The sequence below is a fragment of the Phascolarctos cinereus genome, unplaced genomic scaffold (assembly GCF_003287225.1).
Source record: "Phascolarctos cinereus isolate Bilbo 61053 unplaced genomic scaffold, phaCin_HiC Scaffold_726;HRSCAF=1367, whole genome shotgun sequence".
NCBI classification, from domain to species: domain Eukaryota; kingdom Metazoa; phylum Chordata; class Mammalia; order Diprotodontia; family Phascolarctidae; genus Phascolarctos; species Phascolarctos cinereus.
This window is the reverse complement of record NW_027556098.1, coordinates 121069296-121308541: the sequence shown is the minus strand read 5'-3', so window position 1 is coordinate 121308541 and position 239246 is coordinate 121069296. Positions and strand designations below refer to the sequence as shown.

General features: G+C 40.6%; 2 protein-coding genes across 2 annotated transcripts in view; both read left to right on the top strand.

Moving 5' to 3' along the window:
• Nucleotides 1-10882, top strand: part of SLCO2A1 (solute carrier organic anion transporter family member 2A1) — a 153336-nt gene extending 142454 nt beyond the window's left edge. Inside the window, exons 13-14 of the mRNA XM_020986077.2 lie at nucleotides 5734-5857; nucleotides 9227-10882. Of these exons, the coding sequence (XP_020841736.1) occupies nucleotides 5734-5857; nucleotides 9227-9347 (245 nt within the window). The 3' untranslated portion in view covers nucleotides 9348-10882. The remainder of the gene's footprint in view (nucleotides 1-5733; nucleotides 5858-9226) is intronic.
• A 39938-nt stretch (nucleotides 10883-50820) lies between these two features.
• On the top strand, nucleotides 50821-221270 carry RAB6B (RAB6B, member RAS oncogene family). The gene is made up of 8 exons (XM_020986074.2): nucleotides 50821-51344; nucleotides 156832-156890; nucleotides 186943-186996; nucleotides 187690-187795; nucleotides 190432-190543; nucleotides 192216-192309; nucleotides 198369-198435; nucleotides 215791-221270. Exons 1-8 carry the CDS (start codon nucleotides 51275-51277, stop codon nucleotides 215853-215855), a joined length of 627 nt encoding a protein of 208 aa, XP_020841733.1. The 5' UTR covers nucleotides 50821-51274; the 3' UTR covers nucleotides 215856-221270.
• The last annotated feature ends 17976 nt before the right edge of the window (nucleotides 221271-239246 follow it).

Here is a 239246-nt window from a genome sequence, read left to right as displayed (position 1 = left end):
TGGAAGTTATATAGCTACAGATATAGTCATCATTTTCAGAATGTTAAGAATGCCTGTATGCAGTTAGACTATTGGCTTAACAAGAGCAAGATTCAAAATCAACCCCAAAATAGGAGAAAAGATAAATATGAAAAGAAATGACTGCATGAAATTGTTCCAACTATCTTTTAAAATGAATCCTCATCTATGAAAAACTGGAAATGGATACAAGCAAAGACATTGACTCTGTCATCATTCCCTTGATAAATTTAACAGTGACCATGATGAAGAGGAGAAAAATATTCAAAGACTTCCTTAGTAAACACAACAATAAAAACAGAACAAAAAAAAGCTTCTTCCTGCATACAGACATGATAGCTAAAGTATAAACTCCTTTTCAAAACATCAAGAAAGAAGAATACAGAAAATCACAGATTTCTTGAACTGACCAAAGTTGGGAATGGAGCAAATCAAACAAGACTCCCATGCCAATCAGTAGTGGAACCTAATCAGTAAAGAGCCCCAGCCTAGACAAGATGGGGAGATGAAGCTACTGCATGAATGAATGAATGAACGAATGAATGAATGAATAAAAGGTTGTTGGTGGGTTGTTTTTTTTTAAGATTACAACCATTTGCTTACAATACAGTGAAAAGGAGTTGAGGAGAAAAGAGACTTTAAGAGAACTTGGCATGTGGGCTAGCTAGATTAGATTATCTTTTGGTATATTACACTGGAAAAGAAGAGTACAAACAGTCATGAAATCAAATAATTCTGCCAGCACTTCTACGTTGATATAATCTCATTGGCAACAAGAGTGGAACCATCACATTTGGACTTGCAGAGATTGATCTGTACCTGATGTACCATGTAAAGAAGTGACAGGGACACTTAGGGAGTATAAAGTGGGGCAGAATGACTGGATTTGAAGTGTGCTGGAAGTCACACAATTGAAAAAACTGCACAGGTCAATTTTCAAGATTATCTCAAAGAGAGGAAGATTCCAAAAGGATGTAAAAGATTGAATGGGGGAGGAGAGCAGGGGGGTAAGTTCTCCTTCTAATCTCTAGAAAAAGCTTTATGCAAATGACATGTGCATTGAGGGTACTTTGATGAAAACTGTAGAAGGGATGGGCAGGGCTTTTGCCAAGTTCTGTGGAAAACCACTTTTTAGTGACACTGTTGACCAAAAGATACAGAGAATATAAGACTGATGTTATTTATCAATTTTAAGAAATTATTTGATTTGGTAGAGCAAAATGTTGCTTTGAAGGCTCCCTTCAGGCCTTCATGTATCTGATATATATATGAGCATATATATATATATCTTATGTATATATAAGAAATGTACAAGATTGCATGGAAGATGCAGCTAAGAACAAACTTTGTCCAGTGATGAACTGAGCATTGATTGAATCATGATAGATTTGTGTTGGTGGAAGGCGCATATACCCATGTATACCCATCTCAATAAATTAACAGATCTTTCTTTGAAAGACGATGAGGTTTCTAGCCTGGTGTGTCAGTCAGTACATTTTTATTAAGCACCTACTGTCACCAGGCACTGTACTAGACAGTGAGTATACAAAAAAATAAAAGTCAAAAGAAAGTTCGTGCCCTTGAGGACCCTACAATCTCATGGGAGAGTCAACATGCAAACAACCATGTGCAAATAAGCTATACACAGGGTAAATAAGAAATAATAAAAGGAAGGCACTAGGATTTAGGGGAATTGGGAGTTGGGGCTTGAAGAAAGCTGGAGAAGCCAGGAGGCAGAGGTGAGTTGGGACATTTATATGGAGATGTTCTGTAGGCAAACTAGATGTGAAGGATTGGAACAGAGGTGAGTGTTTAGAGCTGGAGATGGAGATTTAGGTATCTTTAGCATGTCATCAACATAAAGATGGTATTGAGATCTTAGAAATATATTCAGAGAAGGAATATGGAGAAAAATGGCTGAAGACTGAGGATACCCATAGCTACCCTAGGAAGATACTTGCAGGTAATGGAAGAAAGTAGAGGCACAAGTAAAGTTGACAGAAAGGAATGATCAGAGAGAAGAGGAAAACCAGGAAGTATTGAATTGTGGGAAACAAAGAAAGATCAATAGATAAATGGTCATGGATATGAGCAGACAGTTTTCAAAAGAAGATGGAAGACAGGTAAACTCTCAATGATTATTACGTGGAATAATTATATGGAAATAATTATTATAGAACAACTTTCTGGAAAATACTTTAAATCACTCATAATTAGAGAAATGCAAATTAAAACAACTCCAAGATTCCACCTTATAGCTATCAGTCTGGCAAAGATGACAAAAGAAGAAAATGATGAATGTTGGAGGGGTTGTGGGAAAACAGGTATGCCAGCATTCTGTTAGCAAAGGTATGAATTAGTCAAGACATTCTGGAAAACAATTTGAACTATGCCCAGAAGTATGTATACTCTATATCACTGCTAGGGTCATACATCAAAAGAAGAAAAAAAATCAAAGAAAGAAAACAAAGGGGGGAGAGTATTTTGACTGGGTGGAGGAGGGTGGCCACATTATCAAGTGATAATTCATAGGATCATAGACTTAAGGCTAGAAGAGGTCTTAGAGGACACTTAATCCAAAAGTGTCAAACTCACAGCCCACAAAACTCCTAAGTACAGTCCAAACCAGATTAAAATGTAATTGGGAAATGTTTAACAACAACATAGATAATGCTAAGCCAATATGCCACCCACAAATCTGTTTCTGTTTGAGTCTGACACCATTGATCTAGTCCTACGTCCTCTTTTTACATATATGAAAACTAAGGCTTATTAATAAATAATTTGCCCCAAGTCACAGAGGTAGTAAGTGGCAGAGCAGATATTCAATCCCAGGTGCTTTCTACTCTTCCTACTGTACCACGAGGAGAATAAAGTGTGAGAAAGACCCTATAGATTTAATAAGAAGGTCACTTTTAAGCTTTAAAAAAGTAGTTAGGATAGAAGTAAGGGTGGGAAAGATTGAGGTTGCATCTAGTTAAGAAAAGAATGAATGGATTGAAAGTGGATGCAATGGGTGTAGACCACATAGGTTCAAGAAGTTTAGGAGTGAAAAGCTATAAGGTATCAAATCAATTCAATTCAAGAAACATTTATTAAGTGCCTACTATATGTAAGACTCTGACCTGAGTGCTGGAAATTTTCAAAGCTAGAGACCTGGATATGCTTGAAGACATAGAGGTGCCCCTGCAGAGAAAGAAGCTGAAGATTCTAGGGGAGGGGCTACTTAGGGGAATGAGGTCCTGGGGCAAGTAGAAGGTATGGGGTCTAGAGTGAAGAGGTTAGTTATAGAGTAGAAAGAAACCTTCTGCTCTAACTCTGGAAGGAAAGAGGAGAGGATTAATACAGGGCTAATGAGAGGAGGGAGGTATTTGAGGGAGTTTGGACCAGATGGTCTCAATGTTTTCTGAAAAGTAGAAGGTGAAATATTTTATGAGATTAACAGGAGGACCATATAAGGCAATATCTTCAAAGATCAGAAGAAAGGCAAAGATAGGACTACTTAAGGAGAATAGGAAGGAAAGAACATCCTTTTTAGGACTTGTTGGGAAAATAGGACGTATTAGGGATGGTTATGGCTAGAGGCAGTGTTAGGGAATCCAGGATTCTTTCTGCATCATCACACTGCTGTGGTCTTCTCCTCTTTGGTCTGGTGGGTCAGTTAGGTCCCTTTTACCTTATCAGACCGAGGTAAAATGCACATTGTACATGGTTTGGAGTCAAAAGAACCATCAGAACAGTAGAAGACCTGCTTTCATTCAATTAAACTTTATCCAAAAACTCCCTGTGGAGATTGAAGCTTTCCATTCTTGACATAGCTTAAAAGGCAGCTTAAATATGAGCTAAATAAGTCAGGTCCTTGCTACCTCCAGTGAACTTGAAAAAAATGACCTTTTCTGTGGCTACAAGCATTTGGAAAGTTTGTTTTTTTATGGTTTTTTTCCCCTAAATTGAGCTCAGATAACTCAAAGTGGCCAAAGTTATAAAGTTCAGGCTTGGCAGGATTGTACTCATCACCAAAGAATGCAACTTGGGTCTAATATATAAAAAATGCTTCGTATTTTTAAACTTGGGCAGGTTTAAAATTACTTCCCAGTGCATGCTGACAGAAATTTTTCCCATCTGGACTTAGTTTCACATGGAGCAAGGTAGAGATAATGACTCTTTATTCTTGCTAATTTCGCTCTCCCAGAAATATGGTGGGGAGTATGATAATGTTGGGAAGGGCCAGAGAGAAGAATGAGCTTCTTGTTAATTCACTTAAATATCAGTCACAAAGCAGCTTTCTCCAATTACATCTGATTTATTTAGTTATGTTTAGTACAGGGGTGGGGAACCTTCAGGCCTTGAGGTCACATGTGGCCCTCTAGGTCTTCAAGTACAGCCCTTAGACTGAATCCAAGGTTTGTCCTGGTCAGGACAACTCAACAGAACCCTAGGTCCTCGGACTGGACATAACCGTATAACTGTCTCAGTACTATATCTTTTAAAGGATACCAATTTGCATGTCATTTCATCATTACTAAAAGGAAAGATAAAGTATTTTCTGTATTCTTAAAAATTTGGCCACAGTTTCCCATTATCGCAAGTTTCTAGCTTTATTCTGAGTTGGACACAGTTTGTGTAATTCTGATCACTGAATTAACTAACCAAAGTTACCTCAATTGTCATCTGGCTGCAAAATCAATTAAAATTTCTTAAGTACCTGCTATATGCCAGCCACCGTGCTAGGTCCTGAGTATACAAAGAGAAGTACAATAGTCTCTTGCCTTCAAGGAGCCTACATTCTATTGGGGAAAACAATATGTACACATGCACGTATATAAAAAATGTAGGGTGTCCCAAAAGTCCTAGTGCAGTTTTAAGTTTATTACTTTACTGTTGATATGGGGTATCCCAAAAGCCTTAGTGTAAAAACTGCCCACCCACCCCCCCAGCAAAAAATAACTGCACTAAGACTTTTGGGACACCCTGTATCTACAGCCTAAATACAAAGTCATTCTCCAGTGTAGAATTATGGGGAAAGCATTGGATCAAGAGAACAAGAGACATGGGTTCTGGCTGGGTAAGTCATTTTTCATTTTCTGAGCCTCAGTTTACTCATCTGTAAAATGAGAGAGTTAGCCTAAATGATTTCTGAGGTCAAAGTCTGAGATTCGAAGTTGATGAATTCTGTGGTCTTTTTTACACCCCTGGCACCCCTTAGACACCCCAGTGGCCATCAGTAAAAGAGGGAAACAAGGTCTTGTCCCCTTCCCAGTCTTTCAGGGAAGTTCCCACAACAGGTATAGGAAGGCTTCCGAAAGGGTTTGATCTTCTAGCCAGAAAGGATCTGTGCAAATCCCATTTGTTAAAAGTGTGGCTTTTAACAATGTTTCCAAATCTCTCAAATGGTACTTAACCCAACTTCCATGATTCATTGTGTGTTGAATGGATATGTCCCTGGTCTGTTTCTCTCTTCTGTTGCAAGAGGAATCCACGCTTCATGAAAAGATATTTGTCTTTAAAGAAATTCCCTTGGGGAACAGAGCCATTTTGTGATGGGATTTCTGCCCTCTTTCCCTTTAAAAAAAAAATGTACCACAAGGTAAGCACAACATTTGGAAGTCCCCTGGGAGAGCCTGGGGCTGCCAAGATTCCTTACGTCTTGCAACAAACATTGAACCTGGCATTTTCTGATATTCTGAATCTTTTGTCCTTCCTTGTCGCCTGTAGCCTGGTTGCCCTCTCCAGCCCTGTACGGCCTTACTATTGATTACTCCTGTATCCGGTGGAACACGTTGTGCTCAGGGAAGAAAGGGTCCTGCGCTTATTATGACAACGACTCTCTTCGCAACAGGTGACAAAAGTGGAGGGATGCCTATACTAATGGTGTGGGAAGGATTTTTCCACATGTGCCCATTACAAATCTGCAGGTAGAGGGTGGGAAGGGAATAAGCATTTATATAGCACCTACTATATGCTGGGCAGTGTGCTAAGCTCTTTACAAATATTATCTCAGGCGATCCTCACAACAACCTTATGTTATGATCCCTATTTTATAGTTGAGGAAACTGAGGCAGACAGAGGGTAAGTGATTTGCCCAGGGTCACACAGCTAGTAACTATCTGAGGTCAAATTTGAACGCAGGTCTTCCTGACTCCAGGCCCAATGCTCTATCCACTGCACCATCAGCAGCAGTAGGCCTAAAGAAAATGAATCTGCCTTTGCTTGTTTTTTTGTTTTGGGTTTTGGGTTAGGGTTCAGAGAAGGGAGGGAAGGATTATAGGCTCATAAATTTATAGCTGGAAGGGCCTCTAAAGGCCATCCAGACAATACCCCTCATTTTACAGGTGAGGAAACAGACTGAGAGAGATTAGGTGACTTACCCAAGGTCACACTGCTAGTACGTTTGAGATGAGATTTGAACTCAAGTCTTCTTTACTCTATGCCATAGGTAAAAGGAGATGGGAGAAAGGAGGAGGTGAGGGAGTATGTACCTTGAAAGTAGCATTGTAGAAGCAGGCTCATTTGGAAAGAAAAAATCTATGCATGTAGGGGTGCGTAAGAACATCCTAGTGACATGGAGAAGCTAATGCTAATCTCTTCACACCTCAAAACTATGTTTGCCCTGTGCGCAAAACTAGCTAAGGCGTCCCCAACGTACCACCCACTTTAAAAAAATTTCCCCTTTTTCGTTTGAACAAATACTATTTTTGTTGTCGTCCAGTCATGTCTGAGTTTTTGTGATCCAATTTGAGGTTTTCTTGGCAAAGATTCTAGAGTGGTTTGCTATTTCCTTCTTCAGCTCATTTTACAGATGAAGAAACTGAGTCAAAAAAGGTTAAGTGACTTGCTCAGGGTCACACAGGTAATACGTGTTTGAGGCCAGATTTGAACTCAGGAACTTGAACATTTCTGACTCCAAGTTCTGTGCGCTATTCACTGAACCACCTAGCTGCCCTAAATAAAACATTTATTAAGTGTTTATAATGTGCAAAGTTAAGACAGCCCCTTCTCTCAAAAATCTCACATTCTAGTGCAGAGACTAGGGGAAGTTTCAGCTGTAAGTCAGATGAAAAAGTCCCATTGTCTTTGGGGTTCAGAGAAGGGAGGAAAGGATTATAGCATCATAGATTTAGACCTGGAAAGGACCTCCGAGTCCATCTGCCCCAACACCCTTCACTTTACAGTTGAGGAGCAGTGGATAGGGTATAGTGGCAAAGAAGAAGGCCATGCCTTTTTTAAAATGTAATTTTAACTGATAAAATCATATCTGTTTCTGATATCAACCATGTGATAGTGTCAGAGACTTTGGTGGCAAGAGACTTCTTTTCTGGGTCTTCAGTAGCTGTGGCCAGAGTCTCTGTAAGAGCAGGTGCCAGGCTACATTTCCACAGAGACTGCTTCCCAGGATGATGGCAGGAAGCATTGATGTTCCCAAGGCTCCATCAGGGTCTGAGGAAATATGATAGTCACGATGGTGGTGGTGGTGGTGGTGGCTTGACTTGCCTGGCACATTCTGTCTCCTGCGTCTCCCTCAAGATGCCTTGCTGCTTCAGCTAGGCTGGCTAGCTGCCCTGGAAGAGGGAAATTGTTGGCAGCTGGTGGGGATGGCTGGTCCCTTCTTCCCAGAAGTTGCTTCCCTTGATGATGGTAGTAAGGGTTTAGCTGGAAGCAGGACCAGTGGTCGGGGAGGAGATGGGGAAGAGTTGCTGCCATTCCTGGGGGTCTGGTGCCAATCTGCCTATTGGTGCCAGTTGGTCAACAACTGTTGGTGGTGGTGATAAGAAAGGTGTGGCCCTTCTCCACAACGATCTCTCCCCTTAATCAGTATATTGCTGCCCTCCAACTTCATTTCCCTCACTGAGGGCCACAAGGGACTCTAAAGGGAAGTGGGGAGGAGAGTTAGGGGGCTAAAATGAGGTAGCCCCATGATCCTATGATCCTAAGTTTCAGGGTCAAGAGCAAAAGATGCAGGGCAAAATACCTCTTCCTCTTTGGAATCTGAGATAATCATAAAAAATTCACTGATCTCAGGATCATTTGTGATACTGGATTACTTCTCTCCACATAAGCCTGGCCTGTGGACCAGAGTCTTCTGCTGTCCTCTAGAGCTTTTTTTCTTTCTAGGCGATTGGAGTTAAGTGACTTGCCCAGGGTTGTACAGCTAGTAAGGGTCAAGTGTTTGGTATGAGGCAGGATTTGAACTCAGGTTCTCCTGACTTCAGGGCCGGTGCTCTATCCACTGCGCCACCTAGCTGCTCCTCTCTACAGCTTTCTTGCATTGTCTACTTAGCTCTAGCCTTCTATGGGGACTGTGAGGTACATTAGAAAAGAGTTTCGTATTTGGAGTCAGAGGACTGAGATTTAAATCTAGACAGCTTGGTGGTACAGTGGAAAGAATAAGGACTCGGAATCACAAAGTCCTGAGTTCCTATCTGGCCTCAGATACTTGCTATGTGACACTGTGTAAACCCAGTGGGGGAAAACTTGCAGCTACATGTGGCCTCAACGCGGCAAGTTCCCCACCCCGATTTAACCTTTTCCATACCCAAGCTTCAATTTCTTCATCTGTAAAATGGGAATATGACGCATACCTTCCAGGTTTGCTGTCAGGATAAGATGAGATATTTGTAAAGTGTTTTGTAAACCTTAGAGTGCTATAGAAATACTATGATGATGATGATGATGATGATGATGTCACTTAACCTCTGGAAGCCTCAGTTTCTCCATCTGTAAACCGGAAATAATAATGGCACCTACTTCCCAGTTTGCTGTCAGGATACGATGAGATATTTGTAAAATATTTCGTAAATCTTAAAGTGCTACAGAAATACTATGATGATAATGATGAGGTTGATGGTGATGACATCACTTAACCTCTGAGAGCCTCACTTTCTTCACCTGCAAAATGATCTACCTTACAGAGCTGTTGTGAGCATCAAGTAAGATAACATACTTTGCAAACTCTAAAAGTCAATATGGGTGCTAGTGTAATGCCAGTGTTGCCACTTTCTACCTAAGTGACTGATTGAACCCTTCTGACCCTCAGTTTCTTTAACTGTGAAATGAGAAGTTTGGATTAAATGTCCTCTATGGTGCTTTCCAGTTCGAAATCTATGATGAGCGTCTCCTACACCTCAGACCTCCTGGAACTAAAGAAAGGGACTTTCCATAAAAGCTGAGAGCCTTTCCCTATAATGCCCATTCTCTTTTCTCTTGGCAGTTATCTGGGACTGCAGATGGGCTACAAAGCCCTAGGTTTACTGCTGCTCATCTTCATCAGCTGGAGGGTGAAGAAAAATAAAGAATATAACGTACAGGAAAAAGCATCTGGGCTGATTTAGCATTCCTCGTTTAGCCCAGCTATGACCTCCAGAAGAACTGGACTCCGACATGCCTCTGTCTCCCAACCCCAGCCCCCCAAAACTGGTATTTACTAAAGTTAACAAATAGTTTTCCTTTTTTGTAACTGGGAAGGAGAGGAGAAAAACTGACCTTTTTTACTTTTTCAAAAACTTGCTCTACTTAACTGAACTCCGTAAATGTGTATCTGATCTGTACTACCATATAACCCTTGGCCAAGGATTTTCCAGCTTCCATGGAATGTGGAGCCAAGGGCTAGCCCCTTATTCAGAACTCTGACCTCAATAGAGTGTCTTGTCAACTTCTCAGGATCTGACAAGGACTCTCTACTTAGGGCATTCCAATGTCCAGAGAAATAGAGCTTGGGCCCCCAAAGAAGGGAATTGCAACATAAGGCACAGTTGGAGACTCTAACCACCCAGGATACAGAACACTGACCTTCCTTCTGGGACATGGGCCAGGGACCATGTGGAGAAATACAGAGTGGTTATTTCCTTTTCTAAAAGAGATAAAGAAAGGAATATGTTGATTTTTTTTTTGCAAGTAGTTTCTTGGGACTTTATACTTTGGCTGTTGTAGGTGCTTGGGACACACTATGTCCAAAGACTGGAAAGAGAAAAGATGCTGTATTGAGATAGGGACAATGGACAGAGCTAGGAGCAAGTGGGCACAGAGTGGCTGATGCCAGACCCTCTCATCTTCAGAAAATTCTGGAGTCTCTACTGCCTAATGGAGCCATTCTTGGTGACTTTCCACTCTTAGCCAACCCGACCAGGAGCCCAAGAAGGAAATGTGACCTCCCTCAGAAATTTTGGCCCCGAAGTGCCTCTAATAATCTCTAATAGAGGTCATTTTTGAAACTGGCATGAGATGGACCTCATGCTAGTCATTTGTCCATCATCGTTCTCACTGATGGAAGGCAGCAAAAGCACGGATAATCCTCCATGATGGATTGTCTAATTATGAAGAGTCAATGTCAAGGCTAATTTTATATTTGTATGGTTTTGCTTGTATTTGATTTTCTGGGAATTCACCTCAAGCCAAAGAACGAGGCCCTGTTGTGGTGAAGAGATGAAGTGGAGCAGGAAAGCTGTCTGATTTCCCTGTCCTGCCCTCCTTCACCTGACACTTCAGTTCATTCCAATCCTACTTTCCTTTGGAAGAAGCGGCTCCTCCTCTAGCGTGAGAGGAGAAAGGAGAATGCTTTCATAAAGCAACCCGCTTCATCAGAGCTACGCCTTTTCAAGTCTTCTTTGGACCAGGGCAGCAAGCTGAATCCACAAAGGGTTCTCTTCCCATCAGGCTGCATTGAAAAATGAAGAAAGAAATGGAGCAAATGTGAGATGTTAATGAATCGAGTGATCAGTTTGAGGGCTAGTAACCTCAAAAGACAGTAGCCTTAAAGGAAAAGTTTGCCCCCCCAAACTGTAATATACATATGTCACCCTCACTGGCATTGGGAGTTGACTGTACTTATCTTCAAGTATATTTGTAATTATAAACATGTTTAAAACCACGTCTATCCTGTTCCTATTGTGCAGAATTGGAAGGCTTCTTACTAGATATGAGCATGAGAGAAGTAAATACTCCAAGTTAGATATAGAGACTTAGAATTAGGATAGAAGGGGTTCTTTCAATATCACCAACAAAAATACTTATTAGGTGCCTAAAAGTTGCAGGATACTGTGTTAGGCATCCATGAGTGTCTTTCTGCCCTTAAGTTAATAAAATGTCGGCTTCTGTTCCCAAAATGTTACCTCTTCTCCTCCACTCCTGTACTCCCATCAGCCGCTTTCTGCAATGCTTCTTCATACTCAGATTGGAGAACTAAGGTCATAGCTGCAAGAGTGGGACGAGGAGGTGACACACTGCCCCACTTGGGAATACTTGGGTCTCACCTTGGTATTTCTCTACACATGCACTGTGGTCTCATCCAGCTGCTTACATTTCTATGTGCCCCTTAAGTATTGCTGGGATCTCATTAGTACAAAATGTCTGAATATGGTCCAGCTAGGAAAGCATTATCTCTTCCTTTTCTTTTCCCTGAGATCTCAACTACTTATTACAGCCTCAAATGGGCCCTTTCAATGACCACGTCCAGTGCTTGTTTCCCTGGGCAGGAGACAAATAATCAGCATATGAGCATATAGAATGTTCATGGCATTGGGCCTCACATTTTTTTTCCCATCTATTAGACGAGAGGGTTGGAAGAAAAGCTCTCTGAGGTCCCTTCCAACTTTGTCTTCTGATCCATCATATCTTGCTTCTGGATTGGGCTTCTTATCAATGTTGTGGACAGGAAGATATTCCAACTCCCTATTGAGCAGTAAATATTCTTCTTGATTCAGGATGTCCCTACCCATCTACTGTCTGTAAATGCATATTCTTCCCCCACCCCTTCCACCTCTTAAGGCTCTTTATTGAGTTTATATTTGATATTCAATAGATGAATGGGCATGGGAGAGGAAAGGATGAGAAGCACAGACACCATTAACAAAGAGCACTGCCTCTGGGGTCAGAGAACCTGGGTACAAATTCCACCCCTGACATTAATACTTATGAGGCCTTTGAACCTCCCTGGGCCTGCATCTCCTTATTTATAAAATGAGAGGTTTGGACTGAAGCCCCTTCCAGCTCTATGACCGTAGGGTCCTAGACAACCTCCCTGCCATGTGGAGAGGGCTAGAGAGAGAAGCAACTATGACTATGGAAAAATCATACTGTCAAAATGTCACTGGCAAAATCTCACCACATAGTACTATCACCACCTGGGACCCAGATGCTCCCTTGGGTGGTATTATTTCCATTTAGTGGTCTGAATACAAACTGTAACATTTGGCATCCTTGTACATGTTATAGGGAAATGAAGGTATCTCCAAAAGTAGAAAGGCAGGAACTAAACATTTATTAAATGCTGGTGCCAGGCATTGTGCTAAGTGCTTCACAAATATTATCTAATTATGATAAGAACTAACATTTATATAGTGCTTACTATGTATCAGGCACTGTGCTAAGTGCCTTACAATTATTAATCCCATTCACAAAAACCATGGGAAGGGGGTGCTATTATTACCCTCACTTTACAGAGGAAGAAACTGAGGCAAAAAGAGGTTAAGTGACTTGCCCAGGGTCACACAATTAGTGTTTGTGGCTGGATTTGAATTCAAGCCTTCCTGACTCCAAGCCCCTCTGTACCTCAATGCCTCCAAGTCAGGGAATCTATTCCTATCTTCTAAACAGATTTTCCAAACAGGTTCTAAATAATCCTGATGAGGCACCCACCAGCACATTGAACTGAGTGCCATACTAATGGAAATCAAGCAGGAACCCTTCCAGACCAACAAATGAATGTCAGTTTCATTGTCAAAGATTTCTAGTTCTTGTCCCCATGAGAAACAGAAAAACCTTTTAACTCTTACTTTGCACACATCGTTAATTTAAAAAAAAGCCTTTTAACTCTTTGCTCTCACCCCACCATTCTAACACGTTGGGGTACAGAGTAGAAGCCATAGATTTAGGGGATGGTAATTGGCTCTGCAGATAACCTCAGTTTTTCTGCTGCAATTTAACTTAACTCCCTCATGTGCTGCTGTTAGCTGATAAAGAAAACAGCTAACTACTGAAAAAACTGGTAGCAAGGTCCCCTTCACCTTACCGTTATGGTGCCAGGATGACCACTTGTCGCTGTTTTATTGTTAGTTACTTAATGTGTTACCCTGTTCATAGCATTCTAGGCATCTTCTGAAGGTAACGAAAGATGGGCATAAATTCCATTTGGGTTTTATTGGACCTAATTTCCATCATATGAATGAGTTTACATCATAGGGTAATGTCAGTGTCCTTGACAGAGAGTAAAAGCAATAATAGGACAATAGTTGCTTATAAGTTGCCACGGGAGCTTGTAGAATGCATCCCTACCTAATCTCTCTGTAAAATGGGTATAATAAACATACCTCACAAGAATGTTGTGAAAATAAAGGGAGATAATAAAGGTGATGTCATTTGTTGGAGGTAAGAGGAGAGAAAACACTTCCCCAGCTTTGGAATAAAATGCTTATTAAGGCAAGGACTGTAATATCTCACTTATCTAGAATTCAGCCAACTGGCAACTTCACTATCTTATCCATAAAGCATTCATGGAATAGGATGTAAGTTTAAAAAGAAAAAGCTCAAGTGCTACCAAAATTAATGACTGTGCAATGAAGTCCACTCCCTTTACTCGGATAACGTTTCCTCAGAACCCCGCTTTCAGACAATTTACTCAAACTTTACACTTAGTTCTAATAAGCTTGGTCATCTAATTTCCAAGGTGATAGCAGGTGGGAAAAAAAAGCAGCAAATTACAAGGGAGGAGAGTGGACTGTTACAGGTAGGTCAGCTGGTAGGAATGTGAATAATAATAGCTAGCATTTTTATAGCACTTTAAAGTTTGTAAGTTGCTTTACAAATATTTCATTTGGTCCTCACAACAACTCTGGAAGTCAGGTACTGTTATTATTCTCATTTTACAGTTGAGGAAACTGAGGCAGGCTGAAGTTAAGTGACTTACCCAAGGTCATATAGCTAGTAAGTGTCTGAGGCCAGATTTGAACTCAGATCTCCCTGACTCCAGGTCTTGGGCAGGGAATAAACAGAAAACTAAAAAGCAGCAGCCTAGGTATATTTTAGAAGCAAACAGCTTCCTCTCTATCCACTCTCTCCCCCATGGTCCTTAAGGGCATTTTGTATTAGAACCCAATTCACCAATTAATATTCATAATAATGACCCTGAGCCATTAAGCAAAAGTTGAAATAGATTTAGCACTCTCTGTTTAAGAAGACAAGCATGTCTGTAATATAGTGTAGAAAAATTCCCATCCAGAATTAAAATGAAAACCCTCTGGTCCTCCTAAGCATTGAGACATCCAGAAAACTTGGCTATCCAAAGCAACTCAATGCCCAGGGAGTTCTAGATAACTTGAGATTTTCACAATCTAATTATTCTCAGTGAGCGGTTGCCCAGGTGATCAGAAATAATTGAAATCCATAACTCATCCAAATACCTCAGCATAGCCCTGAGCACATAGTAGGCTCTCGGTGTTTGTTGACTGATCAGTTGATCCTTTGTCAAAAATTTGAAACTCCTTCCCAAAGCTTTGACCACTACTACATATGACGAAGCAATAACATTGATTTGAGTTTCATTCCCTACAGTCATCTGGAAATGTCTCCAAGAGTTTCAAATAGGATGGGGAAAAGGCAGTGGGGATGTAAGAAAAATGACTTCCAGCTAGGGAAATTAGTTTCCTGGATGCCTTTTCTCAGGAACGGGTATGGCTAGAAAATCCTGGTAAGAAAGACATCCTATTGAGATTGAGATGGGAAACCTTTCTCTCTTGGGGAAAAAAAATAATTAAGCACTACACAAGTGTAAAGGAATTTATTCTACACTCAGTTATTTTGGTTTGTTAAAACTTTTTCAAGAGAAATATAAGATGTTCCATTCACTAGCTTTTTAATTAATAAATGAGGACATGAAACACTTTTTGGGAGTTAGGTTTCAGGAACTTAGATAAATTGTCATACTAGGTTGAACTAAAGCATTTGTAGAATAACATATAATCCACATGGATAGTAATCACTCATATCAGAAAGACACAGAGACGTGTATAATTACTTCTCTGCCACTTAGAGGGTGACCATCTTAACTTGGCCAGTGGAAACAAAGCTGTAAGTTTAATAGGTCCCAGAAAGGTGACTCTGTGCAGACAATAGCCCAATAAATAGTCATATGGCCCACAGCTATTAAAGGTCATGTAATTGTACTTTGGGTGGACAAAGGGAATTGGATTTTGTAATCTAGGGGGTGGGCAATCCCCAAAACCTTTGAATGCACCAACCATGAATAAGTCACAAAAGGTTAAACACAGGGGTTAATAGAATTCTTTTGGAGTCAGGGGATACACTCTTAAAAAATATGGCTAAACACAGGAGTTGACAGAATCCTTTATGAATCGAGGATATACTCTATTAAAGTCCATTAGTTACTCTTGCTATCTTTTATCTACATGTCTCCTTCCTCTGGGTAAAAGGGGCCTAATCTAATTGGTTTATGTCACTGTCTAATCAATAAAATAATGGATAATATTAAGATTTCAACACTTCAAGAATTTGTACTTTGATTGATATGGCTACACCTTCCACTGATGTGGAGCCCAAGCTTTTTCTGTCTTAGTAGATGACTTAAAAAGATACTAATTACAAAAACCCCCATTACCCAGAGGCCAACATGGTAATAAGCTTGGCTAGGCTGTTCCTTGGACAACAGGTGTGCAATGCATGACTGGTGTCAAATAGTCATGTCACTTAACCCTGTTTGCTTCAGTTTTCTTATCTGTAAAAGAAGAAAATGATAAACCACTCCAGTATCTTGGCCAAGAAAACTCCAAATGGGGTCACAAAGAGTCAGACATGACTGAAGAACAAAATCATTGATTATAATCAGTGACAGGAAACAGAAGAAGGAAAAGGGAAGGATAATGAGAGGAAAAAAAGACATTAAAAGAGAAGAAATAGACATAGGACAGAGGGAGAAAGGAAAAGGTAAAGGATGCAGAAGGAATCTTAGATGTGTCCAAGAGCAATCCTCTCATTTTCCCTCTTTCCCAGATAGGGAAAGGATTTAGTCATAAAGAGATTAAGTGGCAAGTCAAGATTCAAACACAGATCTCACAATTCCAAGGTCAGCATATATCCTTCCCACCATGCCTCCTAGTCTCCCCAGTAAGTCCTTGGGCTCCTTCTAGGAAAGTGATGAGCTTTGGTGCTGAGTTCTCTGAGTGAGGGGGAGTGAAGGCAGAGGCCATAGGAAGCCCCTTCTCAGCCTGGAGGTGGGAAGGGAGCCCCAGGCTCAGAGAAGCAGGCTCTCGTCCTGCCCTGTTAGGAAAGTCTGCTGAGTTGGGGTGGATGAACTTGGAAAGCAAGGACATCCCAGAAGGATGCTTCTTTTCCCACTCACCTGCTTGTCCTGAGTCATGAGATCGGGAGCTGTGTTCAGGAATGTCCTTGTCTAAGAAGACCATGTTTCAAAAACTTTACTGAAAGAGCCTGGGAGGGAGACCTAGGGTGTTGTCCCGGCTCTGTTACTAATTCTGGTCCTCTGTTTTCTCCTCCATAAAATAAAGGGATCAGACAAGGGGGGGAGGGAGGATCTCATCTATCTCTGTGGTCAACAAATCCATGGTATTTGGAGGCAGCTAGGTGGTGAAGTGGTTAGAGCACCAGCCCTGGAGTCAGAAGGACCTGAGTTCAAATCCAAACTTGGATGCTTACTAGATAGCTGGCAAGTCAATTAACCCCATTGGTTAACAACAACACAACTCAAAAAGTCCATAGCATATGAATCCCACTGGACTCCACCTAAGTTCATGCTCAAATTCAGTAAGAGTTAAATGAACCTTCCTTTGTGAACTAGATCCCTAAAGTTCTTTCAGGCTCTAATATCATCTCATGATATTTTCAGTTATCAAGGGGTTGATTTCAACCTCCGCCCCCCTTTGATATAGGGATTACCATTCCACCCCCAACCCCCTAAACAAGTTTCTTAGGGGCTAAGTGTGAAAAAACAATTAACCTTATTTAGCACCTAGTTACCAAGAATAATTAATTAAAGTAGTAAGACACCATATGGTCTGCTTCCTCTCTCCCGGAGCCCCTTCTGCTAGCCTTGTGGTATCCCCAGGTTTCTGCCCATGGGACTGTTATCCTGGGATCTCAAGCAAAGGAAGACGCGTTTGCCCTGCCTGCCCCCTACCCCTGTCCTGTGGGGTGGGGGTGGGGTCCACCCTCCACCCTCCACTGTAAGGGAGGAGGCCGCCCAGGTTGCTTGCCTGCCCCGTGGTTTACTGTGTTTGCTTCAGAGGCAAAAAGTCCTAGTTACGGTTCTGCCTCTCCCTCCTCAGATTATCTTGTGTTACACTTATCTGTGCATAGGTCTCATGACCCAGGTGGAATTTAAGCTGGTCGGGGTAAGGGGCTTTTGTTTTTGTCCAGGCATTGACCCACCCACTCTGTTCTAGTGGATTGGGAAAAGCCTTGGGTTTGGAGTTAGGGAGGGATGGGTTTAAATGAATCTAAGTAGGTTAGAACAGGGAAGTAACAGAGGCAAAGGGTGCGACAGTGGAGTGGGTACCTCTGGCCCTTGAGTGCTGAATTTGGAGTCACTGGATCTGATTTCAAATCCTGCCTCTGCTGTTTACATCCTGTGTGACCTTGACAAGTCTATTCAACAGCTTTAGGTCTCAGTTTCCTTATCAGTGTGGCAGGTAGGTGGCGCCATAGTGCACAGAACCATCACCCAGAGTGAGGAAAACTCATCTTCCTGAGTACAAATCTGGCCTTAGACACGTACTAGCTGTGTGACCTTGGGCAAGTCATTTAACCCTGTTTGCCTCAGTTTCCTTATCTGTAAAATGAGCTGGAGAAGGAAATGGCAAACCACTGCAGTATCTCTGCCAAAAAAAACCCAAATGGGGTCATGAAGAGTCAGACATGACTGAAATGATACAGCAAAATTCCTCCTCAGTAAAATTGAAGATTTGGATTAAATATCCTCTAAGCTCCCTTTTAGCTTTAAATTGGTGCTCCTCTATGGCTTTCTTCCTGTCACTCCCACCATTCTCTCTTAAATAGCTTCAGATGGCCATTGGCCATTGTGGAGATGAAGAAGGAAGAAAAATAAGAAAACCCATTAAATCCGTTCATTCTTGGATCCCCCTCTCAGATCTTGCTTCCTTCCACACCAGAGCCTCAGCCAAACTCTTTACCATCCCCAGCCTCCATCCTCCTTCCTTCCTTCCTTCCTTCCTTCCTTCCTTCCTTCCTTCCTTCCTTCCTTCCTTCCTTCCTTCCTTCCTTCCTTCCTTCCTTCCTTCCTTCCCAAACTCTCAGCTCTAGCTCCTTACCACCCTCTCCCCAACTGGTATCCTTCCCCCTCCTCCGCCATCCCCAGTTCTGTGGCGTATGATGATTCAGTTCCACTACTGCAATGTAGTGGTAGCACTGGATGTGGGGTGAAGGGGAATCTGGGTTCAAATCCTATCACTGCCACTTTCTATGTGATGGTGGGCCAGTCACTTAAATTTTCTGTGCCTCAGTTTCCTAATCCAATAAGAACTAAGATAATCTTTAAGGTCCTTTCTAAGCGAAAATTCTATGATCCTAGTGACAACAGCTTTATATAACATTATAATGATTTTGTCATAATAACCCCATGAGTTGGATAGGACAGGCATCTCTCTCCCCTCCCCCCAACCATTTTGATGGTAGATGAAGAAAAAGAAGAGGCAGCCAGGGACTTGAGGTCTAGTCTCAAAGTCACACAGGCAAACATGTATTCCAGTTGCCATGTGCATGCAGTCACCATCAGTGCCAGGGGTGGTGACAACTCCTCTTCATAGCATCCTGGAGGTCTAAGGGAGATCTGTGGTTGGCTCTGACCCCAACAGAGACACTTCATGGAAGGAAGGAGGAAAGAAGAAGGAGCTTTTCTCCTCTTTCCCTCAGTTGACCAAGGGAATAGCTCCTCCTGGCTCATGAAAGTCCTCTTTAACACCTTCTCCTCCACTCAAAGGGACCAGGTACCAACTAGCCTCTGGTCACTCATGTCCAAGGCAAAGGGCCAAAGCCTATTCACCTACTGGAAGGGCTCAGAATGCAAACCCATCTCCGCATATTCTATGGAATGGCCCTTGTTACTTAATGGACTTGTTCCAGGTCACACAGTAAGTATTAGAATTACTTGAGAGGCAGCATATTATTGTGAAGGGGCATTGATCTTGGAGCCAAGAAGACTTGGGTTCATGTTCTACCACAGACATTTACTAGCTGCATGACCCTGGGCAAGTCACTTAAATACTCTCTGCCTCAGTTTCCTCATATGCAAAATGAAAAGGGTTGGACTTAATGTTCCTCCAGCTCTAAATCTAGGATTTTATTCTGAACAAGGATTTGAATTCAGTCTTCTGGACTCCAAAACCACTATTCTTTCCTATTAGCCAGACTTTAAGCTGTAATTCAGCACCAGATGAGTTAAACTGGATTGTAGGGGTCAGTTAGGAACCTGATCACTTCATATAACAGTATTGTTATAAGAACGTGCTGACTGAGTTCCAAAGAACTGACTTACACATGAACTTTTGGATGAAAGCCCATTTATAAGTCAGGGCCTGCCTTATACCTCCACCCCCAAACCATTACACAATTGAAGAGAAACTGGAAATGGTTAACAGACCATTCCTGCTCTCTCCCAAGTTAATTAAAATGAAGCATGACCTCTACTCCATGTAAGCTATCCCAGATGGTGGCCTGGTAGACTTTCAATGTTACCCAGGGCAAGACTTCATGTTGTCTCTTGGAAACCTATCCCAGGCCTTAACCTAAATCCTTCTCACCATAGCTTTAGCTCATGTTCTTTTTTTCATCTGCTTACTAGCCTTCAAATGAAGACTTTTCCTTTGCTTAATGAATACTTTCAAGCCTGCCCTTCTATTCCCTCTTTGCACCTTGTAAAACAAAGCCAGTGTGGTACTACAAAGAGCAAATCTGGTACCTGAAGGAGGCATTAGTATAGCAGAAAGAGAAGGGACAGTGGGCTTCAAACCCTGTCTTAGATGTGTATTGCCTATATGATCTCAGACAAATCACTCAATCTCCAAAGCCCCAGTTTTTTTCTCTGTAAAATAAAAAGGGTTAGACTAGACCAGGGGTGGGAAGCATGTGGCCTCATGTGGCCCTCTAGGTCCTCAGGTGTGGTCCTTTGATTGAATCCAAACTTCACAGAACAAAAGTTTGACTTCAGTCAAAATGCCAAATATGAGGACCTAGGGCCATATGTAGCCTGGAGGCTGCAGGTCCCCCACCTGATAATTTTCAGAGTCCCTGTGACTCAGAGATTTCTAATCTGGAGGTTTCTGATCTTGTTTTTAAAAAATGATAACTGTATTTCTCTCTCTCTCTCTCTCTCTCTCTCTCTCTCTCTCTCTCTCTCTCTCTCTCTCTCTCTCTCTCTCTCTCTGAGGCAATCAGGGTTAAGTACTTTCCTAGGGTCACACAGCTATTACACATCTGAGGTCATATTTGAACTCAAATCCTCCTGACCTTAGGGCTGGTGCTCTCTCCACTGTGCCACCTAACTGCCTGATAATTATATTGTTTGTAACCCTTTGTGTTTTATGCATTTAAAAACTATTCTGACAAATATACCAGACTGCCAACGGGGTTTATAATATTAAAAAAAAATGTTAAGACTCCCTAGTTTAAATGGAAGTAGTGTAGAAGTCAATGTGGGTTGGTAAATGATTGTGGAGTCAAAGGATTTGGATGCCTACTCTGCCTTTGATACTTTACTACCTTGTGATGCTGGGCAAAGCCTAGGCTTCACTTGGTTTCAGTTTTTTTTTGTTGTTGTTTAGTCATTTTCAGTCACATCCAGCTCTTCATGACCCCATTTGAGGTTTTCTTGGCGAAGATTTTGGAGTGGTTTTCCATTTCCTTCTCCAGCTCATTTTACAAATGAGGAAACTGAGGCTGTTTGGGTGAAGTGACTTGGCCAGGGTCAGACAGCTTGTAAATGAATGAGGTCAGTTTGCTCATCTGTAAAATAAAGGGGTTGGATTAGATGGTCTCTGAGATCCTTTTCTGCGGTCAGTTCAATAGCATGTTTCCAGTTTCCTCTAAAATCTGCCACTAGATGGCAGGATTTACTTTGCTAAGGATCCTCTCATCCTCTTGTCTCTGAATATCACTAAGCAGGAATTTGAAGGTCATTTCTAAAGCAGTTTCTTGTGCTAATTCTAGTTCATCAGACCCCCAAAGCAGTAAGAAGCATCCCTGGGAAGATCTGAAAGGGGGATTGCTTCCATCCCAGGCCTACTAATGAGGACTCTTATTGCACTGTAGGAATATCTGCACAGAGTAAGACCAACTCAGAGTTGTTAGATAGCAACAGCCTTCATATTAGTAACAGCTGCCATTTCTAGCTAGCACTTCAAGGTTGGCAAAACACTTTGCATGTATTTGATCTTTATAACAGCCCTGTGAGGTAGGTACAGTAGCTATTGTTGTCCCCTAATTAAATTGAGGTCCCCATTATTGAAATGAGATCCAGAGGTGAAATCACTTGCCCATAATCATGCAATTATAAACCAATCAATAAGCATTAATTAAGTGCTTGCTATATGCCAGCCACTGTGCTAAGGGCTGAGGGTACAAAAATAGGGAAAAGACTGTACCTGCCTCCAGGGAGCTTACAGTCAGAGATTTGAACCCGGATGTCTCTTTTCTGGTCTAGCAGTCCTTTCATTACTGCGGACTTTCACAAGACCACCAGTCTTCACAGTTAATATCACTATAAAGTTGTAGTGACAGAAAAGCAAATGGTTTCTCTCTAGTAAGAGAATCATGATGCCATCCAGTTTCCCTCCAATCTGATATGCCCCCAGAGGCTGAGCCACTCCTCTGTCTCCTCTCCCCCCAGCATGCTGCATGGTTTGTCTTCTTTCCAGGCTACGGGAGGAAAGAGCAAAACCCACCATCAAAACCTTCTCCCAAAAGGCAGCCACTTCTTTTCACTTTTCTTCCTTCTTCTAGATCAGGGATTCTTAAACTGAGGGACTATGGACTTTTCTGAAAAAAAGAATTTTTTTGATGACTGTATTTCAATATAATTGATTTCCATTGCAATCCTGTATATTTTATTTTATGCATTTAAAAACATTCTTCTGAGAAGTGTGTATAGACTGATTCACCAGGCTGCCCAAGGGATTCTGTGATCCTATAAAGGTGAAGAACCTCTGGGCTAGATTTCCTTTGAGGTCAGCAGCAGCAAGACCCCCAGAACCCCACCTTTTACTTACTGCCCAAATCTAGTCTATCCCTCTCACCCTGGACAGATCCACTGACTCCCTGAGCTCCACAGCCTTGACTCTCTATTATAGATAGGAGAATTAACTGGCTCTAAAGGCAGGAGACCTGAGTTCAAATCATACCCTTAGTGCCTATTTTCTTGTGTGTTCTCTAAGGGTAGTCTATTCACTTCTCTGCATTTCAGTCTTCTCCTCTCTAAAATGAAGGAGTTGGACTAGCTGGGTGGGCATGTTGGTAAATCTTTAATAACTGGATCTCCATAGACAAAATGCACCTTTTTTTGCTTCTTTTTTTTTTTTGGTGAGGCAATTGGGGTTAAATCATTTGCCCAGGGTCACACAGCTAGTAAGTGTCAAGTGTCTGCAGCTGGATTTGAATTCAGGTTCTCCTGACTCCAAGGCCAGAGCTCTATCCATTGTGCCACCTAGCTGCCCCAACACAATGCACTTTTAAGTTTGACCTGCCTTATTAACTTTTTCTCCATCACTTTAAGTCTAGACAATCAACCAAGCTCTGATTTGTAGTTTACTGATTTCTGAGGTGTAAATGTTCACACTAAATTTTTAAAAATTCATCTATTTTTACCTTTAAAATTTTGATTTTCAAATCCTCTCTCTCTATCCAGTCCCTCCCCCATCCATTGAGAAGGCAAGCAATATGACAACCCTATATACATGTGAAGTCATGCAAAACATATTTCCATATTACCCATATTGGAAAGAAAGAAAGAAAGAAAGAAAGAAAGAAAGAAAGAAAGAAAGAAAGAAAGAAAGAAAGAAAGAAAGAAGAAAGAAAGAAAGAAAGAAAGAAAGAAAGAAGAGAAAGAAGGAAGGAAGAAGGAAGGAAGGAAGGAAGGAAGGAAGGAAGGAAGGAAGAAAGAAAGGAAAAAGAGAGAAGAAAGAAAGAAAGAAAGAAAGAAAGAAAGAAAGAAAGAAAGAAAGAAAGAAAAGAAAAGAAAGTGTATCAATCTGCATTCAGAATTCAGCAGCTCTCTCTATGGAGGCAAATAGCATTTTTCATCAAGGGTCCTTTGGAATTATCTTAGATCATTGCATTGATCAGAGCAGCTAAGTCTTTCACAATTGATCATCATTACAACATTGCTGTTGCCATCACACTGAACATTAACCATTGGCCCTCCCAAATCAATTTGAGATGACTCCAGCACATGCCTGGGTGCCCAGGTCACCATAAAGAGCTACTCAAAACTTTTATAGGCCAAAATTTCATTTTCTAGGAATTTATGACATTGTTCTTATGAAACTACCTGACTTTTTTTGAAACCAACTATTGTGTGAGGATTCAGTAATTGGAACTTCATTCATGAATCTTGGAGTAGCAAAGTATCTTAGAAGACATTCACCCAACCTTTACCCACACTATCTACAATATCTGGTCAGATAGTATTCAGTTTCTCCTTAAAGACTTCTGTTGATGAGGAACCTCACAAGAAAGTCCTAGTTATTGAATTCCTCCTTAATGTGGAATGTCCACCTTCCTGTATCTTGTGATCTAGAGTGGTTCATCCATTGGGCCTAGTTCTGGCCTGTGGGGCCAAGCAGAACCCATCTAGACTTTCTCTCATATGATAACCTTTCAAAGATTTGAAGACTGAATTCATGCTCTCTTGCATCAACTTTACCCCACGTATTTTCTTCAAGTTAAATATCATCAGTTCCTATAAGTGGTTGCTCTCCCCAGGACATGATCCAGCTCATCAATTTACTTATTAAAATGTAGCCCCTAGAACTGAACACAATAATCCAGAAGCTGTCTGATCAGGATACCACAAGACGCTCACCTCCTTCATTCTAGACACTATACTTCTATTAATCATATTATTACAATAGCCTTTTGGGCTGCTGTGTCACAGTATTGATATTGAGACTTCAGGATATTAAAATTCTCAGGGTTTTTTTGTTTTGTTTTATGAACTGCTATCTAGCCATATCTCCCTCCATCCTGTACTTGTTTAGTTGGGTTGGGTTTTTTTTAACCTAAGCATGGGACATTTATGTTTATCAAAGTTCATCTTATTAAAATTTCTTCCCATCACTCGAGTCTGTTGTGATCTATTTAGCATCTGACTGAGGCAACCCGCCATTCTACGTGTTAGCTCATGCTCCCACTCATCCAGCAACCATCTGTATCATCTCCATATTTGATAAGCATGCATTCTTTTTCTCCATTTAAGTCATTGGTAAGAAAGCATAACAGAACAAAACTTCCATAATGGTAATTCCTAGATACATCTTCCCCATATTCCAGTAAAAATATAGAAGGTTCATGTAGCTGTCTTTCCTCTTAAGCCATTTTGGACTGAGGGAAATGTTGAAGACGTTAGGCTTGCAAAGGTTATAGAACAGTAATGAAGGTCAGAGGATAGCCACTCAGCTTCCCCACCTTAGAAACATTCCTGATTCTTCTTTGTCTTTTCCCTTACTAACCATATTGAATAAGTTGCCAAGTCTTGTTGATTTTACCTCTGCAACACTGTTGCACCTATACCTTTCTCTCCACTTACAAAGTTACCAACCTAGATCAGGCCCTCCTCATCTGGATTGTTATAATATCCTCCAATCATTCTCCCTGCTTCCTGTCTCTCCCCTCTCCAAAGTATCCCCACAGCTGCCAAAATGATCCTCCTCTAATTTTTGTCTGACCAGGTTTCTCTCCTACTCAACAATAATCAAAGGCTCCCTATTGCTTCTAGGAAAAAATACAAGCTGCTCTGTTGGGCATTTAAAGCCCTCCACATTCTGGCTCCCTGCCTACCATTCCAAGCCTAGTTTACAATGCTCCATTTCACATACTCTATATTCCAGCTAAACTGGTTTAATTCCTATTTCCAATCATTATATTACATGACTTACCTCTGGACCTTTGGATAAGCTGTCAACCACTCCTAAGATGACTTCTATCTTCATGTTTTTTTTAAAAAAATCTTCATCTTCCTTCAAGGTTCTACTTTAAGGTTATTTCCTCTTACAGAAAGACTTTGGGATCATGGGAACACATACTTAGAAGTGGAAAGGACTCTAATTACCATATAGGACACTATGGCCCAAAGAGCTTAAGTCACTCTCCCAAAGTCATATACAGATAGATAGTAAATGGTAGAGCAGGAATTTGAACCTAGGACCTCTGACTTCCCGATACTTCAGAGTATCTCTTAACATCTTCCCTCCCCCACCAATTCCTGGTGCTCTCATACACCTCCTAATCCCCTTCACTTGATCCTTCTATTCCCATCAACTATCATCCTATATCCCTTCTGCCCTTTATAGCTAAACTTTTCAAAAAAGGCCATCCACTTTCTCTCCTCTCTCTGTTCTTAACCTCTTACAATACAGCTTTCAATCTCATCACTGTTCCACCCAAACTGCTCTCTCCAAAATTACCAATGATCTTTTAGTTGCCAAATCCAATGACCTTTTCTCACTCCTCATTCTCCTTGACCTCTCTGCAGCTTTTGATGCTGTTGACCACTTCCACTCTTGATTTTTTTCTCTCTACATTTTCAAGTCACCACTCTCTCCTGATTCTTTACTTATCTGACCACTTCTTTTCATTCTCCTTTGCTGGATCCTCATCAAGATCAATAACAACCTTTGTGGAGAGTGGAAGGATGGCTGTTATTGAGTGATCCCTCCTTCACTCTCCTATCTTCAAAAGAGGTATTGGGGGAAGAATTATGCCTATCTATTACATATAATGCATTTCCAATATGTTGTTGTTCAGTTATGTCCAACTCTTCGTGACCCTCTTTGTGGTGTTTTTGGCAAAGATCCTAGAGTAGTCTGCCATTTCCTTCAGCTCATTTTACAGGTGAGGAAACTCAAGCAAACAGAGTGAAATGACTTGTCCAGGGTCACACAGCCATGAAGTGTCTGAGGCCAGATTTGAACTCAGGAAAATGAGTCTTCCTGACTCCAGGGGTGGTACTCTATCCACTGTGCCGCCTATCTGCCCTATTTTCAATATACCTAAAGATGAAAGATACTTTTCCTGGTTGCTTTGGAGAGGAATAATTCCTCCCCTCCCCCGCTGGTAGGGTAACAGTTCAATACCAATCAGTTCAGCTTCCCTCCCGCCCAACACTTATTAAAGAAAAGACAATCAGGAGACTTAGTGACTTGAGAGTAGGATAAAATCTTATCTAGGAGAGAATGATCTCACCTAAGGGCAAACCTATGCCTTCTCACTCTGAGGACTAGCCTACCAAAAAGTCACCCTCCTTAGATGAACAGACTGCCTCGTTCCTCATGTGGCTCTGCATCTGACTCTCCAGATTGTGCTATCATGGAAGTTCCACTGGAATACCCCTTTGCTTCACAGACCCCTTGTTCCATTTGGGAACTCCTTTCAGATCCTCCATTTTGAGGAAGGAGCCAGGAATCCTTCATTCCCTGAGGGCAAAAACTGCCTCTGTTTTGCTTATTGCTTCATCTCTTCATCACTTAGCACAGTGTCTAGCTCATAATTAGCACTTACTAAATGTTTGTTGACTGACTCATTGCCTGCCAGCTTCCTACTGAAGTGGACCATCCTGATCATGACCTCAGGCCCTGCTTCAGGCAAAGATGGAGCTTGTCTCTACCTTCCTTCACCACCTGCTGGGGATATTTCCAGGGCTCTGTCTGATCAAGCTTCCTTTTCTGACTGATGCTCATTCCAGGGACAGGATACTCTGAACACCTATCCAGGTCTAAGCAGTTTCTCAATGTGTGAGAAATGCTCTTTTAACCACATTATTTTATAGACATCTCTTGGCATTCTCACTTTTGCCTCATAGAATCCTTGACTTCTTCTGAAGCTCAGCTCAAGTGTCACTTTCTCAGCACAACTTTCCCTAATTTCCCTCCACCCCACAGTGATGCTTGTCTCTGGAAATTATTTTGTATCATTGTGTGTTCATTGTGTTTACTTCTCTGCACAAATATTGTATTTCTTCTTCCTTTCTTTCCCAAATGTAAACCCCCTTTTGGACAAGGACTTTTTCAGTTTTTTTTTCTTTTTATATACTCAGGACCTAGCAAAGTGCCTGGTACATAGGTGCTTAATAAATGCTTGTTAATTTGAATTCTCAACTAAGAGAAAGGAACAGTGTTTTGGACAATCCAAAAGTCTCTTATATTATCTGCATAAGGGATAGCTGACTATTTGTGGGATTTGCTTCAAATGAAATAATGAAAACTGGCCAATTTCTCCATCCTTCTGCCTCTGCTCAGAACACATCCATCCCTGTTCCTCATTCCAAATTGGTAACGGATGGAATCAGTCACTCACAGATTCAGATTAAGCCAAAAATGGACCCAAGATAGTCCTTCCAAGTTCTTTACTTTGGCCTTGGCTGGGGGTCAGAGATGGGATGGAAAAAGAATGAAACAGTTAAGCACTTCCCTAAAAGCTCTTCATTTCACTTCCTCTTGGAATACAGAAACCTAAGACACAGCTTCTGTTAACAAAAGATTTGATTACATAGAGTACGACTTTTCAGTAAGTACTGGACAAATCATTTAACCCCCCTGATATACGGTTTCCTCATCTGCAAAATGGAGATAATAATACTTACACTACCTACCTCACAGAGTTGTCATAAGGATCTAATGATATAACAAATTCAAAGAATGCTTTAGATGTGAGTTTTCTTTTCATTACTATTACCATTACCTTTCAATAGACAAACACCTATTAGCTTCTTACTGTGTTCAAGGCACTGTGCTAGGTGCCAGGAATACAAAGATAGGCATGATAGAGACCCTATTCTTACACAGCTTACAATCTCATGGACCTCATTCAATTAGAAAATTAACTATGATTGAAGAGAGAGTGTGATAAATGCCAAAAAGAGATCCAGGCAAAATGCCTGGAGAAATCTGAGGAGTGAGAGGTCTCATTCACATGAGGGATCAAAGGAATCGTCATGGAGGAGGTGAGTCCTGAATTTTGCCCTAAGAAAAGAAGAAATTTCAACATATGGAGATAGAGTGGGGAGTTGCATTCCAGGCATGAGGGAATGATGTGTACAATAGCAGTGAACTGGGAGAGGGCAGGATGAGAAAAAAGAACAGAGAGTGGTATAATTTGGATGGGACAGAGAGTACATGAAAAGTGGTAATGTGAGATGAGGCTGGAAACCTAAGCTGGAGGAATGAGATGCTATGGAAGGAGTTTCTGCTTGGGTATGTGTTGTACCAGATGACCCCTAAGGTCCTTTCTAACTCAGAGATCCTGTGTTTATGTGGAAGATCATTCAGGCAGTGTTATGAAGGTTGGATTGTAAAGAGAATGGCCTGGAATTAGGAAAACCAGTCAGGAAGCTATTACAATAATCTAGGCAAGAAAAGATAAGTACCTGAACTAGGGAATTAGCAGAAAGAATAGAATGTAAGGGAGGAATTCAAGAAATACTGTGGCCATAGAATCAATAGGATTTGGCAACTAATTAGATATGCAAGGTGACAAAGAGGGAAAAAATAAAACTCCAAGGCTGCAAAGAAATATGAGAAAAGTTATATGAATTGATAGAAAGAACAGAAGTAGGAAAGCAACATATAATGACTACAAAAATGTAAATGTAAAAAAATACCATGAAACTGAATGTTGTATAATTATAATGACCAAGCTCAGCAACAAGGAAGAGTTATAAAAATGCTCTTCCCTCCTTTCATTGAAGAGGTTGGAGTCTATGGGTATAGAATGTTGCACACATTCTCAAACACAGTCAATATGTTGGCTAGTTTTGCTGACCAGTTTGGGGATATTAAAAAAAAAATCCTGTGATACAAAGGAAATCTCAATGAGTTGGGGTGGAGGAGAAAGGTATATTCAGAAGTGAATGTGACATAAAAGCAAAAGGAATCATTAAAACTTTAAATGTGTATTGCTTCAAGCTTATGAGATCAAGAGAACAGGGAAATGGTGGTGCTATCAACTTCAAAATCAAGAAATGGTATTATCAATCAAGAAATAGAGAAGTAGAGGAAAACAAAGTTTTTCTTTTTGAGGGGAGAGGTAATGAGTTCACTTTGACATCTTGAGATTGAGATGAGATATCAGCAAGAAACCCAAGTAAACCTATCCAGCAGACAGCCGAAACTAAAGAACTGAGTTCTGAGAAAAGATTAGGAATGGAAATACAGAGTTGACAGTCATCTTCAGAGGTGCTTGATTGAAGTTATAGAAGTGAATGAGATGGTTAAGGTAGATGATAAAAGGAAAGAAGAGATAACAACCAAGGGGAGAACCTTGGGGAATACCCACATTTAAAAGGAGAAAGAAAGATGAGAAGTCAACAAAAGAGACAAAGGACAAGAAGAAGGAAAAAGAGAACCATGAGAGTGTACTATCATAGAATTCAAGGGAGAAAAAAAGTACCAGGATGCAGCCCCAGAGCACCAAATATTGAAGAAAAGTCAAGGAGGGCCAAAGACAATTTTTCTTTTCTTTTTTTTTAATTTATTTTGATTTATCAACAATCACTTCCATACGCCTTTGAGTTTTAAAATTTTTCTCCCCCTCCTTTTCCTCCTCCCTCCCCAAGACAGCACATAAACTGACAAAGGCTATACATTCCTATTAAACATGTTTTCACATTAGTGATGCCATAAGGAAGAATTAGAACCAATAGAAGGAACCACCAGAAAGAGGAAACAAAACAACAGAAGAAAAAAATAGCAAATAGAATGCTTTGATCTGCATTCAAACTCCATAGTTCTTTCTTTAGTTGTGGATGGCATTTTCCATCATGACACCCCGAAGACAAATTTTTAAAAAATGTATATTAAGGTCATTAGTAACTTTGGATAGAGTTGCTTCAGCTAAGTAGTAAGAAGGGAAGCTAGATTGAAAGGAGGTTGAAGAGGGAATAAGTTGGTAAAGAATGGAGGTAATGAGTTTAATTACAATTTTGAGAATTTTGATAGTGAAGGAAAGGAAAGAGGTATAATGAGGATGTCAGGGTTAAGGAAAGGGGTGTGTGTGTGTGTGTGTGTGTGTGTGTGTGTGTGTGAGTGCATTTTTTAATATGGAGAGATAAGCATATTTATAAGATGAGTTGTCAGTAGCAGTAGAGAGGAAAAAACTGAAGGTGTATAGGAGAAATGACGATTAATAGAACAAGGTCATAAAGAAGACAGGAAAAGATGACAGAGAGAGTATAGGTGGAAGGGTTGATTATAGCAAGGAAAAGGCCCACCTCTTCCTCAGAGACCATAGGGGAAAATAGAAGAGGACACTGGGAGGCTTACAGGAGTGAAAGAAGAGAGCTGAGGGAGTTCAGCTCACATGTCCTCAATTTTCTCCATAAAGTAAGAGATGAAGTCATCTGTTCAGAGTGAGGAGAGAATGGGTCATAGGATCAAAGATATAGAACTGGAACCAACAGAGAAGAACCCTTTTTAATGTGATTAAAAAGTATATGACTAAAACCAAAAGTTACCTTTATATACAATGAGAAACATTAGAAGCTTTCCAAATAAATACAAGATTTACAGAGAAGGATCATTTTTATTTACATCAATTTCAGTTCATAATTCAGGTCTAAATTAGCTAGATAATTATTCCAATTTCCTACTTCACTTTGTGTATGTGAACATAACCTTAGATCTCCCAAATTTAGGCCAAATTATTATTAGTCCCATCAGTAAATCAACTCAGTTTCCTTGCTCCTTTTTTCTTATCTAACCTCTGTAGTCTCAGTTTGTCTGATCCTGCTTCCAGGACCTCCTTTCTCTCTCCATTTGCTGAGTCTCTTCCAGATGTTCAAAGGTTAGGTAGGCTCAGCTGCTTTGGCATCTCCAGTTCCCTAGCTGCTTATGGTGCTAAATAAGCCAAACGCCCTTGTCTTGTCCAATCAGTAGATCTGTTACTAAAGCCAGAGTAATAAAGAGAAGGAGAGTGTGACCAGATGGCATTGATTCACCAAGCATCTGCAGAGACATGGAATTCATAACTTGGAACAACCTGGGTGATTCTGTGTACCACATACATTCATATATGTGCTGTATCATTTGGAATAAGAATCAAGATATGTAAATTGTGGTGCCCTATCTACAGATGGTTAAGGTAGCCTCAGGTAACTTCCTTTCTCAAAGACTTCGTTTTCTCATCAGTAAAATGAAGGGTTTGGACTAAAATGTCGTTAAGGTCCCTTCCTATAATCCTTTGAATATGTGGTCTTAGAGGCCCCTTTTAGATCTAATATTAAATAATAGTGTCATTCTTTAGCAATAATAACTCTAGTTAGATGGAGAGGTATCCAAAGGAGAAATTAAACAAAATTTCATTTAGTTGATCTGAGAATTGTTTGCATTACTAGCTTTGTGTCCATGCTCTAAGCTTCAGGCTGATTTCACTTTGAGAACATGAACTTTACTAAAGAATATGAAATCAGACTAGAAGTCTTGATCCTCCCACCTGCTAAAGATGCTGAAAACTCTTGATTGGAATGAAAATTAAGCCTCAGTCACTGATCTAGTCCTTTTTTGGGTTCTGATGGCTCAGGGTGAGCAGTAAATAGCAATGTTTCTGTTCTGGCCAGAAAGCCTGAAAGTCTTCCTATCCCAGACTGATTTTTTTTTTGACTAGATGAAAGAGGCCATTCTGTCCCTCATTTCCTACCTGGCCTTAATCACTGAATGGGTGTTGCCTCAGACAAATTTGCTTGCTTGCTTGCTGCTGCTTGCTGTTTGTGCTTCATTCTTGAAGAGGACTATGACATCAGGGAGGTGATCCATGACATGCAAGTGAAGTGGATCCAAGTGAGGGAGAGCTGTACAAAGTCACCAGCCTCACTTTCACCTCAGAAGCCATCTGGGTCCAGTGGCTAGATATGGATCAGGACAACTGGAGATGGCCTAGGATGTAGTGGGGGCCTTTGGCCTTTTCAAGCTAAGGTCTTTAACAGGTCTCAGTTTGACCAAGGCAGTGCCCATTCAGTGATTAAGGCTCAACAAAATGAGGCAAAGAATGGCCTTTTAAAAAAATTCTATCTGGGAAAGGAAGATGCTCAGGGTTTCTGGCCAAAACAGAAACAATTGCTATTTACACTCACTCTGAGCCAATCAGGGCCCAAACAGTGACCAAGTAGGTCTTGATCTGGGGCCAGAGTGATTTGAGGTTGAGACTGGTCTTTGAGAGAGAAAAACAACAACAACAACAACAACAACAACAAGTTTTAGTGATTAAAATTTACATCCTGGAAAAGATCTTAGCTTAAAAAGGTCAAGGTCTTAGGGCCAAAGATCTCCTGATCTAGGTCTTGCCACTGGATCCAGATGGCTCCAGAGGAGAGAGGGAGGGAAGCTGGTGACTTTGAGCAGCCCTGATTCACTTAAATCCAATTCACTTGAAAGTCTTGACATCACTTCCCTGATGTCATGGTCCTCTTTGAGAATGAAGGACAACTACAACAACAGCAATGTTCCTGGATAAAATCCCTTTAACAAACTGAGTTCCTTTTAAGGGACAGTCACTGCTAAGTAGCCTTGGTGCTACTGGCTCCATTTGAACAATTCTGTTCCCACGGAGCTATCCAAAGTACTGAATAGCTTCAGTTTACAAACTCGCATCCTCCCTGAACCAGACTTAGAACTCTTTGCCTTCTTCCTGCCAGGAACTCAACCTTTCCTGACTTTCACTACAACTTAAACTTGCTGCCTAATCAGCTATTCTAAAATCTGTCCCTTTGCTATGACCCTGCCTGGTTTCAGTTATTAGGATGTAGATCCCTAACCATGCTTCTGATGTTAATAGCCCAGGCCCTTGGTCTGGTTCTCAACACTATATGTTTCTTTATTTTTATTTTTCCTATAGGATTGACCTGAAGGAATGTAATTAGTCATCTCTGAGTGTTCAGGGGGTAAAGTTTCTCGTAAGTCAATTTCTTCATAGAATCATAGTTTTAGAGCTAGAGCAGACCTTAGAGGTCATCTATTCTAATTATCAAAATCATTGGTATTGGGTCATCTAAGAAGAATGCAAGAAAGCAGTCAGGAAATATTAAGCATGGACTTTTTTCTCAAATAATGAAGAAGTTGTATTCCAATGACATTCTTTTCATAATTATGTGTAGAAATAACATGGGTGACATAGGGCTAGACTGTATGACTTCCAAGGGTTTGTATAGCTCCAAATACTAGAATAATAGGTGTGTTGAGGTTGTCTTATACAGAGGGTTATTTCAATACTATGAAAAATCTATTATCTCATTAATATGAATATTTCTTCAACTGGTACAGATCACAGTTCATCCATACCTTCTCATCCCGAATGAATCTTATTCATGCCCTTCTGTAATTTTTTTCCTCTGTATCTTCTAAATTATTTTACTCTTTCCACAAAATGCATTTATTTTCTCTCTCTCAAATGCTCTCTCCCAAACTAAAAAGATTCAGAGACAAATAATGCCCTTGTATTAAAATTTCATAGCCAAATAAAATAAACTCCCTCATTGATTATGTCCAAAAATGTATGTCTTATTTTCCATCTTGAGCCCATCATCTCTCTGTCAGGAGGTGGGTAGAATGCTTTGTCATTCTTCTGGAATCATGATTGGTCACTGATTTGCTCAGAATTCTTAAGTCTTTCAAAGTCCTTTGTTTTTAAAATGTTCCTGTTAATGCACACATTGTTCATCTGGTTCTATTCACTTCATTCTATATCAGTTGATACAAATCTTGTCAGGATTCTCTGAAACTGTCCCTTGTATTATTTCTTACATCACAATAGTATTCTATTCCATTCCATTCTGTCCATAAACTTTTCATAGAGTATCTACCCAACAAACTGGAAAACTTTCTCTGGGTCTTTTAATATTTGGTGCATATGGGTGCAGCATTTAGGTATAGTGTTTGCTACAGGACGGACTTATTTTAGTTATACATGTCTTTGATTTCTTTTATACCATGTTTATATATAAATCATTATTGGTAATGTATTTCAGCCTACTTATATCCACTGTGTTCCTTTCCATAGTCTTTTGGGTCTCCTGCAATGGTGACATAACTAAGATGAGAGCATTCCATGATTCACAACCATATAGTATCATATGAGAATATTATAGGAGTGTTTAAAAATAGAATTTGACAATAAACAATAGCTTGGAATTACTGTTAGTTCTACACAATTTCCCATATACAATCCAAGTCACTATCCTCTTCTTATTCAAATCTGGGCCCAGGTCATGGTCCATCTGTAGTGTCAAGATATATGCACTAATGTACTAACCCAGTGGGGTACCATCCAATTGCATGTAATAATGTGTCATAAAAGGTGGCACAGTGGATAGAGCACCAGCTTTGAAGGAGGACCTGAGTTCAAATCCAGCCTCAGACCAAACACTTGGCACTTACTGTGTGACCCTGGGCAAGACACCTAACCCCAATTGCCTAAAAAAATAAAAAAACAATGTGTCATAAAGAGGGATGTGGTACAAAAAAATTAAAAACAAACCAAAATAATACCAGATTTTCTGGGAACATAAAGTAGGCATCTTGTGGCCTCTTTTAAGATGTGATGAAATGGAAGGAAGTTTGAGAGATGAGGGAGAGAATCTGACCCATAATCAGGGAGAATATGGATGAGTAGAGGTAGGGGAAAGACTTTGTAAGACTGAGTAAGTTTGATGGAGCTATGAATTTGTTCGGGTACTCTGGAAAGCAATTTGGAACTATGCCCTAAAAGTCCCTAAACTGGATGTGTCCTTTGACCCAGCAATACCACTATGAGGCCAATAACCCCAAAGAGATCAAAGAAAGAGTAAAGGGACACATATGAACAAAATATTCATAGTGTCTCTTTTTGTAATAGAAAAGAACTAGAAACTAAAGGGGTGCCCACCAATAGGTAATTGGCTAAACAAATTATGATTTATGAATGTGATTTTGTGCATAAGAAATGATAAAATAAACAGTCCTAGAGACACCTGGGTAGACTTATATGAATTTATGTAGAGTGATGTGACCAGAACTAAAAAAAGCCACTTATACAGTAACAACATTATAAAGAAAAATAACCCTGATTACTTCAGTGAGCAAGTGTGTTTTCTAAGGAGTGATGATAAAGCACAGCTACAAAACTCTTGACAGAGAAGTAGTGGTCTAAAAATGTACAATGAAGCCTATGGTTTCAGACACAACCAATGTAATAAATTTTTTAACAATAAGTATAAAGGATTAATAGTAGATTTTTATCTGATTGGGTTGTGCACCTAAAGTGGAACAGACAGATCACCACCAAGGGTGGAAAGAGAAAGAAAAGGGAGACTGAGGATATAGGCACATAGTTATCAGGATTTATAACTTTTTTTAAGGAAAGGACCTACTTACCTTCAATTGGATGGGTACAAACAGAAACGGTAGCATTTTTGTCAGAAGCAATTACTATCACACACACCTCCAGGTAAACCAAAATATTTATTTTTTTTGTGTGCTAGCAAAATGTAGATGTCCTTTATGTCACAGAATGGTTGAACAAATTGTGGTATGTGAATGTAACAGTATTCTAAAAACATAGAAAAAGGATTGTGGTACAAAAATATGATTAAATACTGACTAAAATAAGTGTTCTATCTTGGATATGAAAGATTTAAAGAAGTATAGGAAGAGTTCTATGAACTAACACAGAGTGTAGTAAGCAGAACCAGGAGAATAATATGGAAAGTGACTACAACAATGTAAATGAAAATAATACTGAAATTTCTGATTAATTTACAATGATCCATCTTGTTTCCATAAAGGAGAGTGATGTGGTAGCAGTCTCAAAAGATAGGTAAGAGCCAGATTGTGAGAGGTTTTTTAAAGGCTAGGTTGAGGAGTTTTTATTGTATCCTAGAGGCAATTAGGGAGCTACTAAAGATTTTTGAACATTGGAACCAGAGTACATGGAGGTAGCTATTATTTCTTCCACAAGGCTCCTTTGCCTAAGCTAAACATGACCAGTTTCTTAAATGGACTCTCATGTAGAATGCAGTCAAGGCACTTTGGATACCCTCCTCAGTACTCTCCAGTTTTGTGGTCTTTCTTAGAACATGGTGTCCAAAGATAAATATAATACTCTAGAAGCATTCTTACCAGGGCAGAGTACAACAGATTGATTACATCCCTAAACTTGGACACTATACTTGCTTTAATGTAAAGTTAGATTACACTAACTTTTATGGCTTCTATATTATAATGTCAACTCATATTGAGCTTATAATCCAATAAACCCTGTGAATTTCTATTATCTCATACTTATGAAGTTGCTTATTTGAATCCAAGTATGAGACTTTACAATTTATCCCTATTAAATTTCATCTTATTCCTTTTGGCCCCAAATTCTATACTGTAAAGATCTTCTTGTTTCTTGATTCTATCATCTGGTGTGTTAGCTGTCCCTCCTAAGTTTCTATCATCTGCAGATATGACATCTGCCATATATACCTTCATCCAAGTTATTATTAAAAATGTTAAATACCACAGGGCCGAACAGAGATCCCTGGGATACTTCACGAGAGATGTCCTACCAAGTGGACATTAAACCATATATTATTATAGTTTATATGTGCCAAGTTAAGTGGATTTATGGATTATTTTGCCTAGTTTTGGTTAAACTAATGGTCACAAAATGGGCAAGTGGTTTAAAATGAAACCTTATATTGAAGATAATATTAACAATGTGAGTACAAAAGAATAACAAGAAAATAATAAAGATGTCTCTTTTCTTAGTTCAGCCTTTTTGTCACTCATAGCATGAAGTTAAAACAATGACAGGCTAATGAGATCTGACAAGGTCAGACAAAAAAATTCAAAGTATCAACAAGAGTATTTGAAATATGGATTTACATCCACTACTGTTAACAATGGACCTATCTCTAAGTGTACTTGAGATATTAGCTGATAAGAGTGTAAAGCTATCATGATTGGCAAGACATTTTAAAAATTAAGCTTTTGTTGGTAAAAAAAAAAAGCTATTTGTATGCATTTCAACTATTTAAAGCAAATCTCATCTCTGTACACTTAAAAAACTTGTAAACAAATTTTCTAGCCTGTTTAAAGATCTTCAGACTCATTGGTTAAAAATATGAAAATAAAACAGCTTCTGATTAGTTTACAAAAAACAAGTTATAGACACCAGGAAAGATATAAATTTACTAGAAAAATTTCATAAAAATAATCTTTTCATAATTGGTAAATGGAATTGAAAAATGAGAATCATGATTTAGGAAGTATAGCCAACTATCTCCTTTTTTCCATTTGAATCTACTTATCTTTGTGAGATTTTTTTTCAGTTAAGTCAGCCATTAAAAACAAGAATCAAAACAAACTAAACTTATAACCAGACCTTCAAATTGCTCTATCATGAAGTGTTAAGCTAATATTTTAAAAAATAATGAAGTGCATTCAATCACATTGCTCTTACTAAAATATTATTTGTAATAATTTAAAGCAAAAAATTGCATGCCATTAATAAGATATTTAATATTTATTTCATTTTATCTCATTCTTTGAGATTTCTATTTTATGTACATTTTATCATGTACATATGTTAGCGTAATAATGAATGCATATAATTTATGCACAAATAAACATACATATACATATATTTAGATGTCTTTTAAATAACCTGATCAAGACTCCAAAAAAGTTTGGAAACCACTGAGATATAGGATAATAGCTTGAGGGAGTAACAGGGACAACCAAAAGCTTTTTAAGGAGTGATGAGGCCTTCACATACTTACAGGCAACAGGCAATATGGAAAAGGTAACATTGAAGATGAACAAGAGATGGACTCTTGAAGGGCCAAACTCCTGGGGGTAATGGGAAGGGATAGGAGCAAATGGCCAAGTAAGGCAGTTGGCTTCAAAAAGGGGAAAGACCATCTATTAGGAATATGTAGGACAGAAAGGGTGATGATGTAGAGAGGTTTTAAGGTTTCAAGTAAAAGAGGGGAGTTCGCACTAGATGGCTTTTATTTTCTATCAAGGACAGATCCCTGGCACACAATAAAATTGTCTTGGTTGATATTGAGTTAGTAATCATTATGCTTTGAGTACAGCCATTCAACCTGTCCCAAATCTGTCAAACTGTACTGCTGTCCAACTTGTATCTTTCCATCTCCTCCAGAAGAGTAATATGGGGGCAGCTAGGCGGCGTAGTGGATAGAGCACCGGCCCTGGAGTCAGGAGGACCTGAGCTCAAATCCAGCCTCAGACACATAACACTTACTAGCTGTGTGACCCTGGGCACAGAAAGATTATACCTAGTAAGCTGCAAACTCTTATCATTTCTACCTTTATTACATCTCGTATTTGTTTCCATCTCTCAGCTGCCACCCTAGACTCTTATCATCCCTCCCTTGTACTATTCCAATAGCCTTCTAATTAGTTATCCTATTCACCCCCAATGCCTAGCCAAAAGAACCCAAAACAAAACAGAAGAGTAATATGAAAGGCTTTGTCAAATGCTTAGCTAAAATTTAGGTAACTACAATTCCCTTAACCTTATCTAGTAACTTTGTTAAAAAGGAAATGAGTTTAGTCTGGCATGCCTATTTTTAGTGAAGCTACGATGGATCTTTGTGATCACTGTTTTCTTTTCTAGATATAACTATCCCTTTAATAATACATTCCAGAATTTTCCCAAGAATTTCACTCAAGATTATTGGCTTATTTATCATCCATTACTTCCTTCTGGTCAGGGAATGTCTAATGTACTCATACTACAATATTGCTTCTCTTTTTCCCTTCACTGATCTTTAGCCAAGTGCTCTTTGCCATGATTGTTCCATCCAGTTCATGGATTTCCTCATATCAAAATATCTTCTGTACCTTTTGTACCCACTGGGTTCTTTTTGAAGTGTACCTTCCTATAGACATATTTCACTGATTCACAGTGACCTGACACAAGTTAGAATTCTCTTCTGTCACTTCAAATTTGTTTCTTTCTGTTTTCTATTTCTCCTAAGTGATTATTCTATTCCTTCAAATAATACTTCATTTTCTCTTCAAATCTCAAGAGAAAAGAGGTATTCCTATAGATCTTTCACTGTCACAGGAGATCTGGTGCAATGTGCAGCTATCAATAACCCCCTCTACAACATACCCAATAAAGGATCATCTAACCTTGCTTGAAGACCTCTAGGGAGAGACAGTCCATGACCTGGAAGGACATGACATTTTTTGGAGTTTCCCTACTAGTAGGAAAGCTGATCTGCATTTTGGGCACAGATCACTGTTCCTAGTAAGTATCAGAAACTCAAACACAGAACATTCTTTCTGGTAGCTGGAAAATTTCCCTTTGTCTTTGCATTTGTTGGGAAATGAGATCCCTGTGTCGCTACTTTATTTGTTGCTAGCCCTTTTGGCTAACTGTTATAGCTAAACAGTCTTTTACTACACTGTGGGGTTCTGCCACCAGGGGCCTTTGAGGAAGGATTTATTATTAAAGCCAATTGTCAAAATCACTATAAAAATGTATGAATAATAATAGAAGTGCTGAAACTCAGAATGAGCAAAAGCTAGTAATGAATGCTAAGGACAACAAAGAGAGCTTTTTAAAAAGCCATGTTGAGAACAAGAAAAAAGATCGAAGAAGGGATAGATGCACTGTTCAGAGAGGAAAGCACAATGATAATGAATAATATAGAGAAGACAAGACTATTCTAATCCTACTTTGCCTTTGCTTTCTTTATCTAGAAAAGCAATCTTTGGACTGAAAGAACAGGAAAAAAATGGTTTCTATTTCTGACCTTTATGAGGGAAAGTTGAGGAAGAAGAACAGTGAAGGAGACATGGACTCAAGGTGAATAAAGGGAGGAAGAAATTGTAAATATGTTTCTTGAGGAGGAGGCTGGATTTGTGAAGAAGGTCAGAGATTGAATTTGGAGGAAGAGAAATTTTGGAGAACCTGAGGATGAGTTGGAAGGGAAGAATTTTAGCTGAAGGAGGAGAAGGGGGAAGAAAAGGAAAAGGAAGTAAAGATTCAGAGGACTTAAAGGGAATCAAAATGAGAATATAGTTGGCAAGGTAAAATAAATAAGAAAGAGTAAATAAAATATTGGTAAAGTAAGCCAGTGATAATAGCAAAGTCATTAATAAATGAAAGATTATACCTAGTAAATTGCCAACTCTTATCATCTCTATCTTTATTACATCTCATATTTGTTTCCATCTCTCTGCTGCCACACACCACCCTAGACTCTTATCATCCCTCACTTGTACTATTCCAATAGCCTTCTAATTAGTTATCCTATTTCAAGTCCTCCCCATTTCAATTCATCATCCACACCACTGCCACAAGCTCACTTCTGACCACATTCATAAACCCATTCAATAAATTCCAATAGCTATTCGTTATCTCCAAGATCAAATGTACATTCTTTGTTTGGAATTTAAAACTTCACAATCTGATCCCTTCCTACCTTTTCAATCTTCTTGCATATTGTTTCCTCCATGTGCTTTATTATCCAGCTATACTGGCCTACCTACTTTTCCTAAAACACATCTCTATATTTTCATTGGCTGTCCCTAATGCCTAAGTTGCTCTGTCTCCTCACCATTGCCTTTTAGAATTCGTGGTTTCCTTCGAGACTCACCTCAAATGTTACTTTCTGCAAGGGGCTTTTCCTGGTCCCTCCCATATGCTAGAACTTTTCTCTCCATTGTTATCTTCCATATGTTCTCTGTATCATGTATATTACACACTATCTTCCCCACTAGAATGTATATTCTTTAAGGACAGGGAGTGTTTTTGCCTTTCTTTGTATACTCTGAATTTTACCTAGTGCCTGGCACATAGTAAGCATTTAATCAATGTTTATTGATTAATTGTTGATGAGAAAAGGGAAAGGAAGTATAGTTTTGACACAAATCAAAGAAATTTGTCTGTGTCTATCATATTGTTAAGGGTCTATAAAGGTCTTAACAAAGTACTTTTAAGGTGATATGTAAACACGTATGTTATTTAAAAATAACGTGTTGTTCTTTAGTCTTGTCCCACTCTTTATTACCCATTTGGGGTTTTCTTGGTAAAAATACTGGAGTACTTTGGCATTTCCTTCTCCAACTCATTTTATAGATGAAGAAACTGAGGCAAACAGGGTTAATGACTTGCTAAAGGTCACACTAGTAAGTGTCTGAGATTGCATTTGAACTCACTAAGATGAAATTCCTAAATTCCTAAAATATAGGAATGACAGACTCCTGGCTAGGTAATTAGTGCAAGCATCAAAAACTATGAAGGAGATATTTGCATTACATATTGGAAAAAGGATGGGAAAGGGAGAAAATTGTCCATATGCACCAAGCTAGATACCACAGAGATTAAGCTACAATAAAAGAGGAAGAATAGTATTGAAGACATTCACAAATTCACAAAAGAGAAAATCTGAAAGCCACAGCCTCAAATGTCTATATACAAATAAATGCCCAAAGTTTAGGCAACAAGTAAGAGAAAGTAGACATCCTAATGCAAGGAGGCAATTTTGACCTTGTAAATATTAAGATCTAGTGGAATGAAATAGATAGTTACAATGAGACTATGGGTGGATATAATTTTACTTTTCCCTCCACTTAATAGTATTTTATTTTTTCCAATTATATGTAGAGAGAGTTTTCAACATTCACTTTTTTTCTACATTCACTTTTATAAGATTTTGAGTTCCAAAAATTTTTTTTCTCTCCCTCCTCTCACCACTCTCCAAGATGGCAACCAATGTGACATAGGCTATACATGTACAATCATATTAAGCATATTTCCACATCAGTCATGTTGTGAAAGTAGAATCAGAACAAAAAGGAAAAAACCATGAGAAAGAAAAAACAAAAAAAGAGAGAAAAAATAGCATGCTCCAATTTGCATTCAGACTCCATAGTTCTCACTGGATGTTGATAGCGTTTTCCATCATGAGTCTTGGAATCATCTTAGATCATTAGAGCTAAGTCTATCAAAGTTGGTCATTGCACAATGTTGCTGTTACTGTGTACAATGTTCTCCTGGTGCTGCTCATTTCACCCAGCATCAGTTCATGTAAGTCTTTCCAGGTTTTTCTGAAATCTTCCTGCTCATCATTTCTTATAGCACAATAGAATTCCATTACATTCATATTCACAACTTGTTCAGCCATTCTCCAATTGATAGGCATCCTCTCAATTTCTAATTCTTTGCCACCACAAAAAGGGCTGCTATAAATATTTTTGTACATGTGGATCCTTTTCCCTTTTTTATAATCTCTTTGGGATACAGATCTAGGAGTGGTATTGCTGAATCAAAGAGTATACACAATCTGATTGCCCTTTGGGGCATAGTTACAAATTGCTCTCCAGAATGGTTGGATCAATTCACAACTCCACCAACAATGCATTAGTGTTCCAACTTTCCCACATCTTCTCCAGCATTTATCATTTTCCTTTTTTGTCATATTAGCCAGTCTGATACATATGAAGTGGTACTTTAGAGATTCTTTTTAATTTGCATTTCTCTAATCAATAGTGATTTAGAGCACTTTTTCATATGACTATAGATAGCTTTAATTTCTTCTTCTGAAAACTTCTAGTTCATATCCTTTGACCATTTATCAATTGGGGAATGACCTGTATTCTTATAAATTTGACTCAGTTCTCTATATATTTTAGAAATGAGGCCCTTATCAGAGACAAAGGCTGTAAAAATTGTTTCCCAGCTTTTTGCTTCCCTTTTAATCTTGGTTGCATTGGCTTTATTTTTGTAAAACCTTTTTAATTGAATGTACCCAAAATTTTCCTTTTTGCTTTTCATAATGTTCTCTATCTCTTGTTTCTTCATAAATTCTTCCCTTCTCCATTGATCTGACAGGTAAACTATTCATTGCTCTCCTAATTTGCTTATGGTATCACCCTTTATGTCTAAATCATGCACCCATTTTGATCTTATCTTGGTATAGAGTGATGTACCTTTTCTGAAGAAATAAGATCGGAAAAATTGAGGAGGAACGGGGTAGCACTGTATGGTAAGAGAGTATACTCAGGTGAGGAAACCCAGGAAATAGAGCAGAAAGCATGGTGGAAAGCAAACGGCAAATAATAATGGAGGAAGAAACAGATGTGATTTTGTCATGAATGAACTACAGACCATCTGGACAAAAACAGTAAATAGTGAAGAGTTCAAGAAATAGATCACAAGGCTGACATAGATGCATGATATAGAGCAACTGGGGACTTCAGTTATTCAGACATCTGGAACTCTACCAAAGTAGAGCAGTGAATAACTTCTTGACTTGACTTTTTGAGAATTTCACCCTTCAAAAGGTGGAGGAAATAGTGAGAGGGAATTCCACCCTTCATCTGATTCTCACCGGTTGCTGAGGTGGAAATGATGAGAACCAAAAACTCATCTATGGCCCAGGAGGCATAAGAAACTCTCAGGAATAAAATTTTGAGTATATAAAGTGAAACTGTTCAGAGGCTGATGAAAATGGGAGCCATCTGAAGAAACCAATGCAGATCCACAAGGAACTCACTAGTCTTAAGATTTCTAAAATAGATATGCAGAAATTAGACCCAGAGTTGAATAGGAGGAGAGTAGACTAGATTGCCGTCAGCAAATTGCAAAGCTTTTTTTTTTAAAGACATCAAGTTTCTTATGGGAAAAAAGAACCATCTCTTTTAATACCAACATTCTGTTAGTGTTGTTGTCTGGCAGCAAGATGGAGAATACAACAACATCCAAAGAATTTAAAATGAATCACACAGAGGACAATGGAGAAGTGCATGGGGGCTGAGAGCAGGATGCAATACATAAATAAAGAGAAACTGCAAGAACAGGAATACATGGTATCATTAAGGAAGAGAAGAAGGTGAAAGATAACATGTAGGTATCCAGAGTACCAGTACTTTAGTGTTATCTGGAGGGAGGCCTTCAGTTTGGTGGGTGGACCTCTTGTGATGAACTTAAAGAAGGACATGGTTCAGAGTCACATGGGATGGTCAGGCATGGAGGAGATTGTCAGTTGAATTATTGGAAGAAACTTTCAAATGAATGAAATCACAGATCCATTTGAGTATGTACAGAAGGTGGAAGAAAAGTTGTATAACAGATGATGCATACAAAAGCATATCACAATACAGCAAGAATGGCATGAGTACTAAGGCTCATGTGGGCTAAGGCTTATGAGAAAAACTAAGGATGACCAAAAATGGTGGTGGTGGTGGTGAGTTATAAGCTATATTTGGTAGGAAGGATGCTCAAAAAAGGGATTGTTGTTGTTGTTGTTCATTTGTTTCAGTCACGTCTGACTCTTTGTGACCCTGTATGGGATTTTCTTGGCAAAGATACTGGAGTGGTTTCTTTTTCCAGCTCATTTTACAGATGAGGTAACTGAGGCAAACAGGGTTAAGAGACTTGCCCAGAGTCACACAGGTAGTATGTGTCTGAGGACAGATTTGAACTCGAGGAGGTGAGTCTTCCTGACTCCAAGCCTGGCACTCTATCCACTGCATCACCTACCTGCCCCACCAAAAAATAGGAACAGTATTTGTGTGTATATAGCAGATGTCACCTATAGTCTTATATTGAGTCAAAATCTGCCTCTATCATTCCCATTTATTGCTCCTATTTCCATCTTCTAGGGTTAAGCAAAACAAGTCTAAGCCTTCCTTCACATGAGAGTCCCCCAAAGAGTACCCCAAGTTTTAAAGACAGCTTGGGGGTACAGTGGATAGAGCACCATGCCTGGAATCAGGAGGACTCATCTTCCTGAGTCACATCCAGCTTCAGACACTTACTAGCTATAGGACCCTGGGCAAGTCACTTAACCCTGTTTGCCTCAGTTCTGTTAATTGTAAAATGGGCTGGAGAAGGAAATGGCAAATCACCGCAGTATCTTTGCCAAGAAAACCCCAAAAAGAGGTCACAAAGAGTAGGATATGACTGAAAACAACTAAATGATAACCACAAAATCATGTCCCACCTCTAGTTTTCTCTTTCCTGGCCTAAACATCTCTAGTCCCTTCAATCAGCCTTTCAATCTAGTCTTTTCAATCAACTCATAGTGTATATATATATGAGAGAGAGATGGAGAGAGAGAGAGAGAGAGAGAGAGAGAGAGAGAGAGAGAGAGAGAGAGAAGAGAGAGAGAGTCAGTCATTTCAAGTCCCCTAATCATTCAGATTGCTCTAAAAAGTGAGTTTTTACCTTATTTTGTTGGGGCCCAAGTCTCTACAATACTTCACAGACATCTATCATCAAGCCCCCATGCAGGCTCCATTTACTCTAGCTCCTTCCCACTTCCAGGATCCCTTAATGTATTGTCCTCTCTCATTAGAATGTAAGCTTTTTCAATAGATAAATAACATACGGATATGAACAGACAGCTTTAAAAGGAAGAATCCAAGCTGTCAATAACTATATTAAACACGCTTCAAAGCACTAATAATTAACGAAATGCAAATTAAAGCAACTCTGAGGTTCAACCTCCTGCCCATCCATGGGCAAAGATGACAAGTGAATAAAATGATGATGTTGGATGGACTGCAGGAAGACAGGCACACTGATGCACTGTTACTGAAGCTGTGAATTGGCGCAGCCATTCTGGAAAGCAATTTGGAGTTATGCCCATAAAGATATTAAACTGGCCATATCCTTTGACCTAGCTATGTGAGTACTGGGCTATACCCTAAGGAAATTAAAGAAAGAAGAAAAGATCTTATATGTATAGAAATATTTATAGCAACCCTTTTCATGTTGGCAAAGAACTGGAAAAAATGAGAGTACCCGTCAACTGGGGAATGGCTAAACAAAATATGAATATATTAGAATACTATTGTACTATAAGAAATGATGAATGAGACAGTTTCAGAGGAACCTATGAAGACTTGTATAAAATGATGAAGAGAGGAATAAACAGAAATAGAACATGATCACACATTACAGAGAAAAACAATTTTGAAAGACTTTAGAACCATGATCAATGCAAAAAGAAACCACAAGTTCAAAGGGCTAAAAATGAAACATGCCACTCATCTCTTGCCAGAGAAGTAATGGACTTAAAATGTAGATAAAGAAATATTTGTGAACATGAATAATGTGGGAGTTTCCTTTGTTGAAATGTATATGTGTGTGTGAACATGCACATGTATGTGTGTGTATTTGTTCTAAGAGTTTTGCATTTAATTTTTCAATTGCTCAATGGGCAAAGGGAAATCTCTGTCCAAGTCTACCTAGCTACCTACCCATCCATCTATCTATCTGTATCTATCTATCTATCCATCTGTCTGTCTATCCATCCATCCATCCATCCATCCACCCACCCATCCATTTATCCATCCATCCATTTATCTATCTATCTATCTATCTATCTATCTATCTATCTATCTATCTATCTATCTATCTATCTATCTATCTATTATCCTCTAAGTTCTCTCCCCTCCTTTACCCCTAAACAGCTCTCCCATCTGGTTTCTGAAACTCTACCATTATATATTTGTTCCTTTGGGTCAATCTGTCTTCCTCTTTTAAAAAACTAATTCCCCTAAGAGGAGGGTAACCTGTGAAATCATTGACACTTTCTTCAAAGTTCAGTATCAATACCTCATTAATGGAGGTATTGGAATTGGATCTATGGTACAGACAACAAAACATCGATGACTTCTGGTCCTGTGGAATTCTTATCCATATTCTTCCATGATCCTTCCTCAGAGGCCCCAGTCAGTATGCTGGACATGTCCTCTCGGTCTTTCTACATTCAGGTGGTACAACATAGAACTCAGACTATCCTTCTATTATCCTGAACTAACACAACATGACCAGCATGGCTTCTTTTCCTCTGGGACATTCCCTATGCTTCTTTTTAAAAAGAAATACTTTATTCATGCTCCTTTTTCTTTCATTACTGTGACTTCACAGTTATTACTCCCTCATACAATATGCCCCTCCTTAAGAATCATCCCTTGTGACAAAAATATAGTTAAGCAAAAGTAACCAACACAATGACAATATCAGAAAAATATATACCTTATTCTATATCCATAATCCATCACCTTTCTGATGAAAGATGGGAATGCACCAACTCTGAAGTTTGGTAATGGTGTGGATCTGAATTCTGAATTCTGAAATCTTTTAATGATGTTTTCGTTTGAGCATTATGCTGTATCTTCACTGTGTGACACTGGAGCACAAAATCACTGGAAATATGCTGCAGTTTCCTTGACTCCACCATGTACCTCTCCACTGCTTTTTGGGATAGATGAAAATGTCTATTGTCCAGACTGTATGTGCTACTGTAGTTGGATGATCAGTCCATTGGGTTAGTGCATCAGTATGTATATTTGGGGCATTACTACAGATAGGCAGTTATTTGAACCTGAAACAGAATAATAATAAGAAAGTTAGACGGATTGGATATAGTGTCCCTGGAAGTCTTAATAAATGCTTGTTGAATGAATGAATGAATAAAAATGGGAAATGAAAAAAGGCAAAGGTACTAACTTTGATTATCACAACTTCCTGAAAAAGTTTAAAGCAACATAAAGCAGTCACCACAACAAGGAGTCCCAGAGAACTCTGAAATTGCCTTGTCCAACAAAAAAGCTCTTTTGGAAAACATTCTGGAGAATAGCAGAAGATTATGAGTTGCATACGCTCATAAAGCAATGAAAAGCCATGAAAGTGAAACTTAGTCCCATCAATGATGGAGAAATCACCATATTTGTACCCTACTATCTTGGTGCCTGGTTAAATATATAAAAAAGTTGAAATTGCACTTCAGAAAATAAAGTTGAAAAGATTAACTGGGCCAGATCAAGTGCACACAGAACAAATTCATGCTGGAAGTGATAGAACCTTGGCAGAATTGAGAAATTATTTTCTAAGATATCTCAGGGAGGAGAAGATACCAAAAGAATGGGAACAAAAAATTGTGGACATTATTATTTCTCAAAAAAAAAAAGGTGAATGAGAAAACATCAATAACTCCTGACCTGTATTCCTACTTTCTCATCTTTATAAAATGTTTATGAGAATGAGGACCATATATCAAAGTTATCCTTGGTGAAAGTATGAAAGAGGAATAGCCAGGCTTTCACAAATGATACTCTGCAGCAGACCACATGTTACAGTCACATAACTGACAGAAAGTGGCAAAAATATATAAGGTTCTGCTATGTCAATTGTTTGTTGGTTGCAATAAAAATTATTCTATACTAGAGCAAAATGTAGCCTTCCACAAACAATCTCTCATGTGTATATTATGGTCATAAAAGATTCCTTAATAAATGCCATTACAGAGATAACTTTGTTCCCTAACTCTCTCAAATGCCAAGAGAGGCATAACACAGGGAGATGTATACTCATCAAAGTTTCTCACCACTGTCATGGCCAATACTTGGCTCTAGAAGAGGGATTCCATGTGGACAGTGAATTCCTCCAGATGCTTCTGTTTGCAGATGATATCAAGCTTCAGAATATCATAGGGGCTTTCTCTATGAAATTCATGATTACTCAAAGGATATTAGCCTTAAACTAAATGGGTCTAGTGCTTAGCACACTCTCTGGCACATAGTAGGTACTTAATAAATACTTGCCGACAAAGCTTACTGAGTGAAAAATGAACAGAACAGAGCTATTAACAAGCTGTTTCTGACACAAAGACCAATCTTTAAAGAGCAAACAAACAGACTACATGTTCTATTGCCAATAGTATGTGATTGTGAATATTGGACCAGCATGATCGCCAAAGAATCAGAATTTCAGGTAACTCAAAGAGCTATATAGAGCTGTTTGGGGCATGCAAGTAGGTTGAAACCTATTTCCAAAGACAATCTTTCCTCAAGTGCCACGAGGGATATTATTGGAGAAATGTGTGATAAGACAAGGAGGTAGGATGGTCATGTGTGGTGTAAGCAAGATACAACAGATGAATAGTTGTTCTCCATTGTTACCCAAGAAATGTGAAAGAAAAATGTCAAGAGCAGGAGTTCCTAATATGAATGTCCATAAACTTGATTTTTGAAAATATTTTGATAACTATTTTTCCATAGAATTGGTTTCCTTGGTATTCCTATGCATTTTATTTTATGCATTTAAAATCTCATTCTGAGAAGGGATATGTTTTACTAGACAGCCCAAGAGTTCTATAATACAAAACAGGTTCAATTGTACAAGGTAAAAAAAAATTGTACAAGGTAAGAAGGCATAGAAGGTGAGAGACCTGCCCTGATAGAAGGAATACCTGGATTAATGATATCACAGATCCACTGAAATATGAAAGTGGTCTAGGAACACTGTAGAAATCATTGTGTACCTTTGATGAGGCACTAAGCACCGGATAACCAAGGAGGAAGCATATGGGTGGCAGTGTTATTTCATCAAAGCCAACACCTTTCAGGACCCGCTTCTGCAGTCTGTATTGGATGTTGCTTGGCACCTCACCTTGAGCAAATGAAAGATTCCTCTCAGTGCTCTTCCTCTAGCTCATTGATCTGTGTATTATATTCTGAAAGAAACTCTAAGAAAGAACAGGCAAAGCACTCTAGGATGGGGAGAAAATTCTGCCAGAGGAGTCTCATTTTCTTTTTGTTAATTTCTCCTGCCCAAACCTGCATTGTTTTGCTGGGGGCTTTCAATGCTCCTGAGAAAGCAGGACATTGAAGAAACAGGGTGGTGAGAAGAGATTCAGGACACAAGGGGAGGTATCTTCTGAGGAATGGTGGCCCATCAGTCCCTGGAACTGACAATCAAAGAAGACGTTTTAATCTCCACCAGGGACCTTGAAAGACAAACACCGTCTCTTCTCCCTCTAGGAAGGGTTAGGAACATCCTTGTCTGGCAGCAAGAGAAAGAGGACTATATCATCTTTTGAATTCTCAGACCCCGGACTCTGGGATTCAGGAGCCCCAACGCAAATTATTTTCTGAAAGATGATAGAATTTTGTGTGAGCCACATTGTAAGGTGGTGGAGTTGAGTACTACTGAATGTATACTTTTTAGCACTCACCCCCTCCCCATCCCCTACTTTTCATACTTCCAAGTCACTATATTTGCGATTTAAATAAAAATTAGTTCTGGTTTAAGGGCTTTTGTGCAGCATACTTCTAACTAGTGACCTTATCTTTCCTCAGCATTGTGTGGAGAAAAGGGTGGAGGCTGGAGATGTCTAGAGGGGAAGGAATAATCCCTTCTCAGTCTCTATCTCACTCCATTTTCTTTCCTAGATGGACTCAGCTGCGGTGTATATTGGTGTCTAATTCATGTGCTTCTTCCCCTTTGATCTGAAGTAATGCAGATACATGTAGCCTGACATTGTCGGAAATAAATATCTGTATGCCACTCTCTTATCCTTTCCCGGGTTCAAAAGGGGGAGTGTGGGAGCAAGGCAGTAAGGGGGTTAAGGATCAGGGCAGTCTGCTCGCTCCGTGGTCCAAGGCGTGTTGCCTCCTCTAGCAGGGGCGGCAGCAGGGGCGGCTGGTGAGACCGTGACCCCAGCCATCCACTGCTCCTTTCAGATGCATTAGGCAAAGCCTCCCTGCAGCACTGCATTGGCTTGTCGGTCCTGCATGACATCAGAGAGGATGGGAGAGAGCCGACAGGGCGCAGGCGCTGGAGGTGGGGAGGGGAGAAGCTCCAGCCCCCGGCTCGTCGAGATCACACTGCCTCAGCATCCCCATCCCTCCGCTCTGACCGTCGGCGCTCCGAAACCTCGCGCCCTCCCTTTCAGCTCTGCAGCCCGCGCGGGCGGCATCCTGAATCGTTCTCCGCATTCTCCTTCTCCTCCACCCCATCCTCCGCAGCTACCACCTCCTCCTCCTTCTCCTCCTCCTTCCAAAACGCAGCCCGAGTCAGGGGACCAGGGGGAAGCTGCAGAGCCAGGAACGCTTGCAGCCAGCCCTTCCCCCTTCCAGATCGTAGCCTCCCTCTCCTCCTCATCCTCCTCCTTTTCCTCCTCCTTCTCCTCCTCTTCCCTTTCCTCTTCTTTGCAGTCCTCCTCCTCTCCTTCCTCCTCTCGCTCCTGCTCCTTCTCCTCCTCTCCCCACACCCCAGAGCCAACACCATGTCCGCAGGAGGAGATTTTGGGAACCCATTGAGAAAATTCAAATTGGTCTTCCTGGGGGAGCAAAGCGGTGAGTACCTGGTTTATTCGCCAGGGTTGGAAGCTAAGTCTGGTGCACTTTGGATTCTCTCCCACTCCCTTCCATCCCTCAACCTCCCTGCAGTTGTAGTGCACACCTTGGGCTCCCCTCCACACACCTTACCCTGGCCCCCCTCTTCCCACACACAAAGGAAATAAAACGCTCAGAGTGGCCCCTGGGCAAGAGGATGGTCATGGAGGTGGGGGCAGACGGAGAGAGGGCAGGGAGGTAATGGGAGATGGCTTCAGCCGGGCGACTGATTGAGGCTAGAGGCTGGAAATGGACTCCGTATCTGCTGATCTCTTTGCATAGTGCGGCAGCTTGTGCAGCACTCTGGAATCGGCTCTTCTTGGACTGGGGAGGGAGTGGGCTGGGGCGGCCGAATCGCCTTTTATTTCTACACTAGGGCTTGGACTCCCCTGACTGCTTTTGGGATGCGGGGAAGGGGAGGGTGGGGGAGGGTGGAGTGTCAGAGACTAAAATGGTTGGTGATGTGCCCCGACGTGGAAAGGTGGGGAGTGTGCAATTAGCCACCGCTACCTCCTGTGCCCAGGCACCACCGGGATCTCAAGCGTGGCTGCTTCAAGGCATGGGAGAAAACTGCAGAAGGCAGAAGGAAAAGAATATTACCAACCACCCCCTCCCCAGTCCGAATTTGTTTCAGGGACAGAGAAGGGGCGAACCCACGAAACTTGCTAATCTTTCTGTTCTTCCAGGAAGATTGGAGAGACTGAGGTTTGAGGAAGTAGCTTCAATATTAATCTCTTGCCTTTCTCACCTCAAACTGGGCATAGAAGGTTCTGGTATTGGCCATCTCTTCTAGCCTTGTGTTTGTTTGCGGGGGGGGGGGTTTGAAGAGCAGGGGGTCCTTAAGTGATGACGCTGAGATTGATTGTTTCTTACCTCTCTGGCTTCTCACTTGAGGTGCCCTGAGGAAGGCTGGAGGAGGAGAGGGATTTTTTTTCGGGGGGGAGGCATCAGGTGGGGAGAGTCAGACTGCTCCCAGGAGATTTGTGCTGCTTTGGTTCTGCAAAGAAAGGAGAGAGGAGACACACCCTGGTCCTTCCACCAAGTGTGTGAGCATGTCATTCCTCCCTGCCACCTCTCATCATAAATAACAGGGAAAAAAACATCTCCGAGGGAGGGGTCAGGGAGGGAGAAGGAGAAGGAGAAGGAAGCAGCCAGCCCACCAGACCTGACTAGGGATGACTAGCTGAACCTGCTGCTTCTCTTGCCTGCTGGGTCACAGGAGGGGCTGCCCCGTCTTTGGCTCTTGGCCTATGAGAGCCAATTTTCTGTTGTAGGATGACAGGGGCAGTTTCAGGAGTCACAGGCCGGAGAAAGGGAGCAAGAGGTAGTGGGGGCAGGGGTGGGGAAGGGTTGTGTAGAAGGAGCACTGACCCAAGATTTAGGGGCCCTTGGGTGCTAGTCCTGGGTCCTACTAGCTGTGTGACCTTGGGTAACAACCCCTGGGCCTCTTTCCTCATCTGTAAATTTCAGGGTTAAGCTCTAGGTTTTCTTTCATCTCTGATCTTTGATGACCCTTATTGAGGGGCAGCTATGGGTAGTATGAGTGTTTAGTTTGGTTTTCGATTTGGTTCCTGACACCTGAGAAAGGAATGTGAAGGATCCAAAGTATTTGGGAACTGGATGCTAGGGTGTACCTGCATTTACACGGAACAGGCCACAGTCCTGGCCAAGATAGGGCCAATGGTCCCCTTTCAGGAAGAGCATCTGTGAACTATGTGAAAGGTGTGTCTCTCACCCCCGACCTCTCCCAGAACTCTATATCTTATCACCAGTATCACTCTTATCCTTATAGAGGGATTCAATTTTCTTCTTCATAGGTATATTGTTTGATATCTTGTGCCTGTGTGAGGGACCAAGCACACTGACAGCTCAGAGAGTGGGTGTGGCGGTCTGCGGCCTTAGGGCTGAGAGACTGCTATCCTCCCAGGCTTCTGGATGCATTTAAAAGTCTGAGCACAGGCAAGGTGCTGAAACTCAGGAGATGGCTTCAAATGGAATCGGTAGACTTGGGTGTTTTTTCCTTGGGCCTAACTTGACATTTCTAAGGGAGAGCTCATCTCCCCAAGGGACAGGAGCTCCGTGAGTGGAATTTTTCATCTTCCCCCAGATAACACTGAGTTGGGCTTTCTTATTCTCTCACTGGAAGTAAATGTACAGGTTCTCTCCAGCTTGAGAACTGCTTTATTCATCTGGGATCCCTGGTCTAAGCTGTCAGAGGAAGGGGAGTTTCCATCTGTATTAGACATGTATAAGGTAGGCAATGTGCTGCTTGAGGAAGAGTGCTATATTTGAAGTCAAAGAATGTGGGTTCAAATCCTTACTCGGCTACCTTTATGACCTTGGGCAAGTCACCCTTCCTGCACCTCAGTTTCTTTATCTATAAAATGTAGGAGTTAAACTAAGGAGCCTCTAAGGTTCCTTCCAGCTCTAACTATGGTCCTATGCCATATATTGCAGTATGGCACCAGAAATATCCTGAGAGGTAAGGTGTTTTAATCTGAATTTGAAAGAAAATCTTCATCTTATTTTGGCAATCCATAGCATGGGATGAAGCTTTGTAAACTGCTTAGATCACTGAATATTAAAGAGTTAAAAATGTTAGGTGGGTAAGGGCATTTAAAGAGTATTCAATCTAATTCCCTTATTTTGCAGATTGAGAAACTGAGGCCCAGAAAGGTGACTTGCCCCACGTCACAAGGTCAAGTGAACAGAGCCAGCACTAAAGTCCAGATCTCCCAATTGCCATTCAGATGACTCACTGGCTGGTACCAGATCCTGGGGCCTTTACATGACCTTGACTTGGGAAAAGGACAGAGCCCAAGAGATGCAGGAAAGATAAGGAAATCCATAAGTGAGAGATGGAAGACTAAGATAAAGAGAAATTAAGAGAAAACAGAGGCAGGAAAAAAAAAGATGAATGAACAGATAACTTTTTCAATTAAGAAAACTGTTTTAAAGGTAATACAATTTTTAAAGAATTCTCTGTGTATGGCATAACCCATTCACCAGGACAAGGTATAACCACTAGGTTTTAAGAAAATTGACTGAGTTAGCAAATAAAAAAATTTAGAAGATGATTATTTGCATTTCAAAAGCCTTCCTTCAGTATTGGGGTGCCTTGAAATAGTTTCCTTAGTCCTTTTACATGTTAATTACTTGGCTGAGAAATGGGGAATGAAGAGAACAGAAAACTAAAGACCTCTCAGAAATGTAAACAAAGAAATAGGGTGTTGGAGAAAGCACTGAACTGGAGCCCAGACCTGGAGGCTAGAAGGCTAGTTCTGGCTGTGCCACTAAATAGCTGTGTAACCTTGGGTAAGTTGCCCAGTCTCTCTGAGCCTTATAAATGAAGAGTTTCATTCCAATAATTCAGTTGAATTCAGAGTAAGCCTACTATGTACAAGATATTGTGCTAGGCATGGAGGTAAAAAGACATAACTTTCAAATAGTCCTTTCAAAGGAATGTGGGGTGTGTGTGTGTGTGTGTGTGTGTGTGTGTATTATGTATGTATGTGTAGTTATATGCACACATGTACATATACATACACATACATGTATATATGTATATGTATATATACATATATAAATGCAAAGAATATATAAAGTAATAGAAAAATAATTTCAAGAGGAAACAAGCACAAACTGGGAGTATCAGCAAAGGCCTCATCTAGGAAGGGTCACCTGAGTGGTGCTTGGAAGGAAACAAGAATTGCTTGAGTTAGAGATGAGGAAGGAGGGCATTCCAGATGTGGGATGCCATGTATGCAAGATCTCTAAGAACACTTCCAGCTCTTAAATTCTCTATTCTATCCCTATTCTAATTTTCCATAATAAAAATAATGGAATGTAGATTATATTGCATAGTGACCATCTTATACACATCAGAAGTGGCATGATAGGAAAAAGACTGTATTTATAGTCCTAGGACTCGGGTTTAAATCCCAGCTCTGTCACTTATTACCTATAATACCTTGAGTAAATCAGCCAGGTGGCAAAGGATAGAGAGCTAGCCCTGGAGTTCAGGACACCTGAGTTCAAGTGTGGCCTCAAATCTGGGCAAATTCCTTATTTTCTGTCTGCCTCAGTTTCCTCATATCTCAAGTGGGGAATAATTCCCATTATTTACTTTCCTACCTCCCAAGGTTGTTGTGAGAATCCAATGGGATATGTGCATTTAACACAGTGCCTGGCACATAGGTACTTAATAAGTGCTAATTTCTTCCCCTTTAACCTCTCAGGACCTCAGCTTCCTTATCTATAAGATGAGGTGGAATGGACTTGATGATCTCTAAGGTCCCTCTTGCTCTAAATCTATGATACCATAAACTCAGAAATAACCGTATCTGTCACTAGGAAATAGGATTCCATGGACAGAAAAATTATGTATCCATCATTTAGTGGAAAAGATACTTATTGTGCAAATTGATATCTGTGTGATCTTGACTTTTTTCTGGTTTTTTTTTTGTGTGGTGTGTGCAATCTGGTACTTTCCTATTTGTGAAGAGAATGGAGAAAAGGAATCATTCCATTTATCATAAGTTGATCTCATTTATGCATCTTGCCTTGTTCACAATGGGAGATCAATAAATGTTTGTTGAATCAAAGTGATGTTCATGATTGGTACTAAGGAAAGGGACAAGAAATCCACAGGTCATAAAATTTTCTATTTTGGCCAATTATTTTAAACTCCTTCTTATAGAAGGTGTAAGTTTTGAACCCTGGGTACCTGGGAGGAAGAGAAGCAATCAAGGAATTGGATAATCCAATTGGATTATCAAGCCAGAAATGATCAAGCTAATCAGATGTATTGAGTTAAGTCTTAAGAGTGGCTGGAAGGCTCAATCAGACAACAGCCATTTATGAATCACTGACCATGTACCAGGTTCTGTCCTAAGCACTGAGGATTCAAAGAAAAGTAGAAAAAAATTACTATTCTCAAGGTGCTTACAATCTAATGAGAGAGAGAGCAAGTAAACCTGATCTACAAATAAGATGTATGCATAATACCCTATTTCCTGTTTGTAGTGGGTTAGAGGACAAGGAGACTGAAGAAAGAGGAGACAGGATTCACCTCAGAGGTAGACCCCCAAAGAACCCTTCCTTCAGTGAGGGGCATGGTGATTATGTGATATTCAGAAGGAAAAAGGAAACAGCTAATGGTCCATTTGCCCCCCACACATTCAAGAATATCTTTGGCAGGGGCCAAGAGGTCCTGAGGACCTGAGTTCAAATCTAGCCTCAGACCAAACACTTGACACTTACTATCTGTGTGACCCTGGGCAAGTCACTTAAGCTCAATTGCCTTAAAAAAAATATCCTTGGCAAAAAGTGGTGTTTGGAAAGTAGTGAGACCAAAATGGCAGCATGAAGGCTTTGTTTTATTTGTCCTATAACCCAGTATGGTAATAAATAACTTGATTGCTCCATTATGGGAGAGGGATGAGACAGATACAGAGTCATGCAGATTATCTGCCAAAGGCCATGTTGTATTCCCAAAAGAAATCAGGCCACGAGAACTAAGGAAACGATCAGTCAATGAATGTGATGAATGACTTTGAAGAGAGGTATCAGATTAGCCACTCACATGGTGTTGTTGTTGAGTGGTTTTAGTCTTGTCAGATCCTTCATGCTGCCATTTTGGTCTCATCGCTTCCAAAAGACTTCTCACCAAGGATATTCTTGAATGTGTGGGGAGCAAAATTTGGGGTTTTCTTGGCAAAGATACTAGAGTGGTTTGACATTTCCTTCTCTGGCTCATTTTAAAGATGAGGAAACTGAGGCCAGTTAAGTGACTTGCCCAGCTAGGGATTTACACAGTTATTAAGGCCCAAAGTGAACTCAGGTCCTCCGGACTCCAGGGCTGGAGCTTTATCCACGGAGCCACCTAACTGCCATTTGCATGGTATCCACCTCCAAATAGGGAATGGTATTAGCTATTGTTGAACCATTCATTCAATCAATGTTTATTAAATGCCTGCTTCCTATATGCAATGAACTGCGCTGGGCAAATATCAATAAGATAGGATCCTGCCTTCGAGGGGCACACAATCTAGCAGTCACTGTCATTTGATAAGGAATGATATTTGCTTTGTAGTATCTACTGACTCAAAGGTTACTTTGTTTGTCTTTTCTCTCTTTGAGGTCAGAGTCATAAACCCTTTTGTAGCTCTTGAACATAGTGAATGTATTGGTTTGATTTTTGACAGTATTTGGAATTTGGTGTCTAACCATGTCTGGATAGGGGTTACATTCATGCAGGAAGGGAAGTCCTCCCAGAATTCCTAGTGTGATTCAAATCTCAGTTCACATGTTTCCTCCTACATGAGTAAGTCCTTTCCTGATCTCTCTCCCGTCAAATTACCACGTATTTATTTTGTATCTCTTTTTGTAGATAATTGTATGTATGTATATTGTCTCCTCCGATAAAGTATAAAGTCCCTGAGGTTCAGGAGAGTCTTATTTCTGTATCCCCAGCACCTCGCACAGTACTTGGCACACAACAAATGTCTAATCAAATTGACTGATTGATGAGGTGGTAATGAATTAATGGAAAGAGGCCAATTTTGGGACAAGAATGACCTCTTCTCCTGTTTGCTAATTTTTTAATTGAAATACACTTTATCTATAATATTTCAAAACATTTTTAAAAGGCAAACCATTTTCGTTTTCTTCCTGTTTAGTACCCATTTGATCTGAAAAGTCCCAAAACTTTTTTCTCTATTCCTCAGCTGCTCTATTAAGTGGAGAAAGATTTTATTTCTTTGTCCATTTGCTCCATAGAAGCAATGACAAACTTGAAGATCCCTAGGAGAAAGGAACTATGTATGATGAAGGTATTATTGTAAAGATGGTGTTGAAGGATGGAAGTCAGGCTTATCTTTGGCCTTGAGAGGTCACTCAGTCGGTCTCTGAGCCTTAAGGAATGGCTATGCCTAAACCATACTGATTAGCTCACAGAATTCCAGAGCTGGAAGGAATCTATGAGATAATCTTTTGTAGCCTAAAGATGATGACGGCTCTGCAAACTTTTAAGAACTTCCCAAGAAGGGGAGTCTTCCCTTTGAGAACCCATTCCACTGTACTTCAACCTCTTCCGTGATTGGGAAGTCCTATCATTAACCTAGCCCAAATTTGTCCTCTGCTTTTATTTATATCTCTTGTGTTTAGTCTTGGTGGAGGAGAAGAATTGGTTACCTCCAAAGATGGAGTCCTCACGCACGTGAAGACTCCTTCCATGTCTACTGTTACACTCTTTTAGGGAGCTGGGGATGAAGAGGAAGGCCTTAATTGACTGATACTTCTATGAATCTGTAATCCTACCTATGTGGGTGCTCCATCCATTAGTGTAGATCAGAAGTGTCAAACTTGCTGCTGGAACCAGATTAAAATGTATTTGGGAAATGTCTGACACAATTAAAAATACATCACAACACAGATAATGTTTAATTATGGTTTTCTAAGCCAATATGTCTACAGGGATCTGTTTTGATTTGAGTTTGACACCACTGGTATAGATCACAATTCATTCAAACCTTTTCATTGTATGTGATTCTTGTCCGTGTTCCCCCATAAATTCTCCTTAAAGAATCTAACAAGTGTGCTGGAGGCCTTTCTTGGGGTCTTTTAACATTCTCTGGGTACCAGGGCAACACTCTGGCCATCTGTTATCCCTTGATCTCAATACATGCCAGGCCCACTTCCTGTTGTCATTATACTTTTCCTGGATAATATATAGTATGTCAATTACTGTGCACAATTTGACATCAGCGATATTTTACAACCTAGTTACACCCAATGTAAGTATTTCCATTGGCCTTTGGGGCACCTGAAATTTTGATTCTTGATTCATCAGAGATAGTAGTGTTCCCAGATTCATAGTCATATAACATCAGCAGGAGAATATTGATGTTGGAAAAGTTGTTTTTATTTTGTTTTAAGGAAACAGTTTGGGATTGTTGAAAGTCCTGTACAATTTCCCAGATTAAACCCAGTCAGCTCTTTTCTTCCCAATCAGTTCTGGATTCAGATTGCAGTCTGTATGTAACATTTGTACGAGATATACATGCTGATGGACCAACTAAATTGTCTGTTCATCAAGCTGCATATCAGTCTTGATAAGAGGCATCTCTCACCCACTCAGTTTTTCTGATGTGGCTTGTTAGGTTGAACCCTTTTGGGTAGTTGTTGATCTCACTGACACATTGCAGAACAAAACAGGATGCTTTAAGTATTCTACTAAATGACAGTAAGTGGGTACTCAGTACAGTTTGGCTTCTCAGACTTTTCTCCCTATATCTGCCTAGTTAGGTTAAGACTCTGCCTGGAAAATGAGTATCACCAAGGAGGGCTAGATTCAACATGGCCTCTAAGCTACACAGGTTTGCTATGTGTTCCATATAGTGCTTCTTTGGTGCTTCTCTCTGACCTCAAAGAGAATAATCTTAACAGACCCTGGCCAAAAAAAAAAAAGTGTGAGCCAGGAAAAATTTGGGCCCTCTAACCAAATGCTTCTGCTCTGTTGCTCTTTTTGAGACCTTGATTGGTGTCTTCACTTCCCCACTTAGGGCACTCAGTACTTCTGCTATCCAACTCCCTGTCAAGATAGAAAAGGATTTTGTCTTACTTTTTGTATTGCAGTACTAATAAGTTTCAGTTGATTATGTAGTTTGGGGGGGGAGGGTAAGGGCAGGAAATCCTCCCTTTACCCTTGATATCTGATGGCATTGGGACTCAAGATAAGCCTGTTTTAGTGGAAAGATCATTGATAAAGAGCTTAGAGGGACTCCAGAAGCCCTCTCATCCAACTCCCTAATTTTCAAGATGAGAGAACTGAGACCTAGGGAAGTTGAGGAATAATAATTATCGGAGGGAAGATTTGAACCAAAGTCCTTTGGCCCTGGAGTCAGTCAACGATCTTTCCACTATACAACACCACTTTCTTAATTTAGAGTGTCTATGGAGGGCTCTGCCGTTTCAATCCACTTCCCTGAGGGGGTGGGGAGGAGGAGGAGGGGTACAGCTGGAAGAATGGGGCTGACTTAGCTTTGGTTGTTCTTGAGTTGTTTCAGTCGCATCCGACTCTCTGTGACCACATTTGGGTTTTTCTTGGCAAAGATACTGAGTGGTTTGCCATTTCCTTCTCCAGCTCATTTTACAGATGAGGAAACTGAGGTAAACAGGGTAAGTGACATGTCTGGGGTCATCCATCTAGTAAGTGTCTGAAGCCACATTTGAATTCAGAAACTTAGCTTTGTTCACTGGGGCCTTAATGTCCAGAGCTTCTTAATCTCAGGCTGTTTCCAAGCTATAGCTGGGTGGTCCAGAGCCCTCATCCCTGGAGCTTTGGGTAGAGAGAGCATGGAAGGATGTGTACAGAGAACACTGACTTTTGGGAAGTCAAAAAGAACTTTACATTCTAATGTGTATGTAATGAAAATGAAACTGTACTTGCTATTAGGGGAAACTGACATTATTGATACTGGAAAACAGACAAAGCAAGAAGAGGAAAACTTTAAAAATGTGGTTTGTCTGTGTAAGAGTAAAACTAATTATAGTCATATGGTGCCTATTTACATGAATTGCTTACCATTTAAGCCAAATTACTGCATAGCAAAATAACAATTATGTGTATAGTTAAATATGTCTAATAACTTTGCTGTAAGTTTTCTTTGGTTACATGAAAGTCACTTCATGCCTTATAGTTTTTTGCCAATAGAACTGGGGTTTTTACCCTAGGATCTATGAACTTTTTCTTTTCTTTTTCTTTTTTTTCTTTTAACATTTTGATAACCATATTTCAATATGTTTGAATATAATTGGTTCAATGTAATATATGCAGTAAAATTGCTTTCCTTTGCAGTCTTATGCATTTGATTTTAATGTTTTTAAAAATAATATTCCAGAAAGGGGTCTGTAGATTTCACAAAATGGTTCATCACAAAAAAAAATGTTAACAACTCCTACACTACTGTGTATTTATACTCCTTGAGGTCAAGGGCTTGTTCTGAACATCACTGTACCCTCTTAGCAGAACAGTGGGCACATAGTGGCAGTTAATAGATATTGAATGCATGGATAGGTGGATGGATGGATGGATGGATGGATGGATGGATGGATGGGTGGATGGAAGAACAAACATTTTTGTCTTCTCAGAAGTGAGTAAACACTAGACATTATGTTAAAGAAGGTGAAACAGTTAAATGTATAATAGCATGATTCACAAAAGGTAGGTGCTGACAAATATCAAAAATGAAAAGATCCGCATTATCCTTTCAGGTAGACTTCCACACAAACAGTTTCATTAAGTAATTCAACTTTTTAGGGTTTCAGGGAGAGGGGTGTGGCATGAAAGAGAAAACATTGTCCCATACTCAGCCTTTGGGGGCTCTGTTTAAATGAGTTTTTAAAAGTTAATTCCTCATTTGGGCTTGGTTTTTCTAACTCTATACCCTTTTATAGGAAGTAGTACTTTATAGAGTGCTAACATAGCCTATCCTGACACAGCTGCTGGCCGGTGGTCATTTGATTCAGATGAGGAATGACAATATTTGGGGACCTCAAAGGCAAAACCCCAAGTTTAAGAGAAGTGTTGGAAGTGGAGGAAAATCTGATTGGAAAAGGCCAATCTTAGGAGTGTCACATTGGTAACTATAAGGCATAGCAAGTCATGATTTTTTTTTTCCTTTCTGTTCAGGGCCTTGGAAGGGAGAAGAGGCAGGAGGGCCGAATCAGTGTTTAGGGAATGCTTTTTCTGGGATTAGCTGAAAGTAATCAAAGGCAAGGCCCTCTTATTAGGGCTGAAAGAAAGGCTATAGGGAAATTTTAACTCTGTTTCTAGAGGCTTTTGAGACCTCAAATGCCACAGAAGAGAGGCTTCTGTTTAAAGCAGTATAGGGAAAGAGAATTTAGATTCATAACTGTTAAGGAGCATCTACATACCTAATTGCACCTCTTTGTGTTTGTATTTCTGCTCTTAATATTTCCAGATTGCTTTTAGAATTTCCTCTGAATTGTGTATCACCTTTTAAAATGTAAGAATTTGTGATTAGTCAATATTGATGTCATAGTGTCTTAATTAAAAGTTCCTTTTATGTTAAAAAAAATGTAATCGAGTTGGAGAGAATGTTAATCTATATTTTTTCAATTAACCATGTTGATGGATGCTTAGCTCTTTGGACCATGAGACTGGGTAATGAACGCACTGCTATCCATCTGGAGGTAGCTTATCCAAATTATCAGCACAGTACCTAGGAGGAAATAAACAGAAAGCTAAACCTGTAAAGTCAAGCCAAATGCCATATGTGGAGAGGCAGTGGGTTTGTGGAACCTAAGGATCCTGAGATATAATCATGATTTTCCCTGGAAAATGATGTTTCTTTAGGAGGGGAAAAATTATCATTTTTTTATTTATAAAATTTGGATTAGAGAGATATGCCTTTAGTATAGTAAGTTTGGAGTGGGGCTACAGTTCGGTTTTGGGAACTACACGAGATAGTAATGGCTAGGATTCGTTTTTTAATGTGTAATTTAAAAAAAGTTTTAAACTTAAATAACAGGCTTGAACATTCCTTATACGTAAAAAAAGATTGTATGTGAAGTCCTAAGTCTCTACAATGTTCAGCCTATTTTTAAAAATACATATTAAATTTAACTCGGTAGTAACAATACTGCCCTGCTTGTCTGTGTCCCCTTTTGAACTTATTTCTCTTCTTTTCTGTGTGTTTTTTCAGTGTTTCATTGTGATCCTTTTCTTTCTATGACTACTTCAACTACTCCACTCCCTGCCTAAAAGGGATACAGTGAGGTTAGCACAATGGCAGTGTTTATTTCCAAGAACAGAAGTACTGATTGAAAAAAATGTAAGAGAAGGGAACCATCTCACAAAGGAAAGGAAGTAGAAGGCCTATGGGTAATAGTTTCACTCTGTACTACATAGCCACTATCAGAATACTGGAACATCCTGGGAAACAGAAGGTACTGTCTCCAGAAGGATTTGACCCTTGGAAAGGCTATTGGTTGTTGCTGAGTCTTCAATTGTGTCCAACTCTTCATGAGCCTATGGACCATGACTGTCTGTAGGGTTTTCTTGGCCAAGATACTAGAGTGGTTTGCCATTTCTTTCTCCAGTGGATTAAGGCAAACAGGTTAAGTGACTTACCCAGATCACACAGCAAGTGTCTGAGGCTGGATTTGAACTCAGATCTTCCTGACTCCAGGCTGAACACTCTATCCACTGAGCCACCTAGCTGCCTCCAACCCCATTTAAGGTTTTCTTAGCAAAGATACTGGAGTGTTTTGCCATTTCTTTCTCCAGTTCTTTGTACAGATGACGGGACCTAAGAAAAACAGGGTTAAGTGACTTGCCCAGGTCACACAGCTAGTAAGAGTTGGAGGCTGGATTTGAACACAGGAAGCATCTTCCTGAATTCAGACCCACCGCTCCACCCACTGCACCCCCTAACTTCCCTCTTTGAAGGTAAGGGCTATTTTTTACTTTTGTCTCTGTATTGCCAGCACAGTGCCTTACACCTGGTAGTAGGGGCTTTTAAAATATTTGTTGAATTTAATCGAATGGTTAACCAAGTAATCAGCCTGGAGTCCAGTAAACATAGACCAGGGGTCTGCAAGGGATTGACTTTGATATCAGGATGAGTTCATATTGGAGCTTGCAAGGCTGGGTCATGGGTTTATTTATTTATTGTTCTGACTTCTGGGGTCTTCTCCTTTGCATGCCTGCCTACACAGGTCTGTGGGTCCTCAAGTGTCCCAGGTATTATCTCGACTACCTAAGTAGACAAGTTATCTGCTAAAGTTCATGCCCTCACTCAGAACCATTTTTCTTTCACTTTACACATAATTCTAACAAACACAGTTATCTGTCTTTCAAATTCCTAAGGGATTAGAGGGGCAGCTAGGTGGTGCAATGGATGGAGCCCTGGGCCTGGAATCAGAAAGATTGGAATTCAAATGTGGTCTCAGACATTTACTGGCTGTGTGACCCTGGGCAAGTCACTTAATCCTGTTTGCCTTAGTTTCCTCATCTGTAAAATGAGCTAGAGAAGGAATGGCAAACCACTCCAATATCTTTGCTAAGAAAACCCCAAATGAGGTCATGAAGAGAACAACAACAAAAGTTAAAAAAGAGTGGGGGAAGGTTGTTGCTCCAAGTCGGCACAGTGGCATTCTCACAACAAGGAAGGACACAAAAACAAACAAACAAACAAACAAAAAAAGGTCAGGAACAAAAACCCAATAGTGGTCTGGAGATATTTAGGGTAGGAAATTTCCAGACAAATTACTTCTCTGGGCTTCAGTCTCCACATCTATGAAAGACATTGGACTAGGTATTCTGTAAGAGGTTCTCCAGGCTGACAGTCAGTGATTCAGTAACGCTATGATTCTGAGCTCCACTTATCTCATTAAACTCCAAAGAGCATCACTGAATTATGCTTTGGGATATCAAGGCTGGTTAATAATAAATAATGATTTGCAATATAATTATATATAATAGAATATGTGTACATATAACATAATAAAATTGTGATTTTATATATAACATATAATAAAAACATGATATAATTATTTACAAAGTATGATATATGTTATATACATGTAGACTATAATTAATATTAATCACTGTAATATAATTATATACAACACAAAATATAAGTACACATAGCATATAATAAAATTATAATTATATATAGTATATAATAAAAACAATATAATTATTTGTAAAGTATGATATATTTTATATACATGTAGACTATAATTACATCTAATATTATATTATACGTGGGATATAATAAAATGAGTCATACCTTATAATATATGCCTATGTTATATAATAGAATCACAATATAATTATATCATGTATAGTTTATTTTATATGCATCTAGTATCTAAAAACTTTTAAATAATTATACGATGTATAATATACTCTAGAATATAATAGAACTGCAAATATTCATATATGATATACTTATATATAGTACATAATAAAATATATAACAAGTAATATATGGGAATATAGTATGCAATAAAATAATAATATAATTATGTATAATGTACAATATTATATATAGGCTATATACATACAACTTATAATAAAATTATATATAATGTGTACTATATCACATATGACATATGATAAAATTACATGTTATGTTATATATGTATATTGTATATAATAAAATCATGATATAACTATATATAATATACAATATTCTGTTTAAGCTATATACATATAGCCTCTAATAAAATTATAGAGGATTATATATAATGTATACGATATTATCTATGGTATGTAATAAAATTACAAATAACACGTTGTTGTTTTTTAGTCATGTCCAACTCTTTGTGACCCTGTTTGGGGTTTTCTGGGCAGAGATACTGGAGTGGTTTGTGATTTTCTTCTCCAGCTCATTTTACACATGAGGAAACTGAGGCAAACAGGGTAAAGTGACTTGTCCAGGGTCACATAATTAGTGTCTGAGGAGGGATTTGAACTCAGAAAGATGAGTCTTCCTCACTTAAGGCCCAGTACGCCATCCACTGTACCACCTAGCTGCCTATATAATATGTAATATATTAGATATGCATATGGCATACAATAAAATCACAATATAATTTTACATAAAATGTATAATACATTCTACAAACATATAATCCATAATAAAATCATAATTACATATAATGTATACTGTATTACCATATAAGAAAAATATGTAATATTTAAAATGACATACATATAGTATATAATATAATCATAATATAATTGTATGTAATATGTACCATATTATATATACATATGGCCTATGATAAAATTATAAACAATTGTACATGATGGATAACATTATATATAATAAATTTATATATAAGATGTAATATATTATATAGGGGTAGCTAGGTAGACCAGTGGATAGATTTCTGGGCCTCAGACACTAGCTATGTGGTACTGGGCAAGTCACTTAACCCTGTTTTGCCTCAGTTTCCTCATCTATAAAATGAGCTGGCCAAGGAAATTGCAAACTACACCATTATCTTTGCCAAGAAAACCCCAAAAAGGGTCACAAAGAATTGGACACTACTAAAAACGATTAAACAACAATACATTATATATGCACATAGTACATGATAAAATTATACTACAATTATATATAATGTATAATATATAAATATGGCATATATAAAATTACATGTTATTATAGAAAATAATAGTACTAATAAATTATAAATTACAAATCCATCAGGAAAAGGATTATGCTCTGTTTCAGGAGGGTTGGTGTACTTTAGAAAGATCTCCCTTCACAAATTATTAAACTTTTTTTTAAAAATAGCTAGCAGCTAATATTTGTGTACCATTGTAATGCTTTACATACATTCTATCCTCTGAACCTCATAGCAGGTGTTATTATTATTTTCCAGAGGAGGAAACTGGGGGTCAGAGATTTTAAATGAGTTGCCAGGGGTCACACAGCTTAAATTGTCAGTTTTTCATAGGAAACTCTAGGCTATCCTGAATGACTTAAGAGATTTCAGCGAGCTCAGATTTTTTTAAAAAACCTCTTTCAATTAAGGAAAAAATGGCCACAGTGTGAAAAAAAAAACCAACTGATTTGGGGTGGAGGTGGGAGGGGGCAACATCAGGTGATGTTTCCTGGGCTGTTTAAAACATGGTGATTAAAAAGGTTTCTGACCATTCCCAGAGGAGCACAAAACCCTGCTGCCTCCATCCATAGAGGCCAAGGCCCAATTTGTGCTAAGATGGATGGAAATGTTAAGTCTGTGGGCAGAGGTTGCTAAAGTGGATGGAGAATAGAGTGTCCTTGACTTAATTGGGCCAGATCCATTTTCTCCCACACAGCTCCAAAGGAAACTCACTTACAGGTCAGAGATAAAGCCTACAGCAATAGCCTTAGCAGCAGAGGCAGCTGAGGCTTTGTGCACAGGGTGGAATCTGGCCTTAGAGCTTCCCGGTGGGGGGGGTGCGGCACAGAAAAGGAAACTGTAAGGCAAGGAAGAGTGTATTTCAGATAAGGGAGGGCCTTCTGTGTGATCAGAGAAAGTTCAAGAAATCCTTAAGATAACCACTCCTCACTAGCAGATTAAGAAAAGAATTGTAGCATCCTCAGCCATGTCTGTCCATCCTGAGATATCAGAAATCCTTCAGAGTGCCTGTGATGGGAAAGAATTTCTGTAGTTTTGTCATTAATAACCTGGCAAGAATCAACCACAAGTAGGAAGAGCCTATACAGTCCTGAAGGGAGTTTTACTTGTGGGATCCAGTATTCCTGGTTCTCTCAGATCTGCCTGAATTGAGGACATAACAGGTACAGCAGAAAGACTGTTGGATTCGGAGTCAAAGGACCTGCATTTGAATCCCAGACCTTTTACATGTTCCTGTGTAGTCTTGGGTAAATCCCTGGGAAAATGAGTTTAGGCTAGAACAATTTCTAAGATCTCTTCCAGCTCTAAATCTGTGGTCTTATGGTCCTATGAACTACTGCTTTCATACCAGGGACAGTGAACTACATGATCTGAGAACTAAGGATTCTAAGAAGTGCCCATCACTTTAGGTGTGCAGGAGAGGTTAGAAGTCCAAACATGAAGTAGGCCTGTTAGAGCCCCAAGCAGTGCCTGCTCCCATAACAATCAGGACAGAGGTTACAATAACAATACCTTTCATTCCTATAGCATGTCAGAGTATTCAAAATAATTTGATGGACATTCAGCAATTCCTCAGAGAAATGCCTTGAGGTAGGAAGCTTCTCTGGGGTATTTGTCTTACAGGATTTTTGTGGAGCTCAAAGGAGATAATGTAAGATAAGTGCTCTGCAAACTTGAAAGCATTATATAAATGTCATTATTATTGTTGTTGTTATTCCCACTTTAGAGGTTATTAAATCCACAGCCACAGAAGTCAATAAGCCAATAATTTATTGGCTATTATACATACCCCCTCCCATACCCTCTCTGGTACAGTCCCGGTTTCCCTCAAGGCTCAACTCAAGCATCACCTTCTACAAGAGGCCTTTTTGAGTCCTCCAGCTGCACTAGCCTTCCCTTTAAAATGATCTATATTGATTTTGTCTGCCTTCCACGTCTTCCATAAATGATTCTCCCTGTTACTGAGGATCTAAACCCCTTCTTGTTATACGGGTTCTTATCTTTCAGAGGTAAAATCTAGATCTGGGTGACTGAAGATGGTTGCAGATGCAGTGGGAGACCTTGGCCTTTTTAAGCTAAGGTAGGAGTGGGAAAGCTGAGGCCTGCAGGCTACATGTGGCCTTCTAGGTCCTTGGGTTCAGCCTTTTGACTAAATCCAAGTTTTACAGAATAAATCCTTTTATTAAGGGGATTTGTTCTGTGAAGTTTGGATTTAGTCAGAGGGCCACACTTGAGGACCTAGAGGGCTACATGTAGCCTGGAGGCCACAGGTTCCCACCCCTGAGCTAAGATCTTTAACAGGTTTAAGTTTGACTGAATCAGCACCCGTGGATTATAGGTATATATAACAATGCCGGGCCAGAATAATGTTTTGAAATAGTTGAAGGAAATGCTACGTTTCAGTCAGCAGTTAGTGAAAATAATGTATTTTCCCCCATCTAAGTTCATAGAACACCAGGAATCTATCCAAGGACCCAGGTTAGGAACCTCTATCCTTGAGGTATCCTCACTTGAGAAAAAGGAAATGTCAGAGTCCTCATTTTTCAGCCAAGCCAGTTTGATAAGAGAGAAATCAACATTTGAAACAACTCCTCTGGTGGGGAGGAAAAGGTCCCCAGATGTCTTAAGGGAGAACAGCAGCAACACATTCACCTGGTAACCCCCCCCCCCAAGTCTGCCATCCCACATACACACATGCCCATCCCTTTTATGTTTACTTATCTTAGCTGATGGTGTGCCCTATCCTTGAAACAAATTTGAAAAAAATAAGCAAAACAAAGTGCCACATTAGCTGGGTCAGAAAAGATGTATCTTAATCTATATCCTGAGTCTATCACCTCTCTGTCAGGAGATAGGTAGATTGCTTTATCATTGGTCCTATGTCTTTGTGATTGTTCATTGCATTGATCAGAGTTCCTAAGTCTCTCAAAAAATTTTTTTCACAATGTTGTTATTGTATAAATTGTGTTCCTGGCTCTGTTCACTCCATTCTACATTACTTCCTGCAAATCTTCCCAGGTTTTTCTGAAATCATCCCCTTCATCATTTCTTACAGCACAGTGGAATTCTAGCACATCTATATACCATAACTTGTTTGGCCATTCCCCAAGTGATGGGCACCCTCTTTGCTACCTACCCTTTTTAAAGCCCAATACATTCTGTTCCTTGTTTTTGCCAGTTGCTAAGGACCTTACCTCTTACCTTCCCCTGCAAACATAGCATTTGACACATTTTCATGCATTATTTTGAACTATATTAATTTGTATATGGGCCACACACCCCTTCTGGATCATGAGATCCATGAGGGAGAGCAAGGATTGTGGCTTATGTGAGCTTCACATCTTCCCTAGCACCTCGTCAACCACAGACATTTATATAACAGTATTCTACACACAGTAGGTACTTAATAAATGTTTGTTTAGTGAATTTGAATTGAGCTAACAAAAGCTGCCTTTATCTATACTGCTGGACATTGCTTTCCCTACCTCTACCCTGATGACCTTCACTTCTTCAAGGGGCATATTCTCTGTGTGTGTGTGTGTGTCTCTCTCTCCCTGTCTCTGTCTCTCTGTCTGTCTCTGTCTATCTCTCTCTCTGTCTCTCTGTCTGTCTGTCTGTCTCTCTCTTTCCCTCCCTCCCTGTCTATTACTGTCTGTCTTTCTCATGAACACAAACACAACTCTTCCCCTTCCCCCACACCTTTTTTTTTCACCCACAATTCCCAGGAAAGGCTGGAGGATGCTCTGGTGCCCTGTGACTGTGCCACTACACACCTGGGGCCCAGTGTCAAGGTCCCAGTTGCTCTTACTGGTCCCTCCCCCAGCTGACATACTTGCAGCTGGTTGCTAGGCAACAGTGACAGCCCTGTTCTACATGTATAATACATAACTGCCATTAGGTTTTTACTTTCCCAACAAAAAGGGCCCTTGGAAAAAAAAAAAGTAAGCCCAGGTGACCAATGTCAATCTTCCCCATCTCTTTATACCCCCCACAAAAGGACTGTCCCTATGCAGCTGAACTCAGAGGTGGGTCCATTCACTTGGACAGGAGTGGTTCTCAAGTATATTTACTGCTGGCCCCAGTGGGCACTTACCAGCACTCACATTTTGCAATCAGATGGTCAGTGGAGGCCACAATGGAGAGAGAGAAATCCAAAAGAAAAGTAGACAGTCTCAACAATTTGGTGAGGATGCTGGAGACCTGAGTAGTAGAATAGTGTCCTGCAAAGAGAACTGGATTGGAAATTGAGTGATCTGGCACAGGATAGCTGTATGACTGTGATTAAGTCACTTACCCTTCCTTGGACCTCATCTGTGGAATGGGCAGGATTCATATTTGCAAGACCTAACTCACAGGCTCACAGATTTAGAACTGAGAGGGGCCTTGGACATCATCTGGTCAAATACCTTCATTTTCTAGATGAGGCAGCGGAGGCGCACAGACTTCCCCAGGTTCACACAGGTAGGAGGCAAGCAGGAGAGTGAGGATTCTGCTGGTGTCAGATCCAGCATGATTTCTCCTGTACCCATCTGGATTCCATACCTACCTCACAGGGGTGATGTGAGTAAAGCACTTTGAACAGCAACTGACACTGATATAGTCCTTTAAGATGAGCAAAGAGTACTTTGCATACATTGTCTCATTTGAATTTCACAACAACCCTAAGAAATAGGAAGTACAGATATTATCCTTCTCATTGGATAGATGAAGAAACAGAGGTTCAGAGAAGTCCAAGGACTTGCCCATAATTAGCAAGTATCAGAGACAGACTTTAAACCTAAGGTGTTCCTGACTCCAATTCTAGCATTTTTGTCCACTGAAGCACACTGCCTCCATTGTTCTTTATGTGTGAGCAATTAGTTTTTTTCTCCATCTAGTACTGATTTACTGTGAGGCCCCTAGGCAGGGTAACTTGCCATTCCACATATTAACGTATATCCTTAGGCTCTAAAATCCTTTCCTACTCTAAACCCTATGATCTTGCCGAGATGATGGAAGTGTATGTGTTCCCACCTCTACAACCTTGGGGATGGAAGGGGGAGGGGGGAGTCATTGACCAGAAATGACAAGCTTTGGTTAGGAAAAGGGGCCGAAAGAAACCTCTAAGAAGCCTGGGCATGATATCAGTCAGCTCAGTTGCTTGGAGCAAGGGGCTTGGGGGGATGTTGGAAATCTAGTTAGCCGTGTCTTAATGACCCCATTTGGGGTTTTATTGGCAAAGATACCAGAGTGTTTTGCCATTTCCTTCTCCAGCTCATTTTACAGATGAGGAAACTGAGTCAAGCAGGGTGAAGTGACTTGCCCAGGGTCACACAGCTAGAAAGTGTCTGTGGCTAGATTTGAACTCAGGAAGAGGAGTCTTCCCGACTCCAGCCTGGAACTCTATCCACTGTGCTACGTTTCTAACCTGAGCTGGTTTATCTCTCCTTAGGCAGCCTGGTTCCCCCCTCCCCCCTTATTCTCAGGGCTCACCATTTTGGTGCCAGGCTTCGTATGGAGCCCCAGTTGCTTCAGCCCTCCTATAGCTCAGCTGGCCTCAGCCTCCCAATAGCAGGGTGTAATCCCCAGTGGCACAACTCCCAGCTAGTTGTCTTACAAACAGCATCTTCATCCACAGCAACCAATGTTACTGGCCTCCCTTACTGAGTCTGCAGGCTCCCCCAAGCTGAACTCCTGTCAATAGTACCCCACACCCTGAATACAGACCACATACTCACCTGGCCCTACAACTCACTACCCAGATTCTATGGCATCCCTTCTCAGCCCGCATTCCCACCTGGTTCTGAGCCCCTGGGAAGCACAAGGACAGGCCTGGGCTCACTGAATGAAGGCTGCTTGTCTTACCGATCCTTCCAAAAGACTGCCTTAGGAGCTACCCAAGCACAGCTCATTGGCCCTGTGAGGCAGGCGAGCCTCCACAGGGGAGCTCGCTTGGTTTTTAATTAGACATTAGTGTTCTCCACACTTCCATTTCCTGTCAGGGCCTCCGTGGTTGGTTCTGTCAGCTTGTTCTTCATTGTTCAATTCTCCCCCTTTGGATTTGCAATCCTGTGGCTCCTTGGCCCACTCCCCTCCTCATCTTCCTCTCCCTTTCCTATTAGCATCCCCCTCCTTCCTGTCCCCTACTGCAACTATCTCTACCCCCACCCCTAAACACACGAAGGATTTTGATTCTGTCTCCCTCATACGTGGCCTTTATTCCATCCTCACCGATGCAGGCTGGTGCCTCCTAAGATCATAGCCAAGGTTTGTGGAGGTAAGGCAATCCTACAGACTGAGTAAGAAAATCTCCCAGCTCCAAAGAGATTTTACCAGCCTAAGGAAGGGACCTTAGTCAATGCCGCCCCTCCCAGGGTCCCATCAGGGATGCTTTTGATGACAAAGAGCATCATCCTGAGCACAGCACCTGTGGGAAGGACTACAATAGCCCAGAGAATAATTTCCCTTCTAGGGATCACTTCTCTTAGAAGTTGATAATAATGGATTGAGTCTGGAAGATCTGAATTCAAATCTGGCCTTAGACTTTCACTTGTTCAGACATTTACTAGCTGTATGCTCCTGGGCAAGTTACTTTCCCTATTTGCTCCAGTTTCCTCATCTGAAAAAGGAGGATAATACCTCCCAGGATTGTTGTGAGAATTAGAAAAGATAACAATTGTAAAGTGCTTAGCACAGTGCTTGGCTCAGAATAAGTACTATTAGATGTTGTTGTTATTATTATTATTATTATTGAAGAGCTTGTGAAGAGAGCTAAACTCATTTATCTCTGAAGATAAATGTTTGTTTATTTTGCTTTATTTTCCCCCAAAAAGTTTGTTTTTGCATTATCCTCATCAAAATCCAGCTAAATTTTTTTTTAAAAAAAGCACAAAAACAACTGCATTTAATTTGGCAGGGGTGGGGAGGTGGGGGGTGGGAGTCTGGAACAAAAGGTAAGGAATAATGAAATAAATGTTAGATTTATAAAACTTTCAAACATTGTGGAACAGTGTAGTCCTTATCTCCCAGCTGAGATAAAACAATCTGACATCTTTTGAATATCAAAGGGACTGGCTGGAGCATCGGAGGAGATTGACCCAGTCCTTTGAGGTTTTGAAGGAAATTTCCAATGTCTAATTCTTTCCTTTTTAAGTCTGGAAAACCTTCAGAAATCCATGGGAAAATAAACCTTTATTTCTAAAGTAAAATTTGAAGTTTAAGAGTGAAAGCAGAAATTGTTTGTGAGTTAATAAGGGACTTGGCGTAAGGGAGAGACAGTTAGCATTTCAAGTTCCCAGTTGCAAGAGAGCTGATAACTGACTGGTGTCCATAGGTCCCAGTAAATATGTGAATAGAGTAAGCTAGCTTCCCCAGGTGTGTCTGTCACACCCTCTCTGAGTCTCTTGGGGCTGTGGGTGCTGGAGGGTCTCTCTGCCTATCTGTCTCTCCCTCTTTTCCTTCCTCCCTCTTTAAATGCAAAGAAGCATGGTAGTATGTTTCCACTCTTTCTGGTGCAAAGAGCACCAGACACTGAAGTCAAGAGAGTCTTCAACTGAATCCTGCTGTTGATACTTATTAATTATGTCACCACTGGTTACCCTCCTCTCTGAACCTCAACTTTTTCAGCTGTACAATGGGGATAATAGAGCCTTTTAGGACTAACCTCACAGGGTATGTTGTGAGGACCAAGTCAGCCAACAACCATTTATCAAGGACATATTATATGTCTAGCATTGTGCTCAGCATTGTGAATACAAATGGTAAAATGAGACTGCTCTTGCCCTCAAGGAGCTTACTTTTAGGGGGATAGGGAGGAAGATATACTGACAGCTGGCCAGGTGGAAGACCCAACATGTTTACAGGTAAGTAAAATATATCACAGGACAGCTAGGTGGAGTAGTGGGTAGAGTGTAGGGCCTGAAGTCAGGAAGACTCATCTTCCTGAGTTCAAATCCAACCTCAGATATTTACTAGCTGTGTGACCCTGACCAAGTCACTTCACCCTGTTTGCCTCAGCTTCCACATCTGTAAAAATGAGCTGGAGAAGGAAACAGGAAAGCACCCCAGTATCTTTGCCAAAAGAACCCCAAATGGGGTCATGAAGAGTTGGACATAAATGAATGACAAAGCCTATATACAAAATAATAGGTATAGGAACTGGACCAGTGAGTTCATTGGTATAGGGAACTTCTGGGTAAGGAAATTCCTTCTGCCAATGTAGGCTGGCACTTTATCTGCAGCTTATAATCTTAGAACTGGCTGGAGCCCTGAGAGTTTTAGGGTCACATGGATGGGAGGTGTCCAAAACAGGACTTGAACTCAGGAACTCAGGTCTTCTAGCTTTCTGTCCACTGTTACACATAATTTTGGAGGAAGGCACTGATAACTCACTTTGTTTTCTTTGAGGACCGATGACATTGGACAGGTGGTATCTTGACTTGCAAGTGAATCTGATTCACAAATAACTGAGATAATCAGGAGAGGCTTCTTGTAGGGGGTGCCTCAGGAGATAAGCCTTGAAAGGGGTTAGGGGTTCCAGGAGGCCAAGGTGAGGAAGGAAAGCATTGCATGCATGCTGGCCCCCCAACCCTCCCAATGGGGAGTAGCTTATATAAAAGCATAGCAGGAATGAAACGCACAGGATTATTAGACCTCAAACTGTATTAGAAACCAGTATAACCAACCCAGGTCTTTCCTCTCCTTTGACCAGACTGAATTTAATCCTGGGTACTGACCCCTCTGCCTTCTTCCCCCACCAAAAAAAGAAAAGAAAAGAAAAGAAAAGTAATTGCTTTTTTTTTTTTTTTTTGCTCATTGTCCTCTCCTTGGAGATACACCAGAAAAATCTTTAAATGAGGTTTGGGTACAAGATAATGAAGATAGCTCATTTTGAAAAAGTGCCATAGAAATATCATCACATCACATCACATCACTAAAGTCTTCCTACATGTTTCATATGGCATGGAGTTGACTTTGGGTGCCAATGGAACACTGATAATGGCAGATCTTACCAAACTGGAAAAGCTTTGAGTGTGACCCAGTGTGTGACAGCTTGTCTAGTGTTCAAAGTATATCTGGACTCTAATACTTTGAAAGACTGATTTCATTGGTAAGAAGACTCTCCCCAGCTGATACAGCTCACAATCCCTCCACAGCTTACTAGTTGCCAGTCTTCATATGATACCGTGGTCAAAAAGCTTCAACTGGTGGTAAAGTTTCAACCATCAGGTGTTAAGCCTCTCTGACCTCATCTGGTTGTTTCATGTTTGATGCTTTGTGACCCCATTTGGGTTTTCTTGGCAAAGAAGCTGGAGTGGCTTGCCATTTCCGTCTCCAGCACATTTTACAGATGAGGAAACTGAGGTGAACAGGGTGAAGCAACTTGCGCAAGGTCACAAAGCTAGTGCCTGAGATTAGATTTGAACTCAGGAAGATGAGACTTTCTGATCCCAGGAGGTACAGATAGAGATAATTATATAAACAACACATACGCTATATCCAATATTTGAGGTATATTTATATATGTTGTTTATTATATAGAATTTTATAGTAATTCTATTTTTTAAGTAAAAAGTAATAGGATATTTTTACATTTCTCTCTACAAAAAAAAATAAATGGAATTGGTTTTTTTTTAACCTTCTCTCTGATCAGTAGTCTTTGATATCATAAAAAAGAAAAATGTTCCTCAGTCTTGGCATAGACAATACTGACCTGGGCAGAAGTACATTTTCAGTTGCTATTTAAATGCTTCTAGGGGGCAGCTAGGTGGTGCAGTGGATAGAGCACCAGCCCTGGCGTCAGGAGGACCTGAGTTCAAATTCGGCCTCAGACACATAACACTCACTAGCTGTGTGACTCTGGGCAAGTCATTTGATCCCAATTGCCTCACCAAAAAAAAAAAAAGTGGTGCTTCTCACAAAGATTCTACATTTTGGGGCAGCTAGGTGGTGCAGTGGATAGAACACTGGCCCTGAAGTCAGGAGGACCTGAGTTCAAATCTGGCCTCAGACCAAACACTTGACACTTACTAACTGTGTGACCCTGGGCAAGTCACTTAACCCCAATTGCCTGAAAAAAAAATGCTTCTAGGTCAATAACATGATTTTTTTTAGACTCAGACCACTTATAAGCTGTAGGACTGAGGAGCTAAGCAGATTGTACAAGTTATAAAAACTAACCCTGGAAAATTCTGTCTTCTCCATCCCTCTTCTCATCAAGGTTTCTCTTGAGGGTTGAAGGTCCACCTCACAACATTACCTCCCAAGCACTATTTTACCCCTAGAATCAAAAGAAGGCTAGCCTAATGACTAGCTCCTTAGGTAAATCCCTTCCCTTCTCTGGGCGTCATTTTCTTAATCTGAAAAATGAAGACTTGAATTAGACAGCCCATGAGGTCCCTGAAACTTTAAATCTTTGATCCTATGAACTTAGATCTCACCAAAAGAAAGGCAACATGAGTTCAGACGTGAGAGCTTGCACCTTGCTGATTGAATAGTATCCTTTAAATACCACATGGACTATCTAAGGAAGCTTATCTTGTAGTATAATAATTTCTCACTAGGTGAGAAAAAAAAAGTCCTGTGTACCCAAACTTTGCTCCCTCAAGGTCTGTACCGGTGCCTGGAATTCTGCTGTAACAGTGTCATTCCTTTGGATGAAGATATTTTATTTCTAGAAGCAAGAAGTCAAAAGCTGTTCATTGGTAAAGACAGAGGAGAGGCACTGTTTTGTTATTAGCCACTAACACCTTAGCCTGAATTATTAGAAGATACCTTGGAAAAGGCCTTAATGGAATGAACATCAGACAGGTTTTGATGGAGAAAAACAAGGCCTCAGTTTGGAACGTGGAGTTTTGTTAAGGGAGGGCAGATGTGGGAAGGATGCTGTTGTGGGCTTGGGCACTGGATGCCATGATGTAGAATGCATAAATGTAGAGAGGAGAGTCTTACTTTTTTTTTAAGGCAATTGGGGTTAAGTGACTTGCCCAGGGTCACACAGCTAGTAAGTGTCAAGTGTTTGGTCTGAGGCCAGATTTGAACTCAGGTCCTCCCGACTTCAGGGCTGGTGCACCACCTAGCTGCTCCGAGAGCAGAGTTTTAAAGACAAACTTCTGCCTCTTTTACCCTTGTGCCTAGGGTATGGTGTAGTTGGAAGGCAACAGGTAGACTAAGGAATGGGGGAGGGAAAAGGCAACTATTAGGGGAAAAGTAGGCTGAGGTGGATCACTTGACCAGAATGTATAACACTAACAACAACTACAACAGCAATAATAATTAATAATGACATTTATGTAGCACTTTATATTTGCAAAGTACTTTACAAATATTATTTCATTTGATTCTCACAACAACTCTGGGAAATAGGTGGTATTTTTATCTGCAACTTACAGAGGTAGAAACTGAAGCAAACAGAGGTTAAAGTGAGTTGCCCAGAATCACACAACTAGTAAGAGTCCAAGGCAGGATTTGAACTCGGGTCTTCTTGACTCCACCTAGGGTGCCCTATCCACTGCATTACCAAGCTGCCTACCAAAGGATTTGCTTTCTTAAAGTTTCTCCAGCCCTTGACATTGGAGCGATCCTCCACTGTCACATGGATACTGCCTTAGCAGTATGGGAGAAGATCTGGTTTCAAGCCCTGGCTTTCCTACTAACTTGCTATGTGACCCTGCACATTACCCCAGCTCCCTATACCTCAGCACCGCCTTCTGTGAAGTTAAATGATTGAACCAGATGTTCTCTTTCTTTGACACTCTAGGGTTCTATGCTCAAGAACTCACCCTGTGGTCCCCATGCAAGGCTCTACATTTCACCCTCCCTCCCTGACTTTCCTACTCATCTTCTTCCAGACCAGCCTCTCTGACCCTGGCCATGCCTTTGAGGCTTACCTAGGCTGTGTTGAATGTTCTCTTCCCAGAGAATGGTGCTGCACTGGCCCCTCTGGATAGAACAGATTCCTAATTATACTCCATCTCTAGTTAAAGGATATTTTTAATCAGTACCCTTGGGTCTCATTGAGGCATTGTCAGATTAATTGCATCAAGTTTCTGTGCAGTTGAGGAAGGCCTATTTCTTTGGGTCTCTTAGTTAGAAAAAAGGGTTTTATCTTCTTGTGAGTGCCTGCTTTGCTCTGGCTTTTATTAGCACTCACAAGGAGGTTTTTCTGATTGAGAGATCCTTAGCATCCAGTCAGTCTTGGGGGAAGAGTTTCTTCGGTTTAACTTTTGCTCCCTTCTGCCCCCTACTCTCTCCTTGCCCTCCCCTGGCCCTCTGGAGAAAGGGGGAAAAAATGAGCAGAAGTCAGCTGCTTCCAGCAATCCATACTGTCTGAAGATTAAGAGTCAGCACTGCAGCATGAGACAATTGACTTAGAAGGAAAGAGAGAGTTCAGAAGACCACAAGGGTTACTGAAAACTAGAAAGGAACCCCAAGGGAAGACTTTCTTTATTTAAAAATGGATTCACGCCTGTTGAGGAAGTTCTAGGTGTGGGCCAACTTGGAGGTGAGAGGATGGATTAGATCACTTCTCAAGGTCCCTTCCGGGCTTAAATTCAATAGCTCTGTGTCATCTGATGTCAGTTTTTTAATACTAAGGGAAGAGCTGAGATTTTTAAAATCTCAATTAAAGGCTTTCTTTTTATATCAAAGGACGCATTAATACATTCACTGTAATGAAACAGAAATGGGCAAGGAGACATACAACACTGCCTCCATAATCTTCACTGTCAGAGCCAGGGTCCGAGAGGCTGGCCTGGAAGAAAGTAGCTAGAAAAACTAGAGAAGGTAGCAATCAGAGCCCTTGGGTAGATGATAGGTGTTCTTGAGAGCAGAATACTAGAGTGTAAGAGCAGAAGAAGTAAGGAGCTGGGATCAGATTTCAGCTCTGCAAATTACTAGCTGTGTAACCTTGGGCAACCTCCATCACCTCAGCCAGTCAGCCAATAAGCATTTATTAAGCATGTTGCAGATGCTGTGCTGAGTATTCGGGGACTCAAAGCCAGGTGAAAGACATCCTCTGCCCTGGAGGAACTCACAGTCTGATGGGGGAGACAACATACAAACAACATATGTATATGTATGTGTATAGTACATATGTATATACATAGGGCTGCTGAGTAGTGCAGTGGATAGAGCTCTGGGCCTGGAGTAAGGAAGACTCATCTTCATGAGTTCAAATCCAGTCTAAGACACTATACTAGCTGTGTGATCCTGGTAATGTCACTTAACTCTGTCTGCCTCAGTTTCCTCATCTGTCAAATGAGCTGGAGAAGGAATGGCAAACCACTCCAGTATCTTTGGCAAGAAAACCCCAGAATGGGGTCACAAAGAGTCAGACACGACTGAAACAACTGAGCAGCAACAAATGTGTGTGTGCGTGTAGTTGTCACTTTTCTGCCCTGACTTTTCATGAACCCATTTAGGCTTTTCTTGGCAAAGATACTGGAGATGCTAGAGTGGTTTGCCATCACTAGGAAAGTCATCTTTAAGGAGATTGCATCAGCTTTAATACTCATACCTTATCATTACCTTTGGTTGCTTCTGACCCTCTGGTTGAAGGGCTGGAGGGAAGAGAAAAAAATACCCCCAAAGCCTCTATTTCAGGGGGGCTCAGAAAGGCTGCTAAGCCAAATCTTCATTTCTCACTGGCTCCTCTCTTTGGATTCTACTCCACTCATCATCATGCCTCCAAGGCCAGTAGCTTCTCCCTACTCCACTACCTGATTTTATAGCTTATTTTGTGTGTGTGTCTTCCCCCATTAGATGATAAGCTCCTTGAGGGTAGAGATTATCTTTTTCTTATTTATATCCCCAGCTCTTAGCACTGTGCCTGGCACATAGTAGGTGTTCAGTAAATGTTTATTGTATTATATAGGAATACAGGAGTTTAGATTAGATTATATCTAAGATTCCCCTTTAGCTTTAAATCCTACTATCCTGTAATAAAGGAATAATGTTTAGAACAACAGAAGTAAAAATCCAAGGATGCTCAGTTCTGGGTGCCCTACCATTCATGAACTGGTGGGTGATCAGAATGGTGATAGGACATGAGTGCATGCCACATCATGACCCGGTAAAGGAATTGAGGATGTTTAATCTGAAGAAGAGAAGACTAGGTGAAAGGGGCCATCATAACAGCTGTCTTCAAGCATTTGAAGGGCTATCATATGGAAGAAACACTAGCTTTTTACTCCTTGGCCCCAGAAAGCAGAGCTAGAAACAATCAGTAGAAATTGAAGAAAGGCATATTTTGACTTTATGTGAGGAAAACATTCCCTGACGCTTAGAGATGTCCAAAAGTGAAATGGGTTGTTTTGGGAGACAGTGGGTTCCTAATTACCAGAAAACTTTAAGCAAGGGCTGGACTATTTGTGTGGGTATGATAGAGGGGATTCTATTTAGGTATGGGTTGGACCAGATGACCTCTGAGGCTCCTTGTGATTTTGAGATTCTGGGATTCTAGAGTACTTGGGACCATATTGGTAAGATGCAGAAATTAATGCAAAATCCTCTAGTTCCTTCCATTTAGGGGAAAGTCACATATATTGATCATTCTTTTTTATTTAAAAAAAATCATGTTTGGCTCATTTGGTTTTACTGAACAAAAAATTAATGACATATTTTTACAGAACTAAGTATATCTTTTAAAAATTATTTGTGGCATTTATTCCCTACCTAAGTTAATGAAAATAAGAAGAGCAGTAAGGGAAAGGGAGAAATGGAGACATGGGGTGAAACATAGGCAAATTGATAATATTGAAATAAAATCAAGTAAGAGGGAAGAGGCAGAGTGAAAGAATTGTAGAAAAACATCTACATAATAAGACCCAGAAAGAATGAGCCAACTTTTCAGAGTAACATTTCCATCCTGTGGTTGTTACTCCTAATGGCTCTTAGTGTCACATTGCATTCTTGCAGCTCTAGGAATCCATTTGTATATCACTTCATACTACCTACCCTCTAGGCCACGTGAACTAAGCAGAAGGTGGAAGACTCCTCAGTTTTGATTTATATTCTAAATAAGGGAACCTTGAAAGGATGAATGCTGTAAAGTAGTGCATTTGATAAATGAGATATCTGGCTTGTTTTGTGACTGTTACATCTTTTGTCTTTCCCTACTGACGTTTCTCTTCATTTCTGGGTGAACCATTTTAAGGAAGCCTTAATGAGCTGGAGGGTAAGGAGAATGGTGATAGGTCAAGAATGCATGCCACATAATGACCTGGTAAAGGAACTGAGGGTGTTTAACCTGAAGAAGAGAAAAGGGGAAGACATAGGTGCAGAATAGTGGACAGGTGGGAGAACAGAGAAGTCAATTATAAAGAGTAAGCAAGAGTCATAATAGGAAGGGAAGGGACCCAGTGGTCATCAAAAGGTCAGAACTCTCTCCAATTTCATCCTTTGAAAAATGGGGTCTGTAGAGCTTCAGTTAGTTGGTCTTTAGCCTTGGAGTGTTCCAAGAGCTTAATGAATCAAAAGAATGACCACTAAGGGATTGCATCATGGAGAAGGGAGAAAGCATTGCAACCTACAGACAATAGCATCATCAATAGCTGACATTTATATAGTACTTTGTAAAGCACTTTGTATCCATTATATCATTGATAATTCTAGGGCCTCATTCTAGCTGTGAATTTCAGCCACATGCCTTACCAAATCTTCCTGCCATTACCCAGGAGCTAACATTGGAGCTGCTTTTATTTCTTCTGCTTGGGGTGAGGGGTAGGGAAGAAACAAGACTAATGGGAAAGTAAAAAAATGAGCAGTCACAGGGAGGAGGAGAAGCAAGAGAGGAAGGTAAGCTATAAAAACAGATGATCCTCCTCCTCCATAATGAGTTGGGGAAGAGCTGTAAATTGGAGATAGTGGACTGTGGGAGAGAGAGAACCAGATTGGGAGGCAGGACACCCAACTCCAGATCTGAATTTCTGACTTTCTTCTGGATTTGTTGTTCAGTCATGTCCAACTTCTTGGCAAATATACTAGACTGTTTTGCTATTTCCTTCTCTAGTTCATTTAATAGATGAGGAAATGGAGGCAAACAGGGTTAAGTGACTTGACCAGGGTCACACAGCTAGTAAGTGTCTGAGGCCAGATTTGAACTCAGGTCTTCCTGACTCCCAGCACAGAGCTTCATCAGCTGTACACCCTAGCTGCCCTTTCTTCTGGATACTAGCATGCGCAGAGGAAAGAAGAAGGGTTCTCAAATCAGATGAATAAAATGAGGTGTTAAACTAAAAGAACCCTGATGTCTCCTACAGCTCTTATTCTACCTTTATCTGACCCTGTATATAAATCACTTAATCTCTCTGAGCTTCAATTTTCTTATCTATAAAATGGGGCTGATAATCACACTTGCCCTGCTTTCCTCACAAGGTTTTTTGTAAGCATTCAGTGAGTTGATATGCATCAAGTGGTTCAAAACCATATATGCTATAGAAATGTAATCTGTTATTATTAGAAAATGGGTTTTGTTTTCTTCTTAGGTGAGCCTTCATGCCATTGACGTTCCTGGTTGGTTAGGTAAATCTTGGCATTGCTTCCTGTTCCATAGGTGATTTTTCATTCTGTAACTTTTCCCTTGCTCAAGACCCAAGGGTCTTCAGCAAGAGCTAAATGTCCTTTTACGTCCTTATCTTGTGTGTGCCTGACTACAAAGGGAAGACAAAGAAACCATTTTCAGATGGCTCTGTCAGATGCATCCTTCTTCACTAATTGGATCTGTAGGAAATGGAAAACAGGGCATCATCACCAGAAAGCTTCTCAGTAAATCCTAATTAAGGAAGGCCATCAGTGCTGGATGCTGAGCCATAGAGAAGTCCCGTTGGGCTCTCCTTGTGCATATTTATCCAGATGGTCCAGTCTCTAGACTCACACAGGTCATAGAAGAGAATTCTTGGGCTGTAAAAGATTTCTAATATCAGAAGCAATTTATCTACTACATTCACAGAAGACCCTCTCACCCACAGTTACCAAATGGGAATTTTAAAAGAGAAAGCAGGGTTGCCTTTATTATTTTTAAAGTTAATATGGGAAATTAACTCCACAATTGCAACCTGTTCCTCCATTTTATAGATGAAGACATTAAGGCCTGAAGCATGCCTATCTCCAGGAAGCTAATGAGGGTCAGAGTAAAAACTAAAATACAGGGTTCCTGAATCCCAGTATAAGGCCTTTTATATTACCCAACTTTGCCCTTTGAACACAGGGCAATGCACTCAGAGGGCCCCCTTCTTCCAGTATCTGTATGAATGGGTAGAGAGGTATGTGTGTATTTCTATGTAAGCAAATCTGTTTAGAAAAGGAAATGTTCCATCAGTAGAAAAAAAATTAATTTATCTCCATGATATTTCTCCATTTCCCCAATCTCACTGAGAGCTTCACAGTATGGAAAAGACACTAAAATATCTATGAGATATATATCTCATAGATATATATCTCATAGACATAGTTGAGGGATACAGATCTATTCACATTTCATTTTAAAGCCTGAGTTTTGTTTTGTTTTGTTTTTTTACAAAGCTTGGTCTTTTCTCTTCATATGTGCCAAATAGGACAGAGTGTCCTGGATGCTGAGGCTCCCAGAGAAGAAACCATGAGGCCTAGTCAGGGTTTCCACCAAAGCTTCTAGTACCCCTGCCCCCGTTGAGGGATTGGCTCCTGTCCTTGGAGTAGACAAAATCAACAGAACTGAAAAGGAAGGAACGGGATTCTCAGAAAGGTTCAGGTTGACTGAGTGTTCACCTCTCCTTCTGCTGGGAAACCTTGACCTGGTTGGGGAGAATGAGGAAAAGGGGAGATTGGGGTGGGGAGAGTGGTTGGCAAAAGCAGAATAGGGTTAGGTGAGTGTGAAGAGAGGGGAGATGTCTGTCAACTAGGAGAATTACTAAGAATCTTCTATGTGTCCAAACTTGTGCTGGGTTTTGTGTGCCATATTGAAGAAGTATAAAACATTATCTCTTCCCCTAAAGAACCCATCAACTATGGAAATAAGCAGAGAAAAGATTAGGGGTAGGCTGCCTAGGGCACAAAATGCAAGGGGGGGGCTGTGGGATGAAGAATATTTTAAATTATTACTTTTTTATAAATGTGCATGTATTTAATTCCAGAAAATACTGTTGTTCCCCATGGCATCTAGGTATTTATTTTGTGATAAATCATGTTGTCCTATAGTAACAGCTCAAATTTTCTAAGATTTTTAAGCAATTTTTATTTCATTTTATTTTGAAGAAGGGGAAAGAATAATTTTTCAGACTTTGCTTAGGACTCACAAATTTTTGGTTCTAGTTCTGGGAACAAGACTAAAAAATATAAACAGAAAACAATACATCAGAGTATTGAGACCTGGAAAGGACCTCTGAGATCATCTATCTCAACCCCTCTTTTAATAGATAAGGAAACTGAGGTCAATAGGCTTGATCAATGTCACACAGGTAATAAGCAGTGAAGCTGGTATTTGAACCCAGGTCCTCTGACTTCGCATCTGCTACACTTTCATGCAACATCATGCAAATTAAGTGTGCAATAATGTGGTACACACTAGCCCTGTTTCTGTGGAAACTCTGCTCAGTGAAGACTGGAGTCATTGAGAAAGTCAAAGTCTTCCTGGAAGAACAAGGAGTGAGTGACTAGTTTACTATGACTTCTAGCAGGATATATAAAACTCTCTCCTCACCAAGCCCAAGCTAGTGTTTAATGACCACCACAATCTGCCTCTAATCTTGTTATTTTCCTTCACACCCTCCAAGTTTTAGTCCAACTGGACTATTGTTGTTGTTGCTCAGTCATTTGCAGTTATGACCCCATTTGGGGTGTTCTGGGCAGAAGTACTGGAGTGGTTTGCCCACTCCTTCTCCAGCTCATTTTATGGATAAGGCAAACTGAGGCAAACAAAGTTAAGTGACTTGCCCAGGGTCTCACAGTTAGTAAATGTCTGAGGCCACATTTGAATTCATGAAGGTGAGTCTTCCTGACTCCTAGCCTGGCTCTCTGTGCACTGTGGTGCCACCTAGCTGCCCACCAGACTATAGCTGTGCCCCCAGATCAACATCGATTTCCTGCTTCTGTACATTTGTATAGGAGTGTACTCCTTTCTCATCTTTGTTTCTAAGAATCTTCATCTTCAAGGCTCTGTGCAGGTGCTGCTTCCTCCATGAAGCTTTCCCTTTTTTCCTTTTCAATCAATGGTCTCTCCTTCCTCTATTCACTTTGTGTTTATATATCTGCGTACATGTCTTTCCTCAGTAGAATGTAGGCTCCTGGAAGGCAGGGATTGTTTCACTTTTTTTACCCGCACTATATAACACTGTACCTTGCATATAGTATGATCCTTAATAACTATTTATGGAATTGAAATGAATTGAAAAACATGCCTCCTGTATATTGCTGTCCCATAGGAGGCTTGACCTTTCATTACGAAATGGTAATAATAATATCAACAATGGCTAGCACTTTGTTGCTTTTTAAGGTTTGCAAAGCACTTTACCTGTGTTTTCTCATTTGCTCCTCACAACAACTCTGGGAAGCAGATGCTATTATTATCCCAATTTAGCAAATAAGGAAACTGAGGCTGAGGGAGGTTATAGTGATCTGCCCAGGGCCACATAGCTTGTAAATTTCTGAGGGAAGATTTAAATTTGGTCTTCCTGACTATATGACTCAACTTAGTACAAAATAAACATATATGTAGAAAGTGGGATTTTCTGGAATTAAAAATAAATGCAGTTCTGAAGAGTCATACTAAAAATGGCCTTTATCATAACTGCCTTTTCACCTCCTCCCCCAAATTGCCCTTGGTTATTATCTTACTTGCTCCTACTCCTGGCTGTGTCCAGGAAGAGTTGACAGAATATTTTCTTGAAGATCCATCATTACTTTTCATAAAGAAAATCTAACCTAATCCTTTAAATTCTGGACTATTTCTCTGGGACTGCCACCCCTTAAGGTGTTCACACAGAGGGAGAGACTGGAATAGATCACAAATAGGGAGGAAAAGCGTGGGTTGAATTTTTTATTCCACCTTCCCACACACCCTGTGTTTCAGAAGGTTGTGTAAAGCACAGCCCTAATCAGAGTTTCTTTTTAGGAGGGGAAAAAACCCACCACTCCTAAATTAGCTGCTTATTTTTAGATGACTTTAAAAGAATACCACTCTAGGATCTGGAAGTTATTCCCTAACTTTTAATTCATTAATTCTCTCCACACCCCTGACAAGCATATGATTGTTGTTTTCCCATAGGACAGATAAGGAAATGAAGGCTTGGGGAGGTGCCATACCAAACCCCACACAACATCTGAGAGGCCTTTTGGCATAATGGAAAGAACTCTAAGCTGAGTCAAAAGATCGGGGTTGTTGGCAGGAAAGGGCTTTCTAATTCACCATCTTGATTGGAGCTACTATTAACTGCTGCTCCCCAAATGTCCTACCAGTCTACTCTCCCCACAGACAAAATTTAGTGAACGGAAATCAAATTAACCCCCCTTCACCTTCCGTTCTGTCCCTGACGGGGCATAAATCTCCAAACTCCTCTGCTTTCCTTAATCACAGGCTGGCCTCTGCTCACCGTGACTGCTGTCCAGGGTCATGGTGCTGAATTACCACCATTACCAACCACTATCGCCACCAACCCTCCAAGGAATTGCGATCTGAATTTGTTTTTTCATTTTCTGTGGGATATTAAAATTGGAAGGAAACTTATGTATCATGCAGTCTAACCTCCTCATTTTATATTTGTGGAAACTGAGGTTTGGAAAGTGATATGATGTGCCCAACGTACCATAGCTAGCTACTGTCAGAGTCAAGACTGGAACCCAGGTCTCAATTTCCAGCTATGTTTTCCTCATTCTTCCCAAGTTTCACCTCTTTTTCTTCTCAGCCCACAATGAATCTGTTCCTTTCCTCTTGTGCTGATGCCTTAACTCTTCAGTTACAAGTTGAGGTGATACATCTCTCAATATAAGGTAACAGAGAGCTTTATGAATACCTGGATGTGCATGCTATAACTGGACAGGGTGAAAGAAAGGGGAGTCACGGGCTTTGTATCTTCTTGGTAGTTCTTCAGCACCTCCCACTTCACTGGAAGGAACAAAGTTGCATGGGATCCCACCACTTTTGTCAACATTAGCAGCAACCAGTCTTCTTGACTAAGACAATTAACCTAGCTGGTGAGAATAAGATTCTAAGCCCTATGTTCTGAGTGCAGCAGGAAGATAATGGCTATTAAATGCTTCCTAACTGATGAGACTTTTTGCAGATTGACTCAGATTAACAAACTCAATATATGCCTGGCTTTGTGATGTTTCATTTTGATGGCAGGGCTGCTATAGGCTATGCTCTGGACAAGATGAAATACCAGAGGAGTCCTCCATTTGTACATCTTATGTCAAACATTACAGACCACAAGTAAAACCCAACAGCTATGGGCTGAACCACCTACTGTCAAAGGCCAGTGGCTCTTCAGAAATATGAAGGACATATAGGGACAGAAAACTCGCTACTCTAAGAAGTGTCAGGCTTGGTCTTAGTGAAAACTCCAGTCCAGCCAAAACATACTCTGATCTGTATTGGCAGTGCAGCATACCTCTGCCCTTACTTGTCTGCTTTCCCTAAGCTACTCTCCATTCTCTTCCCAAACTCTTTTCTCTAGCATTGTGTATACCTCTCTGCCTTTCTATATCACTTGTCCATATCTATCCAATTAACTGTCTCTCTAAAACATGGACACATCCACATATGCACAAAATCAAAGATGGTGGATAGTATACTGGACTTGAAGTCAGGAAGACCTGGATTCAAATCCTGCTTTAATTTCTCTGAGCCTCAGCTTCTTCATCTGTAAAATGGGGGATGATAATAGCAACTACTTCACAAAGTTTCTATAGGGATCAAATGAGAAAATGTTTGTAAAGCACTTTGAAAACCTTAAAGTGCTATCTATATAGATGTCAGCAATTAGGATTATCAAGCTCACACAGTCTTGGCTGCGAAGCCTTCATTCTTTGTCCTGGTACTCTGAAAACCTCAGAGTCATATCTAAAAACTGACCCCTCCAATAAACAATATAGAAGCCGACGGAATGGCCACTGGGCCGAGAAAGTCCAAAGCCAAATGGGCAGTGAGCCCCTCCAAATTATACTCTTCAGACTTAGGGAGCATGTGGAATAGATTACCAACAAGAGTCATTTCATAAGCCTGGTTGGATTAGAGCCGGAAGCTCTGTCTGCGGATGGTAGGCAGGGACCTTACACAACAGGAGCACATCTGTTCCTTCATAAAAGAAGTTGTGCCCAAATCTCTAGGGACTCTATTGAGAAGCAGCAAGCAGCCTTGTATCTTCATTATAGAAAAGGGAAAAAATCCTGAAAAGGGAAGATTCTGAAATGTTATGTGTTTATAGAAGCAGTAAAGTCTCATTTATTTGGATGCTACCATATAAGACATCCTGATCATGCTGTTTATAAGAATAGAAATTGCTAGGCTATTAATGATATGTACAAGATGGATAATGGGGGAGGAATATTTAAGTTGCTTAAGTAAACTATTTTCTGGCAGACCTAGCTTCTAATCCTAGTTCTGCTACTGAATAACTTGGTGACATTGGGCACATCACTGTGGCTCTCTGGGCCCAGTTTCCTCATCTGTAAAATGGTACCAGGGGCAAACCAGATGTTCTGAGGTTTTTTCCAGAGCTGTGAGTCTATGACTTAGTATAACAATAGCCATTTGCAGCCAGACAGTGATGCTGCTCATTTTCAAGATCTTTTCATTCATTAAAACAAATCTAGCAGGGGTCTCTGCTTGGCAATACTTTGTTATTCAGTCATTCAAGGGACATTTACTTAGTATGGCTGTGTGTAGAGCATTGTGGTGCAAGAGAGACAATGCTTAGACAAGACACAGCCTTTGCCCTGGTGGACCTTATGCTCTAATAAGTTTGTGTGCTTCTGTTACATAAAAGTGACCATAAATCCACCTCCTTAATTGGGGCTGCCCATACGTAATCAGAAGGCCTCTATCCTTATCTTTGGATTTGGCCTTTTCTACCCACTGGAGTAAATACCAATTAGTTGTGAAATGGCCAAAAGCTAGGCAAGAAAAGGGGAATTGATGGGTTGGTATAATATATTAACTGTATGATCAGTCCCTGTATTACAAAGGTAGTAGTAGTATCTTAAGGTCTTAACTAGGACTTTACTGATTGGAGTTCTATCTCACTCTCAGAAGCATTGTCTAGAGTTCACAATGGAACTCTGAATTGTGTCCAGAGTGAGGCAAGTGATGGGTCCAATGCACTCTTTCCTACTCAGACTATATTGGGACTGGTGTTACATTTGAGGAAGGACATTAACAAGCTAGAGTACATCCAGAAGAGGAGAACCAAGACTGTAAGACGACTCAAAAATCATACCATACATGGATCAGCTAGAAGAACTGGGGATGGTTAACCTGGAGAAGAGAAGAATCAGGGAGATAGAATAGTTGTCTTCAAGGTGTTGAAAGGGCTACAGCACAGAAGAGGGAGAATTTGTTTTGCTTGGTTCTGGAGGGTAGAACTAGGACCATTGAGTAAATGCTACACTGAGGCAGATTTTGGCAAAAAATAAAAGACAAAACTTCCTAATAATCAAGAGCTATCTAAAAATGAAATGGGCTCCCTCTGGAAATGAGGAATTCCCCATCATTGGAAGTCTTAAAGCACAGCCTGATATGGAGATAATATCACTGGGACACCCGCTTTGGGTGAAAGGCTGGACTATGACCTCTAAAGTCTTTTCCAATTCTAAGATTCTACACTTCTTGAAGACTATTTGGTAAATGGTGGCATTTAAAAATACAAATCAATCAATAACAGCCTATGTATATAGGTTGTTTTATTATTTTTTTTAAACTCATTGATTGGCCCAGAAACATTTTTAGCAATATAAAATCTTACAATGGATGATCTTTTCTCCAGGGACCAATGTCATGCATTAGCTTCCAGTTACATTCACCCTTTCTTCTTCCCCCCTCTTACTTAACATCTATCTCTTAATATATAGGTTACTCTTTGAAACAGACTTCCACAATACCAAAGTTTAAGAGGAATTGAAAGGAGTGTCAGATTTGATTTCTTTTATAAGATTATTATAGTGTAACATGAAATGTTGGACTTGGGAGCCAGAGGACCTGGGTTCAAATCCCTGCTGTGCCACATTTTGACCCTGCTTTTCCTCATCTGCAAAATAAGAGGGTAAGACTGGATATTTCTTTTTTTTGCAACTTTTAAATTTTATTATCTTCCACTTAACAGTATTTTATTTTTCCAATTGCATGTAAAGATAGTCTTCAACATTCACTTTTATAAGACTTTGAGTTCCAAATTTTTTTCTCCATTCCTCCCTCCTCTCCCCCCTCCCCAAGATGGCAAGCAATCTAATATAGGCTATACATGTACAATTATATTAAACATATTTCCATATTAGTCATGTTGTGAAAGAAGAATCAGAACAAATGGGGGAAACCATGAGAAAAAAAAAGAGAAACTATTATGCTTTGATCTCCATTCAGACTCTGTAGTTCTTTCTCTTGATGTGGATAACATTTTCCATCACGAGTCTTTTGGAACTGTCTTAGATCATTGTATTGCTGAGAAGAGCTAAGTCTATCAAAGTTGGTTGTTGCACAGTGTTGCTGTCACCTGTGTACAATGCTGTCCTGGTTCTGCTCACTTCACTTTGCATCAGTTCATGTAAATCTTTCTAGGTTTTTCTGAAATCATCCTGCTCATCATTTCATTTTATTTATTTATTTTTAGTTTTCAACATTCACTTCCATAAGATTTCTATATCCAAATTTTCTCCCCATCTCTCCCCTCCCCCTCCCCAAGACAGCTTGCAATTTGATATAGGCTGTACATACACATTCATATTGAACCTATTTTCACATTTGTCATGTTGTAAAGAAGAATTAGAACCAATGGGGAAAACCATGAGAAAGAAGAAACAAAAAAGAAGAAGAAAAGAGAGAGTAAATAAGATGCTTTGACCTGCATTCAGATTCCATAGTTCTTTTTCTGGATGTGGACAGCATTTTTCATCATGAGTCCTTTGGAACTGTCTTGGATCCTTGCATTGCAAAGAAAAGATAAGTCTGTCAAAGTTAGTCATTTCACATTGTGGCTGTTACTGTGTACAATGTTTTCCTGGTTCTGCTCACTTCACTCAGCATCAGTTCATTCAAAGTCTTTTCCAGGTTTTTCTGAAGTCTGCCTGCTCATCATTTCTTATAGTACAATAGTATTCCATTACATTCATTCACCAGAATTTGTTCATCTATTCCCCATTTGACTGATGTCTCCTCAATTTCCAGTTCTTTGCCACCACAAAAAGAGCAGCTATAAATATTTTTGTACATGAGGGTCCTTTTCCCTTTTCTTTCTTTCTTTTTTTTTAAATTAGGCAATGGGATTAAGTGACTTGCCCAGAGTCACACAACTAGTGAGTGTTATGTGTCTGAGGCCAGATTTGAACTCAGGTCCTCCTGAATCCAGGGCCAGTGCTCTATCCACTGCGCCACCCAGCTGCCCCCCTTTTCCCTTTTCTATGATCTCTTGGGGATACATACCTAGTAGTGGTATTGCTGGATCAAAAGGTATGCATAGTTTTATAGCCTTTTGGGCATAGTTCCAAATTGCTCTCCAGAATGGTTGGATCAATCCACAACTCCACTAACAATGCATTAGTGTTCCAATTTTCCTAAATCTTCTCCAACAGTTATCATTTTCCCTTTTTGTCATATTAGCCAATCTTATAGGTGTGAGGTGGTATCTCAGAGTTGCTTTAATTTGCATTTCTCTAATTAATAGTGATTTGGAGCATTTTTTTCATATGGTTATAAGGACTAGATATTTCTAAGCTCCCTTCCAGCTCTAAATCTATAAACTTATGATAGACCCACCGTCTGCTTTACTTCAGGTTCTGCCTTTTGGGGGTACATGCTGGTCATATATGTACATGTGCACACACACACAGAGCCAGAGGTGGTTATGGAGGATTGGAAAGGGCAGGCTGCCATGGTACTCATTCCAGCTCTGCCATTAAATTGGTTCGTGACTTTATAGTTTTCTGGGCCTCCATTTCCTCATCCATAAAGAGAAGGATTGGATTATATGATCTCGATGTTCTTTCCATTTCATATTCCATAACAAAAAGGGAGTCAAAAATTTAGCTTTTCACATAGAAAGTTACTTGTAATACATTCATCATTCCCTATTCTCATTATCATGATGAAGCCATAATACTCATATTTGTGCAACATAGAATTGGCAGCATTTTTGTTCATGTTTCAGAAAAAAAGTATGAAAAATACTTTCAATTCAGCAAACTTTTATTAAATACTTTGCGCAAAGCAGAGGCAGAATAGCAGAGTAAAATGAGGGCTGGCCTTGGGAGTCAGAAAGATCTGAGTTCAAGACTTGCCTTTGACAGGGGTATATATACTGTGTGTACATAGTCATTTGCATGTTATTTTCCATTAGAACATGAGCATCTTGAGAGCAGGGACTGTTTTTGCCTTTGTATCCCAGTGCTTAGCACAGTGTCTGGTAGGAGTGAGGGAGAGTGAAAAGTTGAGGATAACTTTGAGGTTGCAAACCTGGGTGACTGGAAGGATGGTGGTACCTTCAACAAAAAGACAGAAATTTGGAGGGAGAGTGGCTTTTGGAGGGAAGATAATGAATTCTTTTGGGGACATAATATGTTTGAGATGCATATGAAATATCTAGGCAGAGAAGTCTGGTTTCACTGAAGTTACTGACCCCTTGTATATACAGTAAGAAAAACTGATATATAAGAGAAACAATGACAGCTAGTGGTGCAGTGGATAGAGCACTGGCTTGGAATCTGGAAGACATGAGTTCAAAACCAGTCTCAGACACTTAAAAGCTTTGTGACCCTGGGAATGTCACTTACCTCTGTTTGTCTCAGTTTCTGCATCTGTAAAATAAGCTGGAGAAGGAAATGGCAAATCACTGCAGTATCTTTGTCAAGAAAACCCCAAATGGGGTCATGAAGCATTGGACGTGGCTGATAAATGATGAACAACAACAACAAGAGAAACAAAGGGAAAGGGTCCAACCAGCTTTGTTTCACCACAGCTCCTTCAATAACCCATCAATAATCCATATATTGAGTCTGGGCCAATGTTTTTATCATCAATTTCCTGGTTTGCTTAACTGATCTGTTTTTCTAATCAAGACCTATTGGTACATTAAAGCAAGATGAATCCAGTGACATAAAGAACTGTGTTTATTCTTCTCTTTCCAAAGGCCAATTTTGATCTTTTGCTTTTATACGCTCTTCATTTCTGAATACATCCCTCCCTCCTGCCCCACCCAGTGAGCCATTACTTGTAACAAAGAATTTTTAAAAAGAAAAAATAAGTAGTTCTGCAAAAATAAACCAGTCAAAACTCACCAACTGAGATTGGCAGTGCAATCATTACATACCCATAGCCCAATCTCAACAGAGAAGGGTTAAAGGAAGATGGACTTCTCTAGGATTATTATAATGACACAACATTCTTTTTTGTTGTTGTTCTTCACATTTACATCATTGTAGTCATTGTGTATATTGTTTTCTTGTTTCTGCTTAATTCACTCTGCATCAGTTCATATGTATTATCATGCTTCTCTGCATCCTCCATATTCATCATTTCTTCCTACACACTAATATTCCATTACATTGTTGTACCACAAATTTTTTTAGTCATTCTCCAATTTATGGACATCTATTTCATTCCAATTCTTTGTTGCTAGAAATATTTAGATAAATGGAAAGTGCTGCTAGAAATATTTTGGTGACTATGGGACATTCCTTTCTGTCTTTCACTTTATTGGGACCTAACAGTGAAACCTTTGGGTCAAAGAGTATGTACCTCAAGGGTAGTTGTTTTAATTAACACCCTAAAAACACTACTGGGTGGGGAGGTAAATATGTATGGAGTGCAGGGAGGAAAGATGCGAATTACTGAAAAGTCTAAACTAGAAAATATCTTAAAAGGTTTGCAGGGAGGAGGTGGAAGTTAATGGGCAAAGTGAGTGTGTAGATTCTCTGTGGTTTCCCAGTCTCCCATGACTGTGGATAAAAGAGCACAGTGGGCATGTTTCCAAAATCCCAGCAGCCCAAGGGATAAGCCAAGAAGTGCATGATGGTGCATGAAAAGTTCTAAGCAACAGAAACTCTCCCTTTTCTACTCCACTCTTGGGGGAAGGGAGGCAGATTGATGCTTCTCTTGTGAATACTTGGCAATGCTAGGAATCTCCCAGGACTGAGTCCCACCTGTTTATTTTGAATAATGGGAGAAGAGACATAAGGGGCATTCAGACAGTTCCAGCAAGCTGGCCTTATATTACCACAGCCCAGGGAGTGACAAATGACATTTTCTAAAAGGACAACATACCCACTTCTTCTGCTGCAATGACAGGCTCTTTCCTTTGCTAACAGCCTCAGAGACCTCTCATTACATCTCCTCCCTGATTCCATAAGCTGGAAACGTCCTCTTCTTCCTCACACTTAGAATAGAATTATAGAATAGGATCACAGACCCAGAGCTGGAAGGGACCTCAGAGGCCATCTACTCTAATCCCTTTATTTTAAAGATGAGGAGACTAAGGCCCCCCAAAACGTTAAATCACTTGCCCAAGATCACACAGGTGGTCGGCATCAGAGGCAGGATTTGAACCTAGGACCTCAGACTTCAGAGTCAGCTCTCTCTCTTTTTTTAAATTAAACATGCATTTTAAAAAATTAATTTATTTTTAGTTTTCAACATTCACTTCCATAAGCTTTTGAGTTTTAAATTTTCTCCCCTTCCTTCCTCAGCCTCCCTCCCCAAGATGCAATCTAATATAGGCTCTACATATACATTCCTATTAAACATATTTTCACATTAGTCATGTTGTAAAGAGGAATTAGAACCAACAGGAGGAACCACAAGAAAGAAGAAACAAAATAAAACAGAAGAAAAAAAAGAGCAAATAGTATCCTTCAATCTGCATTCAGACTGCGTAGTTCTTTCTCTGGATGTGGATAGCATTTTCTATCATGAGTAGAGGCAACTCTCTTTCCATTATGCTACACTACTTCTCATTTCATCCAGCATTTCATGCCTTTTTTTAATGCACTCTTCATGTTCTAACAATTCTGATGCCTCTTAGCAAATTATGCTGTCCAAAAAAATGTAACATGCTGCCTTGTTTGTCACTAAAGGTTTTCAGGCTAAGTCTGGGTAGCTACTTGTAGATGCTATAGACAGGATTCGTGATCTGGGGAGAGGGTCATAGGATTTTAAAGCAAGCAACCACAGAGTTCTTCTAGCCCAGAGGTTCTTACCCTTTTTTATGTCATAGACTTCACTGGAAGTCTGGTGGAGCCCATGGATGAATCCCTTCTCAGAACGATTTCTTTTTGAAATGTGTAATAGAAGGAAATGCTAAATCTTGGTAAGAGTAATAATGAAAATAAAGATGTCATTCCTTCTCCTCCCCAATCAAATTTGGATCTTCTAAAATACTAAATTTAAAACTTCAGATGTAGCCCAATCTTGTGATTTGACGGATGAGTTAACTGAGGACTAGAGAGGGAGAAAGAACATGCCCAAGTCACATAGGTGGTAAGTAGTGGAGTTGAGACCAGAGCCACAGAATCAGAGAATGGATTGGAACCAGCTAGTCCAATTCATCCACAAAAGGTGGTTGTTGTTATTCAGTCTTTTCAGTTGTATCTGACTCCTCATGACCCCATTTGGGGTTTTCTTGGCAGAGATACAAGAATGATTTGCCATTTCCTTCTCCAGTTTGTTTTACAGATGAGGAAACTGAGACAAACAGGATTAAGTGACTTGCCCAGAATCTCACAGCTTGTGAGTACCTGAGGCTGGATTTGAACTCAGAAAAATGAGTCTTCCTGAATCCAAGTCCAGTGCTCTAGCCACTGCACCACCTAAATGCCACATCCACAAAAGGAGTTCCCACTATAACATGTGACAAGTGATCATCCAATCGGGTCAACTGATTCCAAATCTAGAGATCTTTCATTACACCATCCTGCCTCCTTTATTAGATGACCTCTGATGTTCCTTCCAACTCTGTGATTCTGTGATTAAAATTTGAATTACAGTTATTTATAAGTGTGTTACATCCCACCCTCCCACTAGACTTGAAGGCAGAGACTGTTTCTTATTCATCCTTGCATCTCTGCAATTCCTGGCACAATGCTCTGCATATAATAGGCACTTAATAATTGTCTGTGAATCTTTCTCCTTTTAGTTAAGTTCTCAAGAATAAATACATTCTCAGACTAGCAATGTTCTAGAGGGGGAAAGCATCATTTTGTTTTAGGTACCGGGGATAAGAGGCTATCATAGTGCTAGCTCAATAAAGGTTGGTGATTCTAGGTACACAGAAAAGCCACTGAGTCTAACTTTGTCCAGTTGGAAAATTATTTTCCCCTGAGACTTCTGGTTCTGGCTACCTGTGTGCAGGCACCCTGGAGCAGCCTGTCACTGACCAAGGTCCTTCCTTCCTTTGCTGAGAAGTTTACATCCTGTAGTTCTTGATTCTCTGCCTAGTCAAGGTGAGCCAGGGCTCTTCAGAGGTTGGGTGTTTCATTCTTCTCCATCAAGCTGAGCTGCATCCTTGGCCTAGCTCCAGGGACTTTGAGCAGCAGGTGGATTCTGAGCCCCAGCTTCTACTAAGCTAATTAACCTCTGTCTTTCTTTCACTGTCTTCCCTTTCCTGCTGCCTGCGTTCTGGGCTTCCTTTGATCTCTTGTTTGAACAGTCTTCCACTCTTGGTTCTCAGGTCTGGTCTCCATAGATATACATAGATATGCATATATATTTATACAACATGTAGCTCTTTAGCAAAAGTCTCACAGAGGTCATCATTGTGACTGTGCCAAAGATATTTTCCCACATCTCCCTACCTTTCTTCCTCCCTCTCCTTCTTTCCCTTTACCTCTCTCTTCCCCACTATCTTCTCTCCCTTTACCATTCGTACCTTTTTTCTTTTCCCTCTCTTTCTTTTTCTCTCACTCTACTTCTCCCCTTCTCCATCTCTACTCTCTTCCTTTCTCCCCTTCTTTCCCTCTTTTCCTTTCTCTCTCTCTCCCTTTCCTTTTATACCTATTTCTCTCTTCCCCTCTCCTCTTCTATATTTCCTTTTCCTCTCTCCCTCTCTTCTTTTCCCTCCACCTCACTTTGTTTCCCTCTTCAGTCTCTTTCTCTCTCCTACCTCACACACAAACATGCAGTGGGCAGGGGGAGGATGGAGAGGAGCCTCTTGCTTCCTTTAAGCAGAAATAATAACACTTTCTATTTATAGAGACCATTTTAGGCACAGAATTAAGTAATTTCAAGTACAGTGTATCATTTTATTTTCCATGTCAAACCTATAAGGTAGGCAGGGAAGAGATGACTACTCTCATTTTGGAGGCATGGAAACTGAGGCTCAGAGGAATTAAATGACTTACCAGAGGTCCCATGGCTAGAAAATAGCAGAGGCAGGATCAAAACCCACATCTTCTGATACCCTATCATGCATCTCCTTTCCACAGGACCATTTACTACCTGGATGAAAATTTTGGCTGTTTTTCTACTTCTACCATAAGATGAGTACCTCTAGGAGTTTAGGATTTCAAACAGAACTCTTCTGTTAGAAAGCCATGCCATGTGACTCTTCTATGCCCTGGGCAAGAAGAGGTGGGGAAGAGAGGGATTTAGGCTTTCTCCGGATTCAGGAAAGTTATGTTATTTTCTAACATCTGAAAAGCTGAAGAAAACCCCTTCCTGAAATTCCTTCCCTCTGCCCTAGCTCAATTTTATACCTTTCTGGTGCTAGGATCAGCTGTAGCAGCTAGCTGGGGAAGCAGCAAGAGGGCTAGTTCTGAGAAACAGCTACTCCTATTGTTCCAGTTGGCTTAAAGGGCAGCTTTATCCCCAGCTCTGCATCCTGCAGGGGCAGTGGTCAGGGGCCAGGCTTAGATATAAGTGGTCACCTGACTGGCACCTTCCCCACTTTAACTTCCTTCTCTCCTTTGGTTCTACCATGGATGAAATTCCTCTCTTAAAGATTTCCTCCTGTAGATTGCTCTCTCTTGGTTCTCAAAATGAAATAATTGTATTATTTCCTCCTGAAATATTCGTATCTTTCAGAAAGGAATCCTATGAAGGAAGATCTATCCATATCCAAAGAAATAACTGATAGATAGAAGTATGTATAGTATGGTTTTGTTGTTATTGTTAATCTCTAAAGGAATTGATAGAATCATGTGAATGGAGCTGGAAGATTTTAGAGACCATATAGTCCAACCCCCTTCTACAGATGAGGAAACTGAGGCCTGGGGAGTTTAGGTGATTTGTCCATGATTACATAAATAGTAAGCCTTAGAGGCAAGATTTCAACCCAGGTCCTTTTATTTCAGCCAGTGCTACTTCTACTATACCAGGAATACCATGCCCGTGCAGTGGGAGGTTGGCTGAGATGACTTGATAACCATGATATGGTGGTTCTAAAGAAATCAATACCAAGGTTTTAGTGATTCCTCACTAGTTTTCTCCTGCTAAGTGACCAGGACATTGGGGAGAAGCAGGAGTGGCTTCTAAAAGACATAGGGAAAACACCAAAAAAGGAAGATTGAAGCTATTGATAAGCCATCTAACACCAACATTATGTCAAGACCTGGCTCTGAAGCCAATAGTACCCATTGTGATTGGCTGGACCAGAGTTCAAATCTGACCTCACACACTTAACAAGCTGTGTGACTCTGGGCAAGTCATTTAACCTGTGTCTGTTTCATCTGTAAATAGAGCTGATAATAGCACCTACTCTGCAAAGATCAAACAAGATGATACAGTACATAGCACAGTGCCTATCTCATTGTCAGCACTTAATAAATTCTTATTCCTTCCCTCCCCGCCTCACACCCAGAGCCTGGGATACCAGGAAGTTAATTGACTTGCAAACCTTAAAACACTATAAATGTTATATCTAGTTATTGTTAGCAGTCACATGATGCAGGCTCTCCACACCACACCACCACCATACACACACGCGCGCGTGCGCGCACACACACACACGCACACACACACACACACACACACACACACTGGCATGTTGACCCAACTCCAGGGGAATGGCGGCAGAGGTGCTCCCTGCCTCCTGTTGACAACTGGGGTTTTAAAATCCCATTGAAAGTACTTTAAAAAAGATAACAAGATACTTATTTCCATTACCAAGCACTGCCTCTGTTCTAGCACCCTCCTTCCTCTAACTCCTCATCTCAACAATGAGATGGAGAAGATCTGTACTGGCAAAGTCTTCCAGCCAAGTTCCTCAACCTCATTTTACAATTCATGCTTCCAGTAACTTCACTGTTAGTTCACTTCCTCTTAGGATTTCAAACAAAACACTTCCACAGCATCACACGGCCCTTCTCGAGTTCTCGCCAAAACCAAAGGGGTAGCATTAGCCTGGGAGTTGTATATGGGATGAGGGGGATGCCTTCAAAGAGCTAACACAGTATGGCTATGAGAGAGACAATAAATACAAAATGGATATGGTGATGCGCCAGATAATATTGGTTGTCTGTCCCAAATGATCTTCTCTTTAACCATAGAACTGCAGATTTGAGAGGGGAACCTCAGAGACCATCTGGTAGAACCCCTACCCAAAAGGGAAGCTCCTTTTAAACATCCTTCACAAATGGTCATCCAGCCTTTGTGAAGCTTCTCTGCCTTTACGGTCCCACCCCACGTGGTAGTTTTCTCACAAAGGTGTTTTATTTGCCAATTTTACAATAATCTGGCTATATATATATATATATATATATATATATATATATATGTATACATATATGTGTGTGTGTGTGTGTGTGTGTATGTTGGGTTTTTTTCTTCAAGCCTGTCAAGTTATCTCAGGATATACAGATTCATCCTTGGACTTTCAGCTCCATCCAATCTTATCGTCCCTACAGATATTTCATTTTAGCCCAACCCTACTAGCTTGTTCCTATTGCCTAGCCATGCCATCACATGCATAGAGGAAGCACTTAATAAACCAGTGGAAATGAATCATGTTTTTAAAAGAATTCAAATCAACCTGTTTCTGGCTTTAAATTTTCTGATCCCAGACTTGAAGTTCTTACTTTTAGGGTTAGAAAACATTCTATTTAAATTTTCCTCTCTATTAGTACACCAAGATAAAATGAACTTAATTTTAAAAAAATGTTCTAGTGATTCATTTTATCCTTATAATTGTCATTTCTTGGAAGGAAAACCATGTACCTCAAAGTATACTTTGTATTATGACAAAGAGTGAGATTTAAGCAAAACCATTTGATATGTGACCTCAGTTAACAATGTATACAATCCGGAATCATTCTGTCCAATCCCCACTTCGCACTTGAAGAAGGAGGCATTGGGCATGTTCTTTTTTAAAAAAATTCATGATTACAAAAAACTGCTTACCTCCTGTGCCAGAACCCATTTGTGGTTTGAATAACTAAGATTCACATTATGCTTTCCAACTTCCAAAGTTCTTTCCCCACAATGAACATGAGGCAAACAGCAAAAATGTCATTCTACCCATTTTAAAGGTAGGGAAACTGAGGCTTATAAAGGTAAAATGATTTTCCCAAGAACTGGGGGTAAAACACAGGTTTTCCTGACTCTGGCCACTGAATTTTCCATGGTACCATTCAACATCCCCAGAGGTTTCTCAGCTCAGTTCCATAGATTCAGCCATTGTAGCTGAAAAGTTAGAGAACTTGCTTGGCCTTAATGCTATGGCACTTAATGACCTTGGACAAACCATTCAGATTCTTGTGTCCATTTCTGTCTCTCTGAGAGAGGGTAATTAATCCCTATTGTTTGTTATTATGATCTCTCCTACTGAGGCCACCAGATAGTGCTAGGACAAGCTCTTCGGTCAATGTTACTACCAGGTTACTAACTTCTCATAGCTGATGTGGAGGGTGGGGAGCTAGGAGAGCCCCTCCTCCTATTTTCTGCTCTAGAGTAAGTTGCTTGTCTATTTTCAGTGTCCTGGCTCATAATCTAGAGTTAGACTTAACTTCTCAGCCTTGCCAGTCAATAGTCAGGAGAGCAAGGCTCAATTTCTATATTTTAGGACATCAGGGATAGTGGTCATGTAACCTTGCCTGTCAAGCTTCTTAGGGAAATTGGGGCTTGCTTTTTTACCCATTTTCTCTCTAAGAACTAAACTCTGAGAGTCAGAATTTAGCATTGGCTCTGCCATTGACTAGTTGTATGACCTTGGAAGGGGTAGGGTTAGGGAGGCAAAGAAAAAGAAAAGGAGAGGCAGAGACAGACAGAGAGAAGGGAGAAGGGGGGGGGGGAAGAGGCAAGAAGAGAAAAGGAGAAGAGGAATAAGGGGAATGAGAAGAAATACAGGGGAGAAATAGGGGGAAAGGGAAAGAGAGGAGTGAGAAGAGAGATGAAGAAAGAGAGAGGAAAGAGGGAACAAAGGGGAGAGAGGGAAGGAGGGGAGTAAAGACGTAAAGAGAGAATGAGGGGCAGAAAAGGAAAGAGGAGAAAGAGGAGGAGGAGAGAGACAGAGAGAGAGAGAGAGAGAGAGAGAGAGAGAGAGAGAGAGAGAGAGAGAGAGAGAGAGAACATTCTCATTTTTTCCCCTTATTTTCAAGGAATAAACTGAGATACAGAAACAACCTCTCCAAGACCGTGTGGCAATAACCAAAGCTTCAGACAAAAACCACCCAGAACTCACCTCGATTTATAATGTTTCTCATATATATTTTCCTTAGGGGTGATGGTGGAGAGAGGGTGGCAGGATAGAGATTGTCTGTAATTATTTTATAGCCAGAGCCAATCCTAACTCCTCCTCAGAGGCCACATGGGAAATAGACTGTGTTGGGAGTCAGAAGAACTGGGTTTGAATTCTAGCTTTGACCTCAGTCGGGTCTTTTCCCTTCTCTGGGCCTTTATTACCTCATCTGTAAAATACCAGGGTTAGCAGGAAGACAATTTACAAAAGGAATGCAGCAATGGAAATGGGAAGAACAATAAAATAAAACTGAATGTTACGTCATCATAATGACCAAGGCTGGCCTCAGAGAAGAGATGTGAGCCTGTACCCCACTCTCTTCACCAGAGAGGCTGGAGAAGAAGGGTTAGGAAACGTTTTGTGAGCTCTCAGACACGGCTGAGATGTCCCTTGTTTTTGATGAACTGGTTTGTGTGTGGGTTGGGGGTGGATTGGATCTTTGTTATAAGAAAAGACTGCTTGGGTAGGAGACAAGGGAAGAGGTATATTAAGAAATGAATGCAGTATAAAAGCAAAAGTAACCAATAAAACTTTAAAATAATGGTGCAGGGGCAGCTAGGTGGCTCTTCTGGCCCTGAAATCAGGAGGACCTGATTTCAAATCCCACCTCAGACACTTACTAGCTTTGTGACCCTGGGCAAGTCACTTAACCCCAATTACCTCCCAAAAAATGATGCAGGGGGAAGAACATTAGATTTAGAGACAGGGAACTCTGGTTCCAATCTCACCTTTGCCACAAAAGTTTTGATCTTGTGTAAATTACCTAGCCTCTTTGGGTATCAGTTTCCTCATCTGTAAAATGAGGACGTTGGACGATGACCAGAAGATTCCAGAGGACTCAAGATGAAACAAACATGTTGTCCATCTCCTGATAGAGAGGTACTCTAGTACCTCAGAGTGCAAATTAAGACTGGTTTTTTGGGCATGACCAATGTGGGAATTCATTTTGCTTAACTGTCAATGTTCCTAACAGGTTTTTTCTTCTTTTCTCAATTAGGGGAGTGAAGTTGACAGGTAGGAGGGAGAAAATGCAGATCTAAAAATAAAATAAAATTTATAATGAGGAGGTTGGGTTAAATAACCTCTGAAGCCCCTTCTAGCTTTAAATCCCATCATCTCTAATGTCCTGACTAGCCTTAAATCTATGATTCTATGAAGTATAGATATTCAACTTGGTTATAATTATTCTAGGAGGATTTGGCTTAATAGACCATTGCTGTATACAGTGAGAAATTCCACATGGGTTTACCCACCTCTCTTTCCTACTTTCTTTAATTAACAACAGTACCATATTGTTGCCTGCTTGTGGTCCACCTGGGTACCTGAATCTCTTTTGGCTAGGTTTTACCATGAAGAGTGGAGAAATTATAAGGTTTTAGAAAGTTCACAGAACGAGAAATGGTGGTTTTTAGGTTGTGTTGGCAATCTGACATCCAAATGATTCTGACTTTTTGGAAAGAAAGGAGAAAAATCACCCAGGAGGAAGATAGATTGGACAGCGAGGGTGTGGTTTGGGGAGGACCACAGAGGTTTCAGCAGTAGCATTTTATTGAAAAGAGAAGCCTGTAGTAACCTCCCAAGTGGAGAGTGACAGATTGGCTACTGGGGAACAATTAATTGCTAGGCAGCCTCCTTTCCATGTGGACCTGGCGTCCCTGTGGCGGGCTGGGGTAGCTGTTGTGGGTTTCAGAGCAATCCCAGCATGTCTTTCTTCAGGACCATTAGGGAAAAGTCAGGCTGCAGGAAGGAGCCTAGGAGGAAGATAGAGGTGTGTGTATGTGGGGGTTGGGGGGTAGGGGCTGAGGGGTGGGGGGGGAGTTTTTGGTTTCTCACTTGGTAGCTAATCTAGGAAGCACTTGTGATGGTGAGGCAGCAGCTGCTGGGACTATGGAGGGGAAGCTCTGTACTGCTCTTCCCAACACTGAGCCCTGCTGGAGCCCACCACTCAGGGACTGAAGGTGGGGTTTGTGTCCTTGGGACTAGAAAGAGAGAGCTCCTGGCCAGGGCCATCCTGAGCAGCCAGGGCTAGGCGGCTTCTGTCGAAGCAGAGTCTGGCCTCTCAAGGGGGTCGGCTGATCAGCTGCAGTTTTCTCTCGTCTGACAGCTCCTTTCTGTCTCTCTCTCAGTGAGAGCCCCAGAGACACTGTCAAAGGTCATCGGGTCTTTGCATCCAGGTGAGCTAGTTTGTCAGCTGCCTTACTGAAATGGAACCTGCCCCACTTTGAGGACTCCCTCCTCCCCTCTCTGAAGGGTGCAGCGTCATAGAAAAAACACTGGCCCTGGCTTCAGAAATACCTGGTTTGGGTTCCTAGCTCTGCCACATGCTATTTGTGTGACCTTAGGTAAGTCATTTAACCTCTAAGGGCCTCAATTCTCTCAACTGTAAAATTAGAACTTGGTTTAAATGACCTCTAAGGTCTTTTCTTGCTCCAGAACCAATGAAGTGAATCTCAAAGCTCACAGTGTTTGCCCTCGTTCTGGTAGCTTAATCAGCCTTCCTTTTTAAGAAATTTTTTTTGTCCTCTGGGGAGAGGCAGTATGGTACAAAGGAAAGAGCTTGGACTTGGGCATCAGGAGGTCTAAATCTACCACTAACTAATGATAATAATAATAATAGTAGCTAGCATTATTGTAGTGCCTACTCTGTGACAGGCACTCCACTAAGCTCTTTACAAATATTATCTCATTCGATCCTCATGTAGGTACTATTATTTTCCCCATTTTCTTTGGTTGGGAAACTAAGGAAAACAAAGATTTTTTTTTTAAGTAATTCACCCAAGATCACATAACTAGTATGGAGTCTTCTTGACTCCAGACCCAGCCATGGCTCCAATTTATGTGACCTTGTACAATCCAAATCGGCTCTTTGGGCCTCGGTTTCCCTAGCTGTAAAATAAAAATGTTGAATTGGGTGGTTTCTGAGGTCCCCTGCAGTGCTAGCACTCTGATCTAGAAATTTGGGGATGAAACAATTCATTAGTATATAAGCATCTTGGAGAACAAGGACTTTTGGTTATTGATATTGGGTCTTTTTTTTTTTGTATCCTTATCACCTGGGATAGTGTCTGGGGCCTAGTAGGCACTTAATAAATGCTTGCTGAATTGAAATGAATTGAATAAAAAGCAATTGCTGCTGTAGGGTAAGTAATATAAAAAGCTAGTAAAAGTCAGATGGTCTTCTAGGCCTGCAAAGGTGGGGAACCTGTGGCCTTGAGGTCACATGTGACTCTCTAGGTCCTCAAGTGCAGCCCTTTGACTGAATCAGCCTTAATCAGCCTTTTTTTGAGGGGGCGGGAGAAATATGGATACAGTCAAAGGGCTGCACTTGAGGACCTAGAGGACCACATGTGGCCTCAAGACTGCAGGTTCCCCACCCCTGCAGGTCATTTTGTAGGCCCCAGGGGGTCTGCTGGTCACTGCTATTATCACCCACCCAAAATATCAGAAGAAAGAAAGGAAATCAGCCCTGTGGGGAAGACAGCTAGGGAGATCAAAATTTAGGACAGCTACTGGAAAGAGCAATTCCCTTCCCCCCCCCCTTCCATTTCCCTGGGGACTCAAGGGAGCAGTCAAATGGGGTAACCTTCCCAGGCAGCTACTGATAGAGTGAAGGGGGAGGGCACACTTTCCTTTGGTTCTACTGTCAGGAAGCAATAGCTTATGTAAATTTAGTATTAGGGTAATAGTGACAAGTTGTGGGAAGACTGAGCAACTAGGAGGTAACAGGGGCCCAATGTATATAGAGCTATGAATGAAGGAATTGATTGATTGATTAATGAAATACATTTATCAAATGCTTATAATATACCAGGCACTGTGCTAAGTGCTAGGAATACTTATATAGAAAAGAGAAACCGTCCCTGATTTCAAGTCAACAAGACAACAGGCATTTATCATGCTCCTACTATGTGCTAACCACATAGTGGGAAGAGCTTATTTCTAATAGGGAGAATCAGGGAAGAGTTAAGTTATGGAGAGGGAGGAGGGCATAGGGCAACAACTGACATGACCTTTCCAGAAGCAATGATGGTATTGATTTAATTACTATTCCCAGAAGGAGTGTTGGAAAGGATCAGGGGGAGGGGAAGAGGGAGGGGGAATTCACATGTAATGTGAGGTCATGGCAGGAAGATGATGTGGTCAGGTGCCTGGGACCAGGTAGATATAACAGGGTCTCACCCATCAGCTCTGACCTTAGGCCAGGAACCAGAGTTTCTGTAGGGAGGGTAGTACCTTTGGCAGAAAGATGTCTTTGCAAAATAAAGTCAAACTGGAAATAGCCCATCTAGGGCGACCATCACTGGACCTGACCTTATAGCCTGCAGCCACATCTAAGCACAGCCCAATCAATCATCGTTGCAGGTTGGACATGTCTCAGGCCATTCTGTGGTCACTGGAGAAGAATGAATAACAGCTAAAGGGCTGTATTATGAGCAAAAGAAATAAAAGGTCTGGGAATGTTAGAGGAGAGAGAAGCAGGGACTAGATAGGGAAAAAAAAGCAAAAGCTTTTATATTCTGAAAACAGTAATAGTAATAGTAATAATAGTAGCCATATTCATTTACAGCAACTATGTGAGAAGGGTGGTAGAAGCATTACTATCATGAATATGAGGAAGAATTTTTCATTTCAATGAAGAAATTTAAGAAGACTAACTTACTTCCAAGATCCTACATCTAATAAATACAAGAGCTTAGACTTGAACTCAAGTCTTCAAACCCCAAGTCCAAGGCTTATGGGTTTTATAGGATTTAGAGCCAGAAGAAGCTTAGAGATCAGACAGTCAAAATTTCTAACTTTTCAGGTCCTAAGAGGTTAGTTAAGTGACTTGCCCAAGGTTACATAGGCAATGAATAGCAGAGTAGGGATTTGGACTCAGGTGTCCTAAGGCCCCATCAAGTGCTATTTCCAAATGGGCACCATACTACTCTGCTATGCAAATACCATTCAGTAGCTAGATAATGCATTTACTAAGTGCTTACTATGTGCCAGGTACTGTGCTAAGTGCTAGGGATACAGATATAAGCAAATAGATAATGCTTGCCTTCAAGGAGCTTACATTCTAATGGGAGAAGACAAGACATAAAAGGAAGTTAAAAGGGAACCCTTGGGCTAAAAGTAGTCCATAAAAGGGAAATAATATCCATAAAAATGAAAATATTAACAAAATAGAAAAAGAGAGGATTAATACACCTGTAGGGAAAAGGTGGAGAGCTAGGAACAGAGAGGAGAAACATGTGATCATAGCTGGCTTAGGAACTTCCTCAATATGTTGGAATGAATTTTTTTTTCCAGTTATGGGACAGCTTTTTCTTTCCTCCATCACAAAAGACTCTCAGGAGTCTTTGAACAAATACAGGAAGTATAAAACCCTCATATAATCCATTACACTCATTGTACATCCTTTCTTCTCTGCTTCCCCTCACTGAAGTCCCTTTGTGAGATTGCTGAACAGCAGATAGCTCAAATTCACCCTAGACCCAAAGACTGAAGACACTCTTTTTAAGAATTCAGTTTCATTTTATTTGCAGCTCCAAATTCTCTCCCTTCTACCTCTGCCCCCACTGAGAAAGCAAGAAAAACAAAACCCATTACAAACATGTATAGTCCAGCAAAACAAATCTCTGCATTAGCCACATCTGATATGTATGTATATATGTATACAGTATAATGGGGCATCTAGGTGGCATAGTGGACAAAGTGCTGGGTTTGGAGTCAGGTGGACCTGAGTTCAAATCCAGCCTCAGACACTTGTTAGCTCTTCAAGCCTGTTTGCCTCAATTCCTTATCTGTAAAATGAACTGGAGAAGGAAATGGTAAACCAGCCCAGTATCTTGGCCATGAAAACCCCAAAGGGAGTCACAAAGAGTTGGACACAAGTGATCCACTAAACAGCACCAGGAAGCCTTCCCCAACTCCTCTCAATTCTAGTGCTTTCCCTCTGTTAATTATTTCCAATTTATCCCGTTAGGACAGATTTGTTTGTATGCTCTCTCTTCCTATTCATTTGTAAGCTCCTTGAGGGCAGGGACTGTCTTTTGACTCTTTTTGTGCCTCCACTGCTTAGCACATAGTGCCTGACACATAGTAGGCACTTAAGAAAGATTTGATTGATGCAGAGGTTAAGGGACTTGCCTAGGGTCACACATCTAATATGTGTCTGAGAATGGATTTAAACTCAAGTCTTCCTGACTCTAGATGCAGTGCTCTATCTACTCTGTCACCTAACTGCCTCTGAGTTAGCAGGTGCACAAGCAAGTGACAGACTGGGCCTCTGAGTCCAAAGGAAATGAGAGCTGAGGCTTTGATCCACTTGAGTGTCCACTATTCAGATAAAGCGATGATTGTCTCTTCATTGGACTCGCTGGGGGAGAGGGGATTGAACTGATGATAATGTAATGAGGAGACTCTGGACTTGGGGTCTTGAGAAGAACATCTGGGTTTGAGAGCCTACCTTGCCCTGGCTACGTGAGCATGGGTAATCCTTCTGTAGTGGAAGGGGCTATGATATTTTTTACCAGGTTGTTTGCATGTTGTCTACCCCATTAGACTGTAAGCTCCTTGAGGGCAGGAGTTGTCTTTTGTCTTTCTTTGTATCCTAAGCACTTAGCACAGTGCCTGGCACATAGGAGATGTTTAATAAATGCTAGTTGACTGGCTGATTGAGTTTTAAAGATTTTTAAAATATGCAGTCCCTTTCCTCAAGAATTTATGTGTGTGTGTGTGTGTGTGTGTGTGTGTAGACAGAGAAATATAACAAGTATACTAATAAGTTTTGTCATTTCACCTCTAGATGGGCCTCAGTTTCCTCACCTGGGAAATTGATGGGTTGGAATAGATGACCTTCTAAGGTTCCTTCCAGCTCTGATATTCCATAAAATAAGCTCCAGGAGAGCACTTTGTACCCTTTCTCCCTTCCTGGGTTACAAACTCAGTCTCCCTTCCACTGGGACCTTTAGATCTTTGCCTGCTCTGTGAGTTATGGATTTAGAGCTGGAGATAGTTGGGTTTCAGTCCTGGCTCCATCACTAATCAGTTGTCTCCAATGGCAATGCAGTTGACCTCTCTGAAGCTCAGTTTTCTGCCTATAGGATGGCACTATCAATAGTCATAACCATCCACCTTATCATAGGGTGGTTGGAAGAATCCAGTTAGATTATATACCTGAAGCATTTTATGTAATCACAATCATAAATGTAGGCTTTTCTATAAGAGTTCATCCAGTTGCTTGATATCTGGCTCCAACAGAAAATTTATAGCTATTTTTTTTCTTTGAGTCAAGAAATTGCCTTCTTTCCCACTCCCAATCCCAACAAATATTCTGACTTGTCTTTTCTCCAAAACTCAGAATAAATAAAGCATCTGTCTTCTGACCAAGAGCTCAGCCAATAGTGAGTTCTTCGTTTCTGGGGGATGGCCTGACTAGAGTGGAAGGTACATGTGGGAGAATGGTGAATACACAGGTTAAAAGGGTAGGTTGGAGGTGGATGTAAAGAGCTTCATCTTATGACTTAAACTTGATACGCCGGGCAATGGGGAGCCTTTTTAGGTTCGTGACGCTATGTGGAATGTCATGGTGTAGGTTCTACCCCAGTGGTTGAGTGTAACGTTCTACTTGTCTGGGATTGGCAGCCACACCTTTGCTTGGTTTGAGGAGGGATTTTGTAGATGTAGGAAAGTGCCATTCTAGAAGTCAGTCACCTGCTGTTGTTGGGGTGGAGGAAGGGAGAAAATTAGGAACTTTTATAGAAACCCAAGCAACACTTTTTAAAGACTATTTCCTGGTCAAATTACATCTTGTCAAAGCCCTGGGTACCACAGTGAAAGGTGCTATGTAAACAGACAGCTATGGAGATAAAGGGAGATTAGACACTCTGAATAATGGGGCTCACCATTGTTAGAAGAATGCCATGAAAAATCATAGGTGCTATTTCAGAAAGTGCGAATCCAGCCAACTTACCTCATTGAGGGGGGAAATGGGACTTGAAGGACCTCTGGGTCACAATATGCCACCTGCTCCCAATGAAAACAGGCCTTTATTTTTTTCCAAATTAGACATTTATTTGGATGGCTTTGCCCAAGCCTTTGTTGATGAAAACCTTTGGGGAGCGTGTAGTGCTAGAGTCCCATCAGAGAGCTGGGCCTGAGAAGCTCATCTCTGCCATAGGGAAACTGCTTGATTGACAGTGACTTTCAATGCCCTCTCAGAGGCTGAGGCAGACATCTGCCTGGGGGAACAGTTCGAGTTCAAATGGCAGGCTGGCTAATTACTAGCAATCACCTGACCAAAAATTGAACAAAAGCTATCTGACAGTCTGAATCTGCATGTTTGCTTTTTGACTCAGATGAGGCTAAAGGAAAAGAAACAAACCAGCAGCCCAAATCCCAGAATGGACCAGATTTCTATAAGCAAGGTGATACTCTTATTACAGAAATGGCTAAGAAAAGCCTGGAGGGTTATGAGGCAGCAAGAGCCTTCTGAGAATGGCTGGAGTCTGTGTTTGGAGACTCTGATGACTAACACTGTTACCCATCTCCTTTATATCATTTGAGTTTCAGGGAGGGATGAACAAAGGAGCCAGTGGGATACAACTAGGCAGAGTCCAAAAAGCCCTGGCTCCATAGTCAGAGGATTTAGTTTAAATTTAGGTAGTGTAGTAGGTAGAGCACTGGACCTAGAGTTAGAGAAATCTGAGTTCAAATCCAGCCTCAGACACTTTCTAGTTGTGTGACTTGCAGTAAAATGATAACCTTAGTTTTCTCATCTGCAAAATGGGGTGATAATAGCCTCCCCCTCCCAGAGCTGTTGTAAAGATAAAATGAGGTAATACCTGCAAAGCTTTTTCTAAACCTTAAAACACTATATAAATGTTGGCTATTATTATTATTTAGTCCTATCCTGGGGCAGTTAGGTGGCACCGTGGATGAAGTGCTGGGCCTGAAGTCAAAAAGACTCGTCTTTTTTATTTCAAATCCAGCTTCAGATACTTACCAGCTATGTGATCCTGGGCAAGTCACTTACCCTGTTTGCCTAAGTTTCCTCATCTGTAAAATGAGCTGGAGGCAGAAATGGCAAACTACTCCAGTATCTTTGCCAAGAAAACCCCAGACGGGGTCACCGAGCGTCAGACATGACTCAACAACAGCAAATCCTAACTCTGATACTTATACTACCTGTTAGACTTTAGGCAAGTCATTTAACCTCCCTCCTCTCTGGGCCTCAGATTCTTCCTCTGTGAAATGAAGAGGTTGGATTAGATAGTCTGTGAGGTCCCTTCCAACTCTACATCTATGTTCCTGTGACCTCTGGGGACCCTGCAAGCCAAGGATTGTTCTACAAAACAGATGATGATAATAAGAGCTAGAAATTCTGTAGCACTTGGTGGGTCTCTGCTTCCTGGGAAGCAGAGCAGCCAGGTATAAGAGCCAGTCAGAACAGTCTCATGATTCTCGTATTTCCCAAATAACTGAATTTAATAAGTAGTCATTGAAAGCTTACTGTGTGCTAGGTGTTTCTAGATATACACAAATGAATAATACATGATGTCTGTCCTCTCAGAGCTTAAACAGTTGGTAGGAATGATAAGAGGAACACAAATGGCAATACTGCAAAGCAGAATGTGATGAGTGTCGTGAAAGGCACAAGCAAAATGGAACGAGAGGTCAGAGGAAGGAAACATCCCTTCTGCCTGTGAGGGGTCAGGGGAGGCTTTGTGAACAGGGACACACTTGACCTGGGCCCTGAAGGAGGGACACAATTTCCAAGTGAGTTAACACAGGTAAATCGCTTTGTGAACCTTAGAGCCTTACTTAATTCTTATCTGTTAAAAAGTGGTAATGACAAAAATCAGTTCAGCAGACAAGGTCAGATTGTGAGAGGGCACTACCCTAGACACTGAGAATAATACAAAATTTAAATAAGATATATTCTGAGGATGACACAAAGGTTAAATAAAACAACAGTTCCAGCCTGTAAAGCACAATAAAATATGATAAAGACCATAGATAGAAGAGACCTTAAAGATTATCTGTTCTACCTTCCTCATTTTATAGAGGCCTAGGGAGGTTGTGTCTTGACCCAGGTCACACTGGGATTTTAATACTTTAGATGGCGAAACTCCATTATACCACATGCTTCCTTAACATCACCTCTAACAGGTGGCTTAAAATGTTCCTTTTATTAGAATTCATCCATGGTGGGTCCTGTTCCCTGAAAATCTGGCTCACTACTAAATGAAAGTGAACTGACCTACCACTAGAAAACAGTTTCTTAAAGTGTATGACTCCTTCCCCTCTAACAAAAAATCCTCCCCCATTGGCCTACTGGCTTATTCCTGTCCACAGTTAGTCACTTCCTCTCTCTCTCCGTCCTTCCCTCCTTCCTTTCTTCCCTCTCTTTTTTCCCTTCCTTTCTCCCTTCCTTCCTTTTTCTCTTCCTTCCTTCCTCTCTCTCTTTCTCTCTTTCTCCTTCCCCCTTCTTTCTTTGTTTATTCATTTATCTATTTATTGGCTTAAACTTTGTCCCCTTAAAATTCAAATACCTATGGAAAGGGTAACACAGTTAATGTCATCATTCAGTGTGAATAAGCTTAGCAGGTCTTTTCCTTGGAAGCAGGTTTTTATCATTGAAAATATGGAGGGAACATAAAAGTATTGGATACTTGAGGTGCAGAAGAAGTGTGGGCAAAAAGCACTGAAGAGAAGGGGCACATGGCAACTGGAAACTTAATATCTCTACAATTTCCCTAACAGTGGCCCTAATGATTAATAATAGGCCAATAGGCTAAATCAAAGGTGTCAAACATGCAGCCCACTGGGGCATGCCACCTGCAATATTCCTGAGTACAGCCAAAGCAGATTAAAATGTAACTGGGAAATATTTAACAAAATAAAATATAAAGCATAGACAACATTACATTTTAAAACTAAGCCAATAGGCTGCCCACAGGGATCCTTATATACTGATCAGTGGCCCCATTTCTGGCTGAGTTTAACCCCACTGAGCTGAATATATCAGGTATGTTTTGCTATATATTTCTTTGTTATAAAGGATAGTTCTTGGGGGTCAAGGAACGAGTCATTAGGATGTAAAAGCAGTATGCAAAACATAACAAAATTGTTTTTTGAGCAGTCATAAGTAGTAAAAAATCCTAGCCTGGGGAATCTGGACATGTGGGTTCTTGTCCTGGGCTAGTCACTTCCTGTATGACCTTGGACGAATTACAAGTCTTCTTATTCCAAATTCAGGATCCATTATTCTATACCCCCTCGCCACCTCTGAGATCCTTCCAGCTCTGGGGTTCTATGAATCTCTAAGATGATCATCTAATGAAAACCCAGCTGAAATATTCAATATTGATTTCCAGGAGAGCATAACAACTTACCTGAATTAAAATGCAGAAAATCCTTAAGAAGGCATTCAGAAGTGGTGAGAAGGTTGGGAATTTCTGGGAGATCTTTAAGGGAGGTATTTTGGGGCAGCATATCCTTTGAGTTTCTCATCTCACGCCCAGGAGACAGACTGCTTGGCTTATATCTAAGGCCCTTGGGCCTGAACATTTTCCACAGCATTTCCTAGTTAACCCTTTGATGGGAAAGACAAGCAGAATCATTGAAACATGGAACCCAGAGCTAGCAGGGATCTTAGAAGTCATCTTAACCCAAAATCCATAGACAGAATTCATGGGGTCCATGAACTTGGAGAAGAAAAAGAATTTTTTTTTACAATTTTGTTTTCTCTAATCTTTAACCGAAATTTAGCATTATTTTAAAACAGTATTTGAAGAAGGAGTTCATGGCACACAAAAAGGCTAAGAATCCTTTATCCTACCCAATGCCCTCGTTCTACAGATAAGGAAATGGAGACCCAGAAAAGGAATGTAACTTGCCCAGAGTCACCCAATTAGTGAATGATAGATCTGGAGGCCAAACCCAGGTGTCTGCATTTCTAGTACTTTTCCACACCACACTTAAAGGGTCTCTTTTTTTTTTTTTATAATAATAAAGGTAAATCCTTTTAGGATCAGAATGGTTTCTCACAGTCTTCTTAGCCTTGTCTAGTAAATGTTTGTTGACTGGCCATTGATTTTCATCATTCAGTGCTGTGTCAGCTAGTATAGAGGATTCAGGGCTAGACTTGGGGTCCAGAAGGTCTGGTTTCAAATCTTACTTCATTTGTTGATTACCTACGTGACCTCAGGCAAGCTATTTACACTCTCTGAGCTTCAGTTTCCCCATCTGAAGATAAAGGATTGGACTAGATGGTCTCTGAGGTTCTTTCTAGCTCCCTATCTATTCTTTGTAAAACACTTAGTATAAATGGGTGATCTAAACTCTCTCATTCTCAGTTTCCTCAACTGTAAAATGAAGATAATAATAGCCCTTGGGTAGGAACAGGGTAGTAATGAGGGTTGAATGAGATGTTTTATAGACCTTAAAGTGCTATACACATGTTAGTTATTCATCTATCTGTTATCTATCTATCTATCTACCTATCTGTCTGTCTCCATCTATCTGTCTGTCTATATCTTCTCTCTCTCTATCTGCCTTTTTATCTGTCTGCTCTCTCTCTCTGTATCTCTCTGTATCTTCTGTCTATCTATCTGTCTATCTGTCTATTTTCCTTCTATACTTTGATTGCTTTTTTGAATAGAGGGAGGCTGCTGGTTGGTAAATTGGTGCCCCAAACCAAAAAGTTGATAGGCATCTTCTTGATAAGCATACTCAATTTCTACAAATTAAAAATGGGGGGCTCTTTGAAGCCTTTGGTTGCAGAGAACAGGTCAATGTGTTATTTATCTATTGGCAACAGGCTACTATACTAGCCCATTTCCTCCCACTGTAATCATCTTTTAAAGGTCTGTCACTTCCATTGCTCTCAGACTACAGGAGAAATATGTGAACATTGATAAGAAATCCAATTAATTTTTTTTCAAGTATCAGAGTTCCAATCCCCTTTTAAGCATAACCTGTACCTGTACCCCTTATGCAAGATGCCGATGGCTATAACCAAGGATTAATAGACTAGACTGTTTCTATGCCTTCTTTTCTAAAATGAGAATATCAGGGAACTTTTCTGTTAGAAAGCCTTTCTTTCTCCATCAGTGTAATATATATTACAAACCAGGAGTGTGGAAGTGACAAGAGTCACTTGTCATCATTCTATTCCTCATCATTATCAGGATGATGGCAGTAGGTGAGCTGGTGCCCAGGTGTTGGAAGATGGCATCCTACAACTTCTAGTTGGATGCCTTTCAGATTCCTTGTCCAGGGAAGCATGAAAGACTGAGCTGGAGCTAATTTTCTATCATATGAATAAGTCACGATCTGAGGGAACCATTTCAATTCTTCCCCCCAAATCCATAATTGTATTTGTGTGGTATGGCTCAGGGCATTACACCTCAGTGTTAGTCTGCTTGTTACTTTCAATATCAAAAACCTAAATAAAACTTAGCCAAGAGGTGATGAATGGTCTTGAACACATCAACTCAGGAGAGTATTCTGCTAGGATTGGAGCAAATATCCTGTATCAGGTTGGCAAACTAATGGATTTTCGAAATGCTCAATGTTTATCATATGCTATTGCTCTAATGCATTAATAATATTCAATATTTTATTTGACTATCAAATACAGATTTCAAATATTGAAAGTAATGAGCTAACTGGCTTTTAAATCTCAAAAGAATGTATTAATTTTGTTAGGGACCACAAAAGAGCTTAAAACTGCACTGCACCAAGACTTTTGGACACCTTACATATGTACCATGTGTGTATGCATATATATACATATATGCATACACATATGTACATACATATATAGATATACACACTTAAAGCATAACCTGTACCTTTACCCACACACACATATAAGCATACACACACACGCAAATATTTTTATTTTACATTACAATACTGTCCAGTAGGCGCTATTATTATCCATATAGGAAATATGTTTACAGTGAGATAAGGAATATGCTACCTATGTCCTATTGAGAAGTTATTAATACTACAAAAATGGGTTACAGTGGACAACTCATGAGGTGTTGAAAGGATACCTATTAATATACTTATATGTGCTCTAGTCTGTGCTGATATTGTCTCTGTTTTGTCCCATCACAGATTTAAAGTTGGAAAAGGACTTTAAGGGCCATTTAATCAAACCCTTTCATTCTACAGACCATGAAACTGAGGCTCTCTAGAGGTTGAGTAACCTTCTCCAAGTCACATAAATGGTATTGACCAGAGGCATGTTTTGAACCCAGGTCCTATTTCCAAAGCCAAAGCTCTTAACACTGTCTGTCCCACACTGTCTCTCAACTCACAAGCAGGAGATGAGGGAGCAGTTTGTCTGAAAAAGATCTGGGAGTTTTAACTATAATCTCAACATAAGGCAAGAGCTAATTCTAATCTTGGGCGACATTAAGAGAGGTATAGCTTCCAGGATTAAGGAGCTGTTATGTTCCCTTTGTACTCAGCCCGGGTCATTCAACATATGACATACTGTATTCAGTTCTGGACACCTCTGAAAAAAGTTGATAAATGGGAGGGGGAGGGGAGGGAGGTGTTGGCTATGTGATAACCAGTCAGTCAAAAGAACCTGTCTATGTGTGAGGTATTGTGCTAAGCACTGGAGAAGAAAGAAAGGAGGAAGGAAGGAAGGAAGGAAGGAAGGAAGGAAGGAAGGAAGGAAGGAAGGAAGGAAGGAAGGAAGGAAGGAAGGAAGGAAATTTCCTGAATAGAATTTATATTCTAATAGTGGAGATAATATGTAAATAACTAGTCACATACAAGATATATACAGAGTAGATGAAGGTAATCTCAGAGGGGAAGGCACTAGCAGCTGGAGGGACTAGGAAAGGCCCCTTGCAGGAAGTAGAATTTGACTTGAGACTTGAAGGAAGCCAGAAACCAAGAGATGGAGGAGAAGGGACAGAGCATTCCAGGCACTGGAGACAATGAGTATGTAGGTAATGAGTTGGGAGATGGAGTATCCTTTTTGAAGAACTTTAAGTCGAGTTTATGGACAGAAGTAGAGAGTAAGCCTGGAAAGGTAGGAATGGGACATGGTTATGAAGAGCTTCAAAAGCCAAATAGAAGACTTTTTATTTGATTCTGGAGGTAATAGGAGCCACTGTTTATTGAGGAGGAGGGTGACATGGTCAGACCTGTGCTTAAGGAAAATCATTTTAGCACTGAGTGGGGGATGGATTGAAATGGGAAGAGACATAAGGCAGGGAGACCAATGAGTTGTACCTATCTAGGAATGACTTTCATTTTGCCAGGTCACAGATAAAGTCTCCATCCTGTGTCTGAGATGACTTGAAAAGAAAACCAGCATCTTGTTGGGGGAAGCTAAAAAGTATCATGGCTCCTCAGCTGTACATTTAAAACCCTTTTCTGTTTAGCTCTGCCTAAACCCTTCCAGACTTTTTTTTTTAACACTACTCTGCTCACTCTCAGTGAAAGGCAGCCAGGTGATGTAATGGGTAGAGCATTTGTCCTGGAGTCAGGAAAACTCGAGTTCAAATTCCAATTCAGGAACTAACAATGCATGGACAAAGCACTTAAGCTCTAATAGTTTCCTCATCTATAAAATGGGGCTACTAGCACCTGCTTCACAGGAGTTATTTGAGATAAGGATAAGATGAGATAATACATGTAAACTCCCACATAACGTTAGATGTTTTTATGTCCCAGACAAACTGCCCTACTCACTATTGCCTGAACTTGGACATCATATATATATATATATATATATATATATATATATATATATATATATATATCCTTCTCCCAATGGCTTTGTACAAACCGTCTCTAGTGCCTCAAATGTACTTCCTCCTCACCTTCCTCTCTTGGAATCCTTCACTTCCTTCAAGGCTCAGCTAGGATGCCACCTTCTCCAGGAAGCTTTTCCAGGTCTCCCTGGTTATTACTGTTCTCTCCACCCTCCAATTATCTTGTACTTGTCTCATTTTTTTAATCCCCTAGTAGAATGTGGTGGCTGGCTGGTTGTTGTCCTTTGTTCTCCAAAAGGACAAAAAAGACATCAGTATGCTAGAGTCAAGTTGCAGTGTGTCCGACTACTGGCTGATCAGACCCATATGAGCTCAGAATGCTCTACCACAGGCCAGGAACAAATACTCCATGTGAATCCTCTAGTAGAATGTCAGCACTGAGAGGACAGGGACCACTTTCCCTCTTGCCATTTTTGTATCCTAAGCACTGAGCACAACATCGTACATATTTTGTTGTTCAGTTGTTTCAGTCGTGTCCAACTCTTCATGACCCCATTTGGGGTTTTCTTGGCAAAGATACTAGAATGCTTTGCCATTTCTTTCTCTAGCCCATTTGACAGATGAGGAAACTGAGCCAAACAGGGTTAAGTGACTTGCCCAGGGTCACACAGCTAGTAAATGTCTGAGGTTCGATTTGAACTCAAGAAGATGAGTCTTGCTGATTCCAGGTCTCTATCCACTGTGCCATCTAGCTGCCCCATCCTACACATAATAGATAATTATTAAGAGCTTGTAGCTTTGGACTCTTTCACATAATTTCCTTAGACGTCTTTGACAAAGAACCTGCTCCTAAATTTTGTATGTTTTAACTGCACCTGATTTCTGTCATTTAAAAGCATCTTTGATGAGGGAAGCATTTGAAAATAAAAAATTTTAGGCAGTGAGGTGGCATGATGGATAGATTTGAAGTCAAGGCACCCTGAGCATAAATCTTGCCTCAGAAACTTACTAACTGTGTAATCTTGGGCAAGTCATTTGCCCTCTCTGTGCCTCAGTTTCCTTATTGGTAAAATGAAAAGGTTAGACTCATTGGTTCCTAAGGTCTCTTCCTGCTCTAAATCTGCCATCCTATGATCCTATAGATTGTGAGGTCAAGAGGTAAGGAAGAGAAGTAAGAGCTTCCCACGGAGGGCAGTGATTTTAATAGATTCCAGGCAAATGGACTGTTCACTATATTTGAGCATTTTTATGTCTGTGAATTCACTAGCAGAGTATAGCTATGTAACAGTCCAGATTGGATTTATTGATAATAATAATAATAATAGCTACCACTTATATAGTGCTTTAAAGTTTGTAAAGCCTTTACAGATATTACATTTTATCCTCTTAACACTGAGAGATAGGTGCTCTTATTATCCCCACTTTACAGATGAGGAAACTGAGGCAGACAGTTAAGTGACTTGCCCAGGGTGACACAACTAGTAAGTGTCTGAGGCTAGATTTAGACTCAAATCTTTCTGACTTCAGGTCCAATGCTAAATGGGGTAACCACCCCACCTAATGTCTGCCTTAGCTAGCTAGAATTGGAAGGAATTTTTAGCAGAGCTGTGAATGGGGTGGAGAGGGAAGTGAGAGAAAGGCTGACTGAGACTTTGCCCCAGGGTGCTGAATTTAGAGGGCATTGTAGAAACAACAGAGTTTAGTACCTCATTAACAAGAATAATTAGTTAAAATGGGAAGCAACCAGCTGGTAGTCTAGGCTGAGCTCTTCCTCTATCCTACCCAGGTGCTTTAAGAGGGGTGAAGGCCCCTCAGTTAAGTGTGCTTAGGTCTCCTTGCCCTGGGTGTGAATAATGGTTTGTTGGGGTGCTTATCTGGGGAGCTAAAAGTCCTAGTGATGGCTCTGAATGCCAATGCAGAATAATAATACAATGTTTACTTTAATAATTCAAGCATCTGTGATTTGATTGATATGGGGGCTCTTCCTACCAGTACAGATGGCAAACCCACCATGGCTTTATAAGTGAAATAATTATCACTCACTATCACCAGGTTCTAGTGATTGAGCCTATTGAAATTTATCTGTTCTAGTCCTAGGACTCAACACATGCAGTCAGCATGATACAGTGAAAAGACAACACCAGTTACTATTACCAGGTTCTAGTGATTGAGCCTATTGAAATTTATCTGTTCTAGTCCTAGGACTCAACACATGCAGTCAGCATGATACAGTGAAAAGACAACACCAGCTGAGGGGTAAGAGAATCTCCCTTGAAATCCTGCCTGTGGGGGCAGGTAGGTGGCGCAGTGGATAGAGCAGTGGCCCTGGAGTCAGGAGGACCTGAGTTCAAATTCAGCCTCAGACACTTGACACTTACTAGCTGTGTGCCCCTGGGCAAGTCACTTAACCCCAATTGCCTCACCAAAAAGAAAAAAAAAGAAATTGTGCCTATGGTCTTTCCTGCCTTTAGAACCCTGGGCAAGTCATTTGATTTCCCTTGGTCTCAGTTTGACCTCAACTATAAAGTGAGAGGGTTGGACTACTAGGTGGTCTCTTAAATCTCTTCTAGCTCTCATATCCTGTCATATAGCTCACCCACCAGACCAACCCTCAAAGCTTTTCTAGCTGCCAGAGCTTTGGGGAATCCAGGGTCATCTCCACACCACAAGCAGGCTGAACGTACTTTGGACAAGGAGGGTCAAGCCTCAAGCCCAGGTTTTCTGACATGAGTGTCTGATTCTTTCTACAATGTAGCTCCCCCACCCCCACCCTGCAGAGCCAGGCTACCTGATAAAATGAATTCCTGCAATGGTGTTAATGATTGATAATGGCTTACGGTATTATTCCTCCAGGGCTGAGGTTCTTAACCTGGGATTCACAAAAGGGGTTCTGAATACATTTCAGGGAGTCTGTGAAACTTGGATGGGGAAAAAAAATGACATTTTTGGTTTCCCTAACCTTCAGCTGAAATTTATCATTCCCCTCAGTTATGAATAACAAACTGTAGTAGGAATAGCAGCACCTGTGACATTATCACCAATAGAAATTACAGATATTTTCAAGTCACATCACAGTGTCACAGATATCTCAAAATATCATTTATGCTCATCACTACTTTGAAAAGCTCTTAGACTCTTTAACTTGCTTATATTTTACATGTATTATCTTGTTATTTGACATGTTGCTAAAGAAGCACATATATTACTGTATAGCAAATTTGAATTTTAAAACCATTAGAGAGCTGTACTTCAATATAATTTATTTCCTTTATAATCCTTTGTATTGTATGCTAGGCTTTTAAAATCAGTACTCTAAGAGTTGGCCGGTAGGCTTTATCAGTTCAAAGGGATTCAGCACACAAAGTGGTTAAGAAGCCCTTCTCTGGGGGAATTTTCGCTCTAACAAGAGTCCTCAAAGTCTTAGCCTAGAGAAGTGACTAACGGTGGAAATTTCAGTCACTGTGGCAAGTTGACGGGGGAGGCATTTTGGGGTGGGTGAGATTTTCATGGCTTCTCCCAGCATAACATGTAGGCAGCCACCTACAACCATCATCAGCCTGACTGTGTAGACACCAGGCCCCACCTTGCTTGTGACAGCCAAGCTGAGTATAGTGTCTTAGAGGAACCTAAGTCCAGCTCTGCGAATCACCTTCTTCCAACTCTAAAACAGATCTCCTGCTTACATTGTGTTTTAATAGCAGCTCACATCCCTATAGCATTTCGTGGCTTACAAAGCACTTCTCTTATAACCTTGGGAGATAGCCTGAGAGAGGAGCAGGGCCTTATTCAAGCTCCCATGGCTAGTAAACTGCAGAGAAAGGACTGGGACCCTAGACCCACCTCTCACATCATCCTCACTCCTTCTTCTTGGTAAGGAGGTATCCTGGTAGAGTGGTGGGTTGAGAATTAGGAGACTTAGGGCAGCTAGGTGGCACAGTGGATAGAAACAGGAAAATCTGAGTTCAAATTCAGCCTCAGACACTTACTAGTTGTAGGACCCTGGGCAAGTCACTTAACCTCAATTGTGTGTGTGTGTTGTGTGTGTGTGTGTGTGTGTGTGTGAGAGAGAGAGAGAGAGAGAGAGAGAGAGAGAGAGAGAGAGAGAGAGAGAGAGAGAGAGAGAACGAGAATGAATTAGGAGATAAATTCTAGCTCTGGTTCTGCCACTATTTGAAACAAGTTACTTCTCTGGTCCTTCATTTCCTCACTTTTAAAATATGGTCATTGAACTAGATGACATCTAAAATCCTTTCCAAGTCCATAATTCTATGGCTCTGATGAAGTATTCTCTTCTATTCAATACATCTTTCTCCTTATAGTTGGATCATGCAAATTACGATCAGAAGCTCATAAATACAGAGCTGGAAAGGTTTAGAGCCCATTGAGTTAATCCCTCATTTTAGGAAGAAACTGAGACCCAGAGGGTTTAAGTGGTCGTATAATATCTCAAACCAGATTCGAACTCAGATCTTCCTAACTCCAAATCTTGCAGTCTATTCACCATGGCACCTAGCTGCCTAAAATTCACATCTTCACATAACCTCATCAGATGCCTTTTGTGCATGATAAAAAGTGGGTGCATTTAAAACAATCATAACTGAGGAGTAGGTTCTTCGTAAAGGATGTCTAGAGAGTGGTGTGAGGGGGTAAGAAGGAAGAAAAGAAAACTCAAAGGAAAGAAAACGTAAGCAGTCTTGGGGATTATCAAGTCCAATTTCCTGAGGCTCCAAGAAGTGAATGAATGATTTGCCCAAGTCCTCAAAGCTATTTAGAAGCAGAAATGGGAATGCCGACCCTCCCCTGTCCTCTTCTTATGGTACAGATAGAAAGCAATGAAAGACAGGGATTGATTATATTAGATTGCATGCCATCTTGGGAAGGGGGGGAAATTTAGAACTCAAAATCTTATAAAAGTGAATGTTGAAAACTAAAAACTAAAAAAACTAAAAATTAATTAATTAACTTTTTTAAAAAAAGAAAGGGATTGAAAGAAACCCAGCACCTCAAGGCATGGAGGGAAAAAAGAAAGTTATTTCCCTTACTCAGACCTTCCTTGTCCTGCTCCTGAGGCACCAGAGATCTGACCTAGATTCTCTGTCCTTTGGCTGTAATATTTACAGCATCTACTATTCCCTTGAAATCCAGATCCATCCAAATAAAGCTCAAGGAGTCATAGAATTTTAAAGGTAGAAGTCACTTAGAGATCATCCAGGTCAACCACTCTATTTTACAGATATAAAAATAATAATAATATTTGCAAAGCACTTTACAGACCTTAATCTTATTTGATCCATACTGGCAACCCTGTGAAGGTAAGTGCTGTGATTGTCCCCATTTTATAGATGACAAAACTGAGATGAGCCTGAGAGAGGTTAAGTGACTTGTCCAAGGTGACCCAGATAGTAAGTGTCTGAGGTAAGATTAGAATTCATGACCTCCTGAGCCCAGTGCCAATCCACAATGCCATCTCAGATGGGAAAACTCAGACCCAGGGAAGTAAAATGACTTTCCCAAGGTCACACAACTAGTATTGATTTTTTTTTTCCTGTTTGAAATGAACTTTCCATTTGAGTTCTCTGTATTCCTCCTCCTGGATGAGGCTTGGGCAGGGCCTTCATTTAGGATTTCTTTCTCATATATATCAGGCTGAGGATCACACTTGAAGAGCTAGGAATTATAAAGACTGTTTGGCTGAGAACCTTCTCTGAGCATTCAGGCTCTATGCTATCTTTCTTCTCAGCCCCTCTCCCCAAGGATAAGCTAGGACTCACTTCCCTGCACTTGGCCACATGTTATGTGCCAGGAACGCAAAGTTGTTTTCATGTTTCAGCAAGAGAAGTAAAACATAGCCTCTGACTTACAAATAATCCCTGTAGGAATGGCCCACTGCCACCCATTCCCAGCCCCTGGAGTCCTTCCTTCCAGCCACTGCTTCCAGAGCTATGCTGAGGGAATCTTACCCAACCCCTAAACCCTGTCCTCATCATCAGAACTTCCCAGACTTGCCATTCAGGCTCAAGACTCATGTTTTAGACCTTTAAAAGCCTGACGTTCAAAGAGACTTCTGACTCAAGACTTGTCTTATTGATTGGATTCAACCTAACTTTCTAGCCTATGAAGCTCTTTTGGGGTCTTGACTTTCAGCCAATCTGTTGGCTATCCTTCCCAGCTCTGGGTCATCTGCAGATTTGATGAGAGAACTATCTATGCCTTAATTCAAGTCATTGATACAAATACTAGACAGCACAAGGTCAGGCACAAATCCTCAGGCAGCTCCACAGGAGATCTCTTCCTTCATTCAAATAGAACAATTCATGACTGCTATTTGAATCTGGCCATTCAATTTGTTCTAAACCCACCTGAAAGTACTATTGTATAACCTACACCTGTCTATCTATTTCTCAAGAATAGTATAGGGGATGTTGGAAATACTAAAATCTTGGTAAACTATCTTCATCATTCCCATGATCTGCCAGTCTAATCACCTTGTCAAACCAGGAAATAAGTTAGTCTGGCACGATGTGTCTTTGATGAAGCCATATTGACTCTTTGTGATCACTGGTTCCTTTAATGTAACGTTCTAGAATTTTTCCAATAGCCTAAGTCAAGCTCAGTTGTCCATAATTTTCAAATTCTCTTCTCTTCCCTGTTTTTGAAAATAGGGGTAACATTTGCCTTTCTCCAGTCCCGTGGTACTTCTTCCCTTCTCCACAGTCTTCCAGAGATCCCTGACAATGGCTGAGCAATCACATCTTTCAGTTTTGTGTTTTTGGTTTTTTGTTTTTGTTTTTGGTACCTGAGATGTAGTTCTTACAGCAGCCCCCTTGTTTTTTGAAAATCTGGCTATTGTTATCCAGCTGTCAGTCTTCTTATGTATCATTGTCTCTTGGAGTTCAGCCCCTTTTCTGGTAGATGCTCTCTACCAGGTAGATGATAGCACTTGTCATTTTTCTCAGAGGGCCTGCTCTCTAGCAATTGGCCCTTCTTGGAGTTATCACACTGAAGTCACTAAAAAATACAAGGAGTACCACCATTCTTTTGAAATTTTTTAAAAATAAACCTAGATTCCACACTGTTGATCACAAATATTGAAATTATTCCAGGGATATTTTGTGAGAGATCATCAAAGGGGAGGAGGAAGGGCACAGCTGGCTGGTCCTTCAGGTACCTAGTCAAGGAAAAAGATTCTGTGGTCCTTGAGGTATTGGTTCCTCTAAAGTTAAAACACACACACACCCTCCTCCCTCTCTCACACTCTCTCTCTGTCTCTCTTTCTCTCTCTGTCTCTGTTTATCTCTCTGTCTCTCTTTCTCTCTCTGTCTCTGTTTATCTCTGTCTCTCTCTCTCTGTCTCTGTTTATCTCTCTGTCTCTCTCTGTCTCTCTCTGTCTCTCTGTCTCTCTCTCTCTTCTTTTCCCCCAAATCAGCTGGTCTTCTTGCTTAGAAAGCTGTAAAGGGAGAAGACTTACCTTGATATTAGGAAGGTTTTCTGGTTGTCATAGGATTATAGGCTTATCATAGCATTATATATTTAGAGCTGGAAGGGTTCTCAAATTTTCTCAAGCCCAACTACTCCATTTTATAAATAAAGATACTGAGGCCCAGAAAGTGACTCTACCAGGAACACCCAGGCAGTAAGTATTAAAGCAATGTTTTGAATACTTACTGTTCATGTGGCCTTGGCCAAGTCATTTGTCTTTAGGACACTATGATTTTACTGGTGCTGGTACTTTGATTCAATTCAAAAAACATTTGTTAAGCACCTGTGTATTAAGCCAGGAACTGTGCTAAGTGCTGGAGATACAAAAAGGAGCAAAGGACAGTGCCTGCCCTCAAGGAGCTTACAATCTAATAGGGGAGACAACATGCAAACAAATACATACAAAGCAAGCTACAAAGAGGATAAATAGGAAATAATTAATGGAGGGAAGGCACTGGAATTAAGAGTCGGGGAAAGCTTCTGGATTACTTTCTGAACTAGTGCCGATGGCAATCCTTCCAAGCCTTTGTAGAAAGACTCCTTAGGTGTCTGTGACTGAAGAAAAAAATTCTGCCATGTGATGAGCCTCCAAATGTAGCTATTCTGGCCCTGGGACTAAATACAGTCAGCTTCTGACAGTGGAAACAGCATTAGAGTCAGGATCTGGGTTCCAATCTTGCCTATGTGACTTTGGGCAAGTCATTTAACATCCCTGGGTCTCAGCTTCCTCATCTGTAGAAATGAGTGTATTAGATTAAATAATCTCTAAAATCCCTTCCAATTTAAATGATTTATGACTTTAGGTGAGACCCCCAATGTATCTGGCAAGCCTTCCTGGATCAATTACTCTTTAAAAGGAGGAATGGGGGAAGCTTGGGTACACTATGGAGGTGAAAGAGTGTTCTGATTAGGAGAGACAGCCTGGGAAAGGGCATAGAGACAGATCTTGTAGGAGTTCGTGAAGGTCCTAGGGAAGAGGCACTGGCCAGATTTCCTTTCCACCCATGACCTTGTTTTATAAGAAGTATTCCTAGGCCAAGTTGAGTGTCCAATCACAATTCTGACATTCTCTTCCTCCTACAATCTTCCTCGTATGCCAATTGAGCCCCCAAATCCCTCAATGGAGAACAGTCAATCCAGTTTACTCCAACAGAGGAATCTCAAAGGGAATTAGCATATTTAATTAAAGTGCCCAATGAATAGCTTTATATCATTTCTTAATTACCATCTTTGCCTTCAAGGGGATGGATTTTAAATGAGGTTTTAAACTTTTTTCTTTCTTTCTTTTTAGTGTGTGTGTGTGTGTGTGTGTGTGTGTGTGTGTGTGTGTGTGTGCCGAGTGAGTATAGAGCAAAGGGTAGTGCAGTGTAGGTGGGATAGAAAAGGACCTGAGGAAATATAGTCTATATTTTGAAAAACTTCATTTAAAGCACGTGGGCAGCCTACATAGAAGTAGAGCGGAGGACTTCTAAGTCTCCTAAAATTGGAAGCTTCAGAGAATTTGAATTTGATTTTCAGGTGAATGGAAATGGAACATTAATGTGTATCATATTTCTTGCCTTCATAATGAGTGGGGAAAAGAACTTGCAACTGCAAATTTAAAAAAAAAATTTAAGATTAAAAAAAGGTAATTGCAAAGAAAAAGCAGAAAAAGGAGGAGGAGGAGGAAGAGGAGAACAACTCTTTGTAACACTTAAACAATTTTCTCATCAATTTCATGCCAATTTGTCACGGCCAAAAGGCCATACATTCCAAGGAGAAAAATATACCTAGGTGGGATGTCTAATAGAATGTAAGGTACCTGAGGGCAGGGCCTGTTTGCTTTTGTTGTTTTTGTATTCTCAGCTCCTACCTAGCCTGCTTCTTAATACAGTGCTTATGCACTTAACATATAGATATGTTAGAAATTTAATTAATGTAAATTGAATTAAATTCTGTGACTTTTGGCTGAGAGTTGGAATATCACAGAGTAGTCAAGTGTCAAAGGCAGCTAAGTGGAGTCAGGAGGATCTGAGTTCAAATCCAGCCTCAGATACCTACTAGCTGTGTGACCCTGGGCAAGTCATTTAGCCCTGTTTGTCTCAGTTACCTCACCTGTTAAATGAGCTGGAGAAGGAAATGGCAAACCACTCCTGTATCTTTGCTAAGAAAGCCCCAAATAGGATAATGAAGAGTTGGACATGACTAATTGACTAAATAACAACAGAAGTCAAGGGTCAAGTTGTTGAATCAAGGGACTGTAGTCTCTGAAAGAGGTTGAAGAAGTTTCCCTCAAGAACACTGAATCAGAAGTCCTGGGTTCAATCTCTCCTTTATCCCTATTACCACACCAAATGAAAGTTTTGGCTTGATGATCTCCAAGATCACTTACAGCTCTAAAGCTATCAACTGGAAAGGATCTCAGGACTATGATATGTGAACTGTTGCCTTATCTTGCCCAGATCCAGGTCATCACACCACTTCCCAACCCTCTGTAAGCTAGGCTGCCCCCACTCTGACCATCATCCTCATCTTCCTCCCCAATGGAACATAGTACTTTGCTTCTGGGCCACCAGGCTCTGATAGATGACCTTTTGTTTTATTTTGCCTTGAACCAGGCCTACAACTCATTCCTCCTCCACACTCATACCATACTATCTCCTTCCCCTTCCCCTTCCCCTTCCCTGTAGATATTATCTTCCCCAATTAGAATATAAGCTTCTTGAGGTTAGGGACTTGTATTATACCCCCAGGGCTTATTCTAGCCTCCTTTCCTCCCTCTCTTCTCTCCTCCCTCCCTTTCTCTCGGTCTCTGCTTCTCTGTCTCTGTGTGTGTGTGTGTGTGTTGTGTGTGTGTGTTGTGTGTGTGTGTGTGTCTTCCCCCTCTCTCTCCTGTCATTTCTGATTTTAGAGGAAGATAGAATAATAATTGCTGATATTTATATCATGCTCACAAAGACCTTTACATAGACTATTTCATTGGATCTTCAAGACAACTCTGGAAAGGCTAATAGGTAATACTAGATATCATTATCCCCTTTCACTCAAAAGGAAATTGAAGCTGAGAGAAATGAATTGACTGGCCCAAGATCACTGAGCTCATAAATATTGGACTTCAGATCTTCTGCCTCCAAGTTCAGTGCTCTTTTCGTTACAATGCATGATCTCTTTCCTTCAACCTAACTTTTATTTTTACCATTATTAAAATTCTTACATGCAGCCTAATTTATTTCAGGTCGGTGTTCATAGAATCATAGAATTTACAGATGGAAGGAACTGTAGTTATCCAGTTCGATGTGAATGAGATAAGAAATCTCCTGTGGAGCTTCTTGAGGATATGTGCTTGGCTTTGTGCTATCAATGATTTGGATTAAGACATAACCAGCATGCTCATCAAATCTGCAGATGACCCAGAACTGTGAAGGAAAGCCAACAGATTGGCTCAAAGTTATCTAGTTCAATTCTCTTTTTTAAAAAATTCCTAATTTTCTTTTGTATTATCAAGGACAAATATCAACAAACACAAACATTACTTTATACAGTAAACAGAAAAAGGGATTGTATATGACATCACTCTCTTTTATATGGAGTTATTGTTTTGTTTTAGTATATATTAAATTTAACCAAATAGTTCAACACTATCCTATTTGTCTGTGCCTCTTAACTTCCTTCTGGTTTCTTCAATGTATTTTGTTTAATTTTTCATTGATGCTCTTTCTTTTCTTCTCTTTTTTTTTGTGGGAAGGGGGAGGTGGTAGATATCACTTTCTTTCTATTCCTCCCTCTCACTCTCCCACCACCAAAAATAACAATAATAGTAATAATGATAAAGTTCTCCCTTGGAGCAAATAAACATAGTTAATAAAAATAAACCAACATACTGGTCATGTCTGAACACCTCTGCCTCATTCTGTACCTCTAGATTATTGCTGTTAAAAAAATTGTTAAGTACCTACTCTGTGTCAGGCCCTGAGCAAAGTGCTTTATACGGGTTCTGGGAAATAGGTGCTATTATTATCCATATTTTGCAGTTGAGGACACTGAGAAAGATAGAGCTGAAGTGAATTGCCCAGGCTTACACAGTCAAGTTGTATCTGAGGACAGATTTGAAATTGGAGGTCCTTGATGTCAAGTTCAGGGCTGTATCTATAGCACCACATAGCTGCCTCTCTGCCACTCGGTGGCAAGCAGGCTTTATTATCATTCTTTTAGAGTCGTGCCAATATCCTCAATTTACACATAAGAAAACTCACACCCAGAGAAGTTAAAGGACATCTAGCTAATGAACATTGTAGCAGTCAGCATGGTATCGTGAATAGATAGACACCCTCAGAGTCAGGAAGTCCTAGATTCCTGACCTGGCATACTGGCTCTGTGAGCCTGGGCACTTCACTCTAGCTCTGTTAGTCTCAATTTCCTCACCTGTAAAATGGGGATAATGATAGCATCTACATCCCAGGATCCTTGTGAGGAACAAATGAGTTAATATTTATAAAGTATTTTGCTCAGTGCCTGCCATGGAACAGGCATCTAAAAAATGTGTTGTTGTTGTTTTTAATGACAATAATCTAGAAGTACACAGTGAGACAGATCAGTGAGTCGGTTTATTTTGCTTGACTGTGTATTTGTATTTGTTACAAGGGAGGACTTTTATAATTATTATTAATTTTTTGGTGGTGAGAGAGTTAGAGGTGGAAATAAAAAGGTAGTGATACCACCACCACCACCCCACCTGAAAAAAAAGAAAGGAAAAAAGAGCATCAATGAAAAATTAAAATATATGGAAGAGGCCAGAAGAAAGATTAGAAGAGGCACAAACAGGGCAATGTTAGAACTTTCTAGTTAAATCTAATATATACTTAAAAAGGATAGTTAGGTGATGCAGTTGATAGACTGCCAGAGCGAGAGTCAGGAAGACTCATCTTTGTGAGTTCAAATCTGGCCTGAGACACCTACTAATTGGGTGACCCTGGCAAGTCATTTAACCCTGTTTGCATCAGTCTCATTTATAAAATGAGCTGGAGAAGGAAATGGCAAAGCACTCCAGTGTCTTTGCCAAGAAAACCCCAAAAAAGGGCCACAAGGAGTCAGACATCACTGAACAAAAACAGCAATACTTTTTCAAAAAATGCTGTACATGATAGAGATTCATAGTGCCATATACAATCTTCTCTTTCTGCACCTATGTCCATCCAGGATGTAAGCTTCTTTCTTGCTTGTATTTGTCTCCCCATAACTTAGCGGGGTCTCTGGCACATAGTAAGCCCTTAATAAATGTTTTCTCATTCATTCATTCATTCATCTTTCAATGCATGAACAAGGGCACATGTGAAATGGATGGGAGCTCAGGTGAAGCTAGAAAAGAAAGAGTGAAGAAGACAAGACAGATTGGGCATTTTGTCCTTCGTGAAATTCCCAAAGCAGTAGGGAAGACTGAAGGAGATGAATATCCGCCTTGCTGAAAGGGCCATCCAGTGCTAGATAGCCAGATCCAGCTCTGCTTCCTCTCCACTGAGAGGAGTTTGGGGAGGTGGGTCAGGAAAGAGGTTTATGTGACATAAAAAGCACAAAATTGCTTTCCTGAAATGGACCCTTGCTTCGCTCAGAGACGACAGTAAGTGATCCCCAAAGTGCTGTGCTTTCAAGATGAAAGGCAGCCCTCGACCTGGACAGCCCACCCTTTCCCTAGTGACCTTGGCTATGGAAGATGAGTGAAGGTGCTGGGCCTGTGTCTAGATGCTTCATCCCTCCTGGCGAAGGTGCATTCAGACCCAAGGAAGCCCAGTGGGGGCATTAAAAGCACATTTCAGCCAAAGTAATGGCTTCCTTTTCTATGCATCGATCTGTGTTGTTTGTAGTCATCATGCCCCGATCAAGCTGCATTGATTAAAGGGGGGCTGGGAAAATGGTTCATTTTTACTTTGTTAGTTTCACAATAGAAGCATGGGTTCTAAAGACTGGAAGGGACCACAAGAAGTTATCTGGCTCATTCCCAGCTTTCAGACAGAATCACATTGCTGTCATCTCAGAAAAAAAGTTGAGATCTGGCCTATTTGTCAAGCCCTTTGAAAAAGAGATTGCACAATTTCCCTCTGTAACCCATCCTTTTATTTGCTAATACTGCCCATTGTCAGGGAACCTTTTTTTTTCTCTCTCTCTAAGGATATGTATGTGTATGTATATATGTGTGTGTATATGTATATACACACATATCATGCACACATGCATATATATAATATATATTCCTGTATTTACATAACTGCGTGTCTGCTGCATTCCACAAGTATAATATACATTTTTTGAGGGCAGATACTGGAATATCTTGTTTCAGCCATATGTGACTCTCTGTGACCCCATCTGGGGTTTTCTTAGCAAAGATACTGGAGTAGTTTGCCATTTCCTTTTCTAGCTCATTTGGAAGATGAGGAAATTGAGACATACAGGGTTATGTGACTTGCCCAGGGTCACAAAGCTAGTAAGAGTCAGGTGAGATTTGAATTCAAGCCTTCCTGCCTCCAGGCCCAGCAATCTATTCATTCTGCCACCTAGCTTCTAAAGCACTAGACAGAGGTAAGTTATCATCGTCGTCATCATCATCATCATCATGGTGTTTGGTTTTTTTAACCTCTGGATGTAGATTGGGAACTATTTTCTGAATCTTTTTGATATACCTACTTACCTTATTACTACTCAGCTCTTTTCATAGGCCCTACTTTTGCTTTTAGTAATAAAATTCAACAACTGAATTTAGAAAACATTTATTAAGCACTTACTATGTGGAAGGCATTGTGTTGGGGGACAGAAACACAAAAAAAGAAAAGCAATTCCTGCCCTCAATATTTATGTTCTGACCAGGGTGAAATCAACGGAGAAAAGTAGTATAAAGGTTCACAGTAACTGTGTTTTAATTTGTAATAAGCATGAAGATGATACAGTATTTTCTGACTGAGCATCTTTAAATTCTGTGCGAGAACCTTAACTGGTACCCAGGCAGGTCGATCAGTGTTGGGATGCTGTAACAGCCATCAGAATATGGCTGCTTTCATTGGAAATCATTTTAATTTGCAAGGACTCCTACCATCCCTGCAAGGCATAGGCACATCCCATAATAACCAGACTAATAATTCCTTGTTTTAAAGGTGGGAAAGCTGAGGCCCAAGGAGGTTAATTGATTTCCTCCAGGTCGCACAGTGAGGCTGCTTCAGTGCTGGGACTTCAAAGCCAAGTTGCAGGCAGTTTCCTGGGGCTCTAGGGAATAAACACATTGTTTAATTCCAAATAATTGGGTCAGAAAATAAATAGAATAGCCATGAGGGGAGGGGGGAGAATGGAATGGGCTTTGCTGAATTTTCTAGTCCTGGGCACACAAGGGATTTTCAGTGGGAAAGATATCAAATAAAAGTAATATGCTTGCAGAAAATTTTCAGCTTAAAGGCACCTGAGGAGGACTTGAAGTATATCATTCCAACTATGTCCCTTCCTATGTGACCTTGTGCATGTCAATGCTTTTCTCTGGGCCTCAGTTTCTTCACCTGTAAAACTACAGGAACATCCTTAGAGCCCTTTCGATTCTAAAGCCTATGATCCCACGAAATATAGGGAAGTAGCATTCACTTATTGGCCAGATGAAACTCCAAGTTCTTTTGCAAAAGAATTTGATGTTAAGGCCCTGGTAAGGAGCAGGAAATCTGGCCAAGGGCTAAGTAGGACAAAAGGAACTAAGTAAAGGAAAAAATGAGGGTGTTCCTGGTTTGTGCTTGTAAGTGGGGCTTTGTCAATCAGTCAATACACATTTACTAAACACTTAACGCTCTATCAATGTTTATATGACATGGTGCTCAAGTAACATTGTGTAATTATAATGATCAAGCTTGTCCCCAAAGAGGAAAGGTAAAAATAGAATTCCCTTCTTTGAGGAAGTTGGAGACTATGAGTGCAGAATATTGTCTACACTGTCAGACTGAGGAGTTGATGTGTTGATTAGTTTTACTGAACTGCTCTCACCACCCCCCCTTTTTTTTCTCTTTTATTCTTTGTTTTGAGGGATTCTTCTTTGGGTAGAGGTGGAAGGGATAGACATATTTGGAAATGAAAGGGAGGCAGAAACAAAAGTTATCAATAAAAGGGTTTTTTTTAAAGTATTCAAATTGTTCTGTCCCTGGCACCATGACGACAAGAAAGAGGAGAGAGTCAACAGGGACCAGAAATAGAGCTCTCTCATGCATAGAAGCAAATGCTCACATGCCCATGCCCAAAATCAATGACAGAATTCCAGGGCTAGAAGAGACCCCAGTAACCACCTAGTCCAACGGTTACCTGAAGAAAACTCCCCTCCACAACATGCCCAACAGGGTTCATGCAGCCTTTGCTCAAAGATATCCTGTGAGGGCAACCCTATGTTTTCCTGAGGCAGCCATTCCACTTTTACACAGCTCTAACTGCCTGATATTCTGTGAAACAAATTCAAACAAAGAAATGGCAAAAAAACCAAAAAACAAAAACAACAGAAAACAAAACAATGTCTCTGTTAGATGGTTTCTCGTGGAACCTGGAGAAAGTGATTGTATTAACTCTAGGTCAACATAGATGCTTTAGACGCACTACTGCTAGGTGGAAGAAGAGTTTCATAGAGAAAGGCAGCTTTAATGAGCTGGTAGAGTCATGTGCAGTGCCAAAGAAAATCTGAACTGATGGTTACAGAATTCTGGAGCTGGAAGAGAGCTTAGTAAGAACTTGTTTACTTTAGCCCTAAAAGTTCTGTGACTCTGAAATGAGCAGAGACGGAGGTAAAATGAGCACAATTAAATTCAATAAAGTTATTGATGATTATTGCAAAGCATTCAGCCAGAGTGTAGGAGTAGGAGAGAAGACACAAAGGTAAGGGAAACATCACCTGTGCTTATTGTAATAGATAGAACACTAGACTTCGAATCAAGAGAAACTTGAGTTCAAATCTTGCCTTAACTATTGACTAGCTTTGTGACCTGGGGCAAATCACTTAACCTCTCTTCGGTTTAGTTTCAGTTTCTTTGCCTGTAAAGGGGTGATAATAGCACCTACCTCTCAAGGTTACTGTGAGGATCGGAGAAGATAATTATATGTATATACATATACACATATATATATATATAAAGCTCTTTGAAAATTTGAAAATATTGTGTATTTGTGTATTAGCTATTATTCATAACAGGAATATGACAAATAATCGTAATACAAAATAATGCGTACTAAACATATAAGAGAAGTACCAGCAAAAGACCATGTGCTAGGATTCAAACAAAGGTAGGATCATAAAATCGTACATATAGGGCTGGAAGATATAGGGATTAAAAGCTATCTCGTCCAATTCTGTCATTTTACAAATGAGGAAAGTGAGTTGCCCAAGGTAGTAAGTTGCACACAGGTAGTAAACATCAGAGATGGTATCTGAACCCAGGTCCTCTGACTCTAGAGACAAGAAGAAAAAGATCATTTCTGACTGAGGAGAACAAGGAAGATTTTTTTTTTCTGGAAGAGATATAATGGGCAGGATTTCAAATAGAAGAGATGAACACAGAGAGGGCCAAGGGATAAGGAACAGAATGAACAAAAGAATGTAGACATGAAGGATCTGAATGTGTATGGGAGATAACAAGTAGTCTGGTTTGTCCGGAACATAGAGATATGGAGGGGAGTAGTGTGAAATGTTTGGGCAAGTAGGGTGATATCAGACTGGAGAGGGCCTTGACTACCAGGCTAAAGACCTTGTTTGACCTTGGGCAAATCACTTCCTCTCCTCTAGTCCTCAGTTTCCTTATCAATAAAATGGTAGGGGCTGGGGGTTAAATGAGATGATCCTTTCTAGCTCTAAATCTGTTATTCCCAATGAATGTATAAGTAGGACCCATATCAGATTATGTGCTGTCTTGGGGAAGGGGGAGGCGAAGGAGGGGGCAAAAATTCAAAATCTTATGGAAGTGAATATTGAAAACTAAAAATAAATAATTTAAATCTATCATCCTCTAAGGATTTTTAGACATCTTTGAAGGGATTAGAGCAGACGAGTGAAGTTATTAGGTCTGTGTATATGTGTCTAAGATTCATTTGTTCATGATGTGACAACATACATACAACATCCTATAACATTGGTGTGGAGAGATAGTTGGGGGACTGGGTGGGGATGATGTGTAGGTAGGTTGTTACAGTAATTCAGGCAGATGGTAAAAAGGGTCTGTTCTAGGACAGCAGTAGTGGAAATAGAGATGAAGGAACTGATCCAGAAGATGTTGTGGTGTTTAGAATAAATAGAACCTGGCAAATGATTGGACATGGAGGAGGGTGAGCTAGAAAGAAGGAAGAGTCAAGGAAACCCAAAGGTTCAGATGAGAATGACTGGACCATTGGTGGTACTTTTTAAAAAAATAGTGGAATCAAAAAAGGAGCATGTCGTGGGGGAAGATATATTTGGCTTGGACATATTGGGTTTGAGGTATTAGCAGGACATCCAGGGGAAGTCAGGTGAAAGTAAAAAATTGGAAATACAAATCTGGAGCTCAGAAGAAAGCTACCTACATACTCTATATATACACATATTTGTATGTCAGCTATATTTGGGAGATAGCTGAAACCATAGGAGAAGGTATACTTGCCAAGGAGATAAGAGGAAGCTGGGTGGGACAGTAGAAAGAGAGATGGCCTTGGAGTCAAGAAGACCTGAGTTCAAATCCTACCTCAGACATTTCTTAGCTGGGTGAAATGGGGCAAGTCATTTAATGTCTCTAGGCCTCAGTTTTCTTATCTACAAAATGGGGATAATAATAGCACCTACCTCTTAGAGTTATTGTGAGGATCAAATGGGATAACATACATAAAACATTTTGCAAACCATATAAAAGTTAGTTATTTTTACAAGGGCTAAGAATAGAGTCTTAGGGAACACTATTATTTTGGAGGTAGGAGGAAAATAAGGAGCCACCTCCAAAGGAGACAGAAGGAGTGGATAGAGAGGTAAAAGGATGTAGAAGGGAGCAGTCTTGTAGAATCTAAGAGATTAGACAATATCCAGAAGAAAGGTATGGTAAACTAGTTCTAAATGCTGCAAATAAATCAAAGAGGGAAGGAATAAGCAAAGACTATTGGAAATGGTGATTAGGAGGTCATCAGTGGCCTTGGAGAAAACTCTTTAAATGTGAATGGAAGATAGATTGCAAGAGGTTGAGAAGAAAAAGGGGCTTTAAGCCAATGGAAGTTGCCAGGGTAGACTACCTTTTTAAGAACCTTGGCACCAAAGTAGAGAAGAAATAATGATTGCTTGTTGGGTTGGGTAGAAGGGTTGAGGGAAGACTTATTTAAGGATGGAAGCAAACTGAGCTTCCTTGTAGACCAATGGGAAGGGCTCGGTGGAGAAGGAGAAATTGAATATCCATAAGAAAGAAGGAATAATCAAAAGTACAAGGTATTGTGTAGGAAGGAGGATAGATGAATAGAGTCACCTTAACAAGAAGACAGATCAACTTATCAATGGAGACAAAGGTCTGGAAGGAGAGAAAGATGGTTGAAGACACTGGAAAGCATTGGGATATGGAGGATGGAAGTTAAGGATGCTTATGGGCTCCATCTTCTCACTGAAGTAGAAGTTAAGTTCATATTCAAGAAGTATAGAAAATGGAGCTGCAGTTAGAGAGAAGAGAGAGAAAAAGGTTTGTAACCAGAGACAGTGACAGAGTCATGGAGTTGGGGAAGAAGATTGCCAAAGAACATTATGGGGCAGTGGAAAGAGCATTGAATTTGAAGTCAAAAGACCTGAGTTTGAATCCTGCCTCCACCACTTATGTAACCTTTGGTAAATCACTCCTCTGAGCTTTGTTTTCCTCATCTATAATATAAGGGAATTGAAATAGGTGACCTTTAGAGGTCCCTTCCAGATCAAAATCTATGACCCTAAAAAACATTGAGGTTCTAGTTGAGGCTATCAGTCAACCCACAAACATTTATTAGAAGGTTATGAGCCATTGTGGGTAGCTAGGAGGCAAGGGGGATAAAGCACTGGGCCTGGAGTCAAGAAGATTCATCTTCCTGAGTTCAAATCCAGCTTCAGACACTTATTAGCTGTATGTCCTTGGGCAAATCACTTCACCCTGTTTGCCTCAGTTTCCTCATTTGTAAAATAAGCTGGAGAAAGAAATGACAAACCACTGCATTATCTTTGACAAGAAAACCCCAAATGGGATCACAAGTCAGACATGACTGAGACAACTCAACAACAAAAATATGAACCACTGTGCTCAAAACATTTTGTTAAGCTCTGATGACAAAGAAAAAGCAAAAACATACCCTGTCCTCAAGGATCTTACATTCAGTAAGAAAGGCAATACATATAAATCTGAACATACAAGCTACATACAGTGTAGACAGAAGGTAACATTATAGGGGATGGCGATGTCAGCTGCCAGTGGGGGTGGGATCTGAGACACCTTCCAGAGGTGATAGCACTTAGGTTGTAAAGTTAGAGATTCGAAGAGTCAGAGGTTGGGAGGGAGAGCTTTGTAGACACAGGGAGCCATGTACAAAACAGAAGATAGAATGTCATGTATGAAAAATAGCAAATATGCCTTGTGTGGATAGATAATAGGATTTGTGGGAGGGAGTAAAATAAAAGAATATCAGAAAGGCAGGAAGGGCCAAGTTGGAAAGAGCTATAAATTTCAAACAGGGGACTTTATATATTGTATGTATGTGTATACATACACACACACATACATACATATATATATATACACACGCATACATATATGTATGTTATATATATACAAACACATACATAATATATACACCCATGTGTGTGTGTGTGTGTGTGTGTGTGTGTGTGTGTGTGTGTGTGTGTGTGTGTGTATACTGGCACTGATAAGTGGTGAGGAGAGAGAAGGATGACATGGTCTGACCCAACCTTAGGAACATCACTTTGGCAGCTATGTGCAAGATGAATTGAAGCAGGAAGGGATTTGAATCTGAGAGACCAATTAAAGGATGATAGCAATAACAATAATCTAGGTAAGAAGTGATAAGTGACTGAACTAGGGAGTAGTTGCATGAATGGAGAAAAAGGGTTGCATGTGAGAGATGCTTAGAGAAAGAAATGACAATATCTGAGAGCTGATTGAATATGTGGGTAAGTAAGAATGAGGAGTTAAGGATAACACCAAGATTTCAAACCTAGGTGACTAGGAGTATAGTAGTATCCTTGACAGTAATAGGAATTTCAGAAGAGGGATAATTTTGAGACATTTTAAGTTTAAGATACATAAATATTATCTCCATTTAAACATATGTCTATCCCCTCAAACTCAACCTGTTCCAAAATAAACCGTCTTCCTCCTTGTTCCCTTCCCTACTCACCTCATTTCTCTCATATCATAATTGTTTGAGCATTAGGCCAAAAACCTTCAAATCCTTTTATATTCTTTCTTTTCCTTCCATTACTGAAGTCACAGTCACCAAATCCTGTCATTTCTTTAAAACTATTTCCTTTTCTCCTTCTTTCCCACTACTGCCACCTTAATGGGATTATTTCATGCTCATTACTCTAGCAACCTTCTACCTAGTTTCCCTATCTCCAGTCTTTTCTCCAGGTTCTGGCAATTAGCATGAATCTATTGCCATCTTAATCTCTCTTAAATTCTACTTTTCTCATGTTACTCTCCTAATCAAAAATCTTCAATGACACTCCATTGTCTACAGCAGTGGTTTCCAAAGGAGGACCTGGGTGCCCACAAAACAGAATGTAATCTGCTTGAGGGCAGGGACCATGTCTTAGACTTGGAACCCCCATAATACTCAGTGCAGTGCCAGCCACCTAGAAGGTGTTTAATAAATACTTGTTTATTTCATTGGTTGATTGATTGATCTTGCTTGGACTCTTGGAATGGAAGGAAGAAGCAGCAAAGTATAGTGGAAAGACCAAAGGATTTGTCATCAGAAGACATGGGTTCAGATCTCAGTTCTTTTACGCACTAACTCTGTAACCTTGGCCAACTCACCTTATGTCTCTTGGCCCTAGAGTCTTCATCTATGAAATGCAGGTTGGCCAGTGGATAGGACCTCTGAAATCACTGGGCTTGCATTCATATCCTAACTGTAATACGTACTGCTTGTGTGGCCTTGGACAAGTCACTTTCCACCCCAAGCCTCAGTTTCTTCATCTATAAAATGGATTAGACGAGCTCTGAGGTTCCTTCCAGCTCTAGATATGTGAACCTTTGGATAAAGGCTTGACTATGTGATCTCCAAAGACCCTTCTAATTCTAAATCTGATCCTGAGATCTTTTTTTTTTTCCTGTTTATCTGTTTTCATTCTTCCTGGGTCTAAACAACCAGAGGTTTCCAATAAAGCTGTTAAACAATGAACAGAGAACAAACAAAGGAACTGTAATGATTTGCCTCTGAGTTTTTAATAAAACCTTGCCTGTCATATTGAACTTGTGTTCTAGGGAATATCTCAATTTCACTCTCCTGGGAGATCTTATTAGAAATTCAGGTTGATGATGATGTAACCCTTTGTTTAAAACAAAAAACAAAAAAATGTCGAGAGAGGACATCATAAGTAACTATAGACTCCTACAAATAAAAGGAACATTGGGAGATCCTTAAGTCCAGCCTCTTGCCTCCAGGAACAGGAGTAAGCAGCTTTAGGGACCACTCACTCTCCCTTTCAGGGAAAAGTTATTTGAAAGGGGAAAATGTTCACATTTTGATCACCTATGGCTACAACAATACAGGTGTCTCTGATATTCAGAAATTTATCCCGGATAGTAAGTAAAGGGTACATGAATTCATGCACGTTGGGCCATTATTCCTATGGCTTTCTCAGGACTTTTCCCTATAGGGGAGAAGAGGCCCATGTTTTTCTGGGAAGTAGGATTAAGGAAAAGAGACTGGGCTAAAGGTTTACATAGCTTTTAACAATAATATTAACATTAACATAGCCTTATTTCCCTCCTACCATCCACCACCTTCCCATATCCCACAGGAACCAATACCCACATTTTATCATTTTAAAAAATTAAATGTTTAGGGCAGCTAGGTGGAGCAGTGGATAGAACACCGGCTCTGAAGTCAGGAGGACCTGAATTCAAATACAGCATCAGATCAAACACTTGATACTTACTAGCTGTGTGACCCTGGGTAAGTCACTTAACCCCAATTGCCTAAAAGCAACAACAACAACAAAATATTTATATGTATCTTTTATTTTTACATTATATACATTTCTTGAAGTATCCCTCCTTGCCCTTACAGATAATTATAACAAAGAATAAAAAAAGATGGGGAAAAATAGTCCAGCAAAACTAACTAATAGAGTATTTTTCAACATGGTGAAATAGTCTGACATTATGTACCCTTTAATTGGGGAATAGATAAACAAATTGTGGTACCTGAATGTAATCAAAAATTACTATTGTGCTTTAAGAAATAATGAATATGCTGAATACAGTGAAACAGAGGAAGGATGAACTGATACAAAGTGAATTAAGCAGAACAAGAAAAACAATATACCCAATATCTGTAAAGAAGTGGGAGGTAAATCTTCTGATTTCTCTTCTTTGGGGCTAAATTTGCTCTTTATAATTTTGCAAAATTCCAGTTTTGATTATTTTGTTGTTCTTCCACATTGTGTATATTGTTTTCCTTGTGCTGCTTAATTCATTTCATATCAGTTCATATAAGCCTATGTTTCTCTGTAGTCATTATATTCATTATTTCTTACAGCACAATAGTAACTTTCCATTACATTCCTGTACCCAATTTGTTTATCCATTCCCCAATTGATGGATGTCTATTTTATTTCCAGTTCTTTGCTCATACCAAAAGTACTTCTCTAAATATTTTGATGTATATGGAATCTTTCTTTTTGTCATTAATGTCCTTGAGGTAGGTACTTAGCCACAGAATCTCTGGGTCAAATGAATCAAAATATTTTCAACATTTTAAATAATTCCAGATTGCTTTCCAAAATGTTTAAAATAATTCATAGCTCTACCAACAATGCATTAGTTTTGCCTAACTTGCCCAACCCCTCCAATGTTTACTATTCCTATCTTTTGCCATCTTTCCAAATTTGCTGGGTGTGAGGTGAAGCCTCAGAGTTGAGATCTGCATTTCTCATCTCATCAGTGATTTGGAGAATTCTTTCACATTATTAAACGCTAGTAACTTATAATTCTTTCAATAATTGTTCACATTCTTTGACTAATCTACTGTGGAATAGCTTTTGGTCTTCTATATTTGCTAGTAGACCCTATTGTATATCTTGGAAAGAAAACTTTACCAGAGATCCCATTTTAAACGTTGAGCCTTGATATTCAGATAAGAATTGCAAATACCTCAGGTCGGAAGATACATTGGTATCACCCAGACTGAGAAAATCTTCCTCCCACTTATTGAAGGGACCATGAGACTTAAAGAATGTTAGACCTAGAGCCAGGTCCTCTGGAAAATCCACTCCCCTCACTTACTGGAGAAAGTATGGGGCTCATGGAATGCTGGAACTAGATCTGGGTAGGCTTTCTTGGAATATTTATTCTTTCTATTTACTGGAGGGCCTATGAGGCCCATAGAATATTTGTTTTAACTGAATTTACTGGGAAGATTACCCACCAAATCACTTTGTTCCATGTTTGTAGTTAAACTTTCTAAATAAGTATGAGCCTACTTTTCTGCCTCGGTGAGCACAATGTAATAAACATAATTAATCTTTTCTTTGCTGATTGAAGAGTTCAAATAATTTAACAAGGTGGATCCAGATTATAGAGGGCCTAGAAAGCCAAGCAAAAGATTTTAGACTTGATACCAAATGAAATGAGGAGACAGGGAATGTATTTAAGCAGGGAAGTCACAGTGTGTCTGAGATAACAACTAGTGAAGAACTCCTTGTAATATTGCTGGCTGAGGTTACAAGAAGTCCCTGACATCTTGGAAATTAATGGAAAGATTATTGACCTAGAGAGAGGGATAGAAATCTACCCCCCAAAAAAATCATAAAAGTTGAAGAGATTTCTCTTGGAGACAACCACCATGAAAAAGCACAAAGGGGAATCAGTTGGCCTGAAGAAGAGATGAGAATACACTTTCTCTCGCTTCCTTGCATTTCTATAATTAAAGGTTTTCTTTCTTTCCTTCCTTCCTTCCTTCCCTCCTTCTCTCTTTCCTTCCTTCCTTCCTTCCTTCCTTCCTTCCTTCCTTCCTTCCTTCCTTCCTTCCTTCCTTCCTTCCTTCCTTCCTTCATTGTTTCCACAAGCATTAAAGGATATATACGTCAAGAAGCACTTAGATTCTAAAGATAAATAGCCGAAAAAAGAAAGAAAGAGAGAAAGAAATCTCTGACCTCAAGGAGCTTACATTTTATTGGGGAAGGGGTAGGTATTCATACAAAAAATTAAATATCAAATGAAGATAGCAATTTGGAGGAGGAGGCACTAATGCGTGACTGGAGTTATTGCAGTAGCTTTCCTGTAGGAGAGGGTCCTAGAACTGAGCTCTTACAGAAACTGGGGATCCTACCTCTCTGGGCTTACAGGGTGAGATGAACCTCTAAACAGAAAGGTTGCCAAGGTGCCAAGGAGAATGAAGGCAAGGCGCGAGCTATCTGAAGGAGAGGGGATGACGAAATAAGGAACTCTGGGATCCACTGAGCACTAACTATAGAATGAAAATTGGTACAGGCCAATACCTGGTGTCACTCTGCCTCAGGACCATTGAATACCTGAGTTAGAAGGACTTTAAAAGTCATCCACCAAACTCACTTCAATTGAATAAACATTTATTAAGCACCTACTTGTGCCAGGCCCTGTGTTTAGCACTGAGGATACAAAAAGAGGCAAAAGATAGTCTCTGCCCTCAAGGAGCTTACAGTCTAATGGAGCAGACAGCATGCAAACAAATATATACCAAAAAACCCCCTATATACAGGACAAATAGGAGATAATTGGGAGAGGGAAAGCACTGGCATTAATATTCCTTTCTAAAATATACCTTATTTAAGCACCTTGGAACCATCCAGAGAGGTCAGGTGAGGCTCAAAGTTTAAAAGAAATAATCATTCATATTTCAGGATATGGTACTCTCGGGATTTCTCTGCAACAAACCTGTAAGATAGGTATGGAAAGTATTATTATTTACATTTTATAGACGAAGAAACTAAGGTGCAGAGGTGAGGAAGGACTGTCCCACAGATACCCGGCAAGGACCCCAAGTCCAGGCTTCTTTCTATTACCGCTTGTTACAATGGTGAAGGCTACATGCTGCATTTTATCTTTTCTTTTTTTTGTGGGGTGATGGCCGTAGTAAAGAACAGACCTATGACTTTCCTGCTAAAAAGAAAACTCCTCTACCAATGTGTCTTGCCACTTGATCTACAACTTATATCCTTAGACAAATGCCTAGATTATTTAGAGGGTAAATGTCTTGCCCTGGGTCACTCAGTCAGTAGCAGGACTTGAACTCGGGTCTTTCTGACTCTGAGATAAGCTCTTTATCCACTATACCAGTCGGCCTCCCAGGAGGTATCTTACATGCTATTTCAATTATTATTATGTTACACAATAAGCTAGAAAGAAGGGCTAGAGATCAAATCAATCACTTCCTTAGCTTCTTCAGAGACCGAAAGTGAGGGGAGCAAGGAAAATGTGCTAGCAATAACAACCTGGGAGTGGGGGTCCATGTGATGGATGAGCCTTGATCTAATGAGGCAGAGTGAACTAAATTGGAATGGCATCAGGGAGCACTCGCATAGTGTTGTTTAAGTCTTTAAACCTCCACCTAGAGAAGGGATCTGACACTCTACTGGCTCTTCACTTCTATTATGGGTCATTTATTCTCTATGAAAATCTTCCTCCATTGCCTCTCGTCAAACAAAAGTGGCCCTGAATCCTCGAAAGCTGCGCCAACAAAGTGAGAGCATTAGCTTCTTGTTGTTCAGTCATTTTCAGTCATGTCCAAGTCTTCATGACCCCGTTTGGGGTTTTCTTGGCAGAGATACTGGAGTGGTTTGCCATTTCCTCCTGCAACTCATTTTACAAATGAGGAAACTGAGGCAAATAGGATGAAGTGACTTGCCCAGGGTCACACAGCTAATAAGTGTCTAAGGTCAGATTTGAACACAGGTCTTACTCCAGGCATGGGGCTCTATCCACTGTGCTCCGTAGCTGCGCAGAGAGCATTATTAGCAGGTCCCACCAGGCTGAAAAGGCTTTGTATGTGGATTCAGATGATAGACTGTGTCTATCATCTGAATCCTAGCCCAGCTAAGTTCTTATGGGCTTAGCACCAGAAGGATGGCCCCAGCTGATCACCAAGTTAGTTACAGTAACCCACGAAGAACGTGACCTTAAGCTTAGAAAGATTTCTGTCTATGTGAGTGGATGAATAGTCCTGAATTTTTGACATGTTGCAGTGTATATTTTACATCCCAGAATTACCTCACACAGAATTAAAGTTTAGTGGTTCACTGTGACTTTGGACTGCCATGGAGAAAGGAATGCCATTGGAGAAACCAGAGGAAGTTGGGAAGCAGCATAATATAGTGGGAAGAATACTGGATTTGGAAGCCAGAGGATCTGGGTCCAAACCCAACTCAGCTACCCTCTACATGCATGACCTTGGTCGAGTCACTTAACTTCTCTGAGACTTGTTTTTCTCATCTATAAAATGAGGGATCTTGGACTGAATGATCCCAGAAGTCCTTCCCAGCTCTAAATCTATAAGCCTATGAAAGGCAATAATTTGGGGAGGGGGAGCCAGCTTTTGATGCTTCCTTCTTGGGTGATGATGCCAAAGAGGGATTCAAGAGAACAAGATGAGTTAGCATACCTTACATCTTCACTTCTGACTGTCCTTCCTTCCAATAACATCCTTGCTTCTTCTGTATCTACCACCTGCCTCTCACTCCCAGGATTCCTAGGTCTCTCTTACCTGTCCTTCCTGGTAATTACAGGTTGAAATAAAATTCCTTTTTAGGGAAAGGGTCTCCCACTTACTGCAGCCCTACTCCAGTTTCCCAGAAAATAATCCATCTGTCTTGGAGCTGCTATCAGCATGCATATCTTATCATTATCCTCCTGTAAAATAGCATCCTTAATGATGATATTAATAACATGGCATAATATCATAATCGTGACTCACTAGGCATATTGTGAAAGATAATCAATGCCTGAGAAGTACTTCACAAATGCTGATTATCTTGCAAATGCCAAGTAACAGTCACAGATAGAAAGGACATGGAGGCAGCAGAAATAGCGTATCATTTAAGATGCTCCTCAGGTTCTGGCTTGTGTGGCAGGATGGGGTCAGAAATGTAAAACTTAGGGGAAAAAATTTGGAAGAAGAAAAGTTAACTTTTCTCAGATCCATGACTTTTTTTGTCCCTGGGGTAGAATGTAAGCTCCCTAAAGGCAGGGACTTTCTTACTATTTTATTTATAATCCTAGCATCAGCATAGTCTCTAGTACACAGTAAACCCTCAATAAATGATTGTTGACTGATTGATTAATTGACTGAATCACAATACACCTAGCCTGGCACATGAACCACGAAAGGCACCCTCAGGTGGATAGAGCTTTGTTCAGAGATTCAATGTCTAGGACATCAGTCCCCATCATTGGAGATCCAGGAAGAGAAGAGGAAGTAGACCATCTTGTAATTACCAATTTTAACTTATTATTTCTTTCTGACAGATAGATGCTAAGCTTAGTTGTTTCTTCTTACTTGAGATACAAGAAGCCTGATTACTAAAGGCTAGGGTTGGGGATTAATAGTAGTCATTCTCTATTTCAAATGGGGGAGAAGGCTGAGATAGGACTTGAAACCAACCCCCCTAAAATCCTTAAAGCGTTGAAACAGAATGTTATAGCTAGAAGGGAACTTCAGGGTCATCAGTTCAACTTCATTTTATTGAGAAAGAAAGCAAGGCCCTCGAGAAAGGAAATGACTTGCCCAGGGTCACAAAGGGAAGGTTCATTCAACTCTTATTGAAGTTAAGGCTGAGCTGAGGTTGGGTCCTGTAGAGTCCAAATCTCATGGACCCACAGTCTATTGGATGGTATGGTAGAGACTAGCTTACCCAGCCCCCTCATTTTACAGAGGAGAAAAGACAGGACCAGAATTAGTGTCAGAGCAAGGAATATTTGGAAGCCCAGGCTAGTGGGATTTAAGTAAAGTTGTTGAAATCTAGGCTTCTGAGATTTGGCCAAGGATCATTCAGAAGGCATTGTGGGTCTGTCCTGGCTCCTGATTTCATAACATAGGTCAACAGCTTGAATGGGGATGGGGAAGGGTGGTGTTCATCCTTTCCTGGTTGCACTCTGGCTCCAAGCTCACCTATGCCAGGTAGGGCAACCCCAGCCTCTTCCAGGGGGAGCAGAGGTCTATACCAGATTGAAGTGATATATGATCAGTAGATGGTCCACATACCCACTGCCCCTCACTCACTATTGTCACCTGGGAATCTGGGCTACCCATATATGCTATAGGCACTGGAAAGACCAAATTGCCAGTTGCCAGGGCCAGGATAGACCTCCCTTTCTCTGCCTGAAGACCAGAGATCAGACTTCTAATAGCTACAGCATCTGCTTTCTCTTTCCAGCCACTGCCAGAAGGACCTTGAGAAAAATTATTTTTCTATTATATTAATAACCAATTATTAAATTAGGATCCAGGCCATTTCTTTTTCTGTTTCTTCATTGAGGCCCAGCTCCTGTGAAAGGTCAGCCTCTGAAGGACATGGCTGATTGAGATTACCCCTAGCCCTCAGGGAACATGCTTTTCAGTCTTGGACAGGACCCCACCCAACTAGGAGACCTCACTTCTGTTAGAATATAAATAGAATCCAATCTAGACCAGCACTTACCCCGAGGAAAAGAGGCCTTGTCCTTATACCCTTCCATTAGAATTTAGGGTGACTCAGCTCATGAAGGAGAAAACCAAGCAGAGTGGTCTGTATGGAGATGGATACCCCTGCCCAGATTGCTGGAGGCCACTGAGTCTCATGATCAAGCCATGTTCTTAGCAGGAGGAGATGAAGACTTCTAGCCCACCTCCCCATTAAATGTCCACCGATTAGGGTTGATTTTCACTTGTCAGGAGTAATCCTTTTCAAAAACTATTAAAAGCTTTCAAGCTTTCCATGTTTTTTTTCTTTGGTTGCCAGGAGACACCACTGACCATCAGTTTGTTGATTATTAGCTAGCCTAATGAATAAATTGATTATTAATTACCCAGAAGCTCTGTCTGTCAAGATATGTCATTCATCTCAACCTCACAAGCTGGAAATGGAGCCCCAAGTCAACAAGAACTGGCTCCCACCCACCTTCTCACTCCAACCTGTCTCAACCCTTAAATTCCACATCCTGGCACACAGCTCTTGCTGTCCTACCCTAGTTAGAACTCTGGCAGTTTCCAGTATGCTTTTGAAAACCATGAGCCTATTAGGCTTCAACATCAATGGGAGGGCCTGGGGTTTTTTCTGATCAGAGGGTTTTATATTTTATATATAACCCTCCTGTTGCCTTACAGGTAGCCTATAAAAACTTTCTGAGCTATAAAAATGTTCACCAGCTCCACTCTTACACAGAAAGGCTATGCCCTATCATCCACAGCCATGTGCATTCTCTGCCTATGTCTGTAGGGGAAGTTAATAGTCATTTGTTGTTGGTAAACAATCCCAAAGAGACAGGCTGCTATGAGAAACAAACATAAAGAGAGAAAAGAGAGTGACAGGGTTTGCAATGTTTTCCACAGATCTATATGCTATCTAATAAAATCTTGGGTTTCCTGACTAATCTCCTTCATTGTCCCTGCTGAATTTTTTCCATAAATACTGCCTTTGTCTCTCCACTTAGTTGGCAAATGTCAACTAAGATGGCCTTTTCAAGTGGGAGGTATCATATGATAGAAGTGCTACTTAATGTGACTATAGCAAAACCTCAATTAATATGAATGATTTGGGAGAAAATGGAAAATTCAATATTTTTCTGAAGATTACCCGGGAAATCTTTTTCGTTTCCATACTTGTGGTTGAAATTCTTTCAGAAATGTATGAAGTTTCCTTCCTGCCTTAGTAAGCATTTTATAACAGATGTAATTGAATTTCTCTTTTCTGATTGAGAAGTTTGTACATTTGAGTATCAACTCATTTTCTTGATATATTCACCTTTAAAAGCAGAGCATAGGGAGGAAAAAATCTAATTGAACTCACTTGGGTTCCTATTGGGCATCATAGTTTATATACATGTATACACACACACATACACACACACACACATATATAAAATTATACACAGAAACATATATAGTCCTATATATGTGTATATATGTACATGTGTATATAAATAGTTATGTAGTCCTGGTATATATGTGATCCTAGTACGTATAAATATAGATATAGATATAGATCTACAGATTTAGATAGATATATAGCATCACAACCAGTTAAGTGAATGTTGAGAAGTTGACATGAGAGGAAACAACTATATGATCTTGATACTATATTTTTTTTTATAAATGCTAGTGGATGAGATTTTGCAATCTATATTATAATCCTTATTCCCTGATCCTGGGTCAACTCAATTAATTCAACAACATTTATCATGTTCTTACTACGTGCAATGTACTCAATGTACTAGGTGCTCAGAATGCAAAGATGAATGAAGCAATAAAGATAAATGCAATGAAGCAAGACATATTCTCTGCCTTCCAAGAGTTTACAACCTAGTAGGAGGGGTCAGATAAATATCCAAAGCACTGATATGAGCTCTCTCTCTCTCTTTCTGTTCCTCCTTCCCTTCCTCCCTCCCCACCTCTCCCCCCTTTCTCTTCTTCTTCTCTTCTCTTCTCTTCTCTTCTCTTCTCTTCTCTTCTCTTCTCTTCTCTTCTCTTCTCTTCTCTTCAAGTATATATATATGTATATGCATGCATGTATACATGTATATATACATATACACACACATATACATACATATTTGAGCTTAGGAAAAATCCAGACCGAGTGGCATGAGAGATTTGAGAAGGGAGACCTCACTTTCAGTTGGAAAGACCAAGAAAGGGACACCTGAGCTGGGTCTTAAAGGAAGGGGAGGACCACAGGATCATAGATTTTGAATAGGAAGGAACCTCAGAGACCATTTCATTCAATCCCCTCACTTTATAGATAAGAAATTGAGAGCCCAGAGGAAGTTACACAGCTAGCAAGTATCTGAAGTGGCTTTGAACCTAAGTCTTTGTGATGCCAAGTCTATCACTCTATTTGCTTACTATTCATGACTCCATCATCCCCTTTCACCCTGAACTGAGTCAAATTCCATCTCTCTTTCACCATCCCTCTTGTCCAATATGCTACAACTTTCGCTTCTCACTAATCATTTATCTCGTTTTACCAAAGAAAAAAATTTCAGAAAAAGTTCTGCCTTAGAGTAATGTGGGTCAAGCTAAATGAGGATGACTTTCGTGCCAGAGTTGTTGGCCCAGAGGACATCACTGAATGACTGACTGGGAAAATTTTGGTCTCCTGATCATCAGAGATTTCTATGTCCCGGAGCCTTATAAAAACCCTGTAAATATCAGATCTACTTGACAAAGTAGAGTTTTCTTAGAGCACTGAACCTGAGGTCAGAAAGAACTGAGTTCCAGACATTTACTGGTTGTGTGACCCTTGGCAAGTCACAATCTCTGCTGGCCTCAGTTTCTTCATCTGTGATGTAATGAATCCCATTATCATATATTTAAAGCTGGAAGGGTCCTTAAAGGCCATCAAGTCCAATCTCTCCCCTTCCTCCAATCCTATTTTCCAAATAAAGAAACTGAGGGTAAGTGGCTTGGTTGTTTACAGAGGTAAATAAGTGAGAGAGATGGAATTTCAACTCAGGTCTCCTGCCTTCAAATCCAGGACTCTGCATCATATCTTGGTATCCCTTCCTTTTATTTTCTCTAGGTCCTGCCCTCAGCTAAGCTGTCCTGTTGGAAAGCAGTCTCATAAACAGATTCATCATAAGGTGTTAATGGATGATAATAGCTTAATAGCTTACCTCTTCCAGACATATCTGCATTTAAACCAGGGACCCATGGAGAAAAAATACCTTATTCCTTTGGGATAAAGCTTTTGGGATAAGATCTCATACTGGGTCAGGCCGGTGGGTGAGATATTCTGGGGTAGAAGAGCTTGACAGTTTTACTTAATGTATACACATCACCCCGAGAAGAAAATACTTCTCTTAGGGTTGTCTGGGAAACATTCTTGGACACCTCAGTTCCATGTAGCATTTTTCTAAGCAGGCTGCAAATACCTCTACTGGTTTTTCCTTCATCAATTTTGGTTTTCCTCAGTAGGAGGAGCCATTTATGTTGTCTGAGTTTCAAATACCTAGTGCAGCCTCCGCAAGCAGCCTGCTTCTCGAGGGGTGGGAGCTGGGATCAAGCTTAGTCGCTGCCATTCAGGAACACAGTGCTATCTGTCCAGACAGGAAGACAGCTGGCTGGGGCTTCATGGCTCCTCTGCTTGTTCCCTCTATACTAGGGCATGCTCTGTGGGTGGGCAAAGGAGCGATTTGATTCATGAGAATAATAATAGCTAACATTTAGACAGCACTTCAAGTTTTGAAAGGAGCTTTAACATGTATTAGCCCATTTGAACCTCACAAGAACCTTGTGAGATAGATGCTATTCTTGTTCCCATTTTATAGATGAGAAGACTGAGATCCAAGGAAATTAAATGACTTGTCTGGGGTCACGGACCTAGTAAATGTCCACGGCAGGATTCAAACTCAGATCTTCCTGATTCTAAATTTAATTCTCTCCCCATATTCAAAGCCTTTTGTCACCTGGTCCTTTCCTATTTTTCCAGTGTTTTTACATCTTGCCACCCTCCACCTACTCTGAGATCCAGTGACACTGGCCTCCTGGTGGTTCCTTCCACACAGTCCTCCACCTCCCAACCCACAGCATTGTCTCTAGCTGGAATGCTTATGTCCGCCTCCTGGCTTCCTTAGCTTCCTTCAGGTCTCAGCTGAAGTCCTAACTGTCTGCAAGAAGCCTTTTCCAATTCCCCTTGATTTTAGTTCCTTCCCTCTGAGACTGGCCCCAGTTTATCCAGTACATATCTTGCTCGTACACGTGGCTGCATTGGGTCCTCCATTAAACCATAAGCTCCCTGAGAGCAGGGATTCTTTTTCTTTTCCTTTCCTTGTGTCCCCAGCACTTAGTGTGGCGCCCGGTATGTAGCAGGCGCTTAATAAATTCTAGTTGGCTGACTGACTCTATCCACTACACCACAATTATGTCCTGTATCTATTATACCAGCTCAGTCCAACCCAGAAACCTGCAAAAATCCCTCTAATATCGCAATAAACATACCAACCAACTATGTGGGTACCACCATCCTGAGCTTCCCAGTCACTACTGACCTCCTCCTTTAATTTTATTTATTTATTTTAAAATTTTTTAGAGTCAATGGGGGTTAAGTGACTTGCCCAGGATCACACAGCTAGCAAGTGTCTGAGGCCAGATTTGAACTCAGGTTCTCCTGACTCCAGGGCCAATGTTCTGCTCTATGATCTCTCCCTTTAAATACTCCTCTAACCTGACCATTTCAAGAAAGACATTCTACTCACCCACTTCATAGGACCAAATAATGGCCAGTCTACAATCACTAAATCATTCCATCAGCAGTCTTTCTACTTCCATCAATTCCCTAGATGACCTTGAAAATTCTGGTAACATAATGTGCTGTTCTAGCAACATGGAGGCTCTGGGACTGGCAGCACCTCTTACTTTTAACTGGACCCAATCTCCTGGTATTTCATGTGGAGGATGAGACCCAGAGTCAGCTGAAAACACCTAAACAAGGAAACATGTTCTAGTGGAAAGAATATTGGCTTTAGTGTCAGAAAACACTAGGGTCTTAGGCTTGTAACCTTGGGTCTGCCATTTATTGACTCTGTGACCTTGGGTGAATCTTAATCTCTTTGAGCCTATTTTCCTCTCTATAAAAGAGAGAGAAAGCTGTACCTTGCAGCATCGTGGTGCCCGTGAAGTGCCTGGTGAACCTTAAGGTGTTATATAAATATAATCTATTTATGATTCACTTTAGAATTACATGAAATGTTTCCACAGGCCATTGCATTGTAAGTGAAAAGTAGCAATTTTCATATACCAAGTCTGATGGCATTTTCATAGGCAAGGCATTATCTCTGAAAGGAAATTGATACCTTTGTCTAAAAGCATCTCTGGGGGACATGCCAGACCAAAAAAAATATGCATGTGGATATAAAACCTGGGGTGTGCCTCTCTCACACATGGATAGGGTCTTCAGAATAACTACCCTATGTTCAAGCTATTCTATGGGTTCTCATATCCTCAAAACCATAGCTCATGTGATGAATTAAATTTTTTTCTAATTAGAAAGGGGATGTACTTAGTTCAAAATAAAGCTATTTAATGAAGTAACATAGTAAGAAAAGTAGTAATAGAGCTCCCCCCTCCCCCCAAATCAGCTTTGGGAAAAGTAAGCATGTATGGGGATGACATATGAGGGTCATACCCACGTATGTGTGGAGGAGAAACTCAGTCTCTGATGCTACAGGACCACTGATGTCTTTTGGTGATGTCATTATACGGATGTTTCCGCTAAGCACGATAAAAGCTCCCCATGGTTTCTTCATCACTGGTGACTGAGGAGTGCTTGGTCTCAGCTGGTGTTCGTTACTTGTGGCCACTGCTGGGCAGGTAGTCTCTGCTGGGCACTTCTCCCTGGGACCAGCTTTTAGGCTCATCCCCATCTGTCAGCCATCTGGATGTAGTGGCTAGAAAATAGTTCTCTGATAAGGAAAGGCAGACAGCTCTTTAGATATGGCCACCACATTCAGTTAACAAAAGTCAGACAGAATCCCCTCCTCCCACCCCAGGCTAAGATTAAGTCTTCTATTCAACACCCATGTCTGGGGTGGAGATAGCAGCCCTTTTCTATCTCACTTAGAGTTAGAAATTCCCAAGATCCTTTCTGTCTTAACATGCAAATGAATTTGAGTCAGAACAAAAGGTAAGTAATGAGGCAAGATCATTGTCTCAAGCACCAAGCCATATTTCTGACTTTATTATGTGTATCTGTCAGCCACAAAACTAGTGCTTTATTCCAGCCTGGGGAAAAAAATATCTTCCCTCTCCCTACATGACAATGAAGGAGGCCCTTGTTAATGCTTCTGGTTACCTCATGGCATAATCACCATTCTGAGAACACACATTTGTCCCTTAGGAGCTGGTTTAGGGAGATGACCTAATATCCCATTTCCACCCCAGTAGTGAGGCTCTCATTGGAGGCTTGCTCTGATCTGTCTCAGGAGATTTACAATAATCCTCCTCCTGCAGAGTCACCCCAGGCCTCTAGAAATCCAGCAATAACCATCCCCTGGTCCTCTTGGTCCTTAGCCAGCCTGCACAGCAGAGATAAATCATCATCTAATTCCTCCAACCATACTCTGTACTTTGATGGGACTTCCCAAGAGATATCTTGGTTCCTATGTATCTGTAGTCTATAAAGCAAATATTTTTCCCACATAATTTATTTTTCTTTTCTCATTGGATAAAGAGGACTTCTTGTGGGAAATTTATCTTCCTTAAGTATTCCAGTCTTGGAATAATGAAACAAACAAACAAACAAACAAAAAGACAAATTGGTTTCCAGATTATGATCAGTTAAGGATAAATATTTCCAAGTCAATATGAGTACATTACACAGTGTCCCAAAAATCTTAGTGCAGTTTTAAACTTTAATAACCTAAAGCCTCAATAGCTTAAAATTTCACAAAGACTTTGGAATCCCCTGTACATATAAACAAAAAGTGTTATGTATATATGTATACATATGTGTATGTTATACATAAGAATTTTAAAATATAATGTTGATTTTCAAGAATAGTCTATTTTATTTTTCAGTACAGATTTATGATTTCATCAGATGTGGGGAATTCCCAGTATGGAAACTTCCCCCAGTGATGAAGACAAGCAACTTCTCTATAAGTTATGTTCTCAAGTGTCTAGGCCACTGAGACATTAAGTGCTTTGTCCGTGGTCATATGGGCAGAGAGTACCAGGCCTGGAGTCAGGAAGACTCATCTTCCTGAGTTCAAATCTGGGCTCAGACACTAGCTATGTGACCTTGGGCAAGTCACTTAACTCTGTTTGCCTCAATTTTCTCATCTGCAAAATGAGCTGGAGGAGGAAATAGCAAATCACTCCAGTATCTTTGCCAAGAAAACCCCAAATGGGGTCATGGAGAGTCTGACACGACTGTACAACTTCCCCAAATCAGACTTCAGGAAAGCATTTGTTTGCAGAACAAGATTTAGAATTGGTAGGAACCTTGCAGATGATCTAGATTAGGTCTCACTAATTCTTCCGGTAAGGGAATGGGCCCAAGATGATTAAATGATTTGCCCAAGGCCACAGAGATAGAAGTTGCACAGCTCAGATTAGAACTCAGTCAGGTCTTTTGATTCCAGATTCAGCGTTCTTGCCATTGCCCCATTCTCTAGCCTACTTGGCCTAGACCTTTAATGTGTTGTGCAAATGAATATAAGCCCTGAACCTAACAAGAATAAAGCTGTTGGGTGGGGGCAGGGAGATATTAAAAAAGAAAAAAGAATCATTTATGTCCTCCCTGTGATTATCCCCAATTTATACTGTTTGCATCTTATTTGTACATAGTTGTTTACACGTTGTCTCCCCTAGTTAGTCCATAAGCTCCTTGAGAGCCAAGACTGTTTTTTGTCAAGGAAGAAGTACCCCCTTCCCCCCAAAATAATTTTCCTGGCATTATTTCCATCTTAAAAAAAGTCGTGGACCGGAGCTCTGTTGTTGTTCAGTCTGACTCTTTGTTGAACCCCATTTGAGGTTTTCTTGGCAAAGGTTTTGGAGTGGTTTGCCATATCCTTCTTCAGCACATTTTACAGATGAGGAAACGGAGGCAAACAGGGTTAAGTGACTTTCCCAGGGTCACGTACCTAGCAAGTGTCTGAGGCCAGATTTGAACTCAGGTCTTTCCTGACTCCAGGCCCCAAACTCTGTCCACCTCACCACTTACCTTGCTGCCAGAACCTGAGCCCTGCTTCCTATTTAAGTTCTATTGTACTTTAGAAAACACTCGTTCCCAACTAACTGAATCTGGTTTGGTAAAGAGAGCTCAACTTGCTTAAATGCCATGTTCAAACCAGAATTAGCTAAGCCCTTTCCTTTTCCTGCCTCTATTTCATGGAGGTCTCACTGGTAATAAATTGAATGAAGGCAGAATTCTTTTCTACACTTCTACTGAAAACAGGTACTTTCTCTGGAGGAGTATGTGGGTTACCATGGAACAGTGGTTCTCAAGGGTCATGATGTGTTTTGCTCAGTATGTTCTATGAAATTTAGGATATTATGTTATTGTAAATAAGAGAAAGTTTATAAATAATTTTGCTTAATATGCATCTTACATGCCCAAAACATATGGTATAGTACACATAATATTCACAAAATTTTTAAAAAACTTGTCTGTAATTCAACAGACTCTAATCTCAGAACACCTCATACCTTAAACTCAAACAAGATGGCTGATATTTTTGAAGGGAAGTGTGTGTTCTCCTAGAATGTCACCAACTTAAACATTTAGCGTGCTGTGATTCTTCCTGCCTAAGAATACTGTATCGGGAGCAAAAAAAAAAAAGTTGCAGAACTAATGTTAGAGTGGAAGTAACATTAGCTTTGGAGTCCGAGGATCCGAGTTTGAATTCTGACTTTGCCACTGACCTCTACCTGTAGAACCTGGAGCAAGTCATCTCACTTTTGTGGGCCTGCGTTTCTTTCTGTGTAAAATGAAAGGGTAAAATTATTCTTTCAGCTCAGAAATACTATGACTTAGTTGGCTTCCAAACTGGATGATCATGAACCTTATGAGTTTCTTCCAGACTGAGCATTCTTCGGAAAAACCTTATGATTTCAGGGAAAGGACCATTCCCTTAACTCTGAGAGCCTCTCAGTTGCTAGAGGTTTTTAGGACAAATTTTAGCATGTCTTTGCAGGACTCCCCTCTAAATGCTCTGAACTGTGGTGGAGGTGGGATAGATGTTTTTGGTTTTCATCATTCAATTCATTTCTTCACCTTTGGGATTTAGCTCCAGCAAGGACTGGTATTTCTCTGACTGAAAAGGTGTTTAAAAAAAAAGAAATAAAGAATTTAGCTTTGGAATGCTTTAGCTGAAATATCTTCTTATTTTACAGTTGGGAAGACATCTCTGATCACGCGGTTCATGTATGACAGCTTTGACAATACATACCAGGTGAGGTCCTTTTCCCCTTCAAATGAGGTAAGGTGTGGAAAATACTTGGTGACTAGGAAGTACTTTATGAGTGTGAACTATTGTTATTCAGTATCCTATATTGCTGTTAATATATTGTTATGTTATATTATGTCACTTAATAATATATTATATCATTAAATCACATATTGTGTTATATTATGTTATATTACATTGCATCACATCATAATATCTTATATTATAAAATACTATATCTCATATTAAGTCATATGTTATATCATATTATGTTACATTCTATTATATTACATTATATCACATATATTGTGTATCATCTTATATCATTATGATGTTTAGAATAAAAAATACATTTTTAAAATATGCTCAATATCATATTATCATAGTATATTATATATGTCGTGTCATACTATGCTGTGCTATGTTATATTTTGTTATGTTATAGATTTAAGTAACTAGTCCCTTACTGTGTAATAAAAACAAAAATTCTAAATTTGCTGTCATTCAGGAGACTTTTTTTTCTTAGTCCCTAACATGTGCTCAAGGAAAATGGTAGAATTTCTTTCCCTAGAGATATTCAAAACCAAGATAAACATATATTTCTCTGCAATGGGTTAGGTGTCATCCTGTTTTGGGGCAAGAGTTTGGATAAAGTGACCTCTAAAGCAAATAGTTCTCAAAGTGTGCTCTGAGGACCATTTGGGGTCCATAAAGATTATTCCAATGGTCTATGCAGCTTTTCTCTTATAATATAGTATTACTTCTTTTCTCAATCATTATTTTATTCACAGAAGTGAATTTTCCGGATAAATGAAGCTTAGCCTTGAAACACTAAAATATATTTTACTTTAATTAACTTATTATGGAATATTTCTAAAATATTTTGTACATTTAAATGATTTCTCAAACAGAAGACAAATATATTTTAAAAATGCATTTATTCTTATTCTGAACTTAACAGATACCAAATAAAATGTGCATTTTTGTTAACATATTTATTTTCTTCTTCATCCTCTCTATATCACACATTGGAAAAAAGAAAAGAAAAACCTTTGTAACAAGTATGTGTAGTCAAGCAAAACAAATTCTCACATTGGTTGTATCTGAAAAATTGTGTATTATTTTGGTATTAAATTTGGTATATATTTATACCTTGATTCCATCACCTCTGTGAAAAGGTGGGTAGCACACTCCATTATCAATCCTCTGGAATCACCGTTGGTCATTGCATTGATCAATGTTCTCAAGTCTTTCAAAGTTGTTTTTCTTTATAATGTTTTGTAGCTGTATAAATGATTCTTCTGGTTCTGTTTCCTTCTCTCTGCATTAGTTCACACATGTCTTCCCAGATTTCTCTATAACCCTCTGTTTATTTTTTGTGGTACAACATTCTATTACTTTTGCATACCATAATTTGTTCAGCGCTTCCCCAATAGAGTTTTCAGATATTTGTTATTATAAAAATAGCCACTATAAGTAATTTTAGACATGTAAGTCCCTATTCCTTTTTTGTTCTCTTTGGGATATAGGCCTAGGAGTGGTATCACTGGATCAAAGGGTATGCAGAGTTGGGTGGCCTTTGAAGCATAATTCCAAATTGCTTTCCAGAATGGCTAGATCAGTTCAACAGTACATTAGTGCACCTGCTTCCCCATGGTCCCGCCAACAATTGTCATTTTCCTTATTTGTCATCTTAGCCAATCTGATGGGTGTGAACTGGAACCTCAGAGTTGCTTAATTTACATTTCTCTAATTATTAGTGATTTGGAACTAATGTGATTTAGCTTCCTTTTTTTAACATTTGGCATGATCATTAAGAACATCTCTTATTGCCCTATGAAATATAACAATTCTATGTCTGCTTTTTAGTTTTTCTGTCTCCTTCCATAGTCAGGCTATAGCTCCTCCCAATGTCAGTTGCCTATTTATAACAGCCCTGCCTCTATTCTAGTTGCTGCTCTTAATAAGCTATGGTCTAGACAACCATATACTCAGGTGTGTTAGAACTTATGTGCTAAACAAGAGTCAGTAAGAGTATGAGCAGAGATCTAAGGAGTGAATCGCCGGGCATTTGCCTCAGGTGCTGTGAGTTACTTGGGTCTCTGAAGGACCTTTTTCTCTCAATTCTGGGTCCAGAGCTGTGTTTAGAAGGGTGTATGGCATTCCAGTCAAGGGAAGAAAAGACATGGGAGGTGAGAATTATGACACACATTGGAGAATAGCAATTCCTGAAAAGCTCAGACAACAATGACTTTACACAAAGTCAGTGGTAGTTGAATGTTTGACAATACCTTCTGAGCCCTTTTCCATTCACTTGAGGAACCCTGATAATTATATATGAATTTCCTGTGCTTTAGTATATTGTTGTTTTTGCATTCCTATGATACCATAATTTCTGTGGCTCTGTAGATAAATGTGATAAAGGGGAAGGGGAAGAATTTTTAAAAAACCACAAAACTCCAGGATTTCCTCTGGATTCAGTAATTAGGGAAGTGGTGATGCCATGGACATAGATTGGGGAGATCAGAAAGAATAAGTTGATATATTGGACAAACTAGGTTTGAGGTCCTAGCAGGATATATAGGTGGAAATATCTAGGATATAAGTGGAAACCCAAGAGAGAGATTGTTTGCTATAGACTTCCACAGTGGAGAGAGTTGAAGTCAGTGGGAGTCAATCAGAATATCAAGGAAGAATGGGTTCAGAGAGAAGGGGCCCGAGACCAGAACTCCAGAGACATACACAATGAGAGGTGACAGAAGAAAAGGAAGGCCCTAGATATGAAGTGACTTCGGAGCCAGGGGATGGAGACAGAACAGTCAGGAAGGGAGGAATGTGGTTTCGCAGAAGCCAAAGGAGGGACAAGTTTCAAGACTAACAGCACCAAATACTGAAAAAGAGATAAACAAGAAAGAAAACTGAGAAAGGGTCTTTGGATTTGGTGATTAGGGAGCCGGTAGGAGCCCTCAAGGGAATAGTTTCAGAAGCTAGGTTGAGGTAGTATAGAAGGCAGATTGCAAAGAGTTGAGAAGTATATAATGTGTCAAAACATCCCTGGCTTCTGGTATGAATTACTAATTTACTTACAATATTTCTCATCAATCTTTTCCATCAGTTCTGGTGAATTTTGGTGCACATATATGTGTTTGGTCAAAGAAAAGGGAGGCACTGGAGGAAAATCCTCCAGTAGTTGGGAAAGTTTTTTTCTCCCAATGGGAATATGTGCACAGGGAATTCCATGGAGTTCTTTGAACTTTTGAAGATGCCTGTGGGAACCACCGTCTCGGGTCTAGACCCTCAAAGCATCACTAAAACTGGCGTGCTGAGAGAGCTACGTATTATCGCCCCTGACACAGCATAAACACCACCAGGGCAAGGGATGTTTCATTTTTGTCTTTGCATCCCTAGAACCTGCACACAGTAGGTGTTTAAATGCTTATTGTTTAATTGATTGATGACAGAAAGTTGAGAAGTAATGTCCCACTATTTTCAGGGATTCTTAATGTAGAACCCATGGGCTGGTTTAAAAAAATCAAATAACTGTATTTCAACAGAATTGGTTTCCTTGGGGCAGCTCTATCCACTGCGTCATCTAGCTGCAAAGACGAAAATGAGTTACTGCATAACTTGGCATTTAAAGTGTTTTGTGAGCATCAGCCCTGGATTCAGGAGGACCTGAGTTCAAATTCGGCCTCAGACACATAACACTTACTAGCTGTGTGACCCTGGGCAAATCACTTAACTCCATTGCCTAGCTAAAAAAAAAAAAAGAATTGGTTTCCTTTGCAATCCTAGGCATTTTATTTTATTCATTTAAAAGCATTATTCTGAGAAGGGTTCCATAGACGTCATTGGACTGCAGAGGGGTCCATGACACAAAAAGGATTAAGAATCTCTGGTTTAGTGTGATTTTGTTTACTTGGCCACAGATGGAGGTCCTTCAATAACAGCCTATTAGCCTTATAATTAGTATGGAAGTCCTCTTCTTCTAATTCTGTAATCATATCCTCTGGTGTTAACGAATTCTCTTGGGAACTAGAGAAAAGGGGGTGCCTTTTTATTTGGTTTATAAGAAGGCTTTGGAAAAAACCAAGCTCACCCTGGGACCAACAAGCCGCGTATAATCTGTAATCTCAGCTTCCACGTTCCTTCCTCCAGCACCAGCTCCTCTATCCTTCCTGCTCTCCATGTCTCCCTGCTTTCTGAGCACCTTGTGCCACATTCCTCTCTGATAGGGCCAGCTAAGAAAAAATTCAGCAGAAAGCTGAGAAGACTGAGTTAAAACAGAAACCTCTTTGCAAGACAGTAGGAAAAAAAAATGTACCACTGACCAAAATTTTTCATCCAGCTGCACTTTTCCCCCAGGTAAACTCAAAAAGAAAAGAAAAGAAAAGAGAAGAAATCAGGCTGAATCATGGTTGGTGCCTGGTAGACAGACAATTGTCATACTGACTGCCCCATTGTGTAGCAGTCCTTCAAGAGAGGCATTAACTGCACTAGAGAAACAACATCTCCTAATGGGAAGAGTCCTGGCTTCAGGGTTGGAGGAGCTGGGTTGGCATATTGGCTCTGGAGAATTCTAGATCCTAGTGCTAGAGCTGGAAGGGACTTCAGCGACTATCCAATCCAATCTCCTCATTTCAAAGATGAAGAAACTAGGGCCCAGGGAAGTAAAAGAACTTGCTCAAGGTCACAGAGGCAAAAAAAAAAAAAAGCAGTAGGGGCAAGAATTGAACTCAGGTTGGGAAAAAAAAAAAAATTGAACTCAGAACCTCAAACTCCAGAGCTCCAACGCTCTTTAGAATACCAATTCTCAGGACAGCTAGGTGACTCGATGGCCCTGAAATCAGGAGGACCTGAGTTCAAATCTGGCCTCAGACACTTGCTTTAAACTTCAGGTACATCACTCTACTGCTTTGGGACTAATTTTCATTCTCTGTAACATCATCCAGCGGATTAATCTCTACCAACCTGTGGTTCAGTGAGATCCTATGAATTACAATAAGCAACTAGGTAGCACAAAGGATAGTATGTAGGACTTGGAGGCAGAAAGACCTGAGTTCAAATCCTGCCTCAGTCAACTTAGTAGCTGTGTAACCCTGGGCAAGTCACTTAAACCTCTCCCAGACTTAGTTTTCCCATCTGCAAAATGGAGGTGATAATAATAATGTCAGGATAATTGTAAATGAATTAATATATGTAAAGCACTCTGCAAACCTTAAAGTGCTATATAAATGCCAGCTATTATCATTACCCAAGCCAGGATGATGTATAAGTGGCTAGGTCTCTGTATCAGGTAGGCTTTTTTTGCCATGGATACGGTGCATTGTCAGGAGCACCTATTAAAAATATCTCCCCTTCGCTTAGGGGTTTCTTTTTTCTCTTTAGCATTCCTGTTCTTGGTCACTGCAGTGATTTCTTGCAGCTGAGTTCTGTTTGGAGGAGCATTGCTGAAATAAAAAGGCCGACTCATCCTTTGTCTGTTTACCAGCGCCGCAATACCAAGCAGTGTACTGGGATCTGGATGAGGACATCTGGGCTCTTTCTTGTCCTGCCTTTGCCACCAACTGACCGTATGATATTGGAGAAGTAATTTAACCTCCCTGAGCTTCAGTTTCTTCATCTGTAAAAGTGGTGTTTTGGGCTAAATCATCTCCCTTCTTTCAGGTCTTAGAGTCTGTGATTATGATTCTGTAAATAGCTTGAGACTGGGATAGCCAAATAGCACTGTAGAGATGAATGAATGTCTTAATCTGGCTCTCTAACACCTCTCATTTCAGTATCCTTTTCTCTCTTCTCCCCACAAAAGTAACTCTGTGTGTGTGTGTGTGTCTTTGTCTCTATCTCTCCATTTTCTCTTCTTTGTCTCTGTCTTTGTCTCTCTTCTCTCACTATGTGTCTCTCTTGTCTCTATCTCTCTCTTTTTCCTCTCTCTCTCTCTCTCTCTCTCTCAATTTTTCTTCTCTCTCTTTCTTCTGTTTCTCTTTTCCTCTCTCCTCCATCTCTCTCTTTCTCTGTCTTTCTGTCTCTCTCTGTGTGTCTCTCTCTGTCTCTTTGTCTCTCTGTGTGTGTGTCTATCTCTGTCTCTGTCTCTTTGTCTCTCTCTCTCTGTCTCTTGTCTGTCTCTTTCTGTCTTTCTCTTTCTCTGTGTGTGTGTGTCTCTCTCTGTCTCTTTGCCTCTCTGTCTCTTTCTGGCTTTCTCTTTCTCTGTGTCTCTAGGGGTGTGTCTCTCTCTGTCTCTTTGCCTCTCTCTGTCTCTCTTTCTCTGTGTGTGTGTGTGTGTGTGTGTGTGTGTGTGTGTGTCTCTCTCTCTCTCTCCTCTCACTGTCTCTCTGTCTTTCACACACACACTTTGCCCCAGGTATCCAGTGTCCTCTATGTCCTCCGCTCTTTTCTACTTTCACTCTCTTCCCCCATCCAAATGGGCTAGAAAAGATATCATAAATTGATTCACACCATACTGATGTGATAGGTAGGAAATGCTCTGATCAGACTCTCTCAGACCCTCTCCCATCTTTTTGACACATGGAATATGTGCCACCCCACACCAGAAAGTGCTTTGAGGTACCAGTCCCAGTTCCCAGTTCTTTCTATACACTCTGTGGCAGCTGCTGTGGTTTGTCCCCTTTATAGGTAGTGTCCCAGATTCTTATGTTAGTCTAGGAAAGGAGTTTTTAACCTTTTTTGAGCCATGGATCCCTTTGGCAATGTGATAAAACCTATAGATCCCTTTTCAGAATAATTTTAAAATGCATAAAATAAAACACATAGGATAACAAAGGAAACTCATTATATTAAAATATAGTAATTAAAAAAAAACTTACACCCAAGTTCAGGGACTTCAGATTAAGATCCTTTGGGCTAGACTTTGGTGTGAATTAATCAGTTAAATCATGGCTCAGCCCCCATTCAACTTCTTCCCCTTTGCCCATCCCCATTGTGTTTCTGTTAAGTTTGTATACAGGCTGACTTGCACACAGTAATTAAATCAGCTTTATTAGGAATGAATAAAAGCAAATAGCATCAATGTACTCAGCAGACACAGCCCTCCTCATATTAGGCATCAACTGCTTACTAGCTCAAAACTCTGGAATTTCAGTCTCCTTCCGCTCCATTCCTCCTTCCCTATGACCAGTGATGAGCTGGCAAGGACATTTGTCAAAGATTTTGTCACTTATAGCAAAACCTCTCCCAGAAGATCCATGTCTGCATTTCTGGCTGCTAGAATTCCATTGATGCAATGCCAAACATGCTCAAGTAAGGAGGCACCCTAGGTCTTCAGCTTTCTCAAGTGTGTGCCTTTTCATGTTATCTACACCCTTATCACACCAGGGAAGTGTTAGGGGGTGGGGTGAAGATTCCCTTCATCAGGCCATCAGCTGCCTGAGCTGTCCTTCCTGGACCTTCCCAGGAACCAGGAGAGGCAAGATGCAGGCCTTTCTAGCAAGGTGATATGTGCTCTCCTCAGCCCTTCTTATTCAAAATTAGTCCCTCTTACATCCCCTTCCCCAGCTTCTTCCATCATCACAGAGTGGGACTTAAGTCTCTTAGAAGTTCCCTTATGCCCAGGCTCTATGGAAGCATAGATATCACATTGCAGATTAAAGTCCCACCCCTCCCAGAGGTATTTTTATAGGAGACAATCCCTTATTCCCAAAACTACAGCCCTAGTGGAGGAATTTCAAGCATCATTGGCTAGGTAGTGAGAGAAATCATTTTGGGAAACAAGGCTTTCCTAATGTACTTAAAAAACATATGGCTTATATAGAGGCTGGACCTTATCTTTATCTGGCACCCCCAATGGCACATAACTGGATTTGTTCAGCACACGATAAAATTCATCAGGATGAAAAGAATTAGCAGGAATCTTGGTGGAACAAGGGTCATTTCCAAGAAAGGGAAAGAAAATGTGAATTGTGTAACAATGTAATACATAAAGAGTAATACCAATACCCCCCACACACACCAAAAAAAAAAAATCTTAGACTGAGATGATAATCATATAGTCCTGTGTTTCTTGCGTATTTATAGACTCACCCAATTGGATCCTGGACAAATCACATAGGTCTTCATGGCACCTGGTTCCTCCTTTACCAAGGGAGAATATAGTGATGTTGTGTGATCTTTGGTAGATGAAAATGATACTTCATCTAGGGCATAGATAATATATGATTAGAACTGGTTTCCTGAGGGTCAGAGATCGATTTGCCCTGAGCCTGCCACATCCTTATCTACTCTGTACCTCTTGATGGGTTTGTGAGATGGGTGGCCATGGTGATAGGTACAGTTTGCAGACTGAAAACAGAGCTTTCTCTATGTGACGCTAACTGGACCATATGGGTACAAAATTGTGACCTTGGCCTTTATTAGCATCATGTTCTAATTGGGCAGAAATAAAAATAGCTGCCCTTGATCTCCCCTCACTGCATGTTTGTGTCAGGGTGTTAGGTGGAGATTGGGAAGGGATTCTGAGGCAAGATCCATTAAGAGATGTCTTCTAGAGACATTGCTGAGAAAGGTACCACTGGAGTATCCATTTCTTTCTTTCCTTTTCATTTTATGTTTAATCAACCTTAACAACTGAAAAATAAGCTTACACACAGAGACATTTGACAGCCTTTCGTAATTAGTTCACACTTAGAACTTCTGATCCTTCATGCACATGTATCATCTTCACATTAAAGACATATTCTTTTCTCAACCTGAGATAATTAGGTTATGGTGCAAGACCAACAGCAATGTCTGAGCTTCTCAGACCTTGAGTTTTCTTGTGCACCTCAAATTCTCCCACCCCTACCTCTGCCCAAGAGCAGTCACTCAGATATTTCCAGGTCAAACCTCCTTTGTGCTTTCTGCTCAATTGCCAACCTTTCTGGGATCCTCTGGGTTGTTTTTAGATTCTCACTGGTGTTTCTCACACTTCTGAATTTAGTCTCCTCTTTGCATTTATAATCAAAGCATTTGGCTTCCCCACCCCCACCCCCGTCTTTTTTTATCGCTACAGATCTTCCAGTCTTGTCCTACTCTCCCTTTTCTATGTCTCAGCTCCCTTCGTAGCACAGTGTAATGATTAACATTGGGTCTAGAGTCAGGGAACCTGGATTCTGGGTCTGCTATTTACTAGTTGTGACTTTGGACAAATCACACTAACTCTCTGGGACCCAGGATTCCTTATCTATAAAATGAGAAGGTTATACTAGGGGATCTCTGTGGTCCTTTCCAGTTCAGGATAATAATAATAACAACAACAACAATGATAACAATAAGAATTGCAGCTAGCACTTACATAGTGCTTTAAAGTTTTTCAAAGTGCTTTACAAATACTACCTCCTTTGGTCCTCACAACAAGTGTATTAAGTAAGTGCTATTATTTTCCTCATTTTACTCATAAGGAAACTGAAACCAACAGAAGTTAAGTGACTTGCCCAGAGTCACACAACTACTAAGTATCTGAGATGGGATTTGAACTCAGATCTTCCTGACTCCCAATGCTCTAACCACTATATCACCTATTGTCTTTCATAATCTCCTGAATGTATGATTGATATCCTATTACTTGACCAAAAAGGGCCTTCACACACAATATACTTTAATGATCATAAGTCTTGAAATTATGTAGCTCTTTCAAAAGATAAAAAAGCTCAAAGCACCATGTAATGAGTTAGTCAATTCACTCTTATTATGGACCTACTTATTTAGTTAGCATTAAGTGGTAAGAGCTAGGGATGCAAACAAAGGGAAAAAAAACCAATCACTGCTCTCAAAGAGCTAATTGAGTTTTCCAAGGACCAATGATAATAAATATGTTCTTTTATTCTTCTCATAATATTTTTATTGTTTTCCCAAAGGTATTAGATAAGAGTCTCTTTATCAGGCTCCAGAGTCAAAGGTTCATAGATTTACAGGCTAGAAGAGACCCGAAGGGTAAGTGATTTGCCCAGGGTCACCTAGTAGGGCTGAAGCAGGAGTCAGGGCTTCCTGACTTTGTGGCCCAGCTCTCTGTCTACTCTGCCATGCCAATTGATCACAAATTTAGATCTGGAAGACCCCTCAGAAGTCATGTAGTCAAACCTCCCCATTTTATGTATGAGAAAACAGGATACAGAGAAGTAAGTGACTTTCCCAAGGTAATACAAATAATAAGTATCTGAGGGAGGGTTTGAACTCATATCTTTTGGATTCCATGTCAAATATCCTGTCTGCTACTCAATACAAATGATCTACCTGAATATTTGCCAGCCAGATAGACAGTCTCCATCCCTATCTACAGTAACCATAGCCCTCTGACATCTGATGATCTGGTGAAGTGCTGAGGGGAAGACCATTTTGCCTTTTTAAGAGGTACACCCTCCCTAAGTTCTGCCATGACCTAACTCTTGATCTTTCAGGCACAGCACCCACCCCCCAAAAAAACTTATTGCTTTTAGAAAATGGCTTCTTTTTGTGGGGCTGATATTACCGAGTTAACTACTAGTATCCATTAAATATGCTAATATACAGTTAGTAAATCTTGTAGAACTCAGCTTAGGCGATGACTTGCCATAAGCAATGGTCTGCTCAGCAAATAGTAGTTGCTCAGGATCAATGGAGAGAACACTGGACCTGGACTCAGGAAGACCTGAGTTCAAATCCAGCTTTACACACTTGCTGTGTGAGCTTGGGCAGATCATTTAACATCTGTTGATTTCAGTTTCCTTATCTGTAAAATGGGGATAATAATAGCACCCACCTCCCAGGATTGTTGAGAGATAGTACTTGTAAAGATTTTTGCAAGCTTAAAGTGCTATATAAATGTTAATTATTATTATTTGTTCATTGATTGACGAGTATATGAGGAAAACAAAGTTTTTGCCTTGTATTTTGTTTCATCTGAGGTTTCTTTGATGTCACAGTTTTAGTACTAAGTACCTTTCCTGTTAGACAGGTGGTAGAAAGGTGTTGCCTCAGGCTGCTGGCAGATGGTGGCAGTTTGGGAGTAGGCAAAATGGGTAATTAAAAGAGGATGCCAAGTTCCATGACTTATACCCTTTGTGCTAATCACCCCATCCAAATAGGAGAGAAGAAAGAAGAAAGGTAGAGGAAAGCATTCCAGGATGCTTTGGGGTATTTTATTACGTTAAAATGGATTTCAACCTGCAAGCAGTGAAGGGCCAATAGCCTAATTTCTCTTCCTACACTTTTGGGATATGTAGGATGCCTTTTATTTTGTTTTTGTTTTAAAATCAATTTCTGGATACATCCCTCTTCTTCTCCTACCCCAAACAGAGCAGCAAGGTAGCACAGTAGATAGTGCCAGCTCTCAAGTCAGGAGGACCTGAGTTCAAATATGACCTAGGATATTTACTAGTTGTGTGATCCTAGGAAAGCCACTTCACCCTGTTTGCCTCAGTTTCTTCATCTGTAAAATGAGCTGGAGTAGGAAATGGCAAACCACTCTAGTATCTTTGCCAAGAAAACACCAAATGAGGTCAGGAAGAGTCAGACACAACTAATCCATTAAACAACAACAACAGCCTTGACCAGAGCTCTCACTCCCATCTTGAAACTAAATAATGGCTCAATAACCATGACCACATCTGACAACGTACACAACACTCTACCCCATCCTGCCTACCTCTTAGTAAAGAGAAGGGTCATGTTCCTACACTTTATAGATTAAGCCCTACCCATTGATCTTCAAGAAGTCTGAAAGAATCAGACAACAGACTTTAAAGAAATAGAATAAACTCAATTACTTTTTTGTTAGTTTTCTTGGACACTGTGTCTATTGGAAATGAAAGCTGGGGGAAATACAAGACGAGACAATTTAAGCAAGAAATGCCCTCTCTCTTCCCTTTGATCTATCCCTGATTCACATCCACACTTTTTATCTCTACCCTCACTCTATGTCTTTCTCTCTCTCCCTTTCTTTCCCTCCCAAAACATTCTTAAAATAAATCAACTCATCTATAATTAGGAGCATTTCTAGGTTTACATGGTGTTTTCCTCAAAATAACCCCATGATGTAGATAGTACTAGTGTTATCATCTTCCTTTTAGAAATCAGGGAAGTTGTCCTCTGAGATGTTAGGTAATTTGACCTTTGTTACAAGCAAGAGAATGTCTGAGGTGGGATTTGAACTCAGTTCTGCTGACTGCAAGGCCAGCAATCTTTCCCATTATGATATGCTTCTTCTTAACATTGCAGAATCAGGAAAAGGATAAAGAAAAGTACCACCTCTGGATGGTTTGGAATGATATAGATTAGACTGAGGGCCTTATAAAGAGTAAAAAAAAAAAGACAATAAGCAATTATACAGCCAGCACCTACTGGTTCTGGACATCATGCTAAGTGCTTTAAAATAATATCTCATTTCATCCTCACAACAATCCTAGGAAGTAGGGGCTATTTATCTGCATTTTATAGTTGAGGAAATTGAGGCAGGCAAAGGTTAAGTGACTTGCCCAGAATCAAACAGCTAGTAACTGTCTGAAGCCAGATTTGAATTTGAGTCTTACTCATTCCAAATCCAGTGCTCTATCCCCTTTGCTATTTAGTTGTTTCTACAGATTGATAGCATCCCAGTTCATCTCCCCACACTTCAAACCACAAACTAAGAGTAATAGGAAACTGTATAATTAAGTGTTCTGACCTATGGGGTCAGGCAAAATGACTCTGATCCCTCATCTCCATGAAAGTCCTTCAGATATTTGAAGACAGCTTTAAAAACCTCTTAAAATAAAGGAAAATTAAAACTTTAAAAAGAAAAAAGAAAACCCAAACTTGGCCGTCATGCTACATGATTCATAATGAGGTTATAGTCAATGAAACCTATAATTTCTAATAATGAATTGTTATTACAACAGGTCTCCCCCATCATTAGCAGCTGACTCTTTAAACATATATAAATGCAGGAGTTTTCATTTATCTCTTATTAGATTTTATCTTGTTAGGTATAACCTTTACAGTCTAGCCTATTTAGATCTCTTTGAATACTTATTCTCTTATCCAAAATATTAGCTATTCCTCTCATCTTTGGGTCATGTGCCAATTTGATTAACACATCATCCATTTCTTCATACAAATCATTGATAAAAAAAAAATAGAACAGGACATGGCAGTGAAGAGTCCTGTGGAATGCTGATAGAGATTTGCCATCAGGGCAATCAGGAAAGGTACTGTAGAAGTAGGGCTCAATCCCCAAATGTCTTGATGGGTCAGTAAATAGGATTTATTGTTCCTTTTCACTGGTAAACAAGGTGAGACATAGTTAAGGATTCAAGTGATGCAATGGAGAGGGGCCCAGAATTCGATGGATCAGCAGGCATTTATTAAGGCACTATGAGGAGTTTTAGGGATACAAAGACAAAAGTGAAACAATCCCTGTCCTCAAGGAGCTTACATTCTATCAGGAGAGACCTGTACATGAGTAACTATATACAAAATAGATACAAGATCATTTGGGGGTAGATAGGTGGCACAGTGGATAGGGGCTTGGAGTCAGGAAGATCTGAGTTCAAATTCAGCCTCAGACACTTACTAGCTATGTGATCCTGGGCAAATCATTTAACCCTGTTAGCCTCAGTTTCCTCATCTGTAAAATGAACTGGAGAAGGAAAGGGCAAAACCACTCCAATATCTTTGCAAAAAAAAAACACCAAAAACAACAACCAAAAAAACCCCAAATGGGGTCATGAAGAATTGGACACAACTGAAACAAATGAATAACAACAGGTGAGAGGTATTGAGGGCCTGCACTAGAGCGGTCAAAGAAGATAACAGGAAATTCCACCCATGTGTCCTGTCCATCAGGCCTCAGAATTAATTAGTGGCTGTGTGACCCTGGGATAGTCACTTAACCTTTGACTGCCTCAGTTTCTTCAACTATAAAATGGGGATAATAACAACACCTACCGCACAGGGCTGTTGTGAGGAACAAATGAGATACTATTTGAAAATCACTTAGCACAGTGCCTGGCATATAATAGACTGTCAATAATTGCTTTTTCTCTTCATCTTTCCCATTCATCTCTTAATCCTTCAGAAAAAGCGCTGTTCTCAGACATGAGAATTGCCTTTTGGTACTTCTGTGCCCTTATGTATAAACATGACTGAAAGCAGTAAGAGTCTAGACCGCTTGGCATTTGGTGTGTCTGTTTTCCCCATGATAACCTTTGACGGATGTTCATGACATTTGCTACCCTATTAAAGGGCATCAAGATACACCTTACGTTTGATTTATGCTTCAATCTACCATCTTGAAATAAAGATCAACTGATAAAGATTTCCAAATGCCTCGCCTCATTTCCAGTGGATTTTAATGAAATTCAAGGAGTAGAGACAGCTCCAAGCACAGTACAAAATGCAAGGGATTTTATTACTAGCCACCAGGAACAGGTGGAGTCAGGAAAAGCAAATGGTATGACTGCCTAAGGTTGGAGAAGGAATCCAATTACCTTGACATCTCCCATCCCCATGTCAGGTTTCCTTCTGCTCTTTAGTGGTGCTTAGAGCAAGGACAAACTGTGGTCCCCGCATGCTCATTCAGTGTGAAGTCTTTCCAAGGCTTCTCTCCCCTCCCCCAGGGTGGCTTGCTTGCCAATATGAAACCTTATTAAGTTTTGCCAGCCTCATTTGCATGTTAATTTACATGGATTTGCCCTGATACTTCCATCTGATGGTCTGTACGAAAAGCACTAACAGACACCTTACTGTAATGGGCTTCTTCTTACCAGGCTGCTTCTAACCACTTGTCGATGCCTTTGGCTAAGCATTTGCCAGTTTCTGGGCCAGGGCTGGGGCACAATACAAATGCATTGAGATTGGTTTTCACTTCAGACAGAAAAAGAATTCAAAATCAATATATGCAAATTGCCATGCAAATTCCCACTTCAGACTTTATCACTGTAGCTTGTGGAATATGGATGTAAAATTATATTACATTAAAAGAAATGTATATTACAGAGAAGACTTTGACATGCACTTTACAAAAAGCTTTTCTTTCCTTGGGGGTTTTTGTGCTTAATTTAGCCTTTCATGTATAGGCAATATGTCCAATATGCTTCATCATACACATCCTATAGGCATAGTGTATGTATATAGGCATAATTTATTGATGTTGGGCTTAATAGGCTGAAATGAAAACCACCTGTGTGTTTTCAAATGTAGGTGGAAAATCCTTGCTAAAATGCCTTGCATTTTATTTCAAGTTAAATGTCTGCCACTGTTCACGATCAGTATAACTTCTAAGCATGAAAAAATAAAAGGAATAAAGAAAGCATTGACGGATTTCCAAGATTTTCCTCAAACCAGAATCTGGGCAAGGAAGGAAACAAGTATTTATTAGGCACCTATTATCTTTCAGACACTGTGCTAAGCTCTTTTTGCAAATATTAGCTCATGTTATTCTCATGGAAGGTAGATGCTATCATTATTCCCATTTTACAGTCAAGGAAACAGATGGCCTTTAAATGACTTGCCCAGGGTCACACAGCTAGTAAGTGTCTGAAGCTGGATTTGAACTCAGGTCTTCCTAACTTCAGGCCCAACTCTCTATACCACCTAGTTGCTGGTGGTCAGGGATAGACTGTGGCTTATTCTAGAAGCATCTTAGGATGTTGGGGTTTTTTTTCCCCCAGTGGCAACATGAGACCCTCTACCGAGGTAGAGCAAGGTTTGCTACTTGCTTTAGTGGAGGGAGTAGCCACATTGATGAAATCATTGATCCTAAAGGAATTGACCGTTTCCAGCCTTGTGAAAAAGATCAAGGAAGATTCTCTGTTATAGAATTTAGGAAGAGGCAGAGGCCAGGGTCCCACCGCAAGCTGATAACCCAGGGCTCCTGAAATGGAGAGACCTTGGATTTCCTAGACCAGGGGTGGAGAACATGTGGCCTCAAGGCCACACGTGGCTTGCTAGGTCCTCAAGTGTGGCCCTTTGATGGCCCTCTAGGTCCTCAAGTGCAGCCCTCTGATGGCCCTCTAGGTCCTCAAGTGTGGCGCTTTGATGGCTCTCTAGGTCATTTTGTTCTATGAAGTTTGGATTCAGGCAAAGGGCCACACTTGAGGACCTAGAAGGCCACATGTGGCCTTGAGACCTTACATTCCCCACCTCTGCTCTAGACTCTGATGCCTCTGTTGGAATACCTCAGTCTGCAAATTGCTCTGTATTTGGTCTGGGAATTCTTTCCCTTTGGTTATTACAGTAGCTTCTCAGCCCAACTTCTTGACTATAGTATCCTCTCCCCTCTACATGTCATCTTTCAAACAGCTACCAGATTAGTCTTCCTAATGAAGAATATATCTGACTCAAATGCTTACAAACCCTCCATAGTTTCCTTCTACCTACAGAATGAAGTCCAGCTGCTTCAGCCTACTAGTTTAGGCCATTCACAATCTAGCTGCAATATTCCACTCTAGCTTTATCTCACACCTCTACTGCCACACAGCCAGTATGTATCAGAAGGTGAGACTTGAACTCAGTTCTTTCTGACCAAAACCCAGCTCTCACCTTCTCCCTCTCTCTCTCTCTCTCTCTCTCTCTCTCTCTCTCTCTCTCTCTCTCTCTCTCTCTCTCTCTCTCTCCTATACTCCATTTCCTCTTGTATGTTCTCGACTTCAGCCAAATTAGACTTTTTTTCCTGTTGAACTATGGGGTCTTAACACAAAATTTAAAAAAATAGATTTTGATAATTGCATCTGGTTATGCAGTAGATAGAATGTGGGAGACCTGAGTTCAAAGCCTTACTAGCTGTGTGACTCTGGGCAAATCACTTTGACCTTTGTTGCCCCAATTTCCTCAACTATAAAATAGGGGTGATAATAGCCCTTATCTCACAGGCTTCTTCTGAGGACCAAATGAGATAATTAATTTGTAAATAGCATTTAGCATAGTGCTTGGCACAAAGTAGGCACTGTATTAATGTTGCATTTTACTTTATGCATTTAACAGCATTATTCTAAGAGACATCACCAGACTGCCACAGGGGGCCATGATATAAAAAAAATGGTTAAGAACCCCTGATCAATACTTTCTGACCTCCATTCTTTTGCATACATCATCCTTACATTGGCAAAGCTTTTCCTTCCCATTTGCAAACTAATCCATCCTTCAAGACCCTTTTTAAATGCTACCACCTACCCTCATCCTCCCAATTAGGAGGGGCTTCTCCTTCCTCTGAGATACCATAGAACTCCTTGTCCTCCTCTTCCTCCTCCTCTTCCTCTTCCTCCCCCTCCTCCACCTCTGTATTTATCAAGTTTCCATTTTATTTTTAGTTTCTTGTGAATATTTCTTTTCCTCTCTCCATGCGATGAAGGAACTATATTCTATTTATCTTTGTACACACACACACAACACACACACACACACACACACACACAGAGAAAACAGTGCTCTGCACACAATAGGCACTCCATAAGTGTTTGTTAAGTTGAGCTGAATCAGAAGGGCACAAAGACAAAACACTTTTCATGCTTATGGGTGTAATGGGGACCTGGTATGTTTTTCCCTTAGTCTTTTTTAACCTGCCCCATCCATAACAACAACAATACTGACAATTATAATAATAATCATAACAATAATATATACATATATAGGACTTTACAAATATTATCTTTACAAATGTTTCACAAATATTTACAAATTATTTTACAAATACTTATGGATGTTATCTCATTTTACAAATATTTTCTCATTTTACCCATCCATACATGCTCTCGATTCCTTTTCTTTTTATAAATCTCTACCCTAGTTTATGCAAATGGTTTGCCCTGTGGCCTCTGCTCTAGCAATGACAAGCATTCATGGATATTTACTACTTGGGCTCTTCCAGGCTTGGATTCAGACTGACTCCTGGCCCTGCTAAGGTCTCTCAGCCAGCCCCTTGTCATTTTAAATAATTCAAACTGTACTCTCTCTTCAAAGCAGAAATGAGCCTCTCCTTTCCCTTCCACTTCCAATACAATGGAACTCTTCAAGATGTGGTTAAGCTAGATAATGACTTAACAGGCACACACCTGCTTTTGGGGAACTTCCCAAGACGTGGCAATTAACTGCTTCGATCTTTAAAATGTCACCTTGTACAAGGTGTAGTTTTCTGGGGCTCAATGCCATCCCACCTTTAGTTCCTTCCCCACCAATCACCTTGCCTACTACTATTCTCTGCTCCCACTTACTAACACTCCCCACTCCTAACCCTTCCAACCCTCCACCCCTTGTTCCATTTCTTTTCTCTCCATTATGAGAATTAAAGTAATTTTTCACATAAGCACCAACAGTTTCCCAGCCTTCCAAATGTTGAGGCTTGTATTTTTTTTTTGCCAGCCTAACTCTAGCAAGCCTACCCTACACAACACACAAGATGTGCACACATACTCCTACCGATACAAAACAATATTCATCTTATCTTTCTGTTTTTATCCCCAATACTTAGCACAGTGCTTTGCATACAGTACAAACTTAATAAATGATTTATCATCCTTCATTTATTGTCCTAGGAAAATGGCTTCTTGCTAAGTGGTGCTAAAATCTCTTACCTCTCAGAATCGGCTTCAGTCCTCTAATAACCCTTTCTTCTAAATTGAGATGTACTTTTAGACCCATCAACCCACCAATCTTTTCCTGAATTTTCAATATCATAACTGTCTATGTTATATCCCATAACTGTCTGTGGGATATCCGACAGTGGTGAACATCCCTCATAAATTAAACAGCAGTTTTATGGGAATTCATTTTTGGCAATGGCTTTCTCTTTTGTAATAAGAAATCAATTCTATTTGCCTGGGTGTTTTTCTAAGACCTTTATCACTCCCGTGTGTGGTTTTCCTATTCCTTGCCAGGTTTCATTGGCATTCAGAGTATTTTATGAGGGCCTCTGAGTTTTTAATTGCCTCTTCAGATCAATAGAACCAGGTGAATAAAGTTCAGGACTGGGAATTGGGAAAAGAAGATTCCAGACTCATCTTTGCCACCAGCTCATTGTATCACCCAGATTCACAGAACAGGGGGAAGTATCTTAGAGATTGTTGAGTTCAATGGGAAGCAAGATAGTACCACAGAAAGACTGCTAGAAGACCTGGCTCTGCTTCTTGCTACCTGCATGGCCCTGGATGAAATACTTGATGTCTATGGACCTCAGTTTCCTCATCTACAAAATCAGGGCCATACTAAATTTCCTCTAAGGTCTTTCGCAGCTCTAAATCTATGCTGCAATGTACAAAAGCTAGAGTAGTAGCTGGCATTTCTATAGCCCTGGAGGGTAACAGAGCTTTATTTCCAACAATCTTGTGAAGTTGGTGAAGAGGTATTGCTATCCACATCTTACCGATGGGGAAACAGAGGCCCAGAGAAGCTATGCAGAATCATAGAATTGGAAAGGACTTAAAAGACTGCCTATTTCAACTTATTTCTGAACAAAAACCTTTCTGCTGTATACCTGACCAGTGGTCATTCAGCCTTGCTAGTAAGACAAAATTAGCAAGTCAAATAGGCAGCATTCAAACTTGGGTCTCCCGACTTCCACATCAGTACTTTTAGGTGAAGTACAAAGTCATTTCATCACTTTGTACTTCAGTTCCCCATTTGCACAAATGGGAATGTCATATAGCTCCCCCTCATTTCCCAGCCTTCTTAGGATCACCATAAGAGAGTGACAGTTCCTTCTCTTGCTTCCCTCTTTCTAGTAGTGGTGATGCCACCCTTCTAGTCAAACAGCATTCCCCATCCTCTTTCCTTTCCTTCACTTCATTCCTCCCTCATCCACCTAGTCCTCAAGTCCTGCTGGTTCTTATTTTGACATTTCTCTTGCATCTGTTCCTTCCTTTCCATTTCCACTGTTCCCACGCTGGTCTATCAGCTCTCACATAGACTATTGAAATGGCCTCCTAACAAATCACCACATCTCTAGTTTCTCAATCCATCTCCCACCATTCCACTTCAATCCATCCTGTACAACTTTCCTAGATTCATCTTCTAAAATCACAGCTCATTCAGCTGTTTTTCAGTCATGTCCAACTCTTTGTGAAAGGATTTGGAGTTTTTTTGGGAAAGATACTGGAGGGTTTGCCATTTCCTTCTCCAGCTCATTTTACAGATGAGAAAACTGAAGCAAACAAGGTTAAGTAACTTGCCCAGGGTCATACAACTAGTGTCTGAGGCCAGCTTTGAACTCAAAAAGATGAGTCTTCCTGATTCCTGGCCTGGAATTCTATCCAATGTGCCACTTTGCTCCTAAATATTCAATGGCTCTCCAGATAAAATTCAAATGCTTTATTTTGGCATTCATGATTTTTCATGAGCTGGTCCCACATTACCTTTCCAACTGTATCACTCTCTGATTCTAAATATAATTATTCTCTAATTCCAAACATGCAACCTTGATAAAATGGGAGTATTCTCTCTGAACACGCCCCATTCTTTCCCATGTCTGCTCCTTTGATCACATCTTTGAGTCTACATTAAATTATGTACATCCCCACCTTCTGAAGTCTTATTTGTCCTTTAAGGACCAGCTTAGATGTCATCTCCTCTAAAAAAACCTTCCTCAGTTCCCTCAGGCAAAAATGGTCTCTGTCATCTGAACCTTCAGAGCATTTTCTTTAAAACCTCTTTTCTGCAATATATTACATTTTGCCTGATGTGGTAATGTTTGTACATGTATCTCAATTCTTCAGCTAAATTGTGAAGTCCATTAGGATAGAAATATTCATCCTTGCATCCCTCAGCTCCCAGCACATACTGGTAGGTGTTTCATAAATACTTATGAATCTATCAATTAATTAATACAAGTTAAGTGACCTGGCAGCTAGGTGGCACAGTGGATAAAGTGCCAGGCCTAGAATCAGGAAGACTCATCTTCATGAGTTCAAATCTGCCCTCAGATGCTACCTATGTGACTCTGGGCAACTCACTTGACCCTGTTTGCCTTGGTTTCCTCATCTGTAAAATGAGCTGGAGAAGAAAATGGCAAACCACCCCGTGTATCTTTACCAAGAAAACCCCAAATGGGGTCACGGAGAGTCAGACACAACTGAAATGACAGCAACAGCAATAAAATGACTTGTTCAGGGGCACACAGCCAATGGGTGTTAGAGACATTGAACCCAGGTCATCTTGACTCTGAGACTTATTGTCTATCCACATGTTGCTTCTTCTGTGTGTATATGTGCATAAATTTATACATATAAGTTATGTATAATTTCTCTGTGTATATATTTGGTTTGGACCTGTGATTTCATTTGTATGGGCAATTCCCAGTGAGGAAGTTCCCTGTACCAAAATAGATCAGCAGCTTCTCTGCAACTTAATGGTTTTAGACAATGCCTAGGGCATTGAGGTAAGCAGTTTGCCTGAGATACCCAGATGGCACAGGTCAGAGCTGGGATTGGAACTCAAGTCTTCCAGACCCTGAGGCCAGTTTTCTAATGCCATGCTGCTGCTCAGGTTCAATACATATTGTTATCACTACCCTTCCTTCACTGAAGCCCTACCCCCAATGTTTCACCATGGCCTAGAGAAGGCCTTGGGTTCTCAAAGACCTATTACGTAAAAACTGCATAAAGTTTCAGAGTGTCCATCAAACCGGAGAGCTTAGCAAATGGTCTGTGCATGTTGTCAGAGGACCAGCCTAGTCAAGTGTGGAGACTGCATTTCCAAAAAGAAGGATTTTTTAAAAGATACAGTAGTTCATAAAAAGGGCAGCTAGGTGATGCAGTTGTTAGAGAGTTCCAGGCCTGGAATCAGGAAGACCTGAGTTGAAATCCAGCCTCAGACACTTACTAGTTGTGTGACTCTAGGCAAGTCACTTAACCTTGTTTGCTTCAGTTTCCTTATCTGTAAAATGAGCTGGAGAAGGAAATAGCAAACCCCTGAGCATCTTTGCCAAGAAAACCCCAAATAGGGTCACGAAGAGTTGGATACTTGAAATTGCCAAACAACAAATGCTCATAAAAACCATCTATAAAAATGCTCTGTTTGGCATTTAAAGGTCTTCACAATTTGCCTTTTCCTGTCTTTCCAGTTTTCTTATACCTGCCTCCCCTCCACACGCTCTGCAGTCCTGCAGTATCTGCCTTTCCATTGTTCCTCACTAAGGACACTCCTTCGGCTTAGTGCCTTTGCACTGGCTTTCACCCTTGCCTGGAATTCTCTCCATCCTCACCTCCACACCTTGGCTTCCTTCAAGGTTCAGATCAAATCTCACCTTCTGTAGAAAGGACTGAGGCCTTCTGGCTCTCTTTCCAGCTCTTCCCCAAGTACTTTCCCTCTGATATATCTTTTATGTACATAGTTGTTTGTCTCCCTCCCATTAGAATGTAAGCTCCTTGAGGGCAGGGATTTTTTCCTTTTTTGTCTAACCACCCCATAGGTTAGCACAGTGCTTGACACGTAGTAAGTCTTCAATAAATGCTTGTTAACAGACCAATTGATTGCTAAACCGTATAGGGGTTGCAATCTTCAAGGAGGAGGTACCTGTCAGGACTTCAGAGTGGTAGTGTGAAATCTGTGAGTATGCCATAATACACTCCCAGGAATGATTGCTGCTCCAGGCTGCCTGGCCCAGTTTCTAGGCAGCAGTTCTTTTTCTTTGTGATTTGGGGATGTTGATGATGCTAAATGAATAGAACCTTTTAACTTGTTACCAAGGGCCCAGCTAGTGACCTGCAGAAACATCCCCATTTCTGGGCCAGCCATAAAGAGCAGCACATTTTTCTTTTAAAATGAAAATGAACTTCCCCTGAAGATCATCACGCTGACAGATTGCAGGCTAATGGCCATGGAATTAACAGACTAAAAAGGCAGGCAGGATGTGGGCTCCTTCTCACATTCACTGACACATGCTGGCACTTGGACTGAAGGAACAGGCCTTCTGGTCTGCAGGGTCTTGGGGATGGCATCCCAAGTTAAGGAATTTCAAGCAGTATTGGATCATGTATTTTGAATACTTTGGGAACAAGGTACTGCGGGAAGCCAAGTTCAGAATTTTGGGGGTGGGGAAGGGGTTCCTATTTGTGATTTCATCTATGTAGGGAACTCCTGGTGAGGCAAGTCCCTCCACTAATGCATGTCTTAGTTTCGGAGACTTGTCAAAGAAGTGAAATGAATTGACCAATCACATGATCACTAGGCTTTAGAGGTGACTTGAACCTGGGTCTTCACAACTCTGAGATCAGCTCCATAGCTACTACACCTCAGATGTCTTTCTAATCTTCTGGACAATAACAATAAAAATAATAATATCTCATATTTACATATAGCTTTTTCTTGTTTACAAAACACATTCTCATCATAGACGCCCCCTCATGATGCAAATAGTACAAGCCTTGTTGTCCCCATTTTACAGATATGGAAACTAAGGCTCAGAGACTTTAAATGACTTATCCAATGTCACACAGCTAATAAGTGAGTGAATAGATTTGGAGCACTGACTTTGAAGCTACAGGACCTGGATTCAAATCTCTGATTTTAATCTACTTTCTACCTGAGTGACCATGGGCAAATCACTTAACCTTTCTAAGACTCAGTTTTCTTGCGGGAAAAATATATGCATTGAACTAAATGATCCTAATTGACAGAGCCAAGACTTGAAACCCAATTTTTTCACCCTCTCCCCTCGAGTTCAGTGTTCTTTCCCCTATATCATATTGCCTTCTTGGCCGGCAATCCTGAGGTCTTCCCCTCCCAGTTTGATTTTTTTTTTTAATTAAAGGGGCCATCCCTTGACTCTCTCCTTAAAGAGGCCTATTCACTGAATGGGTGTTGCTTCACTCAAAGTGAGAACCTGAAAAAACCCTAGCTTAAAAGGGGTAGGGTCTCCCACTGCATCCTGGGCCATCTCCAGCCCTCCTGATAGATATCTGGCCACTGGACCCAGACGGCTTTGGAGGAGAAAGTGAGGCTAGTGACCTTGTGCAGCCCTCCCTCCCTCAAATCAAAGTCAATTGCAAGTCATGTCATCATTTCCCTGATGTCACAGTCCTCTTTGAGAATGAAGGACAAAAAAAAAAAATGAAGAACAAACACAATTGCTTTCTATGTATGGTCAGATTCATATTACAGTAATAATAATGATAGCTAGCATTTATATATATATCACTTTAAGGTTTGCAAAGTATATCTCATAGCTTATCTAATTTGATCTTCACAATAACGCTGGGAAGTAGTAGTTATTATTCCCATTTTACAGATGAGAAAGCTGAGGCAAAGAGAGGTTAAGTGACTTGCCCAGGTCAAGAAGACTAATTAAGTAGCCCTGGGCAAGTGACTTCACCCTGTTTGCCTCAGTTTCCTCATCTGTAAAATGAGCTGGAGAAGGAAATGGCAAACCACTCTAGTATCTCTGCCAGAAAACCCAAATGGGGTCACGGAAAGTCAGACACAATTGAAACAACTAAACAACAACAACAGTAAATGTCTGAGGTCAAATTTGAACTCAGGTCTCCTGTCTCCAATCCAGTACTCTATCCACTGTACTACTCATCTGCACAACACACTGTGTTCAATTCTAAACTATATATTTACATGGGCACAAGAATATGCCAGTGATGAAAAATGGGAATATTTTAATTTTTTTTTAAGTTTATGGAATAAAACAAGCATTTCTATAACATAGTACAATAAAAATGATTGCACATGAAACTGCAAATCTATTATATAGAACCTGCTGTTTCTTTTAAATACATAATAAAGTTATCATGTAATTTCTTTACCTTTTTTTCTTTTTTTTCTTCTCTTCTTCCCCCTCCTCCCCCCCCCCCCCCGCCCTGGAGATGGCTACCATTAGACATAAAAGAACCATAGGATCATAGATGTTGAGGTGGAGGGGACCCCAGAGGCCATCTAGTCCCAAATCCTTCATTTTAAAAGTGAAGAAGCAGGGCCTCAGAGAAATGGGGTTGCCAAGGTTACATGGGTAGCAAGGGTTCAGCCAGGTTTCAAAGCTCTCCCGACCATGAATCCAGCTTACTTTCTTCTGCACCTGGTAACTGCCCTAGGAAACTGTGGTTATGCAACCTGGGAAAGAGGTATTTGAGGCTGCCCTGTATGTCTTTACATGTACTAAGGGTCATTAGGTAGGGGCTGACAATAAGGTGTTTTCTTGTTTTCTTTTCAAAGAGCTCAGACCATTCTTCTGTGCTCCCTCATCTCAATCCACCTCGGTGGGTGAGCTTTTTCCTCTCTCCCTGGGTAGCAGCCAGCACACAGGCTACAGACTGAGGCTGCTGAATGGTTTTTTTGGCATCTGATCTTTGAATACAGTCATTTGCTACGGGGTTTAGCCAAACTTTTGGGGGCTGCCAGTTTTGTGCATACAATCCCAGAAAAGGAGAGGCAAACAAATTGAAGGGAGGAGAGGAAGGGGCACAGAGGAAAGAAAAGAGAACAAGGCACAAGGTTGAAGAAAAAGGAAAAGTGCCCAGAGAGATAAGGGTGTGGGAGAAGTCTCTTGGCCTTCCTGAAGGGCCATCAGTCAGGCAGTAAGCATTTATTAAGTGCCTACTATATGCCAAGCTTAAATGCTAGGGACACAAAGAAAAGCCCTCGAGGAGCTTACAATCTAATAGGAGAAAACATGCAAAAAATATGTACAAATAAGCTACGTGCAGGATAAATAGGAAGTGATTAAGAGAGGGAAGGCACCAGAATTGAGGTATCAGGAAAGGCTTCTTTATGGAAGATGTCATTTTATTTGGGATTTGAAGGCAAATTGGGAATCAGAGATGAAGAAGAAGAGCATTGCAGGTATGAGGGACAGCCAACAAAAATGTTCGAAAACGAGTGATGTAGTGTCTTGCAAGATTGGGGATATGCTTTTTGGATTTTTGGAAGCCTGAACCTGTGATTTCATCTACATACGGAATTCTTGGGATAGAACCACCACAGACCAACAGCTCTCTAACTTACGTTCCTAGAGAAGGCCCTAGAATGCTGAGAAATTCAATAGTTCTCCCAAGATCACAGAGCTAGTCTATGTCCAAGGCTAGACTTGAACCTGTCTTCCTGACTCCAAGCCAGCCTGTCTTATGTGATGAACCTGGGGTTTCATTGGCTTAGGGACCTTCCTCTACAATTCTTATACAATTTATATCCTTAGATAACCTGGAGCATTATGGAATAAAGTTATTTTCCCAGGATCACACAACCAATATGTGTCTGAGGTCAGATTTGAACCCAGGTTTTCTGCCTCTCAGACAAGCTCTTTATCCACTAGACCATGCTGCCTGTGTTATGACTGTGATTTAAAAGGTCAAAGCACTCAGTTCTCTGGGGTTCTTTTGCAAACTGAGAACAAAATATTGTCTTCATCTCTATTCATCCACTAAGAACCGAAAGAAGAAGGGAGATGTCTGAGAGATCTCTGGGGAAAAGAGATAGGACTGGGTAGGATCAAAAAAAGAATTCGGACATGGACTGAGCAAAATCTCTGTGTTAGGAAGCAAAATATCTAAAGGTATCTGTCACTATATAGTCAAAGAAGAAGGGAAGAAGGGATAAGACATAGAACCATCCATTGATTCATGGATGAATAGAATTTCAGCTCTCAGAGATCATCTAATTCTACTGAGTGACCTATGATGTGATAAAGCTATTAGATTGTCATTTCCATGGAATTACTCCCTATGGGGAAATTCTGTACCTACTATCCTCTGGTTCCCAGGGAATATGGTCCACTTTCTATCCCTTCCCAAGGGGAAAACTGCCTTGACTAATAGTTTCCTCTTGGAAACCTTATCCTTCTTGTAAGCTCTGAGCTGGACTGAAGTAGTTTTCAGCTACACACTTATCATTAAGCACCATACTACTGCCATCATGAAATGTTTCTGTCACTTAACTAACTACTACTCTTTCTTATGGGGCAGCTAGGTGGCACAATGGTTAGAGTGCCAATCCTGGAGTCAGGAAGACCTGAGTTCAAATTTGGTCTCAGACACTTACTAGCTGTGTGACCCTGAACAAGTCACTTAACCCTGTTTGCCTCAGTTTCCTCATCTGTAAAATGAGCTGGAGAAGGAAATGGCAAACCATTCCAGTACCTTTGCCAAGAAAACCCCAAATGGGGTCACGAAGATTCAGACATAACTGAACAACAATACTAACAGCAAAAACTCTCTTCTTGCCCCAGACACGCTTTTAAGTCCGTTTATGCCTTTAGTCTCCCAAATAATAGCACCTACCTCCCAGAATTGTCGAGAGGAGCAAATATTTGTAAAGTGCTTTGCAAACCTTAAAGCACTATATAAAGCTAGCTATTATTTATCTATTTATTTACAAGGGAAGAGAGTAAATTGCATAAAAGGATAATTAATCAAAAATGTGTAATAGAAGTCAGAGCTCACAGCTTGCTAACACACAGATCAATTTAGCTGCCAGATCTTCTTGCTGATCCTGCCTTTGGCTTTTTCCATGAGACCCCAGAGCAAGGGAGTGACCCTGAGGTGCCAGATCCATTCCTGGCTTGAACCCAAAAAAGGTCTTGGCTTTCTCAGAAATCCCCAGTTTGGGGATTTTGGGTCCACTTTTCTAGCATCTTAGGTGGGGCTCAACGGTTTGATTAAACACAGTTGCCAAACTTGAATCAGCAAAGGTGGTACAGTGGCTAGAGTTCTGGGCCTGGAGTTAGGAAGACCTGAGTTTAAATCCATCCTCAGACACTTACTAGTTGTGTGACCCTGGGCAAGTCACTTAGCTGCTGTTTGCCTCAGTTTACTCATCTGTAAAATGAGGGTAATGATAGCACTCATCTCTCATAGTTATTGTGAGGATAAAACGAGATATTTTGTAGAGCGCTTAGCACAGTGCCTCGCACATAGTGGTTGGTTTTATTGTCCTTTGTTTTCAAAGAGAATCAAAATGACATCACTATGTTGGGGTCAAGGTACAGTGTGTCTGTCTGACTGTGGCTGATCAGACCAATATGAGCTCGGAAGACTCTACCACAGGTTGGGTACAAATAGTCCATAAGAACATTTGAAGCGGAGACATCTCTAAATTTGCACATCTCACATTTCTTTTGACCTACTACAATTCTGCACATAGTAAATATTATATGAACCCTTATTCCCTCCCCATCTACCCTTGAGCCAATTAGAAGTCACCATCCCACTTGGTTAAGCTTTGGTTTCCACCCATGAAGGACCACAAACAAATCTAGAACTGGAAGGGATCTCAGAGGCCAGCCAGTCTTGGGGAAACTGAGGCCCAGGAAATCTTAGTGACCTTTCTGAAGTCACAGAGGTAACCTTGTAATATCATGGGTGGACAGTTATTGTCATTGGTAGAGATTGATCCTAAGTCCTTTGACCCTAGAGCTAACGTTCCTTCCATCGTATTACACTATTAGCTAAGTGATTAATTGCTGACACCTTCATAATCCATGTTTCATAATGAAGATAAAACCATCTCTGTGTGGAGTCATTGTTTTCTGACCCCTTATGTTAGTGTATCCCAATTCATCACATGAATAAAATTTCTTTTAAAAAAATGGCTTTACACATATGTTCCTGTGGTTGGATGAATGTAGGAATTCAGATCAGTCCAAGAAAAGGAAAAAGAATGGTAGGATGTGTTCCATGGGCATGAGAAGATGTCACATGCCCCCTGCTGGAGGTGAGACTGGGCCTTTACCATTGACAGCAACAAGAAGTCAATCAGGTTTGAGATGAAAATGTGAAAATAGTGGAAACTGGGAGGGAGTGGCTGAGAGATCAATACCCCCTTCCCTGCCCAGGGTCCCAGTGAAGGAAGAGGATAGAGGAAGAGATTGAAAGAGAGTCTCCTTCATTGGTCATGAAGGTCACTGGTTCCATCTTTTTAAAGGTAGTATCAGAGTAGGATAAATTCATGTCATTGTAAGTCGGGGCCTTTGAACCTAGAATATAATGGGTGTGTACCTGTGTTTTGAAAGTAGGAATATTAACTCATTTATGTAATGCTTTACAGTTTTTAAAAGATACTTTCTTTATAGCAACCCTACATGCATACGTGTGTGTGTGCATGTGTGTGTGTGCGTGTGTGTGTGTGTGTTGTTATTAGTCCCATTTTACAGATGAGAAACTTGAGGCTTGGGGAATTTTAGGGACCTATTGACATGGTTAATAAATGGCAGATCCAAGATGAAAAGCCCAGGTCTTCTAACTCCAAGTTCTTTCTACTGTATTACACTGCCCAGTCCAGAGTCTGTACTCAGTGAACAACTAAGACATTTTAGTTGATGCTGATAATGCTATTATTATTGTTCTATTGGGGATGGGAAGAATAAATTCAAGTTCATTAAGAAGAGAATTTATCAAGGTAATAGGAAAGATGCTATTCTTTGACCTAGTGATATCATTAGTAGGCCTATATTTCCTAAAAAGATCAAATAAATAGGAAAAGGACTCACGTGTACAAATATGTTTTTAGCAGCTTTTATTTTTGTAGTGGAAATTAACCAGAAACTAAGGGGGTGCCCATCAATTAAGGCATGGCTGAACACATTTTGGTATTTGAATGTAATGTAATATTATTGTGGTACAAGAAATGATGAAGAAACCTGGGAAAACAGATGCAGAATGAAGTAGGCAGAACCAAGAGAACAATTTTTACAATGACAACAATCTAATAAAGACAAACAACCTTTGAAAGGCTTAGGAACTCTGATCATTGCAGTGTCCAACTATGATTTCAGAGGATCAATGATTAAAAAAAAAAAGCTACCTCCCTCCTGTCAGAGAAGTGAGAGACTCAAGATGCAGAATGAGGCATGGACATGGCCAATGTAAGAATTTCTTTTGCTTTACTATGCCCATTTGTTACAAGAGATTTTTTTCCTCCCTAGGAGTAGGATAGGGGTTGTGAGGAAACAAAGAGAAAACAAATGATTGTTAGTTAAAAAAAAATTTTAATTAATATTAAGGAATGGTATAAGATTCCCTAAAAGTCAGATGGCCCAAAGGAGGGACCCAGACTGCTGTCTGTTTTTCTTCTTCCTCTTCTTAAACACATTTAGGGTTACTAAACCTTTTGCCCAATATTTTAGTTCTCCATGGTCTTTAAAACTTTTGATCTTTCTCACCTTATACCTTTCTTTCCTTTATTACAGGCAACCATTGGGATTGACTTCTTATCAAAAACTATGTATTTGGAGGATCGTACGGTAAGTGCCAGATTTGAGAACTAGGATAACTTCAACCTAACAAGGCAAAGTCTAGGGAAAAGGAGTCTATGTCCAGGTACATGAGAACCTACCTGATCACACTGATTTCTAAGACAAAGCAGCGTTAGAAAAACTGATGCACTGGGCTTCTTTTGCTGCCCTCAGTGAAGGGGCATAGTGGGATTTGGAATCAGGGGAGACCTGAGTTCAAACCCTGTCTCAGACATTTACTTACTGGCCGAGTGGACCCAGGCAAGTCACTTAACTTTTTAAACTCAGCTTACTCATCTATAAAATGAGTATAATATCACCTATCTTAAAAGATCATTAGGATCAAATGAGAAAGTATTTGTAAAGTACTTTGCAAACTTTAAGGTCTTATATAGATATTAGCTATTATGACAGCAGCAGTACCAGTGGTTGGGAAGATAAAATGATGGTGTTCCTTCCTCTTTCTCCCCACTACAAAAGCATAAAACCTCAAGTGATAATACCTTTGATAGTTCCCTTTCTGGGCCAGCCTTGCTTTATGCAATCCCTTTACAGTAATCAGTCAATAGGAATTTCTTGAGCCCCATTCTGTGTGCTAGGCTACTGTGGGCTAGGCACTGGGGATACAAAGAATTAATACCTCTATCTCTGCTTCCTTTCCTTCTTTCCTTTCCTCCCTTTTTCTCTTTGTCCCCTTTGCAGGTCCGATTGCAACTTTGGGACACCGCTGGACAGGAGAGATTCCGCAGCCTAATCCCCAGTTACATCCGGGACTCTACTGTGGCAGTGGTGGTGTATGACATCACAAGTGAGTACAGCATGGCTGGTTTTACCAAGCAGATACCATGCCTGTGTTTCAGGCAAAATGGTGGCCCAGCACAAATGCCCCAGCTGCAGAGTTGAAAGAGAAAATTTGAATCTTCTGATCCTTACATCTAGGTGTGGCAATGGCTTTTATGTAGTCATTATGGCATTGCATGGTTGTGTTTCTGCAAGGAATGAGACCCTGGCAGAAGGTGGTGTTAGGGATCACTCAGCAACACCTGGTACATTTGCTGAGCAGCAGGAGTCTAGAGACTTCCTTTAAACACCAAGCACACACTGCAATTTATTACCTACATCTGCCCAGGTTACCTATTGCTTGTGATTCATGGGGTGGGGGGAGGGGAGTGGGGGAGGGAGGATGTAGAGGGGAAAAAAAGGCTGTAATTTCTCAGAAATATTTTGGTGCTCAGAGTATGAACATGGATATGTGTATTTAGTTTGCATTCTTAACCTGAGGTCCATGAACTGTTTTTTTTTCCTTAATTGATAACTGTATTTAAATAGAATTGGTTTCCTTTGTAATTCTATGTACTTTATTTCATGCACTTAAAAATATTATTGTGAGAAGGGGTCCATAGGCTTCACCAGCCTACCAGGTCTGTGACTCAAAAATGGTTAAGAACTCCTAGGTAGACTCTAGAGAGATTCATTATTTTCATTTTTTTTTCATCCTAATTCCATGAGGAATTTTCCATTGCCCTAAAAGATTACCAAGACTCATTATATTAAACATGGTTATAGGTAATTTTACAGGTGTTTGTGAAGATGATAGAGATGCTGAGTGTTGGCAGGTGCTTTATTTTGCACTGAATTAAGACTCCTCCTTGAGGTTAATCTGGAAAGAAATGAAGTAAGGAGAAAAAGAGGGTGTGGAGAAGAAAAGGCTTCATTTCTGCACACAGAGCTGGCCTCTCCTGGCTGTAGCTGCTCTGCAACCAAAATACACAATGCACAGCAAAGAAAGCCAGCACTCAGGTCAAGGCTGGAAAATCACAGGCTAGAACATATATATAAGAGATTAGAACAATGGTACCCATCGGTACTGGTGCAGAGGAAGCAGCTGCCAAAGTCCATTCCAAGGAAATGGAAGGAAGTTCATTTTTTGAAACATTCAATCAGTCAATCCACAAGCATTTATTAAGTGCTTACTGTGTGCTGGGTACTGTGCTAAGCCTGAGAATATAAAGAAAAAATAAAAACAGTTCCTGCCCCTACGGAGCTTTTAAGCTCAAATGGGGAAGACACCATATACATAAATTGATGTAGAAGATACATATGGAAAGTCTGAGAAGGGAAGGCACTAGCAGCTCATAAGGACCAGGAAAAGCCTTCTTGCAACAGAAGACACCTGAGTTGAGTTTTAAAGGAAGTCAATGAGGTGGAGATAACGAGGAAGGGCATTCCAGGCACAGGTGATTGTCAGTACAAAGGCCCAGAGATGGGACTTAGAGTAACATGAGGAACAGCAAATAGACTTGTATGGCTAGATGATAAAGTGGACAGAGGAGAGTAATGCCCTTTAAGACTGCAAAGACAGGAAGGGAGGACCAAATTGTGAAGAGCTTTAAATACCAAACATACATGAGATCCTATAGATAATAGGAAACCATTATAATTTACTGAATAGAGAGGTGACATAGTCAGACCTATGCTTTGGGAAAAATCTCTTTGGTGGCTGTGAGGAAGATGGATAGGAGTGGGGAGAGACCTGAGGCAGAAAGTCAAACCATATCCATGACAGGATCAACTACACCACAACTCTCTGTCAGCATTGTAGCTTTGTTTACTGTGCCCTGGCTTCCCTTTGCTCAAACTTTTCAGCTGAGTTGTCCTCCAGGCACCATCTTTTAGTCCCTGTCTCTACCTGTAGGCCTACACACACACACACACACACACACACACACACACCCCTCCAATGAGTGGCTATCTCTGTCAGTCATTCATGAACACAGAAGACCATAGACACAGAAAACAAAGAAATAGGGCTCTTGGTAAATTTGGGCTTGCAGAGAAATAAAGTAAGACCCACAATATGGGACTGACTAAAACAGCTAATATTCCCAGTCATCATATGAGTTGTCACATCCGGATCCATGAAATCACTTGTCTATAAAAGCAAAGAGAGAGTGATTCACTAGCCAACGTTAAATAAAAATAACTTCCAGAGAAAATTAATCATTCCTGACAAAGTGAAATTATTCACTAGCATTTCTGAGAAATGTCCCCCAAATGTCCCTGAAAGAGATTTAAATTTATTCATGTTGGTGGGATGGTAAATTCATCTTATTGCCACATTATAACTTCATTATTATCACCGCATTGTAAACTAGGTTTAGTCCTCAGGATGGTTTTAAGATGTACTATTAGTACACAGTTAATGGTATGCTGTAATACTGCTCTCTCTTTTCCCTTTCTCCTTTCATGCTGAAAAAGGACATCTCTTTTCTTCTATTACTGGAATATCTTCATACCTCAAGTATTTCATCTTCTACCAAGAAGTGTACCATCTCTCTGTTTCTGTCTCTTTTCTGCTGTTCTCTTTTTCCTTCCCTTAGTCATACTCCCTCCTTTCTCTCTTTTGTACTTATCTCCAGTTCTATTTCTGTTTTCCACCCTCAGATCTCAACTCCTTCCAACAGACCTCCAAGTGGATTGATGATGTCAGGACAGAAAGAGGAAGTGATGTCATCATCATGCTGGTGGGCAACAAAACAGACCTGGCAGATAAGAGGTAAGAGAGGGAGGGAGAAGCTCCAGAAGGTGGAGAAAATTAAACTAAACTTGAAAGCTCATGAATCACACCTACAATGAATCAGAGAATCAATGGTTCTGATGCCTACACATGACTAAGTGGATGGAAAAAAAGATCTGCTGTGGGCAGTTTCTCTTCTGGGTCAAGGCTGGACACTGCTGCATTGGGAGTTCCTATAGCTCTAAGCAGTTAGAGTGTCTCTCTTTACTGCAGCTGCTTTGGATATTTTCAGACTTTTACTGGGGTGTCAGTAGCTGCTAGCACTCCATACACTTGGCATATTCCTGCCCACTTTTCCCCACATGTGGGTTGACCTGTGCCTGGCTATTGTATATCAACTCTTCTCAGATATGAGTCACTCAAGCTCATACGTGCCTTAAGCCTCATTTTACTTTTACTCCTGGAAATACAGGAGTTCTGTGATGCTCTGTATATATGTATGTTTAATTCTCCAAATACTGGATTTCATTCATTTAATTCATTCATTCAACGGCTATTTATTCAGCTCCGCCATTTGCAGAGCACTATGTTGGACACCAAAGGAGATATAAAATGTAGATGAGAGACATTCTAGCCCTCATGGAGTTTACAGTCTAATAGTAACTTTAGTCTGTAAAAGCCAAAGCTTGTGTCCTTAGCTCCTCTGTTGTCAGGTTGGCTAATCTAGGTCTCTCTCCCCTCCCCCTGCCAAAGTTTCTAATTGAGCTTCTCCAACTTCTGACTAGCCTTGTTTCTGGACCCATTTGATGTCTCTGCCTGTGACAGGCATTCAAAAGGAAAAACAGTTTCTAACTCTACAAAATACAAAAATGCAGTCCTTATCCAACCTACCCCAACTTAGGGGTTTTCATGGGATATCTTTACTTTAGTTCAAGGCAGAATTGACATGTTCATTACCAATGCTTACTCAAGTGTGAGTATGGGATTGTGTGTCACAAACCAGGGGAGAACTGTGTGTGGTATTAAACTGTGGGGTTTCTATATTCTCTGACAGGAGGTCACAAGTGTGCATTTCCTTAGGGCTTCATAAAGGCAGCAGCTATGTTCAAAAGTCAGAAAATAAGGATGTTGTAGTAGCAGAGAAGGAACTATAACAGGCAGTGGATTGGTTCTCCTGGGCAAAGCTCAATATCACCACAGGCATTCTAAAAAAAAAAAGAAAGAAAAGAAAAAGTGCTAGATCTCACTCCAATGTGGAGTGCTAATTTGCATACAATTTAATTAAATTTGCCCAATGTGCACAGAGATCCCCCTCAAAAAATCTTCAAATTTTGTCAGTCAAGCTAAATTAAATTTAATCAACTCCAACACCCAAAATCACAGTCCCACCCATCCTTCACCTGGCAAGTTGTGAAATGTGCTGTGAATTTTTAAATGGAAAACGTCCATCATATCCCAGATTCATGGAGCAGCACATTATGGCATTATAAAACAGACGCCCCACAATATTGGGATGGCTGTCCAAGGTGCTGACAGTGTCCATTGGTTTAGTAAAAGAACCCTGATCAGTATACAGTCTGCTCTGCCCATTTTGCTACTTCCCACTCCAATGCTGTCCTGCCACAGCCATTGTGGGACATTAAATTCTTCCCCCCGTACATGGAACTGTGGTGGGCCACTTGTGATTGCCCCTTCTCTGTGGTGTCTGTAGGCAGATAACAATTGAAGAAGGAGAACAGCGCGCCAAAGAACTGAGTGTCATGTTCATTGAAACCAGTGCCAAGACAGGATACAATGTAAAGCAGGTAAGAGATCTATGGCTTCTGATCCACTTAAAGCATATATACAACTCATTTAAGGTTTATAAAGCTAATGTCATACATTATCCAGAAGAGCTGTCAAATGCTGGAAATAAACTAAAATACTCACCTAAGGTGTGAATCCAACTTACAAGCTTGATCAAAGAAAAGACAATCACAGGATAGAAGGTGTAAGTCTCATGAGACAGTCCCTCAGGCTAATGTCAGACACCAGCCATAACATCCATATACACATAACATCTCCCTATTGTAGTGGCATATCACCACCTACTCCATCCTATCCACTTGTCCTTTGTGCTTGAAGATGATCCTGTTGACAGAGTTTACTCTTAAAGGGTGTTAGCCTAGTGATTTTTGTTTGCTCTGAGAAAGATAGAATTTTCTAATGTCTTTTCCTCATGTAGGAAGAAGAAATCAGTCAATTCTAATCAATTCAAGTATCTCCTATGTACTCAGTGCTGCTGTTCTTTGAGTAGGAACAAAGAAATATGAGCTACATTCCTTGCTATTGAGGAGCTGTTTGGAGAGACATAAAGGAGCTATGATTTCATCAGCATAGGAAACTTGCAAATTGGCAACATATTTCACCAGCACAGATTAAAATCCATTTATGACTTAGCAGATTTTCTTGAGGCACATAGAAGTTAGATGATTCATTCAGGTTCACATGACTAGTTAGTATCAGAAGTGACATTTGAATTCATGTCTTAGCACTCTGTCTATTGTGCCAAGCTAAAAGAATGGGGGAAATATGTACACATTAGATAGAAAATAATGCAAAACATTATATAATTACATACCTGAATGAGCAGTGCAAACTCTAAATTCCATGGGAAAGGGTTCAAAGAAGATAAGAATCACTGTGGCCTAAAAGCAGTTAGGGGAGAAGAGGGTCCTTCATGAAGGGATGGAAGTTTACTTAAACCTTAAAAAATGTTTGGTAGGATTTGGATGAGAAGTGAATAGGAAAAGGTATTCCAGGCTAGAGGAATCCCCTAAACAAAGGTGTGGAGGTGGGTATTAGAGTGGTATAGGGTGGGGAAAGTAAAGGGAATTATATTTAGAACAGTACTGCCAAGAGCTGCTAGGTGTTCCAGGTGGTGTCAAATTTCTCTGCAACCTCTCCCCAATGAAGAGCTTGAATTCTTGGGCTGAAAGCTTAGGAGCCAAAAAATGAAATTAAGTTATACTATCATCGATGGTGTTTGAAGGACTTTTTACTGGGAATATTATAAAGTCTAAGGAATTTAACTAGATAATCTCTGAGGACCCTTCCAACTCCATAGCCTATAATGTTTGTGACTATGGGCAAATCTCATGCCCAATAATGCAGCCTTTTTTGAGTGTGACTCCCCAGTCACTGTGCAGGGTAGGTTTTCACCTTCTTTTTGTGTACACAATGCCCCCAAGGCCAATTGTTAGAAAGAGGAAAGGAATCATGCTATTGAAACAAGGGACATTTGCATTCAAGTTGAATTTAAAATTTTGTGATTTAAGCAAATATGGTACAGAATCATGGGAGTGGGACCATTGTTCAGGGTCCAAGGCTCTGAGACCTCTGTCTAGAAGTACTGTTGAGATATTGAGGGAGTGGGGGATAAGATTCTAGAGATTCAGTGGCCCTGGATTTTTTTGTTGTCAAAGAGTTTTCTGCTTGGGTATGGGTTGGGTTAAATGACCCCTAGTTGGACTATCTGCTAACTCTGAGCTTCCAGGATGATTTTCCAGAAGACAGCATCCAATTCTTAGATAGCACTTAGGGCCCATCTTCAACAAACAGCCTTAAGCCCATTAGATGAAGTTGCTCATTGCAACTGCACTCTAAGATCATTCACTGAGTGTTCAGAACTCCTTCAACTGCTCAAAAGAGGTTTAAATCAATGCATTAGGGAAAAAACGGAAGGTACTTTCTTTGTCACTAGATGGTCCAAACACTCACTTTGCCCTTACTATATCCTGTTTCACAGTACACCTATTAAAACTGGTCTTCCTATTAATGCAGCCAGACTCAGCTCCCTTTTGATTCATCAAATCACAGATACAGAGCTGGAAGGGACCTTAGAGGTCACCTAGTCCAGCCCAGAATAAAAAGCAGAGCTCAGATTTGAAGTCAGGCCTCAGAGCTCCAAATCCAAATCCCTTCCCACCACACTACACTGCTACCACTATAGCAATATCATAGAATCATAGAATTACAAATTCACAAAATCACTACCACTATAGCAAAATCACAGAATATTAGAGCTGAATGAACCTTAGAGATCATCAAGTCCAACTCCTCATCTTTTTTTGGGGGGGAGGCAATTAGGATTAAGTGACTTGCCCAGGGTCACACAGCTAGTAAGTGCCAACCCCTCATCTTCCAGAGAAAACAAACAGAGCTGGAGACATCATTCACTTGTTGTTCAAGGGCACACAGGGAGTAAGTGGCAGAGCCAGGATTTGAACCTGATTGTTCTGACATGTTCTAGTTAATCTTCCACTCTTCCATGCTGTTTCCACTCTGGTAATGGATGATAAAATCCTTCATTTTCAGGAGTTTTTTGTGTAATCGGCATTGGTTTACAGCTCATTTACATAGATGTCTACAAGGCATTTCACAATAGGTATTCACATTGAGCACTTGAGTTTTAAGAAGGCATTTTAATACTACAGGTAGGAGAGAAACCAATATAGAGGATTCTCTTTTGATTTATTAAGGAGACTCAAAATAATCTTGTTAAGTCTTCACACAAAGACAGCTAATCATATCTCCCTAAGTCTTTCTTCCTCCACACTAAATAGGACCACTTCCCTGAACCAGTCCTCTTTTTTTTTTTTTTGGCTAGGCAATGGGGTTAAGTGACTTGCCCAGGATCACACAGATAGTGTCAAATATCTGGTCTGAGGCCAGATTGAACTCAGGTTCTCCTGACTCCAGGGCCGGCGCTCTATCCACTGCACCACCTAGCTGCCCCTACTAGTCCTCTTATGACATGATCTCAAGAGCCTCTACCATCTTGGTTGCCCTTCTCTGGGCACTCTTCAACTTAGCAGTGTCTTTCCTAAAATGTTGTGCCCAGAACTAGACAATCAATATACCAGATGCAGGCTGGCTAAGTACAAGATGGCTATTACCTACTTATTCCTAGAAGCTATGCCTTTCTAAATGAGGCCTAAAATAATTTTTTTTGGAAGGGTGATCTCTATAACACCCCACTGAATCTCATATTGAGCTTATAATCCTTTAAACCCCCCCAGATCTTTTTCAAACAAGCTGTTTTCTAGCTAGGCTTCCCCCATCTTGTGCTTGCAAAGTTTACTTTTTGAACCCAATTGTAAGACTTTACACTTATCTCTATTACATTTCATTTTGTTCAATGATGATAGTGGGAGCAGGGAGGAGAATGGGTGCTAATATAAAACTTGTGCATCTCTGTGCTGGCTGTTATGCAAATAATTTAGCAGTATGCCCGGAGTCAATAATTTCCATTAGTTTACAACAGTATCTTCTTCTCCTTGAAACAATAAATCATGTCAAGATACAGAATCACTCCATTTTCTTAAATGGAAAAATTCCATTTAAAATATCAGCTCCTAAAACATACAGAAGAGTCCTCTTAAACACAGAAGCTGAACCTTGGCATAATAACTATTCAAAATAAAAATACTGGTTCCTAACTACATTTGTTTCTCAAAAATGCACAGCAGTGTTCTTATCTGTAAAGTAAGGGAAGAGGCTAGGGGGAGGGGAATTGGACTAGAGTAAGGATTCTTAATTTTGGTTCTGAGAACTTGGTTTGTTTTTAAAAGATGCTTTTGATAACTATATTTCAATATGGTTGGTTTCCTTTGTAATCTTCTGTATTTTATCTAAAGCATTTAAAAACATCCTGAGAGTCCAGGCGTTCTTAAACCTTTTTTAGTTTCATGGTGCCCTTTGTCAGTTTGATGAAGCTTTGGACTAGAGGACCTCCAAACTCCCTCCCAGCTCTCTGAATCTAGTCTATTAATCTCTAACAATTAAATTTTTACTCTATCTCATACAACTATCAGACCAAACAAGTAAAGTGAGGATTGTTTACCATATGCAACAGCAACATTATAAAAAGGGAAGTGTGAGCAGTTGCTAACGAATTACTATTTACATGAGCAAATGACAAAGAACTGAGAAAAAGGCTGTTTTCTTCACTAGGAAAAAAAACAAATGAATCCAAGAAAACTTAGACTAGAGGTCAGGTGCACCTCTCTAGGGCAGACCGTCCGTTATGTTCAAAGAAAAAACAGCTTCTCAAGGAAGTTCCAGAGAGATGAACCTCCACATCTTGGGACTTTGCTAGGAAGCAAAAATTCATCAAAAACTAGACCGAGTCCCATTAGTTCATTAGAGGTAGAAGGAAGCTTAGAGAACATCTAGACTGGTCTCCTTAATTCAATTCAATAAGGATTTAGTCATTAAGTGCCTATTACGTACAAGGCTCAATCCTAGGGACCAGGGAGAGGAAAATGAAATGAAAAATTGTCTGCCCCCCCCAAAGAGGCTTCTATATTTTATTTTGTTTTATTTTACTTTCCCCCTTAATTCATCACTAAAGTTATAGAAGTGGCAGCATGGTTCAATGATGAGTGCCAAATTTGGAGTTTAGAGGGCTGGGTTCAAATTCTGTTGTTTTTTGGGGGGTTTTTTGTTTGTTTTTGTTGTTGTCTCTGTGACTTGGAGCCAGTCACTTAAACTCTCATGGGCTCTGTTGCTTCATCTGTAAAATGAGGGGCTTGGACCAGATGGCCTCTAAGATCCCTTCCAACTCTAAATCTATGATCCCATGATCTCATCCGATACTTAGAAATTCCCTGTGTGGTAGGTTAATGTATTACTATGTCCTTTTGACAGCCAAGGACATCAAAGCTCTGAGACATATTAGTGACCCAGTGAAGGTAGTAAGAAGTGAAGCCAGTACTGGAAGCAGGGCTTCTGGCTCCTACCTCAGGGCTCATTCCCATGATCTAATCTAGTAAGACAGCCTAGTGTTTTTTTTTCTTTTTAATGAGGATTGAATCTTAAGTCAGAGGAGTTGGATATGAATACCAGCTTCAGGTTCTTTCCCAGCTCTGAATCCTCTGATTTGGGGAAAATCCAAAGCTAGGATTCCATCAGGGTAAGGAACTCCTAAGGCAGAAAATTCCTTCACCAGGGCAGATCAGCAACTGACCTATAATTTCAACCTTCAAGAATTGGCTGGAGGCATTGAATAAGGTTAGTGATTTGGCCACAGACCCACAGGTAGTATGTGTCACAGGCAGGATTTGGACTACAATCTTTCAGACTCCAAGGCTAGCTGTCTATTAACTGTACCATAGCCTTTCAAAATCCTACAATATTAGAGTCCACAAAGCCCCAGGAAGAGAATCAGGAAGCTTTTGTATTATCATATGAGTATCAACACCTCCTGGTTGTCATTATTGTTTTAAATTATCAGGTAAGTAAAGATGTTTCTGGTATCTACTAGGACTCCTGCCTGCCCTTCCTGACAGACTTCTTTGCACACATACCTGCACATGTACACACACACACACACACACACACACACACACACACACACAAACTCAACTATCATTCTGTGATTACATGATAATATGGTTTATGCATATTCCCAGACACCACTGGGCCTTTGTGATAACAATGCAACTGGCTCAAATTTAGTACCTTAGTGCATAAGACAGAATCTCAGCTCCCTGTTCCTAGGACTTACAGTCTCTTTGAGAAGGAGCCTGGCTGGCTAATAGTGCCTTGCCAAAATTCTTTTTCCTAACTACAGAGTAAGCCCTTGTATGGACCTCAGCAACCACATCCCTCTTTATTCTCAAGTTTCCCATTTCCATGATGAGCCTTTCGTTGTCCCTGGCTACCGATCTCGCGCATTGCTGTGAAAGGCTACAGCTCCCAGAAGGTGGATGGAAAACACCATGAGGAAGGCAGGGGGAGGGAGGGAGGGTGGAAAAGACAGCACTCATTCTGATGCCTTTCATGTTGTGTTTCTTCCTCCACCCCTACCCCCAATTCCCAGCTATTCCGGCGTGTTGCTTCAGCTCTCCCTGGAATGGAGAATGTTCAGGAGAAAAGCAAAGAAGGGAGTATCCTTTTCCTGGAACCAGTGAGTCGGCCTGCTTGGGAAATGAAAGCTAGATGCATTGGGGGGAGGGAAAGGTGAAAAAGCATATACATTGGAGTGGAACTGCTAGATCTTTGTCCTTCTGGGATAGGGACTGGTTGGAGTCCTACACATTCAAGATTCTGGATACATTAGTACAATTTTATTCAGACAGAGATCTCCATACAATCTACTGCTCCATATCTCAGCATGATAAGTGTCCTGCTGATATGAGTGCCACAAATTCTGTACAGGGAGCAATCCTATACAATAATTCACTCTCTAATCCCAGTCTATGTAATAGTCTCTCTGAATGACCAAGGGCCCACAGTGTGTGTGATTTGCACTGTCAGCAAGAAGGTAGTAAGGTACCCCCTCCAGTTCAAACATATGAAAACTGTCTCTTGATCCTTTAAATCAACTTACCTGTTCCTCTCACAGTGACCCTCATTTTATAAATCCACTTAAGCTCCCAAATGGTCCACTAAAATAAATAGTGGCATATAGATAGATGTAAATGTCCAGAAACATGGAAGACATGGGTGGGGCTGATTTGTGTATCCAGTCCAATCCAGTTCCACAACAGGATTTCTCTTTCTCAGAATAGATTTAAACTTCTTTTCATTTGCTAATTAGCTAGAGTATTAGCTCTTATCTCAAATTCTTGTAGACTGGGAATGGAATTTCCAGTAATGTATTCACTAAAGCAAAATCCCTTTAGAACAAAACAATGCAGAAATATTTGGAGTTTGTTTTAGTGGGCTTTCTGCCTATCAATTAACCCTAGAAATTGCAGGTCATATTAGTCTATGAAGAGCAATGTAGAAAGCAGCTAGTGAACTGCACACAAAGTCAGGATGGGTTTAAGTCCTCCCTCAAATCCATACTGTCTTTGTGATGCTGGGCAAGTCATTTAACCTTCTAAAGTCCCCCAAGAAGTTTTAAGACTGAAGTGGTAGAGCAATTGTGGTTAGTTCATTATTTGTGGAAGAAGGTTCTTTAATGGGGAGCCTTAGACACCAAAGAAATCACAAGCTTGAACAAAAATGTTAAAAGTATAATGGTTGGTAGTACACATTTATCATATCCGAAGGAATCATACCCAAATCATGGTACTGGTCTTCTTTCAGTCTTAGTTAGCCCCCTGCCAGTGACCTGTGAATCAGAGCCTAGGGTCGCGAGTGAGCCATGTGATTCTAGAATACATCTGACTGCAGAGGAAGAAAGCTTGGACCTTTTTTGCAAGGAAAAGAGACTGAGACCCTTTTATTCATTCTGGGTTTTCCCTGCAAAGAGCTTTGTCAGTAAGTACCTCACAAAACATTTACCAAATTCTTGATGGCCTCTGTCAAACCACAGTACTCTGTGGAAATGCATGGTTAGTTAAATAAATGAAACAAGCATTCTCTTGTGCTTACTACCTGGGGATGAACTGTTTCTCAGCCAAGCAGCAGAGAGCTATTTCCAAGGTCGTCCACATATGAGCAGAAGGAGGGAAAGGAAGCAGGCACATGTTATCTGAGACTCTTTTCCTTTTATTAACATGTAAAAATGAAAATTGGCTCTCATGTAATTATAATGAAAATTAATAGCTAACATTCATGTAGCACTTTAAGTTTACAAAGTCCTTCATAGCCACTATTTCATCTGGTCCTCGTGACAGCCTTGTGAGGCAAGTGCGAGGAGCGAAGTGAGGCTAAGTGACTTGCCTAATGTCACACAGACGGTAAGTGTGTGAGGCAGGATTCAAACTGAGTTTCTTAATATTGGAGTGGATTCTTTAAGGGGATATGGAAATTATTCCTCTGGTGGGCTTTGAAAATTATCATCTGTCTAGAGGATGGATTAGATAGCCCACAGAAGATATTTCCAGCCTCAAAATTCAAGGATTCCATAGAAGAACACACTGGAGAAAGAAGGAATAGGGAGAAAAAGCAGTTGAATTCCTAAGGGAATAAAAAGAATTAGAATACTGGGGCTGGAAAGGATCCTAAGCACCATTAGACTAAGGGTTCTTAACCTGGGGTCCATGGATGGATAGATTTCACAAGGTCTGTGAACTCGGATGGGGAAAAGCAGCATCTTTATTTTCACTAACCTCTGGTTTCTTTTGTAAGCCTACATGTTATTTATGCATTTAAAAACATTATTCTTAGAAAAGATCCATAGGCTTCACCAGATTATCAAAAGAGTCAAGGACAAAAAAAAGTGAATTCTGAATTCTAGACTAGCCCCCACATTTTGTAGATGAGAAAGCTGAAGCACAGAGATGGCAAATGATTTACCTAAGGTCATACAGTTCATTCAGGGCAGAAATTAGACTAGATTCCAAGTCTAACCCTTTCTGCTAGGACATACTGTCTTACAAGGATTCCTAACCAGAAGCACTGTGGAACACAGTAATTGCTAACCTTTATTGCTTTATATAATTCCTTTGATCCCTACAATGACCCTATTGAGGTAGGTGCTATTATCATCCCCATTTTATAGATGGGACAAATGAGACTGATGGAGGTAGTGGAACTGAAGCCGAGAAAAGTTTAGCAATCTGTCAATGGTCACACAGCTGGTGCATATCTGAGTCAGGATTTGAACTCAGGTCTTATCTGAAGCTCCACTAAGACTGATCCTCTATCTCTCGCATTATGGCACTCCCTCGCATTTGCTTTGTGCTAGATGACTCACTTGCGGCTAGGAATTTGTGTTTCAGACAAGGTATAGCAGATTATCACAGTTTCTTCAGCTTTTACTGACAAAGAGTTTTATATGTGGACTGTTCAGCAAGATGATCAATACCATTAGCACGGACTCTTTGATCTCTGGCTTAGACCCAAGCCATTGTGTTTGATGGCAGAGCAAAAAGAGCTTCAGGGAAGGAGATCCTCTAGGGAAAAACTGCCAGCAACCGTCCCATCTTATCAGGATGACAAGGGGTGGATAGTGAACAAAAAGGAATTCTGCGTTTTCCCTGGAGGGGAGAAGTCTCCAGTAGGAAACAAGAAAAGAATCTTGTGACTCTGATATTTGGCTGCTTGTGAGATCTGGAACAGGCCATTTACCTTTTCTGAGCTTCAATTTCCTCAGCTGTAAAACGAAGGAGTTGAACTAGTTTGCCTCTGAAGTCCCCTCCAGCCATAAATCTATGATCCTGTGATTTTGTGGTCAACTCCATCTGGCCCAAAGTATTTTATGCCCCAAAATTTGCCCTAGACAAAACCAGAGTCAAATCTATCAAAAAGTTGATTCTGAGTGATAATAATGGCTATTATTTACGTAGCATTTCAAGGTTTGCAAATGAGGTATATTATCTCCTTTTATCCTTGCTAAAAATCTCAGGGGTAGGTGCTATTATCTCAATTTTATATATTAAGAAACTGAGGCCCAGCCTTGCCTAGGGTCACTTGCTAATGTATCTGAGGCCAGTTTTGAACTGACATCTTCCTGATTCCAAGTCTAATATTCTAACCACTGTGCCACCTACCGACTGTGACATGCCATCTAATGCTCCTATACCAGTGTTCTCAAATCTCTGTTTCATGTAGAGCATGGGCATCTAAGCCTCTGGGCACTATCCGTGGTCCTACTTACTGACTCTCTACTGTGCTCTATTGGGGTTCAATCAAAATCAATTTGGAGTCATAAGACATAAGCTTGACTCATGGACCTGCCACTTACTTCCTTGTATGTCATTGGACAAGTTGCCTTACTTATCTGGGCTAAATGATAAAATGAAGAAATAAGACTCTGTTACCTTTATGGCCTCTTCTACCTCTAAATCCCCTGATTTTATTTTCTGATGTCTACTTTCTTCTGTGGACTCTGGTATGAGGGATCTCTGTCAATGGCATATAGCATGGGTGTACTAGTCTATGGAAGCCATTCTTTGGAGTGTATACAGATATCCCCCCCCCACAGACCAATCCACCCATTCTACAGACAGTCAATGGCAGAGAAAGATCAGGAAGGGGATACTTAAATAATGCCAGAGAAGAGGAGTAATATTTCTAGTTGACAGCTGCCTGAGGCACAAGGCACAATCAAGCCAAAACCCAACAAGGGAGTAGGTAGTGCTCTCTGTTGAGAGGTAGCAAGGTGCACTGGATAGAGGGTTGGCTGTGGAATAGGAAAAATCTGCATTCAAGCCTATCCCTGACACATAAGGCTGTGTGAACGTGAGCAAGTTGCTTAAATTTTCAGTAGAGATATGGTAGAAAATGATTAACAAGCAGCATCCCAACGGAAAAAAGCCTACAAATTATTAAGTTTAACTTGAGTTAGTATTATTTTCTCCATCACTTTCTTAAGTCTATGAAACAAAGCAAATCAACAAGCAGCAGCTCAAGCCCTGAATTGTAGCTTATTACCAATTTCCGAAGTGTAAATGCTTACACTGAGAACCCTAAATGCACTCTTCCAAACCAGTCCAATCTGACTCCAGCATATCCCTGGCCCTAGGCAACTCTTTAAAATTATAAAGATTTTGGAGGCAGCTAGGTAGTGTAGTGGATAGAGCTCTGGCCTTTGAGTCAGGAGGACCTGAGTTCAAATCTGGCCTCAGACACTTGACACTTACTAGCTGTGTGACCCTGGGCAAGTCACTTAACCCTGATTGCCTCACCAAGAAAAAAAAAGGATTATAAAGATTTCATAAAATTACATTAATATCTTTTGTTTTTATATCACCTTCATTTCTGACTCTTTGCCTTTTCCTGACAAGCTACCCTCTATAACAAAGAAAGAGAAATAAGAAATATTACAAAACCAAGCAACTAATTCTCAAAGTTCGATGATATAAACAGCATTCCACTACCATAGTCCCCCACCTCTACAAATTAAAGAAGGAACTGGGGATAGAGGGGAGATGTGGAAGTGTTGTTATTTCTATTTACATTATTGTAGTTATTATGCAGATTATTTTCATGGTTCTATTTACTTTATCCTGCATCAGTTCATATAAGTCTTCCCAGATTTCCCTGACTTCTTCATTTCTTATAATAAATTAATTATAATATAAATTATAATAAATAACTTCATCATTTCTTATATTGCACTAATAATTCCATTACATTCATGTACTACAATTTGTTTATCCATCACCCATTGACATTGGCATTACTCTAAAACTGTTAAGTCACAGATGATTGCCAATCCACACTGGTGGATGGAGTTTCCATACCAGGAGTTTTCCAACTCTGTTTTAACATTAAAAAAAAAATTGTTCCCTGAGTTTCATAGGGCACCTGATCTACCTGCATCATGAAAGGTGCTCTTTAAAGAATATTGATCTTATTGACTTACAGATTGGAATTCATCAAAGATGTTATCACTTCATGTAGGTAAAGGATAACAGAGGTCGTAAAGTCCTAGCTCCAAGGCTGGAAGGGACCTCAGAGGCCATCTAGTTCAACACCCCACATTTTACAGATGAGGTGACTGAGACCCAGGGATTTTAAGTGATTTGCCCAAAGTCACACAATAAAGTTTATTCTTGGACTCCAGAGCCATTGTTTTTTCTACTGCACTATATGCTTAAAAGCAACCAGTTTTATTTAAACCCACTCTAAATTAAGCCCTAAGAGGTTACTTAACAATACCTAGAGAGCCCATTAAATGTACCCATCACCTGAAAAAACGCAACTTACCAACAAACGAAAAAAAAAGAGTGTGTTGTAGTGGAAAGAGCTTAGCGCCACAGGGACCCAAACTCATGATCCCAGCTCCGCCCTTTACTGCATGTGTGACTTTGGACAAATCAATTAACTGGTCTGAGTTGACCTTTGAAAACAAAGGACAAACAACAATAACAAGTCTGGGCCTCAGCCTCCTCATCCATAAAATGAGGGCATGGGACTAATCGGGTGAAGATGCATTTATGAAGCACCTACTGTGTGCCAGGCATTGCGCTAAGCACTGGGGATGCAAAAACAGGCAAACGAAACAAAACAAAAAGAAAACAACCAGTCCCTGCCCTCCTCAAGGAGCTCATAGTCTAATGGGAGAAACAACATGCTGACAACTAGGTACAAACAAGATATGCAAAGGATAAATTGGAAATAATCTCAGAGGAAATGCATAGCATGAAGGAGATCTGGGAAAGGCTTCCTGTACTAGGTGGGATTTGAGTTGGGCCTTGAAGGAAGCCAGAGAGGCAGGAGGCAGAGATGAGGAGGGAGAGCCTGAGGGACAGCCAGACAAAATGTCCAGAGTCTGGAGATGGAGCATCTTGTGGGAAAAACAGCAAGGAGGCCAGTGTCACTGGCTGATAGAATATGTGGAGAGGACCAAAACATGGATGGACCAAAAGATTCCTTCTGATTCTAGATCTGCGATTTCATGACCTTATGAACTGACTACCTGTGTGACCTAGGACAAGTCCCTTCATCTGGTGAGATCTGATGATGCTTATCTGTAAAATGAGAAGCTTGGGCCAGAGAACGTCTAAATTTAGAACCTTTTTCCATTCTAAGTCCTCTGATCCCATCAGTTAGAGGGGCATTAAACAACACATTTCTGAAAGTATAATGTCAAGCTCCCTAAGGCTAGGGCCAGGTCTTATTCAATTTTGTATCTCCCTCAGGCCTGTCATAGGACCTTACACATTGGATGGTTGAATGAATACATTAATGCATAAATAAAAGGCGCTTAAATGTTGGACATAAAAAATGCTACCTAGTGCCTTCCAAGAAGGAATTTTCCTAATGGAATCTTGGGGCCTGAAAGAACCAAGACCCCTTCACTGGTTTCTCTGCTCCCAGTAGAATCATTCCACATATTCATTCTACATACTCTGCCTTCACTCACTACTTTACTGGCCGGCACGGCTACCCAGGCCTCTCAGAAACTAATCTAGATCTGTCTGGCAGAGTTAGGGGGAATGAACTTTCAGTGTAGCTACAGGGATATACGTTTGCAAGTAGACATGCTCGATTATCTGGCCCATGAGGCACTGCAACACGAGAATAGTAATAATAACAATGATAGAATTTATGTAGTGCTTTAAGGTTTGCCAGCTGCTTCACAAATATTATCTCATTTTCTCCTTGCTAACTTACCTTAGGCAGGTGTTATTATTATACCCATTATACCCAGATTAAGTTACCTGGGGTCACACAGCTGATAAGAGTATGAAGTAGGATTTGAACTCACTCTCCCTGACTCCAGATCCAGTGGTCTATCCACTCTGCCTCCTGGCTGGCTTTAACTGGCTTCTGAGGCCTTTCTGAAAGAGAATGGCCTAGTTAACCTAGGGAAAGGAGAGAGAAGGCTTCCTTTCCTCTGCCTCCTTCTACTAGGCTGTGAACATGACATGTATGGCATGGTTGACCTGTCCCTAAAGTAATCATTCCAAATTCAGGAGTAAAGTCAACTGGACCCTCGGGAGTTTTCTTTTTCAAGGTTACCAAGGAGTCTGATCTAGGATGGAAGCAAATTGATGATTCTCTTTGGCTACACTCTTCAGAGGTGCTGAATATTTGCTTCATTGCAGTATGGACCATAAAATCATAGAATTAGAGCCAGAAAGGATTTTAAAGTCTACTGATTCCAATTCCCTCATTTTTATAGATGTAGAATTGAGGCACAGTGAGGCTGACTTGCTCAGGGTCATATAGCTAGCAAATTTGAACCTAGATCTTGAAGACTCTTGGGGTCTTGAAGACTATGCCACTGGGGCTCTAGAAGTTATTCCCAAGCTGCAAAGGCTTTAAAAAGTTTGAGTTCATCAGTGGACTGTGTGTCTGTAATATTAGTACCTAACTACCTAAATTTGGAAAGGCCAAAGTATTGGCCATGAGGTGATGTATTATTTTTTTTTAACCCTAGTAGCTCATAAAACTGCAAGGCATGGAGGGGTCATGATTTACCTCTGTGGAAGAAGCTCTCACACCAAGGATCATAGGATTTAAAGCTGGAAGGAACCGTAATGGCCATCTTATCCAACCTCTTCATCTTGACATGTGAGAAAAATAAGGCTGGAAGAATTCAGTAGTCATAGCTGACACAAAAATCCCTTCAAGGCTGGCAAATGTTTTATGCGCATTGTATCTTGGAACTTCCCAACCACTCTATGAAATTTGTGCTACTAGTAACCCCGTTTACAGATGAGGAAACTGAGGCCTAGAGAAGTGTAGTTATTTACTTGCATAAGGTCACACAGCCAGTGAATATATGAAGGGGATTCAAGCCCAGATCATCCCATCTCCAAGTCCAGTGCTCTATGCACTAACCAGGCTGCCTATAAATTGCCCAAGGATGCATAGGTAGTAAATAGCTGAGCTAGAAATGGACCTTAGATTGGAAATCTTAACATGTGCTATTGAAAAAGACAAAAATTATCCCCAAAAGTGTTTTTTTTTTTAAGGGCAGAATTCTTTGGAAAGGCTTAAGTGCAATCTTGCCAGAGAACAGAACAAATGGCCTTTGGAGTGGTCCAATTAAGCAACTGGGTCCCTTTTCTGTTGCCTTAGAATCATGAAGTCCAGAAAGTCATTCCTGAGTCTCTAACATAACAGCACTAGTACCCCTTCTTTGCGTTGCAATCTGTTAAAAGCCTCAAGGCACTGAATCAGTTCAACTTGTGGCTCTGCCAACCGTTAAGGAATAGAGGGGAAAAATGGAAGTGCTGATATGGCATTTTTCCCCAAAGCCAGCTAATGGTTCCCTTCTAATTAAAATAGATTTTTTTGAAAAGGAGCCACTGTCTCTTTAATTGAACCCAACCGTCATGGCTCTCATTGGGCTTGAGAATGCCAAGCACTTCCAGCAATTCCTTAAGTGAGCTGGAAACGAGAGTGTTCTTCACCCAGGTAGAAGGGGATTGGGAAGGGGAGTGGATGCCAGAAATGGGAGAGAGAGCACTTTGTCAAATGCTTGCTCTCCACCTGTGAAGGCCTAGTCTTCCTAGACAGAAGAATACAATAGACTAACAGTCATAGATGGAACTGCATTTATAAATAATGATGCCCACAGCATCACACTCCTAGAGCCAAAATGAGGGCTGGTCAAGAAAGGCAGCTGTCCAGGCTGTCATGCAGGAGGTATGCAGTGGAAGGAGACTTTTTCATATGCCTTTTAGCTTAATTCAGATAATACTTATTAAGGGCCTATTGCATCCAGAATAGTCTGCCAAACACTGGAGAAGAGAGAAAGTTTAGACAGCGTCACAGGAAAATGGATAGAGTACTGGATTCAGAGTCAACAGGATCTGGATTCAAATCCAGATTTCCAATCCAATTCAAATCCATTTACTAGCAGTCCCTTTGGGCCTTTGTTTATTATCAGTAAAATGAGGAGATTGGAACTAGATGAAGGTCCCTTCCACTCTAGATCTAGAATGCTGACACAGGTCTATAATCCTAACTACTGGGAAGTCTGAGGCTGGTGGTTTTCCTGAGCTCAAGAGTTCTGAGCTAGGGTTAGCTATGCAATCTGATGTCCTCATTGTTTGGCATTAACATGGTAAACTCTGAGGAGTAGGGGTGCCACCAGATTGCCTAAGTAAGGACAAACTTACCTGTATGGGGAATGCAACAGGTCAAAGCTTCCCATGCTGCTTAATGGGACTGAATCTTTGAATTCAGTGAGTGCACTTTCAGCCTGGGTGAGATAGAAACAAAGTCTTCAAAAATAAATAGAAAATAAATCTGTCTATTACAATGAATAAATGCATCAGTTTTAATGCCAAAAAAGGAAATCCTCCTTTCCATGGTACATAGGAGCAAATCATTTAACTGCTAAATTTCAGTTTTCATATCTATAAAATAAGGAGATTAGAATAGATAATCTCCAAGGTTCCTTCCAGTTTTAACAGTTTTTGATTCTAAGTTACATGTGTTACAATGAAAGCTAAAGGCCCCTTTGGGGCAGTATCCTATAGTGGATATATTTTTAAAATACGGGGTAGGGAAGATAGACTCTTGAGAACAGGTGCCGCTTTCATTTTCCTAAGTAGTTCGAAGATACGGCCAGACTACTGTAGGGAAGGGGAGCAAACAAAGTACTTTACAAATATTATCTCATAACACAACAACCCCGGGAGCTAGTGCTATTATTATCTTACCATTTTGTGGTGAAGGAAACTAAAATTAAGTGAATTGCCAGTGGTCTCATGGCTAGTAAGTAGCATAGGCTGGATTTGAACTCAGGTCTTCCAGGTCCAGTGCTCTATCCATATTGCTACCTAGCTGCCTTAGTTTGCAGACTGTTCTCTCCCTCAGAGACATCACATGTAATCAAATGGATAAAACCCTTTTCTCTTCATCTTTTGCCCATCCCCACCAATTATGAGCAATATATTTTCAAAGCTACTAGCACGTGGGGATTTTACATTCATATTATTTGACATGTCTATCGTATTTTATTTCCGTAGTTATCCACAAAAGAAAATCTTCCCATTATCTTTGACACTGTTGAGTCCTTAATCTATGGCTCTAGGGCCATAGAGACCTAGGGGAAAATTCAGAAAAAAGCAACAAAGATGAAAGTCATAGAAAATAAGTGGTCTTTAAAAAAAATTTTTTTAAGAAAAGAAGTTGTTTAAAATCATAGATTTTTAGACTGGAAAGGGACTTTAGAGATCATCTAATCTCCTCCCCTCATTTTATGGGTGAGGAAACTGAGACCCAGAGGAAGGGAAAGTAATTTGACCAATGTTACACAGCTAGTTAGTAGCTGAGTATTAGAATTGGGATTAGAATCCAGGCCTTCTGGCTAATAGTTCAGTATTCTTTTCATTGTACCATACTTATAAATATGGGCAGCTATGTGATGCTGTGGATAGAGTGCTAGGCCTGGAGTCAGGAAGACCTGAGTTCAAATCCAGCCTCAGACACTTACTAGCTGTATGACCCTGAACAAGTCACTTAACCCTGTTTGCCTCAGCTTCCTCATCTGCAAAATGAGCTAGAGAAGGAAATGACAAACCACTCCAGTATCTTTGCCAAGAAAACCCCACAAGGGGTCACAAAGAGTTGGACATGACCTGACACCAGCAACATTTATAAATATAATGAGGGGCTGGCCCATGAAAGCCCAGTCCTGGGAGGATTCACGATTTTGGTGAGCCTGCTTCTGGAAATGAATGATGTCCCAGAATGGAGAGGCCAGGTTCTCACTTAAGAGTATGCACAGGATTTCTGTAACTTTTTCCCATCCCCTTATACTTAAGTGAAGATAAGGCCCTCTGGTAGGCTGCAGAGCAAGAACTAAGAGTACACACAGGTCCAAGTGGAGGAGAAGCTTCTGTTTTCCTTTCTGCTGCCCATGAGTTCTCAAATCACCTCTCTGAGTTCTAGAAGGGGAGGGGGTGGTCCCTCCTCCCCACCCCATCCCCCCAGCCAAGCTCCTCTGTTCCATGTCATCACATGTTTCCAGAAGCAGGCCCACCAATTTTAACTGCTCCCAGGACACAGCCCTCATTGGTCAGTCTGACATTACATAAGAAATACACTTTGTGGCTGTATGACCTTGAGCAATCTCTCTGAGCTTCAGTTGTCCTCATCTATAAAATGGGCATAATAATACCTACCTGCCTAACAGGGTTGTTATCAGGTTCCAGTCAGATTGTGCACATAAACTGGGATTCTTTAATTTAGAGAGGAAAGGATAAGGGGAGACAGCATCACTATTTTCAGGCAGAATGTTGCCTGGAAAGGAGGAGTGAACATTCATTCATTCTTTGGGGAGAAAATATGGAGAGATGAGATTCAATTAAAGAATATTTGCTGAGTGCCTAGTATATGCAAAGTACTATGTTAGGTACTAGGGATATAAAAATGAAAAAGATGATCCCATAAGCCTCAAAAGTTTTCTATTCTATAAGTGAGTCACAAACCTAAATATAACACAAGAAAATGATTGAGCAGATCAGAGGGAGTAACCTAGCTAGACAAGGAAGGATTCAAAGAAAGGAAGAATGCTTTCTAGCTGGGGAGAATGGGGAAGGCTCGAGGGAAAAGGCTGTTCTTGAGCTAGACCCTAAAGGAAGACCACATCCAAATTTCAAATAACAACCCTTCCCTCCCTTTTCAGCCTTCTTTTATGTTGTTTTCCTCCATTAGAATATAAGCTCCCTGTGGGCAGGGACTGGCTTTCTACTTGTATCTTTGTATTCCCAGAACTCAGCACAGTGCCTGACATATTATAAGTGCTTAATAAATGCTTGTTGACTTGACTTTAGTAGTGTATAGAGGGCAGCTGGTGGTACAGTAGATAGTGCCAGGCCTGACACCAGTCTCATGACCCTGGGCAAGTCACTTCACCTTATTTGCCTCAGTTTCCTCATCTGTAAAATGAGCTGGAGAAGGAAATGGCAAACCACTCCAGTATTCTGCCAAACTCCAAATGGGGTCACGAAGAGTCAGACATGACTGAACAACAATAGTGTATAAAGGGCAGGACCTGAGTCAGGAAAACCTGAGTGTGAATCCCATCTTGGACATTTTGTAGCTGTATGACCTTAAGTAATCTCTCTGAGCTTCAGTTTTCCTCATCTGTAAAATGGGCATAATAATATTTACCTGCCTAACAGGGTTGTTATTAGGCTTCAGTTAGATTGTGTACATAAAGTACAATACATATCAGCTGTGAGTAAGTAGGGAAAGATCGTTCATTAGGCAGAGATGGGAGAAGCTTAAAATGGTGACAGGAGGAATTTGGGTTCAGTATCAGCTGGAGGACTGTGAAGGGCCTTGAGACCATGTCATGTAAGGATTAGTTGAAGCAACTGGGAAATATGTTGACTAGAAAGCTTTCTGTGGCTTTCGTCCCCAACTCTCCCACCATGGCGCTGGGGAACATGATGGCTCTCTTTAAGTGTGAAAAACAAGAATTAGGCTTGTTCTCCTTGGCTCCAGAGAGAAGAGAACAGGAGCAAGGAATGGTAATTTCCAAGAGATCAATTTAGGCTTGATGTCAGGGAAGAATCTTCTGAACCCAGTTGTCCAAAAATCTAATGGGATGCCTCTAGAGGTAGTGGGCCTTGCCCTATTGGAGGGCTTCAAACAGAAGGTGGATGATCACTTCTCAGATATGTAATAATGGGAACAGGGGTTCTTTTAGAGTATGGGTCCGAATAGATAGCCCCAAGCCCCTTCCAATCCTAAAAGTCTTTGATTCTATAATACAGAACTTCTAGATGTTGAGAACTTTGAGACCTTAGATCAGTGTAGTAGTAATAGTAGTAGTAGTAGTAGTAGCAACAGCAGCAGCAGCATTAGTAGTGGTACTGGTACTGGTGGTAGTGGTGGTAGTGGTAGTGATAGTAGTAGTAGTGGTAATAATAATAATAACTAACATTTCTATAGCACTTTAAGGTTTTCAAAAGCCTTTACATATGTTATCTTATTCGACACTCACCACAACCCAGTGAAATAGGTGATGTTATTTCCCTTATTTTATAAATAGGGAAACTGAGACAGAGTGGAGGTTAAAAGACTTGCCTGGGTCACCCAGCTAGTGAGTTTCTGAGGCAAAATGTGAATTCAGTTCTTCACTCCAATACTATCCACTGAGTTGTACAGCTTCCCTCCCTTTGGGATATGAAGGAGAGAGGTAACATCTGCTTCATAGCAGAGTAGGCACAGGCTAGATTTGATAATAAATCTGTGTGGAGGCAGAATCACCAGACTAAATGACCCTCAGGTGATCCCTTCTGATGTAGGGATTCTCAGATTCTCTGATAGTTAAGTGGGCACAGAAGAGAGAATAATGAGGGGAAAGAAGTATAATTGGAGGGTAGGATAGTGAACAGCTGTTAAAAGTTTACAAGATAATACCAAAAACAAAAAGGCACAGAAGGCAAAAATAAGAGATGAAAACAAAGGGGGCTGAGATGAAGGCTATGTTACCAAAATGAGGAAGGATTTGGAGGTTCCTTTTGTGTGCCAGAAATGAAGACCAGATAAGAAAAATGACAGGCAGTACTTAACAGAGTCTGAGCTCAGCATTCAGGGCCAGACATCACAGGGGCTGGAAGGAATGTTAAAACCACTGTGAATACAACCTCCTTATTTTACAGAGGGGTAAACTAAGGCTTAGGGAAGTTTAGTGAGTTACCTAGGGCCCTACAGATACTGTGTAATACAAAACCTGAGGCAGGTTTTGAACTGAGGTCTTCCTGCCTCTACAGCCAGGACCCCACCCACTACACCAGAGTTATCAAACACCCCATGGGCAAAATAGGTCCTGCAACACTCCCAAGTATCCCCAGAACTTGATGAAGATGTAATTGGGGAATATTTAACAAAATAAATAAAAATATAATAGCACACAGACGTCGGGATGTGGCTTTCTAAGTTAAAGCCCCTCAGCCCCCATTTTCTTTGAGTTTGAGGTCACTGCCCTAACTGTACTGCCTCTAGGTCAGAGATTTTATTCCCCTAACAAACTCGTGAACTAATAACATTCTTTGCTTCTGTAAGTACTGCTAGATGAAGAGGATGGTAGAAGGATCATAGAATCATAGCTTAGAATTGAGTTTCCTTAAAGAACCAACCCCGTCATTTTAAACATGAGAAAAGTAAAGCCCAGACATGTAAAATTACTTGCCCAAGGTCACACAAGTAGGAAGTGACTGAGAAAGGTTTTGAATATAGATCATCTGATTCCAGTGCTCTTTTCACAGTACCCTAAAGCAAAGAGGGTAGGGCAGCTAAGAGGCACAGTGGATAGAGTGTGGGGCCTACAGTCAGGAAAACTCATCTTCCAAAGTTCAAATCTGGCCTCAGACTCCTACTGTGTGACCCTGGGCAAGTCACTTCACCCTGTTTGCCTCAGTTTCCTCATCTGTAAAATGAGTTGGAGAAAGAAATGGCAAAGCACTCCAATATCTTTGCCAAGAAAACCCCAAATGGGGTCACGAAGCTAAAGAGATGTCAAGGAGGATTGAGGTCTTAGGAAAGACTAATGGATTTGGCATTTAACTTGACAACCTTGGATAAAGCAGTTTCAGTCAAAAAGTGAGATCAGATGCTTGTTTACAAATAGCTAAGAAATGGGGCAGCTAGGTGGCGCAGTGGTTAGAGCACAGGCCCTGAAGTCAGGAGGCCCTGAGTTCAAATCCAGCCTCAGACCAACCACTTGACACACTTAATAGCTGTGTGACCCTGGGCAAGTCACTTAACCCCAACTGCCTAAAAAAAAAATAGCTAAGAAGTGAGTGGGTAGTGTGGAAATGGAGGCAACAAGGGCAGATATGTCTTTCTGTGAGCTTGGCAATAAAATGGAAAAAAGATAGAGAATACTGATTAGAGGGAATGATAGGGTCAAGTAAGGGTTTTTAAGGATGGGGTGATGAGAGCTAGTTTAAAGGAAGGGAAGGTCATTTGGGCAAACTCTCAGAGAATATGGGAGAGGACTGGGATCAAAGACATAAGTAGAAGGTTAGAGAAAGGAAAGAAGGCAGGGAAAAGAGCCCATCTCTTCCTCAGAAATTGGAAAAAGGGGTTAAGAATAGCTGGCGATGTATAGGAGATTTGGAGGTGTGGAGTATTTGAAATGAGGGAACTCAAGATAAACGACCTCAATTTTTTAAGTAAAGAGGAAAGTGAAGCCATCTGTTGAGACAGAGGGAGATGAAGAAGATATAGGAGATGTGAGGAGAGAGAAAGTTTGAAACACTCATTTTGGGGAGTGTGATAGAAATCTATATAATCAGAGCAGAGCAAAAGGATTGCACCATGGCTGTGAGGGTCCGTTGAGATGAGAATAAAATGAATTTGTAATGGATCCTTTGGCCCAGTTGCATGACTTCCTCTAGTGTTCTATAGTAATATGGGAGTAGGAGTGGAGAAAGCAGATAGTGACAATGAACCAAAGTTGAAGATTGGTCTAAGCCAACTTAGACTAGGTCTTTAAAGCCAATTGTTAAATTTTTAGCATGAGCATTCAGAAATTGTTGAATGCCACAGATTAGGGCTTAATTTATTGTTCTGTGGATTGTCTGAACTTAAAATGATAAAGAAAATGTTAATGATACACATTAAATTTTAAAATATGTCTTCAGCACATTTTTCTTTTTTTGTTAAACATCATTATTAAACATTTACCAGCATGCTCCTGATTGGCCGGGAAGGTAAAATGTCAGTAACAGTAAAAACTGGAGGGGAAGGGATTCAAGTATAACTGATCCATTCTAGGAAAGCAAAGTCAGAATGCGTGTGATGGATGGGGAGAGAGGGAGCAGAAGCAAAGGATGAGTTTAGGAGGTGTAAAGCTGAGGAAGAAAAGAAAAGATAGGAAATTATGATCACAAAGAGGAATTTCAGAATTCAAGATGTTGGAGGTAGCGCAATTATGGATGGCAGAGATATCTAAGTATAGCCATCCCTGTGTGTGGCTGAGGTTGAGTGAACCTGAAGGTCTTAGCAGCTGAGAAAGCCGTTTAAATAATAGACCAGAACGGTTAAGGGGTTAAGTGATTCAGTATTTACATTGAAGTCCTCAAGTCTGAAGTACAGCCTGAAGTCAATTTTATAATTTAAAGCACTCCAGTTGCAATTTAGATCACTCCAGAGAGCAGAAAGAATCACTTCTTTTCAAATATGTTGGGTTTGAGATGCCAAAAGACATCCAGGTAGAGATGTCCACGAAGCAGTTGGCTATGTGGAAGTGAGATTCCACAACACTGGGTATATAGATTTGGGTGTTATCTGCATAGGTAGAATTACTGAAACTCACCACCACCACCACCAAAAGTCAGATCAGATCACCAAGGGAAAGAGTGTGGAGTGAGAAGCATCCAGGCCCACGGAAGAGCCTTGAGGGAGTATCCACTTTTAGGGATGAGAAATGGATAATGATCCAGACACAGAAGAGCAGTCAGAAAAGTCTGAGGAAAAACAGAAAAGTGCAGAATTCCTGAAATCAAGGATAAAAATTGTCAGAGGAGAGGGTGAATAAAGCTTTGGTAGAGAGGGTATGCTCACTATAAACTCGTGGCCATGACTTCTCTCCACACACTTATACTTACCTATTTGTTTCAGTGTAGCTGGGTTTCCTTAGAAAGAAGACTTGGCTGTCAGTTACGTTATAGTGAGGATTCTTTTCTTGTTCAGGTTGGGTTAGGTGAGTGCTAAGGTGCCTTCTAGCCCTTAAATTCTGTGCTTATGTGATCTGACCTTTCTTTCATGCATAAATTTTAATTTGTTGAATTGTGTACTAGCCCATTAATTGCAAAGAAGGTAAGTGTATTTCTGAAGAAAAATATTTGCAGAGCAATGAATGATTAGAAACAGCCTCTGGGGAAAGATGGGAATGGACCATTATTCTCAAGATGCTCAGTGAATTAACTTGGTTTCTTTTTGGTGAGACACATTCTTCCTTAGCATGGAACCACCCACAGTGATTGACATCAAGTTGGACAAACCACAAGAACCCCCAGCTAGTGAAGGTGGATGCTCCTGCTAATACAGAGCCCTGGATTGGTCAGCTTCATTTGACACTACCCGCTTCTTGTGTTGCTTCCTATTGGTTAGCTTCCTAAAAGAAAAAAAAAAGTTTATCAAGATGGGAGGATTTTTTTTTTCTCTCTGTCTCTTCCGGGTGGGATGGGATGGGTGAGGGGGGGGTGTTGGGACTCATGTCACTCTTAACAGCTGTTACTTAAACAACTATTTTTTGGTTTGGTTGTAATATATTGTACTTTATTAAGATTGCCAAAAACTGTTAAAATTAAAAAAATTTAAATCATGTGTATACAACTTTTTGCCAGATGAAAATGTAGTCATTTTTATTTGAAAGAGGTTGGGCCTTTTGTTTTTGTATATTTGTAAACTTATAGAGAAGATTTCCCCTCCCCACTTCTACATTCTGTCCTTCCTACATCATTTGACCTTCCTCTCCCTGCCCCCAAAACCTCCTCCTTCCCATACTCCTTAACTTCTCACTCCCCCCCCCACCCCATCCTGTCCATTATAAATAAATAAAACCAGGCAACTTGATTAAGCTCTGACCCCAGGCAATCTGACCCAGAACATGTCCCCCTGGTACAGACTCCAAGTGGTTAAAACCAAATACTGACTCTAAAAAAGCATGCTGCCAAGTACAGCTGTAATTATGTCTTTACTCCTCTTCTGTGGCCATATATATTAATATACATGTATATCAGCTATTGAAACAGGCCTGGACTCTAAGCCCTGAGCTTCAAGAAAAGCTGCTTTGATGGTCCATGGGAAATCTGGCAGCAGGCTTAAAGGGATCGAAATCAACTTTCTCTTGCCTCTCCATTGCATCCCCCTGAAAACCTGCTGGGGGAGTCTGCTAAATGGGCCATGGATGGATTTGGGGAGTAAGCAGACAGTGGGAGGAAGCAGTTATCTTGGCAAATGTGGGTGGGACCAATGTAAATTTTACAGGCTGGTGAAAATATCCATGGTCCTAAACATTTTCCTGACCTAGCTGCCAAACTGATATACATGTATATTTGGATCCATTATAAGGGATGTGCAGAAAGAAAAGAAAATGTTTGATGTTGAGCAGTGTACAACACTTGCTTTCTCCATGAGTTCTGGATGATTGGTGAACTCAAGATCAGTGGGATGAAGTGTGTCCCAAGCTCACTATTGTGTATCATACAGTATTATTCCATACCTGATTTGGGGGTGGGGGGTGGGGAGGGCATGGTATCTGCAGAACTACTATAGGAATAAATGTTTTTAGACCTTTAGTTGCTAATACTGTTGGGTACGGTTCTACAAAAACATTATTTCTTGATGTTTTTTCATTCCACTTGTGTAGTATAAACATGATCTATACGCACACACTGTCATGAATATCAAGGTTACACTGTTGTCACTTTACGGTATGGTTGAGCTGCAGGGACCTGGGATGGCCTGCGTAGGGGAGTGGTGCTGGTGACATCCACACCTTTCAAGGAGAGCTGTGCTTGCCATTTTTGATTCACTCCTGAGAAAGACTCAGTCCCCAAGACCATTTTAACACCTTTGGAAATGTCTTTTATAAGCTAAGTAGCATTTCCCCATGGGCCAGCCATGCTGATGAATATGGATGGGCCCATGAAGCCAAGGCCAAGGAGAAATGAAAACTCAGCCTTAAAGAAATCTGGCTGTACACAAAACTAGAAACTGTAACACACCGCCCCCCCCCAACCCCCCCAATGTGGTCCTGACTTGGAATACCTTCAGGCTACTGATGCATTTTCACTGGGAGATGGGAAATGGAAAAAAAAAATCATGCAACCTTTTAGGCAGTCTAATTGGATTTCTTTAAGAATCCCTCCATAAGAGGGAGGAGAATGAAAACACATCTGGAATGAAACCAATCTCAGAAACCAATCCAAAATGGCACCCAACTACTTGATAAGTAGAGGAGAACTCTGTAGTACCGTCTAACATTTGTCCCGAGAGGTCTGCCCCCATCATTTCAGCATTAGGTACTGGTGCATAGGGGCTGATCTTTGAAGCGCAATTTATCTTCAGGTGAGGATAAGGGGAAACAGAATTCCCAAATGAGTTCCTCTCCCCAGAGGACAAAGATCAATGTGCTCACCAAAATCAGATGTGTCACGTGCTTAATTTTTATATAGGTGTGTACATAAGTATATATACATAGTTAGATTGTGTATATGCCACACACACGTACATGCATGTGTGCATGCGTGCACACACAATGTATATTTTTGTTTCTCCTACTGTTATCAAGTTGGAATTTGCTTTGTGATGACAGTCTTGGAAAATGAAAAGTGCTGCAACTGTCAAAATAAGAGGTAATTAATATTTGTCAGATAACTTGTGAATTGTCTCGCCATCAATAAACTAATGCATCGATGTGTTCAACTAGAGGAAAAACATAGCACATGAGAATATCTCCACATTATATATACATATATATATAATATGTACATATGTGTGTGTGGATGCACATGTGTGGATGTGGCTCCATGCATACGCAGGCCGCACACTTTACAGTGGTGCTTGGTGGAAGATCGCTGAGTTACCTCACGCTACCTTAAAGGCGTTCATGTCCCTGGGTTACAATGTATGGTTTTTTCTTTGCAGTGAAGTACTTGTGACCTCTGTGCTGGGCAGATTTGCAGTGATCTCCACTGTGTGTTCAGTGAATGAATGTATGGATTCTTTTTGCATCATAGAGTAGCATTTTTTCTCTTGTGACATTCCTGTAAAACAAGCCGAGAAAGACACTTCCCTTCACGCGTGCACAAAATCAGGGGAACAGTAACCTGTTTCCATCAGTAGCCATAGAGGAACTATGCTTGGTGCACAGTGGAAGATATAGCTTGTCTTGGTGTTGCCTGCAGCCAGCCATGGTTTTCCAGGTGTGTACACAGCAATTCCCTTTCTCTTTCCTGTGCCCTTCCCTACTCTCCCCTCTCCTCTCCTTCTTTCCCTAACTCCTAACTCAAACCTTCCCCTCCCATTTGAATGCTCCTTTAAAGGTTAGGGCCTTTATTTCTTCCTGTCTCACTGATTTCCATTCCATGACCTTTTCCTTTCTCTACACCCTTCCCCTCTTCTTCCATAATTCCTTTCTCATGGACTGTTGTTCCAGCAATCAAACCTACTTCACAAAAGTGCATTTCTCCTTTTTCTCCCATCCTAACCAGGTAGCATCACCACACTCTTGCTTGGAGAACCAGAGTGGAACCTTGATTGAGAACACCCTGGGGTTTAATTCTACCTCAGTGATCTCTTGACTTTATCTCGGGATCTGGACCATACTTGGTCCAAGAAGAAAGTGGATCTGTTCCCTAGAAGAAAGCTTCGGGAGAAACCCCTCAATATCCCGAGAAAGAATGGTTTACAAATGCTAAATCCAAATAGGATAGAGAAGGGCAAAGCTGTTATCTTTTTAGAGATGACCTCAATCAAGTTTAGTGATTTCCCCTCATAAGGACTGAGAAGAGAGGTTCCAATTTGGACAGGGTTTTCAGTTGGCCCTCAGTATTTGGGTTCCAGGATGGCTAAGGTGGAATCAGGATCACAGTAGTTTCAGGACTGCAACCTTTAAAGAAGTGTTTTGGGGGACTGAACCACAACCAAAATGGTCTAATGGAACGTACAAGAGAGCATAGTTGGGGAAGCCTGTCGAGGGTAGCATCAGAAAGTGAGTCAGTAGTTCAGACATCCAAACTGTAGTTGTGAACTCCAACTGGGGGCACCTGACCACCTCGGGTATCCAGTAAGCTTATATCCTTTTCTTTGAATGGCTTTACCACCATCATTTTCACCCCTAAGCCAGCCACTCTTTCTTGTCATAGTGCCACCCCAGATATATGCTTAGGCTGACATATCTCTCCTCACTCTGATGTATTCATTACAAATCAGACAACAGAGAGGGGACTCAAGTTCCAGATAGGATGCTTAGTGGTCTCTAAGGTCCCTTCCTACTCTGAGATTCCATTGTTCTAGGACATGTATGGGAACAAGAAAAAGAAATCAGACCCCAAGAAGAAAAGAACTCAGAACTCTTAAGTCTTTGAATGATATTCTCTGTTCATCTATACTGGCCTGGAATTAAAGACAGCTGACTTCTAAATACTCAAGTTAAAGGCATGCCATAAAGTCATGAAACTTCATCCACTGGAAGGTTTTATTACATCACACTCATGCCTTTTTATATCTTATCCTATGATAAGAGAGGCAGGCAAAAAGGAGGTGGTAATATCACCTGAAAGGACTGACTGAAACACTGAAAAGTAGACTAGGAAAACAGGGGAAGGATATTATCAGAAGACACCATGTTAGTACATGGTGTTCAAGAACAGCTCAATGTAGCTGCAAAGTCTTGGATTTCTAGACTACTTTTCCCCCAAAGAATGAAAACATTTTCCTGTCTCTTATTTGACTATTCTTGATACATTTCTACAAGATAAGACGTGATAGGAATTGTAATTCTCCCTATTTCGCAGATAGGAAAACTGACAGAAGAGTAAAGTGACCTGCCCAAAGTTATAGAAGTCAGAAGTTGTTCTGATCTCAGAAGCCAGGATTCCTCATTCTTCATCCAGTGCCCATTTATATGTGTATAACTGGGGCTCTAGATTTATATACAGATGATGTGTCTATATGTGTATTATATGAAGACATACTTTAAAGCCTTTATGCTTGGGGTAATAGGTGGAAATAAAGTTGTTTTAGTCATTTCTTCATCCAACTTGATAAGTAGGAATCAGATTCTACCTAGAGTGTCTGCCTAAATCGGGAGATAATACTAGTGAGACTTGGACTCCACTCCAAAGAAGGGTGGCTTTCCATGACCATTCTGATATCCCTGAAGGTGGATAAACAGATTAGAGGACCCTCAGCACTGGCCAATGACTCAAATGTCTTAATGGTGTCAGAATGAAAAGCAGCCTGAAGAGTGTGGATGTTTAAGATTTGGATAAATTTGTTTTAAAGTAAGATACTTCTAGATTCCAACCATCTTGGGTCTTATTGTACACATTCACCTGACTCTGAACCCACTTTAAGCAAATTAATGTGGTTGAGCATAACTCAATAAGTCAGCCTCAGGAGAGGGAGCCAGGGCACCATCTTGGTCGTTCTACATCAGTATCAAGTCATTGTTTCCATAGCATGGACATTAGTCTACATCTTGATGTGTGAACTGAGGAGCTTTGAGTCATCTCTTTCCTTCACTATCCTCTTGCCCCCTTCCCTCATTTCCTTCCTCCCAATCCTCCCCTGTAACTTGGCTGGCCGTTGGAAGCTCTGGTGGTGGCATGTCCGTCTCTTACTGGCTCAGGAGGTACAAGTGGCCATATTGACTTTCCATAAAACTGTGTAAAAAAATTGAAGACTTAGCATGTTGGTCAATCAAACAATAAACTGTCTTAATTCTCAATACGATGTCTCTTGTCTAATATTCCTAAGAAACCCAGACACAAAAGTATGGTTGAATTTTTAACTGTATAGAAACTGACATATCCCTTTCTCCTCACTGGGGAGGAGAGATGGCCACTTTTTTGGCCATTGCCCTCATCAGCACCAAACTGTAGATGTGGGCAGGGGTAGCCTAAAGGGAATATATTCAAATTATTCCCTGTGATAGTAGCTCTAGTTGGTGGAGGGAGAAGGGCTTGGTAAGAAAGGAAGGTGAAACTTTTGGCTAATAAGCAGCCAAACTTAAGAGACTTAAGAAGTTAAGGTACTTACTAAAGTGCCTAAGGCAGGATTCAAATTTAGACCCGGTTCCAAATCTGGCACTCTGTCCACTCTTCCATAAACATTTTAGGTAAAGCCACCCTACTCCTTCAGCCCACAGACTCAGAAATCAGTGTGACATTGGCCCAAAACCAGATGGTGGAAATCTATGATGAGGGTCATCCTGGAGAGGTTGGGGAGAGACGAGATGCCACTAGCATCCCAGGGAGGTTCAGCTCAGCCCTGGCCCACATTTTTTCTAGACTATCTACCGAGAGGTCTAGGCTCTTCTGAGACTGTTTCCATCTCACACAAAGGGCCACACCATGGAACCAGTTGGCCATACAAGAGGACATAAAGCCTAAGAGAGACCCAGGGTACCCTGCTGTTCTGATACCCCTTTTTAGATTGAAGCCTCATCAGAGCCTTGGAGTTCAGGATACAGCAAGAGGCAATCTTAAGGCAATCCCCAGGTTTGCATTTTTCTGTGGTCAGAATCTACTGACTCTCTTCTTCCCTCCCTCCCTCCCTTCATCCTGAGAGATCTTCTCTAACTCCATCACCTCCAGGAAAACCTTTCCTGAACAAATGGAGGCAGGATGTGGTTACCCAGTCACCCTAAACCTCACCTGACTTCTTAGGAAAGCAGCTGCCAGATGTGACATGAAGGCAAGCCAGGTACCTGGGACAGCAATGGTGAGAGAAGGAAAGAACCTGGAACTAAGTTTATGTAGCCATTAATTTTGGCCTCAAGTTGCTGGAAAACCAAATTAATGGCCAAAGGAAATTCAACAAAGTACCAGGTTTGGTGGTAGGGATACCAAATGAAAATCTCTGCCCTCAAGGAATTTGCAGTATACTACATGTAAGGTAAATGAAATTAGTACAATAAAGAAACCATACCAATATTCCCCCACCAGGAAATTAATTAAAATAATAAAGAAAACGGAATAAAGGGTTTCTAATCTTGGCATTCAGTACTGAAGCTCTGTCTTGCAGCCCCTTCCTGTCCCTTATGGTGCGATGGAGGTGACCATGCTCAGGAGTCCTGTTAATGATGCAAAGCGCACTATGGGGTTGACTCCAAATATGTTCACTTGACTCCAGGTTACTTCGCATTGCAATGACTCACAGTGACCTGGGAGCCGGCATGGCCGGAGGGTTCTTGCCCTTTAGGTATGTATCTCAGCGCCAGTATGACTTCACAATCCTCTGCTCCACTGCCTCGTGTGCTCCAACACAATAATAAAAATAATCACTGACATTTATCTTGTGCTTTAACATTTACAAAGGATATTAGGGGGTTTTTTTATTTTAAAATTTGAACTTGACAAACACCAAAAACCCCTGAACATTTCCATATGCCAAGTAGAACACAAAAAGAGAACTGTATAGGAAACTACAAATTTCTCTTCCATAAAAATTGCTTTTAAAAAATATAATAAATGTGACCCATTACTTTCAAAATTGCCTTGCCTGTCTGTGCTTCCTTCTGCACCCCTCTGTGCATTTTTAAAAATGCTTCAATGGCCCTCCACTTTTTTCTTTTCTCTTTTTTACAAAGCACTTTGCATACATTAGCTCACCCGATCCTAACAACAACCCTAAAAGTGTTATTATTCCCATCTTACAGATAAAAGAACTCAGGCTAACAAAGATGGTACATAACCGAAACAACCCCGGTTCTTGAGTTCAAGGACCACAGTTCAAATCCCATTTTCCATATTTACTGGCAATACGGTGGGAGGGGGGAGGGGAAGAAATCGATGGAGGACTTTGCCACTTAGCACCAGGGTAACCATGGGCAACCCACATCACTGCTCTGGATCTCAATTTCCTCATCTATAAAATGAGGGGATGAGACTTGTTGACCTCTGAGGTTCTTTCTAGCTCTAGGACTATGATGAAGACGCAACATAATATGATAGAGTGACATCAGAGTACAGGAGACCTGAGTTTGAGTCTCACCTGTACTGCATGCTGGCTGGCTCTGTGATCCTGGACAGACAATCAATCACTTAGCCTCTGAATGTCTTAGACCAGTGGGGTCGAACTCAAAGAAAAACAAGGGCTACTGTTCGTAAGGATCCCTGCAGGCCATGTACTGACTTAGAAATTTTAATGTATTTTTTAAAAGCATTAATTTGTTAAGGATTTCCCAATTATATTTTAATCTGGTTCAAGTCATACTTGGGAGGGTTGTGAGCCACATGCAGCTCACAAGCCTTGTATTTGATACCCTTGGGCAGCTCTCTAAGGCTATAAGTTTTAGAGTGGAGAAAGTTCTTCACCAGAAGCTTCCTACACTGGTGAAATCATAGTTTCAATTTTTAAAAATTTAATGAAAATTCATCTCTATTTTCACACAGCTAGAAAGTGTCAGAGGTGGCTTTCTGATATCACTTTCAGTCCAGCTCTCTATCTATTAGGCCAAGCTAGCTTGACAGGGCTGCTGCTACCCCAACAACAGATAATGGGTGCAAGGGATCTTGGAAGGAAAAATAAGCAAGTAACCCATTCCAAGACGAATCTGCAAATTCAACTTAACAATGTGAATCAGGCCATCACAGTTTTGAAACTGAGCAGTTAGCTCCTTTTAAAGGTCAAACATTTAAAAGCAGAATAGGACAGAGTCCATTTGGAAGAACCAAAGTAGGTGTTCTTTGGGCGCTTAACTATAAAAATAAATGAGATTCTAAACTTTCTATCAGCTCTGACCAGGAAAACTTTTGAATTACATGGTTTTCATTCTCTAACAACGAGACAGAAAACATGCAAATGTGTCTGCAGATTCAAACTTTTTCTTGGAACTAAATTCTATCAGGAATTTATTGTGAGAGGATCCTGGTAGCATTCCCGAGGTTCTATGAAAAATATAAATTTTTATGTAGGTAGATCTGTAATGACTCTCTGTATAGGCAGGAAGCCCAGCTTTAAATTGTGTTTCCCAAAAGGTCTTTCTGTGAAGAGCTGAGAAAATGCGGTCCTTGTTCTCTGGCCTTCTGTTGATTTTACTTAAAGCAGGGATAGAATGTAGAAAATCAAAATAAACAGATGGCTTCCAAGGCCTTTACACTTTCTTTCTCAAATATCCAGTGTCTTAAGCAAGCTTTGGACAAGTGTCAGACCATCATTCAGTTCCCAATCAGTACTGCTAAAAGGTACCCACAAAATAGGACAGAAATTCTATGCTGTTGATTCCAGTGAGAGCCACAGCAAGGAGGCTAGCAGTGACTACAGAAATTTATGCACTGGGTATTCTTGCCCCAGAAGGCCAATGTACTTTAGCATGGGCATGGGCAGAAGTGTATCTATAGGGAGAGGCAGAATTTTTTCCCCAGAAGGAACTCTGGGAAGCTTTTGTTCAGGTGATGGTTCAAAGTCCCAAAGCTTCATGACATCTTATATAGAAGAGATGACTTTGCTTTATTACATTTTGGGGGTAGATGCCCTCTTCTTCTCCTCCTGCCCCATGTGTCTTTTGCAAATGTGGAACCCACCTGTTCTTCTCTTTTCTTGGGAGGAGAAAAAAATTTTTTTAAAGAAAAAAAGTGTCCAGCCAAACTTTGTCCCATGGAGACACCTGGTGGTTACACAAAAAAGTGCATCTCATTGGACCCACCAGATTGAGTTGACAAAAATATAAAATAATCATGTAAAATAACTGAACAGTTTTGCTAATTTAATGCAGTTGACCAATTAAGTGTTAGTGGACACTTGCCCAATAATTTACGCTTAATTGTTGTGTGTGGTTAGTTAACGATTCTAACTTCTCTTTAAACCCATCCCTAGTAAAAGATGTCTTCAACATAAAGAATAATATTCATATTCTTATTTGCAGGAGGATATGTATCTAATTCTTCTAATAAAAGTATCAAATTATTTAATTTTTATTAGTTCTGTTATTTTAATGGTATAGGGAACTCCCAGGGAGGAAACTCCTTCAATCAATGGAGATAAGTATTATACAAATTATTGTCTTAGAGTTGCCTAGTACACTGAGGGTTAAGGAGCTTGCCCAGAATCATAAAACCACTATGTATTGAAAGCAGGACCAGTTCTTCCTGAATTGAGGCCAGATCTCTATCCATTACACCATGCTGTCCCTTAAAACTGTTTAGATACAAATTAAAAAGTAAAGTTTCTAAAATACCATCCAACTTAATGCCATTGGAAGCTGTAATTTCATCTACCACAGAACTGTTACGGTTTTAGCAATGGTTTTTGTTAATATTTACAGAATAAATCTATGTTCAACTCATGTGCTTCGGTTCATACATAGGTCCTCTCTATTAATACAAAGCCTGAAGATAGAACAGTGAAGAGCTTTAACTGTTTGTTTGCTTCTTTTTTTCCCCCAATGAGATGAAGCAGTCAGTCAGGTAATACATATTTTATTAAGGACCTACTATATGCTAGGCACTGTGCTAAGTACTGGGGATAAAATAAGGAGGCAAAAAACATTCCCTGCCCTCAAGGACCTCACAGTCTAATGGAGCGTACAGTATGCAAACAACTATGTACAGACAAGCTATAGAAGATCAATTAGAGATAATCAACAGAGGGAAAGCACTAGAATTAAGTTGGATCAGAAAATGTTTCCTGTAGAAGGTGGGACTTTAGCTGGGACTTGAAGGAAGCTTGAGAAACCAGAAGGCAGAGATGAAAAGGAAGAGTATCCCAAACACAGAGGACAGTCAATGAAAGTGCTGAGAAGTTGAGTATCTTTTTTAAGGAACAGAAAGAAGGCCAGTGTTACTGGATTTGCAGAGTATGTGATGGAGCGTAAGGTGTAAGAAGCATGGAAAGATAGGAAGAAGCCAGGTTTTCATGTTTGGTAAAGAACCACTGGAATTTAGGGGGTGGGAGGTGGGGAAGGTCAGTATAATCACATCTGAACTAAGGAAGACTTAGGAAGATGGATAAGCAGAAGATGAGCTGGAAAGGAGACAGAGACTTGTACCTAGGTCAACCAGCAGGCTATTGCAATAGTGTAAAGTGATGAGAGTCTGAACCAGGCTGGTATAAGTGTGCCAATGGTATGAGAAGGGGGCATATGTAAGAGATGTTACAAAAGTGAAATCCACAGGCTTTGGCACCATGTTGGATATGGGAGTCAGAGGGAATGTGGAATCCAGGATGACCCCTAGGTTGAGAGCCTGGGTGACTGGAAGAATGGTGGTATCATCAACAAAATAGGGAAGTTAGGAAGAGGGGAGGATTTGGGGAGGGGGAAGATAATCGGTTCAATTTCGGACATGTTAAGTTGAAGATGTCTATGGGACATCCAGGGTGAGATATCTAACAGGCAGTTGGAGATGAAAGAATAGAGGTCAGTGGAGGTTAGGAATGGCTAAGCAGATCTGAGTATCATCAGCACAGAGAAGATAATTGAATCCATGAAAATTGTTGAGATCACCAAGTAAAAGTACAGAAGGAGAAGAGAAGAGGACTAAGGCAAAGCCCTGTGGAACATTCACGGTTAGCGAGTGTGACGTGGATGAAGATCCAGGAAGAAGAATGAGAAGGAGATGAGGGGGAGAGGAGGAAAAGGAGCTCTTAGGGAAGAGCCTCAATTTTTTTCAGTAAGATATAAGGCAACAGTTGTAACAATGAGCAATGCCCAGAATGATTGCCCAGCTGGGTCAGACTTGATCCTTGAACTTACTAAGGAAAAAGCAACATATCTTTTTGAAGCTATGTCCAACAAACTCATCTGTCTCCTTTGTGGAAAATAGGCTAAATCATCCTTGGTCCTCACTCAGAAAGAACTATACCTGGGCAATTAATATCTCTATGGTTAATGTAGGTGAATAATATTCAGATATTTTTCAGTTGTGTCCACCTCTTTGTGACCCCATTTGGGGTTTTCTTGGCAAAGATACTGGTTTGCCATTTCCTTCTCTAGCTCATTTTACAGATGAGGAAACTGAGGCAAATAGGGTTAAGTGACTTACCCAGGGTCACACAGCTAGTAAGTGTCTGACGCCAGATTTGAATTCATGACTATAAGTCTTCCTGACCCCAGGCCCAGCGCTCTACCCACTGTGCCACCTAGCAGCTACTATGTGTAATAGGTACTATGCTAAACTTTTAACAAATATTATCTCATTTGACCCTCACAGTCACTCTGAGGTAGCAGTTATTATCCCCATTTTACAGATGAGGAGACTGAAGACAACAGAGGTTAACATAGCTAGTGTTTGAGGCAGGATGTGAACTCAGTTCTTCCCAATTCTAGCCTCAGGACACTATCTACTGTACCACACAGCTGCCCCTTATAATTTAGTCCTGAGGACAGATTCTGAAGAATTTAAAGAGCCAAAGGTCTTGTCCTATAAACTTCATGCTATCTGATTAATAAAAATTCTTTAGCATAGATTGATACAGGTATACTTAACTTTTTGTGTGTGTGTCACAGACCCCTCCGGAAGCCTGTTAAGACCTATGAACTTCTCAGAATAATGTTTTCAAATAATTGAAGAAAATGCTAAAATTCAGCTAAATGCTAATGAAAATAAAGATGTAATTTTTTCCCATCCAACTTGACAGACCCTCTGAAATGTATCCACAGACCCACTGGATATCTATGGACCCCAGGTTAAGAACCCCTGATACAGAGGCTCCCAATTACTCACATACCCCCCTCCCCATTATATTTGTTTTGTATACACACATTTACATACACAATAGAACATAAGGTCCTTAATGGCTGAGATTTATTTCATTTTTGTTCTTTTATCTCCCAAACCCAGCATAGTACCTGGCACAGATAATATTAGGCATTTAATAAGCACTTGTTGATTAACTGATTGGGAGATCCCTACAATCTACAAAAGATGGAGAAAGTCTATAAGGCCTGAACAGCCTAGAAAAGTAGCTTGTCCAGTCACAGACAGATACGTGTGCCTCTGCAGTGTCTCTCACATGTTATAATGTCAGAAAAATGTTGCCTAAATTTTCAATGATTTTTCACCACTGAGAGCTGAGCTCCATGCCTCCCAGATCTGATACTTAGCAGAGGAAGGTTGTTTGTAGACAGACCTGTGCCTAATAAACCTTTGGGTGGCTTCTACCGATTTATATGAGAGAAAGAATCAGACCCCATGAAAGATGGAAGTTCAACACCCCATGAAACCTCACACTTCAAAACCTGGGGTCCTCTTTAAAAAGGAAGGGTGAAAATTGCAAAGCAATATGATAATTGATGTTCAGAATGTAAAATGAGTTTTGTAGATTCCAAGAAAAGACAAGAGGGAAAATATATGCCATCCTGGAAAAGAGAGGAGGCTGCTAGGTTGATGGAGGATTCTGTGAGAAAGAAGTAGAGCCTCTATTACAGATTGGAAGAAGGGAACTAAAAAGAAAGAGAATTCATAGGGAATCATCTGGGAGAAAGGAAAAACTGAAGGGAAAAAAGGCTTATTCAAAAATTAGAAAGGCATAAAATTAATAATGGTCTTTCAGTGGCTGAAGTATTGAACCCAAGGCTGCAGCTTTTTATCCCTCTTCAATAAGAATAACAAATGAAAGGGGTTGGGACAAATCAGATGCCGAATAGAAAGCAAGAAAAAGGAGAAGAGACAAGGCCCCAAGGACACAAAGGTGACTGGTTGGCTTCTGAGGTTTCCCAGAGGTTCAAGCTGGGAATGACTGCACTGTCAGTAGATTTGATCATCTGGGATTTCTTTTGCAGAAAATTCACCTGATAACAAAATGTAAGTAAAGGAATAGGAAATTAAACAATTTAATTCAATACTGATTTCCCTTTTTCTTCTCAAAATTATTATTTTTGTTTTTAAAAATACATTTATTATTTTTTGTTTTTACATCACCTACATTTTCCAATGTACCTTCCCTCATAGAGTAATCTTTTGTAACAAAAAAATTTTAAAAGAAAAAAATCAGCATGATTAACCAACATATCGAAAAGTCTGCCATTATATGCAGTATTGCATATCTATAGTCTCCCATCTCTGCAGAGAAGGTTGGAGACAGGGTCCAGAGTTGGATGGGTGGGTGGGGGATAGGGAAAGAAGAGCCTTCTCATATTTTTTTTTCAGCATGCATTTCTTAACTTAACCTTTACTACATGACAGATTCTGGGAAATACAAAGAGCGAAACAAAACTGTGTCTGTTCTTGAGGAATTTGCATTGTACGGGGAAACCAGTGAAATGTTTTAAAACGAAATTTTTTTTAAAACTTCTGCTTATATGCTTTGTTGGTGTTAAATCCCTCATATTGTGAAGAAAAAAAAATCATCAAAAGTTACAATATTTGTTCATGTAATTTACTACACATTTGGGGCCTGTTTTTAGTAGACCTTAGAATATGGCTATTAGCAGGATATTCTAGATTTGAATGCACCACTGTCTTTGTGAAGGGTTGTTTGTATAAAGTGAAGAAAGGGTCCTTCTGGGCTGCTACAAGAGAGGGAGGATTAAAAATTGTATTCTTTCCCCCTCTGGAATGTGAGTGTTGCCAGTCTTTGCCAGCCCCTTCCCTTTCCCTCCTGCTGGGCATGAATTACTCTCTAGTGCCCACCTTCCCGTCTTTGGACATCTTCTAGACTCCCTGGAGCAGAACAATGGGACATGCATGACCCAGACCAGCTGATTGCTCAGCTCCCCCACCCCCATGCCAGACAGAAACTACTTCTGGGATCACCTTTTTTTGCCTAAGGGAAAAACTAAATTCATGCTTTTACTCCTGCCTTGGGAAGTTATAGAATATAAATCAATTAAGATACTCTTTCATTTTGCTCCAGAGCCCCAAGCTGGGACGAATCCCAGTAATTTCCAACAGGAAGTCCATTACCTTAGTTTTCTCTCTTTGTGGACCATGCCAGTCAGTCCCCCTTCCCCTTGCAGGATACCATTTATTCTCAATAATGAAATACCTGCAAATCAGAAATTGTTGTAATCTACCATACTTTTATCTCATGCTGGCTTTTCAATATTAATTGAACAAATCAACCTGGACAAATTTTACAGAACAGTGGAAGGAAAGAGAAAAGGCAAAAATCACCATCCCATTATCAGTTCTCTCAAGTGGGAAGTCCAGCAATGAGTGGTAGGCCCAGAGGTACCTCGTCTTGGTCTAAAGCTCTCAGATGTGGCAGCTATGGCAGCCAAACCTCAGCGGCTATTCAAACACTCTTTTTGAAAATAGGTGGCTCAAATTTGGAACTATGCCCAAAGCACTACAAAACTGTGCAAACCCTTTGACCCAGCAATAGCACTTCTAGGTTTCTATCCCAAAGAGATCATAGAAATGGAAAAGGACCCACATGTACAAAAATATTTATAGCAGTTTTTTTGTGGTAGCAAAGAACTGTAAACATCAATTGGGGAATGGCTGAACAAGTTGTGGTATATGAATGTAATGGAATAGTGTTGTGCTATAAGAAATGATAAGCAGGCAGACTTCAGAAAAACCTAGAAAGATTTACATGAACTGATGTTGAGTGAAACGAGCAGAACCAGGAGACCACTGCACACACAGTTAACAGTCACACTGTGTGATGACTGACTTTGATAGACTTAGCTCTTCTCAGCAACACAATGATCCATGACAATTCCAAAGGTCTCATGATGGAAAATGCTATCCACATCCAGAGAAGAACTATGGAGTCTGAATGCAGATGGAAGTATACTATTTTAACTTTATATTTTGTGTTTTTTTTTCCTTTTGGTCCATTTCTTCTTTCACAACATGATTAATATGTAAATATGTTTTACATGATTGCACATATATGATCTATATCAAATTGCTTACTATTTTAGGGAGGGGGGAGGGAGAAAAATTTGGAACTCAAATTTTAAAAAAAGAATGTTAAAAGGAAGCAAAGAAAACCAGGCAGCTTTGAAAACAATGTGTAGTATTTATTATATAGGTTTTCTTGAAATGGAAATTTATTGTTTTATATTGAATCCACGTATTCTGTTCTGCTGTACATATGGCAATTTTTTTTCTTTTCTTGGTTTGTATTTAAATTTAAAATAAATTTTTAAATTTACCAAAAAAAAAGAATGTTAAAAATTGTCTTTATATATAATTGGAAAAAATAAAAAACTAGTAAAAAGGAAGAAAAGAAGGAAGGAAGGAAGGATGGAAGGAAGGAAGGAAGAAAACAGGTGGCTCAATGCATAGAGCTGGACCTAGAGTTAGGCAGACTTCAGCACAAATCTGGCCTCAGATATTATTGGTGGTGTGACCCTGGACAAAACACTTAATGGCAATCTGCCTCAGTTTCTTCATTTGTAAAATGGGGATAATAATAGCACCTAACTGCCAAGTTATTTTGAGGGTAAAATGAGACAATATTTTTAAAGTGCTTTTCAAACTTTAAAGCATTACATAAATGTCATACTATTATTATGACCCCATCCCATAGCAGTACAATTAATGAAACAAGAAGTAAGTCGATGTTCACTCTGAGCAAGTAAGAGAAGGCCTACAGTCACAGCTAGAATCAGAACTTACCATGTATAAAAGGATGGTGAATAAACTCATAAAACTCTTGCTCTGATGGGCATGCTACGGTACTGAAAAGATTCTTGGACTAGGAAAGTCTGGGTTCTAGTCTCAGCTTCGACACTATGTGACCACGGACGAGTCACCTCTGTGGGCCTCAGTTTCTTCATCTGTATAATGAAAGAGTTCGAGAGTTAGCCTGGTACTATGGAAACAGCACTGACTCTGGAATTTAAATTCTGCCTTTCACACTCATTACCTGTATGACCTTGGGCAAATCACTTAATCCACATGGGCCTCAGTTTCCTCATCTGTAAAATGAGGGGTAGACTAGATGGCTTCTGAGGTCCCTTCTACCTGCAGATCTATGATTTTATGATCAATTAGATGACCTCTAAGGTTCCCTAGACCATCTAAGGTGCCCTAAGTGTCTTCCAGCTCTTCATTTTCTATTGAACACCACCACTTCTCAAGGTGCTTCACCCCTGAGTGAAAAAGATACCCAAGTATATTCAGTTTGTCATCACAACTTAAATAGTGGAAGACACAACAAGACTAAGAGACCTTGGGCCAGCCTTTGGAAGACAGCAGGCAGGCAAATGCTGTGAACTGGTTAGTGATGATGGACAGCCTACAATTGCAACTGAAAAGCAGAGTTACTGACCATGAGTTATTTCTTCCCCTCTTCTGTTCAGGCTCCCTGGAAATAATTAAGCTCCTGCAGGCTGCAGTGGGTAAGAATACTGAGCCGTGGGCTGAAGGAGAGCTCTCAAGGCCCTAACCAGCATGGTCTTCTACTAGACCTCACGCGCTGGCCTACTTCTTTATTTGCCTTGACTCCTGGCCCCAAGCTGGCTCTCACCTCACACAAAGTGCCAGCCCTCCTCCTTCAGCCCCGCCTGTCTCAGCCTTTCTTTTCTCTTTGTCTGTACCAGTCTTCAGTTTTCAGGTACGGGGTCTTTGCTCTGTGTGTGTCCAAGCTGCCATCTTCAGTTCTTTCTACTCCTTAGAATTTCTCTATTTTTTTTCTTTGCCTCCCAGGAGAGAGAAATGGCTTTTATTTCCCTCCTTCATTCTCCCCTACACCTACTCCCCAATGACTCTCACTCTCTACCCTATTTTAGCCAATATTTCCAGAATACTGAGACCTCCCTGAGGCCTGGTCTCTTCCCTAAGGCCTTGCTCTTTGCTCTCAGGGCTTTCTTCTCCTTCATTTAATTCTTTTTTTTAAAAATTTTCTTCTGGTCTGGACTTTTCCCCAAAGACTTGATGTCTTTTCCTATGATCTTGCTTTATTTTCTTAGGATTTGTTCTTATTCTCAAGGGATTTTGTCTCTTGTCTCAGTCTTTTAATCCACATAAGCCAGCTTTCATATCTGTCTTTGATCTGCTGAGTACACTGTGTATGCCTATGTATTTCTGGTGTCACTAGGACTAAATTGGTGGAAATAAGAAGGAAATCACACACACAAAGATCAGGGACCCTCTAAGGCCACACAGGCCTTCTGCCAGGCCTAGAAGTGCATCGGTGACCTGCAGGCTTATCGGGCTGACTTAGGAGGTAATGTTTTCCCCATCACTGGAGGTCTCCAAGGGGAGACTAGATGACCACCTGAGCGTTTGTTCAGGGGATTCCTGCTCAGATACAGTTTGAACGAGACGGTCTTTGCAATTTCTTTACAACTTTGAGATTCTTTGATTCTGTATGGGTTAATACTACCCAGGAAGGGTTAGATTAAGTGGGTTTGAGGTCCTTTCCGACTCTGAGGTTTGGTGCCTGTATGATAACTTAGTAATGTGTTACCTGCTGTGTCAGCCTGGGCAAATAGAAATTCAACAATTCGGTAACAATTATTTTAGTGAGTCTGTATGGAAGAGGGAGAGGGAAGGAGAGAGAAGAGAGGGTGAGGTGGGAAGAAGGGAGAGATAAAGTGGGAGGAAAGGGGGGGGAGAGAGAGAGAGAGAGAGAGAGCGCGAGCACATGCACACTGAGGATTGTGGAGAAGGGCAGTTTGGTGACCTGGATCCCCAGTGCCCTCCTCCTCCTCCTCCTCCTCCCTGTCTCTGCCCACCCCCAACCCACTACCCTCCACCCCCATGGCCTGAAGAACTGATAAGAAGCCATTAATCAGACTTTGCCTTAAATAACTTACCTGAACCATACATTTTCCCAGTTCTTCCTACTCGTAGTGCAATGGAGTGAAGGAGGGTGACCTAGGGTATTACAATGGGGAAACACAGCCAAGATAGAGCAGCCAAAGCACAGCTGTTGGGGTGGCTGGTGTAGGCAGAGCCATAACCATGAATTTTCACACCTGGGGTAAGCACTCCAAACTGAGGCTGGGGCAAGTGATTTGAAAGGCATTTCCAAGTTCGTGGGAATGGGGGGATGGGCATGGAGGGGTGGTGGATATCATTAATAGCTATTAGCTACTCCTATTATATCACCCTGAGGAGACAGAAACTGGATTATAACAATGAGGAAGCTGCCCCCACCCCCAAGAAGCGGGCCATTTGGTACCTTCTTATTTAAACTAATTATTCTTACTAAGTGCTAGCTAAAATCAGTTGTTTCTTCACATTTGAAATCTAAGAAGCCTGCTTAGGGGGAAAAGCTGTCCAATGACCATATTAGAATTGGGACCTTAGAGATCATCTCATCTAGGGTTCTTAACTAGGATCCACAAACCCCACCCTGTCCAAATGATGTATGTCTTTTTCTGTACCTTGAGTCTATCACCTCTCTATCAGGAGGCGGGTAGCTTGCTTTACTCCATTTTACAAGAGAGGAAAAAGAGAGGAAGAGTTAAGTTTTCTCTTTAGAGAAGGGAAGAGAACCTATTTCACCTGACTCCCAACCCAGGGTTTTTTAGGAAGGTTGCTGAAATCAGGCTTGCCCCAGAGTCACAGAGACATAAAGTACTGGCCCTTCTCGGTCAGCAGTCCCTGGTCTCGCGGCTCAAGACAAGCAGCCAGTCGGGGCAGAGGAGAACTTTTGGTTCTTCCAGGTTTCCCCTAGCCCCCAAGCTCACACTTCCTCTCTCTCTGCCTACTGACAAAGTTTAGATACAGCCCATCATTTCCAGACTGTCAAGATCTCTTTGGATCCATGTTCTGCCATTCAAATGTTTATCTGTTCCTCTTGGATTCGTGTCATTAGCAAATTTCATAAGCATACCATCTGTGCTTTTTGTTTAAGTTATTGATAAAAATGTTGAATACAATTGCCCTGAAATTGGAGCAGCGCTGAAGCCTGCTCCAACCAGCCCCTAAGAGCCAAATGTTACATTTTCAGTGTAAGCATTTCTACCTTAGAAATTGGCAAATGCTAAAAATTAGGGCTTGATTTATTGTTTTGTTGATTTCTAGACTTAACAAAGTTATAGAGAAAACATTAATAATTCATATTATTATATTTTTAAAGAGCCAGTTGTTAAATATTTACCAGAACATCCTTGAATCCACCCAATTGCATCATCGGCCAGTCCAAATCTCTCCATCATGTGAATGGATAGCATGAAAGGTTTGCCAACAGCCTTGCTGAAATTGATAACATCCTCCCAGTTTGTTGGTTTATTCTTTTTAAAGGTGAAGATGACCTGTGATTTAAGTGATATAGGATACTTCTACTGTGCAATCTCCCTTCAATAATGCATATCAGAGATTTGTCTGTAACTTCTCGTGTTACAGGGTTGCTTAGGCCACCAAAAGATTAAGTCACTATATAACAAATAGTTATATAGCTATGGGCATCTAGGTGGCCTAGCAGATAGAGCACCGGGCCTGGAGTCAGGAAGAGATGAGTTCATATTTGGCCTTGGATACCTACCAGCTGTGTGATCCTGGGCAAGTCACTTAATCCTGTTTGCCTCAGTTTCCTCATCTGTAAAATGAGCTGAAGAAGGAAATGGCAAACCACTCCATTATCTTTTCCAAGAAAACTCCAAATGAGGTCATCAACAGTCAGATATGACTGAAACAACTGAACAATAGCAGAGATGACACTTATCTTCTACTATTCCTCTATACAAATGTACCGACTAGAGTTAGAGCATTTGTATAGAGGAATAGTAAAAGACAAGGCTGGAAGGTAAGTCAGAGGCAGATTATAGAGTGCTCTGAATGCTAGACTAAGTAGTCTGGATGTTATCCTGTAGACAAAGGAGTTTGAATATTATCCCAACATGCACCACTAGCACAGCCTTCAAGAACTAAGGGTCACTTTCACACCACAGTGAGGCACTGGGGAAGGATTCTGTTTAGGCTATAATGCGGTTGAGCTATTAATAAAACAAATATGAATCAATAATGTGACAGACACCAAAATGGTCAATAGGAGCTTAGTATTAATATTAGTAAACTAATATTGTTGGTATTAATAAAAGCATAAATGTTGCATAGTAGATAGAGGGCTGACCTTGGTTCACGATGATCTGGGTTGAGGTCCAGCCTCTGACACATACTGGCTTATGTGACTCTAGGCAAATTACTTAAGCTCTCAGTGACTCACTCAGGTAGTCTGCCAAAGCTGTAAGTTGAACTATCACAAGTATTTAAGACTAAGAACCATTTCCTACTGGAAAAGCAGCCACAGGATATGAACAGTTTTCAAAAGAATTAAAAACTAAATCATCTGAATGATAGCTCTAAATTACTAAGAAAACGAAAATCAGAACAACTCCCAACTTTTGACTCACATCCAAGCAAAAGGGCAAAAGTGATGGAAGATGGGAGGAGTTGATATTGAAAGGCCCGCAGGAAGACAGGCACAATAGCACATTGTTGGTGGAGTTATGAATTGGTTCAAACATTCAGGAAAGCAATTTGGAATTATGCTAAGTAAATGATCAAAACGTCCATGCCCTTTGACTCAGAGATACTACTACTAAGCACACAGATCAAGGAGGGCAAAGGTAGATAGAAATGTCTCCTATTTTTTGTTGTTTTGGGTCAGTCATTTTCAGTTGTGTCTGACACTTTGTGACCCCATTTGAGGTTTTCTTGGCAAAGATACTGGAGTGGTTTGTCATTTCCTTTTCCAGCTCATTTTACAGATGAGGAAACTGAGGCAAACAGGGTTAAGTGACTTGCCCAGGGTCACACAGCTAGTAAGAGTCTGTCGAGGCCAGATTTGAACTCAGGAAGATGAGTCTTCTAGACTTGAGGTCTAGCACTCTATGTACTATGGTGCCACCTAGCTGCTACGATGCATCATACAGACCAAAAGTGCTATTCATAGCACTTTTTTTTAGTAGCAAAGTAACAATGTAGATGCCCATCACGTGGAGACTGGACAGATTGTTGTACGTAAATGCAATGTAAATATTATTGCACCATACAAAATGATGATTAAGAATACAGAGAATTATGGGCCGAGGCAAAGCGAAGTAAGCAGAATCAGGAAAGAATATACAGTAACTCCAACAGAAATGAAAAGAGCAATAAGAGGGGGAGCTAGGTGGCACAGGAGAGCACCGGCCCTGGATTCAGGAAGACCTAAGTTCAAATCTGCCCTCAGATACTTGACACTTACTAGCTGTGTGACCCTAGGCAAGTCACTTTACCCCACTGCCTCATGCAAAAAGCAAAACAAAACAAAGACCAAAAAAACCAAACAAACAAGAAAAGAGCAATAGGAAAATAAAACTTGAACATTGTGTAATTATAATAAACAAGCCTGGCCCCTCAGAAGAAAGGAGAAAATGTGACTCCCTTCTCAATAGAAGCTGGGAATTACACATATGGAACATCTGATCCTCACGACAGCCCTGGAAGGTAGGTGCTACTGTTATTTCCATTTTACAGTCTTAGGATCTTAATAATCTAGTTGGGGAGACACCAGTAGCTAGCATTTATATAGCACTTTAGGATTTACAAATGCTTTATACAGGGAATCTCACTTGATTCTCCACCACAAGCCAAGACTCCTGCATTCTGTCATGAAGCACACAGAGAACACTGGGCCTGGAGTCAAGAAGACCCGAGTTCAAATCAGGCCTCAGACGCTTACAGGCTGTATGACTCTGGGCAAGTCATTTAACCTGTTTGCCTCTGTTTCCTCATCTGTAAAATGGAAATAATAGCACCTCCCTCCTAGGCTTCTTGTGAGGATCAAATGAGACCATATTGTGCCCTTAGCACAGGGCCTGGCACATAGTAGGTGCTTCCCCGAGATTCCAGAACCTTTGACTGCATCTCTATGTCTCTTGGCTTTGATAAAGTGAGCTTTCATCTTATGCCGGCCAGGACTAACCACCCCCGGATGCTTCCCCACCGTGTCCACATCACATACTACTGACTGGGGACTGACACATACTACACGCTTAGCCAATGTTCTCTCTCTCTCTCTCTCTCTCTCCTCTCTCTCTGGCATAAACATAGGGTTTAACTTTAGAGATAAGAATTTGTCCTTCTCTGGAGCTAGAGAAAAATCTGTATCTATGATTTCACGACCTCAATAAAATCAGATGTATCATCATCTGAGAGTAAAGCAGAAAGGATTGGGGGCTTGAGAAGACAAAAACTGTAGGTCGGCTAATGGAATGTTGCTAGCATCTGTCCTCTTCATTAACAACGGGCACAGCGTCTTGATCATCTGTGTCTCTGGAAATGGCTCCTTATGAAGATATACCAGAGGTGGGACCGACTGGACAGTTATGCAAAAGACCTGCTTCCTGATGGTAAGAAACACTTCAACTGAGGGGCCTGTGATAGCTGCCAAACGGATATAGCATTTGTTGAGAGATGCCAGGGGTCTGGTCTACACAGCAGGCTAGGCCTTCAGTTCCACATCTTCCTCCGGCAGTACTCTGCAGCCTAGCAGCTCTAGCGAGGGTTAGTGGCTGGTGCAAAGGGAATAGGGAACAGCAGCATAAAGGGGCAGGTAAAGGGAACCAAGGCGGTGGTGAGGGTACCACTGATGCCATTGGCCATAGAGTTTAAGGGGTTGTGAAGAAAGTCAAGTGTAGCCACAAGGGGGCTAAATGGATGTGAAGGAAGGGTTGAATACTAAGTCATGTATTAAATGGTAACCTACCCAGACTGTTGATCGAAGTAAAACATTCAGAATTAAGTGAGAGTTATATTGAGTAATTTGTTCCATTTGTTTGGAACTCTTTTTTTTTTTTAAGGGATGTGGATTTCGTCTGGAGAAAAATGAAGACAAGCAGTTCAATCGTGTTCCCTGATTACATGGAACC

What these genes read in the sequence shown, in the direction of transcription:
- RAB6B (XM_020986074.2), top strand. Translation starts at nt 51,275, where the DNA reads ATGTCCGCAGGAGGAGATTTTGGGAACCCATTGAGAAAATTCAAATTG. An exon ending in ACAGACCTGGCAGATAAGAG is followed by an intron (nt 190,544 to 192,215) that starts GTAAGAGAGGGA and finishes TGGTGTCTGTAG; the next exon opens with GCAGATAACAATTGAAGAAG. An exon ending in GGAGAAAAGCAAAGAAGGGA is followed by an intron (nt 198,436 to 215,790) that starts GTATCCTTTTCC and finishes AACCACCCACAG; the next exon opens with TGATTGACATCAAGTTGGAC.